The sequence below is a fragment of the Vulpes lagopus genome, chromosome 14 (genome assembly GCF_018345385.1).
Source record: "Vulpes lagopus strain Blue_001 chromosome 14, ASM1834538v1, whole genome shotgun sequence".
NCBI classification, from domain to species: Eukaryota; Metazoa; Chordata; class Mammalia; order Carnivora; family Canidae; genus Vulpes; species Vulpes lagopus.
In genome coordinates this window covers 34112980-34401337 of record NC_054837.1, presented here as the reverse complement: position 1 = coordinate 34401337, position 288358 = coordinate 34112980, and the positions used below count along the sequence as shown (strand labels likewise).

The 288358-nt window shown below is 45.1% G+C and overlaps 1 protein-coding gene and 1 non-coding gene across 2 annotated transcripts; both read left to right on the top strand.

Moving 5' to 3' along the window:
- Positions 1 to 54607: 54607 nt before the first annotated feature.
- On the top strand, positions 54608 to 280220 carry LOC121475341 (transmembrane protein 132D-like). Its single transcript, XM_041728537.1, has 5 exons — positions 54608 to 54752; positions 54948 to 55014; positions 55129 to 55275; positions 192908 to 193091; positions 280067 to 280220. Exons 1-5 carry the CDS (start codon positions 54608 to 54610, stop codon positions 280217 to 280219), a joined length of 696 nt encoding a protein of 231 aa, XP_041584471.1. The 3' UTR covers position 280220.
- On the top strand, positions 271697 to 271800 carry LOC121475884. The gene has a single exon (XR_005983835.1). It is a non-coding gene; the product is annotated as a U6 spliceosomal RNA (small nuclear RNA).
- Positions 280221 to 288358: the final 8138 nt, after the last annotated feature.

The window sequence follows — 288358 nt, the reverse complement described above, 5'->3', positions numbered from 1 at the left end:
GGAAGTTGTACCCCTGGGTTGCCCAATGCATTCTTCCCTGTTGCAAACCTAATTTGTATCCCTTCACTCTAATGAACCATAATTCAGTGTAACAGTCTTCCTGAATTCTGTGAGTTCTAATGATTAAATTGTACTAGCTGTCTTAGGGAGCTCCTGAATTACAAAGAGCCTATGCAAAAAGCCAGGAGCTACATCAGCACTAGAGGCACAGAGATAAGATCACAATCTCGTTCTTCATTTCCAGCATAGACAAGGAAACCAACAATCACAGAATTGCATAATAAAGACCCATTGGCAATATGAGGGAATGATTACACCTAACACCAATTACTGCCTCTTCTAGGGATAGATGCATTTTTTGGAATAGGTTGCATTCTGAGAATTGCCTTTATGACTATCATTTTTTGTAAAGGATGCTTCAGTCAGATGGTATACTCAGGTGTGTAATAAATGTGATTTTTATTCCTCTAAATTTACCGTAACTTCTCTTTCTTGCCCTCCACTTTCTACCCATGCGGGAGAAAGTTCACCTGAGGCATCCACAGGTAGGTCAGTATGGCTTTTTTTTGTTAGTTCTGAGTTCTCCTTGCCATTTTCTCAAAGCTGCACTACGTCTGTAGTGCCTGTCTTAGGATGGAGTGATGGAGGGTGGCATAGGCCATTGATTCCCCTTGTTAAGTCAGGTCCTCATCTACCTATCCAGTCTCATCAAAACTCAGCTGCTCAGTTGCTCTCCTGGTTTCTCTCTAATTGAGCTGGTCTATAGACAGGAATTTTCGCAGCTTTCTCAAGTGGCTATGAGGCTATGGCAAACTCTGAAGCTATCTTAGGGTCTCTGTACATAGACATGACAGACTTGTCTCTAACCTCCTATATCTTCCTTGCCAATTTCCCCACTTTTCCTGAGACCTTCTGGAGGAAGCTCTGTATTGGCTTCCTTAACACCCTTCAGAACCCCTCCAAGCATTCTTTCTGAGCTCTGGAAAGTAAAAACTAAAATGACGTTTCCCAAAGACTCTTGTAACTAGGGTTCCAACTATAAGCTGTGTTCTGCCAAAAAGATACTGCTCATAAGACCAAGGGGGATGAAGTGAGCTCCATACAAGTTCAGGTTACCCTGTGCAGAAAAGTTAGCAAGCACAGTGGCTAAGGAGTCTGGTCCTTTCAAGCCAGCTTTCATGGTGTGAGTATCATGCATTCTCTAACATGTATAGCTGCATGGGAAGTAGTAGCATCTGCCATGATTCTTTTTTTTTTTTTTGCTAGAATAGTGTGGTGATAATTGAGCCATTGTCCTGGCTGCATTGCTTTTGGCTCTGGCGCATCTAAGCTTGTTTATGTGGCCCTCACAGATCCAAGGTGGCTGCTGTTGACTGCATGCAAGAACCCTGACCTATAACTATAGTGATAAATTAAGAACTCCATTGACTGTTTATTGATTTACAATGTGAAATGTGACTATCTAAGCTTCCAAACGAGTACTAATCAGCAAATTTTCTCCCTACGTACAAATATACAGGGAACCCTAATTGTACATAATGATTTAAAGGCTGCTTAGGAGGCATGGAGATATAACAAGGGAAACTAGTTGGATTTTCTAGTGCTGAGATCCAAGTGTCAATCAAGGACCATCCAGGTTGGACAGGGTCCTTTTCCCTCCAGAGGTACTAGAACCTCCATGTAATTTGGGGGGTTTAAAGTCAAGATGTATCTATGTTCTCCCCCACTTGCCTCTTCCTTTGTATTGTGTACACACACTTTTAGGGATGAATTGGTAAAATGAGAATACATCAGTCTCCTAGAGGAGAACATAAGCAACAACATTTTTGAAGTTGGCCACAGTAACTTCTTGCAAGATACATCTATGAAGGCAAAGGAAACAAATGCAAAAATGAACTATTGGGACTTAATCAGAATAAAAAGCTTCTGTGCAGCAAAAGAAACAGTCAACAAAACTGAAAGACAACCTACAGAATGGGAGAAGATGTTTGCAAATGACGTATCAGATAAAGGACTAGTAACCAAGATCTATAAAGAACTTATTAAACTTAACACCCAAGAAACAAACAATCCAAACATGAAATGGGCAAAAGACATGAACAGAAATTTCACCAAAGAAGACATAGACATGGCCAACAAGCACATGAGGAAATGCTCCGCATCACTTGCCATCAGGGAAATACAAATCAAAACCACAATGAGATCCCACCTCACACCAGTGAGAATGGGGAAAATTAACAAGACAGGAAACAACAAACGTTGGAGAGGATGTGGAGAAAGGGGAACCCTCTTGCACTGTTGGTGAGAATGTGAGTTGGTACAGCCACTCTGGAGAACAGTGTGGAGGTTCCTCAAGAAATTTAAAATAGAGCTACCCTATGACCCAGCAATTGTACTACTGGGTACTTATCCCAAAGATACAGGTGCAGTGAAACGACAGGACACCTGCACCCCAACCTCATAGCAGCAGTGTCCACAATAGCCAAACAGTGCAAGGAGCCATAATGTCCTTCAACAGATGGCTGGATAAAGAAGATGTGGAATGGAATATTCCTCAGCCATTAGAAACAATGAATACCCACCATTTGCTTCAGTGTGGATGGAACTGGTGGGTATTATGCCGAGTAAAGTAAGTCAGTCGGAGAAGGACAAGCATTATATGGTTTCACTCAGATGGGGAATATAAGAATTAGTGAAAGGGATTATAAGAGAAAGGAGAGGAATTGAGGGGGGAAAAATAAGAGAGGGAGACAAATCCTGTGAGACTCCTAACTCTGGGCAACACACAAAGGGTTGCAGAAAGGGAGGTGGGTGGGTGGTTGGGGTGACTGGGTGACGGGCACTGAGGAGGGCACTTGATGAGCACTGGGTGTTATACTACTATGTGTTGGAAATTTGAATTTAAATTTAAAAAAATGTAAAAAAAATGGGAAATCCCCAATGCCATAAATGTCCCCACAAGTGCACATCATTTTTATAATCATATCCATCATATTTAAAAGTCTTCAGTGACACATTGATGTGTTTTTGTGTGCTACACAGCAGAACACAAACTACAGAATATGTGAGAAAAAAATGTGAAAGCTAAACAATGATTAGAACATTCCAGAGTGTACCCCATCAAGGTCGTATTAGATTTATATCTCTTGTATATTTTTAAGGGTAAATTATCCATTTTTATAAACATCTACACTACAAAGAGAAGAATTCTAAAATTAACACATGGATAGGTTATAAAGTGAGAAAAATCTTGGTTCTAAAATTAGTACCTCACACTTCTTGTTTACCACCCCAGCTCCCCAAGGCCAAGGCTGTTTTAATTAGAACTGTTTTCTTACCAAGGTATGCATTTGTATTGTTTAATATTAAGTCTGCTAGCAGCATCTTAATCTTATGCCTTGGCTGGGTACCTAGAACTCAGAATTCATTTGCAGCTAGCCAAGCTTAGGTAACGATAATGATAATTAAATCTCATGCTTCAGTATCTAAGTATGATAATGCTTCAGGCATGAGGGAGGAAGTTTTCTCTTTTCTATGCCATTTTCCGATTGGTTAGGTGCATTAGAGTGATTTGAATGCATCTTTTCTTTCCTAATGCCACTGAAAACAATTACCAGAGGCCAGACAGTTGGGTCAGGTCTGGAAATGATGACATTTGTAATGTTTTGAATCAAAACGGCATATGCCCATGTGACTAAAATCAATAGCAGAGGCAAAGAATTGCAGTAACGAGACTGTGAAATCTACGTCCTAGAGATTGAAGGTGACTGGCGTGAACCTACGATCTTACCTCTATTTCCTGCTTCCTCCGTGTTTCTTTTTATCTACTTGCAAATTATTTTATCCTCTTCTCCCTTTACTTTTCATTTCATCATTCTCTCCTCTCCACATTTAAAGAAACCACTGGCTGACGGGCACTGAGGCGGACACTTGACGGGATGAGCACTGGGTGTTTTTCTGTATGTTGGTAAATTGAACACCAATAAAAATTAATTAAAAAAAAAAAAAAAAGAAACCACTGGCATCTCAGGCATTACTCCTGTCTACCTTTAGAAGTAATTTGACGTTATCATTGATAGCTGTGTTAATGTCCTAGAATCAATATTAGTTCCTCAGTACACTATTTTTTTTATTTTTGGAAAGATGAGATATTGAGATATCGGTAGGTGTTGGCACATTGGTTTTTTTGTGGGTTTTTTTTTGAAAGAGAGGGTGTGCAGGTGCGAGCAAGCAGGTGGTGGGGGACAGAGGGAGGGAGAGAGAGAGAGAGAGAGAGAGAGAGAGAGAATCTTAAGCAGGCATCTTAAGCAGGCTCCATATCCAGCTCAGAGACTAACGTGGGGCTTGATCTCACAACCCTGAGATCGTGACCTGAGCGGAAATCAAGAATTGGACACTCAACCAACTGAGCCACCCAGGCACCCCAGATTTCGGCACATTCTTAACTGACAATGTGAATGTAATAATTAGAGGCAGGTTGCTAGCTTTTACTTTTAACCTTTCTTCCCGATGGCTTATAATGTTATCAGTTGGCACTTGCACCTGTTCTACTGACAGAGCACCTCCTCTTTGCAAAGCGTTCTCCTGGGTACTGAAGTTAGAGGCACGATGTGGCTTCACCTGGGGAGACAGAAATAAATAATTGCAACACCATTCAATACAAGTGATAATGAAAAATATAGATGAAACATTTAAAGTGCATGAATTATAAAGTATATGAGTGCTACTGATTCATGGCAATGAACTTTTTTATGGTTCTAAGATTATGCTTACAATGTGACAACTTGAGAGCAATTATACCTTTTAACTGATCTAACATTATGTGATTTGAGTACTCATATTTTGGGTTTAAATTCTTTTTTATTTATCTGGATGGATTTTTTTTTGTATGAGGACTATATAATCACTGGTGGTTAAGTCTTCTGTAATTCCAAGTCACATACTTATTATTACTTCTGCTGCAGATTGTAAACAAGGAATTATAAACGCTTGTGCCAGAATGCATTAGTTGTGAATATGTTAATTGCAAGAGACGAAAACCCTACTGAAACCAGATTAGGCAAAATGTGGAATTTATTGGTTCATAAAACTGGGAATTCCGAGGGTGGCTCTGCTTTGATGCATGACTGATTCTAAGATTTAAACAGAGCCATTGGCAGTAAATCTTTCCTGCTTCTCAACTCCACCTTCCTCTGTCCATTCGCAGAATGGTTCCTCTCTTGGGTGAAAATGTGGCTTCCAGAAACCACAAGCGTGCCTTCTATCCCTCAACAATCCCAGGGAAAAGATGATATTCCCCAGGGTCCCTCAGAAGTGAATATATTCTCTGTGATTGGTTTGATTGCATCAAACATCCATCTGTGGCCACTTCTGATGCCATGAAATGATATGACCAGCCAGGCCTTGATCAAACGCCCACCTTGGCGTTTGGAGTAGAATGAGCCTATCCAGTCCACTGGACCCGGACTTTGAGTGAGTAATAGGTGGAAATAGGACTTATTTTATCAGAGAAAGAGGCAGTGAATTCTTGGGAAACAGGGAAACCAACCAATGTCCACTATCCATTAGCAGAACAGATCTTTAGACATTGGTTCAGTCTCCCTGTGAGCCATGACTGTTCCTTGTGTCACTTTTTGTTTGTGTTTGCTTTGAGGTTCTGTTTTGTTTTTCCTTTCCTGATGGTATTCCTTTGGCTGATATGTGTCATGATTATGACATCTCTTGCTTATTTTCTGGCATTATTGACACTAGGAACTTAGAACTATGGCAACCGCGATAGAAAACATAGACACACAAAATCTGTTTCTGATTTTTCAGTGGAGGTGGAAACCTGCATGAAGGGAGAGGTGATGGTTCTATTGGGGGGTGGTATGGTTCTGGAGTGTTCACATGGCCAGGGGCGTTGACCTCTTGCATGTCTGTCCTTCCTGTCCTCTGGAGTCATTCTTGAGTACATTGTGCTCCTCAATAGCCCATGAAGGAATAAAGAGCATTCCGTAGGATGCATTTTCCTCATGGAGGATGAAATGTGTGAAAACACTTCTGAGTTTCATAAGAATCTGTCCTAGGAATCTGGCTTACAATGTGCTAGAATTCTACACCTCCCAAATGTGTACAATTTATATTTGTGATTGAATTTCATTGTAGAATTTTTTTTTTCAAAGAATGTCATGGCTGGGTTCTTACTTTGAAAATTTTCCTATATCTTTTTACTACTTGTGGCTATTCCATCTGCCTCTGACCTTATCCAAATGTCCTTTTAAGGAACTCATGTTTGAATATACAGGTCACCTGCCAATAAAGCACATCTAAATGGAGGAGCCAGTTTGAACTCTGTGGGAAATTCTGTGATTGCCTGAGCTCTACCATGAGGCCAAGCCCGATGGGAAGTACTTGGTCTATGGATAATGTCAGGCTCACCTTGGGGGCATTTTGTGGTCTGCAGAGACCAGCTCAGCCTGTGCAGCTACAAGTTCTAAATGCTATGTCATGGTGAAAATGCAGGTAAGAATCTGAACATAATATTTGGATTTCCTAGTTATATATATTTATTTTTAAAGGGATTTGCCCATGATCCATTTAGGGGAATGACATTTATGTCTTTGCACTGCCTCAGGGAATACGTCCATATGATGGGTTGAGAGATAATACTCTTCTCTCAGGGGGCTCTCTCACTTGTACTGCATGGATGTGTTATTTGCTTCTGGGAAATCCTGATGGAACATTTCTCTTTATAATCATTTTACTTATCACTCTGAGAAGTATCACAACTCTGTTTTATGTAAATACTGGTGTACATTAGAGGAGATTTGGCTACATTTTTTTTGTAAGTGTATCCTTATAATACTTTAGGATCCCAAAAATATTTTGTGATATTCTGGTCATTTTTTATGCAAATGAATTAGTCAGGATTATATCAGTATTATTTTGAATATCCCTTCCAATTGATATGAGCACAACTATTATCCATTATTTTGATATTATCATCCACTATCACATTTATATGATACATCTGATTATGTATATTTTACATATGATTCTTCATAGCTACATCATATATATCCCGTGCTTCTTCGGGAACATGAGGAAGTGCATTGTTTCACCTGAATGATCAAACTAGCTTTCTTTTGTCCACCTGCTTCTGCTCCTGCTGCCTGTGTTCTATGCTCTATGGAATATCCAATTATCTATCAACAAGATAAATAGATCACGTCAGTCCCTTGTTCTGTAGCTTCCCATTGTGGTCATGATAAAATCTCTACCACATCCTATGGGGGGCCACACTCAATCTGTCCCCTTTCTACATACGTGCAGCTGGGTTCCACCATGCTTTCACACATTGAACAAACCACTTTGCATTCTGGACTGACTCCTTTCTGTTCTGCAGAGTCCAACCTGTACTTTCCTTGGAGCCTTTGAAGGTACTGTTCTATTTTGCGGGAACATTTGTTTCCTAGTTCAGTATATCAGTGAACTATGGCCATGATGTGCTGCAGGACAGGTGTATCTAAAAGATGTGCAGCGTAACACAGTGGGCATTTCTGTGGCTCCTGTGTCACGGGGCAGCTGGGAGTCAACCAGAGAGACCGGTTGGTGCAGGCAGGGCTCAGCGAGGCAGCTCTTCTGGTCTCGGCTCACACGCCTGCAATACATTGGCTGTGCTGGGTGTGTATTGGTTCCATGTGCCTTTCCTCTCGCTCCTGGAATCAGCACACTAGCCCGGGGATGGTCTCACGGCTGTAACTGATGTGCACAGGTGCAAATGGGAATGTACAAGACTTCTTGAGCACTGGCTCAGAGGTGTGTCTGCCCATCCTGTTTACCAAAACATGTCCCATGGGCTGAATTCAGAGTCAGGCCAGGCAGAAATATTCCTCTCCTTTCATGGGAGGAACTTCAAAGTCGCACAGCAAAGCTGTGACTGTATGACAGGTGGAGAATCATGTCCGTGACTCAAACTACAGCATCTTGGCTGATCCTTCTTGTCATTCAGTTAAGACACCTTCCAGATATCTTAGCTCTCCATCCTAACATCGCACACCACTGGAGACATCTCTGTTACATTGCTGTGCCTTATTTCCTAAAATGACAGTGTTTGCACATGTTCTGTATGTGTCCCTCCACACTAGAATGGAAAGTCCCCAGATATGCCCTCAGGATCTGAACCAGCCCAGGTACAAACAGGTACTCAGTAAAGTGTTGTCAGATTAATGACAGGTGGAAATGTCAGTTTATGTCACATTCAGGTCTGCATATTTCCAATTTCACTTAGAATTAATGAGGAGGTCAGATTTTGAGCCCAGGATCTACTTTGAACGTAGTCTGTGTCCAGGAGCCAGTTACTTTCACTCTTGCCCCTGTTTTGCCACCTGTGAAAAGAAGCTATTAAGACGTATAGGTTCATACTCTGCTCTCAGTACTGCCTGTCTGTGATTATAGTCCTTGAGCCTATTGAATGTGGTAAAAATTTACATTGCTTTCATTCGTAAATGCCTTGGGAAGTGGTCCATCTGCAATCTGAACATCATGAATACTGAGAACCTTCTCAGTAGGGGCCGCCTAGGTCCCTATAAGGTGCATGCTCCCTGCCCGGGCTTGAAGACAAGGTACGCCAGGCAAAGACTCTCCTACTAGAGTCTTACAAGAATAGCAAAAGTAAAACACCAACATCTACAGGTCAGGTGCACTGCACCCAGAAATAATTCCCAAGGGGTCTGGGAAAGAAAGCGCTGAAGACTTGGGTGCAGGACTGAGTGTATTTGCTAAAATAGTTTTGGCTACATACATACTTTAACCTTAGTGGTGAATGATATTAACCTTTATCCTTCTGGCTGTCACACCTTCAAATATCCTCTGTTTTGCCTTAATGAACAATATGTGATATATCTCCTTTTACCTTTGTTCCAGTGAGAACTAGAGGCATCTGTGTGCATGGCAGAGAATCTCTCCTGATGGTTACTCCTCCTAACAGTGAGGAAAACAGCATCTTAATTGCCCCTGGACTTGGGTGGGACTTGAATGCTCATTTAGCTGATCATGTATCTGATAACTGTCAAGAACATCTCTTGACTAATCTTAAATTACAAATCACGTGCAAGTGAATCATGTCTTAAATGAGGCCATGTGGCTTAGGGGTTGCAGAGCTAATAAAATAAAAGTTTTTTGAAGCCTCTCTGCATACTGAGGGGAAGCCACGGGAAATGCTGTGCTTGTGGCATCAAGCACTTCCTGTTCCCTGAACTGTGCAGGTGAAAGTGATGTGATCTCATGTACTTGTGGCTTAAACATGAACCACGAATGCCCAGAAGCAAGCCCTTTATTTTTTGGGAGGATGTCTTGGAAAGCTATCAAAATGGGACCTGTAATAAATTATCTTAGTCTGACATGAAACAATACCTGATAGGAGGTCACTTAATGGCAGGATGGTATGTACATAGGTGGAGAAGGCATTGGGAAGCAGTAATTGAAATCATGAAACTTTAGAACTCTGGAGGCTCTAATGAACTTAAATTTTAAAGAAATGCACGCCAAGTGGAGGAGCTCCTGATGATATCCACTCACAGCTGAATTTCCCTGTGCCTCCTGATACTTTCAGGTGTTGAAACAGTCTTTAAACTCAGTGCTATACTAATATAGTTTAGCCTAAAATATTGAATATTAAGCACTGAGAGGAAGGATATCTGGGGCTCAGAGTTGGCCTCAACTTCTTGGTGACATTTGCTAGGCTTCCCCAAAAGCCAAAGTCACACTATCTTCGTGTTTGGTGTCAGTATTTTTTCTCTTAACCCACCCTCTGCTCCTTCCTGCTACCCACCCACTTTCCAGCACATCTAAAACCAGCAAAAAACCCTTCCCAGCTTTCACATGTCTGAGACCAAATCTTCAGTTGGTCAATATAAACTCTCTATAAACTGATCTATGTCCTTGATCTATTAGCACACCCTTGGATTCAGAGACGTATGTGACCAGGCTTATTTGCCTTTCTCCTGTGCTTGGTAATGGGGATTTTATGGCAGAAGAAATATGTGGGGTCACAAGGTGATTTCTTCTCCTGTTTCCTTGAGTGAGTGTAGTTTTACCAGCACAGTGCTGAGGAAGCCTGCCTGCTTCTCCATGATCCTGCCCCCTGGGCTCAGCACGAGGCTCTCCAAACTTTCCTCCGATCTTTCAGGCACACTCCTCTCCAACAGCCATTCTACATGGTGATTGGTATAAGAAATGTGTGTTTAGACTTTTGGGAGAAAGTTTAGAATACATAAACTTCATAGGGCTCTCTACCTCTTCGTAGTTGATGTGATGTCATTTGCAAATCAATCCTGGTTTTCACCCCGCTTCTCTTCCCCTTCTTCCTCATCTTCATCCCTATGAGAATCCTCATCCTCACCAATGAGTAGCTAATATATTACCTGAACAAAGCACAAAGTACAAAGGTCTCTGCTATTAATATATTCATCTTTCCAGTGGCTCCTGACAACCCTTTCCCCATATTTCCTTACTGACACACCATCCTTGTTATATATATGTGATTATATATATAGATCATGCAAGACCTACATAATGTTTGTTTTCTCCTCACAGACATCGACAAAATGCACACAGTTCTGCATGTTGCTTTGGGTCCATTAAGAGTATATCTTACATGGCATTTCCAAGTCAGAACATATAGAGCTGGCTCATCCTTTTTAATAGGTGCAGAGCGTTTTATCGGGCAGATGTATCATTATTTATGTGATCAGTCCCCCACTGTTGGATATCTGGCTTATTCCCGATCTTCATGTCAGGTAATGCTGCACAGAATATTCTTGTGCGCGTATCATTTCGTACACCTGGAAACATGACTGCCTGCTAAACACGTAGAAGTCAAGTCAAAGGAAAGATATCGCCAAATTCTGTAGGCCTTTTGGGCTGTCCTGTGAAATGGCAGGTTTCTAAAATGAGGACAATTTCATAGAGCTTAGGATAGGCAAGAGTCCTAGAGCGGGAGTTTTTCTTACTCTATCTTGTTCCATCTGGAAAGCTGATCAGTAGAACCTGGAAGACAATCTGCAACAAGAAAGCGAGACACTTCACCTTACTTTACCAGCTTCAAGTCACAATCTTTTCTCATTCCTCGAATCTAGAGAAGTGCATCACACTCGGGCTTGTCATAGCGTTACCTTCAGTAGTATTTTTGCCTTCTTAGTAATGCATGAATCAAAGGCATGTCTTGTAATCAGTGGTTGAGATTCAATGAAACATGATGCTTTTTGTAATAATAAATAGGGAAAATAATGTGATTTAGAAACAATGAAACCCTTTGCTTCTTGTCAGATGTGCTATTTAGATAAATCTTCGATTGGTCAATATAAACTCCCTAGGTTAGTAACTCAGTATGACTTTTATTGCCGGTGCTGATTTTCGCTGTTAGTGTGGACACATCTTGAATTCCTGAAGGAAAGAGATGACCTTTTATTCATCCTTCAGTTAAATAATTCAACAGTCAGAAATATCCATTCAGAAGATGCATCAGATCATGGGTTCTTAAGCTCACAAGCACCAGGCTTCATGTGTTCTCACTCTTCTTCGAATGAGTCCTAACGGATTTCACCAATACCTGGTCCCTGCCTCCTCTTTGAAAGAAAGCTTCCTCAGGGCAGGATTTTTTTAACCTAGCACCAAACCTGCAGTGCCTGTCTCCTGATCAACACTGGATAAGTGTGTGTTGAGTGAACGTGTCTCTGTAGCCGCACCACAGTTCTTGAGACACGAACACAAACCTCAGCCAGCGTGCTGATGGAACTCCTGTCTAGTGAGAAGGCTCTCTTTGGTCAGAGGGAAAAGGGTGTGTTGGTGCAGCTGAGTGCATCATGCAGCCTTTGTTTGTCTTACACCTTCTTCCAAAGCGTGATGTCCCTGTTGATATGGAAACACAGTGACTTTCTGTATTGTGGGTGACCCAAGCCAGAGGCTCTCCACTCCAGAAAGAAGACGTGTAATAATAAGTAATGGTGTCATGTGAGGGTTGATCAGGAACTCTTGGAAAGCCCTGGTGAAACTCTCACTTGCCATACTCTTGATTTCATCTGCCAGGACCTTTGCAATGCCTTTGCCCTTCTGCCTTCATTCTGGGGCTTCACCTGCCATTCAGACTTTGCATTTGTCTCTTCCTCCCTTTTCACTGATGTGAAGGTCTCCTGCCCTCATCCCCAATATGAATTCTGGGGATTCCTGGTTGTCCCTGATATTCTGATTTTTCTTCTCCATCATAACACAACTGCACCTTCATCTGGTCACCTGACCACCTTGGATAAAGACTAGATGTTTTAACCTGCCTTTCCACTGGGGAAATGTCATGTGCCATGTGATTAAGGGTAATGAGCGCGATTTTCAAGTTGTGCCATGAAAGGATGCAGGCCCTGAAGACCCCATGACAGTTTGAATGTGGGTGTGGAAGTGAACCATCTTGGACCCAACAGGAAGCTGTTGGGAGCCCGCACCTCCTCCTCACTGAGCTGCCCCATGACGCTGGGCTGCTCACATCCTGGGAGCCTAGTGAAAGATCTCAGGTCCTCTTCAAGCTGCTGGTAGTGTTGGTCTCTGCTTCAGCCATGGAAATGTGGCCTGCACTAATGTGCCCGTTGTCTGTCCTCTCCACAGCCAGGTAAGAAGCATGGGGTACAACTCTTTGTCCTAATCTTTGGACATCAAGCCAGGATTGCAAGACTAGTGGGAAAAAAAAAAAAAGGACAGGAAGAGCAGTGGTGTTTGGAAGAATATCCATCTTAAACTTACACTCGTGAGTGCCAGCTGGAAGAAGACCCTGCAGGGTGATTGAAAGGGTGTTGGGAGGCAGGTGCACGTAGATCTGTTTTGGTCCTGGCAGGCCCAGGAGGATGTCCATCCTGAATGGCCTGCTATGTGCCTCAAGATGCAAGCCAACATGCTACACAAGAGGCTTTGCTCACCACAAGTGAGATGGAGTCTGCAGAAAATTACTTCATGCACACACACACACACACACACACAAATAATAATAATCAGTCTTGGAAATCCACACCAGTAGCCACTGGAGACCAATGTGCCGGTGACCAGCACCCGACGGTGGAACTGTGGTCTCCCTTCCAGTTGTTCCTGGCCCTGAGCCTTTGCAAGAATGGAAACTGTGTAGCTTGGTGGAACTCACTTGCCGAACTGAGGTGCTTATGACAGGTCATGACAGGGAGCGCTGGAGGCCACAGGGGCATGGGAGTCTGCATGGGGATGGGATTCTGAAGGAAGTAAGGCATCTATACAAACACAAGTCCTCCCATGTGGGCAGGTTTGGAAGTATATTTTCTGGGGTCTCTGGAGGGATTTGTTTCCCAGTGAGGTCCTACTCTAGCTGAAATTACTACATGAATAATATTTTACAATCCGTATTTTTCATTTACTATTTTATTAGCATTTCCCAAATTATTTTGTGGTCTTTAGGCCTATATTCCAACTGTGTCATGAGGGATGAAGATACATCTTAGTTGTGTGAACCCAGTGGAGTTTTGTGTGTGGGGTAAAGTATTTAGCTCACATTTTCTCATTTTCAAAGTGAATGGGTAATAGTTTGAACGCAATGTAATGAGTCACCTTTTCTTCCCTTTATTTTAAATGCTATTGCTCTTTTTATTACATATTATGTACCCTTAATGGTCAAAATAGGCGAGGTTATGGCACTGTGACACACCAGCCTTGAAATTCACCCCACACATGCTGGTCAAGGGGACCTTGTCCATCCTGGTGTTAGGGAATCCACTCCAGATGCCCTTCACGGTGGACACTACAGAACAGAAACAGTCTGGGGATCCAAGGCATGATTGTGAGTGGTAAGCCTAGATTTGCCTTAAATGATATTCTGCAGTCAAAAGTCAGTTGCATGTCACAACCTAATTGCAAACATGGTTGAGAAAATTGATTATCCTGTATGCATAGGGAGAGACAAAGATACCATGAGCCTATAGCAGTATCTACCGTGGTACCAAGAGGTGCATGCTTCTGCTTTTACATGCTCTGTTTGGTTACAAAGAGCTATTTATCTATTTGTATTTCAACACAATTATTATATTAATTATTCAAATATTATTATAAAACTTAAATTTTATTTTATTATATAGAAATTATATTTTTTTAAATAAAAATTATTATAATTTTTAGTGCATGCTGATATATAGAATGGCAAATCTATTTCTGTCAGGTCATTTTTCCCTCCTAAATATTCTTGACTTTTCTTATGCAAATACATTTATTTTATAAAATTATCAAGATGATTTCTACCTCCTCACACATACACAGCACATACACAAATCTCATTGGCATGTTGGTTGAAAAAACATTGTATTTATACTTTCATTTGGGGGACCATCAATATCTGTATGCCATTCACCCTTTCCTCTAGATGTGTCAACTCTCCAAACAAAACAAAACAAAAATATCCAAAATCTTTATTTGAAATCCATTTGAAAGAGTCCCCAGGGCATTTGCTATTTGATAAAAATTACTTAGGGAAAGTAGAAAAAAATCAACCTTGGAAATCTATGTCAGCATCACACCATCCACCAGTCCATTGTGCATTGGAAGAATCACTTGAGATAGCTCCTAACAGGTCCATAATGCGTGCAAGTGTTACACTCATGGTGAATAATGCACAGGGGTGCTCCGGTCAACGTCTGTCCAATAAATGACAGTGCTTGCTGCCTGCCATGTGTTTGCTCCACTTTCTCATGTTTTGAGACATTGCTCTTCCTTTTTGCAAGTTCCTGAATTGCGCCCAGAACAAGCTGATAGATTTGAGAGCATGAGGATGTGTTTTCCCCTCCCCGCTCAGCACAGACACGGGCTTGGCAGTGTGTAGATGTCACACTTGAGTCTTCAAAGTAGAGCACAGTTCTTGTTCAGATGTTCCACTTATGTTAGTAGCAGATAAGATTTTGCTTTCATTTTATTAAAATCATTAAAAAAATGTTCTAGCACTCAAATGATCACATATACTTCTTTACTACAGATGAAGCCCTCTTTAATGCATAATGAAGCCTCTACTTAATTAATGATGTTGGTAACAAAGCTCTTATTTATTGATCATGTTTTGTGTGTCTGCTGTGTTCTAATGGTCTCATTTGCATCAGTATATTCCATGCTCAAATCCATTTATCAAGTAGGTCCTGTTATTTTCTTCGTGTTTCAGATGGGGAAACCAAGGCATACAGAGTAATTTCCCAAGGTCTTTTGGACTGTAAGCACAGAGTCAAGATCCAATCCCGTATGCTTGGTACTGTTGCCATCCTCCTTCCATCATGTGATGGGACTCCCTTTCCATTCCCTTTAGGTACCTCACATACTCATTTAGAGCTATTCCTTTTTTCTGCCATTAGTTATTTCACTATACTTACTGAATGACTGGAGGAAGTCTCGATCTTTTTCACACCATCTTGAATCATCCAATGTCACTTGAATTAATGCAGTGTAACCAACTTGAAGGTTGGAGTGAAGCCCCATGAAGCCTGAGCCAGGCCAGCTAGTTCCTTCACCGTCCTAGGACCAGTGGATAGCCAAGGAATGTTCTCCACTGTGAAGGTGAAAGTGCAACAGAGAAAGTCTGATCAGGCCTGCTTGTGTTGCACCTGCTCACGTCCATTGGCCAGAGCTAGTCACATGAAGACCCTAAAGGTGTGGGCAAGTAACATTCATTCACCAAGTGTCCAAAGGAATCCACCTAGCATACTCATAGATCATTAAGGTGCAAAGTACCAATTATTTATAAATAATAATCTAATCTGTCTTAGATTCATTTTAGAAACAGTGTCTAAACCATCCTTGGAGTTTTCTAAATATAGAAAAATTTCAAAACCTTAAACATTTCAGATTATTTAGATAGAAATAAATATTAATACAAATGCAAGTCCTCAGCTAGTTCCTGAGTTACCAATAACAACAGGCAGCAACAAACTGGTTCAAAATTTGTTATCGTTAGTTCCCACTAGAGAGGAAAAACTGTAAAAAATTCAACAACAGGAAATAAATTTTTTGGGGTATTTTGATTTAGAGCTTTTTGGCCAACTCTTTTTAGAAATTATTTTCCTAAAATTTACTTGATGGGAGCCCAGACGAAGCATACTTTTAGAAATTTCTTTGCGTTTCTTTAAAATAATTTTATAGAAATTTTCATAAGAATAGTAGTAACAATCTGAAAATTAAAAGATTAAATTACTCATGATTCTTTTAAAAATTGGTGTTAAAATCTCTGTGACAGTTTTCCATTATGGAGTCATTAAGATACTACTTCTGTGTAACTCGGGGCCAAGGAGCAAGGTTTTCCCAAGTGAGTAGGAAGTGTCTTTCTCAGAGAGAAAGGGAAAAAAATGGGTAGAATTTTAAAAAGCAACTTAGACCTGTTTCTTGAGAAAACCTATCTTATGGGTTTATAAGTCAATAGGTGTCACCATGTACAAGAATTTTCCTCCTCACATAAAGTAAATGAATATGAAACATCTGCACAACAGTGTCAGAATCACTTGCTAAAAATTCAAATCTGAATATACTAATTGGAGTCCAGTTCAAGTTTATTAAATTCGTAAAAGGTTTATATATTCCTACTGATTCTCAAAAAACCTCAGAAAACCTCAGACAATATTATCTAACAAGTCTATGAAATTTTATTACCTTTTCCAAATGTTTGCTTAAAATATTGATCCCATTGTGCATATATCAATGACAAGTATACAAAGATGGTACATATTACTTTTCAGACAGTTAATTTTCTTTTTTTAAAAGATTTATTTATTTATTCATGAGAGACACAGATTAAGAGAGAGAGAGGCAGAGACACAGGCAGAGGAAGAAGCAGGCTCCTCACAGGGAGCCTGATGCAGGACTTGATCCCAAATCCTGGGATCATGACCTGAGCCAAAGGCAGGCGCCCAACCGCTGAGCCACCAAGGTGTCCCTTGGACAGTTAATTTTGTAATATCAAGGTAAAATATATTATTTCAGAAAACAGTCTTTTGTAAAAGACCTTCATTCACACATTAAGAGAACAAGATTTTTTTAAAAGATAATCTAGATTTATTTTTTTAAGATTTTATTTATTTATTTATTTATTTATTTATTTATTTATTTATTTATTTATGAGAAACACAGAGAGACAGGCAGAGACATAGGCAGAGGGAGAAGCAGGCTCCTCCATGCAGGAAGCCCGATGTGGGGCTTGATCCCGGCACTCTGGGATCACACCCTGAGCCAAAGGCAAATGTTCAACCTCTGAGCCACTGAGGCATCCAAGATAATCTAGATTTCTGAACATACCTTCAGATTTTGGTGATTAAGATACATTTTTCCTCCACAAGTATTTCCTTAATTAAAGAAAATATTTTTTTGGTGCGTTAGTTCCTGGGATGGAAAATTCTGAGGAAGAAAGCAATCTAAAAGTGACATGCCACTGGGAAAGGTAATTTGAGGACTTTCCACTTAAGTAGATAAGAGATTTCTAGCAAGATTACTATAATGTTTTCTATGCAGGTTTTAGGTTTCTTTCAAAAAACAGACCATTTTAAAACATCCCACGTATGAGAGTTTCTAAAAGAAACAATGACTAATAATAATAATAAAAATACAGGAAGAGTCAAGTCTCCCCCTGGATGGTGTATGAGTTGTACACAGCCCAACCAATTGGTCATGTTTTCCTAGTGCCGTTTTGAATTTGAGTCTATAGAGAATTCTTACTTAACTAGAAAAAGGACCAGAAGCAGTTTTAATTTCCCTCAAGGTAACTTATCCTGTAAGGAGCCAGCTGCTAATATCTTTGGTTTTGCAGCTCTTCAGCTCTTCAATTGTATCATGAAAGCAGTTGGAGACAGCACGGGGACAAATAGATGTGGCTGTCTTTCCAATAAAACTTTATTGACAGACTTAAATTTGAATTGCATATGCTATATATCCTGAAATGTTACTCTTCTTTTGATTTTTTCAACAATTAAAAATACAAAAATTACCAAACATTTTAGTTTGCCAGTTGTAAAAAAAACAAAAAAGAAAAAACAGATGTTAGGATGGATTTGACCCAGTGACAAATTTGTAATTTGGTTAACCCTTGATATAAAGATTATAAATTGGAAAGTGGATACAAAGTGATAACATCCTTTAACTGTCTGAGTGTATAAAAAATAATTCATACATATAAATTTGGGATAAAAAGGCTAACTTTTGTAATATTAAAAGCTCCTAAAACAATAAGAAAAACGAACAATTCAATAAAAAAATAGTCAAATGACAAGAACAGAAAATTTGCCAAAATTATCTGCAGATGGCTCTAAAGCATTGAACAGACAGACACAGCCTCACTCAGGATAAAAGCAGCGCAAATTGTCATCCAACAGATTGGTGAGAATCAGAATTCTTGATAAAGAAAAGTGTTGGCGAGGCTTGTAAAAGGAGGCCCTCTTTACATTGTTCTTGGCCAGTTTAGTACAGTACAATCATGTTGAAAGGCAATTTGACCCTACCACTATTTTTTAAATGAAAATCATTGTCCACCCAGAAATTTCATTTTTAGAAATGTTGCCTATGGCTGTGTGTGCAGAGATGCTGTAGAGGGACACTCACTGTGGCAGCATTTACACCATCAAGGGCTGGGAGCCATGAAATGCTTGTCGAAATAGAACTGGTCAACTTTGGGATGGTCTACATTAAAGCATGGCTGCATGTGGAGTGGAGAAAACACCAAGGTCTAATAGGTGGATCTAAGTCAATCTCCAAGATCTGTTATTATGTGAGGAAAAAAAAAGTACAGAGAGTGGAGAAAGCTATCAATTATGTGAATAATAAACTCAAAATAGAGGTTACGTAGACAGAGACTGGCAGAAGAAAAACGTCTCATTTTTCTTCTTTGAAACTTTCTGACAATTTGAGTTTCTTGCCATGTGCCCCTTCCATCAGATGTTTAAAAAGTTAGGATGAATTGTTTCCAACCAATTACTTATTCGTTTCCTCTCCTGCTAACTAAGGCATGTATTTTAAGAGTTCCGACTTGGATCCGTGTTTCACCGAAGCGAGGTGGGAAAATCGAGTTGTCCATATTGAACAAAGCTATTGAGTTTTGGAAAGTGAAATGTTTATTTGTGAGAAGGAAACTATACAAGGTTGCTCTCTGTTGAACTAATAATAATGATAAGAGTCACTTAAAACATAAACAAATTACCTTTTTTTCCTTTGATTTTTTTCAATCAGGAGATGATATCCAACATGTTGACGAAAGTGTGGTGGGTAAAGCGTTCCATCCCTCTCTGCACCTGGTTGGCTAGTTCTTTCTAGTAAAATCAGGAGGACTGCACGTTGTTCTCTGTAACGCAGACCCCCACCCCCACAGCTCGTTCTCTATCATATCGTCTTGTTTTATATTTTTCACTCTGTGGAGTTACCTTGCATACTTTACTAGTTTGTCTGCCACTGGAACATGAGCTGTATGAAAACAAGTCTTTTCACCTCTGAATCCACAGAGACTAGGACTATGGCTGCTAACAACACCAACCCAAATAATGTTTGTTAAGTTAATTTTTAACTTTCAAAGAGTTACAAAAAGTAACTCTTTTCTCTGGTATACAGCTCTATGAGTTTTGACAGATTCAAAGAGGTCCATAACCACCATTGCAATCAAGACACAGAACATTCTGTGGCCCTAAAAATTTCTATCATGTTGCCCTCCTTTAGTTAAATCCACCCTCTACCCAACACCTGGCAACCACTGATTTGCTTACCAACCCATAGTTTTATATTTTCCAAACTATAAATTCAATGTAATCAAATAATAAATAGCCATAACAAACATCAGTTTTTGGAGAGCTAACCATGTGCCAAACACTAATTTAAATGCTTTACACGCATAATCTAAAAAATGTCTTCTATGTCATTCCAGTATATAGATAATGAAGATGGGGCTCAGTTTCACAGGTAATGGGTACTAGTTACCTTAATTCTCAACACTAGTAAGGGGTTGAGCTGATGTATAAACTCCAAGCATGGAGCCTCCAAGCCAGAGCTCCCAAGCAGACTGCTTCCCAGGTGCTCAGCAGCATCAGAGAGGATGAGCAAGTGTATATTTTATGGACCTGGTGTTCCACTTCCACAGCCATGATCCTGGGAACACAGAACCTCTGCTGAGGATCAGTCCTAAGCTGTGCTCTTAAATCAATATCTGTTGACTCTTGCAGAAGCATGGCCAATAAAAATGGCAGCGAACCAATATTCAACCACCTTGATGGGGGCACAAGCTCCCAAAACATTCTAGAAGGAAAAAAGAACTTTGCTAGGGTCACAATTATGATAGAAGCATGAGACTGGCCGTGTGGGTTGTACAATACAAGCCACATCCTTTTGTTGTGCCACAGTGTAAAAGCTCAACATTTTTCATTGAGATAGGGCATAAAACTACAGAAAATACAGGAGTACTTTGGCATAAGTCAGCAATGTCAGCACGTCCATTTGTGCCAGCTGTCATTACTGATGCTGTTCCCTTCACTGCGAACGTGATGTCTGTGTCAGCAGTGAGGCCAATGAAGATGTTCAGGGCAATGGATAGTGCTAGAACATCATGTTACACCAAAGTTTGTGTTTTTAACAAAATGATGTCAGAATGCATCGAGGAGTGACCTGGGTGGAGAAGACCGGAGCAATCTAGTCGTCTTCACTATTAATCATTAATCACTGTCTGTCTGGTGCCAGGGTAGAGAGGGAGATTTTCCCACTGAGCTCCTGCCTGTGATTTGAAATTTTGCATGAAGGGTGATGGGATTAAGTCAATGTAATTTATATTAATAGGGAAAAAGTCAAGACAAATGGTGACTTTCTCAGGAATCTTAGTATTTTGAAATTTTTAGTGTGATACTCAACAAGATGTAGACTCTTCTGTTACTGAGTAAATATTACCCTAGGTTCCCCCTAAAACTCCCCACATGCTCTTTTGTACCACATGACGTTTCTGGATCAGACCCTTCTGGGCACTACTTCATGTTCTCTCAAGTTCAACTCTGACTCCAGACGCAGATGCAGTGACTCTTTCTGCCCAGGCTTAGGCTAGGCTAGTGCAGGGATCATCTGACTGCTTCACAGCTTGGATACGCTGTGAATGCATCTGGCTTCTATCCCCAGGGTTTTTCTTGCCTTGAAGTAACCACCTGGCATTCAGGTGTGCACATCCCAGAAACATGGGAGAATAAATGTCTCCTGGAGCCATCCTTGCCTGCCTGAGGAGGTGCACCCAACAGTTAAGTGCTTCCCTCTCTTTTCCCTTAGTGATGGCTCCTCATTGACCCCATTGCCTCTCAGAAAGTCCTCTGGGTCAAGCAACCTCTTGCCTCTTTTGATAGTCAACTTGATGACACATCTTCTGTTTACTGTCTTCTTTTCTCTGCTCATTTCTTGTCCCTCACTCTTGCACCCTGAAATCACATATCCAAATAAACCACTTGTGTTAGACTTTAATGGAGACTTTATTTTTCTAGAAGAATCCAGGCTAAGATACCTCTAAATGGGAAAAATTATCTGCAAATGCTCATGACATATGAAAGAAGGTAAATTGAGTTGAAATCATTCTAATTTCCTTTTTCTGGTAATATTGTCAATAAATTCAATGATTCTTTCTCTAAAAAGGGCAAAGAAACTCTAGATGGGATCAGCATTCATGATTAAAATGTGTTTTTTCCCTTGAAAAATGTATTTAATATTAGAGAGGCAGCTATTCATTTATTCTTTTAACAAATGTGCAACACCTACAGCGAAGTCCCCTTCTGGATAATGGCCCACTATGGTAATAAGACAGGATTTCCATTTTCATGGAACTCATTCTGTGAGTCTGTTTCAATTACAAATTCAGAAAATTATTAATTGCTAAAAATCATACTGAAAGATTCCCCCAGGCAGCATTCAAGAAAAATTGTTACTTTGAGCCACTCCATTTTGGGTTGGTTTGTTAGGTGGCATTATTTTGAATATAGCTAACTGATGTGGGGTATGGCACATCTTTCTAGAGAAACAATTGAATTTTGCACACAAAGACCCATGGATTGAAACTGGATCATAAATATGAAAATAGCATGAAAATATTTAAAGCATTCAATGTGTAATTGAACTAATGTCCAACATTTGTATAGATATTACATAAAACTGGATTTTTTTTTCTTTCATTAAGAATCAAATCTGACAACACTCCATCCCTATTTCCAGTTGGCAACAATTGGTTGGTTTCTAGCCTATGCTAACCTTAGCGATCCTTGCATTTCGCTTGGTCCTCTGTTGCCATCATCCCTATTTGTGTTCGACACCTGCACATTCATATTACCAACCGCCTCCTATAATCATTTAATCATTTCAGCATTGACCATTGCAATAAAGGATTATCTCCACACCGATTTAGGGAGAGATTTGTAACACCTGCAGGCAAGCAAATAGCATTGAATAATTTTAACAAACAGCCTCTGTGGAGCCATAATAATGCATGAACCATTAACTGTACTGATGGGATGAAAATGGTCTGGGGCATGGAGGCTTTCAGTGACCAGTTGTTCTGGAAAGCCTCCTTCTCAGTGGCAGAAGGGTCTTCTTAGACTGTGTCTACAGCACCTGGCAGACATGATGAGGAAATTAGTCACCGTCCTGTAGAGTCTGGCTTACCTGTTGCTCTGGTTCCATCGCTGCAGGCAGGCAGCTGCACTTGGTTGCATAGTTGGCATCCGTATCTTGCTTTCTCTGGCATGGGGCTTCTTAGCTTCTATCACTTTGACCTTGCTGCTTCCTTAGCTGGAGGTCTTTCTTATCTGCTTCATTTTGCATTCCATCATCTATCCTTTGATATTAGAGAGCACGAGGGATAAGGCAAATCCCAAATTCCCCAAGTGTTCATGTTAGGACTCACTGTGATTGTGGAGTCCTGTGGAGGGACCCTGGGCTAGATTCTTGGGTTTTCATCCTTGTGGATTCTGAGGGATTCTATGAGCTTGGACACATCATGTTCCTTCTCTAGGCGTCAGCTTCCTCCTTGCTCTAAAGGGCACCAATACCATCTGACCTCAGTGCTCCTCCTGCTGTCAGACAAGCTGGGTGGGTGGGTGGGGGGGGGCGGGGGACACATCTGAAAGGCGTTTTGCTTTGCACACAATGGCAGCTCTTGCTCATGGGGCATCATTTGCCTCTCTAGAAAAACAGAAATCCAAATCCTAGTGCATATCACATCTTTGCCTTTCATGAGATTTTTTTGAAAGTTTGTGATTTTTAATATTCCCTGAGATTCCAATTAGAATGGAGGGAGCTCAAGCATGTACGTTTTTCTCAATATTTCATTATAACAAGCCTTAGACATGCAGTCATATTGATTAGATTTTATAAGTTAGCACCCATATCACTACCACCTAGATTCTGTAATTAACATTTTAATTATGTCTGTGTTTTCATATATCTACCAATTTATCCTTCTTTGCATGTATGAATCCATCTTACTTTTGACACATTTCAGAATAAGCTGCAAACATCAGTATACTTCATGCAAATGTTTTGGGATGCATATCGTTAGTTCAAATTTGTTGCTAGTTCTTAGTGTAAAATTTACACACAGTGATATGTGGCTGTTGACGAGTTACATCGAACGCAAACCCCTATCAAGACAGAGATGATCTTGCTCCATAGACTTTCCTCATGCCCTTCCTAGTCTGTGCTCACTCCTTTCCTACCAGAGGCAGTCATTATTCTATTTTAATTCCACCACAGATTGGGGTGGCATCGTCTAGAGTTTTTTTTTTTAAATAAATGGAATCATACAGTATGTGCTCTTTTGTATAATGCTTCTTTCACTCAGAGTGATATTTGGGGGCTCATCCATGTCATGCTGTGTATCATTAGTGCATTCCCTTCTATTGCTGAGTAATTTTTGATTATGTTAAGAAACCGTCAATTGTTTATCCCTCATCTTCTTGGGGTCTCCTGGCTGTTCCCAGTTGGGGCTATTAGAAATAAGGCTACTATGAATATTTGAACAAAGAAAATCCATACACACACTTTCTAAGTTGTCATGATCCACAGTTTTATGTTAAAAAAGCATTTGTGCAGGGCCACCTGGGTGGCTCAGTCTGTGAAGCATCTGCCTTAGGCTCAGGTCATGATCTCAGGGTTCTGGGATCGAGCCCTCCATCAGGCTCCCTGCTCAGTGAGGAGTCTGCTTCTCCCTCTGCATGTTGTTCCCCGTGCTCCTCTCTCTCTCTCTCTCTCTCTCTCTCTCTCTCACTCACTCATTCTCTTTCTCTCTCTCTCTCCAAAAAGAAAATAAAAGAGTATCCGTGGAGAATTTGGACCTTAGACTTCAGTGTCAGAGAGACCTGCGGCAGAGTCCACCTGCTCCACCCGCTCCACCTTCTAAGGGGGGAGAGGGCACTACTCCTCTCCCCTGAGATACAAGGGAACCTACAGGTAGAAATCCTCACCTGAGCTGTGAAAACTAAGATACTGTAGCTTAATCAGGTGTCTTCTCAATAGTACACAGTGGACACCCAATAAATGGGAGCTCCTAGGTGTTTGATACACATTATTAGAGCAGTGAAAATACCCAGACTCTCCTTTTTCAGATCGGGCTCCTCTGGTCTGTGTGCAAACACAGGAGCATCAGGTTTTGTTCTCTCTGGAGCTGTGGACTATTGACCTCCTCCTCAGTGACCTCTGCTCTTTGCTTTTGTCATCCCCACCACACTGTGCCTGCTCCTCAAATAATGACTGTGTCTGAGTCCATGACTGGGCCGAGGTCCTGCTCGATGGGAAGGGAGCCTGGAGGGGCAGAGGCCTTGTGCTCTGGGTCGTGCAGGACCCCCTACTCGTCTCCAGGCCATGTCTCCTTGTGCTCCTCTGCCTCTTACATCTTGTGAACAAAACAATTAAAGAAGACAACTTAGGTCATAGGACAGACTTTATCTAACACTTCTGAAGGTGGGCAGCCTCCTTCCAGAGAGCTGCAAAATGGGGATTCGTTAGGAAAAAGAATAAAGAACAAGGAAGGGATTGGCTGGGGCCACACGGTGGGCTTCGTGTGGAGTGGGCCTGGGGGGAGGGCTGGCTGCATATACTGTGATTCTGGGCAGATCCCCCTCCCCAGGGACACACAGGTGACCAGATACCGAGGCAGGAGCGGCTCCATCTGCATCTAGAGAAGCATGTGAACAATGCCCTTCAGCTCAGTTTATGGGCATACCCTGCTGCTGTCACCTACTGTGTTTGTTGAGTGAATGCTGTCTTCATCTCCTAGTTTCAAGTGGTTATTTTCTGGACCTGGACCATCTAACATTTGTAATAAGGAATGGCTCGCTTTCCTAAATTTCTCCTTGTCTGCAAGGCTTTCCCCCACTAATCTCTAAGCAACACCCTTTCGTAGGGTAGTGGGTAGCACCTATCTTCCCTTTCCATCATACTGGATTAAGAATGGGATCAGGTTACATCTTACTGGCCTCTGCCTAGATTTGTCAGTGTCCATGCCTCAAAATGACCCCTTGATCCTGTCAGTACAAGCCACTCCTAGGTTATATCTGCTGCCCAACATCCTCCACACACATTAATTTTAAATTAATGTTTGAAGGGAGAATGAAGGATAATTTGCAAATAACTTTTCACATTCATAAGGGTTTTTAGTTAAGTTTCTACTCAGCGGTGCCCATCTGGGCACAGGGAAGAGGACACCCTCTCTTGATGGATGACATGTATAGGGGATGGAGTTATCTGTCTCCTCCCCCCATTGAGCGCGGTAGCTCTCAGGTCTCCTTAGAGTTGCCCCAAAGTTTTCTATAGTGGCAAGGGGGCATGATAACAGGTCTGCAACCAGCAGCCTTTCCTTCCAGGCCTTCTTCCAGCCTTTTCCTGGTAATTCTTGGAGTTACTCCTTAAACTCTTTGCACTTGGGTGCTTATCTCGGGGTCTGTTTCTAGATGGCAATAAATTAACTCAGATGTCACTGTGTCACCATGAGGTGCTTGGAACTGTCCAGCCGTCTTGAGATCTGGAGGAGACGAACCCACAGTTTTCGATGGCAGAAAGCAGAGTCTTTACTGAGCTGCTCTTTTTCTGGGTTGAATGGTTTGTGAGATGGAAAACCCCTGACCTGCTTAAGAAACTTGTAGATGGTCTTTTGTTACTTCATGCTCAAAGTATCCAAACTAATGAACCAATGTTTGGTTTGAGATTTGGATCCCACCATCATATCCACTAAATTGTGTCCGTCTGATTTTATTCAGCCAATAAGAAATACTAAAGTTTACTGTGTCATCAGGCTTCTTTCAAGAGTTAAAGAAGCTGCTGGCTTTATTTGCTGTCCAATAAAATCCACACACTGACGGCTTCATGGGGATTTAGAATTAAAATAAGATGTGTCCAGTTTCACTAAAAGTACCCAGTGCACCTTTCCACCCACCTGCACAAAAACCCAAGTATGAAAATAAAAAGCCCCATCCTCCCACTGTGGTAGCAGTGTTGGGTGATAATTGGCCTTGACTTTTGTTTGCAGATCTCTGGGCTCAGGAGACCACCATCTCTTGGCAGTGCTTGGTTAAACGAAGCTGTTGCTTCATTAGAGCTGCTTCATGAAGCCTGCGGATTCAGCTTTGATGGACATCGTGTAATTGGCGTGTTGTATAACCTTAAGCAATGCTTTTATTTGTGTTTATGCCTTCTGCAAATGTAGTTTCCAAAAGTCCAATGAACTTGTGTTTAAAATTTGAAATGCAAAAATGTTTTCATTCCACAGTGAAATCCAGAGGATAAATGCCTTCATGTTCATTCACGTCCATCACCCCAAGGTTTATACAGTGTCTAGTACACAGTAGGATTTCAGTGAGCATCTCAATCACTGATCAAGTCCAGAACATGATGACATTGGCATAGTTGCTAAGGCAGGTGGCCAGGGTAGCACCCAATCTGAAAACTCTTTCTTCCTTTTGGCACCTGTATGAATGAAACCATCCCTCAGTGCCTTCAGTTGGATCCCGACGTCTGGTGTTTCTGCGTGTTTTTGAACCATCGTTGCTTTGGAAATGACAGGTGAGTTGATCTAAGCCCGAAGAGCTCTGTGATTTTATAATCAGAAGAGCATCCACTTGAAATCTTACAAGTCAGGTTATTTAATTAGGATGCTTCACGCACTTCTGTCCTGAAGATCTTCTTACTGCTCTGGTCTTTCCAAATCTCACTTGTAGAAGTTTGTCTCTAAGAATGGTGCATGTTGTTTTTGCTCTGTTAACCTAGGATGGTAGTTCTCAAGGTGTCAGCCATGGACCAGCAGCCCTGGGAGCACCTGGGGACTTAGACTTACTGATTGTGCAGACCCGCAGAGCTAGAGACTCTGGGGTGGCGCCCAGAATTCTGTTTGTTTTTATCGAAGTATAGATAGACTGTCTGACATCACATGTATATGTAGTTGGAAAAGACAGGAATATTTAATAGCCTTTTCAGATCATTGTGTGCATATATATTTTTAATACTACACCAAACTTATCATGTAGTGGCTTTTGAAAGGTTAGTTGCATTGTGGATGCTAGAACTTGAGTGGCTCCCTTACCCGAGCCTGAATGTAGCGTGCCATCGTGCATTTGTCATTTGGAAAATGTTGATTTGCTCGTTATGCCTGACTTCCCCATGTGGACCCACTCCATTATACAATATTGAAAATCCACTTTCCTTTAAATATCAGCACCAATCTCATCAGAAAAAAGCCTTTATGTATTGAAGAAACTTTCAAATCACAATGGCAAATAACAGTTTTCTAAAAGTATGTTTTTTTGTTTGACAACTATAATTTTGTCATCGGTAACAAATACCGTGAGTTGTTTTTCTTAAAATGGCAGACTCACGTTGCTCATTATCAAGAATATGTTTGTCAGATACCCACATTGAATAATCATGGTGTACTAGTCATTCTTGTAAGTGAAAATGGTGTGTTACAAGAAAAGGAGCTAGCCCAGCATGCAGTTCAAAGAAAAACACACGTGTCTGTCAAGATAAGTGTGAAAACTCCATAGGTAGTAGATCTGGCACATGTGTTTTGTCGTGCAGGGTATTAAAGAGACATGGTTTCAAGGACATATATTTAATAAAAATAGGCAGTTCTTACTACTGTATCAAGGACGTCCTTAAGTAAGATCAGCATTTTTCACAATGTGAATTACAGTGCATAATATAATAACTACTAGTACAGGTAGTTTCGTTGCCTTCATCCATGCCAAGGGGACACAGTATTATCCACCACTGCCTCTGCATCATTAGGACAAAGGACAGTACAGTGAAATATGTGAATAGCATTGTGGCAGTTATTATGAAAATAGTTGTGACTTTGCATCATCCTTGATGGGGCTGGTGAATCCTGCAGAGGTTCACAGGTGAGACTCAGAGAATCCTGGACATCAGCCACCAACAACGCTCCTATAACTAGGTCCTCTAAGAGTGGGGTTATGTCCTCAGAGCCGTGGGGCTTGGGCAGAGGTGATGGAAATGTTCTCTGGAGAAACAGAAGTGCGTTGTTTCCCCAAAACAGTATAAAAGTAAGCTGAGTGATAGAAACAGCAGATCCTCAAAACAGTTGTCCGAGGAAGTTATGGAGTCCTTTTATCCACAGAGTTCTCGAGGGGGAGGAAACCATCCTTGTCCTCGATGATCCAGCCATGGTCCTGCCGGAAGCACCAGGCTGTCCTCCATCAGACCTTGAGACCTCGATGCAGCATCTGCCTTGGCGTTTGGTAGCAGCTGTCACGTGGCCTGTCAGGGAAATGCCCATTTTTATTTTAATGAATTCCTGAAGTTGAGGATACTTAGCTGCCAAGGCCACCACTGCCACTGATGAACATTTTACTCCAGATTTTGTCATTCAGCTTCTCTTACCTCTAGTTTTCCCATCTATAAAATAAGGCAGATTGACTGGATAATCATGAAAATTAATGCATACTGGATTCTGTGGGAGAAATAAATCCTGTGAACTACCTTAGTTATCATCGAAATGATACCGACTTGTAAAAGCAGCTGTTTTCCGTTTTCAAAGCAATAGAGGCCTGCTTCCTTTGGCCAAGGGTTTGACTCTTTATTTGCTCTCATTTCCTTTGGCCCTCTATGATGTCCCAGGTCAAGGACACTGCCCCAGGTCAAGGACAGCCATAGTAGTATTGATGGCTGCCATGGCTGGTTCCTGTAACAAGTGAATTGCTAAATAATTTGGTTCTTACCCTCAGATACAAGACTCTAGTTCAGACAGGCATTCAGGTAAAGCTTTGATGTCTCTCTTCTTCCTACCCCCAAATCCTAGACCTTTTCCCAGTCAGGCTATCTCTCTTGCAGGGTCCTGAATTCATCCTGAAAGGAGAACTTTGTTTGATCTTTGGTGTTCAGTGCAGGAGGAGGCTTTAGGCCCTTTTGATTTTACAGAATGAAATATGTACCAGAGAAATAAATCTCACTCTTGTAAACTTGCTGACAGGTTAGCTGGGATGCCCTGTCACGCTGACCACCTGCGTGTCTCTGTAGTGTACCTTTTCTTTTCCCCTCTCAAGAAGGGTCAAGGGAGGGGCAGCCTGGTGGCTCAGTGGTTTGGCGCCGCCTTCAGTCCTGGGCCTGATCCTGAGACCCGGGATCAAGTCCCACATCAGGCTCCCTGCATGGAGCCTGCTTCTCCCTCTGCCTGTGTCTCTGCCTCTCTCTCTGTGTGTCTCTTATAAATAAATAAAATCTTAAAAAAAAAAAAGAAGGGTCAGGGGAGGGCTGGACGAAAGAAGAGTGGGGAAAGATATTTACATATATCTATCCCCATACACTGGTACACATACACCAGAAGCACTGCAGATCGAAAACCCATAAAAGAACAAAAAAGGCTCTAAGCGTTCTGGAATGGTGGGAATTTATGTCCATGGTTAAGGTCTCCTATTCACACGGTTTTCACTGATCCTCAAGATAACCCTGTACTTGGATCACGTTTGTTCTTTAGCACTTCCCATAGGAAGAAGCTGAAGTGTAGAGAGGTTGTCAGGCTTCATCGTCCAAGGATGAAGAGCGCAGGAGGCTATCCTGAGCTGGAATCTAAGTCTTCCTTCTGCTAGGGTAGGATCTTCTTACCACTCTCTGAGGTTCCAGGAATCTGTTCTCTGCTGTCTGGTTATCTACCTGTAAGCAATTTGTTTAGTATCTTGATGGAAAGTAGTATTGCTTGCTGCTATACAGTGCTCTTCAAACTGAGCAAATTGGTTTACAGCAGCATTCTCTTTCTCATTAAAAGTAGACTCTGCCCCAAATCTATTAAATTCTAATATGGAAGAATTGACAGATTCCATGATACCTTTCAAACATGTGGTTTGGGAACTTGAGTATCACCTAGACATGGACTGAGCAGAGAACAATCTATAAGAGATAACCCACAGTCAGAATCTTGTACCATTGTGAGTCAGGTGCTTGGGACTTTGCAGAAATCTATGGTTAGTTGAAACCAAAGTCCTCGTAAGTTTTATGAATTCATTAATAAATATGTAATGTATTCTACCCAAAGTTTCAGTGTGTCACTTTAAAAAGTCATCAATAAATATATATATGTTTACACACACATACACACACACAAAAGCCATCAAAATAAAGTGGCATTTCTGTTTCTATAGAGAAACCCACTGTGCTCTGAATTAATTTACATGGGAACTTATCACTTTCCTTCAGTTTAAGTGGATGGTATCTGAAAAGTCCTGCTCTAAACTCACAGCGCAGATAGTTCATAGACTGAGTCCCAACTGGTCTTTTGCCCTTTTGATAATTAAATTTAGTAGTAAAACCTCCCAAGACTTCTATTTTTTTTAATATCTTGATTTGAACGAGCGTTGTCCTCATATCTGGACAGAATGCCTTTCTTTCTGAACTGTTAATTGGGCAGAGAACCCAGAGATAAACAAATTGATTTAATTTTAATCTGCTTTCATGGTGATGCATAATAGTAACTGGTTTCTGTCTCATAGGGTAGAAAACCACAGCCCTTAATAAGAGTTTGTGGGTATATTATGCAGCTTTAAATAGCTTATGTTGTGCTAGACCGCTCTCCATAAATTATTCCAGCTCCAGCAGCATCCGAGGGACTCCCAGTTCTTGTCTGCTGCAGATTTTCAATCAGCGAAACTATTAGTGTGACACGAAGAAGCTCGGAGCCTTCTCCTGTGAAGAACAGTGCTGATTCCATGCCTCATGTGCCGTAAATGAGATTTGTTCTGGAGAAAGCAGGGTTGCTCTCCGTTGTTACGTGAGAAGCCTGGGCAGGAGGCTTCAAAGACTGGGCATTCAGGCTCCGGAATTGGAAATGATGTTTATATAGTGAGGTCCCCAGAAGTTGGTTGGATGAGTGGTTCAGGGTGTGGATCCTGAATTAGGGCAAGTTATGATCCAGGTGGAGTCAGAATGGTAAGATTGTTGACTGTCAAAGCAGGACGTGGTTTCTAGTTCTCCTCCAACTAGCTCTCCTGTGTCTTTTCCTGAGAGGGGCATTCTCTGAATCTCTCCACCTAGTCTACTTTCTCATGCCTTAGACTTCTCTCTATTCCACTCATCACTGTCCGCCATCATATCGTCGCTATGTCTGTCTCTCTTTACTGGCCATTGCTACCACCCACTAAAACCCACTCTGGGAAGACGTGGGGTATTCTCCTCTGCATCGCTGTGAGATTGGGTGTGCTCATACGGTTTTTCAGACTGAGGACAAGTAAGTGAATGTGACATGTAGGGCCCAGGTGGATACAGGGCACAAGGAGAGAGTGGCATGGGAGTTTCCATCATTTTTTTCTCCAAATGAGGTGTCCGTCAATGCTTCTGATGGTAGAGCCTCTGTTGGCTCTCCCTGGGGGAGACATCACTGACCTTGGGTGCAGAGGAAGAAGGAATAAATTGGCGTTGTTTACTTTGTAGATGTCTTTGTCACTACAGTGCACAATGCCCTGACCTGACTGACTCATCCCCACTCATGCCAGTATGAACTAGGACTGTTCTGTCCTCTGCTGTATCCCAACAGTTAGCAAATACCCAGCACACAGAAGACACACATTCGATTTTTTTAAATTTATTCAGACCCATCCTTGGAAATCCCCATAGTTCCATAACATGAGTTTGCCCCTTACACTTCGATTGACTTTGAGTGTTAGGAGACTCTTCATATTGAACAGGAATATATCTTCTCTGGATTTTCCTACATTTTTCTGGCCCCTGTGGTTGTTAATTTGCCATTCACGCTCACTTCACGTAATGGTTCACATTTTTCCTGAAGCCAGCATCTGTGTCCTATCTGTGTCTTCTCTTACCAGCAGATTTTCAATATGAAAATTTCCTTGTATCTCTGGATTTTTATTAGACTTATGTGAGAGAAAGCAAGGGCATGCTTGTTCCTTCTACATTAGAAAATAATACTAAAGGAATTGAAGTCTTATAAAAGTGGGCTCAATGTCAAAAATTCTGTTGGGTTGACTTTCTGGAGTGTATTCTAGCATAGAGCCTAAGGTAGAAGAGCTGACTATTAATAAACACTTTGGATTTAGGGAAGAAGAAGAATTCTAGGTTAAATTGTGACCTCTGTATGTTAGGTGAAGTGGAAGGAGCCTCTCAGGTACATAAAATAGTACATGTGCAGAGAACTCATAACCTCTGCACCTGTTGGGAAGAATAGCTGGTGTGTTCAGTTATGTGTTGGCAGGTTGTCTTGTGATTATTCATCTAGCAGGGCGTTAGTCCCTTTTGGATTTCTGAGGGAAGTTTTGCATTGCGGAGGTCTTCACCTAGGACATGAGGATGGCTGGTGCTATGGAAAACCATTTAAGGAGTATATGGACAGGAATTATTTTATTTTATTAAAGATTTTTATTTATTTATTTATTTATGGGATACACAGAGAGAGGGAGAGAGAGGCAGAGACACAGGCAGAGGGAAAGCAGGCTCCATGCAGGGAGCCCGACGCAGAACTCGATCCCAGGTCCCCAGAATCACACCCTGGGCCGGAGGCAGGTGCTAAACCTCTGAGCCACCCAGGAATCCCACAGGAATAATTTTAAATGAATCTATTTGCTGAGTCCACTCCTCCCATTTGTCCTCTCTCCTGAAATTAGTCTGCCCGTGGAAGCAGCACAGGTGGAGGTGCTGAGCTGCACATTTGCCCTGCTCTTGCATGTAGGGACATGGTGATGAGTTGCGGTGGATGTAAACTCTTATGGGATGACAGCCCTATAGACAATCCACTTATGTTACTACCTTTGAGAAGGCAAATTACTCTAATGACTACATAACAAATCCTTTTTGTGAAAGCCATGTAATCTTGAGTTCTTTGCTTTCAAGATGAGAGGAGGAGGAGGACCCGGTCTCATTGTCAGATCTTTAAACCTGTCTACAATGGATCCCATGTGATTTCTGTTTTATGGGGTGTTCAGAGCATTGGGGTACCCTGCTGCAGCAGAGCGCACTCCATTCAGGGTTTCCAAGGACTCAATGTATTAAACAGAGAGGTTGAGATTGGGGTGACACTGACCTTACCTCATTCTTTTCTTAAAAGGCCCCCCACAGACAGAACATAAAGACTCCTAACTCTGGGAAACGATCTAGGGGTGGTGGAAGGGGAGGAGGGCAGGGGGTGGGGGTGAATGGGTGACGGGCACTGAGGGGGGCACTTGACGGGATGAGCACTGGGTGTTATTCTGTATGTTGGTAAATTGAACACCAATAAAAAATAAATTTATTTTTTTTTAAAAAAGGCCCCCACAGACCCACCAACATGTGTCCTAACTAGAGAAAGTGTCCCTGTGCTAGGATATCTGTTATCAAGTCACAGGGACTGGTATCTCTTCCATATCCTTTTCGGGATTTCAGGGCAGGAACTGGCATCTCCATGTCCCCAACATCCTTTTCCTGTGTGGTTCTGAGTTAGAGTCTGCCAAGGAGAGGCATGGAGATTTGGAGAGCAGAAAAGAATGCAGTGTCATCTTGTGGATTCATAGAGATTGTTGAGGTCCCCGGCGGCTGGGGAGCTAGTGTTGGAAGTCACCCCCATTCATGTTGCAGGTGGTGGAGACAGTTGTCGGGGGTTTCTTCACCCTTGCTTCCAGCCTGCCAGTGGCTTCTGTGTCCTGCTCTTAAAGACTTTCTGCTTGGACTGTGCTAGACTCGCTTCAGTTTTTCTGTCCTGGTGGGACCCTATGGGAGGGCTACCTTTCCCTGGTTCCAGTGCAGGAAGTTGTGACCACGTGACTTGCTTTGGTCCACATGCGTGGATGTTCCAGGCTCTCTGTTTTTGGGTTTGGGATGTTTTGAAGCACCAGATAGTGATGACATCATCAGAATATGGGTTCCATCAGCCTCAATTCGGCCATAGAATACCCTAAGTATGAACAAAAATAAATAAATCTGCTATTCTAAGGCAGTAAGAGTCAGGGTTGCTTGTTCCTCTGGCACAACACAGAATACGAGCCCATTCCTGTTGATGAGCGCATTTCTGATCTTCCCTATTTTATGTTGAACATTCTTTAAAAGTTATACTGTTTTTGCCTAAGTGGGTATTGAATACAATTGTACTAAATCTCAATCTAGAATTTTAAAAAACCCATTTAGAGACTGATGGACAGAGGAAACATAAATTTGAATTTATATACATATTTTTGTTGCAGAACAGTATGACAGAGTGATCAATAAAAGACTTTCAGACTTAAAAAAATAGAACACATTAGGGTAAAATTCTGTGAATGAAACAAAATGAATACACTAGCTGAAGGAGAAAAAAAAACAAATCTGGAATTCAAGCTTGGGAAAGAAGAGATCTTCTGCATATTTTTTAAAATGAATAATGGTCGGTATCAAATCACCATGGTATTTAGATTCCAGTGAATACTTTTAAAAGAATGATATAACAGTTTAATTTTTTAAATGTCAATAGTTACAATATACTGAAAATCTCAACCTTTGCAACTTAGGAGGGAAAATTTTAAATGTCAGCTTTAAAATGTGCCTGGGGAAGCATAGAAATTATTCCAGAGCATCGCTATCCAAAGAATTTCTCTGTAGTGATGGACATGCTCTCTGCCTGTACTGTATTATCTGGTAGCCCCTGTCTACATGTGGCTCTCAGGTTCTTAAAATGTGGTCATGCAACTGAGGAACTGAATCCATTTTATCTTAACTCTTCTAAATTTAAATAGATTCACATGTCTGGGGGCTACCTTTTTGGAGAGTACTTTTTCAGAGCATATACAAGCAAGGCAGTTGGGTTACTGGGACATCGGATGTAAAAAAGTTCAAAGTCAAATTGCAAAATTATTTCTGTTTACTGTTTTTATAGGAGGTAACCTAATATAGTAGCATCTGTGGTCTTTCCTACAATTTTAACCTCTGGTAAGACAACCCTGTGCTTCACATCGGAGCACCTTTGGGAGATAGAGCCTCATCTCATCACCAGGGGAGATGAGGAATCCGTGTGGTAATGATGGATATGCCGGATTCAGGCTGAGCTCAGGGGCCCCTCAGCCAAGGGCCGATCCAGGGGCAGGCGGCTGGCAGGTGTGGGCAGAAGTGATGGTCGAGACAGAAACGGCACCTTTGTCTCCCATGCTGGTGCAGGGACCCCTACAAGATGTTTGCATTAGAGGATGAGCATATTAGAATCAGAGTGAGCATTCATCTCCTCTCCACACACACCCTCAGGGCCTTCTAAAGGCAATGTGGATATGCAATCAGGGGAGGCAGAAGGGAAGTGGGTCGCTCCACATGACGCCTTCTCTACTTTACCTTTGGGTGCACATCCTGTGCATGTAGGACAGAAGACTGGAGTTTTGGTGGCAAATAGACAAAGCAAAATATGTAAATCACCTGTCACCTAGTCACCCAAGATGTGACTCCAGTTTTGACATACGTGTCCAGCTCTCTCATGCATAACTATGTTTTTATTTAAGATGTATAGAGAGATCAGAACCCATTAACACAACCCATTAACAGAATGTCAGAAAATCCTTTCACTCAAATATATATTATAAACAAAATTTTCCTTATCTTTAACTCCTGCTTTTCACTTTATTCAGGTCCTAGGAGGGATAAGAAATGCATTAGCAGAGTCATGCTAAGAATTTGGAAAGGCCTGGCCACTGGTAGATCATCATAACTACTACCTTTCTCTGCTCCTTAATTTGAAATATAAACAAAATATGCACCATAAAATAGATTTAAAAGGTCCAGCAAAATCTATTTTCCCCCCAAATGATTATCTTTTTATAAATCAAAACCTTTGAGATAAATGTCTTCTTCAAACATATATGTCCAAAAAACCCAACCAACCAAACAACCAAACAAACAAACAAACATGTATGTCCTTAACAGGGCCCGACACTGCTTAGCAGACAATCCTGCCCATCTCAAGCATCCACAAGGGCAGGAGGTCATCCCAGGGCAGTTCTGTGGCTGGAGATCCAAGCTTCCAACCACCTGTATACTTGTTCTTTGAAAGGTACCCTGGGGTCACCTGGGTGGCTCAGTGGTTGAGTGTCTGCCTTCAGCTCAAGTCATGGTCCTGGGGTCCTGGGATCGAGTCCTGAATCAGGCTTCCCTCAGGGAGCCTACTTCTCCTTCTGCCTATGTCTCTGACTTTCTCTGTGTGTCTCACCAATAAATAACATCTAAAAAAATAAAATAAAATAAAATATACTGCTTGAAAGTGCCCAACCTTTCCCTTAGGGCATTTTGAAACTGTAGTATGTTCCGTGGGAGGTTACCTAGATTCCCATGCATGCAGTGCGACCCCACTGTGTGGCTGGCTCTGTATCTGTGCCACTGAGCTGTTAAACAGCAGTCAGCAATAGGGCCGCCTAAGTTCTGAATAATAAGCTTCTCTTTCCAAGTTGGAAGAGAAGGCATTCTAGTGGGTTTAGGGATGTGGAGCAGTTGCTATTATTGTCGTTGTTTTTACTGACAACCCACGAATTGGCAGGATATTTGATGTTTTGGAAGGACGGAGAGAGACCGTAAAATAGCTGGAGAGAAAGCACTGTTTGGGACACTTGGAAGTTTTAAGCCATGATGGGCTGGAGGAGAGAATTATTCAAGTGACTGGTACCCTGTCAGCAGTAGGAGAAAGCAACAAAGGGATCTAGGCTTTCAGCATCTCAGACACATGCACTGGGTGCCTTGAGCCTCAGCCTTAGCTCTGGTCCACATTGCCCAGAAATTCTGGGAAGGTGGACTCAGGTCCCCCAGTCCTTCTCCACCATAAGTCTTCTAGCCTCCAAGTTGCAGAGGGGTAGGTCTCCAGGTTTTTCTTCCCAATAAAGGAGAGTTACATGCTAGGAAATATCAAATGCAATAGGTGAGAACATTTTCTAGGTCTCTCTGTCGAGAATGATGGTGTAGAGAAGGTGGTGATAATTGGGCAAGGTGTCAAGATGTGGATTCAGAAAAGAGAGGGTTCTTTAAAAAGCAGGTATGGAGCTAGAAGGGAAACAGTGCATCACTAGAGAGGATGAAAGGTGTTAGGGATAGATAAGCAACAGTCAGATATAGGTAGATAACCAGTCATAGATGGTAGATGGGTAGAGAGATGGAGAGACAGAAGTTAATAGATGGAGAGATAGAATTGAATATGGGAGAAAACACAGTTACAGTGTTACTTTCCATCGCAAATTCAAACTTTCCACTGCCAGTCTACACACATTACATGGTTTGGTTGGAAGCTGTCAACGTAACAGGTGGATGGGCCTTCCTGTGTCTTTTTGTCACATTATTTTCCAGGCACAGTTTATTTCATTCACTCTGAAGCCTGGACAGACAGAGGCTTTCCAGTCTTGTAGGAAGGAATTTAGAGCAATAGAGAAGGCTCACTAGTCTACGGATAAGGACCTTCCAGCAGAAGAGGACTAACCTTTATCTGTGCCCACGTATGTCACTTGGTTCTTACTGGCAATCTGTTCTTCACTCCAACTAAAATATCAGAGGGTGAGTTCTCCTTCTCCTTTCCTGGCACGGGGCAGTGATCCAACCACTTGAACCTGTGGTTCCTGATTTGGTTGCAAGTTTGGATCCTTTGTGAATCCCAAAGCTAAAAGCAGGGATCCCAAACCCAGTTGCCTTCAGGGGACAAGCAGGTGATAAAAATGAGAGAGCTGGTTTGGGGAATAGTGAAAGGGAATAGAAGGGAAGGGAGAAGAAATGGGTAGGAAATATCAGAAAGGGAGACAGAATATGAAGACTCCTAACTCTGGGAAACGAACTAGGGATGGTGGAAGGGGAGAGGGGTGGGGGGTGGGGGTGACTGGGTGAGGGGCACTGAGGGGTGCACTTGACGGGATGAGCACTGGGTGTTATTCTGTATGTTGGCAAATTGAACACCAATAAAAAATAAATTTATTATTATTTAAAAAAAAAAAAGAAAAGTGTTTGTGTTTGGAGAGGCTCAGGGGAGGAGGAGGGAGCGGCGAGTACTGTAGAACACCTGTGCTGTGTGAAGGTGGTGGCGCAGCGGGCTGCTGTGTTAAGGCGTGCAGACCGTCCTGTTTCAGGACAAGCCAAAAATCTGGATTTTGAAAGGAAATATCATAGTTTTAAAATAATTGGTTCAGATGGTCAAGTGGAATAAAATATGTCAGACAAGAGGTTTGCAGGCTACCTTCAGCCTGTGAGCCACCACCGACGACTCAGGACTGGGGGGAGGCCCACTTGCCTGAGGAGAACCAAGCCTCTCATGAAGACCTAGGGTGAACAGGCAGTGGGGTCCACTTCCATGTCAGAACGTTGCTATTCCGCTGTCCTTTGCAGCAGAACAGACCACCCCAAACAGTGCTCTAGACAGAAACCATTTTCTTATGTTTATGGGTTCTTTGGGTCAGGAATCATGAAGGGGCATATCTGGGGTACATGTCTTTGCTCCCTAATGTTTGGGGCTCAGCCAGGAAGGCTGGAAAGACGTGACAAGGCCCTGAGGGCTGCACCCTCTGAAGGCTGGCTCTGAACGTGTCTGATGTCGGGTGCAGGTGTCACGTGGAGCCTCAGCTGGTGGGTAGTCAGCTGAGCGCCCGCCTCACTTCGTGGTGGAGCCTCCTTACAGATCGGGGCCTCTGGCTTCTGAGTAGTGGCCCCGAGCTCTAAAAACAAGCATCCTGCAAAGCCGACGGAAGCTGATCAACCTCGAAGGACTGAGCTCACATGCATCACTTCACTATGGGTGCGGGCCTCCTCCTGGATGGGAGGGCAGGCAAGGGCACATTGTTGCAAGAGTGTGGGGGGCAGGAGACGGGGACTGTCACAGTCATCACCTTTGGGAAACACAACCTGCCCTATCTGCCAAACACCAAGCAGACTGCGATGATGAAAGCGGAGTGGAATGGAGGTTTAATTCAGCCAATTAAAATGCTTAGCTGCCCCTTCTTATTTATCGAAGCGCCTGTCTTCCCCTCTCTTGCCTTTCTTCGTGGTTTACAACTAGTTGAGCACTTGGCTTTCAGCTGGTGTCATTGTCACTGATTAGGATGGTTGTGAAGTCTGTGGTTCCTGCCTGGGACAGGGGCACAGCAGGGGTGGGGGATGGGCAGAGGCACCGGCTCGCAGGCTCCCAGGCTCCCAGGCTCCCAGGCCTGCTGCTCGGAGGGAGGCTTCTGTGCCAGCCACAAGTCAGGGGCAGTAGCGAGAGAGCACAGCTTCAGAGAGACCGTCAGGGCTCAGGAGCACGGAGCAGACCCCATCTTGCCGTCGTGAAAGCGGAGGGAACAAGTCCTCTCTTTGACCTCCTGGGCTACAAAATCAAGCCTCTCTCTCAGAGCTTTTTAAGTATGAAAATGTAGGAAAATAGATCAGTGTGGAAGAGTAATTGGTCTCATCATAAAAATTCACCCGTACCATAGAATCCGGAAAATCCTCTCTGTTTTGCACAAAAGATACATCTCTGTACTGGCCACCTGGTCAGGTGTGTCTTATGTAATCAGGACTGAGTTCACACCCATGGATTCTCACTCAGCCTTTTAGTTCAGTTGCTGGCAGCATGAAGATGCAGGGAAGGGTTCTCTAAGTGGCGGCCTCGCCCGGGCCCCACTGCATCCCACAGAAGTCCCAGCCCTCTGTGTTAAAAGTCACCCAGTTGATCCGCTGATGCCCTTGCTCTGGTCTGTCCTGGGTCAGGGCCGGGATGATGGAGTAGCACCATGTAGACTGTTGACAGTCCGTGGGGTGTGGGGGAAAGACACCACAGCAAAGCATGCTTAAACTCCTCCAGCTTCACCCAGTTGTGAGAAGTGTCCCTGCAGCTCACGTTTTATTGAATGAAGCTACAGGAGCATGCCCGACTGCAAAGGGAGTGGAGAAGTGAGTCCTCCCAGGTGCCTGAAGAGACATTGAGAGCGACCCTGTCAGCTTCCACCGGGCAGCTGCCAACCGGGCAGTTGATAGTACCATGTCCCATGGCATCTTTCCTTTCTGTGTCCATCAGGCCACCTGCCTGAGCTCAGAAAATATCCCGTCTTTGTAGCCTGTTTATTTATTTATTTTTTATAAATATTGTATTTATTTATTCATGAGAGACACACAGAGAGAGAAGAAGCAGAGATGGGACTCCGGGATCATGCCCTGGGCCAAAGGGAGACACTCAACCTCTGAGCCACCCAGGCATCCCTTTTTTCTTTTTTTTAAGATTTAATTTATTTATTCATGAAAGACACACAGAGAGAAGCAGAGACACAGGCAGAAGGAGAAGCAGACTCCACGCAGGGGCCTGATGCAGGACTCGATTCCAGGATCCCTGGGATCATTTTCTGAGCCAAAGGCAGATGCTCAACCACTGAGCCACCCAGGTCCCCCAGTACCCTCTTTTAAATCTTGGGTTTCTCATTTGTAAGATGCAAGCAGAAGCGACATACATCCAGGTGAGGGGAGCGCCGTGGGGTTGCAGCATGTTCTCCTACGCTCAGGGAACAGGTTCTTCCAGCATCCAGAGAGAGGGTAATGGTCCCTATTCAGGTTCTCACATCCCCAGTGGAGTGCTCCTTTCCCCAGAAAGACAGCCAGCCTGAAAGCCAGATTTCATGGAATGAGCCAGAGAAGAATATTTTGAAGATCTTTCTTATCTCCCCACATTCTCGATTTTTAGCTCCTCTGACAGATTAAATGAGTAGATTTTATTGTACTCCAGGGGCAGGGGGGATACAAATGGGAGGTAGGAAGACCAGACCCTACCTCTAGGATCATGAATATAGGCCAGGGGACTGTGAGAAGGAGAAAGGGAGGGAGATGCTGGGAACAATGGGGCAGAAACCCAGATGAAGGAGAGAAGAATTTTCTGGAAGGATCAGCAGGAACTCCGAGGCCAGAAGGACCTACTTGGGTTCTGGAAGGAGTTTGCCTCTCCCATGAGTTACACAATGACTGCATCTTCAGGGTTTGGTGAGGTAGCCTGCCTCCACCCTGCAGGATGGAAGCTTCTGCGCACCAAGTCCCCATGTGCCCTGCAGGGCAGGGAAGGTAACTACAGGTGCGCTTGTCAGGTTTGCTGAAAGACACCCTTCAGGGACAGAAAAGTTGCAGCAGATCACAGCCAGAATAGGGCTCCGGGAGCCAGCTTCAACTATCTGTCAGCTGTGTGGCCTTGGGCAAAATACTTAACTTCTCTGTGCCTCACTCTCTTCACCTGAAGATGGGATAAAGCTTGTCTGCACAACAGCCCCTGCTATACTAGTTTTTTAGACGAGACTCTTAGATGATGCGTTGATTTTTTCCACTCCACAAACACAGCATGAGAACTGTCATTGTAGGCTCATCAGTCGTCCGGGATGTGCCTCGGTGGTGTTGCAGGACCGTGTTTACAGCAGGGCGGGGGTTATGTGGGAACTTTGTACTTTCTGCTTAGTGCTGCTGTGAACCAAAAACTCTAAAAACTAAAGCTTATGAATTTTTATTTTTATTTTTATTTTTTATTTTTTAAAGCTTATGAATTTTTAAAACATGATATTTAAACATTAATGTTTTCCTGAAAGGCACAGGTACTAATTTGCTCACCTGACAGTTTCTGGTCAGAGGATGCTGTGTAAACAAATTTTAATTGGCCGTCATGTGTGGGTGAAAGTTAATAAACGTCTGCCTGCTGGAGTTTGCAGAGAACCCACTGTGATGACCTGCGTTAGGGGGTTGAATTCTGTCCCCACAGATCCTAAGTCCCGGTCCTTACAGGAGACTTTACTGGGAGGTAGAGTCTTTGCAGACACAACCCCTATAGTTTGCTATCGAGCACTTAAAAATGTGTTCACAGAGTAGATTGCATGGTAAGTGTTGTTTTCACAATAAAAAAAAAAAAGAAAGTAAAAATGAAAATGGAAAAAAATAAAACCTAAACTCACAATAATGAAAACAAAATTAAAAGCCAGAATAAGAGGGAATTAGTAGCTCTTGCTTCAGGCATGTGTCTGAAATCCAGAAATAGCAAAATTAAAACTGCCAGACCAATGAAAAAGCACTTAGTTAGAGTTTGTCATGCATATAAGAAGTTTTCAGACTGGGTGCCTTCAAGTTAGAAACTGATGTGAAGCTCCGGGACACGATGTCAGAGGGTGGCTTATCAGGTGAAACAGGGAGGCTCTTTAACCTTTTCAAGGATATTTATTTATTTATTTATCACCATGGGGTTTCCAAATGGCAGAGGGTTAGTTAAAACCACTTTTAGGAACATTTCTTAAGTTTCTTTGATGATTATAAGGGGCACTGAAAAGAAATAACCCAAGTTTTGCATTCATTCATGAAATAAGCTGGACTTAGGTTTGCTCACATGGCTTACTGGATTTATTTGCTTGGCGGTGGGGGGGAATCTTCAAGCTTGGCTTCCATTTTATTTTCATTTAACTGTTGGATTCGGGGCTTGTGTACCAGCAAAGATCATCTCTTTCCTCCCAGTTCCTTCCTCCCCATGAGTTCACATCCTGCTGGGTCCCTTCAGAGTACAATAGCTGAAGTTGTATGTCCCCCCAAGACTCACCTCGGATCAGGGATGAGGCCCGGGGTGGGGTGGAGATACTCTTCTAGTAGCTCCTGAGAAATTCCCGAGCCCACCAATCCCATTGGACCCAATCAGTGTGACTAGAAGGGAGAAAAGTGCTGATTATCTGTGGGTCACCTCTTCTGTTTCCAGGACCCAGGCTGTTGCCCAACAAAGATGAGTACTTTCAAGGTAGACCACACGTCCCCGTAAGCATGTCGTTGTTCTGAAAGATGTTGTGTGTGAAGCAGCCAGGGTCACGTTCGGATTCAGGAGGCGCCTGGGCCCAGGGACAGTACACCTCTTTTGGGGACAGGGCTTCTGCTGTGGCCACTGCCCCTATCATGGACTGTCTGAGGTGTTACTGTTTTAGACAGGGATGTTTGAAGGGAGCATCTTTCTCTTTCTCTTTCTTTCCTTCTTTTGTAAACCAAAAGTCTATCTTCCAGAATGTGCTAACAGAAGATGATTTTTGTTGAAATACCTATGAAGATATCCCTGAAAAATGAAAAAGAATAGGACGGAAATAGCCCTACCAGATACTAAAACATGTCATAAGCTATTGTGTTTAAAACATTTGCGTCCTGCCTCACGAGAAGGCAGACAGATCAATAAAAGCAAATGCAGAGGCTAAAAATAAGCCTAAGGAGCAGACAAATTTAGTATAGATCAAAGATGGCATTTTAAATCAATGGGGTACTGGGTGAATCATTTAATAAATAGGACTAATGAAACCCATATGGGTAGAAGTAAAGCCAGATCCCTCTTCTACTCATGTCTCACATGAAAATACATTTCAGATGGATCAAAGGATTAATTTCTTAATAAATCAATTTCCTAATAAACAATAAAAATAAAACCAATAAAAGGATAAGGAAGTGGACAAATGATGTGAACAGACATTTGATAAAAAATTATTCAAATGTAAGCCTATGAAAACTATATTCAATGTCCTTCAGACTTAATGAAATACTATTTTTATTTGTCAAATATGCAACAATGAAAAAGGCAGAAAATGGGCAGCCCGGGTGGCTCAGCGGTTTAGCGCTGCCTTCAGCCCAGGGCCTGATCCTGGAGACCCGGGATCAAGTCCCACGTCGGGCTCCCTGCATGGAGCCTGCTTCTCCCTCTGCCTGTGTCTGTGCCTCTCTCTCTGTGTGTGTCTCTCATGAACAAATAAATAAAATCTTTTTTAAAAAAGGCACATGAAGACACTCTCTGTGAATGTGTAAATTGCTAGAATCTCTTTGAATGGCAACGTAGTGAGTCCTATCGGAATTAAGCACCGGCATCTCTTCTGACTTGGCCCTTCCTCCTTTAGGCATTTTTGCTGTGGACATGCTTGCCTGTGTGCCAAGCTCTGCAGATGTGGAGCTTCTCTGAAGTGCTGACTGTAGCAGTAGAGATTGGAAACCACCAAGGTGCCCATCACACGGGCACTGGTCAGTGAGATGTTCTGGGACACCTGCACAGCGGATTCTTCTGTAGTTGTGACTCAAGGGTGCTTGGGTCTCTAAATGCTGATATAGATGTACCTACTAGATATGTATTTTAAATACATAGATAGTGTATAGAAGTGTGTGCAGTACTGCATTGGTATTTTTAGTTTTTTTTTTTTAGATTTTATTTATTTATTCATGAGAGACACACAGAGAGGCAGAGACACAGACAGAGGGAGAAGCAGGCTCCCTGCAGGGAGGGTGATGCGGGACTCAATTCCAGGACCCCGAGATCATGACCTAAGCCAAAGGCAGACACTCCACTGATGAGCCACCAGGTGCCCCTGATTATTGGTATTTTAAACAATCAACATAGCTGCATATATTGATCACCCAGAAAATGTAAGTTACATTGGATAGAATTGAGAGGAGGGAAGTCTCCAGTGAGAGGAACTTTGTATCCCATTTTTTTTTTTTTTTTGCACTGGTCCTGGACACTTTATTTATTTATTATTTTTTAATAAATTAATTTTTTATTGGTGTTCAATTTACCAACATACACCCAGTGCTCATCCCGTCAAACGTCCCCCTCAGTGCCCATCACCCAGTCACCCCCACCCCCCGCCCTCATCCCCCTCCACTACCCCTAGTTCGTTTCCCAGAGTTAGGAGTCTTTATGTTCTGTCTCCCTTCCTGATATTTCCCACACATTTCTTCTCCCTTCCCTTATATTCCCTTTCACTATTATTCATATTCCCCAAATGAATGAGAACATTTACTGTTTGTCCTTCTCCGACTGACTTACTTCACTCAGCATAATACCCTCCAGGTCCATCCACGTTGAAGCAAATGGTGGGTATTTGTCGTTTCCAATGGCTGAGGAATATTCCATTGTTTGTATCCCATTTGTAACATTTAGGTATTTATAACATGCCTGTATTGTTTCTTCGAAAAAAAAATGATACTTAAAAATTAAAAAAAAACATCCAAAAGACATCCCTGAAAGTGTAAGTTTGTTGCCCAAAGCTCTGGTTTTGACTTAGAATGTTTCCCTTAATTAAATAAGTATATTTAAGTAATTCCTTTAAAACACTAGTAAACTTGAGGACTAGAGAAAACAGCAATCCCATTCCATTATGTGCTTTCGTGAAATTAGAGGGTTGGCTCATAGCAGACAGCAAGATGAGGTCTCATCCCGAAGCCTGGGAGCCATACACCGCGCATGGCAGTGCCCTGGAGCAGGAAAGCCAACAGTTTTCAGAAGTACTAGTCACGGGGCAGAAAAGCCACCCAACTAGCTTCTCTGCAAATACAAGTCCTGCTTGCTGTCTGAGGTCCTGCATAACTTTGAGTCCTTGTCTTCCATCTCCTGTGGGAGTACAAAGGTGGTTGTATTTTGCTATTTTGTATTTTGCTCTGTTTTGTGTGTGTGTGTGTGTGTTGTTGTTGTTGTTGTTGTTGTCATTGTTTTTAGAATCAGGGCTTTGATTAGTGATTATTGTATGGATGACATGGAAAGAGTAAAATCCCAAATAGCCAAGTGTCCAGGTTCCTGTGTCAAGAGCGATGTAATGATGATGATGATGATGATGGTTAAGGTCTGTTTTCTATGGGACACTCCGGGAAGGACTAGGCATACGGTCATCTCTGACAGTCTATCACATTCAACAATAAATAGGGCTTTTTCCTACACATCTGCTGGTTGGTTGGATGAGTCTACGATGGGAGAGTAAATAAGACGCAGAATGAGTGAAGCTGTAACATTGATCTCCATGTGTGGGCATCATGGAGACTGTGGGCACTTAACTGCTTTAGTATCAGGGGCAAATGATATGGTCATCTTTCTGGAAATGGTGATGAGTTCCCCTCTCTTGCCACCCATCCAGCTGAGCCATCAGGGGAGCTGTGTTAAGGACTGCTGTCTCTCCATCAAGGCTTCGCTTGCTTGTCTGAACGGGAATCCTGGTTTGCGTGGGGTGCTAATGATCGCTGTGAATCCCTAGACAGTGGGCTCCTATAAGAAGCCAAGGAACATTTAAACGGGGCCTTTCACTGTTGGGTGGTGGGCTGCTTTCAGCAGGAGCAAGTAGAGTTTCCTTCCCCACTCAGATGCTGGGCAAAAACCAATCCACTGGAGAAGATGTCCATGTATGTATGCATATTCCCCTCCTGCCTGCCCCCCTTTTTTTAAATTTTTTTAACTTTTTATTTATTTATGATAGTCAGAGAGAGAGAGAGAGAGAGAGAGAGAGAGAGGCAGAGACACAGGCAGAGGGAGAAGCAGGCTCCATGCACCAGGAGCCCGATGTGGGATTCGATCCCGGGTCTCCAGGATCACACCCTGGGCCAAAGGCAGGCGCCAAACCGCTGCGCCACCCAGGGATCCCCTGCCTGCCCCCTTGATTAATCACTGGCTTTACCATTGGGCAGGTCTGTTGATAATTAACTCTTTCTGGGGTAGCCACCCCTATGCTGGGCTCTCTATACCCTTCTCTTGCTTTTTTTTTTAATCCTTCATAGAACTTAGGCACGTTGAATGTGTGTTTGTGTGTGTGTGTGTTCTGACTTTCTCTTTGGATATAAGTTCCGAGTCGATAGGAAATGTGTGTTTTGTTCATATTTGCGTTTCCTGTCCTGTGATGGTCTCCAGGAAAATCAAACTGTGCTTGATGAATGAATCCAGGAACAAATAAACAGTTTGGTTTATCTTAGTGTTATCCATTACCTACTTCAGTTGCCTATACAGTCACGTATTTATAAAACTTTTTTGGGGTGTGGGGTGGGGGGTGGGATCCCTCTCTCCAGAGCTTCTCACAGTTGGCTTCCACACTCCTCATGCCCACGGGGTTCCATCTGTCACACAGTCGTATTTCTACCCATTATATGTCTGTTTGAACTTGTGTCTGCATGAAACTGGCCTTTGTACCCTTCTCGTGGGCAGAGAGTCAGAAGGAAAACCAAGTGCTTGGAAGGAGTAGAGATTGTGTGCAGGAAGCACTCAGCTGTAGATGCTTTTAAAAAAGTCATTGAGTCTCTGTCTAGGCTGGCAGAGAAAACCCATGGGCCAGGTTTATCAGGATGGCAAGTACTGACCCACCCAGGCTCCAGGGTAAACAGGAGGTCCTCAGAGCCAGCAGCCTGCCTGGCTAGAGACTGGTAGCACATGTTGCTCACCTTTTGGGCCAAGGTGTAATGTTCTGCTGTTTTGGCTTTTCTCCTCACTGGATTCTCCTGAGTTGATAGGTGGCCAGCCAGGTTCCTGCTTTAGCTATTTTATTTGTCCCTGGACCTAGTCAAGGAGAGAGACCAGGATGATGTGTGAATAAAGCAACACATTTAATATAATAACGGTTGTCGCATACAGTTATGCAGGTTGTACACTGCTTAACTCTAGAAGTGACACTTCATATCATAATCTACATAAATAATGCTTCCTGGGGTTGGCCAGTGCCCAAATTGTATGGTCATGTAGCAGTCCTGGGCATGATCCTATTTATGTAAATCTACAGGTTGGGTGTGGATAAAGCAGTACGTAGAAGGATGATGACTAAAATACTGTTGATTTAGTTTCAACGAGATGGAAGTTCAGGTCATTTCTACTTTCTTCCTCATATCTGTGTAGCACTCATTGTTTTCCCACAAAGAACATATTCCATCCACTTAGGACAAAAATGAGAAAGTCAACTCATCACTGTGAGTTGTATGTATGGGGGGGGGGGTTGCAGACGTGGGCACATTTGTGTGCATGAATGCCTCGGTCCCACCCTGCTTGTAGCAGGCTCCTTGACTCACTCACTCAGAAGAGGCCTGACTTACTGAGCCCCAGCTAGTGGAGGTCACAAACTGGTGACCTTGGACACTTTCCAGTCCTCACTTGTTATGTCTAGCCGGGATGATGTTTTCTAAACTTGGGATCTTACACTCAAGTGGGGATCTCTGACTTCTCTTCAAGATTGCAAAGGCTTGGCAACACCGGGCCTGCAGGGCAGCGGGAGGTGAGGGCTCTGGTCTGCATGCGAGGTCTGTGCTCACAGCCTGAATAGCCGATCCCTTGCTTGGTTGGTACTTTCTAGTGGGTGCCAAAGCCCCACAGGCAGGGCCTTGTGATGTGCAATCAGTAAATCATTCACAGAGAGCTGTTCACCTCTCCACCTGGCCATGGGTCCCAGCCTCCCAAGGCCACACGCCCAAGTGTCCTCTGCTCCAGCTCCTCCCCCTGAGGGTCTTGGAGATGCCCCCTTCTCTTGAGGACAGACTCTGCCCACGGGTATTGACTCTTCTATGATGTCTCACACAGGTGATCCTTCAACAGTCAGGACTGTGCTACAATCCTTTGGTGCCAGTGCCTCACTGATAGCACAACATCGAAAACACTTTGCTGTAAACTGACTTGCCTTTGTTCTAAATATAACATTCCCCAAGAAATCGCCACATGGAAACAGATTCCCTCACCCCCTGATGCTGTGAACAGCAGAACTGGCAGGAGAGGATCAGCATCTTGTCAGTACCCATCCACCTGCCTCATTGTACCATGAGCTCTGGTCATCACGTTTCCTTGTCCTGTACTCAGAAGGCAGCTCAAGTGGGACTTTCTCATGGATGTTCACCCCAAGGAGTGTGCAGTGATTCACTGAGTTGGTGGAGAATCAGGACTCCTGAACATGTGTCTCTTAATCTCATTATTTTCATGCATCCTTTTTTTGTGTGTGTTTTATAGTATAGCATGTTGCAATAGTCCAAGCACAAAACTGACAAAAAATATATGCCCACATTAAGGGTGAATGCTGACAAATAATTTACTGGCCTGAGTGCATGATGATCAACAATTGTGGGAATCTGCTATTTTAGATTTAGATTTTATGTAGCAGCATCTCTTCCACAGAGCCACTGTATATATTGGGATCATCCTGAAGCCATGGTAGGGAGACTTAGCCAAGTACCTCCCAGGGGTAGAAAGACGGGTACAGTGTCACACAAGCCACAGAGAACTGCTGATAACATTGGAAACAAGCACACAAATGCACCTGCTGGCTGAGGCAAGGCCAGGACATGGGGACAGGCTGAAAGTGGCTCTGACAATAAATTAAATGCTCTGTGTCATGCAGTCCGTGGACTAGTGGGGAGTGGCGCTGTTATCAAGTGCTCCTGGTCAAGCAGCGGTTAGATGCAGTGCGTGGTTGTCAGCCACGGTGGGATAGCTATGGCATCTGAGGATACAGAGCAGCATTGTTCTTTTCCACAGTTAATGAGAGAAAAAGAGTGCGTGTGTGAGGAACATTTTTTTTTAAAAAGCTTTGCTTTCACCCAAAGGGGTTTTCCTTGGACTTTGAACCAACAGGAAAAACACAGGTTTCTATCACTTAATGGGCAGAGATGCTGATAACTAAATCGACAACACGTATAAGTGTGCTGTGTCCTTCTGTCATCCATAATAGGAGATGCTGGGTATGGGGGAGCAAAATCAGGTGTGCATGGGGTCGGCACTGGGTTACCAGCTGCTGGGATCATGTTGCTGGATGCTGTATTGGAACCCATAGACACACATGCACACATATGTTGTGTGTGTGCATGTATGTATATGTGTGTGGAGGTATACAGTTGACCCTGCACAACACGGGAGTTAGGAGTGTCAACTCACATTTAGATCTTTCATCCATTTTGAGTTTATCTTTGTGTATGGTGCAAATCCTAGAGGAGAACACAGGCAACACCCTTTTTGAACTCGGCCACAGTAACTTCTTGCAAGATACATCCATGAAGGCAAGAGAAACAAAAGCAAAAATGAACTATTGGGACTTCATCAAGATAAGAAGCTTTTGCACAGCAAAGGATACAGTCAACAAAACTAAAAGACAACCTGCAGAATGGGAGAAGATATTTGCAAATGACCTATCAGATAAAGGGCCAGTTTCCAAGATCTATAAAGAACTTATTAAACTCAACACCAGGGAAACAAACAATCCAATCATGAAATGGGCAAAAGACATGAAGAGAAATCTCACAGAGGAAGACATGGACATGGCCAACATGCACATGAGAAAATGCTCCACATCACTTGCCATCAGGGAAATACAAATCAAAACCACAATGAGATCCCACCTCACACCAGTGAGAATGGGGAGAATTAACAAGGCAGGAAACCACAAATGTTGGAGAGGATGTGGAGAAAGGGGAACCCTCTGACACTGCTGGTGGGAATGGGAACTGGTGCAGCCACTCTGGAAAACTGTGTGGAGGTTCCTCAAAGAGTTAAAAATAGACCTGCCCTATGACCCAGCAATTGCACTGCTGGGGATTTACCCCAAAGATACAGATGCAGTGAAACGCGGGGGCACCTGCACCCCGATGTTTCTAGCAGCAATGTCCACAATAGCCAAACTGTGGAAGGAGCCTCGGTGTCCATCGAAAGATGATGGATAAAGAAGATGTGGTCTATGTATACAATGGAGTATTCCTCAGCCATCAGAAACGACGAATACCCACCATTTGCTTCGACATGGATGGAACTGGAGAGTATGATGCGGAGTGAAATAAGTCAATCGGAGAAAGACAAACATTATACGGTCTCATTCATTTGGGGAATATAAAAAATAGTGAAAGGGAATAAAGGGGAAAGGAGAGAAAATGAGTGAGAAATATCAGAAAGGGAGACAGAACATGAGACTCCTAACTCTGCGAAACGAACTAGAGGTGGTGGAAGGGAAGGTGGGCAGGGGGTGAGGGTGACTGGGTGATGGCCACTGAGGGGAGCACTTGATGGGATGAGCACTGGGTGTTATGCTATATGTTGGCAAATTGAATACCAATAACAAATAAATTTATTAAATAAAAAAATAAATAAATAAAATAAAAAAGGAGTGTCAACTCACCATGTCGTCAAAACTCTGAGTATAACCCTGACTCCTCAAAACATAACTCCCAACAGCCTGCTGTTGACCAGAAGTTTTAATAACATATGCCATTGACAAGCACATATTTTGTATGTTCTGTGTATTATATACTGTATCGTTGCAAGAGGGAAGCTAGAGAAAATCAAATGTTACTAGGAAAACCATCAGGAAGAGGAGATACATTTACTTTGCTGTATTTATTGAAAAAAACTCATATGAGTAAGTGGATGTGAGCAGTTCAAACCCGTGTTGTTCAAGGGTCAACTGTGTGTGTGTGTGTGTGTGTGTGTGTGTGTGTGTACTGTAGCTCTGCTATTTTTTTTTAAAGATTTTATTTATTTATCCATGAGAGACACAGAGAGAGGCAGAGACATGGGCAGAGGGAGAAGCAGGCTCCATGCAGGGAGCCCGATGAGGGACTTGATTCCAGGACCCCGGGATCATGACCTGAGCCAAAGGCAGATGCTCAACCACTGAGCCACCCAAGTGTCCCTCTGCTATGTTTTAAAAACACAATATACCCTTAATCCAAGCAGGTTTTACCGTGTCCATCCCCTTGTGTGTGCCCACCATGGGGGAAATTGTGGCCCTGTCACTATGGGGGATACATTTCCATGCATAAATATGCAGCAGAGTGTCTTTGGGAATCAAGCCCTGTGCTTATCTCTGTGTAATGAAGCTGTCAGTATAACCCGTATGTATTGAGCCACAAGTAGGTTATAAAACTTCCATTAATGAGTGTAAGTAACTCAGTTTTCATAAACAACGGCAGGAATTAGCACTTGGTTCAAACCCAGTGAAGCCAAACTGCACGTGTCCTACAAATTACCTAATAGTTCCAAAACACTGCAACTTAACTGCTCCGAGATTAGCATTCAAACGGGATCAAGCCGACACAAACCGAGCTCAGTATACGCTGTACATGCGTCTTCGAGGGACAACTGTCCAGTGTCTCGTGTGGATTCATACTTGATGCAAGCTGTTCAGTGACATCTCTGGAGCAAGGGTCGTCCTTCAGCTCAGAACATCTGGAACAGGCCCTGGAAATGTGTCTTCTCTTAGGAAAACATTCTGTGTCTGTGAAAAGTAACCTCCTAGTGTCCCACGCTACATTTCAGAAAGAAAGTTCTCTTAAAAATAATGCTCTAACTTACAGCTTCATGTTACTGCAGGAGGATCGCCAAGAACAAATACCGCATACTCCGTAGGTTAAATAAGCAACTGTGTTCCTTCCTGAGAACTTAAGAATGATTCATGGAAAAAATATTATCTGAGTTCCACATGACCTACTTGTGAATAAAATTTAAGAAGAATGTGAGCCTGTTCTGTATCCGAAATGTATCCGGAAAGTCTTATGCATGGATGTCTCCTCTATAATGAAAAGATCACCACATCCAGGATGATGACCTATTTATTTAAAGCAAATTTGATTCAATAAAATTCCAGTGCACAATAATTGGGACAGCCCTTAGAATTCATCTCAATATAATAGCAGCTGTCCATAGTGAATTGAACTTTTTATTTTTCAACCACCACATCCTGGTTTCTTGCTATTTAATTGAGTTCCCGCGAGGCAGAAATCATAGCTTACTCACCTGCGGTGTTTCACCCAAGTATCCAGAAAATGAGATGGCTTTCTGGCCTAGGCATTCAATTCCTAATTTATAAACGGCTGCATTCGAAGTGTTGGCTTGTATGATAATTATTTAAGACACAAAACATGCAATTTTTTTTTCTTGCAGAAATCATGCTATTCATTGAAGCTCACCTCCTAAAACTGCCTGCATTAGCACCGAGGGCCACACATGAGACACACTTCCTCTTCTCTTTATAGAGCAGTCACATCAGTATGTGTGAGTTGGGGCTCCCAGGACCACGCTCAGGTTTGATGACTTGCTAGGAGGACTCAGGATGGAGCATATTGTCTTAATCGTGACTGTGATTTGTTACAGCAAAGGATAGAAATCACATTCAGCAAAGGAAAAGACTTGTGGAGCAAAGTCTGGGGGAGCCAGGCTCAGGCTTCCAGAGCCCCACGGGGAGTCACGCCAACATCTCTTGGTCTTAGCAGTGACTTGTGACCTTTCGTGTGAGTGTCCCCTGAGCCTGGAAGCCCAGGGTTTGTCCTGGGGACTGGTCACCGGGCCTCTCTGCCAGGTGCGCACCGTGATTTCAGATTCCGTGGGTGTAGGGCAGACACCGCATTGTTTGTATAAACGGTGTGGGCACATCCTCTTATTAGGGAATGGAGGGAACCCCTGCCCCATAAGCCTGGTGCCTGGATGCCAGCCAGGGGCCTCCCTGCCAATGGCCTTTCTAGAACGGCAGCCTCACACCCGCTGTTGACTCTTCTACACCATAACTTTGCAGTTGTTTCTGTGGGAGGTCATGTTCTTGGGGTTAGTGGCATATGTGTCCCTTTCTCTTCCCTGAGTCCTGCGAGTGCCTCATCCCCTCCCACCCTGCTTGTCTCTGGCTATGCACGAGGGTCAGAGGTGGAGGGCCCATGTCTGTGGCTTGGGCGCCTTGTCCATGCAGGCACAGCAGTTTCCCATCCGGAGGATGCCCCTCCCAGACCATCTTCTCCTCAGCCGCCCGCTCATTCCCACCGCCCTTGCTGCAAAGCTCTTCAACCCCACAGGAGCACGAAGCTCAAACACGAGGCCAGTTCATACATCAGACGGTGGGCGCTGCATTGCATTTTGTACTGTACACTCGCCATTCCATATGTTTTTCACTCGAAACTTCTTAGAGCAAAGAAGGGTTCTGCTGTGATATTCCCTTCCTCCTCCCTCATCAGCCTCCTGGGGAGGAACGAGGCCCCTCATATCTCGGTGAGGAGCCCCTGGTCATATCATTGTCCCTCTGCCATGGGCGACGAGGAAGGAATAAACAAATGGGTGGGAGGGTGACACACGCGTGGCAGACAAGACACGGGCTTCTGTAAATTTGTCTTTCTGTAGCTGACCAGTGTTGGGTAGCAGAGGATGTGAGTGGGATCAGAGTAAGTGGTTTCCATGGTTTCCATGGGTTTGAGTGATGCCAAGGGGAGTCCCGGGCATGGTTCGAGCTGCCTGGTGGTTCAGGGCCATGTGACACTTAGGGCACCTGCTCCTGAGTGTGTGGTGCCCAGGTCCTCAGCCGCTCAGTGCAAGCGGACCCCATAGGGCACGTGTGATACTTAACAGAGTTGAGGCTGTCACACCTGGGAAGAGTGCCTGGTATGTGGCGCACAGTTTCTAAGCAGCGGCCGTGACCGTGATGCTCAGGGTAGTGATGACAGTAAGGCCTGCATGGAGCGAGGGGCACGGGCAGGACTCAGGCCGGTCTGTTCAAGCCTCAGATCCTGTGTTCCTGGGGCTGTCCCTGGTCCCAAATCCGTGTGCGCTACAGCCCCTCATTCTACACTGAGAACACCGGGGGTAGCAGGTAGTCCAGGTGAGGCATCTGTCAGTGCCTGGCACAGAGGGGACGGTCTGTGAACACGCAGTGTCATTACTAACTTCACTCATACGGTTTTAATTCACTTCCCTTTCTTGTTTAGTCTTTATAGTATGGGGTCTTCAGGAAAGTCATTAAAAAAAAAAAAAAAACTGAAGCCATCCATGAGTGCAACTTTCTTTATGCCTGCAGACTGCCAGTGTGCTGCGGCCAGCTCCTCTGCCAAAGGTGGGAATAAGTGGGGCACCATTATCGCAAGGTGATGGCAAAGAGGTGATTAAACCCTGTTTCACACAAGCATGCGCCTACCCAGAACCAGGTATCCTGGGATTCCCCAGAGCCGTCTGAGCTGTGCACTCACTGTCTCTTACAGGGCCAAGGTGAAGAAGGGCGTGAGCATCGTGGGGGTGAGAGCCAGCAGCCCTTCCATTTGGGAGGTCACAGAGGGCACAGAGTACACTGGCAAGTACGCACCGGCCGTCATCGTTTGCCAGAAGAAATCTGCTAGCTCAGAAAACAGGTGAGTCCCAGCGGCCTTCAACATGTTCAGACTCGCTGTGACGGGGGCTCGTTTCCCCTACATTTGCTAACAGCCGTTCCCACTGTGGTTTGTATGTGGTGCCTGTATTCTGTGTTACTCGTACTTCTCGGGAAGATGGATGGAATCCGTCCCTTGGGAAGGGTGAGCTATTATTCACAGCAGACCTCCTTCACATTTTAGTGGAGCTCCGGGTCATCTGCGAGGACCACTCCTGCAGGTGGGATTTATGTACAGATGGTGCCGCACTGCCCCATGGCCTCCTCCTCGCCCGTCAGGGCAGCTCTGATAAAACAGCCTGTCCTGTGAGTGTCGCAACAACACTGTGTGTCTCTTGGCACCTGTGGAGTGTGTTCCACATTTGCCATGTAGGTGTCTGTGATTATATTTGTGTGCACGTGTTTCTGATGAACGGTAGACCGTCTACTGTGCAATTATGGGACATTGTGAGTCACTCTAGAGACAAATTAAAACTTGAATCTGAGTCTGATACCCACCAAATTAGAAACTGTCAACTCCCAGCGGGGCAGAGAGACTTGAAAACTCAGTGCTTCTTGATTTGTTTCTGTTTCCTGAAACCTCATTTGTGGTTCTCGAGAATTCCTAGTCTGGCCACATATTTTTGCCACTTTTAGGCTGGTTGCTTTTTTGCTCTTTATATTACAGAAAATTGAAAACAAACAAACAAACAAACAAACAAGCAGATTAATCCCAGGTATGTAACACATTATTTTTCGGTGTCAGATTATTAAACTCCATTGGTCAGTGTTTGGAAAAAATAAAAATTTCCCATTTACTTATTCTAATATTGAAGTCATGAATCTCAATGGACGCTTATGAGACTTTTTTTTGGTTCATTATCAGGGAGCATTTGATGCCAGTTTGGGGATAGTTTGACTTGGGATCCCTTGTGCGTTCCTTCTGGCTCACACTGGAGCACCAGGATTCGGGTTGTCAATTCTCGAGCTCTGGCTTGTGTCTCTTCTTTTGTGACCAGTGTCCTAAGAGTGTGTTTTGAAGATTTTCTTATAGAGTAGATGAGAAGACAAAGAAGAAATGTGTATCTGAGCTCTGCCCCAAATGTCTGTGTAGTAATAGGACGCCATATGGATTCACAGAGTGAACTTGCACATAACCACACGTCCAGATATGTCTGCACCGGCCATGGGATTTGGCAAGTTAGGTGCCACCTCAGTAAAGGTTTCTTCTGTGTTGTGAAGTTAGCACAAATAAGGAAGGAAGGATGGATGGATGCATGGATGGATACGTGATAGACAGGCAGGCAGGTAGATAATCTTTATCAGAAGAGGAGAGGAATTTGAGAGGAAGGATCTCGATCACTCTGTTCTGTTTTCTGCTTTTTTTCTTTCATTTCCTTGGGGGGGATATTATTAATAGTAGTAGTTGAAGTGTTTTCTATGAAATGTGAAGAAATATGAACCATTTTAAACTTTTATTTTGCTGGGGTTTTTTTTGTATTTTTTGTTTGTTTGTTTGTTTTGCTTTTGATTTTCTGGCTAAGCATTAGATCAGTTTGTCTTGGGCCCGGAGGAGAGGTAAGGAAACTTTCCGAGGGCGCCTCATCCCCATGTAAACTGATTTCCCATGGGTCAAGCAAAGGGCTTCCAAGGGGTGCTCGAACACTTCTTAGCGTCTGCAGAGCACATGGAAATGGAAACATAACAATGCATGGTGCTTGCCACTTCTCTTCTTTGATTTGTATCAGTATCTTCCTTAAGAAGCAAGTGCCCTGAGTGGAATATCAAGTTATTTCTTCAAAGCCCTGGTATCATATCACCATTCCCTATGGAGAACATGCCTTATCCTTTTTTATCTAAGATTTTATTTGTTTATTTGTGATAGACACACAGAGAGAGGTAGAGATATAGGCCGAGGGAGAAGCAGGCTCCCCACAGGGAGCCCGATGTGGGACTCGATCCCAGGACCCCAGGATCACACCCTGAGCTGAAGACAGATGCTCAACCACTGAGACACCCACGTGCCCCAACATGTCTTATGCTTTGTAGATCCTGATGGCTATTTTCTATTTTCCTGCTATTGGTCCAGATGATATTAAAAGCACACAGGCACACATGGCATACACATTTATGTATGTCTGTGTAGCTAATATGTGATATGTGATACACAGCATATTATGCATGTACATATACAACATGTGTTTGTTCTGAGATACATGCACATCTGTGTATAGATACATGTACATGTATTTAGTAGCACTACTATATAGAATGTATTTATTATATAGGTGTTTAAGTATGTGCATGCATGGACACACACATTGCCATGTGATTTATGTGTACTCACGTGCGTGGATATGGAGGTTATGGTTTTTTGGTTTTTTTGTTTTTTTTAAAGATTTATTTTTATTTTTTTTTAAATTTTTTATTTATGATAGTCACAGAGAGAGAGAGAGAGAGGCAGAGACATAGGCAGAGGGAGAAGCAGGCTCCATGCACCGGGAGCCCGATGTGGGATTCGATCCCAGGTCTCCAGGATCGCGCCCTGGGCCAAAGGCAGGCGCCAAACCGCTGTGCCACCCAGGGATCCCCGAGGTTATGGTTTTGGAATCCAGTTTTTAGGCCACAGCTAGGAGGCCTTTGCTTAATGAGGAAGCCTGGAAATGGGAGCTCTCTCAGTTGGTAACATGTGTCTCCCTGTTTGCAGCTATGGCTCCAGCCCCTATAGAGCAGCGTCTGGTGCACATGGGTTTCTCCAAAAATGTTTGTTTGCTGCAGTTCTAAAATTATACTTCATCTCTGTTACTGTATGCATTATGATGCAAACCATACATACTGAATCCCCTCCAAGACACCTGCTTAAAAAAGCAAGGCATATAACAGGGTGTATATATTGAAGCCCTGTTTGGGGGAAACCCAGAGAAAGGTACTTTCCTGAGCAGAGGGTCTGGCAACTGTGCTTTCTCCTGAGTGGCTGCCAGGAAGTTGAGGCAGAAGGCTGAGTGTAAGTTACCTTATATTGTGAACCATTTGGACTATGCATTTTTTTGCTTTGTGCATGTATTACCATTTAATAAAATGCATACAGATAAATTGACATTTTTTGAATATGATACATTCATTAATATATTCCATTTCTATCCTCACTTCAGAATGTTTCATTTCACTTCTGTCTGTACTATATTCAATGAAGAAACATCATGCTCCAGTATTTGGAGTAGTGAGTGGCCTGGGAGGTGATCTATTTCTCTTTATCTGAAGGATAATTGGAAAATGTATTACGGAGTGGGTATTTTAGCGTTAGGAGGTTTTGCTTCAGAAGTTGTCTTGCTTTATAAACTCTTCCCAGTCTCTTTGAATATTTTGTAGTTATTCTTAAAAGTCAGAATCAGATCATCAGAATTCAAAGAGGCAATCTTAATTAGCTTGATAGTCATGGATTTTGTATTGCTAATAATTCCCCATGGTTCACGAAGTTGTGTTAATGAAGTTAAGTCACTGTGACAGGTGTAATTTTATGGATTAAGGAGACACTTGTGGTAGTGATGAATTCAACAGGAGAGAGAGACGATCTCTCACCTGAGTTAAAATACATTCTTTCCTTTCTGGAAAAGTTTGTTGCTGAAAACCTTATCATCATAGTATTAACATATGAATGTCATTGCAGCTATGGGGGTCTCTTGACTAGAGGGTTGCCAGGAAATAGTATGGAACTATTGCTACTAGTAGTATTGCTACTACTAGTATTGCTACTAGTATTGCAACTAGTATGGGGCAGAAGAACTAATGCTCCATCCATCAGATTCCATTTTGCACTTTTAGAATCTTACTCACTACAGCACAATGGAAACTGAGACCAATGTATAACAAAAGCCATATATTTTTTATGTAAGTGCTCTTCTCTGCATAGATGAGTGTTTTCCAAAGTCTGCCACTGTTGCTATGTAAATGATATTAGGCGGTAACATAGATGTGGGTTTGAATAAATTTGAATGACAGAAGCTCCCATGGTTTTCTGTTCTCCAGCAAGACTTCTAATGGAAGCATTCATCTACCTTGTCCTAACAGCATCTCTCCTTTGCCAGCAGATCCTAGACAGGCAAGAGTACACAGCTAGAATTTAATTTTTTCAGAATTATCATCTCCTTATTATATATGACACTGGTGTTATGCTTATCATAGTAGTATGTCTTGCTTTGAAATGTATATGAAGGACATGAACTGCAATAAAAATAATTGATATTTCAAATATAGACAGATACGATTAAAGTCATGAATGTATATTCAAAGTGACAATATTCTGGCATCAATAAGTATATCTCAAATTATATTTGTTAGGATTACTTGATTATTTAATTTTTAATGCAAATAAAAGTTATGGAAGACAGAATTTTATTTCTCTGTCACCCCGAAGAAGCCTGCAGTAAGCAGGCCAGGGCTGGTACGTCAACTCTCCAATACCATCAGGGTCCCAGGCACTTGTCTTTCTTTTCCTTTTATAAAAGAATTTATTTGAGAGAGAGAGAGAGAGAGAGAGAGAGAGAGAGAGAGAGAGAAAGTGAGCAAGCGAAAGAACACAGCAAGGGAAGGAGCAGAAACAGAGGGAGAAGCAGACTCCCCGTTCGTTGATCAGGGAACCCAATGTGAAGCTCGATGAGATCATGACCTAAGCTGAAGGCAGATGCTCAAACAACTGAGCCATCCAGGTGCCCCAACTCCTGTCTTTATTGCACAGCATTCCAGTTCAGGGCTTCCATTCTCATGGACTAAGATGACGATCATGCCATCTGCCCCGTGGAAAAGATTTTCTCAGCTGGGTCAGCTCTCTTTCAGCAACTTTCCTGGAAACCATGCCAAACCCTGGTTTCCTTTTACATCTCCTTGGCTAGGACTTAACCAAGTGGCTGCACCAGACAGACAATGGTATGTTCAACTCAGAATCATTTTTTTGCTCCAGAGACAGAAGAATAGATGGCATGGGTCAGGCAGCCCAAATCTTCTTTCTCAGCAATTTGTAAAGGGCAGTTGTTGTGAGACTTCCAATAGGTTGAAAGTGCCTATGGTACCTGGTGATCACCTTCACAAGTGCATGGTTCCTGGTGATCACCTTCACTCTGTCAGGCATGAATGGAGGTTTCTAGAGAAGTATAAAGGAAGAATATGAGAAAGTGAGTTAGGGCAGCATTTGTTAGGTGCAGATGGGAATGAACTGAAGGAGGGTGCCAAATGGCTGGTCCCAAGCGCACATAGAGAGAGAGAGAGAGCTGGAATGTGAGTGGAGACGCAGGCCCGAAACACCAGGATGGCATCTTGATAGGGCAGGCGGTACACAGGTGCCTATGAACATGTTGAGCCACAGGCCTCCTCGCTGGAGCAGGCAGGGTCTCCATGGCGGGGGCATACCCAAAGATGGATGGGGGCATCACTCTGAGAATGAACTTGGGGAAACCCTTGAAAGTGAGAGACAAAGACAGAGCTGCCTGCATGATACAGAGATGGTTTGTGACACTGATCAGTGTTCTCAGACTCATGTCCTGAAGATCCAGCCTCAAGGACAGGAAGCCATAAGATTAGGAGGACAAAGAGAAGCTGAAACCCTGTGGCTGTCAGGGTTGGTGCTGCAGAAATTCAGATCAGCACAGTTGGGCAAAACCTTCAGGAAAAAGAAACTTCAGAAGTGGAAGTGATGAGAGACTCCTGAAAACCAGCCAACCAAGAGTATAAACACGGCCACAGGAACAGGAGAGCGAACCTAGTTACCATGAGGTCCAGCACTAATAGTTATACACTCGGGGGGCCGGAAGGCAAACATTTGCACAAAAACTGTTGCACAAACTCTCACACCAGCAGCACCCACCACAGGTGAAAGGTGAATGGATAAACCATGTGGTGTGCCCACCCAAGGGGACATTGCCTGCAGTTACCCGGAGAGAAGTGTTGACCCACCTACAACATGGACCAGCTTTGAGGATGCCACACCATGTGACACAAACCATTTAGATGACATGTCCCAAGTGGGCCAGTTCCTAGATCTGCATCTAAGCAGCTCAGGGGCTGCCTGGGGATTGGGGGCTGAGCCTGATTGCTGGTGGATATGTGTTTCTTTTGGAATCAATAACCGGATCCTGCAGGTAGGTAGTGGGGGATGCTTGGACCATGCTGTGAAAAAACTAAAAGCCACTCACTTGTATACTTTAAAAATGGTGACTTTGACAACGTATGTACTATATCTTACTAAATGTATTATAGAAGTAAATTAAAAAGAGCTTAGAAGATAATGTTTCTAAATAAATAGAGGGCAGCAAAAATTGAAACGGGTTCAATCAGAATGTTGACCGTGTTCGTCCCCAGTTGGTGATGTTACACGTGACCCATGATTTCCCCATTGTTTGCTCAAGGTGTGTTTCTGAAAATTCCCATAATGAACATGGATTGTTTTGAATTAGGAAAACATAAGATAGGGAAAACAGGAAAAAATGAAGCTGTAATGCACTGTGGCAGTTGTTTAACAGAGGCGTGGATGTTTGTCCTTGTCATTGCTGAATGGAATACGGACTCTTTTGGGATGCTGTGTCCATCTGCCAGGTTGCCCAGATTTGAAGCGAGAAAGATCTGGCCTCTTTGTTTTCAGGTAATAATTACTTGTGATAGAGATCTTATAGATTGAAAATGTTCCGTGTGGCTTTAAAAACCAAAGTGTTGGCAGCCCGGGTGGCTCAGCAGATTAACGCCTGTCTTCAGCCCAGGGTGTGATCCTGGAGACCCGGGATCGAATCCCACGTTCAGGCTCCCTGCATGGAGCCTGCTTCTCCCTCTGCCTGTGTCTGTGCCCCTCTCTCTGTGTCTCTCATGAATAAATAAATAAAATCTTAAAAAAAAAAAAAACAAAGTGTTAACAATTTACACTTTGCTGCTGCTCGGCTCTACCAAGATGACAAACCAAGTGATGGAAAAAGAAAAATCTTGAGGTTTTTTTTTAATGTAATGATTTGATTAGATATATTTTTTCAGCAAGACAATTCAACTCTTTTGAGGTATAGAACCCAAGTTTAACAACAACAAAGCCAGAGACCGTGATATAAGGTTGTCAGAATGGTACGTTTTTCCTGTGTGATTTGTTTGATGCCCTAAATGGTGGCAACATCCTTATCATTGACTTAGGGATTATGATATGTATAAATATTATCATTTGGATGATAATTCCTTTCCAAAGGGTAGAAGAGCATGGGCGTCAGAGTCAGGAAATCGGGTATGTATTTCCCATTTTATCTTGGCCAGGTCATGTGCCAGACAGGTAATAAGAGGTAAAGCATCCTCTTCTGTAATATCAGCAACGGGAGGTCAGCTTTTGCTGACCTCTTGTGAGCATCTCATATAATCCTGCGTGTGAACACGCTGAAATTATCAAGAGCACCATGCTAAGAGAAACATCTATTAATTGTTTTCAGATTGTTAAAATGGTGTGTAATACAGGGAGCCTGCATACCAAGTTCCCCTAGATTGTGGAGAATTATATTTTATTTCCATACTCTAAATGAAAATTTCCTGGAGGACGAGATGAATTACGTTAGTTGGATGTGGAGGTTTTATCAAGTGTTGGGTCTGAATTTAGAACCTGTCAGAAGTATTTCCATTCAAGTATGTTTTAATAACTTCTGCATTAGGGATACAACAAACCGAGGTATTGTTTCCAATATCATTTCTTCTAATCGTATTGTGGGGGGGGGGGAGAAGATGCACATAATAAAATGTTTTCCTGAGAATGAGGAAGCACAAGGGATGCTTATACTCTCTGTGCTGAAAGAATTATAAAATACTTCATCCACTTTGGAGAGATATCTGTCAGTATCTGGCTAATAACATTTAAGACGTACATCCGTATAACCCTAAAATTGCATTTCTGAATACATCTAGTCCAGATTAAAGCTTGATTATGGACATGGAGAGATGTATACAATGGCATTCGTTGCTGCATCTTTAAAAATAGCTGAGGGCCACAACCAAACTAAATATTCATCAAGGGGTGAACTGATTTTTTTTAAAAAATGCTACATTCATACGGTGGAATCCTATTCTGCCATTGTGAGAAGCAGCTGCGAGCTAGTTATTATTTTTTTAAGATTTTGTTTATTTATATGAGAGAGAGCGAGAGAGAGCAAGTGGGGGGAGGAGCAGAGGGAGAGGGAGACAAGCAGACTCCCTACTAGGCCCAGAGCTCACTGCTGACCGATCCCACGACCCTGAGATCACAACCTGAGCTGAAATCAAGAGTGAGATGCTCACCTAACCAACTGCGCCCCCAGGCACCCCTAGATCTAGTTACCAATGTACGTCAGCCTCCGATTGACCTGAACATCCAATGTTGTGCGGAGCAGGAAGTTGGAATACTGTGTCCGATGCTGTCTCTCAAGTACTTACAAAAGAGCCCCGTGGACATGTGTTGTTTTTGAGGGCAACACTGAGTTAATGTAGACAGAGGCAGGATGGGACATCGCAGCTCCTGGAAAGGCCGGCCCCGAGCGCGTGCCTCGGAGGAAGGAAGGTGTGTGCGATGCTGGCGGGCAGCGTGGAGGAGGTGGCTCTGGGATTGGCCGGAGACCGTGCTGCCTTCTGCCCCAGGACGTGGACGCTTCCCTGAGCAACATACCGACTATGGCAGGTGGCGTGATAATTCAGGCATATGGTGTTACCGTTAAGGGAAAATTATGAGCCCAATTCTCTGTGAAATTATACCTCAGGCTGACTCATTTACCATTTCCTGATGCCCACCCAATCCCGTTATGTGGAAGTGCAGGGAAGTGTGAGCTTTGCCTTAATTTACCTTTGTGTTGCTTTGCTTTTATTACACCCATATATTTGATATTTAATATCTCCCGTTTCCAAGTAGAGCACCAAGTTTGGAATTAAATTATTTAACACCCCCTTTCAGCGGGTGACAGCAGTGCTTTAGTGCCACTCGTCCTTCCTTGCACAAGCTGCCTTGACTTTCGTTAGGACCTCTGGGGCACGTGGGACTCAGGGGCCCGCTGCTCCAGCTGCAAAGCTAACGATTGCGGCGTGACTAATAACCTCATCGCAGCAGGGATTGTATCATGCCGCTCGCTGGCGTTTATCACCGTGCTCTGTACACGCCAGTGCCATGGATCACGGCTGATGTCCGGTTGCTGGCCACTTGTGATTTCACCGGGGACCCACTCCACCCTGCGACAAGGAAGGAGAAGCTCCTCATTCATATCACTTGTGATTCCAATGAATGAGGAGCTTCTCCTTCCTCGACGCAGGCATATCTGACGGGACACCTAACAGCCATCTAGAAAACTGGGGCCTGCTCTTTGGCTTTGTATAAATTTCTGAACTGGAAACTGCGTGTGAAGTGAATGTGTGTGTGCATGCGGGTGTGTGCATAAGAGTCCTACGGGGAAAAATAGGTCTATGTCTGTATCCGTATCTATGTATCTGTGTCTCATCTATATCTGTATCCATATCTGTATCTTGTCTCTATCTTGTCTATATTTATAGTTGTACAAATGAGTAATATGGATATATGCATAATGTAAAATATAATTTTTTAAACTTGCTTTAATTTGAGTCATGAGTATCTGCAGTCATACTTGTTTTGACGAGTGTTCATTGTAAAACGGGTACATAGATCCCTGCATACCTTAGATGTTTTTGACGGTGAGGGAGAAGTTCTTGGGGAAAGCCAGCCTTTTGATCACTTAGCTGTCTGGGTTGCTCTGGTCCTCTGATCTCTGCCTTCATACACTGTGACAGTGCTTTACCGTGAGTACCTGCAAACATCCCGAAATCTCCACATTTCCGCAGTGTGCTTAGCTTCATAGAACAAATGCTGTGTTTGGATTATCTGTTTCTTGAAGGCCTGGGGAACAGTTGAGAAAGATAATAGTATTTCATGGAATGTTAAAAAAAGAAACAAAAGAAGAATTATAGGATCCATCCAAAGTAGCTTTATTTATAATCCAACTGTGAAAAATATCATCTTGTTTCTTAGGGTCTAAAAATTTCATTCTGGTTATTGTTCTCTTGGACAGGATGGCTTATTTTATTTTTAAATGTACATGCTTTGGATTTTCTATCATTTCTAAAAGTGCCTTTCTTCTGACAGCTCTTCGCTTCGGTGCTGTGAGCCAATTAGTTCAAGAAGTTTCCGCGGTGACTTGCTAGCCTTTATCTCTTGTGATTAATTTTGTCGTCACTTAGCCTGGTGTAGCTTCTCTTCTTAGACATATTGGGAGAAGGTAGCAAGAAAGTAATGGAAGTTAGTATTCTTACTTTTGCTTTTCTTTTCTTTTAGAGCTTTGGAATTCTAAATTACATGCCATAAAATTCACCCAGTCATTAGAAATGACAAATACCCACCATTTGCTTCAACGTGGATGGAACTGGAGGGTATTATGCTGAGTGAAATGAGTCAATCGGAGAAGGACAAACATTATATGGTCTCATTCATTTGGGGAATATAAATAATAGTGAAAGGGAATAGAGGGGAAGAGAGAAGAAATGGGTGGAAATATCAGAAAGGGAAACCGAACATGAAGACTCTTAACTCTGGGAAACGAACTAGGGGTGGTGGAAGGGGAGGGGGATGGGGGGTGGGGGTGACTGGGTGACGGGTACTGAGGGGGGCACTTGACCGGATGAACACTGGGTGTTATTCTGTATGTTGGCAAATTGAACACCAATAAAAAATAAATTTTATTATTAAAAAAAAGGAAATACTAAAAAAAAAAATTCACTCATGTAAAGTATGCAGTTACATGAGTTTTAGAAAACTTCAACCATCACCACAATCCAGTATTAGAGCACTTCCATTACCAAGAAAGTCCTTTTTTTTTTTACTCATCTGCTATGAATTCCCACCTCCCCAATTCCAAGTGATCACCTGTAATCTTTTCTGTCTCCCATAATACTGCATTTTCCATAAAAGCCCCAATTAGAAACAATCCAAATGTCAATCAACTGGTGAAGGACTAGAAAATTGAGCTACACCTTAGCAGTGGAATAGTATGCAGCGATGAAGAAGACCCCATGTGTGTGAGTGGGTATGCTGAAACCTCCGCGGCATGCTGCTGGGGTGAGAGCCCAGAGACAGGAGATGGCGTGCTCTGTCCTCCATGTATATGCAATTTCTAGACTTCATTTTATGGTAGTTCATTTTTAGCTTCTCATTGGGATCCACCAAGTTAGCATCAGATTACTTTATTGCTCCCTGAATTACTATTTTATTTTCCTCTTTATATGTGAATTTGCTCTTTTATGAGATCGCAGAACTTTTTCTCAGTGAAATCTTAATCTTAGTATAAATGCTCAGTGATCAGCATCAAGGAAGTGATGCAGTGTCCAGCCAGCCGTTCTAACCGCTGGCAGCACTAAGAGTTCTTTCATCTCACTGTTTTGAAGAGATTCAGCTCATTGAACTGAAGATTCCAATCAATAAATGCAGATCCTTCATCTTTGTCACAAAGATAGATCTAATTTTTATACCATAGAAATAAGATGTATGACCAACCCCATTAGAAGGTCATGGGCTCTCAACTACAATCTGAATTCTAAAATACTCTGGAGAGGAAAAAAAATGGATTTTTCAGTTGTGGACAGATGTCAGGATCAGTTTCAAGATGTATAGCAATCATTTGGGACCCCCTTAATGTGAGCAGGTGTTTTTCCACTCGGTTGACATCAGCATTAGTCATTGGGATGGTCTCTCTGTAACTGCTTAGCATCATCCCTGTGTAACTTTCGGAGTCTGAGATGCTTGCTGGACATGGTTTGATTACCTGTTCCTGGATGCCAATGGAACATGGATGAGAACGGTATTTTGCTGAGTGTGCAGGTGCTCATTACAACAGATCCTCATGGAGAAAACCAGCATGGAGCCCTCAGAAAGGGATGCGATGGTGCGAGTGTCCCAGGGCTGCATGGGATGGGTGGGTGGGTGTCAAATGCTAGGAGCACCGTGGCACAGATTTGAGAGGTGGGATGTCATAGGTACGTGCGACTTGGCGGTTGTGGGCATAGAGGCTGCTTTCCCATGAAATCATTAAAAGGGAGGCATGGGAGATTTAAAATCATTGAAGCCAGCCCACATTTCCCAAGGCTCCAGCAATAGCACGATGTGTGTATAGCGCACCCCTTCCCATCTCACCTGCTGGATGGCCCACTTGCTCCTTGAACTCTGAGCACTCTCAAACAGAAGCAAATTTGCTCAGAATGAGTTTATCTGACCCGCAGTGGGAACGAGGATCGCGGGGGTGCCGAAGGTAGCTGTGACATCCAGTGAGTGAGGCCAATACTGGGGAATTCTAGGGAGAGGCTGCTGCTTGCACCTGGCTGAGTGCTGCCTCATCTGTGTTGCTGGGGACTGATGGCAGATCGTACAAGAGCTTAGGGGGTTGTGCACCAGGCTGAGCCTGTCTGCGGAAGGTGATCCAAAGGGCTGAAAGACAGAAGAGTGGTAAGTGGTCCACCACATTGTATTGAATTGGGTACAGCCTGAGGCTGTCCTCCTGTGCGGCCTTGGTGTCACCTGGCCCACATTCCTGGAGTCCTTCAGAATGTGTGGCATGTCTTACATGTCTTCTCTTTGTTGTCTTCTGACTGTTCCCCAAGCTGCTGCCAAAGTGAAGGTCCACATCCCTTTTGGTGCCATGGACTGCATTGGTGGCTCCCTAATGCCTGCGAATCTTCTTAGAATACTGTTTTTAATTTCATAGAATCAAACTCATAGCAGTGCCAAGGAGGGTGATTATATTGAAACATGGTTAAAAAAAATATTTTTGGTGATGCAGTAGATGCACTCCCTTAATAAACCCTGCGAATGAAGCCGAGGAGTACATCTCATAGCCACTGCGATTTCAAACAAGTGTGAAGAGCAGAATATATTTTGAAGTATCTATTGAAAATGCAAGATGACATAAAGATCACTGCCATATCAGCTTGTGAAAAGTCACCGTCCTTGCTGCTCTGGCTCTTGCCTACGTTCATTATTTGAGGGTATGCTAAATTTTCAGTTCAAGGCTAAAAAAAAAATTATAAAAATGTATTTTCCCCATCCAGGTTTACAGACCCCTGAATTCCATCTCCTTGGGCCCCAGATTGATGACTCTTCCTTAAAACAAGTTCAGATTCCTTAGAAAGGGATTAGACATATTAAAGAACAAAATATTTTTTAACATATACAGCCCATACCCCTTATGCAGCAGTTGGAAAAAGTAGATTATATTACAGCTTCCAGTAAATATAATTATAAACAACAGAAAATCTTCATGGAATGTCCCATATAGGAAAGTAATTGATCTGGGGGACCTGGGTGGCTCAGTTGGTGAAGTATCTGCCTTCGGCCCAGGTTGGGCTCCCTGCTCAGCAGAAGAGTCTGCTTCTCCCCCTCCCTCTGCCTCTCCCCCTACTTGTGTGCACATACTCTCTCTGCCAAAGAAATAAATAAATCTTTTTATTTATTTTATTTTTTAAAGATTTTATTCATTTATTCATGAAAGACACAGAGAAGAGAGAGGCAGAGACACAAGCAGAGGGAGAAGCAGGTTCCATGCAGGGACCCTGATGTGGGATTTAATCCCAGGACTCCAGGATCATGCCCTGGGCCGAAGGCAGGCACCAAACCGCTGAGCCACCCAGGGATCCCACAAAATCTTTTTAAAAAGGCAGTAGATTGGGACACCTGGGTGGCTCAGTGGTTGAGCATCTGCCTTTGGCTCAGGGCATGATCCCAGAGTCCTGGGATCGAGTCCCACATCAGGATGTTTGCAGGAAGCCTGCTTCTCCTTCTACCTATGTCTCTGCCCCTCCTCTCTGTGTCTCTCATGAATAAAAAATAAATAAATAAATAAATAAACAAACAAACAAATAAATAAATAAAATCTTTTTTTAAAAAAGGCAGTAGATCTATTTGTGTGCCAAGACTTGTTAAAATGTTTAATCGCCCTTTGGTCCTGTATTCTAGGAACCAATCCTAAATAGGTAATCAGAGTAAGATGTATAGGCATGGTTTTCACATTTTAATTAATAACAAAAATTTGGAATCTGCTAACTAGATAAGGATAGAGGAATGATTGAGTGGCTTTAGCATATTCACATAGCAAAATGTAATCAGGCCAATGAAATGGTGTTTATTGGCATTAAGAAAGTGCTCTTAATTATCTGGTATGTATACATACACATACAGCATAGTCAAAAGGCTAAAGGTGAAATGTGACAAAATTCAGTAACAATGAGATTGGAGGTGATATTTATTTTGTCCTGAATTCAAGCCCTAAACTTTTTTGAGAACCTACCGTGTGCCAGGTACTCCTTTGATTAAGAGCTCGATGTCATGTGTTATGTCTATTCTTAGGGACTCACAACCCTGATCTTATATTCATTGACATTTGCCTGCCTTTACAATAAGCTTGCATTGGTTTTGTTGATTACAAAAATATCCAGGGGCTTTGTTTCTTTTATTGTTATTACAGACTTGCCTTAAGAGAAATGTACGCATTTCCTTCAAGAGTGAAATCAGGGTTGACATAAAGGGAACAGTCCAAGCATTGGTGAAAGTGTTGACTCTTGTCGGAAAAAGACTTATCTTCAGGAAGGAGACTGTATTCTGATCATCTCAGTGATTACATATGTTGTTCATTTTTTGTGTTTACATTTAAGGACACAATACTAAATTCTCTTTGGCTTGCAAGAATGAAAATACCTGCAATGCTTATGAGATATAACATGCATTGATTATCTTTTAGCAAGATAAATTAAAATCAATTTATTCTGTTAAATAACAGTCCTAGAACATACATTAAAATCATGTAACAACAAAGGAAATCAACTAGTTTTGATGCCATTGATAGCAACAGAGGTTGAATTTTTCTTTTCAAAGCATAAATATCGTCCAAAAAAATCCAATCATAATTTCCCCCTGTTCTTTATTCAACCATGCCAGCCACAGAGAAAACTGCCTCCAAACTAATTTCAGAGTGACCTTGTGATGGGGTTGTGAGCCTAAGAAATTGTAGCAGGAGCCTCAGGCAGGATTTATGAGAAGATGTGAATTGGATTTTGCGTGGGGAAGGGAAATTTCATTTAGTATTTATTGTCAAGCGCTATTTTAACACAGGGCAATGGGATGGCTTGACACCCCTGAGGACAGTTCTGAGCCCTGTGCGAGCCATGGGTGGTGGGCATGTGCTGTCCCTGGAAACATCAGACACAGCAGTCGGCTCAGCATCCTCCAAACCTAATGGCCAGACCTGTGTCACTCGCCTCTGTTGTCTGCCCATTCCAGAACCTCAGGGAAATTTCTTTCCCCTGGAGGGCAATGTCTACTTCTAGACACCTACACACAGTAATGTGACTACAAAATCTTGCATTGGATAAGAAACCAATATGCACCAACCTCTCCTAGGTGTTTTACCTGTAACCACTCTAAACTCAGCAGTTCATTCTCCTAACATAAAAGGCAGAGTTCACTCCCATCGTGTGGACCATGAAACAGACACCCAGTCAAAGGCAGGTAACATAAATTATTCCCTGTGATGGGATGAATGATGCCTCTTTCCCCTTCTCAAAATATGTGTCTGTCATAGCTCCTGGGACCTGTGAATGTGTGACAGGGTCTTGAGAGGGGGAAACGACTAACTTGGATTGTCCTGGTAGTCTCAATATAAAGAGGACCTAATGGTCCTTGTAAGGTTTGAATACAATGGGATCTGAGATCTGTTGGGATCAGAAAGGGGGACAAGGAGCCAAGGAGAGCAGGCCACCTCTGAAAGCTGATGACACAGGGCAGTGAGTTCTCCCCTGGTGTCCTCACAAAAACCAGCCCTGCTAGTGCCTCGGCTCTAGGCTCCTGTCTTCTGGGACCAGAAGAGAGTCAGTGTGTGTTATCCTTAGCCACAACATTTGTGGGAACTTGTTATAGCAGCCTTGGATACCCAGTGTACTTCCCCTGTTCACCTGCAGCTGTAGAAGGACCAGGTCTCAGCCCCAGGGAGGCAGGTCCCGGGCTTGGGCTGTCAGCCACTGCTAGCTTTCAGAGTCTTCTGACTCCTGAAATGTGCCCCGGATTTAGGAAGGTGTATGGGTGAGTGAATGGCAATGTGGACTCCCACGGTTTGGGTCCAGAGCCCCTCTCTGTCACCACCAGTTCTGTGGCCTTGGGCAAGACACACCATCTCCTAATCTTCACTATCCACACATATGAGATGGACATCATGGCTACACTTATCTACTGGGGGTCTTGAGGATGAAGGAGCTGAGTGCATGAGATACCTTTTGCATGGTTCTTGACTCACAGCCTGCATCATGATCACACTTAGTCATTAACAGAAGACACTGCAAGGCTTTCTAAAGCTATGAGGGTTTATTTTATTTTATCTTATCTTATTTTATTTTATTATATTATTTTATTTATTTTATTTTATTTTATTTATTTTATTTTATTTTATTTTATTCATTTATTCATGAGAGACATAGATAGAGGGAGAAGCAGGCTCCCTACAGGGAGCCTGATGCAGGACTCGATCCCAGGATCCCAGGATCACAACTTGAGTCGAAGGCGGATAGTCAACCACTGAGCCACCCAGGCGTCCCTAAAGCCACAAGGATTTAGATGTCAAGTTTGAATGACACTGCTGGCACTCCATTCTTTCAAACAGTCAGCGATTCTTATCCATTTTATTTGTAACCAATGTGTGTGGGGAGGTGTGTGTTCAAAAAGTCTTTCCTGAAATGAGTTCCAGTGATGGTGGAGAGCTGAAAGCTAGCTTACGTGGTCATGGGGCACATCGTTCTTACACTGGAGATGGTTACGTATATGGCTGCCTGGTGCCCTCCTCAGGAAGTCGCATGGGGATCCTGATTAAGTCATCATGATGAAGAGATACCTAGAAATAAATGTGTAGCTGTGTATCCCCAGGGCTCATGGAGTAAGTATTGATTTTGAAAATGCTGAATTGGGGTTCTGGGGAGATGTAGGAGTTAATGTTCTTCTAGAGGAACCTCTTGAGATATAAAGCAGGAATTTCTGCTGGAAGGCTTTGATGAAATGAGTCTCTCCAAGTGAATAAAAAGATGTATTATAGGCAGTGCTTGTTCGCCATCACCGGGCATTCCAGAGCATCACTAATCACAGAGCATATTGTCTCACGCTAGACTCTATTTTCCCATAAGATCAATGCCCCTTAACTGGGGGCTGCATTCTTGACTGAGGGCTTCAGCTTCAAACAAATCATAGCTGGCAAAAGAATGTATCATAAAAGCAAAAGTCTAACCATCCAAAACACCGACATTCTTTTTGAGCAGTGGCCGTACATCAGATCTGGCCTGGTCAACAGATGTATGGGAGGCATCTGACTTATAGCTGGCACTCTGCTAGGCACGAGGGCCACCTAGGGAATGGGGTCCTGCCAGTCCGTGCAGCTCTCATGCGCAGATAAATCATTTCATCTCATCCACGTAGGCACGATGAGGGATGTGTGCACTTACCATTGGTTTTCTAAGAAGTCCCAGTGTTCTCCACATGACATAAAAGTCTGATGCTTCAGTGTCAAGAATCAGACCTTAAGTTGACAGCTGTAGTGTTTCAGAAGTAACAGCACATTTAGAGTGATGAGACGTATTTTTGATTTCTGTATCAGGCGGGGTTCTCCTTGTCTGTTGAATATGACAGAAAACCCAAGTCTAGCTGGTCTACTCATGGGGGAACAAAAGGAATATACAAGGAGGTGGTGGTAAAATTATTGCCTCATGCCACAAAAAAGCCTTGACACAGACCCTCAAGTGTGGCCAGTGTGGTGGTGTCAAAATATGTCTAGAAGGTCTTTGACACCCTCCCTTCAAAAGGTGGAGTCTAGCAACCCTCCGTGAAATGGTGGTCAGACGTAGTTACTTGCCCCCAACAGATAGAGCAGAGCACAGTGATGGCATGTGGCTTATGAGGCAGATCATCCCGATGTCACCCCTCCTCTTTGCTCTTCCCTTGAAACATTCACTCTGGGACAGTAGCTGGGGCTGTGACATGTGGACACTGAGGTAGCCTGTGCAGAGGCCTGCTGGGGACAGATGGGGAGCTCTTGCCACATGCAGCACCGGCTTCCCCACCATGGAAGCATGACCTCTGGGTGGCCACTGCGCTGCATGACCTCCATCAGTGAGGCTGCTGCAGCATTCCTGACCCTCAGAGGACATGGGAACCGTAAGTACTTCTGTGACACAGTCCAGCGGGGCTCGCCGTGGATGAGATGGCATCACCATTGAGTGCATCACTTGGCTCTTCTCCAGACTGGCTGCCATCTCAGGAGGGCTCCGCTCTCTGCCTGGAGAACCAATTGTTACGTTCTCACTTCAGAGCTTCCTGGGTTCCAGTCCAGAAGAGGAGACACAGTGAATGTCTGTCCAGTAGTTCTCGAGAAATCCTGGGATCCATGCCAATGGGAACGGCCTTGGTCATGGGCCTCCCTCTGGACCAGTCGCTGTGGCTGGGATATAGGTCACCTGCTAGAGGGATGAGAATTGTCAGTCAACAAATGCAAAGTGTGGGCAGGGGACAGTTTCTAACCATCAGACCTTATGATGAGTCATCTTATGAGAAGAGAGTTATCCAACAATTATTCGAGTGGCTTCCATGTGCTGGGCAGAGCCCTGGAGCTACATCAGGGAATAAGAGGAGAACAAATTTTCTCCCTCACGTTGTTTCATTCCCATGGTTGAATTCTAAGTGGTTAAAAACACAGGAGATCCTGCTGATGGACCCGTAGGTGTCGCTTAACAGCTGTATAACATCAAGTGCATCACTTTCTTCTATCTTCTTTTCCTCACCTGCAAAATAAAGATATAACATGTCTTCTCTCCCTTGACAAGTTTTTTTCATAAGGATAAAATGAGGTGATGGATGTGGGAACAGTATATAAAATACAGAGCAGAATTGTTTTCAATATTGAAAGCAGGTTCACAGCCTGGGAGAAAGTACTTGCAAATCATATTGCCGACAGAGGACTGAAACCCAGAATGGAAGACAAACGACCCAGTTTGAAAAATGGGCAAAATATTTGAACAGGAGTTTCACACACACACACACACACACACACACACACACACACACACACACATGGCACAGGAAAGAAGGGTGTGAAATATACTCAACACTTTCAGTTATGAAAGAATGTAAACCCGGGCAACACCGAGATACCACTGCACGTCCACTGGGTTGGCCGAATATAAAGATGGACTCTGTTCACGTCTGCATGGCGGCTGTGTTCCCGGCAACCACTGCCAGGTGAGCTGATGGACATGTGTCTATCCATCCACAAGTGGAATAAAACTCAGAAGTAAAAAGCAATGAAGTACTGGTGCACACACATTGAGGAAGCTCAAATTTATTTTATTTTATTTATTTTATTTTATTTTATTTTATTTTATTTTATTATTTTATTTTATTTTATTATTTTATTTATTTTTTTTAAATATTTTATTTTTTTTTAATTTTTATTTATCTATGATAGTCATACAGAGAGAGAGAGAGAGAGAGAGAGGCAGAGGCAGAGGGAGAAGGAGGCTCCATGCACCGGGAGCCCGATGTGGGATTCGATCCCGGGTCTCCCGGATGGCGCCCTGGGCCAAAGGCAGGCGCCAAACCGCTGCGCCACCCAGGGATCCCCATATTTTATTTTATTTTATTTTATTTTATTTTATTTTATTTTATTTTATTTTTTATTTATTTTTGCCAAGTGAAAGAAGCCAGACACAAATGAATGTGCCCTGGACCGTTCTGTGTACATGAAATTCTGTAGATGTCGAATCCCACAATGGCGACAGAAGGCAAGTTCAGGTTGCCCAGGGCAGTGGAGGACTGGGAAATGATAATCACATGGGCTGATTGATGTGTCAATCAGGCTGATGGATGTGTCTTGCATCTTGATGGGCACTGGGGTGACACGGCTAGACACGTGTCAGAATTCATCCAATTCTATGCATACATATTTTATTATATGTACATTGTACTAGAATAAATATCGTTTAAAAATAAGTTAACACACACACAAAAAAATAAGTTAACATTTGTCTAAGGCCTCACTGACTTGCCAGGATTTTAGGGTATGCTGGAGATGAGTCAAGGCAGCTAAGTCCTTCACAGAGGGCCTCGAGAATGAGCTCTTGCAGCTCTTTGCATTTGGGTATAGCAAGCAGGGACGTTCTGAATCATTCAATTGGCTCAATTGCTCAAAATGGTAGGTTCAGGCCATAATGTGTGTTATCACAGATTGCGCTCCAGTGAACTGCAGGCCAGATCAGACCCACATGTGTGTTTTATTTTACCCGCACTGTGTTTTAGAATTGGAGATTTCACATCCAAATGTAGATGCCTGGCTGCTCAGGCAACACGGTGTCTCTGCCTTGGCATGGCTGTGCCCGTGGTGGCACTTGGCAGGAGAACAGTCTGCGCCCTCCATGTGAATAGTAGCACTAGAGTCTGCCTCAGGACATCTCCTGAGCCCCAGTGCACTCTGCTTGTTTTTAACGCCTGATTGCTTCTTTCAGATGTTTTGTTTTAACACCCTTGGTTTATTTGGTTTATTATCTATTTTGTGTATGCATTTACAGGCACTTAGATACATGTACCACCTCCTGTCATGTTTAGAGTAATTCCTGCAAGATAGATCCTTTTATTTCCTTTTCACAGAGGAAGAAACCTAAGCTCAAAAAATGAAGTGACCTTCCCAAGGTCAGGTAGGTAGGAATTTCCAGAGCTGGAATTCAAGGGACCCCTTCCTCTGGGCAGTTCTTCCTATTAGGGATAAGAAGAGCAGTTAGTTTTTAAATAAAAGCTAAATCACTGTCTGTCCTCCTTTCTGCTTCCTTGTCTGGTTTATCCAGGCTCCAGCTGGCATGTAGTTAGTGCTCTGTTGTTACTGCCGTTGAACTGAATTGACCTGTTCTTGAATGTTCCCACTTCCTTTTTTTTTTTTTAACTTTTTAAAATTTTTTGTAAAGATCTTATTTATTTATTCATGAGAGACACAGAGAGAGAAGCATAAACATAGGCAGAGGGAGAAGCAGGCCCATGCAGGGAGCCCGATGTGGGACTCCATTGCAGGACCCCGGAATCATGACCTGAGCCAAAGGCAGATGCTCAACCACTGAGCCACCCAGGTGGCTTTTTTTTTTTTAATCAAATATTCCCTCTATTCCAACTCTTGGGAAAGTTTTCCAGAGCATCACCTTTCCTGTATTGGATAGTGTTGCACAATTCAGAAAGACTATTGTATAACGTAAATTAAACTCGTAGACGGATTGGTAACACTTCACACTCTCGATTCTGTTTGGCATCTTTTGCTTGCAGACTCCACTGAAACCTCTTGGTGTTCCCAAGTCCAGTGAGAGGTTCCCCTGCTGCTCCCACCCTCTCAGATGACAAGCCTGATGAGCAGAATTGTGCTGTCAGGAGCACGCATAGAATGCACAGGGTGAAGTTGGCGATAGACCATGCGGAGCGTGTGGCAAAGCTGGAAAGAAGCCGCCAGCACCACAAGTGTCACACGTCAGAATCAGTGAACACCTGCAGGAGGTGAGGAAGCTTTGGAATTCCAGAGACAAGAGATGAATCAGATGAGGAATAGGAGTATGGAGAAGGAGAACGAGGAGGGGGAGGATCTGGATGACTATTTCTTTTCTTTTTTTTTTAAGATTTTATTTATTTATTCATGAGAGAAAGAGAGAGAGGCAGAGGCAGAGGCAGGGGGAGAAGCAGGCTCCCTGTAGGGAGCCTGATATGTGAATTAATCCCAGGACCTCAGGATCACACCCCGAGCTGAAGACGGACACTCAACCACTGAGCCACCCAGGTGCCCTGGATAACAGTATTTCAAAACTGGAAGAAAGAAGGGAGCAAGTATTGGGTTGTCAGGTGCAACCAGAGAGGAGACAGCATCTGGAAACTCTAAGCCTGTTTTCTGCCCCTCCCACCATCTACACATGCACCTCAGCAACCGTCAACACTCCTTCTGCAGTGTTGTTAGGATTGATTACATAGGCTGAAAGAGTTGACTTTATAGATTATTGTGCATATCATTCAGAGGGCGGATGGCCTGTGTGAACAAAGTCATGGTGCCATGCAATGGAGTTTATGAAACAGCTGTACTTTCTAGATTTAAAATATGTGAGCAAAATATTTAAGATCGTTAGACCATATGATTTCACTCATGTGGAATTTAAGAAACAAAACAAACAAGCAGGGGATCCTTGGGTGGCTCAACAGTTTGGCGCCTGCCTTTGGCCCAGGATGTGATCCTGGAGTCCTGGGATCGAGTCCCACGTCGGGCTCCCTGCATGGAGCCTGCTTCTCCTCTGTCTGTGTCTCTGCCTCTCTCTCTCTCTCTCTCTCTCTCTCTCTCTCTCTCTGTGTGTGTCTCTCATGAATAAATTAATAAAAAAAATGAGCAAAGTGAAACACACAAACACACACACACACACACACACAACACACACACACACACAAAGAAACAGACTCTTAACTACAGAGAACACATTGGTGGTCACCAGAGGGGAATGGGTGGGCGGATGGGAGAAACAGGTGATAGGTATGAAAGAGTGCACCTGCCATGACCAGCATCTAGTGATGTATGCAAGTGTTGAGTCACTGTATGGTACACCTGAAACTAATATTACATTATATGTTAACTATACCAGAATTTAAATGAAAACTTAAAAAAAAATTAAGATAGTTTAAACAAAAACAACAAGGTCTCTGTATGTACATACTCTGTTTCCTTGCCCGAAATATCCTTCCCTCCTGTCTCTGCCCACCCAGATATACTCATCCTTTGTTTTATAGTTTAAATGTCCCCATTTCTGGGAGTTGCCACCCCCAGGTGTCCCAAAGTACCTGCCTTTCCTCTCTGTATCTGTAACACTTTGTCCATAGTTTAATTGCTTTTTTGGATTTTTATGTACCACTCCACACTCTGGGGGCTCTTCAGACTTACTCTCTGGACTCTGCATGGGACACATAACTATTAAGGTGGTTGGAAAATCATAAATGATATGGCCATATGTGAGCCCACTGAGTTCAATCCCAGGACTTTTGTAGGAGTTAAGTCTTCTTTCCAGCTGGTAGAATGTATACGTGGAGCAGTATACAGTGGAGCAGTGTTCGTTTGCCATACTGTGGCCTACTTGCCTAGGAATCATATGCACAGAGAAGAGAGGGCAGGTGAAGGGGAGAACTGGAACCCCTGTGGCCGTGATTTACACCTGGATCTGGCTCTGCCCCAAGTCAATACCTTCCAAAGACTTTTTTTTTTTATTTTTATACATTTACTTTTATTGGTGTTCAATTTGCCAACATACAGAATAACACCCAGTGCTCATCCCATCAAGTGCCCCTCTCAGTGCCCATCACCCAGGCACCCCACCTCCCGCCCTCCTCCCCTTCCACCACCCTTAGTTCATTTCCCAGAGTTAGGAGTCTTTCAAAGACTTTTAAAAAACCTGAGCCAATACTGTCTAGTTGCTCAAACCAGTTGAAGCTGGATTTCTGCCATCTAGAGATCTGTCTTATACCACAGATTATAGTTAATAAGTATAAAATTACATATTTTCCTTGATCACACATGTCACAGAATTCCAATAATGGCACACGGAGAAGAGCCTCTGGTTCCAGCCAAAAAAAAAAAAAAAAGCATTTATTTAAAATGGCTTAATGTATGGAGTTTGAGATTGCTAGGCTTCTGAATTTGAGTGTTGTTCCTATCAGAGTTGCTAAATCTTTGGGAGGATGCCCTCTGAGTATCTCTTTGCCTGATCTGTGATTTTAAGTCAGGAATGTATTAATACTTGATATTCTGTGATTTCACATCATTTGCCGGAGAAGCCATTGTATAAAACCCGATATTCCTTCTCCCTGATGGTCTGCAATATCACTCGGATTAAAAAAAATAATCACAGAAGTGTAAGTAGGGACCGTTCGGCTCAAGATGTGCATTTTGCAGATGGAGGGACCGGACCTGTCAGGAACTGAGGATTTTGTTGGGAGCTTGGGGCATTGGAGACCAGACCTTAGGACAGTCAGGCAGCCACCACCACTGACCCGCTCACAATGTTAGTCCTATTGACTTTAGAATCTGTTATGACCCTTTGGTGATTCTCTCCATGCACTGCTTGGAGAATATACTGGATTCTGGAAGCTTTAGATAATTTTTAAATGAGAAATGAGCACACATCCCTCTGATAGGATCAGACTTTTTTTCAAAAGAGAAATTGCAGGGTGATTCCCCAAGCTACGTTTCTTAGCAGCCTTGGAAATCATGAGACATGAGGTTGTATTTTAGGATCGTCTAAGCAAACCCCATCTCTCCTCTCTTGCCTTGCTTCTTAGTCATAGGAGATGTATCTTGAATCTTTCAGTCTCTGTGAAATGGTTTTCACTTTGGTTGTCATTTTAAGTATGAGTTTCCCCTTAATCCCAGAAGTTTTATTTCATTTTGCTCCTTCTCCTATAGCCTGAAATTTAATTTTACTTTGATGCTGCAATTTCTAGATTGTTTTTTATGAATGCATTGTGCTCTGAGGTAGACAGAAGGTGCTCAAACTGTACCCTCATTTCCAAGGGAGGCTGCACGGAGAGACAGGAAGGGAGCAAATGTGTTATCGTTGAAATTACAGTGTTTGGAAGTGAAACTCACTTGGCCTGGCCTGTTTTCTTGTAAACCATTGGCATTACCATAGAAAGCTTATTGTAGACACATGCGACTTTTTACCAGCTGCCCATAAAGGTCCGGGGTCATTGGCACAGGGATGTTATGCATAATAACACGTTCAGAAGCTGAATGTCCAGTTTCTTATAGAGAGGAGTCCAGCTCTGGGGCAATATGCTGTTCCCGGTGGTGGCATTCAGCTTTGTCCCTTAGGAGCGCAGAGGTGAGGGGAAGACCAGGGTCAACATTCGAGGTGATGGCATGCTTTGTTCATCAAGGGTTAGACAGGACACTAAAATGTCAACTGTCTGAGACACCCACCCGTGTCCTCTGGGCATGTCTACTCTTCTGGTGGCAGCTGTGTGTGGGGGGGAGTGGAGAGGGAGCAGCTGAAAAGGCAGATGGAATAGTTGCTGGCAATTGAGGCAGTTCCTGAGGCCACCAAGAGACTGAGGACCATCCCCTCTGGGCTAGATGTCCCCCTAAGACCCACAAGGGGCAGTGGACATCACAAGAGAGCCACCCTGCTTGGGTTGCTGGAGAGCATCAAGCAGCTCCCCCATGACCACGTCAGCTCTTCCTGTGCCCCCAAGCCCCCTGACCCCCACATAGCCTTGCTGTCTGTTTCTTGCTCACATCCCTCTGGGATTTATACTAGTGACTCCCCAAAGTGGAGGTCCCCACGCCACGGACCTGACTTCTCCTCATTTGCCATATTCTGTTCTGTGCATGGTGCTGCCTGCATGGGGAAGAGACCATTACTGGGGAATTAGGAGGGAATCTTGTGGGGGCCCCACCCTGTTTGCAGCTCAGCCCCGAGTTCTTGTGGGTGCAGGGAGGTGGGAGCTCTGCGTCCCCTGTGTTATCCCCTGACCAGAGCCAGCCAGCAGAACCCTGCCCTTCCACTGTAGATTCATCACTTTTCCTTTCATACCCCATCTCATGGTCCTCATTTGCCCCTCTGGCACAGGGTGTTTCTTTTCCCATCAATGCCACCATGACCCCTATGGGGGTTGTGATTTTACAAATGTGAGACCATCTTCCGAAGGCAAACCTTCAACATCATTTGCCATGATTGGATTATGTTATTTACTTATATGAGAGTAATTTAGATAAAATATAAAACAAATCATGTAGCATACTGTTTTTTTTTTTTTTTTTGTAGTATTGCCTGCCTCTCACTGGATGAGACGTAAGCACGGTGCCATGGTCACCTTCCTTCCTCTCCCTCCAGTATCCCTAGCTGGAATATTTGTGCTTTAAATAAATGAATGGGTAGAGGCAAGCTGGCACTTTACTGATTTGGCAGGCACATTATTCTAAGGCAGAGAAGCAGAAGAAGCTTGTGGATGAGCAGAGAGGAATGAGGTAATGCTCTGGGGAAGCACAGATGAGAGAGACAGCGCACACCCTGACCATTGGGAGTTCCCCATTTCAGGTTTTCTCTGGTCCTCTGTCCTCCCCACCCGGGGATTCCTTGGGCGTCTTAGGCCCCTTTCTTCTTGGGCAACATGAAATCTGAACCCATACGGGAGATGCTCGACAGACACGTTACCCTAGACTGAGTAGGATACCTACTTGCCCAAGAGTGTTCTTGGACTGTCTTGTACCAGAAGCCCTGTGCTCTGACCCAAGCCGGCCAGCAGCGTTCTGAGAAGAGAAGGACGTGGAACTGGCAGTTAGCAAGGTTTCTCCTCATCAGGATTTTGGTACAGTATGTCTCATGGTGGTGCTTCTAGCTCAGCCCTGCAGGTGTCCGTTCTGATGTGCTCACAAACACTTACCCTGCTGCGAAGACACTGAAACATTTTATTATTGAGCTTCCCATGCACTGTTTGCTCTCTGGGTTCACAGGGGAAGGTGAGCCACGGGGGGATGGTGTTAGAGTGTCTTCTTCTTAGCCATTTAATTTCACTGCTCAAAGGGGAAAAACAACAGGCAAGCCTGGAGAATGTGTTAATATTGTATGGCTAAAAAAAAAAAGAAATCCTTAAATAATAAGATTGCTCTAATAAACTTTCCGAAAGCTGGCAGACATTTTAGCCTTTCTGCCTTTTAGCCACAGACATTTGACATTTCCAGGTCATTCTGGAATTCTGGATGTTCGAGGGCCTTGTAAAACAATTTGAAATAGTTTGTATGAGCTGGGGTTCCACCAAGAAACTCCAGATGGTCAGAATTAAGCTACCTGAGCGAAGAGAATCATCACTGTGGGGTGGGCAGGGTTAGGGAAGAGATGGTGATGTCTGTGCGCCCAGAGGCTAGCATGAGTACACCCTGACAATCCATAGGCCTGAGGACACAAGGGCCACAGGGTGCTGCATTCCCAGCCCAGTAAGAGGTGGGGCCACTGGCCAGAAGCAAAGATTTGAAGGAAAGCAGCTGCCACCAGCAATGGGGGATGGCGCAGAGCAGTGGGGAAGAAAACCCAAGCCTCCCCCTGCCTTCTATTCTGGGGCCAGGAAGTCCCATTGGCAAAGCCAGTTGGAAGCGGAAGGCCAAAGCGGACCTTGATTGAGCCAATGACACCACTCACGGGAACCAGCTCTGGGGATGGAGGAGGCCAGGGGTGAATCTTGGGGAACGAGGGCCAAACAGGGAGAAGCAATCATCTCGCCATGATTTCCCAGGGTCTTCCTCCTCTCAGGCTTGCTCATCTGAGAGCATTCCCTCGCACAAAGCCATGAAAACCCTTTGGATTCTCCTCTCTGTCCTCCTACAGATACTTCCTTCTCTCCCCTCTATGCCCTGTTAGCTACCATTGGGCAATAGGATCTAATATTATTACACCGACATCCATGGTGTTCTTCTTTCTCACGGTACTGTGTCTTGCTGGTGAGCCGCCTCTTAACAGAATTCATCCTCTAGGCTCTTGTTTGTGTGAATTTGAGCTGATGGTCCACATCAGCGTCCAGATAACGCTTCTTGTTGAAATGAGGTTTTTGAGAATGTGTCCCGAGCCCACCTGTGCCCTCTCCCCTCATCCAGGGCGGGCTTATGTAAGCGCCCCATCACTGGTAGCCTCTCTCAGTCCCGCCTGGCCGGGCTTGCCTCTGGGTGCACCCCCACTCCACCTGGACACACTGTTCCCTTAAGCAGCTGCTGCTCATTAAACATGTCCCTTGTGCCAGGCACTGTTCTAGGCACCGACCATCACATAGGAGATACAGGCTGAGCCAGAGGCCAGGGTGACTAGAGCCTAGAGACAGAGTGGGGATGAAAGGAGGGGAGTATGAGGCAGAGTGAGCTGGGGGCTCCTGCCAGCCTTATTCAGCGATGATGGGAAGACACTGGACAGGCTGAAGGAGCACACGGCTCCTTTTTTTTTTTTTTTTAAGGGAGGAGTAACCCTTCTAGAATAAAACATCATAAAATAGCAGAGGCACAGGAAGAGAAACTGAAGCAGTACCAGCGATCAAAGCTGCAATATCAATTCTCCATAAGCCTATCTGTCGAGCTCTGTACATTTGTTAATATGCAAATGTACACCCAACATATACACATCCCACCAACATGCAGCTGTTCACAAGCCATGTTAGGAAAATCAGATGCATGAGTGATGTCAAAAAGATAAAGGTGTGCCTGCAGGTGGCCGAGACTGTTAAGTGCAGGCTATCTGTCTGGAAAGCGGCTCATTGATGCACAGAGGTTTTTCCGACCCTGACACCTCACTGTGTGACCTTGGGCATATTCCTTAACTCATCTGGCCCTTGACTCCTCATGAACTAAGGAAGGATGCTAAGGTGAGCTCCAGGAGCTACCCCTCCTGGTTCCACACAGGGAGATACTTCTGCCTCATAGTTGCTCAACGGCAGCTTCCACTTTTCCACTGAAGTCCTAGTTTCCTTTGAATGCCTGAGCCATGAAGTTTTAGCTCTTGGCTTTCCTTCCACCCCACAGCGTTGAAGCAGGTATGGGTATGGTTTGGTGACGGGAACTTTCCAGCACGAGGCCCACCCCAGACTCTAGACTGGATGGTGGGAGGGGACAGTGGGGAGAGATGTGGGGACACCCCTTTGACATCTGCCTGCACCTGGGCCCTGTCACTAACCAGCACATGCCGAGCTCCAGCTCAGATTCTGCATCCTGATTCTCGGTTTCTTGCAAACCTAGGTAGAGAATTGGTTTGTTATTTCTTGGTCCCCTAATGTGTCAGCAGAGCAGAGTGGCTATTAGGAATTCCTGCTCTGAAGGCGACTACCTGTTTTCCTGTGTGCATTGATGCCTTGTCTTCCTCTTAGGATTATTCACTTCATGAGTGTCAAGAGAGTCAATTAAGATAGGAAGTGCCATGTGTTCAAATTGTACCTCATCTGTGCTTACCAGTTATTGGTAGCTGGTATCGTGTGTGAAAACTGAACACACATCGACATACAGGTATCCACACATTTTATTCTAATGCATATTTATTTATAAGAATGTTTCTGAGAGAATACAGAGTAGCTGGTGATCATATTCACTCTAAGAAAGAGGACAGGGAATGAGGGCCGGGAGAGCAGAAAGATTTACATTGTATACCAATTTGTACTGTTTGAATTTTTTTTAATTTTTATTTATTTATGATAGTCACACACACACACACACAGAGAGAGAGAGAGGCAGAGACACAGGCAGAGGGAGAAGCAGGCTCCATGCACCGGGAGCCCGACGTGGGATTCGATCCCGGGTCTCCAGGATCGCGCCCTGGGCCAAAGGCAGGCGCCAAACCACTGCGCCACCCAGGGATCCCTGTTTGAATTTTTTAAAACAGTGTGTGTCTATTACTGTTTTAAACCATTTAAACTACTTAGAAGAGTGCCCAGCATACAGCAAGTACCTAATAAGTGTTAACTAATTTCAGTGCCGTGTTAGACACTAAAATAGGTTGTATTAATTACCATGTTGGATGCCTGTCATATAATAGATGCTCAATCATGGTAGCTATAAGAAAATATGTTTCCATTAGCTCTTGGATTAATTAGAATTTCAACTGAGACAAAATAAAGAGATGGAGAGAGAAAGAGAGGGAGAGCATATTTTTTGACTGAAGGACCTGAGAATAATGAGCATATCAGATGCATCTGGATACAGAGATACGAATGGTGTCATGAGGGCATAGTTTCTCCACTGCTGGGCTCAGCCTTCTTCTTGTCACCTCTGTTATCCTCAGGAGGTTCCACGTGGCAGGTCAGGCTCTCCATGTAGGTCGTAGTCTCATGAAAAGTGGGACACAGCCATCCCAGAAAAAGTTCTAGGTCTGCATCTCTCTGGTCCAGCTTGGGCCACGTGCACCCTCTGAGCCTCTGTTGGAGCATGGACATGCCCGGCTGCCCAGGCTTGGTTCATGGACACATGTATGTGAGGTGAGGGTAGAGCAGCATCTCATAAACCCAAAGTGTGGGAAGCAGATAACCTCCCACAATACTTGGGGTTCCATTGTCAAAGCAAGAAGGTACTCTCACCATCTGAAAGGGAAAGAGCCCACCAGGAGGGTGTCTGAAGTCAACTTGGGATTGAATATACTGGATCTCTGGACATCAAGGAATCAGACCTTCCACTGAGCAAAGTGGCAAACACAGAATGACATGATTAGTCATGTCACATGAGTGGATTTAGACAAATGAGGGCTACATATAGTTTTATTTTGTGCATCAATGCCATTCTATTACAATATATTTAATGACAGGATGCATGATTTGATGTGTTCTGCTATATATTTAAGGGTACTTGTGTTCCATCACTTTACATATTTCTTTCTTGATTTCTTTGCTCCGCACTAAAAAGCTCTCTCATGTTGGCTTAAAATAAAAATTAATTGCTTTTCAGAGAACTCTATGAGCAAGGAGATGTGTCTCCCAGGAAGTATTTCATAATCAGCCTGTTTCCAAGTGCTGCATTTGTAACCAAAACTATTCTTAATTGGTTGAAACTGACATTTGCTAATTCTTCTTACTAATTTTAACCCCCTCCCCCCTACAAAAAAAAAAAAAAACTCAAACTAAATCCAGAGTTTTTTCAAGTTGATACTCTTTTAGACATTGCAAACTAGCCATGAAGCAGCACTAGCGTTTTGTGGGTTTTTTTTTGTTTTTGTTTTTGTTTTTAACAAACAGAACGTAACTGGTAAGGGCTCACACATGCAAGTGAGGCTCGTTTCTAACTCAGGTAAAATCCAAAATCCAGGTATTGCTAGGAGATAGCTCTCTATCAAGCAAAGACTTAAGAACCCAGGCTCCTTTCATTTTGGGTCCCAGTTTTCTTCAACATGTGGTTTCCATGGTTATCACAGTCCCTTTCTGGGTCTGAAGGAGGGAGATGCTGGGAAAGGCGCCAGGACCACCTGCAGGTGCACAGATCACATCCCATTGACCTCAGTCATGAGGCCTCCTCTACTGCAAGGGAGGCTGGGAGATGTAGTCCCACTCTGTGCCACGAGTAGGAGGAAGTGGTTTGGGGGGACTAACCCACCAGTTTTGATGACATAAATGTAGTAGGCCTGGAAGGGCAATAGCCTAGCTGGTCCCCTTGGTCTACCTTCTCTCTTGTTCTCATACAGCAGTCAGTATGATCCTGTTGACAGAGTAGGAAGGTTTCCCCATGGACAGATGATGGTAGCACACAGGTTTTAGGGCTAGGACAACATTCAGAGGACTTTTAATGTGAGTTATCGCCTTTGGTATTCACAAATAACATGAGGGAATTGGTGATAGCGTCAGCGGGGAAAATTCAGTCCCACAGAGATTCCATTGTCTGAAGTCACACATCTGGCACATTTAAAGTTGGGATCCTATATTTTGGCCCCAATTCCAGTTTTGGAAAGCGGACATAGGTTTGTGCCATTAAATGAGCAAGAAATCTATGGCAGCCAACAGAGGGTCAATGCCAGAGGGGTGGGACAGGTGGGAAATGTAAAAGAGCAAAGAAAGCACCAGTGAGACAAGGAGGGGGTGTCGTGGCCAATGGAAGTGCAAGCTCATGGGTCGGTCTCTGGAGCTCAGACGCTGCCTGTGGTTGTCATGTGGGGTGGGGGCTGGGGTGCTTTCATGAGAAGTAGATGTTTAGACGTTCTGGGGAAGTTTTCCAATGTTGGAAATGTCATCTAGGCCAATCGAAATACATCTGTGTCTGGGGCACCTGGGTGGCTCATTGGGTGAAGTGTCTGCCTTCAGCTCAGGTCATGATCCCAGAGTCCTGGGATGGAACCCCATGTTGGGCTCCCTGCTCAGCGGGGAGTCTGCTTCTCCCTCTGCTGCTTCCCCTGCTCTCTCTCTCTCTCTTTCTCTTTCTCTCTCTCTCTCTTTCAGATACTGAGGTGGGCACTTGACGGGATGAGCACTGGGTGTTATTCTATATGTTGGCAAATTGAACACCAATAAAAAATAAATGTATAAAAAAAATACATCTGTGTCATCAGTTTGCAAACTCTGGCTGAGAGTTTTCTGTCTTTGTTAGAAACCCAGATGGGCACCCAGAGACCTGCAGCAAAACCAATGGGTAGATTTTATCAAGTCCCCCAAGATGGCTATGGAAGGTGATTTCTTTCTGAGTGTTGCACATTGTAGCTTTGTGCTAGAAAAGCTCACATATCCACTTCTTTTGAGTTGACTAAATGGATTATAGGAGCTACATTTAACAGAATATAGTGTGGTCACCAGATGTGATGGCACAGATTTGAAAAGAAGATGCTCACTGTGATTTCATGAAGCACATGGATTCGGTCTGTCTCCATGGGCCCCTAACTGCTAGACTCTCCTTCCTTCCCTCTCTTCTTCTCCCTCCCTCTCTCTCTATAACCTCCCTCCACTCTCTCTCTCCATCTTTCATGTTGACTAGATATATAATGGACAGGAGGGCTTTGTCTCTGTTGCCAAGGTGATGGGTCAACTAGCTGTATGGACTACTATTGTATCAAAGATATGAAAGATTTTGGAGGAATCTGTACCTGAACATGGACGTAATTATCTCAAGATGATGTGATTCTCTAATGGTGACTCTAAAAAGGCACTTGCGTATCTGTTTATGAACTCATTTACATTTTAGAACTATTATTTGTATAGTTTAGAAGATAATAAAAGTTTTAAAGAGATGATTATGTTCTACTGTAATGATTTCCATTTCCCTCAAGTGATATCACAGGAATAAAACACTTGAAATTGGCATTATTTAAAAGGACCAAGGCCACATCACATTTACAGACCCATAGAGCCTGGTGGATGTGTGTCACCTCACATGCACAAGTGTCACTTGTCTGGTGGTTTTATCACTTATCACTTTATCACTTATAGTGAAGATTGTCCAGTGGTTTTCTCTCAGCGTCAAACACTGTTGGACACCCAGTAAACCCTGATGAAGATGTTGTGTATGCCCAAGTCCCGTCAGATATTTGACCCGGAATGGCAAGGTTGGATATTCCCATGGTTCTAATGGGGCCCTGTGCCTTGCGCAGATATTTGATGTTTGTTCTGTGGAAGTGACATTGAGAAAGAGGGAGGCAAAAAGACCAGATCATCTTATTTTTCACTTGATTCCAGAAGAAAAACTGCTCCTTCAAAATAATTTTGATTTTCATAGAATAATAAGAAATCCTCATCAGGAAGGAAGGAAGGAAGGAAGGAAGGAAGGAAGGAAGGAAAGAAGAAATTGATAGACAAAGGTAAGAACCAGTGGCATGGAGGTGAGGTCCACTCAGGTCCAGCACAGACATCAGGGTCCTGACATTGGCCGTGTGATTTACAGTGCATATGATCTCTCTGCTGGTCATGTCCCTGGACCTTTGCAGGGACCCAGGAGATAGGTCAGGTGGATAGGACTCCCCGTCACCCCATCATGCAGATGGAGAATCTGAGTGTCAGATGCCACCTGTGCAGACACACAGCAAGTAAGGGACAGAGTCATGATCATAAGCATCTTTTGTTGTTTTATGTATTAGTTTGGGATCTTGGGCAAATGATTTTAATGCTCAAAGACTTTTCAGATGGGGATTGTAATGCTACCTTCTTCACTTGGCTATGGGAAGGAGTCAAAGAATGGGACACCATGGTCAGTGCAGCTGTTTACTTGGTTTGGATCCTCCCAGGAGCAGGAGCTAGACAAGCATTTAAGTGCAAATATTTTTTGTGGACATAAAGGAAGGGGAGGCAGCCAATGAGAGGTGTGTCATAAACAGTCGCTCCTGAGGATGGTAGCAGCTCTCTCTGATGGGGAAGCACTCAGAATGGTCCCACACTTGGGCTGAGGAAGCTGGGGCATTTTTATACTGACACCCATCGGTCTTCTGTGGAGGGGTGCTCCCAGCCCCCCACCCCACGCCTCGGGATCTCCTGCCTGCTGTTCTGGCATAAGAGTGGACTCCAGCAGTAACGGAGAGCCCTGAGGCACAGAGATGCGTATTTGGCAGTTGGCTGCCTGGGCACACTGGAGCGGTGCAGCCCAGGGAATATGGGCGGGAGCCAACGGCATCTGCTGCATACAACATATGTCTCAGCGCTCAAAAGTTATAAATCAAGCTAACAAACTGATAAATAAACGGTGTTGTGTCCTCCCACTGTGACAAATGTACCTTTATGACAACCTGGAATGCCAGGTCGGGAGTGGAATCCTTGGACCGCTCCGATTCTGCTGTGGGACCTGCAGCCCCAGGGATGACCTGCCTTCCCACAGACACCCCTCCCCAGCCATGGGGGCCCACACACGCTCTTCCCTCAGTGCTCTCCGCATGCAGTTGCTCCCCAGCTACACCTTGGGTCCAGAAGAGAAATTACTGCCTTGTGGGTCCCCCAGGGAGGACGGACTTGGGAAGAGAATGCATAGACATGGACGTGGGCTTGGTTCATTTGGGCAGCACATTAGGGTCCTGGGATGACAGACACTGATGGTGCCTGACCACCATGCACCACATCCCCCCCCATAACCCTGAAGCTGACCCCGCAGACATCCCATGCAAACACCTGTGACTTTCTGAGGCTCATCTCTGGTGGCTGGAGTCTTTACAGCTCATCCCTCGGTTGCTTCAGGCATCCTCTCCCCTCACTCTCAGAGCTCTCCACAGTGATGCATGGAGGATGCTCCATCATGCACCACTTATGGGCATCCATCCTTTGCCTTCTCATGCCTAAACTCCTCCATGGTAGTTCCTGGTGTCACCTTCCAAATTCAGTGCCTGCATTCACATACTTATGTCACTTATGTCATCTTAACGCACCTGGGTTCCTGTCTAGAAGGAGGTGAGGAGCATCAGGTATGCGTGCCCCTATGGTCCCATAAAGAAGAGAAATAGAACTGGGGCCTCTAAACCATGGGGCTTAGAGACCGAAGCAGCCCCACCTGCCACGCAAGAAGAGCCCAATAAATGGTACTTGTGCTGTAATTACTGTGACATTGTTAAAAAACCCAGATCTTTTGAATTCTTGTGTGCTACATCCCAGTGCTTTCAGATACATGCCAACTGTTTCTAATAAATGGAAGAAAGCTGTGTTTAGGTTGATTTGTGGTTGATCATCTTCCTTGAAAAAGAATGTTCAGTAAGTGAACCAAGAATGCTAAGCTGGCCCTAACTTTCCCAGAAACGGGGCACAGGGCAGAAAAGGGAGGGCAGATTCCATTCCATCCCCTTAAAGAACGTGTGTCCTCTCCCCAATTCCCCCAATTCACGTCGAAATCCAGTGTGATGGTGTTCCAAGACAGCGTCTTGGGAGGTGGTCAGGTCCACCAGGTGAGGATGCCGTGAGAATGTGCATGACTGTGCCCTGAAGCAGATCTCCAGCCTCTAGAACCGTGAGAGACAAGTGTCTGTGGTGTGCGGCAGCCTGTTCGAGCAGCCCGGACATACTATTTGGGGGCAAGCATGTTGGACCATTTGAGAAAAACCACAAGATGAAATCTGTTCCACCACTGATGGAGCAATAGCACCAACTTGTCCAGTCTCTGGAGTGCTGGCTGACTTTCCTCAAATATGCAAAAATCTTTGTGACCTTTCCAGCACATGGGAGGGTATTTCATAGCAATAACGGAATTGAGCAAAAATACTAATTAGGGGAGCAGGGACTCATTTGCCCCGCCACGTGCCTGAAGCTGCAGAGAACACAACTTCCTATCCCTTGGAGGAGTTTAAGGACCAGCTCGAGAGTCAAGGGGTATCTCGGGCAATAAATCAAGTGCTCGAAATGTGCTTAATTTTTAAAAGTAAAGAGCAATCCAGAGCAAGTTCACCATTTTAAATAGAGTTTGTTCACATATAGTTTGGTAGGTTCAAGCTAAAAGAGAGAAAACTAATGGAGAAATGCAGATATTTTCATCAGGGAATACCTTATAGGAGGAATTTTGTGAATGAAACATTAGAAGTCTGCCAAAATACCCCAGCAGGGCTTCCAAATGCCACCAAATTATAGCCCGACTCTGGGCCCTAGATTTGGAGTCAGTATGAAGCAGGGCATTGGTCTCTTGGTGTGGAGACACTTGTGCCGGCATCTGAGAGCCACCTGCTTGGGCTCGCTCTGTGTGATGTTCTTGGGTAACTGAAATTTTAGATTAAATGACTTTTTTTTTAAACCAATTTTCAAACGACTATGCTTCAGTAAGGTAGAGCTAATATTAAAACTCTATGAAAGATAATTCAATTCATCATTGATTCAAGACAAAAGATTTGAACATTCTATGAGTTTTTTGAAAATATTACTCATATTCGTCCTAGATCAATGATTCCCAGCCTCCAGCGTATATTAAAATCACCTGAAGATTGCCTCCCAAATTCTGGGGTCAGGCTCCATCCAAATTAAATCAGAAGCCAGCAATTTATATTTTTTCAAAGCCTTCTGGAAGACTTAATGGGAAGCCCAATTTGAGAACCACAGTATCGGACTGGAAAGATGGACGAAGCCAAGCACATTGGCAAGGATTTGGCCAGATCTCATCATACATGCAGACGTTTCCTTCAAAAGAGAAGCAGAGGAGGGAGCCTGGCTGGCTTAGTCGAAGGAGCATGTGACTCTTGATATCAGGGTTGTAGAGGTTACTTAGAAATAATAAAAAATCTTAAACACAAATTTCAGCTTTTATAAAATAAAAAACTAACGTGCAGCATCAGGAATATAGTCAATAATATTGTAATAACTTTGCATAGTGACAGATGGTGAGTAGACTTACCGTGGGGATGGGGATTGTCTCGTAATGTACAGAAATGTCGAATCACTACGAGGCACACCTGAAACTAACAGGAGATTGGATGGCAATTACACTTCAATTTAGAAAAGTGTTACTAAAGATTAAAAAAAAAAAGAAACAATGACAACTCTCCAACAGCAAATTCTTTTTGTCATTTGTTAACATATAAGAATGTTATTTAAGCTCTTAAATCGTTCAAATTCCAGAGTAAGAGGAATTTCTGAAGATTTGATCACACACCTCCTGCACCACACACACACACACACACACACACACACACACACATACACATGCACACATACCCCCCTACATTGCCCAAACACACATACCACACGCATACGCAAATACACACCATATATTACACGTACACACCACACAAATATATACCACACTCACCCATGCACACATGCACACCTATCCCCCCAACATTGCACAAATGCACACACCACCAGACACACTGCACACAAGTATACATACACCACACACGTGCGCATGTACCCCCCACATCACGCAAACACACACACCACATGCACCACACAGATACACACAAAAAACACACATGCACACAACACACACACTCATGCACAAATACCACACAAAAACACATATACATACAACATAATACATGCACACATGCACACATATCCCCTCACATTGCACAAAAACACCCTCACCGCACAAATACACACACGTACTACTATACACACACACCACACACAAATCCACATACACACATGCATGCATACCACACATATCACACATAAATACACACCACACACACCTGTGCACAAACCCCTTCACATAACACACACCACACACGCATACACACACACACACCTGTAACTATGTTCTCAGAGAGGAAACCAGATGTTTCTTTCTAGTAGAACATGCTAGAAGCAGAGCATATAACCATGGCAGATGTGCTTGGAACACCCCATGGAACACAGCTCTGGAGCCTTCCTATGGGTCTGTGCTCATCTGAGGCCGGCACGCAGGACATTGCTCTTCTACCTGGGGTCACACACCCCAGGCACCTCGGCTTCTCGCCCTGTCTGCGTGACCATAGGCCAGGTCCCAGCCACCCATATTTTTACAAAATTGTTCTGCTTTCCCGTTTCACCCATGAGATTTTCCTTGGGTACCAGATCCTTGGGTACCAGATCCTTGGGCTGGATCTGTGCAAATTACTTCAAAAACCTACTGAAATGTCAGTGCTGCCCACCTCCCCAAGTCCCTCCTAAGGAGCTGGTGTCAGCAGCCTGGACACCCTCCTCCCATGCTTCTGCAGACATTTATTTGACAGTTGTTTGATGTCCAGGGCCTGGTCCTGGCCACTTCACAGGGCTCCCCACTTCTTCCCAGTGGCCTCACTGTGCGGCTGGCCTGAGGTCCCGGCAGCATGATAGCCCAGGGGTCCCGGGGGAAGCAGCCCAGGATAATGGGCCCCGTGTGCATGCACATGTTGGGCGCCCACATGCCTCACACCTTCTCATCTCATCAGCCAGGCCCGTCCCATCAAGCCCGGCACTCATGCTGTGGAGGGGAGGGAGCGTGCAGATCGGCATCCACCTGGGACAGACAGGCCGCTCGGCGGGGCCACAACAGAACAGGAACACTTGGTCACAGGGTGCCCGCTGTCTCAGTGTGAGGAGACACGGCGGAAGCACCTCAGCCCCAGTGTTGGCCGCCCACATTACCACTGCGAAGGGCCCAGAGGGCACCTTTCCTAGTGTGATGCTTACCCGGGTGTCAGGTCTTCTCATTCATCAGTATTGCGGGTGAAACTTGCTGCTGTTTTCATTCCCCATTCATCTTACCATAGGAAGATTGAAAATCTTCACCTACATTTGTGGGTAAATTGAATTTCCCTCTTCCGTTTTTATATTTTTCTCCTTTTTCAGAGTCATTTGCCATATAGTTTTGTGGGATCTTTGGGGTAGCATAAGTTTTCCCCTAAATTCTAATTCAGCAGGAGCCGCCTGTTGGCATCTCTGGACTTCAGGCGCACCTTGGCCCGTCCACATCGCTGTGCATATTTCTGGCTCATGACTTCTAGGTGCCTCATGTGTCCCATAGCATTCCTAGGCCCCAGTGAGGGCACCATGCTGCCACCAAGTCCCTGTGCATGTCTCCTGCTCCTGCAGTCCTGTGTGAGAACCATCCTGGGATGCGCCTCGGGAGTGGACGGCGGGGTGGAAGGGATGTGTGTGCTTCATTGGGGCGCCCTCTTCCCATCGTGCCGGATGTGCAAAGGGGTCCTCTTCCTCACGTCCTTGTCAACACTCAGTGTTGTCCAGCATTCTGCTGTGGGTGCAGTGTTATCCAGCCCCTGGACACCCATCCTCCTCTGGTGTCCCTGAAGAAATGATTGAATATGGGGGTTTTCAAAGCTGATTCAGGATGAGTTGATCATATTACAGAACATTTCTGTGGCTGCAGAAAGTCCTATAGGATAGCGCTGCTCGAAGCTGGTCTCCAGTCCTCCTACGATTTCTGTGTCTGCGAAGTGCCTCTCCTCTCCATTACGTGGGGGCCTCCCAGTAGCCCCTCTTTTCCTTCCTTGCCCTCCCCAGTTGAGTCTTAACCAGGAGCCAGAGGGATGCTGTCAAAATCGTAAGATGGCACTCCTGTACCCCTCCCCCGTGGCAGCTCCTCACTCTGCTCAGATCCAGTGCCATAGACCATAGATGGTCTATGAGGCTGGTGCTTCTTTGCTGCCCTTCCTCCTCTGAGCTGTCTGCTGTCTTTCTCCACCCCAGGCACCCTCCTGTGGCTCCACAGCTTCCTGGCTCTCCACCAGGAGAACTCCAGGCTCATGCCTCCTGCATCTCATATGCCCCCACGTCGCCCAGACTCCCCTCTTCCAGATTCTGATACCACACTCCCGAGGAGAGGCTCACTTATGCTAGCTTGTGTCATAAGGATCGACACTGAAGATCAGGGTACTGCAAAGTTCGCACACAGACCCCAGAGCTTCTAGGTACCTGCCCTGCCACCTCTGGTCTGCTAAGTCCTCATGGTCTGCCATCCCCACTCTGTCTGCCTTGTTCTTCTTAACCTGCAGACTGCAGTAAGTGCAGTAAGTGGCTTCTCTGGCCACTTACTCACCTACCTGTACCCCCATGGTTACCTCAAAATTCTCACAAATGACAATCTTCCTCTGCTTTTCTGGGGGCAAAAGTTACTAAGGCAACCTGTGGTCGGTATTAGCCCCTGGGAGGAGCAACTGGTTAGTAAATGCCAATTGCTTATGGAAGAAGCAATTTCTAGAACTGGACAAATCGTTGCATGTTGTCAGGTGACCTGGAATTCTTCATGTACAGTTTCCAAGACATTTGCAACCCCTTTTAGGGATATGAGTTCTAGAGACAGACCAACCTGTGTTCCATTTCTGGCTCACTAGCTATGTGTCCTTGGACAAGTCACTTTACTTCTGTGAAAGGGGATGTCCTCACCTGTAAAGTAAGGACAAAGACCCAAACACCCAACACATGGAATTATCCAGAGGATAAATTAAATTAGGAACATTTAGCAAAACCCCTGTCGTATGCCTGACACAAACTAGGGAGCCCGCAACAAATGCTGGCTCATGCCATTGTTATTCAGAGAACCTCAAATTATTTGTTACATAAACTGTGCTTCTAGCTATGTCAGTAGGCACCTCAATCGCCTAAAATAATTTACTACACACATTTAAAAATACTTGCAAACTGCTCAGTAACTTCACAAAGTTACCCAGAGGAATTGTTTTTGAAGTTAATAACCCAAATGCATTCGTCTTATATGAATGTTCCACAAAAACAAATTGCTTTTATAGTCAAAACTACAAATTTAGACCCTTTGATCAATACCCCCATTTTATGAGCTGTCTCTAGAGATACCTGAAGATGCTACCTTGCTTGATTGCCTAGGAATAAAGATTGATCAGTCCAATATCTTCCCATCTATAGACTCCAGGCTGATTCACATACTATACACAGACCAGGCAGCCGCCCTTCATCCCTCTTCAAAATTACATAGTCAATACCTTTGCTGCTGAGCACATCTTACAAAGTCTTGAAGGAGAATATGACCCTGGAGAGAACACTTGGGAGGGGAGCAGGCAATTCGGAGACGTTAGCTTTGCATCCAGCAGGGACTCAAGGCTCCCCTGTCTGGTTTCATAGCATCCCAGTACCAAGTATTTTCTGTGATTCCATTTGGAGATATGTCTGTGATCTTGGACTTCACCAGAGGCAAACAAATGATGAAACCAGGGTGATGTGAAGGCACAGCTGGAGTTTGTCCATTTAGTGTTCTAGAATCTTATTTTGCCTTATGTAGACTCGCCCCAATGAGAAGACCACCATGTTTGGCTCGTGGTAATCTGAAGACATTGAAGTAGGTGTCAGAAGCATACATGAGCCATAGCTTCTGGCTCTGTAACAAATCTAGACCACCAACAGCAGTAAGGGGTGGTATAATTCTTGCTGTGTGCCCAGGGGATGGTCCGTGTATCTTGGGCAGAGCACGTGATGGATGATTGTGGGCATGATGGCTGGAGTGGACATTCTGTCCTCTTACCAGACTTTCTGTTGTTTTGACTTCTCGCTTACCCTTTGGCAGTGGTTCTCAACTGTGAACACTTAGCCGAATCACCTGAAGGGCTTGTTGAAAACACAGATTGCTAGGCCCACCCCTAGAGTGTCTGATTCAACAGATTTGGAGAATATGCATTTCACTAGCTCAGTGCTGGAGACACATTTTCAGGGCTCATATCAAGTTTTGCCTTCCTTAATTGTTTTAAGCATCTCTAGAAGTAAAAAGCAAAATGTCTAGCATGTGTCCAAGTCAAAAAAGACAGATAGTTTTAATCTCTTGATCTGAAGCAATGGATAAATGTCTGCCATACAAATGGAAGACAAAGGCCATCAACGGCCATGAGGATGCTACCTCTTGCATCTTCATGGCATGGCAATGTCCTTTCCTGTGATCTCAGCATCTCTTGCTTATGGGCCAGTTTTCCTCAGTAAGTCAAGAAGGAAAAGTTTTGTTTTGTGGTGGTTTTAATGTGTGAGGTGATGTGCAGGTTTGGAGCACAGAGAGAGAGAGAGAGAGAGAGAGCTTATTAAATGGCCTGTCGTTTCCACTTGAGCTTCTTTTGGGGAATGCCACATTAAAACAAGCACCATCAAGGAAGCAAAACATCTGTTTCCATCTGGAAGAAGCCAGATTTTAAAGGCGTGACATTAAAATTGATTTATCTAATCATAAAGATAAAGCAAAATAAAACGCAACAAGCACCATTGGCTTGGAGTAATTAGAAATATATGGCTGTCAGGGGGAAGAGCAGTTGGCAAAGTATCTTACGTAAAATATTGTTTTATGAAGTGTGAAGAGAAAAAGAAGAGGCTGCTGAGGGGGATTGTGAAGATGTGTAATCACTGAGATACAATTGGGGAAATATTTATGGATGTACTTGCATTTTTGATTAATGTCTCATGACTTTCATTGGGAACTACAAAGAGATAAGAGAAAAAGAAAACAAAACCTATTGACTGCAGGTCCCCAAGGACTGTATAGATGCTTGGGACGCCTCTGAGACCTGAGGTGGAGACAAGTTCTGTGAAATTGCCAATCCTGTGGATGCAGAAGTAATGCCTGGGTGACATATGCATCATGTCTTCTATGTCTCCTCCACAGAAATGAAAGCTAATGTGTGTGTGTGTGTGTGTGTGTGTGTGTGTGTGTGTGTGTGTCAGGGGAGGTAAGCAGGAAGGTGGTATCTGCCTCCTGTGTCTCCATCGGTCAGCAGAATCAGCCATGAGTGAGACCCCCACGCCCAGGGTCACAGTGCCACAGCTAGAGATGGAGCTCGCCTTCTTTACTCACTGCCTTCTTCCTGCACGACAAGGAAAATGTAATCCCTCAGAGGCAGAAGCCAGAAAGGAATTCAGCTCCACGTAATGTCCAGAAATGGTAGCCCTTGGAAACGTCTTTGCTTTGCTCCTTGACAGCATTGCCAGGTATGGGGCTGAAACGAAGCATTAATGCCATCCGATCTGCTCCTGCATCTGACACCCCTGTGTTCTCTGTCCCTGTCACACTCGGATACCAATTATCTGTTACCAGGACTATTATGGTGCATTTCACACACAGCTGCCTCATGAATCTTTCTGCACTGGAATGGTGGTCTGTCCCCCTTCTACGTGAAAAGCATCAGTGGTCTCCCATTGCCTCCTAAATGAAATTCGCTCCTTTAGATTAGCATCCAAGGCCTTTGGGGAGCTGGTTCTAAATCCTATCTCCAAACATTTAGCCCATTATAATTGTTCAAGCACAAAGCTGGATTAGTCAACATGCTGCGCCTTCCTGTAGGCCTCCCATCTACATGTTTAAGTTTTTCCTGGCTTGCAGGCCAAGTGCAGATGCCTTGACCTCTGCATGACATTATATGTATCTCATTTTCTTTATAAGGTCCAGAGGTCAAGTCTGCTCTTCTGGTTGCCCATCATCCATTCCTCTTCTGAGGATTGCATCCTGAGTGTGCGAGGGGGATCTCCTCCCTGTCACTCTTCACCTCTGGTCTTCACCAGATGTGGGCATCCAATGCAGCCCCAACGATCAGAACATTCCATCCCCTGGGTGTTGCAGTGATTGGTTGGGGATGGTCATAAGACTACTGTATGGCCAATGAGATTCCACTCTTGGGGTTTGGCTGGAGCCTTTGGGAAAACAGCTGTCTTTCTAAGGCAGATGGGAAGCTGATATCACTGAAGCCTGAAACTGCGTGTCACAATCTTTGAAAGCCCACTTGGGAATGAAATTGAGATGACGAAAAGCAGAGCCAAGAGTTTAAACCCGGGATCCAGCCACGTCTGGGGTGAGACCCACCACAGAGTTTCCCCAGGAGGAGAATCCAATAAATTGTTATTTTTTGGTCTAAGCCACAGTTGTGTTACTTTGTTTTCCATTTATATACTTACAAGAGGGATCCCTGGGTGGCGCAGCGGTTTGGCGCCTGCCTTTGGCCCAGGGCGCGATCCTGGAGACCCGGGATCGAATCCCACATCAGGCACCCAGTGCATGGAGCCTGCTTCTCCCTCTGCCTGTGTCTCTGCCTCTCTCTCTCTCTCTCTCTCTCTGTGTGACTATCATAAATAAATAAAAATTTAAAAAAATAGTTTTTATATACTTACAAAAGCAGTACTTATTTTTTGGATTATAATTATGGATGATATTTTTAAGTTTATTCCCAATTATTATTTAGCATATATTTTTATTAATCGTATAGTATCTGTCAGATTCCTCACTCAGCACCTGGGATAGTTCCTGCCTCATAAGGGCTACGGATCCCCCATCAGGGAGAGATGGACAAAATTTCAACAGTGCAAAGTGGCTCAACAGACACTTTGGGAGAATCTATGCTGTTCATGCATCCTGATCATATTCGAGTAGACTTCCTAGAGATAGTGATATTCAAGGATATTGAAGGATGTGTAGGAGTTTGCCACACAAGCCACAAGGGAGACAGGGAATGAGCATTCCAGGCTTAGGAAATAAAGTATGAGAACAAGTCAGAGCAAGCATAATGAGTTTGGGGAAAATGCACAAAATTCATCATGGCTGGAAGATTGTCCACTGTTCCTGCTGAACTTTGAAGTACTTGTAGAAAGTGTCTTCCCTGGGGAATATATTTAATAAGTATCTGTTGCGTGACTGAATCAGTGAGTGAACATCATTGGCAAGTGCTATTAGGTAGTAGAAGACTCATAACAGCTGCTGGGGGAAGGAAAGACTAATTGAGGCTCAGATAAATAAATGTTCTGTGAAAGGAAAAAGTCTACTCGACCAATTGCTGTTACACTGCCCTCCCCCTGCCTGACCACCTCTCCAATGACTTTTAGAGTCGGAGTAGACATGTCAGTCTTTGTCATTTCACTGGACCTGCAGAACAGGGTAATAAAAATGACAAAAAATATGATTAATAACAATGAGTTATTATTTGTTGAGTGGCTTTCACTGTGTTGGGAAATGTGCTAAGCAGTTTACATTCCTTGTGTCAACAACTGTTGACATTAGTTCTGTGTCAGAGATACTATGATTATCCTCATTTTTAACATGGGAGAAATGGAGGTAAGAGATGTTAGGCAACTTGGCCCAGTTCATTAGCTCTTCAGTGGATATTCTTGCTCAAAGTCTAGTGGGGGTGAAAACCAGAACTTGATCCCAGGCAGGACTGTCTACTTTCAGAACTCTTGTCCAAAACAGTCGAGTTGACTGTATCTCAGGAACAAGTAGTGCTGGCTGGCCTCAGTTTCCCTTTGTGTGTATCCCTTGGGTCAGGTTCCTTAAAGTAAGAATTTCCAATGTTCGTCTGAGATCTCTGGGGTTTGAGAATTCCCGGGTTGGGTTCCCTGGATCATAAGCAATGGAGCCCACCTCTCTATTTGTCAGGATCCTGTCTCATGAAACACAGTAGAAGACACAAGATGAGTTTGATTATGAAATAAGAGTCTCATTTCATGGAAAGTTTGGAATCCAGTGGGTTAATTCTCTACTGCCATGACCTCCCATTTTCAAAGTCCCATTAATAATCAATTTGAAATCATTAATTGGACAAAAGAATTTTTTATAACCGTATCCCAAGGGTAGCCAAAATTTAATTGCTGGAGCCTTGTTTGTGAAGGCAATTTCTGTTTAACAAAGAGGAATATTTAGTGCTGTTGTAAAATTAATTGGGTGTGTTATGCTTCGACCCCCCACAATAGGCAGGGGCCAAGAGTCTGGTAATGTGAATAGTGTTTATTAAGCACGCAGCTTTCATAATAATTTCCTTTGGAAAAGCAGCCATAAAATTCTCTCCTAAGCGCCATGTTATTTCCATCGTACAAATGTAAAAATTACAACTCAGATTCAAACACATTTTTTTGGTCTGTGATGCCATTCCAATTTTTAAAATTCTGTGTCTAATTTAAGGTGAAAATAAATATCAAGCCACCCTTCTTTCTCTTGGCTTGCTCTGTGCAGCCCTCTCTTCTCTCTCTCTCTCTCTCTCTCTCTCTCTCTCTGCCTTCTTTGGTCTGTCTCTGTTTCTCTTTCCTCCAGTGGAATGCACCTGTCCCCGTGCTTCTCTGTCCACCATCTGTCATCCACCATTCCATTAGCTTTGAGGACGAGTTGCTTCTATAGTGATATCCAGCCAAACTGTTGGGCCCATAGCCTGGGGTGAGCTACCTTACACTTTGTGTTCAAATGATTTATCTGTCACTTGCCACAGCCATACCTACTGTTGAGCATTTTGGAGAATCCAATGAGATGCTTATTGGAGCTCCTAGGGTGCCAACTTACTTGGTCCTTCTGACCCAAGCCTCCCATCTTTGATGAGGGTATGTACGCATGTATGTGCCACATGCCCATTTCTGTTGGTCACCATTACTTGGTACACTTTTCTTCTCTTTCCTTGGTCTTGGCGGAAGAGCATGCACATCCACTTAGCCCCACCAACCTTTCCCGTTTGATGTGAAGATCAGAAGAAGATGAGTGGATAAGTAAGAAAGAAGGAATTCTAATTGGAATTGGTCTATTCATGTGATGCAAAGATACAGACTTTATCTCCCTTTCTTGGGTCCTGTTTATCTTGTGCCAGTCCCTTCATATCTATTTGCACACAGAACACCCCTCTTACTGCCACTCAGCTGGCCTAGTTTCTCAATCCATGTTTCTACTCCTGCCCTTTGGCTTCTAGTTAAATGGCTTTCCCTGCATCCACTGAAAAGCTCAGTCTGAGAGCACCCTGGCTTTCACCCAGCATCCCTTCTTTGGGTCTCCCTCATGACTCTCGTGCTGTCTCCCTAAAGAGAACCTTCCATCCTGGTTAAGAATATCTTGACCTGCAAGCCTCTGAGCTGGTTTTTCTTGACCTTTTCCTTCTCCATCCAATTGTTTTCCTCGACACCTCTACTCTTCATAGTTCATACTGCCTGGACTCCTACCATCATCAGCCTCTCTCAGCAGAGTGGCATTAAAACTTCCAGCTCTGCTTAATGCAGATCACACGGGTGAGCCCAGCAGCCAGAGGGCCTGCACCCATCAGGGATAACCTCTGTTGCCACCTGGCCAGCCCACATTACCTTCTCTCACTGATGCCCACAGGTATGCAGTGCTGGGCAGCCAGGCATTTGCTTCTCATCCACACCTCACACTCTCCTTCTCACCTGTCTGAGTCATGTGTCCTTCATGGCCACAGTTGCCTGAAGAGGGGTTACTCAGGAGCACCCCAGGGGGAAGTAAAGTTTTCAGAGTCCCCTTTAGCCTTTTTCTATGTAGATCTCCTGGTCTCTCTCTCCTCCCTGTCAGGCTGAGTGACAGGCTCCTGGTATACACATGCAAATATGTGAGAAGTGCACCATTCACGACAGTGCTGACAGACCCATCCCTGGCCATTTCTAGATGCTCTCCAGCAGCCCTCACTGTCACCTCTTTACCAAGAGCTAACATTTCCTGGGTGCTAATTACATGCCAGACACCATTTTGATGGCTTTACACACGTTAAAGAATTTCATCTTTCTGCAATCAGGTTACAGGTGGTAATTACGTGCCTTTTTACAGATGAGGAAATGGAGCCTCACCAAAGGGGTTGGCTAGTATGTCCAAGGTCACAGGAAATAGAAGGGCTGCTACTCAGACCCAGAGGGCATGAGTCCGTGTTCTCATGTGGGAATGTCTTCCCAGCATGTCCCAAGGAACGTACCTATTTTTCTATGTTTTGACTCATGAAAAAAATCAGTGGAGAAGTTGAGCAAAAGTATTGCAACTCTCATGTGACTACGGAAGCTCAATCATCCACATAGAGGGAGAACCTACTGATGTCAAGGGAAAGCAAGTGGTGGAGCAGTGTGAGGGGCTCTGAGGGATAAGGTGGGTGATTGGATCACTATAGGTGATAGCACATGGGAGTGAGGCCCTTATGAGCCAGTTGGTCCATCTTGCTTGTAGCTGGGGTCATGTTAGCATGCCTGCTAGTGGTGCTGTCTTCTACTAGCAATGAGTCCATATTGCTAATAAAGTACCTATTTCCATCTGAAATGGAAATCACCCTGTTTATGGTCTGTCTCACCTACTATCTTTGAAGCTTCCTGAAAGAAAAACTCTGATCTGTCTTGTCCACCTGCATCATGCCAGCACCTAGAACAGCTCCTGGCTGGTTGTCAGAGGTCAGTCCACATCTGAGGGATCTGTGGCCAGATTAGCATGACTAACTGTATGCTGGAAAACACTGAAAAGGAGCAAAGAGTGTTCTAACTCTGGCCATTGAACAAAATGAATGCTTTCTTGATTTTGACTGCAGAAAGGATCTTTTTATGAAAGCCAGCAGATGCCAGCCTGCAGCCCATCCTCACTTGCCGCTTCTTCCCTGAGCTGCCCCAGGATATTCACAAGGTAGACAGTGTCCGTTCCCCGTGAGCCAAAGTGAAGGGAAAGTCACTAGAGATCTTCAAGGAACACAGAAGGAGGTGTTTCTGGTGCCATTACAACCTGCTGAGCACAGAGCCTGATGTGCTAATTCTGGAAGTATGTGATGTTCCAAACCTAAGACAGTAAAAGGTAGCCATAGGCTTTTTCTTGGTAATTGAGAAAAATGTCTTTCCCTTTTCTGTTGAAAAGACAGTGTGGAGGCTGCAGTGGCTGAGCTCTTGTCTGGCTCCACCGTCCACGTCCATGACTTTGTGGGTTTTACCTACCCCCACCCCCACCCCCGCCTCCTAAGGTGGGCATTGCCTTCCTCTGCTCACTGCTTCCGATGCTCCAAAGCTGATGGCTGATTTGTGAGTGTTCACTTCTAGCCTTCCCATGGCACCTGCTGGATGTCAGCACTAGCAGCCCCCAGGGGGCTCCATCTGAACCACATGATGTATCCCATCGCCCTTGCTCTGGAATAACCACTGCTGGAGAGGTTGTGAGTTCAGATCCCTTCAGGACCAAGTTTCACTAGTTCTCCCAGACCGCTTCCTCCCTCAATGTGATGCCCAGAGCCTCACAGGGGAATTGTCCTTATCAGATCCATCTGATGAAACTATTTCAGAAGATCTCTTAGTACAAAAGGCTAACAAATTTGCAACGAATTTGGCTTGTGTTTCATGGTATCATTATTGATGGACTCAAACCCTATTTTAAAAAAAGAAAAGAAAAACTGAACCTGTACCCACTCTGATTTGGTGAGCACTAGCTTATAAAATATCAACACCATCATTTTATTTGTTCTCTCTTTATTTTTTAAAGTATCTTCCAGCGGAGCAGGAGGGCTCATGCCGAGAGATTAGCCAGCTCAGCTGAGTTTCTGCTCCATTTATTGCTACAGCTGGGGCTCAGCGGAAAACGCAAGAGGCACTCAGTTAGGGTACGGAGGCAGCTGCCTTGCTGAGAATATTTACAGAGGTGTGGACGGAGAAGGGACCAGCAGCAGCAGGCTCTCACCTCCGGGCTCTGGAGCACAGAAGGGGAGGATGTCCTCAGAGCATCGAAAGAACTGGAACCCTAAGGGGGCCCTTGGGGCTGGAAGCTCTCCAAAAAATCAGGGAGGAAGCAGGGAAGAAATACATGCTCTGCCTTCTACTTTTTGTCCAAAACCAACCAGTAGCAAGAAGGAGGGGATCCAGGGATATGTAGTACAGGGGGTCCCAGAGCAGAAAAGTGGGGGTAGATCTGAGTGGCAGGTGGGTGGGTGGCAGATAAACAGGGAAACCCCCATTTTGTGGGGTCATTTATCCATGAAGGGAACAGATGAAGAAGACTTGGTTGTCTATGGTTAAAAAGGGAGTGTTTGGTATTCCTGTCAGGGCTGGGCTCAAATTCTCGATTCCATGCACAAAGAACTGATTGTACTATATCTGTAATGGGAGAGTTATTGGGAGGGAGGCTTCATATGCTCCCCAATGCTCCGGCAGGCCCTGTGGAGTCTGTGCCGGGGAGGAAGGGGAGCTGGGGTGCCCATGAGGCAGGCTCACCAGGAGTGTGGGAGCCCAGCACTCCCGGCCAGGGAGCACCTCAATCAATGTTGGTGACATCAGTAACAGAGTCGAACACCAAACAGCAGCTAACATTTACTGAATGCTCTCTGTGTAGGAGGCTCTTGATGAGTAACTTTTTATAAATTTTTTTATTACTCCTCCTAATGGCCCTAGTGAGGGCCGCTGCAATTATCTCCAGTCTAGAAATGAGGAAACGTTAGCAGGCCTAATAATATATCCTACAAGGTTACCAAGTGGCAAAACCAAGATCTGAAACAGGTTCTATTTGACTCTGAAGGTTTTCCTCTTAATGATTTCACTGTCTTTTCTGCCCCTCTAATCCATGTGTGGTCCCCATGTTCTCCCTCTACAACTGTCTTCAGCAGTGCCTCTGAGACTACCCCCCGCCTTCATCACCCCCACTCCTGAGTCCATTCTGTGCGTGAAAAATGGGTTCTCCTTCCTGAAAACACAGTGTGTCATGGTGATTTAACATCTGTGGCTCCTCAGAGAACCCAGTTCAGTCTCCTTATAGCAGACAAGATCCTTTATGACATGGTCCAAACCCATCTTGCCAGCAGCTTCTCCTGATGTACCCCTCACCCCTCCCAAAACATGTTTTCTCAGACCCCCGTGCCTTTGCACGTGCTGTAACTTCTTCCCTCAGCAATCCTTTTTCTTTTCTTTCCACGGAGCGGACATGCAATGCCTCGCAGCTCTCCAGAAGCCTTCCCTGGCTCCCTCCTCCAAGGCTGTGTCTGCTCTTCCACGTGGCTTCTATTATTTACATTTTATCATCAAGATGTATTGTGATCACGTTGCTGTGGTCAGCTTCTGGCTCAAATCTGTCCTCTTCAAAATAGTAACTCGGTGATTTCGCATAAATTATCTCATTTAGTTCTTTAAAAACACCGTGAGATAAACGTGACAATTATCTTCAAAGTTGAAAAAGTGAAGACTCAGAAAGGCTAAGCACTCTGCCTGAGGATGCACAGCGTGTAAGTGGTGGAGCTTTGCTCACCTCTGTTACTCTGGAGCATCACTCTCACATCCACTGTGTGTGTGTCACATCCTCATGACTTTTTGTGGTCACCTTTGAATACCCTACACTTCTATCTTGTTAGAACTGATAGACCCAAGTACCTGTCTGTGGGGGAAATGCAGTGTCTCCTGGAGCTGGCAGCCAGAGCCTAGACACACGACTGTATTAATTGATGAAGCCTGCAAGTCTTTGGTCACACGGATCTTCATCTGTCTACTTCAAATGTATTGAGTGTGGTTCCATGAGACCGAGCTGGGTGATGAGCTTTCACTGTCTTCCGGACGCTTTTCAAAGGCTCTTTGAAAGGTCAGCTGTTAATTAGCTGGATTTTTATACTTAAATTTGGCTGTCATCCTTTAGAGATAGGAGGTCACGACCAGTATATATACCCGTGGAGTTCACCGAGGAAAGCAAACAAGCTCACAGACTGCCTGCTGTCCTGGATGGCTATGACAATTACAGAGGAAGTCTCAGAACTGGGTGTCGGGAACTGGAGAAGAGAGAGGTGGGAAGTGGACCCTCTCGTGGGAGAATCAGCTCTTTGTAAACCGTATCATCCTCGGTGAACGCAGCTACTGAAGAGGTGAATTCTCAGGAGAGAGCTCTTAGCAGTTTGAAAGGCAAATGCAGCGCTTCCTAAGCTTGACTTACATGCCAGCTGAAGGATCATTTGGTTTAGCAAGTTGGTGAGAGATTTTTCACTTGCCAGTGAAGTATCATTGTGTCTCGAGTGCCTTCATTCACCATCCCAGAGCTCCTCCATCCCCCAGCTGGAAGCAGAACAGGACACATCTTGATGTTGGGTGCAGCCCCCTCTACGAGGCTCTCACGAGAACCCACCTTGAATGTTTCTCAGATACCATCATTCCTACTGACTTTGGTTCCTGCATCTGTCACCCGCTCCATGCCCTGTGTCCCCATCGATACAGAGAACTTGAGATACTCAGGTCAGTGCTTTCCCGAAAGCCTTAAACCTGCATAGTTGAATATTCTTATTCAGTAGTAACTGTAATGCTCAAAACTGCCATCCAGTGAAGTGCGTGATATTCGTGCACTCTGCCTCCCACAGGCATGAAACACAGCTCAGAAACACGGAACTTGACGTCATGGAGATGTTCTGGCCTGAAGCACAATTAAAGTCTGCGGAGATTCATAACATGGGACATAACTCGAGTGATGATGGAGAGTGACCGCTGGAGTTGGTGCCGTATCTATTTCAGTAATTAAATGTCAACTACCCCTCCCTTACTGTTGGGTCAGGTGGTTAAGGAAATCATTGATATGACAGCAGCTCCACAGGGGAATGAGAACAAGGTTCAAACCAAACACAACCTCACATACACAGTAGTGACGGGGATTGGATCACCCAAGGCAACCAGAAACCGAGGTACTCAATTCCGGTGGGTAGCAGTCAAAGGAGAGATGTTTTCAATCCTCTGGGTTCGATACCTTGAGCAGAGGAAGCCTGGAGCTGCTAGGCCTCTCCAACGTGGTTGGTGCCCATGAACGAGTCACAGAGGAGATAAGTCAGAGCCAAGTCAAGAACCAGACACTGCCAATTTATTGCAATTTTATTTGCCACTTATACTCCCCAGTAAAGCTGGGACACATACAAAAATAGCTGGAGGAAGCAGCTAAGTCAACCTGATTTGAACCCCTGGGTCTAGCCCCTGCTAGACTTTTCCATTTGCATGTGGATAAATCCTTTTGAAAATTTTTTCGTTTAGCTTCAGCTAGTTCAAAGTTTCTATTATTTGCAACCAGTGGAGATGTGTTATTATTGGAGCTTTATCCAGTGGAAAGATGCAGCTGTAACCCCTTCTCTGAATGCAAATTTAGAAGGGTGGTGTCATGGGAGGGCATCCTGGGGCAGGAATGCCAGGCTCAAGAGCCAAAAGGAAAAGCAAGCAGAGGTGGACTTTCCTGTAGTCTGCAGAGAGCTTTAGACCATCTGCAGTATCCCCAAGCTGGCCCTAAGAGCTGGAATATGAAGATAATCCTAAAATGTTACAAAAGAATCCTTATATTGTATTCTGGTTAAACTGCTGTACAGGGTGGGGATGGGGGTGGTAAGTGAAAGCAAGAAAATAAAGTAGACAAAAAATAGATTTTTCTCTCTCTGTTTTAAAAAACATATGCAGAAGCCATGAATCCACAAAAATATCAGAAAGAAAAATTATCAACTTACGAACGCCTAGGATGTGTCCCTTAAGATAACGCTAATGCCAATGTGAACGCCTCTTAATTTAGCCTGGATGTTGACGGGGGATTCAGTTGCAGGGTCAGGTCAGGTGTCACTGCTGAGTTATCATGAGGATGGTTGTGCTCATGTGTGACTGTTGCAAGATTGAGCCGACATCCACTAACAGTATGAGGAGGGAACGTGGCCAGAAGCCCTCCGTAAATGTTGGTGATGGGACCCAGCCCCCATGCCTTTGGAAGGGTGTCTGGGTTTTATGGAAAGCGAGGAAAGGAGGTTTGAAGTGTTTGGTTCTCCGTCCACAAAACCAAGTCTGTTTATAGTTGTCTCAACAATTAGCAGAGAGTCGCCCTTCTTCCCACATGGTAAGCATTTTTTCCCAGACAGGTGCACAGTCCCCTTTACAGGCAAAATCCAATCATTCTCCTTACTGCTCTGAAAAGTGGGTCAAATGAATAGCACAGAGGTTTCATCCATCATGATTCCTGCTCGGTGTCTCCCAGGAAATGAAGCAGCTGGGGAGAATTCACCAGGGCTTGCACATAGCACTCATCACTTTAGCCTGGCCACTAGGGCCCCGCATGCAAGAGCACCTATTTATCCCCACCTTGGCATCATGAATGCATTTGCTGTTTGACCACCTAATATCTCCTGTGCCCGTCCTCCTCACTAGGGCAGCAGTGGTCCCAGGTTAAATGACCCTCCCAGGCTCTGCCCCTTAGAGTTGCCATGTCACTCGGTTCTTGTCGGTCAGAACCAGGAGAGTGTATTTAAGGGACATATTTCTTCAGTCTTGACACTTTTCCCTCCTGCCTGGGGTCCTGCTGGCATCACGAGGCTGCCACCCCAGTCCTCGGTGGGCCTTTGCTCCAGATTTCTCGTTCCATGGGGAATCTCTCAACGTGGAGGCATGCCGAAGTGAGAGAGTGACAAGCCTCTGTAGGCAGGTGTCCAATTTTTGACATCTTTCATGAATTCATTCAACCTCGGCTTCATCATTAATGTTCGTTCTTTGGCTTCACGTTTGTTAGCATAATATTTTTGCTTGATTATCAGTATGCTAGTTCCCCTATTTCTGAACATTTCATTTATTTACATGATTTATTACCCTGCGATTGCCACTCACGTCTGTGTGACTTCTGTACGAGCTGGAACTAAAGCTCATTCTGCAGGCGCCAGATATGCAGCACAAAGTTTACACAGACAAACAAGGTACCTGAGGGGGTGCAGCTAGGCAGAAATGCAGATCTGGATTTAACAGTGCCTCCACCTTGATTAATGCCTGTTTATCAGAGTTCTCTGTTGCCAGCTGGGGAAATTCTAGCAGATTTTTCTGATGTATATTTATGAAGATCTTTCCAGCATCTGTACATCTTATCTACCTTGACAACTTTGAGGAGCTTCAGTCACTTTGTAGGAAACCCATTAAGTGAACACTTAATGGGAGCACCGAGCATTCGAGGACCATCATTTGAAATTCAGTGCTCCAGGAAGCAAAAGATGGACACTTGCTAGAACCCAGGAAGGCTTGATAAAAAGCCATGGAAACTTCACGGAAGCCCCATTGCTGAAAATGCCTGTCTGGAGGCTAAGTGATTTCTTGGCACCAAACCTATCCTATTGCAGAGATGCCGATGAACTTGCAAGTCCCGGTTCACTGCTAATGCTACTATCAGCACATTATTGATCATTCTTTCTCAAAACATAGCACTGCTTGTTTGACTTTTCAAATGCATTTCACTCCCACTTAAAATCAGAGCTGGAATCTTGACTTATGTAAGGATTAGACTATGAAATCAAAGCATCATCGGAAGTGATTTAGCATCAACATCATTCTTGAAAATCCCTTACCACAAGGCCAGCATAGCCACTTTCAACTAATTAAATGTATCAGCGTATCCTCCAGCACCAAGCAGAGGACAGTGCCTTCCTGGGAAGGTTTGCTTTGTTTCGTTGGGTGTACCTGCAGAAGTCACCGGTAGGCTGGCATGATGGGCTGGCACGGTGGGCTGGCACAGAGAGCCCCGTTGGACAAAAATGAAGATGTCCAAAAGCAGGACACAGGCTCAGTGTGCTGAGATCTTTCAGTCTCATAGCCATGATTCCCATCCCATACCGCTCCAGGGTGTTGATCGACGGGGTCGTGGCCAGCCCGGTTGTCAGCACCCTTTGCAGTTGTGTCTCTGTGATAAACATGCACGTGCTGAGATTCCATGGTGCATGCACTGGGGTCCAGCACAGCCAAGGCAAGGCCTGCGGAAAACTATCTGGCAGGAAGATCCAGCCACGAGCCCCAAGGGAGGCTTCCCACCCGATGGAGGACGGCAAAGATCCTAATCATGCCAATCACCAGATGTAGGCGCCCATAGGCCTTGTACCTCTGTATCGTCTTCAGGTTTGGAGCGTCCGAGGGTATTAAACTCGCAAGGCATTTCCTCACAGAAAGGAGAAGTGACACAACATCTGTAGTGTGCACAGCGGGGCCCTTCCAATGGCCAGCACGGGGTGGACCTCAGGACTCTTTCTTGTGGTCAGGCAGAGACTCTGTTTCCTTCCTTTGGGAGCAACTCTACTGGGTGGGGTTGGCGGGGGTGCTGGCCAAGCGCCATGTGACCCCGAGCTTACCAACACCAAGAAGTTCACTGAGGCCCAGAACAGGAGAGTGGTTTCTCCTAATATGGGAGAAGAATCAGCCCTTGGCCTCCATACAAGGAATGTTCCAGACTCAGCAGGTCCCACGGTAGTGGCTTCCCCAACAGCGTCTGGAGGTGTAAAGATGTCTATATTTCAGAGCCTTCTCTCTAGCCTCAAAACCCCAATGAGTGCGTGAGAGACCTGCCAGGCAGTGTTCCCATACCCTACACGGTTGCTAGCAGTTGAACTGGTTCTCACTTATCCTTTCGTCAATTGCTGGTTGGTGTTAAGCATCCTCATAGTGATTGAATGACTTGTGTTTAAAGCATTTTCATTAAGGGATGCCCTGGTGGCTCAGCGGTTGAGCTTTTGCCGTTGGCTCAGGGCCTGATCCCAGGGTCCCGAGATCGAGTCCCATATCCGGCTCCCTGCATCAACCTGCTTCTCTCTCTGCCTGTGTCTCTGCCAATCATTCTGTGTCTCTCATGAATACAATCTTTGAAAAATAAAGCATTTTAGTCAATTGATTTTTATTTTTATTTATTAATATTTCATTTACTCATGAGAGACACAGAGAGAGACAGAGAGAGAGAGACAAGCAGAGGGAGAAGCAGGCTTCACGCAGGGAGCCTGACGTAGGACTCAATCCTGGGTCTCCAGGATCAGGCCCTGGGCTGAAGGTGGCTCTAAACCACTGAGCCACCCGGGCTGCCCTCAAGTTGATTTTTAAAATCACCACTTAATTCAGAGGATCAACGATCGGTGATGACTAATCTGGAGTTTGAGCACCCGTGGTGACACTGCTCCCCAAACCCCAGTCACCTCATGCACAATGGGTAAAAAGCAAGAGGTCAGCGAGCAAGGACCCTCCTCCCAACATCTTTACGCTGTTGCATTTACTTCCAGTGATGAAGTCTGAGATGTGCTCTCTGCCTTCTAGCAGATTCGGAACACATAACATGTTTTATAACTGTAGATCATTTAAAATTATTTGATTTGTGATATGTTCCTGGCATTGTGTTGGATAGTAAGTATCGTAATCTGTTTGGACTGTTATCATGAAATACCGTAGCCTGGGGGGCTTACAGACAACAGACATTGATCCCTCATGGTCTGGAGGCTGAAGCCCCGGGTCAGGGTGCTGGCACGGTCGGGTCACGGTGACAACTGTCTTCAGGCTGCAGTCGGACGGCTGCCGTCTCCTTGTGACCCCTCATGGTGGAAAAGGCGAGGGGCTCTCAAGGGTCTCCTTTACTGGGAACAGTCCCATCGTGGGGGCTCCACCTTCCTGACCAAACTACCCCCCAGAAGCTCCACCCCCTCCTACCATCACCTTGGGGATTAGGATCTCAATATATGGCTTTATTTCAGAGGGGTCGTCTATAGCCAACAGTCTATAGCAGGAAGAATAGTGTAGGAATTCATGGCACACGTCAAAAGTCTTTAGCTCTCCAGGATTTGATGGAGCAGATGGGGCGGAGCACGGACACCTGTAGACATCCAGGGGCAGGATATGCTCCCCTTCCTGGTACCATTCCCTGGTTTTCCAGAGGCTTAAGTGTTTCCTATTCAATTTAAGGGATGTACACTCCCCCTACCCCCAGACATTGATCTGTCCTCTGAAGAACTTGTCTGACCAGAATAAGCCCCCCTTCCCTCATCTGTGAAAGACACAGGATAAACACTACATTGTGTAATCGTAAGGAGTGAAAAGATGAATCCATACAGTGCACCTCACAGCCCCTGGCTCACTGGCCATGTTCTGTCCACTACTTTCAATCATTCCTACATTCCGTGCAAGTTTACTGAGCACCTGCATTGCACCTAGAGATATACACACCATATGTCATGCTATGCCTGTGCTGAAGGTATAGATAAAGAAGACACTCTTTTTTTAAAAAAAAAAAATTATTTATTTATTCATGAGAAACACAGGGAGAGAGGCAGAGACACAGATAGAGGGAGAAGCAGGCTCCACGCAGGGAGCCAATTTGGGACTCAGTCCCAGGACCCCAGGATCATTCCCTGAACCAAAGGCAGAAGCTCAACCACTGAGCCACCCAGGTGTCCCTAAAGGAGACATTCTTATTTCTTATCTTATTTATTATCTCATTTAGACTCTTTCAGGAGCTCATGGTTTGCAGGACACCAAAAGATACCTTAGGCATTATCACAACAACAGAAATTGGAGACACGCCCAGACGGACAAGGGGCCTGGGCCAGATGCACACAGCTCGTGAGTGGCAGAGGCAGCCTACAGCTGGGGGGCCCTGACCCTGAGCAGTGGCTGTGTCATCACATTTCATTGCCTTGCTAGGAAAGCCTGATGCACTGCAGGGCTCCCCAGAAGGGAGTAAGTGGGTACACACAACGCCGGGGCATAGCTACAGAGAGCAATGAATCACACAGTAGAAAATTAACCTCCTTTCAATTCTTTTCTGACCGTTCGGATTACCTCTCAGAAAAAGGCTCTGTTTGATAGGAGGGTGTCTTTAAATCCTAATATTTGCTTACCTCGTTTTTCAAAGTAAAGTACAAGTCGTAGGTAAAGCCTTTGGCGGGCAGCAGTATCTAGTTAGAATTAATAAGGTTGCTTTATTTCCTTCTTGGCTATGTTTATGGCTGCCTTCTATTTATGGCAAACGACACCAGCGTTCACTTAACAGTAGTGCAATAAAGTTTCCTTTCAGAATGAATGCATTTAAGGAAAGAAAGCAGGTCAATTTAATAAAAATACTCAGTTTGCATAATAGTTCTGGTTGCAGGCTGATAGAGCAAACATCAGATTCCAGAATGACTCAAGTAGAAAAAAACAGGAGCCAGGCTATTTACTGAGATGAAAATTACTCTTTAGAGAGAAGAGAAATTGGAGGAAATACAGGTCATGAACGGTAATCGGAAGGGCAAGCTGAGTGTGCGAGGGTACATTTGCTTTTGTCCCCGTGTCAGGGCAGCCCAGACGAGAGACGGAGCAGGTGGTTGGTTTGTGTTCCTGCTGCGCATGCCGGGCACCTGGGCACCCGGAAATCCGTGGGATTAGCCTGTTTGGGGTTTGAGGTGACAGTTGCATGATGCTGTGTGTGGTCCACTGGGGGCTGTTGCCGTGGGCTCCAGATGCGAGGTGTGTAGGTCCCAGGGACGGTGCCTGCCAGCCCAGGCTCACAGCTGGGTGAGTCGATTAACACTCGGCAGGCACAGTTGCTGTTTCAAATAAAGAAATCACCACCGCAGCGTTTTCCAGAAGAAGAAATTGTGGGAAACCAAAGCCCGAAATATATGGTCGACAGCACCTTTGAATTCCTGACATTTCATCAGTTTTGCGCGGTAGCTGCCCTTGGCGCAGCGCATGGAACAGCAATGCCGCGCACGTGTGTTGCTCGTCGCCGCCCGGAAAGCAGGCAGGGCTGAGCTCCTGAGGAGCAGAGGTCTGAGAAACGCTCGTGGACGTGCAACGGGCATGAAGCACCTGTTAATAATAACTGTAGGGTCGTCTAAGTACTGATTGCCGGGCTCTGCACCAGCGCAGAGGTCCCATCTCTGCCATTCACTGCTCCGCCCTCCACGTCCGGGACGTGGTGTTCTCCGTAAGTACCTTGGGATGAAAAGGCAAGTCACTTCCGTGTGGGAATTGGCAGGACAGCTGAGGTGCGCAGATCCAGAGCCCCCAGGAGTCAGGACGTGCAAAGCTCGAGCTTCGGCACTGTTGCAGCCCTGGGCATGAGTGCTAGAAGCACCGGGTGAGCCACGCCGTATTCTCCCACGGGTCACCGCTTTCTCCGGGTCCTCAAGGACGTGCTGCACCAGGAGAGGGTGTCTTGATGCACCACCCACATCTTCTCATCTTGTGCTGGGTTTCTCCCACCACCAGCTGCTAGGACGATAGCAGTTGATACCTATGGACTGAGTCCCTTTTTCAGACTTGCCCTGAGTGGCATCCAAGATCCAGCCCCTCGTGGGGGCAGCCCCTGTCCAAATACTGGAGGACACAGCTGTATGAAGGCTCAGGCCCTGGTCTCAATTTGGAGCTACCCTAAAGGACCACCCGGCTCCCTAACCCCCTGGGGATAGGACCCCTGGGACTGCATCATGGTTTTGGCTGTTCCACCCCACCTCATCCTGCTTTCTTCCTTCCCCTGCAAATGGTTTCCTAATAACACAGATCAACAAAGCTCCCATCTCAGAATCCACTTCATGAGAAACCTGGCTTGCACCACATAAGAATAAAAATGCCTCGTGCAGGTTATGCTGTGAGTTTTTCTGTGAATGATTCATTTGACTGAACTCCAATACTTTAAGTTGCAGAGGATAGAAACACAACCATGCTGGCATAAGCCTAAGAGGCAAGCCTAAGATTGACTCATAATCTGAAAAATCCAGGAAGAGAGCTTCAGGCACACCTGGATCCAGGAGTTCGTGTGCTGACACCACTGTCATCCTGTTCCCTCTGGGTTAGTTTCAGACTTAGGCACACATCCAGGCAGTGCAAAGACGGCCTCCAGGAATAGCTTAGACTCCAGGACTTTGGATTCTGAAAGAACACTTTTCCCGTGTCAGTTCAGGGAAAAAAAAAAAAAATTAAATTCTGAGATTTCAATCATTGCTGTCATAGGGGTCACATGGTCAAATTGAAAGCTGTCCTGGTGCACAAAGAGTATGAGATATGCTTCTTGACCAGGCCTGGTTTCTGTGTTCTTTTCTGTGTGTGAGGTGGAGGCATACGCAGCATCTGGCCCATGTGGAGGGCTGGGGAGATGCTGTGTATAAGAAAGGGGAAACAGAGGGGCGCCTGGGTGGCTCAGCGGTTGAGCATCTATCTTCAGCTTACGGTGTGATCCTGGGGTCCTGGGATCGAGGCCTGCATTGGGCTCCCTGCAGGGAGCCTGCTTCTCCCTCTGCCTCTGTCTCTGCATCTCTCTGTGTCTCTCATGAATAAATAAATAAAATCTTAAAAAAAAAAAAAAAGAAAGGGGAAACAGAGGTGTGAATAAAGGAGGAAGGACCAGTATAGAGACGGGGGCAGGGAGAAGGGAGGACAGGTTGGGGAGAAGGAGGGACGCTAGGAGAGAATGTGTCAAGGACAGCCAGAGTGAATCTGTGGGATGAGTCATTACTCACCAAGCTTGGCTTTTATCTTCTCATATGTATCATCACATCAGAGAGCATGTAAAGCAGTTTTTGATGATATCAGAATGGGCTTAATGGTTCAGATACTAGAGCTCTGCAGTGCCCACGGATCTGCAGAGGCGGAGGTAGGTAACCTTGAGAATCCTGCTGCCAAAACGTACAAGTGTCTTAGGTGAACTTCCCCAGCAAGCGGCCTCCAGCATGGGGGTCTCTACATGCAGGAAGTTGGGGGGAGGAGGATAGGGCATACCTGATGTGGTTTCAACAAAGCCTCAGCCCATCCCAGGGGGAGCTGGGGAAAGCCGCCCTGCTTCATCATTAGATGAGGCCGTCTGCCTGGGAGGGAGCATCGCCTGGAGCAGGTGGCTCTGCAGGTGGGGCAAGGCCTGGAGATCGTCTGCCAGTGGTGCTCCAGGCAGCTGGGGGACGGGGTCTGGGCAGCAACCTCTGCACCCATGAGAGCCTCTGCTCACAGCAGGATGAAAAAGGGAAGGGATGGGAAGGCCTTTGGGTCACAAATGAAATGCACTTGTGCCCGCCTGGACTGCATTCAAGGAATGAACACCTCCAATCTCACCCAAGTGCAGCTTGTAGGAGGTTGGGTGCAGATGCGGCCATCCACAGCCAGCAAGTGTGTGCTCTGTGTTCTGCGTGCTTTAAGCCTTGCCACTTCTAGTGCCCCATTCCACATCATTGTGATGCTCTGGAGGCATCCTGGCAGGTGCAGGGGGCATGGGGTGGATACTCAGAAGACGTTCTGGGTCCCAGCTTGTGTCTCTCCATGTAGCGTGCTGTTCAGTGACTCGCCTGAGGTGGACAGTTGGGAAAGAAAAGAGTCTTGGAACTTTTGCATCCAGGATCCTGAAAATGACTGCACCAGTTGTCTGGGCAGATGTGGAGCTGGGCATTTGTGGCACGCTGTTCACCGACCCCTTCTCCACACTTCCCTTGCTCTGCTCCAAATCACAAAGGTTGATTGCTGCAAATTCCACGTTTCAGGCTCCCTCGCCTGCTGGGTGCTGGTCACGGTGTGGCCAGTGGAGGACGAGTTCAGGACATTTGAGAGTGAGGATGGAGATCCAGGCTCCTGGCTGCTCTCTGCTTGGGCAGCAGCACGTGCACATGCCCTCTGCGGCTCTGTCTCCTACCAGATGGCCCCTGCCATGATTGCAGCTCCTGTCGAGGTGGCTCCGGATTCTGGCTCTGATCAGACTGCCTGCCCTGGCTGGCTCCATCCTTAGAGACCCGAGCTGCTCCCGGCCATCCCTGAGCGCACACTCCCTCATCCGTTCTTCTCTGGTGTTTAGTTTTTCCAGTACCTCTTGCAATTTTTACTGAAATGTGGTGCATATACAGATAAATTCACATACTTTTATGCAACTGAGTGAACATCCAGCATCTTTTAAACTAGTCCCCTAGATTACATTCAGTCTATGAAACTTCAGACAGAGACCATTTCCCTGGCTGGATTACGAGCCCATATAATCACTAATCAAGTCTACGCAAATAAGACCTCAGAGACGGCTGGTAAATATACTACAGATGGTTGCAAATCCCAATCCAGACACTTGTGTGAGCCAGCCATGGCTTTGCTGCCTATAGTTGATCTGACCGTGTATTCTTTCAGATGAAATCCCTTGGTCTCCATCATCTATGGGGCTTTCAATGCTGTCACCCCCCCAATCTAGATGTCCTACCTCTTTTGGGAATTGTTCCTGGGTTTTAGTGGCTTACAGTGGCCAAAAGTTGAGTAGGAAGCTGAGAGGGTGTCTGGCTGTAACATCACTGAGCCAGCTGATGCCTGCAGGGGTGTCTTGGATCTGCCCAGTGTTCAGCTGAGGGTCAGCACAGGTATCTTCCAGGACATGATGCAGGTCCGGCTTGCACGGAGTTCTAGCTTGCATGTTCTGTTCTGTAGCTTCTGGGGGACTCAGGTCCGACTTGCATGGAGCTCCACCTTGCACCCTCCATGCTTCTGGGGGACTCATAAGAAGCTGGTGCAGCTCCCACATCATGGAGCCTGGACCAGTGCTGCCCTGTTGTCCCTATCCTCCTTGACACCCACACACCACACACAGTCATCTACTATCTGGATTCTGCTTCTCCCTAAGAAATGAGCCATAGTATCTTGGCTCTTCACCTCCCATCTCTCCTCCTTGGTGGGGGCCTCCCCTCCCCGAGACCTGGTAGCAGAGACCTGGCCCACTGTCTCTGCTCATTCCTTTCAAAAATCCATCTTGCTCCCCCTTAGCCAGCATTTCCGTCTTCAGAATGGGACACTGCACTCTTCTATTATTGTGGATGCTCCACCATGTGTTACTTCCCCTGTGTGCATGAATCCTTCCTGTCTTCCGTGCTACATTTTGCTTAAATCCACCTTGGTAACAAATGAGCTCAAAGTCTCGGAGGCTTATAACAGCAGAGGCTTGCTGGCTGCTCTCACTGCACACGCGTGTTCACCTGCTGAAGCTGTATGCTCACTCCTCTTCACTCTGGGACAAGACCAAAAAAGCTGCCCCCTTGGGAATGTGTTTGTTTGGAGAAGAGGGAGAAGAAAGATCTTGAAGCCATGTAATTCCTGAAGCACCTTCTCATTTCATGGGTTAAAGGAAGTCGCATGTCCATGCCTGATGTCAGAGGTGGGAGACCATCACCCTGACAAGGCAAGGGCCGACACACAGTGGGAACCATAGAGGAACCTACATTCTTCAGCATTTCAGTGCCCAGGAAGCCGCGTGCATCTGCTGTTGCTTACACTGAACCTTAACAGTAGAATAGACTCGCGTATGCTTGAATGGTGGGGCAGGTGGATAATGACAAAAAAAAGTGGGTTGGTGGGGAATAGACTAAGCTTCGTTTAAAAATAGGGTCTCACCATAAACGCAAGCAGAATATTAACCATCCAATGTTTGGATTGACCTTATTCTTGTTGATAGGGAAGCTAGCCCAAACGGAAGCCCTCCTACCGCTTCTCAAGCTCCCAAAGAAAGGATCGTTTGCCAAAGGTAAACCCGATTAACTCTGCGTTTTCAGTTTGTGGTATTTATACTAATTTCCATTTATTCAGTAATTCCCAAAGTCCCACATTCCACTTTAGTGCCTCGCTGTCTGCCTTGCTGCAGTGTTGTTAGCAGGAAGGGAGTCCTCGGAGGGAGTCATAAATCCTGAAGCTATTGGTCTATTTTTAACCCTGCGCTGGGCATGAAACTTGGGGATTTGGAATAAGAAAGAGCGGCCAGAAGCTATTGCAAAAGCAATTGCATTGAGAATGGCAGTGGAACGCTTTCCAGGCAGTTCCATATGGCATCCTATACGTAGCAGCAATGAGTAATGGATTCCGAAAACCCGTCGCATGCCTTGAAATTCTGTCTGTATTGCCCACCCTTCTTCCATTAAAATTTCTTTCTGTTCAACACCTAATTGGTAAAAAAAAAAAAGACATTTAAAAAATTATCAAGCACTATCATATACAGTAAAAGTGCAAAAGTCTTAAGTGCACATTGTGACGAAATGTCACATATGCATGTAGGCTTGTCCTCCCCCTTGCAGGTCTGCGTTCAGAATATTTCCATCATCCCACGGGGTGCTCATCCCTCCGTGCCAGCACCCGCCTCCGCCCTCAGACAGGAGTTATTCTGACCTCTCTCCCCAAAAGTTGATGTCTCAAGTCATACGCCATATCCTCCCTTGTGTCTGCATCTCTGCCTAAAAATGCCATCCTTGAACTTTATCTGTGTTATTGACTGGAGGAGGGTTTTCTCTGTGTGGTGGTTGCTAGGTGGTATCCATATATGAATATACAGCACATTATTTATCCATCTTATTGACAAATAGGGATAGTTGGGTTTTTTCTGGTGGACTGTGATGAAGAACACTTCTCTGAACATCACTGCACACACATTTTAGTGAACGAGAGTTCTCACTCCCCGAGGGGCTGCTCCCAGAGATGGAGTCTCCATGTCATATGGCATTCATGTGTTTAGCTTAAATCCCGGCAAACGCCTTTCGAAGTGGCTGCACTAATTTATACCTCCCCACTCCTGCAGTGTGCGAGAGTATCAGTTACTCCACAGCTTCACCAACACTTGGAATTGTCAGAAGGTCCTTTTTAAAATGAAATTTGACCTTTTTGAAATACAAATATGTCCACATTTCCCTTCTTTTAAAACTCTTTAACAAGGGGATGGGGAGAAATTTATGAGCATAAGAGAGGCTAAATGTTCAACCAGACAGACAGGTGGGGTGTGCAATGAGAAGTATTTGGGTTGCAGAAAACAGAGCAAGTGATATTTCTTTTTTTTAAAGATTTTATTATTTATTCATGAGACATAGAGAGGCAGAGGCATACGCTCCTCATGGGGAGCCTGATGCAGGACTCGATCCCAGGACCTGAGTCAAAGGCAGATAGATGCTCAACCACTGAGCCTCTTAAGTGACCCAGCAAGTGATATTTCATATGCATCTGATGTTATGACTCAAGGTTTAGAGCTAATAACTCAGGAACAAAAGAAGCATCCTGGGGGATATTTTGATGGGAAAGCAAATTGGAGCAACAGTGCTCCTGGAATTCTTTCCAGAATACCAGAACCAGAAAGCCTGGATGGCATGTTAGGATCTTATGTATCACAGCTATGAGTTCCCTGTAGCATGACACATTCTGCTTAGAAGAGGAAATCTCACAGCTGGAGAGACAAAGCCCCCTCACACCTGGGATTTCTCCCACTGAGGAATGAGACCGGTAGGTTGTTGGCTAGAGGAGTTTTGCATGCAGTGGTTAAGAACCTCAGCTCTAGGGGTGCCCGAGTGACTCAGGCTGTGTAGCATCTGACTCTCGATTTGAGCTCAGGTCGTGATCTCAGGGTCGTGAGACTGAGCCCACACATCAGGCTCTGTGATCAGCACAGACTGTTTAAGATTCTCCCTCTCCCCCCTCCACCTCTCCTCTCCGTGCTCTCTCTCTCTCTCTAAAATAAATAAATCTTAAAAAAAAAAAAAAGGAAAAAAAAAAGCCCCTCAGCTTTGGAGCCAGGTCCCTGAGAATAAATCCTGTCTCAGACACTTGCCGGGTGAATGCCCTTGGCCACTTTGGCAGTCTCTGTACCTCCGTGTCCTTCTCTGTAAGTGAAGACCATCACCATCTTCCTCATGGGCCATCAGAAAGAATCAGTGATTTGTTCTGTGTAAAACTCACAGCAGCGCCAGACAGGGGAGCTTGGCCGAGGGGGCTAAGCAGTTGGAGGTGGGGGTGTGTGTGTGAGAGGTGTGCACAGATTGGGGTGCAGGAGGCCTCTGGAGGAAGGAAGCCCTAGGTGAATCCACGATTATCCAAGCTAAATGGAGAAGAACATCTCCAGAGGCTGGTGTGACGGAAGCAAGGAGGTAAGCAACCAAAGCTAGAGTTGGTTTGGGCATCACATGTGCTCACCCCCTGCAGCCCGGAGAACAATGTGAACCAGTGGGGGGTTGGGGGGCTGGGAAGCGTGGCCTGTGTGGCTCCAGGCCAGTGGCCTCCCGAGGGAAGATTCTAGGGCGTTATCCCGGGAAGCTCAGCATTTTCTGCTTGTCCACAACAGCATGTGCCCTGTGCTGGCAGCTCCATGGCATCATGTTCCCCACTGTTCCTGGATGATTGACCCTGAGGCTGGTTTCCCTCCTCTGGGATGTGCTGTGTGCTGCTGAGCCTTCACTTTCTGGTTAAGTCCACCCTGGCGATTCCTTTTGTTTGTACTAAAGATTCTGACCTGTGCACGGCATTAAAAAAAAAAAAAAAGTTCACATTGTAGTAGGCAGAAATAACACATACAGTGTGTATAAACCTGGCAGTAGTAGTGGTGAGAGTGTGCAGGGGATAAAGGTAATGAAGCTATACCTGCAGCCGAGTATGACTCCATCACCAGGGGTGGGGGACATCCTTGCTGATGCTGTAACATCTGAGCAGAGGCCCGGATGAGCTGTGCATATGTGCAGGGAGACCCGCGACCACGGAAGGGTGGCCTGAGCAAAGGCCCTGGGGTAGGAGTATGGTTAGTGTGTTCAAGGAGGCCAGTGGGGATGGGGCAGAGGTTCTGTGGCTAAGGACAAGGACCAGACTGGGGACTGGAACGGGGTAAGAATCTAAGTTCTATCCAGAATGATATGGGAAACCAATGGAGGTTTCTAGCTTTCTAGCCAAGGAGGGGCGCGTTAGAGTGGTTTTTGCTCCTACAGGAGCGATAAAAGTGTAGGGACTCAAGGGCAGACGTGGGATGACCAGTTAGGCTTTTGAAACAAGCCAGGAGGACATGTAGGTGTGGTGGACTGTGGTTGGAACCAGATCTGTTTTGTGCAGTAGAGCCCACGGCATGGGATCCGGTACCCAAAGAAGCCCCATGTGCATTGCTTTGGAGAAGGCGAGAGACACTGCAAAAGCAGCTGGGTACTCAGGCTCCCAGCCCAGACGTGACAGATGTGTCTTCACCTTCAATGCCTGTGCGAGGTAAACAGGAAGGAGATTGGCTTTCTGGAAAATCCGAAGCCAAGAGGAAGAGCTCTATGGGGAATGCAGGGGGCAGCATGCAGAGTGGGAAAGTACAGGCTTGGGTACAGTTTCTAGGGCTGTTGACTGAGTCACTCGTGCTCCCTATAACTCAGTGTCCTCTTCCGGGAGTCTCTGCTGACCACCCCTGGCATCTGTCGCAGGCCGGGGTCCCTCCAGCAGGCGTGCATCCTGACGCCCCAGCAGAGATGACCCGGGTAGCCAAGTTAATTAGACTTACCAGTGTACCTCCCTCTTTCAGTTCCTGAGCCATTGTGCCACCAATCTGCCTGGCACCAGGGAGTAAACACAAGAATGTTTTTCCTTCTGAGAGTTTCTGTTGTTGGTGGCTGGCAGGGCACACAGGTAGCCAGAAGTCACTGTGCATGTGTGTGCTGTTGGAGACTTTCTGGGGATTGCTTTCTTCTCCCAGACGACCCTTGGAAGGGTGCCTTTTGTCACTGTTCTGCGAGCCTCACGCTGAGGCTGAGTGCGGTCAGGGGTGTTCCAGAGCTGAAGTGGGGGCTGGATTTAAAGCCACATGAGGTAGGGGCCCCTGGGTGGCTCAGTGGTTGAGCATCTCTCTTTGGTTCAGATCGTGATGCCAGGATCCTGGGATTGGGAGCCTGCTTCTCCCTCTGCCTAAGTCTCTGTCTCCCTCTGTGTCTCTCATTAATAAATTAATAAAATCTTTTTAAAAAAATAACAAAAAAAATTTAAAATAAAAATGAAAATAAATTAAAAAACAATAAAGTCACACAGGGTGGAAATGGTGGGCTGGCCCCATCGGCACCTCTGCCATCATTCTCTGGCACCGCAAAAATGAAAAAGCTGAGAGCCATCCTGCTAAGCCCCCTTTCAGAGTAAGGACCGATGGGCGGTCTAGCAAACCTGAGGCCTGGGAGCATTCTTCTGCTGGGGCAGGTCTGAGAGGCCAGCCTGGCTCTGGATGCAACAGTTGTAGCATGTGCCCTGGACGACAGCCAGGTGTGCCCTGGGGCCCTGGTGGGACCTGCTTCCTGATGCAGGGCCGCTTCCTGGTGGTGGCAGTGGCTATAGGCCATCCTCGGGCAAGTCGTGGCCTAGTTCTGCAGCAGGGACAGCACTGTTGTCACCTAATTCCTCCGCCCAACCCCGCTTCTGTGCAGCCAGTAGGCTGTTGTGTGAAGGCTCTTCACCCCGATGCACCGATGGATGGGCTCACTCTTCGTAGCCTCCGGGGTGGGACCCCAAGGATGGCCGGCTCAGCTGTGTCACATCAGGGGGAGCCATGCAGCGCAGGTGACAGCGGTGTCCACGTTTGGTCAGCCGCAGTCCAGAGCCTCTGTTTCCAACAGGGAATGTTCCAGCAATTGCCGAGGCCTTTCTCTTTCCCTGCTGCTCAGTAGGGACAGGAATGTGTTGTCCTCTGGGGCTTTCCCACGGAGTCAGGCCTAGGTGCTGAGAGGGGCAGCTGTCCCCTTAAGAAAACATTCACGCCCTGCATGACCTAAAGCATAATACATCCTGATGGCAAATACTATTTTATCTCAGGTTCCCCAAACCTGTAACACGGAGCACCACCATGGCTAATGTGTTTCTCCACCAAGGAAAACTCGATTTGGTCCTAGGGCTAAAAAAAAAAACAAACCATAAAAATTGGAATTTCCGTTTGAATTTTCTCCATAACATACAAGCAATGGAATTCCTCGTCGAGCCATTAACACGTTAAGAATTCTCAAACATGCATCGCATGAAGCACAACCTTGTAAACTAGAAAAATGCAAATTCATAGCCTGTGCATCTCTGTTATCCTTTGTCTTCAGATTTCACACTAGGCCCTGCAGGGCTTTTTGCATTGCTTTTTTTGTTTGTTTTTTATTTTGGTTGTTTGTTTATTTTTTAAAGGAAAGGTGGTTTTGAGTGTTTTATTAATAAGATGCTCTTGGGTTGTGACGTATCTGTAAAGCACACCTGATTGCTGAATTATCCAGTTTAAACACGGATGTATAAATTCACACAAAAGAAGCAGAATTCTCATCCCCTGACTGCTCGACACTTGACCTTCCATCTCCTAGGTGTTCACTCTTGTTCTGTTGTGTACAACGTAGATGAAAACATTTACCGGTATCCATGCAATTTTATGGAAGCTTCAGTGGCCTGTCCAGAGGTTTCCATCCCTCCAGGTGAGGGTTGAGAAGGCTGCATGTGCGGTAAGGGGGAGCCAGGACGGGAGGCGTGGGGATCCCTCGTGGGGCCTGGTGCCTGACATCTGTGAATGCAGCAACCCAAGGGCAGACGTGCCTGAAAGTGAAGTCAGCCTCCCTCCCCATCCCATCTCAATGACCCAGGAGCCATTATTTTATTTCCCTCCTGTAAGAAATGTACAAGACTTACTTCTTCCAGAAATAAAAAAGAATAAACCAAAGTAAACCTTCACCTTTTTCTTGCAACACCCGGTTGCACGGTGAGCAAAGCCCAGGGGTGAGTGCGCAAACAGAGGGTGCTTCCTGAGGAGGGCAGGCATGCACCAGCGCCCTCCGCACCCCTCCCTGTGTCTTCCCACATACATCTCTCATCCTAATCCCCCAGGGGTAGACTCGGGGTCACGCAGACGAGAATCGTTTCAGCAGGAGGCTAGCGGAGTGCAGCTGGTGCAGGAGTGGCCCAGCATTGCGCCTGTCCTGCGGGCTCTCACCCATTCTTCCCCAGGGTGCTTTGGGATTCAAGTCACCACCCTCATGTCGCGTGAGCAACGGAGTTTCAGCTAGCGGGACGTGGGTTTCTTTCAAGGAGGGAGGTTTCTTTTTTTTTTTTTTTTTTTTTTAAGATTTTATTTATTTATTTATTTATTTATTTATTTATTTATTTATTTATTTATTCATAGAGATGCAGAGAAAGAGAGAGAGAGAGAGGCAGAGGCACAGGAGGAGGGAGAAGGAGCCTGACGTGGGACTCGATCCTGGGACTCCAGGATCATGCCCTGGGCTGCAGGCGGCACTAAACCGCTGCGCCACCGGGGCTGCCCAAGGACGGAGGTTTCTAAACTAGACGGCACATTGTGCTGGCAACGGGCAGTGGATCACTGGGAAGGAAACTCACGTGCTGGAGCGGCTTCTCCCACTCCCGCCAGGTCCTGACTGTGTGACCTTGGACCAATCACTTAACCTGTGACTCAGTTTCTCCCCTTGAGCAACGGGGATACTAGTACTTCCCCCATATGATGATTACGGGGTTTAAGTTTGATTAATACATGTACTGAGCTTAGCAGAGAATCTGGCCTAGAGTGAGCGCCGCATGTGGGCTGCCAATGTGATCATTATTATTACATTGTTGTTGCCATTAGTACTATTTATAAACCCATTGTACTTCCAATATTCTAGTAACTTGACACTGGACTGGAGGGAGTGTGTTGGTATCTCAACATGATGGTAGATGTTTCCCAGATCATTCTCGGACCACTGGAGCCTGAGATGACTCGACTGGACATGACTGTGCAACTCCTGCTCTCTGCGTCCTATTCCCCTTCTCCTTTCCTAATTACAGAACCCCGGCTTTGTCGGGGGGGCTAAGGGTCTCAGCTAATAAAACAGCATATCTGAGCCTCCTTTGCTGGCAGGTGTGGTCACATCAAACAGTTCCCAGGAGGTTCTGCAAAGACTTTGCTTTTTCAAACAGGAAGGCAGCTTTCTCCCTGTTGTTCTCTTCTTGGAAATCTTCCTGTCTAAACTGTTGATGTGAGGGAGGAGGTGGGGCAACCATCTTGTGACCATGAGGCAGTCGTAGGAGGAAGGCCACATGTGCAGAGTGGCAGGCCGAGAGACAGAAGGAGCTGTCATGCAAGCCCGGGCACCTGCTTCTGGACTTCTTGCCATTTGAGAAAAATGGTTTCAGTTTCAGAAATTGTTGAACACAATTTCTCACCAATTCAGGGATCCTGGCTGGAGACATGGGTGTCCTTGTGTTGATGTTTCATGGTCCCTGCGAATCCTGTGCACCCCACTCTTCCTTCTGGCATGTGCCAACTGCCACACTCCCCTCCCACAGATCTTGGGGTAGGACACCAGGGCTTCACATGTCACCTCTGCCACCCACTGCCTTGTGCCATCAGGGAATTTGCCCCATGCCTCTGAACATTATTAGCCCCTAAATCTATAGACTTCACCCGGGTCTTACACGCAGTAAAGCCAGGAATGACCTCAGTAGGTGCCTGTCCTTGGGAAGTGCTCAGTAAATGGCAGCTGTGGAAACCAGGCCAAGCCCACTGTACTCGTAGTACAGACTCACTTGTGTTTGTTGACTCTGTCAGGTGGGAACAAAGTTCTGTCTCAGAAGAGAGGGCATCAGTAATACGTATCTGCGAGAATGTGATCTCTTTACTACTGACCTCCAAGCTGCTCATTAGTTTTCTTCATGTTGCCGTGTTTCCATGGTGTTTTTCAAAGATATTAAGTCCACAATGTCAATTAGAAGGAAGTCAGCTAGAGCATAAAGGTTCTCTTATAATGGTACCAAAGTAGGGATTACAAAGCACAGACTTGGAGTACAAGGCGTGTGGTGAGACAGGACCCTCCTGCATTGCTGGTGGGGAAGGAAGGAAGTGTGTTCTGGAAAACCCTGGCAGTTCCTTAAGACATTAAACACGCCAGGGGTTGTGTACTCAGTTCTACCACTGGGCAGGGATCCTCACATCAGCAAGGAACATTCTGATACCAGCTCAATCCTGACCCCATCCACCTTCAGGTGTCATGGGATCCCACAGGCAAGGGACTTACCCCCACAGGATGCCCCTCCCCGCCCCACGGTAGGTGCCAGTCACAGGTCCCAGCGGTCACCTGTGCTTCTGACAGACCCGCTACAAACCTTGGGATTCGTTGATTCACTAGAGCAGCTGACAGAGCTCAGAAAACTCACATGCTTACTTACTAGGTAACCAATCCATGAAAAAGGACGTTAAAGGATACAGAGCAACAGCCAGATGGGGAGAGACCTAGGGTGAGGCTCTGAATGAAAGAGCTTCTGTCCCCATGGAGCTTGGGGCCATGCACAGTAGCAGTGGAAGCTTTCTGGTTCCCCAGCCTGGAAGATCTCCAAACCCAACGTTTGGGGTTGTTATGGGGGCGTCATTACATGAGCACGATGGATTAAGTCCCTGGTCACTGTGACTGACTCAACCTCCAGCCCTTCTGCTCTCCTGGAAATTGGCAGGTGGGGCAGGAAGTAACAACCCCCCACGCATAGCTCCCCTGGCAACCAGCCCGTGCCCATCTGCAGGAGAGTTCCACAGATCACCTTGTTAACATAAACCCGGCTGGGGAGCAAAGGGGCTGGTTCACCTCTGGCTCTGCAAGACTTCAGGAACTGAGGGCAGGGGACCAAATCCCATAACAAAGATGCATCACGGCTCTTGTGGCCCAAGGGTTTTGGGAGCTGTGAGCCAGGAACAGAGGTGAAGCCCAGACATGAGTGAGAGACAGACTTTGGTCATCGGATGAGCACACATTTCTTTCTTTTTTCTTTTTTTTTTTATGATTCACTCATATGTAGAATTTTTTTTTCATTTTTATGTTTGTTTTATTTTTTTAATTCTTTTTTTTTGAATAAATTTATTTTTTATTGGTGTTCAATTTGCCAACATATAGAACAACACCCAGTGCTCATCCCATCAAGCGCCCATCCCAGTGCCCATCACCCAGCCACCCCCACCCCCTGCCCACCTTCCCTTCCACCACCCCTAGTTCGTTTCCCAGAGTTAGGAGTCTTTCATGTTCTGTCTCCCTTTCTGATATTTCCCACTCATTTTTTCTACTTTCCCCTTTATTCCCTTTTACTATTTTTTATGTTCCTCAAATGAATGAGGCCATATAATGCTTGTCCTTCTCCGATTGACTTACTGCACTCAGCATAATACCCTCCAGGTCCATCCACGTCGAAGCAAATGGTGGGTATTTGTCGTTTCTAATGGCTGAGGAATATTCCAGTGTATACATAGACCACATCCTCTTTATCCATCATCTTCCGATGGACACCGAGGCTCCTTCCACAGTTTGGCTATTGTGGCCATTGCTGCTAGAAACATTGGGGTGCAGGTGTCCCGGCGTTTCATTGCATCTGAATCTTTGGGGTAAATCCCCAGCAGTGCAATTGCTGGGTCGTAGGGCAGTTCTGTTTTTAATTCTTTGAGGAACCTCCACACAGTTTTCCAGAGTGGCTGCACCAGTTCACATTCCCACCAACAGTGTAAGAGGGTTCCCTTTTCTCAGCATCCTCTCCAACATTTGTGGTTTCCTGCCTAGTTAATGTTCCCCATTCTGACCGGTGTGAGGTGGGATCTCATTGTGCTTTTGATTTGTATTTCCCTGATGGCAAGTGATGCAGAGCATTTCCTCATGTGCATGTTGGCCGATGTCTATGTCTTCCTCTGTGAGATTTCTGTTCATGTCTTTTGCCCATTTCATCAAAATCCTAGAGGAGAACACAGGCAACACCCTTTTTGAACTTGGCCACAGTGACTTCTTGCAAGATTCATCCATGAAGGCAAGAGAAACAAAAGCAAAAATGAACTATTGGGACTTCATCAAGATAAGAAGCTTTGCAAAGCAAAAGATACCGTCAACAAAACTCAAAGAAAACCTACAGAATGAGAGAAGATATTTGCAAATGACATATCAGATAAAGGGCTAGTTTCCAAGATCTATAAAGAACTTATTAAACTCAACAGCAAAGAAACAAACAATCCAATCATGAAATGGGCAAAAGACATGAACATTTATTTCTTGTAAACCTCAACGTCACACATACATTTATCCTGTGATCCAGCAATTTTAGTGCTAAGTTCTACTCAAGAGAAATGAAGTCATGTGTCCACACAAAGCCTTGCATGTGAATGTCCTTGGCGCCATTATTCAAAACCCAAAGCTGAAACAACACATGTCTGTCCACCTATGAATGGACAAGCAGTGTGCTCCCATCCATACAATGCAACCCTGCTCAGCAGTGAAAAGGAGGGACTGCTGGCATGCTTCCAATGGATAGATACCATGAAAAGTGAAAGAAATAGATGCAAGAGACCACATACTGTACGATTCCGTTTATTGGAAGTGTCCAGAAAAGGCAGATCTGCAGACAGAAAGGAGGTTAGTAGTTGACTGGGGTTTGAGGGAGGAATGGAAATTAGATGTAAATGGACAAACACAGTCTCACTAGGATGATGAAGCTACTGATCTACAAGATAGTTGTGAGACCTATGATAGATGAAGTATTGATCTTCGAAAAAAACTAAGTGATGATGGTTGCATGGCTTAGTAAATTGAGTTAAAATAATTGAATGATGGTCTGGAAATGTTTGGATTAACTTATATTCAAAATAAACCTCAATAACATTTTTAAATAAACCTCTCGACACAGTTTCATCATCGATGAGTCTTCCTGTGCATGGAAGGTGTGTTATTGGAGAGTGGGTGGGATTCTGAGGGGTAGAAGGGGTGTCACAAGAGGCATGGGGGATGCTTTGCTGAGCCAGGATCAGGGTGGGGCGAGGGACAGTGAGGAATGGGAGACATAGTGTATGTTATGGGAGAGCCAGCCCCAGGATCTAGTGCCTGCATTCCTGGTGGGGGGTTAGAAGAACTTCCTCGGCAAACTTAATGGCAAAAAGAGTGGAATTCCTGCTTATGGAATTTTTTCCCCAGACCCTCTTGGACAGACATAAGAAAACTAATATGTAGAGGCGCATGGGCAGCATAGTCAGTTGAGTGTCTGACTCTTGATTATGGTTCAGGTCATGATCTCAGGGTGATGGGATTGAGTCCTGCATTGGGCTCTGTGCTGAGCAGGGAGTCTGCTTTGAGATTCTCTCCCTCCCTCTGCCTCACTCATGCTCATTCTCTCTCTAAATTTTATTGTTATTTAACTGTCGTTAGTACTAAACAAATACAATACTCCTAGAAAAGAGTACTTCTTTGTAGAGATGATAAAAATAAGGCTGGGGAAATTTTATGTAATTTCCTAAAAGTGTCAAATATTTTCTCAGTCAAAGTTGCCCAGGAGACCTACCTATGAGCCTGTTATAAATTGAGGGGATTTCAGACTTATCATCTGTTTAGCTTTAATGAATTGAATTCCATGCCCTAATTTTCTCTGATTGGAAAATATATATTAAAAATTGGGGGCAGCCCCGGTGGCGTAGCGGTTTAGCGCCGCCTGCAGCCCAGGGCATGATCCTGGAGTCCCAGGATCGAGTCCCACGTCAGGCTTCCTGCATGGAGCCTGCTTCTCCCTCTGCCTCTCTCTCTCTCTCTCTCTCTCTGCATCTCTATGAATAAATATATAAAATCTTTAAAAAAATCTAAAAAAAAATTGGGATGCAGTGGGCTTTCCTTGTCAAAAATTGTGACATATTCTTATTTCAAGTCTGCAGATATTATCATAAATAATACTGGAAGTTAATATTTATTTATGAAGGCATTCTGTAGGCATCCAGCCACAGTGGGGTACCGGCCCCTGCTGCCGATGGTCACACCAGCTTCTGTGTTCTGTCTGTGTATCCCATCTGGGACGGCCCCTGGAACTAACTTGGTGGCATACAGACTCTCCTTCCCCTGTCCCTGGCCCCACCTGGGGAAGACACGGAACATTCTCCATGATGCTTTTCTGTGGTGTCTCGGTATGGCTCAGCCAAATTTGGCTCTGGAAATTAAATCCGTTTGCCAACACAACACTAGAAAAACCAGGCTTCCTCATGAGTATGCTGATCTGCAGAACCCTGCCTCATGTTTACTTGTAGGAGAGGAAGAAGAAGGAAGAGAAATTATCAAATTATATCACTTCAGACTTGAAATGTCAGCCCCAGCTGTCTAGATGAGTGTATGCCTGTGCATATTTTTTATTTTAACTGGGAGTAACTTACCTTTTTTTACTTAAAAATACGTCCTGACTGTTCTTCCAGATTAATACATATAGACTGAATTCTTTCTTTTTCACACACCTGTGTAATAATCCATAGAAGAGTTTTACCATAATTTATTCAACTATTTACTATTGATTCAACTATTTACCTATTGATGGTCTCTTCCTGATATTTTTCTGTTTGAATAATTCTGCACATGTTCATTCACCCTAATGATTTTATTTTTGTAGGGAGAGTCCCAGGTGAGATCTGTGGGTCAAGGAAGACATGGATTTTTTTTATCATGATAGACATGGCCAGAGTAATTTTCAGGAAGTTGAACCAATCGATGTGACGACATTTGTAAAAGCTGCTACTTACCAACAGCCTTCTGAGACCTGGCTGCTAGCCCATGTCTTGCTAAATCTGATGAGGGAAGAATGTTATCTTTGTGGTTTTATTTTGCATTTACATGACTACTAATGAACAAGAGCGTTTTCCAGGTGTTTACTGGCTGCTGGCATCTCCTCATCTGTGACTTGCTTGTCTCTACCCTTTGCTAATTTTCTCACATCTCATTGTTTATCTTTATCTTATCCACGTATAGTTGCTCTCATCCTGGGATGGCGAGATCTGCCACATTGATCATGCAGCCATACATCCCTCTCTGATTTTTGTTTATACTGACTTTTGCCAAAAACAAACAAACAAAAAACCCATTAAATTGTAGGAAGGTTCATGTTTGCCTCTCACATCAGGCAATGCTCAAATATATAAATGTTCTCCTAAATATTGACATTAGTGCCAGTAGCAAGGAGGATGACAGGAAAGTAGAGAAGCATGTTTTTAAGCATTGCTGAATGGATTGATTGTAATGACCATGAACTAACTTTATAATTAAAAATATAGTGGAAAAAAAAGATAATGGAGGGAGGATTTGACCACAAAGAGGCAGGACAAGGATTTATTTCTGAATGGGAGCCAGTGATGGAATTATTCTGTATCTTATTGTTGTGATGGTCACATGACTCTCTGCCTTTGTCGAAATTTAGGAAAGCACACCATATAAGGGGATTTTAGTGCATGTTCATTAAAAAAATAGATTTAAAAAATAGGCAAGATTCTCAAATATTGTATAAGCCTAGCTTTACCCGGATGGCAACATTTGGCAGTAGCTCAAAATGGAAGAATAATGTATGTTGAATCGCATATAAACATAAGTGTGAAAATCCTACATAAAATATTGTTGAATCAAGCAGTGAGTTAACAATATGGCCAAGTAGAGCTTCTCTTGTAGGTTATCTGGAGCTCAACATGAGTACAAGAGGGTCAGTGTTAGGGAATCCATCAGCGCTGTCAGTGTTTTGGAGTAGACGAGCCTTTGTTTGTCGAGGGGTCGGGGAGGGCTGTCCTGTGCACCCTAGGGTGTGTGGGAGCCTCTCTGGTCTCCACCCACTAGCACCCATCAGATACGACAGTCAAAAATCTCTCCAGAAATTGCTGAACGTGCCCTGGGTGACAGAGTCCCCTCTAGATGAGCACTAATTAATTAATGGATTAATGGAATTGATTAACAGATTAAATGAAGAAATGTATGATCATCTCCATTGGTGTCCATAAATATTTGAATAAAATGTTTCATAAAATTTAGTACCATTTCTCTATTTTTCAAATAGATATGCAAATGCCTTCAACTATTAGATGCAGGAATAGCTGAGGGTTTTCTTCATAGGTATAGGCCCAAAATCCTGCATCAGTCACCATACACAATGATTAACTATTGAGGCATGAAAACATCCCTGAAATGTCTCGCCAGTGGACAAGTTTATTCTGGCTATCACGTGTCAGGATCAAGAAGGTATTGAGTTTATTCTTGAATACAGTGCTAAAAGCGGTGCAGGGGGCAGCTACTCTGCTAGTTCAGCTGGAGGCAGATGTCGGAGTGAGGCAGAGGATGAAGGTGTCTCCTGGGGGCTCCATCCCCCTCTGCACTGCCAGGTAGTGGTTGAGTTGACAGATCCTTGGCAGCAGGGGTGATTATTCACCTTCCTGACATCCTGCAGGACTTGGGATCCGACGCGAGCACATCACCATCCCAGCAGAAGAAATGGCTCTCCTTCTGGTCGTTGTGTCTGCCCTGGTGACTCAAAGCTTCCTTCTGCTGTCTTCTTCGCTTATTTGACAGGTCTGTGATGGTGTCATGCCCTGGAAGCCACGTGGTTGGTGGTAGAGATGGTTTGGAACTGGACAGTGCGTAGGTAGAAAGTAGCATAGAGCCTGCCAGAGGCAGTGTACTTGCAGAGATGACTGATAATTATTCTTGCAAATGGCAGTAGCTCAGATAATCCCCCCCCAGAATGTGTAATCACTTTAAATGAGCTTCAGAATCATATTTGGGGTAGTCAAAGAAAAATACGTACAGCACCGTGGCCATATGTTTCTTCTAGCCAGGGACTATATTGGTACAGCACTGTAACAGGCATCATTAACTCACCATGGCATGCTTCCTCCTGGCCATTTCCCCCAGAGAAAACATCTTGTCTGACCCCCACCTCTGACCTCCTTCCATGCAGCTGGCCCCAATCCTTCCCTACTCCCCAGTTCATCCTCCCCTGAGCTGTCATGGACTCTGAATCCTCCTTAACATACTTCTTCAGAAATCACCACCAAGCTATAACAGTGGCCATCCAAGAGGAAACTAAAGCACCCAGCTTGTCCTAAAGTTATGTTTACAGCAATTTCAATACCTTTGATTCATCTTGGTCGAAGGGTGAGGTATACTTAAACTGGACAAAACAAAAATTAACCATCCCCCTCCCCACCACCCAGGAAATAAATTAGCCACAAATAACTTTTACATAAATTAGTTTACGTTTATTAAATTAATAAACACAGCTCTATAAAATCTCTAAAGATAACTTGCCACTTCTGAAACAAAAGGCCATCGACTTGGCTTTTTTTTTTTTTAAAGATTTTATTTATTTATTTATTCATGAGAGACAGACAGAGAGAGAGAGAGAGATTGGCAAAGACACAGGCAGAGGGAGAAGCGGGCCCCATTCAGGGAGCCTGATGTGGAACTAGATCCCGGGACTCCAGGATCACACCCTGGGGTGAAGGCAGGCACTAAACCGCTGAGCCACCCAGGGATCCCCTCGACTTGGCATTTTACATTCCTGTGGGGTAGGGTTTAACGGAGGATACAATGAAGAAAACATAGTATAATGTAGCCTTATTCAAACAAAAGTGTATCTAGAATTCTCTTGGTTGAAAGTAGCAGAAAGTAGAATCGAGGTGGATTGCCTATAAAAGGTAATATTCGTACAACTGAAAAGGTAAAGTGGCAGTTCCAGTTTTAGGCAAAGCTTTAATAATTACATTAACTGAGGTTAGCAGAAGCGGAGCCTCTCCCTCTGAAGAATTCTTCATCCTCACGCAGCACAGTGTTCCCTACCAGCACCTGGCTCCCTCATGGTAGCAAAATACTTGCAGTTGTGCCTGCACTTACATGTTCATCCCAGGACATCCAGGGGGAAAGACTTTTCCAGGAAGCATGGGATCTCTGGGATTCACACTGTCTCATTGGCCAACACTGAGTCACACCCTTATTCCTGACCCGATCCCAGTCAATACTGATTGACCAGGCCTGGATCCTGTGGCTAACCCTGAAATCATGGGCATGGCATTGGTCCCACCTGAACCTGGGGGTGAAACAGGAAAATGATTGCCTCCCCAAAGAAGTTGGTTCACCAATTTTCTGCTCCTAATTTGCCATAACAGAATACTACCCACTGGGTGGAAACAGCGAGAATTCATGCTCTCAGTTTTGTGGCTGGAAGTCTGGAACCAAGGTGTCAACAGAGGTCCCTGTGAAGGCGCTGGGGCCCCTCCCTCCCTCCCAGCCTGTCGTGTTGCCAGGAATCCCTGGGGCCCTTGGCTGGGGCTGCATTGCTCTGGTCTCTGCCCCTGTGGTCACATGGCCTCTCCTTGTGTGTCTGTGCCCTTGTGTCTTTATGTGGCCTTCATGTGAGGACACCAGCCACTGGATTCGGGGCCTACCCTAATGCAGTATGACTGCAACTGTAAAGATCCTATTTCCACACATGGGCACATGCTGAGGCTCCCAGTACATATGAATGTCTGAAGGATGGTCTTCAACCCAGGATAGAAGAGGCAATATTAACATCCTTAGGCCCCAAAGAACCCACCGCTAAACCGAACATGGCCAGCACGTAGCAAAGAAGAGCAGACGTCTGAATTTCCCAAAGGGGAGTGAGGGTCTCGTCCATCTCAGTGCTGACCTCAGGGTCTCAGCCCTGTCACCAGATTTACCAACATGAGAGGTCTGTAGTGACAGGTACCTCCTTCTCTCTGTGCACCCACATGTCCTTCATGACTTTGCTGGAGAACTAGATGGACAGTCCTTACAGAGGAGGTGGCTCCTGTGGCACCCGCTAGATGCTAACCTGGGGATGAGGTCCGGAGGTGAGCCCGACTGAGTGTGAACAGCATTTACACTTTGACATGAGGTCAGCGTACATCACGAGGTACAGTTATGGGCCAGGGGCACTATTTGGGGAGTAAATCTAGTCTTTGGCAGGAAATATTAGCTGCCTCTGTTAACTCATTTGTGTTTGCCGTGGAAGATATTTTTCAAATTTCAAGGATAGAACTTCCTTTCTGCCTTGATATTTTACTACAAAAAATGGTCACAATGTCAAGCTAGACCTTTGGTTTGCATAGGAAAGAGTGACTTCTGAATGAAGTTAGAAAAATGATCACAGGGCAGCCCCGGTGGCCCGGCAGTTTAGCCCGCCTTCAGCCTGGGGTGTGATCCTGGAGACCCGGGATCGAGTCCCATGTCGGGTTCCCTGCACGGAGCCTGTTTCTCCCTCTTCCTATGTCTCTGCCTCTCCCTCCCCCCCCCCCACTCTGTGTGTGTGTGTGTGTGTGTGTGTGTGTGTGTGTGTGTCTGTCATGAATAAATAAATAAAATCTTAATAAGAAAAAAAAAAAAGAAAAATGATCAGAGCAGCACTGAAGCTCATTCATTTATCTAATGTGTGGTTATTGAGCATATACCATGTGGTAAGCGCTCAGGGGAAATAATGCACCAAGAGATGCATCCCGTTCCCTCCCGAGGGTTTCCATATAGTTAGATGAATGGATGTTAAAGATGAGCACAAAACAAATACATAACGTCAAATTGTAATAAGTGCTAAGCAGACAAAGGATATGATGTCGGGAGAGGGAAGAAGGAGGCATCCTGGCTTTTACTGAGCAATTCAGCATCAGGAGGGCTCTCAGGTTCAGCCTGAGGAGTTAGCCAGGCAAACAAGTTCCATTCCAGTGACTTGATTTTGATACTTCAGGATAAAGTGTTAGAGGACCATTGTATTCTAAGTATGCATGATTGTGTTCTGGCTGGAGACGTGGTCGACTACTTTAATTCTACCCAGAAAATATTTTATGAGCACCGATTGAGTTTTGAACATTATTAACTCATGCTAGCAAAGGTGTTTCTAATACTTAACTCATAGACTCCTTTCTCTGCATTTCAATAGCTGACTGTCCATAACCTTGGTTAGAGTGTTTACCATATTGCTTGATTAGATAGGAATAGATAGGGTGTGACCTCTCCAAGGTCAAGGTAAGAGTTTCAAATGCATTTTACACTTAGCAAAGTACTTAGCATGCAGTCAATGTTCATGGAACCCCAAACCTTGGAGAAATGTATTACCGTCCTCAAAAGTCCAAAGTAATTAGAAGCGTGCTTGCCAAAAGGGCAATTTATCTAATTTTTTCTAAGATGGCCTCTATTTTTCTAAGGTGCAAAAATCCCTCCTTCCTCCCAAATGAGTTTTTTGCCCAAACTGTGGGAAATGGGATAGTTTACTTTCTAGAGAAATGTTTGAACTCAAACTAATAATATTAAATATCCAGCACAGTGTATTGGTTAGATGTTATTTGAACCCACGTGGCAGAAACTGGGCCACTGTAATTATACGTGAGAGAGGATTGTATTTTTTTCAAAAAAAATATTATTTCAGATGAAGACTGTCCAGGATGGGTGCATCCATGCCCAGGATTGGCTCTGGATCTCCCAAAGTGTGTCTTTCTTCCTTGTAGTTTTCAGATAGGTCCTCCCCATTAGTCCTTCTCTGAAGAAAGAACAAGTGGGAAGAGGCACCACATAGAGCAGAAGAGTAAGGTGTTCACAGAGCAGGGAAGACTTATTTTTACTAAACTATTAGGAAAACTGTGCCCCAGCCACCCTGAACACAAGGGGAGAGTTTGTGTTTGTTAAGGTTCATTGCCAACCCAAACAAGGTAAATTTTGTTTTACCTTGTAAAAAAAGTTGCTTTGGGGTATGCAACTAACAGTATGTTCCATAGAGGGCTCCTGAATGAAGAAGTCGATGTTCAAGCTGTTCATGCTTTGGGGAGAGAACCCAGACCTGATTGTTTGCGTTTATTGGTATGTCTGCTTGTTTGTTTTTTCAAGTGGGAATTTAGACTCTGCAAAAGCAATGAATGGGTTTTTTTTTTTGTAAATTTTAATGAGAGATATAAACAGAAGGATATAGATTAAATAGATTTTTATATTGGATGGGTGGATGAATGGATGTAGATAGATATAAGCAGGTGATAGATAGGATGGATGGATAAATGTAGATAGATATAGGCAGATGATAGATTGGATGGATGGAGATATATATAGGCAGATGATAGATACATAGATACATACATGGGATGGGTGGAGGTTATCAAGAGACTAACTTTCAAGACAAATGAACACAAGAGACATTTAAGAAGGTGCTATGTCTTAGCTTCCCACTTGGCAATTCTAGGTTAGGGAGGGTGATCATGTGCACATATGGGCACCCCTGCCACAAGGAGCCATATCAAATATAGCAAGGAACAGAAAAGGGAGTGACACACAACATTGAGAAGTCTGGGCATGAGGACATGGGAGAAGGGGAGATGCCAGGGTCTCTGTGGAAGGAGGAAGGCTGCTGACCACTGTACAGCACATGAAGAGCAGCAGACCCAGTGTCCCCTCAGCACCTCAAAGAATTTAGGACTCATAAATAGCAAGTCTAGCAGAAATAGTTATGGATTTGCTCAAGTCAAGGACAAGATAAAGATGCCCACTCTCTTCCCAATCATTTAACATCGTGTGGTGGCATCTGTCCAACAGTTAGATAATCAAGAACAATTCCAGGCATGGGAATCAGAGAGGCAGAAGGGAAACTGTCTCCCTTTGCAGATGATAGAATTATGTTTCCAGAAAATTCCGTATGTGCACACTCGGAATGGCAAGACATACCATGTCCTTGAATAGGAAATCTTTATATCTTGAAGATGTCCATTTTCCTTCAGGTAATATATAAATTCAATGCATTGCCAGTGAAATCACCAAAAATTTTTTTCTGGACCCAGAGAAGTTGCTTTAAAAGTTCATTTAGAAGAATAAACAAGATTCAAGAATGTTCTGAACAGAAGGAACAAGGTGGCAATATACTACCAGATCTTTTTTTTTAAGATTTTATTTATTTATTCATGAGAGACACAAAGAGAGAGGCAGAGACACGTGCAGAGGAAGAAGCAGGCTCCACACAGGGAGCCCGACATGGGACCCGATCCCAGGTCTCCAGGATCAGGCCCCGGGCTGAAGGCGGTGCTAAACCGCTGAGCCACCCGGGCTGCCCTATACTACCAGATCTTAACATGTATTACAGAGAGTCTATAATTAAAGCAGGATCACAGTATTGGTACAAGCATTATGGGTATGTCAATAGTGACATAAATCAGTAGAACACAGTAGAAAATTCTAGAAACTCACTAACATACTGAAATTTAGTAGAAGAGGAAGGTAGCACCACGAATCAGGGGAACAGAGATGGACTTTTTAAAGAAGAGGTGTGGGAACAGCTGGGTAAGCTATATGAAAATAATATAATTGGAGCTACCATTATTCACATATCATACCATGATAGATACCAAGCAAAGCAAGGATTTTAATGCAAAAGCAAAACACTATGAAACAGTAAATACAAGTGCTAGTAGACAATATGGGTGAATTTCTCTATAGTCTGATACTGAAGAAGATTCTTTTTGGACTCAAAATTCAGAAAGAAAAATGTAGATAAACAGGATGACATAAACTATGTATAGAGGAGAAAACATCAGAAGGGGGGAAAAAAGAAAGTGTAGAAATATTTGCAAGTTATAAAGCAGACCCAAACACATCCCTGTGAGGAGTTTTTAAAGCCAGAGGAGGAAACAGATCAATGGCCCTGTAGAAAAACATTTAGAGAAATAAACAGTCGCAAAAAAATAAAAGTGAATAGATCTTACCCATATGAAAATACGCTCAACCTTGCTCATTAAAAGAGAAATACAAATTTAAAGTATTCTGAGATCCCATGTCTTACCCAAATGTTTAATGAAAAACTAGAGGTTTGACAGCATCCTCTATGGGCATGGCTGTGAGCTCTCTCTTAGGTTTCTGGGAAGTGAAAAATGGCATGACCTTATGGAAGAGAATGTGTTGGAATCCCAACAGTTCTATGTAATTTACTCTCTGACCAGTAATTCCATGTCGTGGGAAATGGGACAGTTTACTTTATAGAGAAATGTTTGAACTCAAACTAATAATATTAAATATCTAGCACAGTGTATTGGTTAGATGTTATTTGAACCCACGTGGCAGAAACTGGGCCACTGTAATTATACGTGAGAGAGGATTGTATTTTTTTCAAAAAAAATATTATTTCAGATGAAGACTGTCCAGTCTTCATCTCTGGCGTATACTGCCAAATATATGGAAAGATGTATAGGACTACTTTTTGCAAGACTGTAGATATGAGAAAAAGACATACAGGGTCTCAAGAGTTGGAAGGCAGGATCTGCCTGAACCAGGTGTTTTAAATCCACACAACCTTCCTATTTGTGCTTCTCATAAGTGTTGCATGGGAGGACACTTCCATTCCATATAGTCTAGTATGAACGCCACTGGCCACCTGTGGCTACTGAAATTCTAATTACAGTGAGTGATAGGTTCACACCCTTGGCCACACAAGCCACATTTCAAGTGCTCAATAGCCACATGTGGCAAATGGCTGCCACATTGGATGGTACCAATGTCAAATGGTCCATGATGGGGAAGAGAGAGAGAGAGAGAGAGAGAGAGAGAGAGAGAGAGAGAATGTTCTATTGCACTGTAGTGCCCTGGAAGGGACCAGGTAGGCAAGGCTGTATTTCTATAAAATATAGAGCATAAGTTCTCATGAAGCACTTAAAACCTGAATGTGACTTTTCTAGCAAGACTAAAATTCAGAAATCTCCATTAGAGAATGGTCTTCGTCAGGCAGAAATCTTGGCTGTTGATACACTGTCTGACTTCCTTAGAGAGGCTTTTGCTACCACACAGAGGCATTTGCTCTTTGTGTGATAGGCAATGGGGGGGGGGGGGGAGGTATGGCAGTCTCTAGGGGGATGAGTAACGAAGTTACTGGAATTCCAGGAAGGATGGCCTGAGTCACAGAAAGAAAGTAGAATTTGTGAATTCTCTCACGGTGTGATAGGAAAAGCATACATTTGGGAGTTAAAAGTCTGGGGTAAATTCATGTCTCTGACATTTGCATGAACGAACATAAGATAAATTCTTCCCCCAAAAATTATCCTTCAGAAAAGAGGGTGAATTCTTATCGTGACGTTCTTATGAAGTTTCCTACATTGTGACATTTGATTTTGAACACTTACCAAAATGACAAATAACCACCAAAAAAAGCATATAACTTTTGAAACAGCCTTTAGGGGAAAGTCAAGGATTACATCATGCTGAGTGTAATTGCTCATGCAGAAAATGCTGTGGCCCTGCATGCTTGCAAAAACAAGGATTTTCAAAAGGATCCTTGCTCAGCGGACTCAGCGCCAGAATTCACGGAGAGGGACACACAATGCAAGCCCCCTTACTTGCTAATAACGGGTCGGGTCGAGGAAGACAGTCAGCTTATCCTCACTCCGTCAATGCTAGTTATAGATGTTTACAGAGGTTACATCAGAACTGATTTTGAGGAAACAAGGGTGGGAAGAGAGGAAATTTAACACAAACTTACTCATTATTCCAAAGGAAATGACCTCATGGTCGCAACCAAGTTCTGTACGTTTCCGTCTGAAAAGCAATATGATGCAGGGTTATCTTTTTAAGGCTTGTGAATATACAACCCACAGAATCAATGAGAAAATCAACTATCTAAATATTCCATGAATGGGCTTTCGAAATTTGGAGTAAAACTCTAGGGTGTCAGCATTCCAAGGGGCTGCGTGTGTCCTCCATGAGTGACAATCCCATGCTTTGAAAAACTGCGATTAAGGAAGGACGTCTGTGATGAAGACAGCTGTGTGGAAATCATCATGAAACATGAGCATGGGAAACATATTTCTGAATCAGTACATTGTTGTATATATTGTGTGATTTTTAAAGATGTTTCCATCATTGTTGAGTATTTGATGAGGTCATGTACATCCCTGAGGGCCTATCTATCCAGTTCTGTGGAGAGTAAATTGGAGAATTAGCCTCCTTGAGACAATGTGAGTGTCATCTTCCACGTGGCGTGAGGCATAGACTGCACATCCCAGTGTCCCTATCAGAAGGCAAGGATGCGCTGCTCTCCGAGCCAGTGGCCAGAAGACCAGAGGACATGCGGTCCCTCTAAGGGAACAGTCAGCTCTTGGAAAATGCTGCTTCCCCTTTATCCTAATTCATCCATCAACATATTTATTACGAGTCAGGACTTCCAGTGATGCACCTGAGTACGTGAAAGAGCATTTCAAGAGCAGCTGTGGGACCATGAGTCCTTCCTGCAGGTGATTGCATTCGGACTAGACTTAGGTCTGGGCACCGGTGACCCTTGCCAGCTGTCCATCACTCCCAGGATGATCATCCTGGAACTCTTCAGGAGCGCACCGCAACCGGAAGCACAGCACACTCAGCCTGTGAATTTGCTGCAGGGCTGGTAGGTAGCCTCTTAAATGAAGCCTAGATCCGGGAAAAACAGAAATTATGCTGTTGTATCTGGCCACAGTCATAGAATGTGGGGTGGGACCTAATGATACAGAAATCTTTTCTCTAGGATTAATCCAGCCCATTCAGATGAATTCGCGTCTTGTTGCGGCCATCTGCCTTTTTCTCTCCAAATGGATTGACTTCCCTGCTTTTTCTGATTGTGACTTTTATTATTTGGATGTTCATGATCAAAGTATTTTAAAATAGAAATGAAAAAAAAAAAGAATTCCAGGAGCACATGAGCCTCCACCAGCATCACCAGCGTGAACAGATTTCACAGCCCTCTCATTTTTAATCTGTGCCTTTATAAACAAACTCAACTTCCTGGGCCATTCAGACTCTTCAGTTTGGTTCTGTGTGCATCTCAAACTAAGGGAAAATGTTTGCTATTTTATATGTACTATTTTATAAGCTCCACGGTCTGAGTTCTGTAACATACAGGGATGCACTAACACAGTATTCAAATATGTGGGTATACTATTTATAGGTACTCGGGGTTTTCACACACCATATGTAAAGACGTGCTTCTGTTTATTTTATGGAGGTTAGAACAACATAGGAGAGTCTCCTCATGCTCATGACGATTAGCTCCCCAAATTGTAGGAAGTGGTAATTCGTAATTCATTCAAGCAATTTATACACCAGTTTCTCAGCATGCGCAGGTTGAAAATTTCTCTCACATGGAGTTTTTTATTGCTGGAACAGGAATGATTAAAGACACAGACTTTACATTTTCTCCAGGAGAATCCAATGAAATATTTATATTTTCATACTAGGTTGGCTTGTCCTCTTTCGTGTGTGTGTGAGAGGGAGAGAGAGAAAGAGAGAGAGAGAGAGAGAGAGAGAGAGAGAGAGAGACTTTCTTCCTTAATTTCCTCTATTTCCTTTTTCCTGAGGGAGACATAAGCAAGTTGGAATATAGACATTGCTATATAATGATCACTTTGAATAAAGGAGGATTTCTCTCCAAATGTGTAGCAATTTCTCCATTTAAAAAATCATTAATTGGGGCACCTGGATGGCTCAGCAGTTGAGTGTCTTCCTGGCTCAGGTCATGATCCTGAGGTCCTGGGATCGAGTCCTGCATAGGGCTCCCTGTAGGGAGACAGGGAGCCTGCTTCTCCCTCTGCCTATGTCTCTGCCTCTCTCTGTGACTCTCATGAATAAATAAATTCTAAAAATCTAAAATAAGATAAAATACCATTAATTACAGGAGTGCCGGGGTGGTGGTTCAGTATTGAAAAAAAAAAAAAAAAAAAAACCTTGTCATTACAAGGTTTACCTAACTCTTGGCCCTTGGATGGGCATGGAATCCATGAAGCTCTGACATGGCACAACAGGTGCACATATGTGTATACATGTGTACACACAGATACACAGTCATATGTACAGGCAGTGCATAAACATCATCATATTCTCTGAGAGATTCATGACCCAAAGAATTTCAGAGCCCCTGACTTACTATTTTTCTTCCAAATACCTCTCAGTGCTACTAAAGTGGCTCGTGTAAAAATGTAAAGTTCCCAAGAGTCACCTCCAGAGCAACTGTTTGGGAACAGCGTGAAGAAAATCTCAAACTTTCCTAAGGGATAAGAAACATGACTGAAGTAGCCACCATGGCATTCAATATTCATAAATCATAAAAAAGCTAATATTAAAAAGTGATGGAAGTGCCAGAAATTAATCTATAAATAAAATCTTCACGCTCCTTATTAACAGGGTATTCAGAAAAATAACAAAATAAATGTCTAATTCCCATAGAAGAACAAATGCTTAAAAATCACCCAAATCCTTACATACGAGAAGTAACAAAAGAAGACGCATCCTACAAATACATTATAACCCTGCACACTTGTAACTACATGGTGTTGGCACAGGAATATTCTGTGAGCCTGGATGGAAGGCTAACTGAGTCAGGAGTCAGGGGCTGTCTGATTGCTGACAACAACCAAGAAAGGCAAAATCTCCTCCCTTCTATGAGGAGACAGAGGGGAAAACACAGAGGAGCCACGGTAGGAAGGGCCATATGTCATGAAGGAAGCATCTCAGGGTGAGTAGAATGCAGGTTGGGCTGGGTTGCAAGGAAAGACGGGTCAGTGGCATGTGTCTTTACAATCCAGGGGCACACACTCAGGCAGCTTGCAATACAGCATGCATGCCTGGTGGCATTTCAATTCAACCCACCACGGTTGCTCAGGCATTTCTATACTTACCTCTGCTAAGTAAATAAATAATAAACTGAAAGCTCAACCTTATTTATGCCTTTTTCTCTGAGCTTCTCAAATTCTAAGAGAAGCAAGAGTTCCTTGCAATTTTTAAGGATTCCATAATTACTATGGATGGGGATAGAGCAAAGAGAGGGTGCTACATTTTAAAGGCTTGCATTTAGCAAATTAATGTTATTAACCTCTGTATACATTGTATTCGTTAGAGAAAAAATTGGTTTGCCTTCTTCCCCCATCATTGCAATACAACAGAAATTTTGCTGAAGTGGCAGGAACCAAACTTATTATGATAATTTTAGCTTCCTACCTCATGCCCTAAACCTTTAGACATTTATTTCATTGTTGATTTTGAAGTGTTGGACCCTGGTTTAAGAAGACTCTTTTCAAAAAAAAAAAAAAGAAGAAGAAGATTATTTTCAAGTTGTCTTTTCCTGTAGCAATTTTTCTTTGATCAAGGAGACCTTCGCCTGATCTAATAGGGACCATTGTTGAAAGAAAATTAATCTCTCATTAATATGCTGGCTGTGTTGGAGGGCACAGAGAAACAAGACAAAAAGGATAATTTAGAAGCTGGAAACAGATCTCATACATTCTGTGTCCATAACCAGGAACCAGCGGTACTTTGAGTGTAGGACGTATCATGCATGATTCTGGGTCAAGAGGTGTAGGGCTGCCATTCACACTAGAGTCTAAGTGTGCAACACATAGCTTATGAGGTGCAGGAGGCAACCGGATCTCTGACATCTCATTACTGATGATGTGAGTGCCTGCTATGCACTGTGTGTGCAATGAACGTGCATGTACATATATGCACACCCATGTGCATATACACGTGTGCATACATGTACACATATGCAAAATATGCACTGAAGCTTTAAAATCTTGTTTTTACTCCATTACTCAGTTAAAGGCATTGTTAGACAAAAGTATATGATGTGACGTTGAATTTCTCAAAACTATAAATATGTGACTAAAGTCTTTAACATGTATGAAATTTCATTTTTATAAAAACGTCGTGAAAATGCATGTACATTTGTGAAGAAGGATACCTCTATTTTTATGAGGTTTCTCAGTGGATTTGTAAATTGGGTTTTATGGAGGCTTGGACATTTTAATTAATTTTTCTAGCACATTATTATTATCTAAGAAAGGAAGAGCACATGATTGAGATTTCTTCTTCAGAAGAAAAAAATTACTGAAGAAAAATATCTGGTATCTTTCATAAAATCTTGTTTATTTGCCTTTTTTAAGATTTGAGGGAAGTCATCTAGATACTGTCCTTGCCTGCGATGGTGATGGGGAGGGGTGCGTCTTCCCCAGGAGACAGGGCAGTCTTGGAGGATGTGGTGCTGGGATCCCCCGCCAGGCCCCACCTGGATCGTGCCTGCACGCGCCTATTCATGCTTCTCCCGGGTCCTGCCCCAGTCCTGCAGCCTCCCCTTCACACAGTGGCCGGGAAGAGTCTCATAATGATGGTTTTCTCAGTAACAAATACATTGAGAAAATTTCGTATCAAAATGATATGAAAAGATCTACTTTGAGAAGTCTTGATCCCATTTCATTCACGTACACACCATGGTCCTGCAGTTAGATTCTTGTACTTTTATTCTCATATTACATCAATTTTTATACTTTTTAAAGTGATTGTGCTGCATATATATATATATATAGACACATAAGGTAGGGTATATATATATAACATAAGTGGGCTCCATTCCTAGCACAGAGCCCACCTCAGGGCTTGAACTCATGCCCCTGAGATCGAGACCTGAGCTGAGATCAAGAGTTGAACACCTAACCAGCTGGGCCACCCAGGGACCCCTAAAATGCACATGCTGTTTTGAACATGGACATCAGGGAGGGTCGCTCCTCTGCGAAGGAACAGCCGGTGACTCACATGTCACTAGAGTGAAATTCCTATGTTTCTGTGCATGACAGAAGGCTTGCACTTTCTTTATTTTTTTTGTTTATAAATTTATTTTTTATTGGTGTTCAATTTGTCAACATATAGAATAACACCCAGTGCTCATCCCATCAAGTGCCCCTCCTCAGTGCCCGTCACCCAGTCACCCCCACCCCCCGCCCTCCTCCCCTTCCACCACTCCTAGTTTGTTTCCCAGAGTTAGGAATCTTCCATGTTCTGTCTCCCTTTCTGATATTTCCCACACATTTCTTCTCCTTTCCCCTTTATTCCCTTTCACTATTTTTTATATTCCCCAAATGAATGAGACAATATAATGTTTGTCCTTCTCCGATTGACTTACTTCACTCAGCATAATACCCTCCAGGTCCATCCACGTCGAAGCAAATGGTGGGTATTTGTCGTTTCTAATGGCTGAGGAATATTCCATTGTATACATAGACCACATCCTCTTTATCCATCATCTTTCGATGGACACTGAGGCTCCTTCCACAGTTTGGCTATTGTGGACATTGCTGCTAGAAACATCGCGGTGCAGGTGTCCCGGCGTTTCATTGCATCTGTATCTTTGGGGTAAATCCCCAGCAGTAGGCTTGCACTTTCTGTCCCATTTTCTCTCTGACCCACTGCCTCCCCTTTGCTCATCCCTTTCTACCCAAGAGGACACTTGCTCCCTGAAACATGCTCAGCACATGCCAACCTCAGGGTCTTTGCTCGAGCCCTTGCCCCCACCTGGAACATGCTGCTCTTTGACACCCCCTGGCTGTCTCTCTCACCTCCTCCTGGTCTTTGCTGGAATGTGGCCTCTGCAGAGAGCCTTTCCTCACTGACCTTTCTCATTGCTGCCCTCATGACATGCCATCCTCTCCATAAGATGTACCATTGCCATGAGTTTAGAGTTTTATAAATTTTGTTTTAATTTTTATTTACTTATAGTCACAGAGAGAGAGAGAGAGAGAGAGAGAGAGAGAGAGAGAGAGAGAGGCAGAGACACAGGCAGAGGGAGAAGCAGGCTCCATGCACCCGGAGCCCGATGTGGGACTCGATCCCGGGTCTCCAGGATCGCGCCCTGGGCCAAAGGCAGGCGCCAAACCTCTGCGCCACCTAGGGATCCTGAGTTTAGAGTTTTAAAGAGTTTTCCTAACCCATGGCAGTCGACAGAGTGCCTGCAGCAGAGACCTCACCTCTCTCCTCGTCCTCTGTCTCTGTGGCCACCACAGCCTCCCTCCCCCCCCAGCACACAGCAGATGCTCAGTGAGTGGGAAGTGGACACATAAGCGAACATTAGTTTATTGGGTAGGGTCGTTGCTGCTGCCTGATATTCTCCCCCATCCCAAGCGCGCTGCTCTTCCACAACACGTGCTCCTCAGGAGTTAAGCATAAGCTGACTTTTTGCCAATCAGACTATTTCAATTGCATTAATGCACTTTTCTGTTTGTGATCGTTCACTCCACAGGAATGCTTGTAGCCATGGCTAACACATGTTCATGAATTTAGTGCTCGCCCTGCCGTCCCCCTTGAGGGAGGAGGCTGGAGCGTGCGTCCAGATTCTCCTGGGGCAGGCATCCTGAAGATCATTCTCTAGAGCCTCATGCTGCCTGTCAGTAATCTAGACAAAAGTTCTGACCCCACTGAGCACTCCTACCATAGCAAGCAGGAGTGCTCAAGCTGTGGGACCTTGATCCTTCAGGTGATGAGAGGGTGGAAGGGCCTTCTAGGCGAATGCTATCCTTTGTGTATGATGAGGTCCTCTAAAAATTTCTACTTACCCCTGAGTTTGGGATTTTAAAGGGCCAATGCAGTCCTGATAAATGATTCTATCGATGAGTCTTCTTTGACAGTTCATGGCTGAAAGCGCCACCCAGTCCAGTAAAATACAGAATTCATTGGTTCACATGAGTGGGCGTTCAGAACGAGGTAGGGCTGACCCCGGGTGCTGCAAGAAATGCCCCTGGCACAATCTTTAGACTTTCCTTTTCGGGCTCGGATGGGCTCCTCCACTGGTGCCACAAGGCATCTGTCCCTCCAGACCCTGCTCTTCCTCTGGCATCGCGGCCAGTGGGGAAGAAAATCTCCACTCCATCAGCTGACAAGAGAAGTGGATCTGCCATGTCCCATCGTTGAGCCACGGGGTAGAGGTGCACTGATGGCACAAGACTTAACATTTGTGGTTAAGTACCACGTAAGGAAGCCCACAGATCTGTGCAACAGGTGGTCACCCCTCCCTTCTGTTCTCAGAGGGACGCTGGGGGGAATCATTGAGCTGGAGCCACACATCCTAACACAGCTGTAGGATTCTAGGCACACGTGAGTTTGATCTCTGTTATGGAAGCCTCAGGGCTTGCTTGCGGGAGAAGCTGTTAACACTCGGGCATCCAAACTCCTCAAGAGTTTCCAGGCTCTCCCTCTATGATGTTCTCTAGCTGGACAGCAGTGAACATTCTGAACTAGATAGTGAATGTGTACCTGGGAACCTGACCAGCCCCATAGCCCATGTCCCACAAGAGACCAGGACATTGCTTCCTGCCTTTGGGACACAGTGGGCTGTGGAAGCGGATGGAAATGCAGCCCTGGTGGCCAGGCTTCACTGCGAGCTCATTCTCTTCCATCTGTGTCCTCCAGTTGTGCTGTGACTTGGAGGGACAGTCGCTGTCCCAGAGCCAGTGGACAGGTCAGGAGAGGAGGCCGTGGTCACCCCACAGCCTGACCTAGCCAGATCTGCTCATGTCCTTAAGCATGATCAGATAAACGGCGCAAGGGTCACTGCTGCATACAGAGCATGAGGAGGCTCCATTCCCAGCTCCTCAGCTGTGTGACCCAGGAGGACTCACTCGATCTTTCTGTGCTTGCTCATTTTCACTCATTTTTAAAGTGAAGACTAGCTTCCCTTCCTCATGTGGTTAGCCTGAGGATTACATGAGTCAGGGTGTGGAAACTGCATCTTATAGCAACCCTGGAACCCCGGGTGACCCTAGAGCTGTCCCCTCAGTGAATGCAGAAGCCCCAGCCCCATCATGTCTCCTCACAAATAGATTGTGGTGGCTGAGCAGGGACAGGATCACATGAGCCGGGTTTTAGCTAGAATCACTCAGCCTCGTCATGATCAGTCTCGGCGCTAGAAGACCAAAGTTGCATCAGGGTCCAGAGAAAATTCTGGGGGTCGCAAAAGTAGGGGAAGGAGCCTCACCCCAGGTGCATCAATGGGGGAAGTCCATCAGTGGATTTAAAGGCATGTGCTCGACTTTTTTTCACGTTTGTGAAGTCAGATCTGGAAAAATTGTGCGATTTTTTTTTTCTTCATTGAATATTTCCTAAATGACCAACATGATATGACTCACGGTTTTTCCATGAAGATATTGGTAGCTTTCCCACTCCAGTGGAGCAGCTGATAGTTAATTTAAAAATATTATATCTTTCACTTGGCATAAAGATGACATATTTTCCCCAAGGATTTCTACCCAGGAAGGTGACAGTTTTACCACTTCCTTTCTGTTGTCGTAATTTCATGACATCAGTGTTGCATCAGTTGGATGGTGAAGTTCACTTATGGGATCTCGGAGGTGCCAGAGAAAGAGTTTCCCAGGGTGGCTGCGCTGGACCGTGTCACCACTGGCGGGTCAGGTGTCCCAGGGCTGGGGTCACAAGGTCACAACAATGAAAGTACGCTCTTCATTAATGCATCTGCCTCTGGACAGTTGTGGCCTCTGTGTTCCTCCCCACCCACCCCTGCACTTGGCCTTGTCCCCCACTGGACTCTCCCCATGCAGACTTCTCCCCATCTTCATCCCCTTCTCATCTCCTGTGACTTCCGGGGACCACACACCTGCGTCTCCAGTGCTGTGCTTCCCCACATAGCATCCGAAGTGCTAGCCCCAAGTATGAGACCCTGGTGGCGGGGCTGCTGTCTCCGTGTCTGTGGGTTAGCCATGGCTTTCTTGGAAGCCAGTGGTTTCACAGCCTGAGATGGGACAGACTCAAGCAGAGCTCAGCAGAGGTGCCAGTTGGGCCCAAGATTCACCAGCAGAGGCCAATCTTATGGACCAGCTGCCAATATCCAGCCTTGCTTCTGTTCCAGGTGGTATTTGGAAAGAAAAGTGTCCACAGAGAGAGGCTAATAAAATTATGTGCGAAAAGCTTTCAACTAACCAATAAGGACCTCTGAGTATGTCAGACATGTCCCCAGACACCAAGGATGGGAGATGAAAATCTTGTCGCCTTAGTTTTCCAGAATCTGTCAACCCCAGTCTCTGTCCCCTGCTCATCCCTGGTCCTAGGATAGACTTCAGGAACTCATCTGGACCCAAAGGAGAAAGCATTAAATCAAGTTTTTGATGAATACCAGTCTGATCACCTTCCAGGGATATATTTCATTAATTTTTATGGTGTGAGTTGGAAAGGTTAAATGCACAACATGATTAAGGATGAGCACCATGTAAGGACCCCTGTTCATCACCATCACAATTAAATCTAGTCTCTGACCCCAAGTGACAGCCACACACTTGGTGAGTGATGGGCATGGCAAACTTCATCTCCCAGACAAGCAAGACTTTCCAGCAAGCTCATGAGACAAAGAGGAATTTATAGAAGTCTATCTGAAGAGGTTAGTAAGCACCCATTGCATTTTCTATACCGAGATGTAACGTGACAGGTGAGCGGCTGAATGCGGAATGTGGTCTCCACTCCCACCTCAGAACCAAAACTCAGGGAGCACCATTGATATTCCCATCAGGCTGAGAGCTGGCTTGTTCGTCCACTCAGGGCTTGGGACAAGAGAGCAGATGTTAACTGGATTCCGCTGCAGACCAAATGTGTTTGTGGGAGATATCCTCAGTGTGGGCAAGCCCTCAATCACCGTTTCAGGTGTACAAGCAACGTGGCTTGTCTTTATGTTCCCTTGGATAAACTTGAAAGTTTCAGGAAAACACAAAAATAACACAGCCAGAAATACCTATGTATAGACGTAGCTCACCTCCATAAAAATTAAAATACCATGTTATCATATTTGTTCTTGGATTTGTTAAGAAATAAAAATATTCAGACAGGAAGTATGTAGAGTGTAGAGTGTTGAGCCTGCGTGCTTTAAGAAGGAATCCTTAGCAATGTGTGAACAAGAGATTGATGTCTTCTATGGAAGCCTGAGCTGGTAAGCAGCCCGGGTAAGGAAGACAGGTCCTTCCGATGTGGTCGCCGGAGAACCCAGGTCCCTGCATCTCGCTTCCTAGAGCAGTGCCCTTGTCCACGTAGACATAGTTGGGCCAGCCACCACCACTTGCTCCATCCAGTTAGCCTGGAAGGTGAAGAGCAGGTGGCTGCCAACAATTAAACCCCACTTATGGATGTGACCTCGAAAGGCAGAGATGATTCCTCTCATCTTCCACTGGGTAGGATGTAGTCAAATGTCCACCCTTAACCGCGTGGTTTGACGTGAATATGGCAGGCCATACTCCAGTTTACAAATCAGGGGTTTCTGTGATTGAAAGAGTGAAGAAAGGAAATGAAGAGGGAGACAATTAACTGTGTCTGCCAGAACAGACCCCTGCCCAGTCCCTTGCCTACCACTCTGTAGTGCGCTGCTGTCCCTGGATTGGTGTGCACCTATTAACTTCACATAAATGGGTGTTTATTTTTTTAATTTTTTTAAAGGTTTTTTTATTTATTTATTCATAGAGACACAGAGAGAATGAGAGGCAGAGACACAGGCAGAGGTAGAAGCAGGCTCCATGCAGAGAGCCCGATGTGGGACTCGATCCAGGGTCTCCAGGATCAAGCCCTGGGCTGCAGGCGGCACCAAACCGCTGCGCCACCAGGGCTGCCCATGGGTGTTTATTTTAATGTCACATAGACAAATAATAATTAAATATAGCATGTTGTCATTTTTCTTAGTTTCACTGAATTTGTTTTTGAGGTGTATTCATACTCAAACATCAGCATATATACATACATATATATACGTATTTATGCCAAATAGACCAATCAGATACATACATATATAAAATATGATAATATAGGTCTTTCATATATATCATAAAATAAATAAATATATATATATAAATGATATCTAGACATAGATCTCTCATTTGCCTATTTGGACATTTTTGTCTCATCTTGTTTGCTTGGATAAACGTTTCTACAGGGAGCATCACTTTGTAGATCTCAGCAAGTACATGAACAAACTCCTCTAAGGTATATTCTAGAGCATTCCTGGATGCTAGTTTTTTCCTGCTTTACCGAGTGCTGCCAAACTCCCTCAAGAGTGGCCTGAGTGATGCACCACCTCACCAGCTTTCCACCAGAATAACATTTTCCTCGTTCTTGTTCCTATTAATATTGCCAGACATAACTCAGTCTATGCCAGTCTAATGGGGAAACAGTGATACTTCTAATTTTCCTGAAATAAAAGTTAGTTTTTATATGAACCTCCACTCCCCTTGGTGGTGGAAATCCCTGGTTCGTTTGGGGCACTCCTGTCCTTGGAGGAGTGTTTGGATAGAGGCATGGTAGATAAACAACAGAGCCCCTGAGTTATTACTGTTTAAGAGCTGAAGGATATATAATTGGCATCGCACAGTTTACCTGTGTGATGTATGTACAATTCAGTGACTGCCTGCATATTTGCAGAGTTGTGTGTCTGTCACCACAGTGTGGTTCTAAGACACATCTGTCACCCCAGGAAGACCTCCTGCAAGCCTCTGCAGCCTGTCCCCATTCTCACCCGAGCCCTAGGCAACCACATGCCTCCTCTCTGTCTATATAGCTTTGCCTTTTCTGGACATTTGATGTAAGTGGAGCCATACAAGATGTGGTCTTCTCAATGTCATTGTGTTTCCATGCCAGTGGGATGCGGCACGTCCTTGAATCCATCTAGGGGCATCTCGTGTGCATAGTTTGGCACATCAGAGCCACCACACTCGGAATGTTATCCCAACTCTGCACCACTCTGCTTCTCAGATCCTTCCCTGAGGACACCTCTTGTCAGCCCCCCAACTCCATGGGTGGCCGAGATTTGGGAGTCCTTTATTGTGGCCAGCGCAGGGAACTTGCACAGTAGTTTCCAAGAAATGATGCAGGCCCTGAGAGATCCAGCTGTTTCTTTAGTAGGGATGAGTGGGGAAAACACTTATTGTCAATGCTAAGTTAACGGATCTCAATAATTTTATCGACCAACGGCGTCCAGCACTTGAGTTTGAAGGTACTATTTCAGCCTGGGCAGGCAACCGTACTAGACTCCGTTCGTGTCCAAGGTATATTCTCAGTTCTTACAAAAGTGTATCGAGACAAGCAGCAATCACACACACCAGCAAGAGTAAAATCTCTGTGTGCGTCTGGGCAGACACTGCAGTTGACAGTTAGTTACAACCCTCAGCTCAGAGGCCGGTTTTCTACCCTTCATCATCCGGTCGCACAGTGTGATCAATGGCTCAGCGTTCTTCGCGCGCCGATGACAAATGTGCAATGCCACAGGAACACTTTGGGATTGAAGTCGTTTAATTCAATTTGTAATTCTGCCTTGCTAAAGAGGAAGTGGGGATGATGGAACACATCGCTGCTTATTTCAATATTAATTTTAAATGACGCTTCTGTCAGGACAAATATTGCTCTGTGGTCGCGAGGTGGATGTCTCATCTGAGAAGCCTGACAGATCCGAGATTGAGTTCTGGGGCGGTATTTATGTTTCCCAGGGAAGAGCTCCCCTGCAGTAGTTGGAGAACATTGCTTTGCTTTGCTGTTGTACACCTGTCACCGTGTGTCGTGACGGGCATTTCTGAGTGATGTATGTTACCTGCAAGAGGAAAACCGCTTTGGTGTGGCACGATTGCTTGCTGAAGTGTTTGTGCTAGCTGGGGTCCATTTGTCTTCGTGAACGGGAAGCCACTCAAGACTTTGCAGTGTGGGCTTTTGAAAAAAGTTTCTTCGAGTAGCTCTTCACTGCTTCAAGTTTCTAAGAAGCAGTGCAAGACTGTTAGGTGAACTTTGCTCCCAGCAGAAAGCACACACGAAGACTGCAGTCTGGCCTGGCGCCCTCCAAACTCAAGAGGGTGAAGAGTCTGCGGCAAGCCCCTTCCTTCCATGCTCTCAGCCGTGCCCCTCCTGGAGAGAAATGAGAAAAATCTCCAAGAAGTCCCTGCACTTAAATTTGGATCGATTAAGCAAGTCGACGCACCAGGGACCGTGGACATTTCCCACAAAGAGCTGGATGATTTCCTCATGCATTCACTCATGTATTCAGTGGACATCTGTTCTGTGCCTCTGCATTCACTCACACGGGACAAAAAGAAAGACGAGTTCACAGAGTGGATCAGAGGTCAGAAACTTGCAGCAATGGACGGGATCTGTCCCACAGATCCCATTTCAATTGTCCTACAGGATGTGTTTTGAACCATTTTTAAAGTAAAATTAATTATATGCTTTGTTTGAAAAATCAAGAGCTTTCACCCTTGAAAAATGAACAACAGAAGTGCATGGGTGGCTCAGTCTGTTGGGCATCTTACCTTTCGCTGAGGTCATGATCTCAGGGTCCTGGGATCAAGTCCCCCATCCCGCTCCCTGCTCAGTGGAGAGTCTCCCTCTCCCTCTGCCTGCCACTCCCCCTGCTTGTGCTCTCTCTCTCTCTCTCTCTCAAATAAATAAATAAAAGCTTTTTTAAAAAAGGAAAGAAAAATAAACACCTGTCCACAGAGGGCCTATTTTGGCAACTGTTGTGTAGACAGGACACTAGCCGAGGCTGCCTGTTTCAGGTGGGAATCATCCTCCAGATGGCAATAGTCTTTCTTGCTGATGTCCCTCTCAACATTGGAGGTGGAATTGTGAGTCTTTTATCATTGATTTAGCTCATTATTTTTATCACTGGCCTAGTCTATTCACTCAGATTACCTGTCTGGTCTGTGAACACCTGACTCGGTCACTTTTGGTATGGTCTGGAGGTTCTCAAATGGTGATGTCACATCATGATGGTCTTTAAGAGCATGAGTCAGATTCACATGGAGGTAAGGTTGGGGAGCTTGTTACTTCAAGGACTGAGCCCCACTCAGGGTTTCTGATGTGGTATCCATGGTAGGAGGCCCAAGAACTTATATTTTATAATATATTCAGAAAGTTTAGAACAGGTGAACTTGCAGGCACATAATGTTATGCACTAATACGACGATGATGATGATGATGTCATTGTTATTACTGTTGTGTGAGTAAAAGTCAATTCACTTGGGATCCCTGGGTGGCGCAGCGGTTTGGCGCCTGCCTTTGGCCCAGGGCGTGATCCTGGAGACCCGGGATCGAATCCCACATCGGGCTCCCGGTGCATGGAGCCTGCTTCTCCCTCTGCCTGTGTCTCTGCCTCTCTCTCTCTCTGTGACTATCATAAATAAATAAGAATTTAAAAAAAATTATTTAAAAAAAAAGTCAATTCACTTAAGGAAAACAGTGAAATTCCAAGAAGCATGCCAATGACAGAAACTTGGGAATGATATTCTTAGGGTAAGGGAAGAAAGTAACCATGGAAAGGTTAATGATCTTATTAATCAACAGATATGATAATTAACAGATATATTGTACCTATGCTGTGCTAGACATATACATGGAGCCAATGTATGTATGAGTAGCAGCACATATTGAACAATTTAGATTCCTGCAGTCTCCTACTAGGTGATATTAAAAATGACATTTTACAAATAAATGAACTAAGACCTGGAGAGCTTAGGTAACTTGCCCAGCATCCCACCGATAGTGTGAAGCTGGGACAAAGACACAGCATGGCCCTTGAGTCAGTATGTTTACTCTAGGTATACGGCCCTGAGCCAGAAAGGTTAATCCAGAGAGGGTCACATGAGAAGGCCAGGAGGCTCGGTGACCACAGAGCCACCAGCTAGGAGAAGCCTGAGGACTAGGGAGAGTCCTTTGTATTGCATTGCTTTCCTGCAAGCATTTGTACCTACTTGCCAGTGAGAACACCTGGATTTCCCTCTGGAGAATTGCCCTAACTCAAGGCTCAGCCACGAAGAGACCAGAGGACTCTGGAATCTGTGGCTCCTTCCACACCGAAAGCCAGCATATACCTGAACCTCTCCGTTACAATAAAACACCAGCATGATCTTTGTGGTTGAAGCCAGTTTGAGTTGTCTGTGCCTTTTATCCACAAGCTTTCTAGAAACTTTGGAATTGTTAGAAACTTGGCTAAATGGCGTGGACTCCAGCGTGCCATGGGACGAAGGGGTATGGAGATGCATGTGGGTAATTGCAGACTAGAACATGATCAGGGACTAAGTATGTTTGGCTTTGGCGGCACCTGGTCTCTGACACAACTACTCAACTTGGCCATTGTAAAGCTAAAGAGACCCAGATAAGCTGTAAATGAATGGGTGTGCTGTGTTGTTATAGAACTTCCTGTGCAGGGCAGCCCGGGTGGCTCAGGGGTTTAGCGCCGCCTTCAGCCCAGGGCCTGATCCTGGAGTCCCGCGATCGAGTCCCACATGAGGCTCCCTGCATGGAGCCTGCTTCTCCCTCTGCCTGTGTGTCTGCCTCTCTCTCTCTCTCTCTCTCTCTCTTTGTGTCTCTCACGAATAAATAAATAAATAATCTTAAATTTAAAAATCTTAAAAAAAAAAAAAAAAACTTCGTGTGCAAAGGCAGAGCGAGGCCTGAACCGGCCCTTGGGTGAGGTTTGCCAGCCCCAGGTGTGGACTGCACTTGGGAAGAGTTTATTGGTATGAGGGAAGTTCGGGACGAGCTTGAACACACATCCATGACCACATGAGTGCCCCACACGACGCACTTCCCCCCACCAGTCCTCCTGCACTGCGGTGGCCTGTGGCGAGGTTTGCATATGGGACTGGGGTTTCCATGCTCACAGATGGGAAGAGTCCCCAGAGTGTGTCCTAGGACATGCCACTGTGATTACAGGTACAGCCTAAATTCCCCCCGATGCTAGAGACACCATAATCCTGGACTATGGTGTCAAACTGCCCATCTTGAAATTTTCATTTTTAAATTTTTGAAAATATTTTATTTATCTATTAGAGAGAGAGAGAGAGAGAGAGAGAGCATGAGTGGAAGGAGAGGCAGAGGCAAAGGGAGAAGCAGACTCCCCACTAAGCAGGGATCCCAATGGCAGACTCGATCCCAGGAGCCCAGGATCATGACTTGAGCCAAAGGCAGACACTTAACCTAGTGAACCACCCAGGTGCCTCTATTTTTAACTTTTTTATTATCAGATGTTTGAGCTCAAACAAGAAACCTAGCTGCTCTCTGCTCCAATTTCTTCATCTGTTAATGGAAATGACACTTTAAGAGTTGTTTTAGGAATTAAATGTGTAAAGATTTTAAATAGCACAGAACATACAGTAAATGCTCGATCTGTATTGGCAATTATGATTTTATTTACTGAATATCATTAGAATTAGTGTAAGCATTCACATTCATATTTGTATGAATATAGAATAGCCTGAGTGTTAATTGACATGGGCATTAATATTGGTATGAGTATAATTAGTATCAGTGTCTCCAGACCTGGGAAACAATCACTTTATGTTCTTGTTACAGAGAATGTTTGCAACAGGTGCTATTTCTGTAATTGGGCAATAGCAAGTTCTCAGTTCCGTTCAGGGTGTCAGATACCCTGGTGTAACCTGGGATTAGGCGTGTGCATATTCTGCAAACCAGCTGGTTACACAGGTCTGTGCCACGGTGAATTAACAAAGATGTCTTGGTCCTAATTGGCCAGTTTGTAAAGAGAACATCAGACGTGGGAACTTGCAGAACAGCCTGGGAACTGTGTACATCACAGAGTGGCCTGCCTCCAGCGGAAATTAATTAAGAGGTTCTAAAACTTACTCTGCAGAGCCTCTGGTTGGAATGTCAGGGCTGATCCCAGCTGCTCCCCTAACAGAGCTACTTCTCTCTGGAAAGCCTGTTAAGTATGCACCAACGCTTCAGCGGCTGGCCGGCTCCTCTCTGGAATACGCCGTCATAAAATATGCAGCAGAGGATATTGTTTGCCTTCTGAGCAAACAATTCATGCTCTAAATTATTAAACCTGAAGATAAGATGGAGAGACATTTTTAGCAGTTAATTCTTGTCTTTTTACTGTCTTGTCAGTACATGGGAGATTTGATTGAGTTTCCAGCTAATTCTGGCTGCATATTTAAAGGTTTAAAGGAAGAGGAGAATTTCTGTCTTGTTCTTTTTAAAAACAACCAGACAGTCAGAGATCACTTACTCAGTCACTTGGTGGATGGGAGGTGAATGAACAACCTGTTTGCTTTCAGAACACCGCGAGCAACCAGGATGCAAGGCTATTGTCCCCTAAATGTCCTAGTAAATCTATACTCTGGTATGTTTAAGAGCCATTTCCACCATTTAAAATACTCATTAGGATGCAGGAATGGACAGAACTGCAAGTTCAGAGGGTGTTTTCATTGCCTAGAGAATTAGAGATGAGAGGAGCAGTTTGGATGGTAAGAGTAAGAGTGCATCAATGCCCTCACCGTGTGAGGGAAGGCTGGCTCAGAGTCAGCACTCTGGAATGCTGCTTCCTTTTTTATATTCTCAAAAATTGTAAATCATGGGGCACTTGGGAGGCTCTCTGGTTGAGCATCTGCCTTTGGCTCAGGTCGTGATGCCCAGGTTCTGGGTTCAGCTCCTGCATCAGGGTACCTTGAAGGAGCCTGCTTCTCGCTCTGTCTTTGTCTCTGCCTTCCCCTGTGTGTGTCTCTCATGAATGAATAAATAAAATCTTTAAATAAATCATAAAATAGGATGTTACATTTTAAAATGGAAGCATAAGGCTAAAATGAAGGGGTGGGGAGCAGAGGGAAGTTTTTTTTCAGTGCTTTGGAGACTTATGAGTTGCCTGGAGATTGTGTTAAAATGCAGATTCTGACTCAGGATGTCTGCATGAGCCTGAGAGTCTGTGTTCGTGAATGGTGGTCCATGGACCGCACATCGGGTGGCCAAGGTTGGTCTTGGGAAAGAAGTGGAGCGGGAACTCGGTACAGACCCTCATGGATAAATGGCCGAGAGAGCAGAGCGTTCTCTTTCAATTGATGTCCAGGAGCCCAGGGACCAACCTTTGAGTTTTGAGACTTGCTTTTCTGGAGAAAAGAGAAAGCACAGTCTAAATCCCCTGGAGTTTCCTAGAGATTAAATGCAGTTTGTTGCCAGCTGTCTTTTGTCTGCTCTTGTTTTGCTCTGTTTTGTTTAATTCATTTTAATGTTTCAATAAGCTCCTTGAAGTTTTCAGTAGTTGACTTGACAGATAAATAAATATTGCTTTTTAATTTTTTTTTAACTAATTAGAGTGTCATTTTTTTTGCTAATCAGAGTGTCCACCCAAACACTTTCAGTGCAACTCTTTGTAGCTTCCCATCGCTCATGGTGAGTGCGCTGTACCAGCATTTGGAGCCTCTTCTTGAGTGTCTGTTCTCCTATGTCATCTATTCTTGCCAGTTGGTCCTGAGCTCAATGAGGGTCTTGTACATCCTGTGAAGTTCTGTGGTTTTCAGAAGAGAGCAGACGCTGGCTGACTGCGGAGCCTCCTGACACCGTTCCTCACCCTCGACCACAGATTGGAATTATCTAGGTGTGTCCGGGTCCCCCAAGACTGGCTGAGTTAGAGCCTCTGGGAGTTGGGATTTAGCCTTTGGAATGTCTTCATCTGTCCTGGTGTATCTGATACACAGTGGAGGTGGAAAAGCAGCCTCATTTTTAATGAAATCGATATTATTTGACATAATTCGACAAAGCTTGTCAGCAGAGTTGACTTTCAAATGTACCGGGCTTCCATGAGAGGAAAAAGTGGTACTTTCTGTCTTTCTGTGGATAGTGCTTGTAAACACCGCAGGTGCGGGCCGATGGACTCAGGGTGCCTTCTGTCTTTTCAGTAAGCTCGAACTTCATTCCCAGAGGCCCTTTACAGTGAGGATTTCTGGGAGTGATTTAGGCTTCTCCAATCAGATGCACACAGGTAAATTTGGATTTGGAACTGGATCACCTGGGGAGACAGGCTGGGGGCGGCAGGGCATCTTCTGTTGCTGGTGCAGATTGCAGCCTGCAGCCCAGATCAACATGCTGATGTGACAGCTCTCTGCTTGGGGCAGGAGTGGGCGGCACTGGGTAGTTCAGGTCTTCCACACACTGGAAACCTAGCCCGGGTGAAAACTGGGACTTCTGTCCTTGCACATATCTGACTCTCAGGAGCACAGATTGGGCTCTGAGCCCCTGTTCATCCCAATACTCATTTTGGACCTTTCCCCAAAACTACTTATTCATGAAAAGAGGCCAGTTTGCTAAATTCCATGCATGGCTGACAAACTTGGGACACCATGGTGTGAAAATGGACCCGGCTTAGCATTTTTACTTGCTATGAAAGTAACGTATATGGTTATGAAAAAAACTATGGTTTCTAGTTACTAGCACTTCCTAGTGTTAATAATTAGGGCCTCTCCTCTTTTTTTTTGCTAGTTCAGTTTAATCAATATTTTCCTCTGAAGCTGAGAGTTAGGACTTTGTGTTGTCTGTTCTCAAACGTCCAGAATGGCAGCAGAGAGCAGGCTACACGTGTCCAGCTCATAGATCACCGTGCTGCCTGTGAGTCACGCTGCAGCAGGGGTCTCGAATCCAGCACCATCCTTCAATGTGATGGGCAGCTGAGACCACTGTTCTGCTGGCCCAAGTCCCTTTGCCATAAGCGTTGTCTTGAGGCTCTATTCCAGCCCTGATTATAGTAATACTTGGTAATTGAATGCCCTTTGTCAACTTAATGGGCTGGAAGGAATTTAAGTGCTCAAAAAACAATGATCAGATGTTCTAATCTTGATTAAAATGACTATGGCTTGAAAGGTGGTAAATTTCAAAGAAAAAGTCTTGTAAACCAGCTTCTGAGTTGATGTTTTATTGCCACGTAGAAGTAGGACGTTTTGACTGCTGAATATTTCAGCATTTATGTTCCTTTTTGGTACCAGAATGGAAATTTGACCTGCTACTGAAATCTCGTAAGTTTTCCCAGTACTTGCACCACCTGCAGGTTTTCTAAGAATGTGGCAGGGCTGAAGAGCACTCTGTAACTGTACATTACAATAACACTTCTAAGTAACGCTCAGAAGAAAGGAGGGCGTATGTATTACCAAAAGGTGTGTACTAGAACCTTCGTGGAACGTGGCCTTCGATGGTGGATGACTCAAGTGCTCAGCGAGAGTAGAACGGAGAAGTAAATTATAACATATACATTCACTGGATGGAATACTATCCTGCCACAATAATTAATGATCTATAATTGTGTGCAGCAGTACAGGTGAGCTCATGGTAAATGAAAAAGCCAGACATAGTACAGTATATACAGTGTAATCCCTTTTACATCAAGTACCAAAACCAGCAAAACTAATCTTGGCTTTTAGAAGCCAGGTAAGTGGCTACTTCAGGGCAAATCACTGGAGAGAAACCTGTGGGATGTTGCTAATTTACTGTTCCTGGATCCAGGAGCTGAGAACAAAATGTAAACATTTGTCAAGCTCTACACCTATGATGTGCGCTTCCCTGTGGGTATCATATGCTTCCATAAGATGTTCACGCTGTTCACAGGCTATACAGGCAACTCCAGAGTCAGACTGCCTGGAACCAGGTATAGGTTTTCCACCTCACAGCCAGGGAACCTGGGGAAATTCCCTTAATCATGCTGGGTTTAACTTTCCCCATATGCAAAATGGAAAGACTTAAAAAAAATCTACAGCAGAGATGGCAGTGGGCATACAGAAGTGCTGGCCAAATGCTAAAAGCCAGAAAGGATGTTCCAAACAGAACCACAGTGAAAAGCTGCAGTCCCAAGTGGGTTAAATATTTGAAGGGAAAGGAGTGTTTCTCAATATTCTCCAAGGTAGATAAGCCTTTCGAGAGTCATTCAGAGCCTAACTGCCCTTCTTCGCTGGGTTTTCTTAGCAACCTTCTCACTGTTTATTTAAATATCTGTAAGAGTCTGTAGGAGGAAATCAAATACGAATGGGCATAGCCACTCTGAGCAATAGCTTTGGCTTAGAGAGCAAATGTAGTGTGTGGGACGGACGATTTCTAGAGCGGCCAGCTTCTGGAAGTACTTGCAAGCTCCTGCTCTACCTCCTCCACCCCTCTTCTTACTTCATGGGCTGATTGATAGCAACATCGCTGTCACTCACTTGAAGGATCCCTTCTGTTCTTTAGGAAGACCACACAAGAGACATTCTCTATACGCTTACTTAAATTCCCACTCAAAACAATTCTCCAAGGATTCAATATCTGTTTTCTTTCTTAAGAAATATTTAACTCAAGAAAAAAAAAAGAAATACTTAACTCAGCAACAAAAAGGAAAGAAGTATTAGTACCTAGGACAGCTTAGAAGACTCTCCAGAAAGCTATTCTGGGCCAAAAAAAAAAAATTAATCCAATTATAGAAGATTACATAATGTGAGTACATTTATGTGGGATTTTTGAACTGACAATATTTTAGATGTGACCATAGAATAGCAGGTACCAGGGATTGAGGTAGGAATGGGAGACAGGAGATGTGTGGCTACTGTAGGGAGGCTGCAGAAGGGGTCCTCGTGGTGATGAACTGCTTCGTGCTCTGACTGTGGCCATGGACATGCAAACCAACACAGGTGGTAAAATGTTATAGAATTATACACACACACACACACACACACACACACACACACAGAAGTCCAGGTAAAACTGGGGAAATCAAGTACCACCTGTGGATTGCATCACTGCCAGTATTTTCTGATTATGATGTTGCATTGTGGGTACGCAGGTATCCTCTTGGGGAAACACTGGGTGAAGGAGACCTTTCTTTAATATTTCTTACAAGTCACATGAAACTACAATGACCCCAGTATCAATGCAAAATAGAAATAAGTAATTATTAATACCGTAAAGGCAGAGACTTTGAGTATTGATCATTTAAAAAATATTTCCTGTGAGAAAAGGAGACTTTTCTTCTTTGAATTCTATGTTTACCTGCTAAGTAAATCCTGAAGATAATTAGCAGTTTATTACATATGTATCTAATGCTTTTAAAATGTACCTTATTGGGGCACCTGGGTGGCTCAGTTAGTTAAGTGTCCAACTCAGGATTTTGGCTCAGGGTCTCATCTCAGGGTCATGAGATGGAGCTCTGTGTAGGTGTCCATACTGGGCGTGGAGCCTGCTTGAGATTCTCCATCTCCCTCTCCCTTGGGCCCTTCTTCCTCTAAAAAATGTATCTTATTAATTGCATTGTCATGTAAATCGGCATCATTACCATATTCAGTTGGAACCCAAAGTGCCATAAAATAAAATGTACTGTTATTTGGATTCCCAGTAAAAAAAACAGCATGCTGTTTAAATTATAATGCAGTCTTTCTTCTTCATTATTTTTATGCTAAATGAAAGCTCTCTCTTAGGATCATGTAATTGCATTGTACGTATGGAAAATAAGAGGAAAGCAGAATAAGTAGCTTGTGGCCTTTCTAAGCCTCTTATAATATTGAGCCTAACTTCAGTGAATCCCATCGACTCGGAGCTGTCAGTGGCCCCTTTTTGCTAGAGTCGCACCATTAAGGGGCAGGCATTTCTTAAAAGGATTCCCAACTGCTGTCTTCAGATTCTCTTCCAAGCCATTGCCACCCCTTCCAGTGGCAATTCCAGGTTTGACACCTTCCTAATATTAGCAGTAGGCGTCCGTGACACACATTCCAGACCCCCTCCCACCCCCAGGACTCGTTTATGTGCCTCTAATGTGTCTTGCAGCACACAATCAAGTGATATGTCAAACAGTTTCAGTTGTTGTTACACCACCAATAAAACAACTGAGCTCTCACCTCTGCAAAGACAACGTCATCATGCCTAGTTCAAAGATGTTAAATGTAAAAGAAAAAAGGCCTCTAAGAACGGGTGAAATGAAGAAGTGCTGGGGTCTCTCTCCAAGGAGTTGTGCCCTTCCTAATGTCCAAGGAACACGATAGAGATGCCCTGTGGACGACCGTAGTTCAATCTGCCTGAAAGGACATGGACTGCTCAGTTCGGTGGAGTCAGAGTCTATGGGCAAATGCTTCTGCCTTTCTAATATCTCAGTTTACGTATGACACCATGTCTCCAACCGCCTCTCATAACGTGAAAAGTCACCTGTGTCAGGATTGAAATACTGAGATCTGGGCATGTGTTATCACACTCACAGGTGTTCTCATAATGTAGTATTCGTGAGTAATTCTCCATTTGAGAAGTTGTGTTTTCAGGTATCAGTGAGAATGTCTGCTTGTGGAAAGAGATATCTTGACTACAGTGTCATTCGTTCATAGACCTGTAGAATGGCTGCCACCCAGGAGACAGGTGTAACTAAAGGCTACACAGAATCTCTTCTTCCTCTTGCTGAGTGCAAACTATCCAGCTTGTCACGTAACCACTGTGTGTGTGTGTGTGTGTGTGTGCGTGTGTGTGTGATTGACAGCAGAGTGGTGGCCAGATTCAGATTTGAATCACACAGACTACAAGGCGGGAGCAACTAGTATTTTCCATGACATTAAATCCCAAGTGAGAATGCACACCCCTCCCAGAGTAGCACATTTCTGTCGTTTATTACCCATAATCAGGTTCATTAAATGTAATCCATCGCTTGAATTAAGAGCATATTCTCAAGAGACCTATCTGATTAAGAGCACCCGTATTCCTAGGCGATTACCTCCTGACAGCATCCACAGGCACGTTGAGAGGAAGATTGGGTTTGGAGACACTCACTTCAGACTTGACTCGGTCAGCCTCTGCCTCTTATGTGCTGACTGAACAACTGTGGAGGGTCCTGAGCCCCCATTCAAGTAGTGCAACAAGCAATAATGTGCCATCGTCTAGGTTTAAGCTAGCTCAGCTCTGCCACAGCTCACCGAGCCCCAAAGGCAGGTAAATGGAGCCCAGTGGGGGGCTGCATGGTAAGGAGGGAGACCCCCTTCCCCAGAGCACCTGCCAGACCCGCAGCAAGTTTTGCTCTACACCCAGGAAGGAGCTGCCATAGACAGACCCCAGTGTTTAATTCCATTTTAGCCAGAGCCCTGCAGCTCACAGCCATCCTTTGAAATGACTCATGGCATGTTCCCCCACATCCTTCGATTAGCTCTGGAAACATCCACACGCAGCTCTGGAAGACCGTGAAAGGGTCTGCCTGTCAGAACACGGCCCGACCACAGGTCTCAACATCAAGAGTGCAGATGACACACAGGCTCCTGGAGGCGGCCAGTCCAGAGCAGCCTTGCTTTCATCCAGCTGGGGGTGTCCATGTGCACCTGGAAGTGGCCCCAGAGGTTGGGCTCACTGCCAATGCCAACCTGCTCTGGGGTGAGATGTGCCCATTCTCACCCGAAAACATCCTCACATCTCATCCTTAATATGCCCTTTAAGGGGCACTTGGGTGGCTCAGTGCTTGAGCATCTGCCTTTCAGCTCAGGGCCTGATCCCAGGATCCTGGGATCGAGTTACACATTGGGCTCCCCGCGGGGAGCCTGCTTCTCCCTCTGCCTGTGTCTCTGCCTCTCTCTGTGTCTCTGTCTCTCATGAATAAATAAGTGGAATCTTTAAAAAATATATATATTCCCTTTGAGGCGTGTCGCTCCTAATTGTTCTCCGGTATATGTTGAAGCTTCACTTTGAGAAAATGATCATTTGGGTGCAGCCGTTGATAGAGAAAAGAGCTGGTAGTGGCTGTTAAATGTCGTTAAGTGGGGGGAGGGGGCTGTGCAGATCCTTTTGGACATTGTCCCACAGGAGCAGAAGCCGACCAGGTGACAGAGGAGCCTGTGTTGGCTTTGAAGAGGGTGACCATGGCTCAAGCGTACTGACAACATTTACATTTACTATCTGCATTCCAACCTCGTTCCACAAGGGACCTCGTGCCGCTTCCTTACTGTAGTTAGCCACAGGAAAGACAGAAGTAGTGAGCGAAAGGAGAATATGGGTGGAGACAGCAAAGTCAAGTGAGAATTCATAATGGAAATGCATGCCACCCGGCTCTACACGGTTGCAGAAGGTAGACCAGGCATTTCTCTTGGAAACTTCCAGTGGTCAGAAAGTGCAAGAATGCAATCAAGGAAAAGATTTGAAGTAGCCACAAAGTGCACATTTCAGTTCCTAGGGAGGCAAAGGTCCTCTTGATGCCAGGACCCAAGTGGAATTTCTTCTGTGGCTCCTCACGGAAGGGACAGTGTGAGAAATGGCCCACCATGCCTTTGGCGATATCTCGACAATTAGGAAGAATATTCAATTTTATTCTGCTGTTTCTTTGAACATTCTTCAGTTTGGACCAAGAGCCAAATGCACCTGTTCTTCTCCTGACCTGGAACACTGTTCTCCATCACGCTCCCATAGCTCACACCCTCACTGGAATTACGACTTGCGTAAAGTGTCCAGCCCCCAGAGAAGGCTTCTGTACCCAGTTGCTAGGGCGACCACAGCAAAGTACTGCAGAGTGGGGGGTGTAAACATGGCAGCTTATTCTCCCTGCTTCTAGAAGGTACAAATCTGAGACCAGGAGTCAACAGGATTGGTTTCGTCTGAGGCCGCTCTCCATGGCGTGCAGATGGCTATATTCTATCGTCACATGGTCTTCCCACTGTGGATGTCTGTTTCCTGGTCTCCCCTTTGTATAAGGACCTAGTCCTATAGGATGACGACCATCCTGGTGACCCCATTTAAAACCTGGGTTTCTTCTTTAAGGGTTGTATCTCCCCATATGGTCATTCTGAGGTCCTAGGGGTTAGGACTCCAACCTGTGAATGTCAGGTAAGGAAGTGAGGAGGGAGGACTGGGGAGCCAGCTGACCTCCAATCTAGTGAGATTTACGTGGCTCCAACAGGCAGCTCTGGAGCTGGGTGATCCACACCTGGGACAGGTGTACAACAGAAGGAGGCAGGTCCCCTCTGGAGTAGCAGCCCTGAGCTTGGCAGGAACACCAGCATCCAGCACACCCTCACCATTGCCAGTCATCAGATATGTGTTTGTTTTCCATTGTTTTTGCTCATTCATTGGTTCATGCCTCCTGACAACAGGAGTATCTGAGCACAGGGGCTCTGTCTGCTTGGTTCATGGATCTGTCCCCTGTGCCTGGAGCACTGCTGGCCTTGTGGGTTTTCCATCAGTATAGCTTGAATCAATAAGTGAATGTGCCCACCCCCGTGAGCAAGTGCCATGGATCCTGTGGCTCAGCTATGGACAGGCCTTGTGCCCACCTGGGGAACCCGGAAGGAGGCTACCGGGGTACTTGGATGGAGGATCCAAGATGCTGTGGACGTGCTGTTAGGGAAATGAAGAAACACCCCACCTCCTCCAGAGGGCACACCTGTGATCCACCTGCTGGGCACTGTCTCTGCACCTCAGAAGCACCCAGTAGACACCTGTTGTATGTGAGAAGCTAGCACTGTCCTCCTGTAGTCCTTTGAGCTGCAGATGCTCTTGCTGCTCCTTTCAGTTCTTCTCCATGAGAACGATCTAAATTGTCTGACTTCATTGTTTGGCCTTCTGGGTGTCCTCTCCCCTTGGGCACCAGCCAGAACTAATTCCTGATGCCCAGAGGAACTGCTCTGTCCTCTGCTGATCCGCTTCTGGAGATGATCACTGGCTGAGCCCCCAGCTGAGTAGGGACACGAAGGCTGGGCCCATAGCTGCACGTTGCCCACCAGCCCCAGAGCTGCCTGTCGGATCAGCCAGGTATGTCTCTCCTCTGTCCCCTGTCCTTCCTCTTCACTTCCCTAAGGGGGTACCTTCCTGAGAGCCTCCCCAGTGAAACTTCTGAGTGACTCTTCCACTAACAAAGCCGTAAACATGTCCCCAAGGAAGTGCTGCTAACCTACTCCAAGGCGAAGGATTCTGCATGCAAATCCTGCCATGTAGCGGACAGCAGGTCAGCAGGATGGCTCCTGGGTACAAATGAGAAACATTAGTCTGTGGTGCCATCAACCTGTTGGTGGCCAAGGGCCAGGGAGAAGGGAGACAGTTTGAAAGGCCAGATCCCCTTCACATGTCACCTTGCTCTTTTTCTAATGCCTGCAGTTGTGACAAGTATGGCAGCATGGGGCGTGCTTTGGAAGATTTCGCTGTATTTCCCCCTGAAAAGTTAGAGCATCCTGACATCCACATTAATCTCTGGGATCCCAATATCACATTTTCACCCCATTCCAACCAAGTGCACCATTTCCAACCTCAAATGTCTAAACCGCTATCTCCCAATTCTAGGTGCTTGTAGAATGCTCTGGGAAGCATTAAAAGCAAAAATAGCCCAGTCTAGATCCCAGATCAATCTAAAATCAGAGTTTCTGGGGTTAGGCCTCAGATGTCAGTTTGTAAATCCCCCGGGCAATCCTAACATGCTGAGCAAACTGAGAGCCACAGTTTGAAGGAGTTTCACGCTGCCATTATCTGCTTGCTTTAAAAATCCAGGTGGCCAGACAGCATCCCAGACCGGTGGAATCAGAACTGAGCTTGGGGCCCTGGCTGAGCCATAGTTAAAGCTGCCCTGGCAATTCTAAGGTACAGATTGAGGACAATTGATTTGAATAGTCCCTTCTCCACATGTCCTCCCCAAACCTGATAGGATCAAGAGCCCCAAACAGTTTGGTTTCCTTGCAACTCGGAAATGGTGGTTCTCAACCATGGCTCTACAGTTGAATTGTGAAAGGAATCAAAGAAACAAACAAACAAAAAACCCCACAAAAACCGCAGAGGCATGCCCAGGGCACACCCCAGGGGAATTAAATTCAAATCTGTGGGAGGTATGACCCTGGCATCCGTCTTGCCTGGCCATACAGGTGATCCCCAGTGTCGCCAACATCATAAACCTCTGTTCTAAAGCGACTCCAATATTGAGCCTGTGGTGTAGACACAACTCACAGATGTGAGCCTGAATCATAATATCTCATGATTGGGCTATTTGTAAATTGCTCTGTGTTTACTGACTGCTGTACTGAATAATTTATTGAATTATTATAAGGCTCAGCATAATGCATTTGATGTTGATTTATTATCTACTCTACATAAAGTGGTTAAATGCCTGTTGAATTTGCTCTGGCAGAAATGATGGCTCCCTGTGGCTCCTTGAGGTTCATGTCACTGAACTTTACTCCAGTCATCCTGCAAGGCCATGGTTAATTTGAGTGGTGGGAGGAGTGCAGGTCCCTGGGAAGAGTGTTCCGAGGGCAGGGTCGGGAGTGGGGGGTTTACCAGGGTGGGACTGCTGTGATGTCCTGGAGCTGGGGTATATGGTAGCACTCTCCTAGCACAGCGGATGGGGGTCTCCCCAAGCCACCCCCAAGGATAGTTTCTGGAGCATAATATTCCACGTCACCGCCACCTTTCCAACTTGCAGCCTTCTGCCAGGCTTCCTAAAATGCTGTTGGGTAGCTGGGCTCTTTCTATGCAATCAGCCAAGTTGTACTGGGGCAAAAATTGTGTCCTGGATGTCATTCTCCACGCCCTTCCTTGCAACTCAAAACTGGTGGTTCTCAACCAAGGCTCTACAGTGGAATTTTGCAAGGAATCAAAAACAACAACAACAACAACAAAAAAGGAATTTGCACAAATAAAATTTGCACAAAAAAGAAATTCTCATGGACAACCCTAAAATGGTGTGGGCATTGGGTCCTGGCGATGCCTTAGCTTTCTCAAAGCAAGTGCCATGACTTGGTTTCCCTCCTGTTCTCTTCAGCTCCAGCCTCTTACTGCTCACCTGAGTCCCCTCCTCCCTTAGCCCATGGCATGTGCTCTGGACTGGATTGCATCCCTCCAAAATTCATATGCTGAAGCCTAACCCCCAATGTGACTGTATTTGGAGACAGGCTTCTGGGAGGTAATTATATAGTGTCCCTATAAGGAGAGGAAGATCTCTGTGTCTGTCTCTCCACGATGCCAGGACAAACGGGGAAGGTGGCTGTCCATAAACCAGGAGCACTGCCCTCATCAGACCTCGACCTCATGGACACCCTGACCTCAGACTCACCACCGTGGGAACCAGGAAGAAGGGATCCGTGCTGTGTGAGCCACCAGGCCATGGTGTTCTGGAAGGCAGCCTGTGCCAACCAAGGCCACTCCTCTGACTGTGCTCCGGGGGACTGTGGGAATGTTTCCTTACACATCTTTTTTTTTATTCTTCTAAATGTTTACATCTTTATTTCCTTTATTTCCTTATTATCTTTATATTTCCCTAAGGCCCTAGGCACCTGAAATTTAAAAGCCAGGAAGTTAATCCAGCTTCTTCTTGCTTCCCGGAAGTGCCGAGAGCTGGGCAGCCTCCTCCCGGCGTGCTCCCTGTGGTCCTCAGGAGCCTGGGCTTCATGTCACGTCTTGAAGCCCTTAGAGATGAGCAGGGTCGTTGCCTTCTAGACGTAAAATAGATGTAACCAGATGATACCCCCAGGCAATAAGAAGTGTGTGTTTATAAAATTCCAAGAAGTCCCCTATTTGCTTTTTTTTTTCCTTTCTTTCTTCTTCTCTTTTTCAAATTCATAAAGCTAGAGCAGGTCCTATTTTCTTTTTATGAGATCCAAACTTCTATCAATGACGTACAGTACAGTCATTATTGGAACACGGCTTGAAATGTGAGGTGGTAAAAGGGCAATAAATCAGTTTGGAAGGATTTGTTCACATAAGTGATGGCAGGGAGCCCCACTCTGTGATCCCGTTTCAAATGTTCAGGATCTAAATACTTGTATATACATAGAAACATGGTGTCGTTGTCTGTCTGGGCTGCTAGAACAGAATTCCACGGACAGGATGGCTTATAAACAACAGACATTTGCTTCTTGTAGCTCTAGAAGCTAGAAGTCCAAGATCAAGGCACCTGCAGATCCTGTGTCTGAGTGAGGCTGGATTCTTAGATCTTAGATTCTCAGACGTCTTTTTGCTGTGTCCTCATGTAGAGGGAAAGGCAGGGAGCTCTCTGGGGTCTCTTTTGTAAGGGCATTAATCCCATCAGGAGGTACTGTCATCATGACCTCATCACCTCCTGAAGGACCCACCTCTTGACACCATCACATTAAGGGTTAGGTTTCAACACAAATTTTAGTCTGTGGCACTTGGCATCTCACCTTGTCAATCTTTGAAGTAGCATGTTTCCCTAGTAAGTAGGTCTTCCTAACATTGACCAAATTCCTGCTTGTGGTTGTTTCCTATGACCTCTGGAACCAATGACCATGAATGTGTGGCTCACAACAATATAAATTTATTCCCCTGCAGTTCTGGAAGGCAGAAATCTCAAATCACTTTCACTGGGTGTTGTCAGAGCCAAACCCTTCTGGCAGGTCTGATGGAGAATCTGTGTCCTCGTCTTTTCGAGCTTCTAGAGGCCACATGTATTCTGCTTCTTCCATCTTCAAAGCATATCCCCCTAATTTCTGTTTCTGGGACTGTCTCTTGGCCCTCTCTCTCCTATAGTGAAATCTCCCTCTTATGAAGACACTTTTAATGACACTTAGGGCCCCCACCTGGATAATCACTCCATCTCAAGATCCTTAACTTAATCATAGCTACAAAATCCCTTATTTAAAAAAAAAGATTTACTTATTTATTCATAAGGGACATAGACTGAGAGAGAGAGAGGCAGACACACAGGCAGATGGAGAAGCAGGCTCCCCGTAGGGAGCCTGATGCGGAACTCGATCCCAGATCGCGGGATCACAACCTGAGCCGAAGGCAGGCACCCAACCATTGAGCCACCTGGGCGTCCCCTAAATCCCTTTTGCTATAGAAAGGTAGAATTTGCATTTTCTGTTGATTAGACTGTGGACATATTTGAGGGTCATTCCCCTAACCACACTTGTTCTTTATTGAAAGAAATATGTCAGGTATGACATAGAAAAAGTCAAAAGCAGTAATACATTATTTTCTACAGGCCCCATGCTCATATCTGCCTTGTGACATCCATCCAATGGCAGGAACCAATGGCAAATCCTCCCTGCTGCCAAAGCCCAGCCAGGGACTAACTGTATTATTCTCTCTTTCTTGTTAACACTTGAAGGATAACTAATATATATGCTCAGACTGACCAGTGATTACTGGCCCACATGTCAAGAACCACAACAACTAACACATTAACCTAAACAAGGTCTGGGCTGCAGAATGTATGTTGGCCACCAGTAAGTGACTTACATTCATTACTGTGACATGTGAGGAAATGAGGGGGCAGATAAGCAGTTAGATGTCTCTTAATATATCCACAACATGGAGCTAGGTTTAATAGATATGTATAGATATGAAAACACATTAGTATCTTTCCAATTTTAATCACTGCCCCACTATCATCATCACCTGTCACCATCACCACCATCACCATAATCATCACCATCACCATCATCGTATCATTGCCGCATCATCTTCATCACCATCACTATTATCGTCACCATGATCATTGTCACCATCATTGCAAACCCAAGGGACTTTGTGCTGGGTCTAGCCTAAAGACACTTTTATTTGGCTTTGCTGGTGGTTTTAAGAAAATTTGAATTAGTTGTCAATGTTTAATAACCAAGAGCTTGGGGATCCCTGGGTGGCGCAGCAGTTTGGCGCCTGCCTTTGGCCCAGGGCGCGATCCTGGAGACCCGGGATCAAATCCCACGTCGGGCTCCAAGTGCATGGAGCCTGCTTCTCCCTCTGCCTGTGTCTCTGCCTCTCTCTCTCTGTGACTATAAGTAAATACAAATTAAAAAAAAATATAAAAAAAATAATAACCAAGAGCTTTCAATTTAAAAAAAAAAATGGATGTCTTGGGGGAAAAACTCAGAACAGCAATCAATACCTGGCCTACGTTTCTTCCCAGAACAACAGACAAGAACGGAGTTAGGGCAGCCCCATGAGTCATGGTGTGCCTTCTTCAGTTAGCCACAGTTCCCACCACTGCTGTTTTCCTTCAGCGGGCTGCTCTCCTCACTCTGTGCTTGCTCCTTATGGCATCTGAAATTGGAGATCTCATCCCCAGTACTATAGCTCATACGTGTCACAAGATAAAGAGAGCTAACAAGCATGCTAAAATTACTTGGTCTCGCCTGGCTTTAATCTCTTGCTAAGAGAAGCCTCTTCCCTCTCTTTCTTTATTTGTAGCTTAAGATGACTATTCGCGCCTTCATCTACTTTCTGTGCTGCTGGAAAATTCAATTGACATGTCTCATGACACCTCATCATGCAGCAATCTTTGCAAATGAGCCCTCTGGCAGATAGGGCCCTACCTAGTAAGATCTGCCCCAAGTTGCCTCTCAACAGCTAGATAGGTGTTTAAAGAATAAATAACAGGGGGATGCTAGCTACCAGTGAGTATTTAAACACAATGGTGTCATTTTGTGATTGTATTCTCAAGCATTCTAGGGAAGACAAGTGTTCCTTCAACTAATTCTTTCAGTTCCTATATAATTCACATGGCTGGACTCATTCAGAACTAGGAAGACAGCAGAACTTACTATCTGAATTTAAAAAAAAATGAACAACAGATATTTTTATTCAGTTAAATTTTTAAAAGGTGGGTTATTGATTAGGGAGATTGACAATGAGTGCCACTTCTCCTGGCTTTGTTTCTTGTCTCCCAGCAGACCTTCCCACAGACATCGCCAATACACACCACGAGAGGTGAGCATCCTCTCTGTATTGTTAGGGTGGCATTCAGCTGCATGTAACAAAAGAGCAAATGTAATGACTTTTAGAACATTGTGCTTTGTATATGCCAAGCAGTGAAAAGACGTTGGTGATGTGGGTAGGTACTCCATGGCTGGTACAGTACTAGATGGTGCAATGGGGTCTTTGTTGCCTGTCTTCCTGCTGTGCCACCTCATATTCACAAGATGGCAGCTGCACATCCAGTCATCACATCAGTATCCCAGGAGGGAAAGAGAATGGAGGGAGGATAAAAAGCACATGCCCTCTGAAAATGCACCTCTTTATTAATGGAAACACTTATTAACTCACAGAACAGTTTACTGCTGACATCTTCTTGGCCAGAAATATACATATGTCATAGCTTCCCAGCTTCCCATAGCTTCCAAATTGGCAGGGGAAAAGGGAAGAATGAACTTTGAGTACTTCAAACACTGGCCACACAGTCACTGACTCACTGTATTGTTGGATACTCATCCCTGAGAATCTAGGACATACGGAGGTCTGTACAGTTGAGTAAAAGGAACAGTTGAAAGGAAAGAAGGGAGCAAGGGAGGGACGGTTCCTGTCCTCAAAGCATTCACTCTGTGCTTGGAGAATTGCCTGTGTAAATAAGTAATTAAACAATCACAACGATGTCTTCGAATGCTGGTCAGGCCTCTGAGTGTGGTGTGCATGTGATGCACTGAACAATTCTGGGGGCACCATTCACATAGTCAGAGTGGGTCATCTCTCAAGTGTGCAATGTACAACCAGTACAAAAGTATGAAACCATCCCAGCCCTGGCGATGATGAGTAAAGGAGATCACGTGTGCGAAAAGATAGTTGTGACTTTAACCATTTTATAGTTGAGAAATCTGAGGCTTCGGGAGGTGAGATGTCAAATAGCATAACCAGTGCCAAGTCCCGATTCCACCCCAGGTATAATTCCCTGCAAGTCCATTGTCTCAAACACTATGTATCATCGCCGACATCCCACTGTCTAATCCTGAGTATGTCCGTGATGACACGATGGCCTTTCTTGCTGCAAAACTCCCAGGGAGTGGCATGAACTGTAAAGAGGTGGATGTTTGAAGCCATAGGTAAGATAAGGTCCAGCTAATTCTATTTCTCACTGATAACCAATGTACCTAACTGCCTGTATGAAAAGCTGCAACCTGCTGAAATCCTCCCTGCAGCTTTGTGAGGTTTTAGGAAACCACTCATTGTGCCCATATCCAGAAAGGCAACATTGACTTAAAGTTTATTTTTAATTATATTTAAATCACAAGGCTTAACAGAATATATTGACATTTATACCAAGAAATTAATTGACATTCTATTAACCTCAACTAGCAAATTAATTCTTCAGCTGAAACCCCTGAGCACTTCAAGGCTGAAGCACAATGATGTATTGATCATCGGATATGGTGTGGCCTGTTTGCGTGCGAGTTTACCAGCTAAGCCTCAAGAAACAGAATCATCTCTCTTATAGGACGAATCAACGAGATACATACTTATTTTATCATGATACTTATTTTTTATCATGAAAAGGTAGAACACTGTAGCTTCTCAGCGCTTCTGTTGGCCCCGTCAGATGGGAGTTGAGCAAAGCGTTAGTAAAGTTAGCAGTGACTGTCACTGCCAATTTATAGTCCTGTTTGCATTTTCAAATGAATGTAGAACTTTCTTTCTACCCCAGCACTTCAGCTACGTGCTTAGAGAAATCATGGCCAGATAGAGGAGTAGTCTTTGCTCATCATTTCTTCTAGGATCCAGCTGATGGCGTTCACATTTGGGGGGGCCTAGCATGTCACATGCAGCTTAGCTGTCAGGTGTCAGTGTCTGGGGAAGCAGCCTGACTTTCTGGTTGGAGACAGTCCTTTGGCCAATGAGCTGTGAGCTCTAGCCCTTGCCCTATGACAAGACATGAAAACTCTTGATGCTAAGAATTTCATTCCAAATTGCCTTCCTTTGACCCGTCTGCCCAAGGATCCTGCTGATGTGGAGGCTGGATAGAGACCCCCTCTTAGTGCTTTCTCTCTGAAAAACAAACAAACAAAAACAGAGGGAGTGGCAGAAGAAGCACTGAGTTGCCAGATGTAGCAGAAGAAAGCTTTTTTTTTTAATTTTTTTTTTAAATTTTTTTTTTTATTTTTATTTATTTATGATAGTCACAGAGAGAGAGAGAGAGAGAGGCAGAGACACAGGCAGAGGGAGAAGCAGGCTCCATGCACCGGGAGCCCGACGTGGGATTCGATCCCGGGTCTCCAGGATCGCGCCCTGGGCCAAAGGCAGGCGCCAAACCGCTGCGCCACCCAGGGATCCCAGAAGAAAGCTTTTTAACATAAAAATTCTCCAGGCCCAAGTCTGGAGGGAAATGCCGTGCTGCGTACAGTTGTCAGTTGAACCAAGAAGGTGGAAGAGCTTTGTGCCAAGCTGGTACTTCAAAGACAGACCTTTCCCCAACTCCAAAGGGAGGAGATGGAGAGATTCAGAACCTAATCGTGTGGAATCGGTTTGCTTACCTCCCTTGACAGCTCCCCCCGACTCTGACTGTGTGTGTCCTGCCCAACCCCCAGCTCGGCTGCACCAGAGACTCGGAGCCAAAGAGAGTGTATGGCATCCTCGTGACCTGTTTCTGCAGACACGATGTGATCTCCATCCCCAACAGTCTGCGGCCCTGGCGAGAATGCTAATGTGTCTGTGGCATAAGAATTGGATTTTTTTTTTGAGTCAAAAAATCCCAACTAAAAGAAATACATACACATAAAATCGCTCTCCATCTTTGAGTAGGTTTAAGAAAGTGTCGTGATGAGGAGATTAAAGAGTTAGCTTTACTCTTTTTTTCCCTGTATTTGTCTGCTGTAGAAGTTCCATCTCATGTGTGGGAGATCCTCTCAGATGGTGGTGGGGAGGGGCAGTGCCAGGACACTCCAAGGACGTTGCGCTTTATTATTTTTTTGGTGGTATATTTTTTATTAGAGTTCGATTTGCCAACATATAGCATAACACCCAGGGCTCATCCCGTCAAGTACCCCCCTCAGTGCCCACCACCCAGTCACCCCAACCCCCTGCCCACCTCCTCTTCCACTACCCCTTTTCATGTCCCAGAGTTAGGAGTCTCTCATGCTCTGTCACCCTCTCTGATATTTCCCACTCATTTTCTCTCCTTTCCCCTATAATCCCTTTCACTATTTCTTATATTTCCCATATGAGTGAAACCATATAATGTTTGTCCTTCTCTGACTGACTTACTTCACTCAGCATAATACCCTCCAGGTCCATTCACGTTGAAACAAATAGTGGGTATTTGTCGTTTCTAATGGCTGAGGAATATTCCATTGTATACATAGACCACAGCTTCTTTATCCATCATCTTCTGATGGACACCGAGGCTCCTTCCACAGTTTGGCTATTGTGGACATTGCTGCTAGAAACATCGGGGTGCAGGTGTCCCGGCGTTTCACTGCATCTGAATCTTTGGGGTAAATCCCCAACAGTGCAACTGCTGGGTCGTAGGGCAGGTTTATTTTTAACTCTTTGAGGAACCTCCACACAGTTTTCCAGAGTGGCTGCACCAGTTCACATTCCCACCAACAGTGCAAGAGGGTTCCCCTTTCCCCACATCCTCTCCAACATTTGTGGTTTCCTGCCTCGTTAATTTTCCCCATTTCACTGTGGTGAGGTGGTATCTCATTGTGGTTTTGATTTGTATTTCCCTGATGGCAAGTGATGCGGAGCATTTTCTCATGTGCATGTTGGCCATGTCCATGTCTTCCTCTGTGAGATTTCTCTTCATGTGTTTTGCCCATTTCATGATGGGATTGTTTGTTTCTTTGGTGTTGAGTTTAATAAGTTCTTTATAGATCTTGGAAACTAGCCCTTTATCTGATACATCATTTGCAAATATCTTCTCCCATTCTGTAGGTTGTCATTTGGTTTTGTTGACTGTATCCTTTGCTGTGCAAAGCTTCTTATCTTGATGAAGTCGCAGTAGTCTCATTTTGCTTTTGTTTCTTTTGCCTTCGTGGATGTATCTTGCAAGCAGTTGCTGTGGCCGAGTTCAAAAAGGGTGTTGCCTGTGTTCTCCTCTAGGATTTTGATAGATTCTTGTCTCACATTTAGATCTTTCATCCATTTTGAGTTTATCTTTATGTCTGGTGTAAGAGAGTGGTCTAGTTTCATTGTTCTGCATGTGGATGTCCAATTTCCCCAGGACCATTTATTGAAGAGACTGTCCTTTTTCCAGTGGATAGTCTTTCCTGCTTTGTCAAATAGTAGTTGACCATTGAGTTGAGGACCCATTTCTGGGTTCTCTATTCTGTTCCATTGATCTATGTGTCTGTCTGTCTGTTTTGCTTTTTTTTTTTTTTTAAGAAAAAACACACACATGCAGAGAGAGAGAGGCAGAGACACAGGCAGAGGGAAGAGCAGACTCCATGCAGGGTGCCCGACATGGGACTTGATCCTGGGTCTCCAGTATCAAGCCCTAGGCTAAAGGTGGCACTAAACCCCTGAGCCACCAGGGCTACCCTATGTGTCTGTTTTTGTGCCAGTACCACACTGTCTTGATGATCACAGCTTTGTAGTACAACTTGAAATCTGGCATTGTGATGCCTGCGGCTCTGGTTTTCTTTTTCAATATTCCCCTGGCTATTCAGGGTCTTTTTAAATTCCACACAAATCTTAAGATGATTTGTTCCAACTCTCTGAAGAAAGTCCATGGTATTTTGATAGGGATTGCATTAAACGTGTAAATTGCCCTGGGTAACATTGACATTTTCACAATATTAATTCTTCCAATCCATGAGCATGGAATATTTTTCCATCTCTTTGTGTCTTCCTCCATTTTTTTAGAAGTGTTCTGTAGTTTTTAGGGTATAGATCCTTTACCTCTTTGGTTAGGTTTATTCCTAGGTATCTTATGCTTTTGAGTGCAATTGTAAATGGGATTGACTCCTTAATTTCTCTTTCTTCCGTCTCATTGTTAGTGTATAGAAATGCCAATGATACCTGGGCATTGAGCTTCTATCCTGCCACACTGCCGAATTGCGTATGAGTTCTAGCAATCTTGGGGTGGAGGCCTTTGGGTTTTCTAGGTACAGTATCATGTCATCGGCGAAGAGGGAGAGTTTGACTTCTTCTTTGCCAATTTAAATGCCTTTTATTTCTTTTTGTTGCCCGGTTGCTGAGTATAGGACTTCTAGCACTACGTTGAATAGCAATGGTGAGAGTGGACATCCCTGTCATGTTCCTGATCTTAGGGGAAAGGCTCCCAGTGCTTTCCCATTGAGAATGATATTTGCTGTGGGGTTTCGTAGATGGCTTTTAAGATGCTGAGGAATGTTCCCTCTATCCCTACACTCTGAAGAGTTTTGATCAGGAATGGATGCTGTATTTTGTCAAATGCTTTCTCTGCATCTATTGAGAGGATCATATGGTTCTTGGTTTTTCTCTTGTTGATGTGATCTATCACGTTGATTATTTTATGAATGTTGAACCAACCTTGCATCCCGGGGATAAATCCCACTTGGTCATGGTGAATAATCTTCTTAATGTACTGCTGGATCCTATTGGCTAGTATCTTGGTGAGAATTTTTGCATCCATGTTCATCAGGGATATTGGTCTATAATTCTCCCTTTTGATGGGGTGTTTTGATGGGGTCTTTGTCTGGTTTTGGAATCAACTAATTCTGGCCTCATAAATGAGTTTGGAAATATTTGGAAGCTATCCTTTGGAACAGGTTTAGTAGAATAGATATTATTTCTTCTTTAAATGTTTGGCAGAATTCCCACGGGAAGCTGTCAGGCCCTGGACTTTTGTGTCTTGGGAGGTATTTGATGACTGCTTCAATCTCCTCCCTGGTTATTGACATGTTCAGGCTTTCTATTTTTTCCTTTTCCAGTTTTGGTGATTTGTGGTTTTCCAGAAATGCATCCATTTCTTCTAGATTGCCTAATTTATTGGCATATAGCGGCTCATAATATGTTTTTAAAACTGTTTATATTTCCTTGGTATTGGTTGTGACCTCTTCTCTTTTTCATTCATGGTTTTATTAATTTGAGTCTTTTCCTTTATCTTTTTAATAAGGCTGGCTAATGGTTTATCTATCTTATCAATTCTTTCAAAGAACCAACTCCTGGTTTTGTTGATCTGTTCCACAGTTCTTCTGGTCTCTATTTAATTGAGTTCTGCTCGAAATTTTGTTATCTCTCTTCTTCTGCTTGGTGGTGTAAGTTTTATTTGCTGTTCTTTCTCCAGTTCCTTTAGGTGCAAGGTTAGCTTGTGTATTTCAGTTATTTTTCCAATTTTTTGAGGGAGGCTTGTATTGCAATGCATTTCCATCTTAACAGCGCTTTTACTGTATCCCAAAGATTTTGAATGGTTGTATCCTCATTTTCATTAGTTTCCATGAATCTTTTTAATTCTTCTCTAATTTCCTGGTAGACCCTTCATCTTTTAGTAGGGTGCTCTTTCACCTTCATGTGTTCCTTCCAAATTTCCTCTTGTGATTGAGTTCTAGTTTAAAAGCATTGTGGTCTGAAAATATGCAGGGGACAATCCCAATCTTTTGGTGTTGGTTGAGACCTGATTTGTGACCCAGTATGTGGTCTATTCTGGAGAAAGTTCCATGTGCACTTGAGGAGAATGTGTATTCAGTTGTGTTTGGATGGAAAGTTCTGTAAATATCTGTGAAATCCATCTGGTCCAGTGTATCATTTAAAGCCCTTGTTTCTTTGGTGATGTTGTGCTTATAATATCTGTCATTTTCAGAAAGTACCATGTTGAAGTCTCCTACTATTAGTGTATTATCTAAGTATGTCTTTATTTGGTTATTAATTGATTGATATACTTGGCAGCTTCCACATTAGGGGCATAAATATTTAGATTCTTAGGTCTTCTTGTTGGATGGATCATTTTAGTATGATATAGTGTCCCTCTTCATCTCTTACTACAGTCTTTGGGATAAACTTTAATTCATTTGAAATGAGGATTGCTCCCTCAGCTTTCTTTTGAGGACCATTTGAATGGTAAATGTTTCTCCAACCTTTCATTTTCAGGCTGGAGGTGTCCTTAGGTCTAAAATGAGTCTCTTGTAGACAGTACATAGATAGTTCTTGCTTTTTATCCAGTCTGAAACCCTGCGTCTTCTGATGGGATCATTAAGCCTATTCATGTTCAGAGTAACTACTAAAGATATGAATTTAGTGTCATCGTAATACCTATTCAGTCCTGTTTCTGTGGATTATTTCTTTGGGCGTCCTCTTTCTTTTACAGAGTCCCCCTTAATATTTCTTGAAGATCTGGTTTGATGGTCACATATTCTTTCAGTTTCTGCCTATCTTGGAAGCTCTTTATCTCTCCTTCTATTCTGAATGAGAGCCTTGCTGGATAAAGTATTCTTGATTGCATGTTCTTCTCATTTAGGACCCTGAATATATCCTGCCAGCCCTTTCTGGCCTGCCAGGTCTCTGTGGAGAAGTCTGCTGTTAATCTGATATTTCTCCCCATACAATTTAGGGATCTCTTGTCTCTCTCTGTTTTAAGGATTTTCTCTTTATCTTTGGAATTTGCAAGTTTCACTTTTAAATGTCTAGATGTTGAATGTTTTTTATTGATTTTTGGGGGGGGTGGGCCTCTCTATCTCCTGGATCTGAATGCCTGTTTCCCTCCCCAAATTAGGGAATTTCTCAGCTATGAGTTGTTCAAATGTGCCCTCTATCCCTCTTGGCGCTTTCTGGAATCCCAATTATATGTAGATTCTTCCTTCTGAGGATATCATTTATTTCCCTTAATCTTTCCTCATGATCTTTTCATTGTTTTTCTCTTTTCCTCACCTTCCTTCCTTGCTCTCAATTTGTCTTCTATGTCCCTCACTCTCTCTTCCACCTCATTAACCCTTGTCATTAGGACCTCCAGTTTGGATTGCATCTCATTTAATTGATTTTTAATTTCAGCCTGATTAGATCTAAATTCTGTAGTCATGGAGGCTCTTGAATCTTTTATGCTTTTTTCCAGAGCTACCATAGCTTTATAATTGTGCTTCTGAATTGGATTTCTGACATCAATTCTTTTTGTGCTTTTTTACTGTTTTAGGTTTTATTTTTTATTTTTGTTTGTATATTTTTTGTTGGAGCTTGAGTTGCCAACATATAGTATAACACCCAGTGCCCATCCCGTCGAGTACCCCCCTCAGTGTCTGTCACCCAGTACCCCTGTCCCCCTGCCCACCTCACCTTCCACTACCCCTTGTTCATTTCCCAGAGTTAGGAGTCTCTCGTGTTCTGTCTGAGGTCCAATTGTAGTCCATATTCTGTGACTTTGTGGCAGAGAGTACTGTTTCTAATTCTTTCTTTTGTGGTGGGTTCTTCATTCTAGCCATTTTGCTCAGTTCAAAGTAGCTGTATGAGCCGGCTGTGTCAAGAATATCAACCACAGCCTAAGTAAATTTCAGCCTAGATGGTTCTTGCTAGAAGCAAAAACCTTTCTCTCTGTAGCATTCCATCTGTTCTCTCTTTAAATCTCGGGTCGAATTTGTAGGTATTCAGGATGATTTCAAAGTTATCTAGTTAAGTTGGTGGGACCAGGTGAGTTGAGGACCCCTACACTTCCACCATCTTGCCCCACCTCGACGTTGCACTCTAAATAGGATTCGCTTTTTCTTGACTATTTCTTTGTCTCTCTCTAAAAAAGATTCCATTTATGTATTTATTTCTGACAGGCAGAGACATAGGCTGAGGGAGAAGCAGCCTCCATGCAGGGAACCTGGTGTGGGACTCCATCTCAGAACCCTGGCATCATGACCTAAGCCAAAGGCAGACACTCAACCACTGAGCTGCCCAGGAGCCTGTCTGTTGCTGAATGAAGACCTTTGGGGCTTCTGATTCCCCATCCTTTCCCCACCCCAGACTCCCTTTTCCTCTGAGATGTTGGAAGCTCTCTTTAATGGAGAATAATACACACTCTGTAAAAGATCATTTAAAGTCAATGCTGCAGTGTTATGGTAAAGGTCACTTAAATGGGTTTTGATTAGGAACTTGCCTTTTACAAATGAAGCTTAAGACAGAGAAAATCAGGTTATTTCACCTTAAATGAGCAACAGTCATAAGTAGAGCTATGGCCTTAATCTTGGATAAAGATGGAAATCAGTATTGCATGGGTGGCAGAGGCCATCTTTCAGGAAAAAAACAAAACTCCTTTTTGGTCAGTTTTGAGAAAGTAGTCTAGGATTTCATGAAAATTTCTCAGAGGCTTATCTTGTGCTTTCATGAGTTCTGTGTTTTTTTGAAGTGACTGGTCTTTGTTAATTTTCTCTTTCAAACACTAACGCATTTGATTCTCCCATGTCCTTGTTTGTCAGTCATATTATGCATGAATCAAAGAATCCCAGCAGCTCTCTCCCAGATTCCATTCACATATTTTATTAAATATGACATCTTTTAAAAGATGTGTAGTACCCCTGTGATGTGGATCTGTGTGGTATTTGCATGTCATTATGTTATGTATACAGGCAGCAATTCATGATGACATTTATGACAGACACTTAGGAAGCAAATGTTAAGTGAGAGAAGATCATTTATTTTGGCGCTGGCACATTACATCTCCCTTATTCCCATACAAGGAACCCCGATATTTATGCAAGTCTCTTCCCTGCTGTGTTGCCATGTACCCTTTCTTGCTGCAGGGGAAGCTGGGCTGATTGGATTAGCACCTTTGTGGTTATTGGGAACAGCGAACACATCTACAGTATGTGTTTCCTTGCAAATCTGCGGTAGTAGGTGGTAGCCAGTGGAGATAGTCATGGGGCATGTAAACCGTGATTGCCAGCAGAACAGAACAGAAGCTCATGTATATGCCACAAGTGGCAGCCCTGCATGTTCCCCCACTGCCCATGGTCTCAAGTGTGTCTCTCCAACAGCCCTATTTTGATCCTGCCCCAACTACCCACATTTTCTCTGGTCCATTCTCAACCTTACAACCACAGTGATATTTTCAAGCTGTTAACCTTTGCTGAGAGCACTTGGGTGGACTCCCATTGAGATGCAAAGGACTCCACGGGATGTTCTGATGTGCCCCAGGATGCCCTGAACACAGGACACTTCATTTGTGTTTCTAGACCAGGGCAAATTCATTCATGGATTGACTATTTGAGCCCTAAATCCCCCTATATCAGATCCCAGCTGTAAGCCTCTCCAGGGAGGAGCTGCATGCTGGCACATAGGCTCCATGGGCCATCCTTGTCATCAGGACACATTAGAACAAAGCCAAGATTGCACAGTGGGAAGCATCCAGAAGAGGGTCAGGAATTGCTTGGCCAGGAAAACGGTGGCCATGTGTCCAGGAGAGACCTCATCCCACCTTGGATTGACCTCTTGACTACAGTCTTTCCTGACCCCCACCCATCTATGAACTGATTTAGAGAGTCCTCCTTCCTCATTCCCATTGCAAACTGACCCAGCACCCCCTGGTCAGGAACCCAAACTGGATGATCAGATAGAGGGTGAACATCATCACAAATTTCAGGGTGGGGCTGGCTTTCCCATTCTTTGTGGAGAGAGCAGATAATCACTGCCTGCTGCTCTTCTCCTCTTCAGAAGGACCCATATCCCTATCCTTGTTCTGTCCACCCCATTGACCCTACACTCAGACCCTTATGTGGAGGAGTTCGGTGCTGAAAGCAGGGGCTATAGCTGGCAGGAAGTAAGGACAGGACCAGTTCTGACAAGAGCCCCACCTGGTTCAGAGAAGTGTCCCTAAGGATCCTGAACACACGGCAGGTCTGTGCTTCTCTATAGGGAGCGTGGGGGCATGGTTTGGATGTCAGAATCACTGGGGTTTATTACTAGGACACAGAGGACAGGGCCCAGGATGACAGATGTCCTGCAGTGTGTGGGGTGGCTCCACATAAGGAAGCATTGTTCCTTGCCCTGTTTGATGTTCTCATGCTCAGTGAACGTTTTTGCAGAACTCAGAACACATCTGAAAGAATGTCACTTTTTTCCTCATTATGACAATCCATAACTTGGCTTAGCCTACTTTTCCTAGTTCAGTTAATATAATTGTGTACTTTGTTATTATCTTACACAATAAATCTGTTGAATTCTTAGCCTAACTACAGTTTTTATTCCTGGGCTATGCATATGCCTGTTTCTTTCATTTTCCTATTCTTATGTAGAACAGTCTCAGATCAACACTTAAATCCAAATTTATTCATGTTTAGTGGAAATAAATATTGACCACCTCATAATGTCATCTGCTGGAGATATTCCCAAGCATTTACATACTGAAGAGATAAATGTTCTTTTGTTATTTTTAACATTTTAAAATGAGCTCCCATTTCTCTGACAATAAAAGAAGAGATATTGGCAAACTTTTCCTGTAAGGGGCGAGATACCAAATATTTTAGACTTTATAGGTCGTATACTTTCTATGCTACATGTCCTTTCTTTCCTTGTTAACAACGTTTAGAAATGTAAAAACCCTTTTAGTTCAGGCTCTGTGCAGAGACAAGCTGTGGCTTGGATTTGACCTGCTGGTTGCAGTTTGTTGACTCAAAAAGACAATACCGCATGTGAGCTAGAAAGCCTTGCACAGTCTCCTTCTGCCTTTCCTTCAGCTGCATCTCACACCTCAATTCCTGGCCCTCTGGGTACTCCGGCCACCCTGGTTTCTTGTGTTTTCTGCAACACATCCTGTTCCCTCCGAGCATAAGGCATCTATATGTGCAGTTCCCAGCTCCTGGGACACTGAATTCCCACCCATCCTCCCCAGAGAGCACAACCCGAGTCTTACTTCTCTGGGAGAATCATCCTTACTTCCCTGACTCCACCAGTGTCCTCAAAAATCTCACCCATACCTCTGCTTCTCATCATTTCTTACAGTTGCCAATTTGCGTTGATGTGATCATTTATTTAGTATCACTCTTCTCCACTAGACTGTATGCACTACAAGAGCAAAGGTCTTCAGCAACGTGCTCTTGGAGGGCTTGGAGGGAGCCTGATTTATGGCATTTGACAGTTTTCATGGTGTGGATACTCCCAGCACTGCCAATCCCAAGCTACCAAAATGTTGTCACTGAATGTGGAGGTGGGAAGGCATGTGCAGAACCAGCTCAGTCTGGGTCACCACCAAATGTTAATGCTCTAAAGCCAGCCTTTGCATCTGCACCCCCATCACCCAGCATGGTCCAACAAACAACAGGAATCTGAGGAACCTCCTTGATTTGGGTGGATGAATGAAGTATGGAATGGGAGTGAGGACACACTAAAATAGAAAGAAGAAATGGAGCATACCTTGGCCCAAGCTATGGCTTTCCATTTCTTTTTTCAGGATAACTCTGGCTGCCAGACCTCAGAGTATTATTATAAGGTAGAAATAGAGGACAGGAGCAGACAAATTTATGGTGACAAAAATCTCATTATAAAGTATATACATTAAAGGGATCAAACATATTTTACTTTCTAATGAAAGTTTTTATTCTGAAAATGCTAATGAAAAAGTTAGGGAAAAAAGAGGTCAGTAATGAAAAACTTGAATACTGGGATCATGCCTAAGAAGAAACAATTTGTTTGAATAGTATCCTCATTTTAATCTTGAAAATGAGGTGTGGAGGAGGGGAGGGGCAGGGAGGCTCCTGCATTTGGGAGACATCTGGAAACCCATGTCTGTGTCCAGTGCAGATTTCCAAAAATGCCATGGAAAACTGGCAGTGGTTGGCTTGGTCTGGAGACCTCCTCCAAGTGGAGTAGTGATGCTGAGGACCTGGAGTGATGCTCCCTTCGCGACCCCTCACTCCCAAGTCATTCCTTATTTCTTTTTCATTGTCAGAATCTCTCACCTAGCATCTGCCAGTTGCCTTTGGTGTCCTCCTTTCTTTAAAAACTCCTTCGGGGCATCTGGGTGGCTCAATTGGTCAAGAGTCTGCCTTTGGCTCAAATCATATTTTTGGGATCCTGGGATCGAGCCCCACGTCGGTTCCCCGCTTAGTGAGGAGTTTGCTTCTCCCTCTCCTCCCTGTTTGTGCTCTCTCTCACTTTCTCTCTCTCTCTCTCTCTCTCTCTCTCTCTCTCAAATAAACAAATAAAATCTTAAAAAAAAAAAACTTCCTTCAGTTTACCTAGAAGCAGATCCCAAGACAAGGACTTGCATGCAAGTGATTTCTGAAGGAAGTGTCCCAGGAAGACAGAAAAGAGACCAGGGAGAGTAGAACAGGGAAGGAAGAACCCAAGTACATGAAAGGAAGCTCCAGCCTGACCCAGGGTGAGACTCTGGGGTGTGAGCAGTGCTCTCCACCTACCCAGCTGGAGGCAAGAAAGTGGGGCTCTCGCCTCCAGAACCACCAGCCTGTGCCTGAGCACCACCTCCCAGGGAGAGAAACCCCCAGCAACTTTGAGCTCTTTGCACTGTGGGCAAAGTGGCTTTGGGAACTCAGGAAAGAAAGGCATCCAGGGAGGGGTAGTCACAGGTGGGTGTTCTTAGGAACAGAAACACTTATAAGCCAGAAGTGAGGCAAATAGAAATGATGCAGGTAGTATGAGGAGATAGTCTCTGCCCAGTGGTAGATGACTGTCCTTCACCCGACCTCTAGGGAGCATTCTGAATTGTTTGGTTACATCTCAAACTAAATTCTAAGTTCACAGCCATCTAGATACTAACCTCACCTCCTCTCTGGCTTTCCTTTTGTTCTCAGAAGCTTTGCCCATTTATCTTTGAGAGTACCATCCGTAAAAGCCTATTTGAAAATGGAATTTCACTCCATGCTTCCCCTCCTCTACACCCTGCCAGCTTCATCACAACACTCACACATGCACTGGGAGCCCGTTGCCTACATGGGTGGTAGCAGAATGAAGTTCGATCATTGGCATTCACTGCAAGGATCTACCATAACATGTTGGTTTTCTAATCTGGAAAAAATGCAGGTAGCTTTCACATGCATTGACTTGAATCTCAAATACTTAGTTCTAGATGGTTCTAGCACTAGCAGGTCCATGTCTACATGGTTTCTTATCCCTCCAATGGATGGTAGGCTCTCATATCTAAAGCTCTAGTTGCTACATGTCTACTTTGATTTGTAGACACACCGTAGAACTAAAAGAGTTGGCAGAGGACCCTGAAGGCAGCCTGATATCAAAGTATCTTGTTCCAAAAATGTCCCAGCTTTGCTTGTCCAGAAATTATTTGGGGCATCCAGTTTCCAGGTGTAACCTATGGACCTATGTTTCTAGTAGAGGATGAGAAGTTGCTCTCCTAGATCCTCATTGCTCATAAGCATGCCTATCTGACCATGGAAAAAGAGGTGGGGGTGTGCATATATCACGCAGGGATCAAGGGTGGACATTTCACCTTCACATCTCCTGGATCCTTCTCCTGTCAGCTGGGTGACACTGCTGATATCTTACCCTTGCGAACCTAGATTTTCATCTACAAATTGGCAGTCAATCACCGTTATTTACTGGAACACTGTGAGAATCACATGTGTGCATAAGACATAAAAAGCCCTTAAATACAGTGTTTGGCACAATAAAAGTGCTCAATAGAGGCTGTTTTATCATCTGGAAAAAGACGTGACGATCCTAAAATAAGACTTTGTCTTTTGAAAATGATGTCCTTTTTTGGCCTTGGGATCTGCTGAGGTGGGTCTTGCAGAGCCCCATATTTTGTTTCCTTCGTTGGGTTTCTCAGCCATGGCCCTAACAGTGTTGGTCACTGTCTGTGCCTGAGAGCTTTGTTTGCATTTCCCTTAAATTTTGTGAAGCCTTGAACTGTGTTGTGCGGCCAGTGGGAGTGCCTTTGTCCATTTGGAGGAAGCCCCCACTCATGAAAAGGTTTAGAGTTTGAACCCAATGCACAAAAGGGTTCACATAAGGGAAGCTTGTTGAGAAATGGGAAGAGCTCTGCAAACCAAGGAGATGGTGCTCATCTCTGTAAGGAGGACAGGCTGCAGGAAGGCACTGCCCAACCCCTATGGATACAGCCTGTCCACAGGGATTTGAGGTGCCTGTGAGGTGTGAGGCTGCATTACCGCCTCTGCTCCCTCTCACTTGTCAGCTGCAGGCAAGACAGGGCAGGAAGGTGGCTTCTTGGCTTGCTGAGGCTGGTAGCACCCATGCCAGGGGAAGAAACCCAAACTGCAAGTGGTCTCCATGCCTAGAAGGCTGACAAGTCCTAAGTTTGATGTAGGCCTGATCCTCTTCGTGCAAAACCTGCCCAACTTAACAGTACTGCTTCCTGGGGGAGCTCACACGTGGAGCTCATCCTTATTGCTCCTTATCTGACTGGCCTGTGGGGCAGGAGATGAAGGAGGGTGGAAGGGTAGGGCTGCATCCAGGGTCATCAGAAGTGGTGTCTGGACGCGTCAGTCTTATCCACCCCCCGGGCCTCCTTGGCTGGAATTCTGTTCCTGTCTCTCTTCACTGCGTGCTTGTGGCATTTGAAACCTTCACAGCTCACCTGTGGCTTCACCGATTTTCCCAGCCATACCTCCCAAATCCATCAACTCCATACATTCTGTTTCTAATATCTCCATATCCAGAATACTTCATGGAATGCAGATGTCCATGTAATTAAACCTGTATAAACTTAACTCCGTTGCTCATAGTCCTAATTGGATGGTGGGATCACCTGGATAAAAGGGAGAGAGAGAATCAGTGAGACAGGTGCCTGCCCCTCCTCTGGAGCAACAGGAAATCTGAGGGAGTGGTGTCTGGTCATTGGTTTATTTATAAAGTTCCCCTGGCAATTCTAATGCATGAACAAGGTGAAAACCTCTGCTCTCTGCAGACGGATCATATAAACATCTACTTAACCTATCGTGTCTGTCCTATAACACAATAGATTCCATTCTGATGAATACCGGGCATTACACTCTATGCTAGACATAACTTGGAACAAAATAAGCAGAGCTCCTCTTTAGGACACTTCCAGTTAAACATACAAACTGCAAAGGTACAGTCCTTAGCTTTAGAATCAAACACCAAGAAATGATCAATATTGCCAAATATGCAAGCATTCCAGGATCCTGCACATGTTGACCATTTGCAGAAAGGTATTGAAATTCAAATATCCACTGATCCAAGTCACAAGTGATGAGCTATCCAAAGCTAGATCACTGTATACAGAATTCACAAGGGAGGTGGTCAGAAATGTGCTCACAGCCATATGGCATCAGAACCTTTGAGAAGCCCATGCAAGTTAAGGAATCATTCAAAAAAACCCCACACATTTGTACACGGTTTCAGGGTCCCCAAGTCTGATATGTTCCCCAGGTTAAGAATTCCCAATGTAGGGAGCTTTTATCACCACATCAAAGAGATGAGAGTCAGCTCAAAAGCAACCGTGTTTCAAAAGCGACATCTTGGCCCGGCAAGGAATCTAAAGGAAAAGAGAAAATAAACTTTATAGGAAACCTGGCGGGGTGACTGGATGAGTAAAACTAGATGAAGGAAGTAGAGCCCTTTTAAAATTAGACTTGTTGTTTTATGGCTAGCTCTTGTAGAATGGGAAGAATTTAAATCTACAGAGAGATTTACAGACACATTCCTGATAGAGCAAGCTCCATGAGCAAACACACCATCTGTGGCAGCAAATAAGTCCAGTATTCCACGGAGCGAGGATTGCTTGGTTTTGCTGGAGGTTAGGGCACCTGGGTGGGGCACCAGAGAACGGAAAGCTGTGTAGACAGTAGGGTCACATTTCTGCCCTGTAGGGGTTCCCGTGATGCCTCAGCTGAGGCCCCCATGCCTCAGCTCAGTGTTGACTCGTCTGTTCTGTCCATCTCTCCCTCCCCGTGGCCACAAAGAAGCAGGGCTCGGTACAGCTAAAAGAAGGACTTGCCGTCTCCTGAGTGGGGAGGAAATGCCAGAGTTCTTGTGAGTTTCCAGACCAGAACAGTATGTGCTGCCATCCTGATCTCGGGGTTCCACCACCTGTGGGAACTCTGGACAGAGGCCCCAAAGAGGCAGCGGTCAACTCTTATCGCGGCACCGATTCTCAAAGAGTTAAACTGCTCCTCTTTCAGAGGCCAAGGGTGGGTGGGTGGGGGGGTCCCTTGGGATTTAAACACCAGGTGCCAAATTCTTCCTGATTCGTGCTCACCGTGCTCACTGTCCACAGCAGCTTCTCCTGCTCCATGCCAGAGAGCTGCTGCAAGAGAAAGTCAACCTCTGTGGTCCAGTCGGGACACTCTCCTTCCCTGGGGCAGTCCCGCGATCTCACCCCTTGGTTCCCTGTCCATCTCCTCAACACCTCCTTTTCCTCCTCCTCTTCCTCTTCTACTTCCTCCTCCTCTTCTTGCTCCACTTCCTCTTCCTCCTCTTCTTCCTCCTTTTCCTCCTCCTCCTCTTCTTCATTTTCTTCCTCTTCGTCTCCCTCCTCTTCTTCCTCCTTCACTTCCTCCTTCTCTTCTTTTTCCATCTCCACTTCCTCCTCCACTTCCTCTTTCTCCTCTTCCTCTTCCTCCTCCTCTTCCTCTTCTGCTTCCTCCCCTCTTTCTCCTCCCCCCTGTCTTCTTTCATCACAACTACCCCTAAGTTTCCAGTATCCCATCTCACCCCTTACTTTGAGAAGAAAGCTCCCTGGAAGCCCCACCCTCCATCTCTGAGCTTCTTATTAGATCTGAGGGTGTGATAAACATTTCAGGAGCTCCATGTATATAAAAGGCCAAACCTGTAGTCCTGAGTGTCAGATATCAGTGATCATTCTGCAGTGATGTGACATTTGAATCTTCAGAGACGGATCTGATAGGTGGGAGTTGCTTCAGCTGCTGAGGCTTAAATAGATGTCTCCTGGCCGCCTCCTCTGTTATTCCTCACCTGCGTGTTCTTCACTTCTTCCCTTAGGGAGCGGCTGGCCCCACACTCGCCTTTTTCCCACCCATGATATAGAAGAGCAGGCATTTTGTAAAAGTGGACTATGAGGAGGCAGAAGGGGTAGCCAGTTAATTAAACTCACATACATAGCGACAAAAGTCATCCTGATAACCTCCCTTGGACTCATTTCCAGATGCATGTTTATAGGAAAAACCAGAACGTCTAAGAACTAATAACTGTTACAATTACTCCTGTCTCCAGGTGACATCAGGCTGCTTCTCTGCATGTACTCCGTGGCCTCACTCTCCTGTCCCTGCCTCACCTCTGTGCCTCTGCATCTCTATCTCACCACCACCAGATAGCAAAGCCACATCACCCTCAGACTCTTTAAAATTCTCTGCATCCAATTTGAACTGACTATAGCTTTGGAAAATTCAATATAAGCAGCATATAGATTTTGAGGAGTGAGGGAGAGAATCCTAATCTCCTGGATGGACAGAAGAAAGGAAAGCATTTAGGAAATGTAATCACCACTTTTCATAACTATCCACAAGCACCTGCCCTGGGAAGCTAAGCAGCCCACAAAACCGGGGAGTGGTGCCGTCTAAGATGGGCCGGTGCCATGGATCAGGTTGGAAATGGTGTGTTTTTTTGATGTTGCATCTCCAAAACACCCTTCATGGGGATAATGGGAACATACATGTGTGTGTACAAAGACACATGTAGAAATGACAAGTGTTACCCGTTGCCCCCAAGGGCGACCACTCTCCAGTGGCTCAAAGTTGTTGTCCTTTGCTTCTCTCCAGTGTGGATGGAGCCTCCTATGAAGTCATGCAGATCGACATAGAAATAGAGGAGCCCAGTGACCCACCAGCCACACAGCTTGTCACGTGGCAGGTGGAATATCCAGGAGACATCACGTCTGACTTGGGTGTATCCAAGATCTATGTGAGTCACAAGGACCTGATGGGCGTCATCCCGCTGGCCATGGTAAGAATGTCCCTGCCTTGGGTTGTCAACACAGAACCCTGGGGAAAGAGACGCTCCACACTGTCACCCAGACTTGGTGGAGAAGCGTCAAGGATCCAAGAACTAGGGTGGGGGGCACCTGAACCTGAATTCTACTACGCACAGCTGAGTCTAAAAATACATTTTTTCTCTAAATAATATTTTCAGAGTATTATTTAGAAAATCATCCAACTCCAGGCATTAGATTTGGAGCTTCAGTATTTGAAAAGTATTGATCATTTAATAAACGTGTTCCTACCATACGAGGTACACTTCAAGGATCTCAGATACATACACCTGCAGACACCAAACAGGTTAAGTATATGAGTGAAACATGGCAGGTGTCATGGCCAACACATGCCGAGTCATAAAGCGACAGCTAATATTCACCACATGGAAAGCCAACATGGGAAGCCACACTTCACTTGTTAAGATCTGTGATTTTCCAGGAAACTCATAAATGTAGTTTTAATGTGAAATGTCAACTTGTTCGTGTTGGCAGCTAATTAAAAATAAATGAAACACTATATAGGCAGGCGTTAACTGTGTTCCATCCATAGGGCATCTGTTTACAGATCTTGAAAAAGATCGAAGGTTGTAAATCTGTCTGTGTGTTCAGTAGGATTTGTGGAACAAACATGGGCTTTCACCCGTGAAGGGCCATTCCCTGGATTCTGTGTCCTGCACCCCGCTCCCTGTGGGAAGCCCCATCGTCCATGTTCCCTTAACAAAACATACAGATGCCCCGTATGTAGAACCTACCTTTCCTCAGACTCTTCAGGAGACTACAAAGGAATAATACATTTTTAAAATGTGAATTTTCACAGTGGAAAAGCTTGGGCGTGTTAGTCTGCTGACAACGATGTGAGCTTTCTCCTGTTACAAAAGTACTTTTCTTGTCAGAAGCAAAACATGGGTTGACCTATCCATGGACTGCCCGTTGTCTCCTCTGCACCGCCTGTTAGGAAATATTGACAAGGGTTATAATATAGTGCAGAAAGAACTTCGGGAATCAATCTTTCAATAAAGGGTAGCATGGACAGTTGCCTAGTGACAGCCAGTTAGTTATGATGCTGTTCATCAGGAAAGGTAAAAGTATTTGAGGTACTTCTGTTAATAAGGGCTCCTATGAATGATTTCTTTTATTTTGAAGGCACTGAGCCTCCCCTGGTGCATCGTTTCACGGGTGAGGGTAGCATTCCTTCCATTAGGCTCTTCGTGAGTTGTTCTATTACGGGGGATGGCAAGACCATTTGTCTTGAATAAGGAATTATTTGAATTTGCTCCTTTTCAGCACCTTTGGTCAAATGAGCTGTTTGCAATTCTTGAAACAGCTTCTGTGGCTTTGCTCAGCAGAGCTTAACCTCCTGTTCATTTCCCACACTCAGCATTTCTCTTGCCTCACATGCCCCTGATGCTTCCGTTGCTTATCCCAAACCCCATTTTCTCCATAAACCACATGAATCCCCACCTGACCAGGCACCTGTCCATCCTCTGCTGATCTTCAAACATGCTCCACTTACCTCACCTGTCCAGCCACAATAGGTATAGCTCTGTAAGATCATGTGATGGCAGAGCCAACACCTACTTGACCCTTTTAATAGTTGGGAATTGCATTTGGTTGAAAGCAAGAGAGATCCTCACCCACCCAGTCTACTTTACCCCAGCCAATTGTGGCCTAAATACAAATGTGTTTCTTTTTTCCCATAAAGGAACTCCTAAGGTTGGCGGTATAGTTTTTATATGGTGCTTCATGCCACCTGACACTCAGACTCTGTCTTGATTTCTGCTTCAGAAGTTTGAGGACATGAATTCCATCCTCATGGTTTATCTTAGGGTTCAAGATGGATACTAGAGTGCAAACCAACTTATCTGTATTTTGTAGACCAGAAAAAGTAAGAAATTCAGGAGCTCAAACATGGCCAGTTACTCTTCACTTTCAAGAAGCAAGGATCTGACATAATATTTCTGGCTACATCCATTTGGCAAACACTTAGTCATATGGCCATACCTAGATGAAAGGAAGGCTGATTAATCTTTATTTTAGCAGGGCACATTGCCTAGACTCTGTTACAAGGAAAGAAGAAGAAGGTATTTATTTCAAGGCAATGGGCAAGATTCATAATAATTCTCCTTCATTTCCACATAAGGAAGCTGAGGCTCAGAGGGGTCACTGAGTGTTTTCCATTCTGTACTGGTCTTTAAGAAACTCCTAGGAAGCAAATAACCTAACTGAATCCTAGCCTCCACTTAACAAGCTATGCAAGCGTTCTTATTCACAGTGCCTCGTTTCCCCATCCCAAGGCGGAAAAAGAGGCAATACCTCCTCACAGGTTGTTGTAAGGATAAAATGATAACTCTAGAGTGCCTAGAACAGTGTCCAGTCCACAATAAATGGTAGCTATTATTATGTTTGTTTAACCTCTGGATGCAAAGTATAAATAGTTCCCTGACAATAATATTGTAGATTGTTTCAGGAAGGGAGTTTGGTCCAAGCCCCCATTATTTCATGACATAAGACGAGTGGCAGACTGTGTGTAAGTGCTCACTGAATCTTGAACTGAGTTGAATGAGTTGGATTAGAACACGTTTGGTCTGATGAGATTTTACAAGCAATCTTGGAGCATCTTCCTCTGGAACTCAGGGTGAAGTCTTAAAGGTCTTGACTCCCCAATCTTTCATACAGTGTTCTGAGACCCCTTTCCCAAGAAGACTGCTTCATTTTGCCTTTGACTTGATTGGCAAAAGAGCTTTGGCCATTTTTAGGGGGATTGACCTCATTAAATGAGCTTTTTGCCATTTCATTTTATTTTAACTTTGTTTTTGGTCATCATATGTTCATTGGGGGATATTTGAAGGAGATCTGATATCCATACATCTATTAATCTATTCATCTGCATCACACATTCTTGAAATATTAGAGAAACAGAAGGAAAGCCAATTTACCAAGAACATGACGAGTGAGGAGAAGGTGCTCTGGGTTGAGATCACAGTCACTGAAAGAAGTTGGGAGCTAGATAAAGGGGGTGGATCTTCAAGTGTGCTTGGAAGCTATTGCAATACCCATGTGTGTTTTTAGAAGAGCACTCTGGCTGTAGGTGGAGCATAGATTTGGGAGAGTAAGAAAGATGTCAGAGAAAGTTAATTCTGTCCTTTGGCTGCTGTCAAATAACCCTGACCTGGCACTATAAGCGTGGCATTTACTTGTTCCTAACCTCTCCTGTAGGAGTATGAGCAGCCTGGGGCTTATCAGATGCCTCCAGGGACTTAAGACATAACCTCCCTTTATCCTGTTGCTGAGTGATCCCAAAGATACTGACCTCATCCCCACGGCCTTGGGTTAATAATAGCCATGTTCCTGTGGCAGCCAGCAAGAATAAGCAGAAGGGCAGAGGGAGGATGTCCCTCTTTCCATTCAGGACATGACCCATTTCTGAAAGCAGCACCTCTGCTCCCAGCCCATCAGCTGTGAACTCAGCCAAGTGACCACCTTTAGCTGCAGAGGAGGTGGGAGAGAGTTTTATTCCAGAGGACATGGGTCCAGCTAAAACTATGTTATGGTGGAAGAAGGAAGGAACACTGATTCTGTTCTGGATGGCCCCAGAGGGCTGAAGTAAGGACACTGGAGAAAGAGTGAGGTGAACCCTTTTAGGTACATCTTAGTAGGTAGACAGATGACTGGACTGGACTTTCCCATGCATTGGACATAGCTATTAAGGAAAGATGGCAGAAAAAAACTATGAATTCTAGTTCTAGGCACATTCAAAGAGCTTCCCATATATCTCCATGATCTACACACAAATCTAAAATGTTTAAGAGATCTTCTATTATGAAATATCCTATGGTTTACATTTTTCCACAAAAATCTTTGCACACATCTCTGATTTCTGTACATAAACTTTTAGGAATAAATTCAAATCAAAGGATACGAATCAAAGGATATGCAATATTATAATTTTTTAATAAGTCTCTAAACTGCCTTCCAGTAAGTTTAACCAATTTAATTCCACCTACTGTGTAAGATGATACCCATTTCCTTGCAGCTTTACAAACGTAGGAGATTAAAATTTAAAGATAGGCAATTTATTAGGCAAAAATGATACCTGTGGTTGCCTTAATTTTTTTATTATTGCCTTAATTTGCCCTTTTTTGGTTCCAATTGTAAATTTCCTTTTCAAACATTTGTTCTTAGCCATTTCCTTTCCCCGTTGGGAATTCCATTTCTTGTTACTCTGTCATAAAAAAAATCTTTTTTATTGTGGTAATAACACATAACATGAAATTTACCATCTTAATCATTTTTAACTATAGAGTTCGTTAGTGTTAAATATTTTCACATAATGATGCAACAGATGTTGGGAACGTTCTCATCTCACAACCCTGAAACTCTACCCACTGAACACTAATTTCTCCTCCTACTCCCAGCCCAGCCCCTGGGCACCACTTTCTACTTTCTGTTTCTATATATTAGCAATGCTGACCTTTTCACGGGCATGTTATTGCAAGTATTCTTCCCAATTTACCATGTGCTTTCTAATCTCACAGATTTTAACATGCAGAAGTTTGGAGGTATTTGCTTAATTTTCATGCGGTCAAATCCACTGATCTTTTCCTTAATGGAAATCCCTCCTCTCCCCTAATTATGACCGAGAGGAAAAGCATGCTGTTTTTGTTTTACTTGTTCTTGTAAAATCTCATAAATTCAAATACTCCCAGACAGCATATTTGAATAGGTAGAACTGTCATTTTGAGAAAATAAAGCTGAAGGTAAATGCAATTGTGACACCTTATATTATCATTAAGGATTTGAGATCATTTTGGGTTGGGGCTCATGGCCTCTCTATCCTTTGTGTGACATATAATTCCATCTCCAGGAAAGCTTTGAAATGTGATGCAGTTAAGCACCAACTTTCACAGCCAATTTCCCAAAAGACATTTATTTCTTCTTCAATATTTTGCCCATTTTCCCCCTGATGTCTACAGCCATAAAACCTTTTTAAAGAAACCCATTTATGTATTTCTCTTTTTATTACATTATTTTTTCCTGCTCAGGAAATGATGCCTTACCATCTTAGGGAGAAAATAGTGAGGAAGATGTCATTAAGTGTGCATTAACGTTAATCTAATTAGTGCATGTCTGTAACGGCATGTCACTGTCTGATTCTAGAAAACGGTGTTTGCACTTAGAAAAACTGGAACCTTCTAGAGGGAGGGGGCTAAGATGGGAAGCCTCAGTTGTTCAAGGCTCTTCAGCATCCTTCTCCCCTGCCTCCAGGGTCTGAGTAAAACAAGTGTTTTGAGCTTCCACCAAGATTCAGATAACGACACTGATATCCTTGAAATCATTAGGATGTGCTTTTCATTTTAAACTAATTTTAAAGTGAATGGGAACAAAGGGGAAAGGAGAAAAAATAAGTGGGAAATATCAGAAAGGGAGACAGAACATGAAAGACTCCTAACTCTGGGAAACGAACTAGGGGTGGTGGAAGGGGAGGTGGGCGGAGGTGACTGGGTGACGGGCACTGAGGTGGGCACTTGACGGGATGAGCACTGGGTGTTATTCTGTATGTTGACAAATTGAACACCAATAAAAAATAAATTTATTAAAAAAACTAATTTTAAATATGTTTTTGATCCTATTGGGCGGTGGCTGTTGGGATACTGTAGTTGTGGGTGCTGCTCTAAGTCTGGGTAATGGAAGTGGGTGATATCACTCTCCTGTGGATTGTAGGAATGTGCCTCCTCCCTGTTTGGCTCCTGATGAGGTCCCCCCTTTACTGTGTTTTTCAGCCTTGACCACCAGTCTTAGCCATCAGAATTGAGGTAGGACTTTAAATGGAATGTAATCAGAAGATATGGTCGGGATGGACAATCACGGTTCTTGAAAATGATGAAAAGATAGCCACCCTGATGAATGATTTGGCGATGGTGACGTTCTGTGATATTTGCAATGATGTGAGGTATAGATGTCTCCACGGGTCCTTGGAGAAGGCCAACAGAGTTTTTAAACAAAATCAAAATTAAAGGTGTGCCAGGTGCTCTTCATGAAGTTCATAATGATCTTAAATGTTACTCTAATGAGAGCACAAATGCATCTTATGAATCTCTCTGTAGAGCCCGCTTCCAGTGCTACCTCCTCCAGGGAATCTTCCTAGATCCTCACAGCTAGATATGATCTTTGTCAATTCTCCCGCTCAGTCCACCCCATGATTTCCTTGTGCATGGTGACTTCCTTGACAGTAGTCAAGTCAGGGGATGCAGACACTCTCGAGTTATTTTTCATCATTGAGATCACTCCATTGGGAGCTGTAATAGGCAAGCGCCATGCCCAAGTTGTTTGGGAAGACGTCAGCCCAGTACATTCCTTCATGTACCCTCCATGTCCTTCCCCATTTCATCCTATTCCAACCCCACCCAAATCCTTCCAATATTCAAGCCCCTTCCGAAGTAGAAGCAGCTAGATGCCAGCACACCAATGCTGGCTTACTGTTTATGCCATACTCAAATGCCTTCTGCTCATTAGCTTGAGTAAGGGTCATCCTAGCTCAGATGACTGTGAAGTAGACCTCATCAGACCCTTCACTCACCTGACAGAGTGTTGAGTTCTTTCTTATGTGAGTCCTGGGATTACAAGAAACTAATCATGAAACAACCACTTCCCTCCTTGTCCACGTGCATCTCCTTAAGTCTTATTAATCAGGGCACTTCCTGAATCTGTAGTTCAGTAGGCTCTTATTTCTGTAAACCTAGCTCACAAAACTCACCCGTGTTTTTACAGCCATACAATTTACTATTATAAAGACAGATAAAATGCATTTTAAGTAAGCTTTCCTGGATCTAATACATTCCTCCCCCTAAATACAGTTGACCCTTGAACAACACAAGGTTGAACTGTGTGGGTTTACTTGTATGGGGATTTTTTTCAATAATTACAGTCCAGTCCTGTACATGTGTTTTATTTTCCTTATGATTTTCTAAATAACTTTTATCATCTCTAGCTTACTTTATTGTAAGAATGCAGTATAATACATAAAACATACAAATGCGTCTTGATTATTTATGTTATCAGGCTGCTGGTCAGCAGTAGGCTGTGAGTACTTCAATTTGGGGGCGGAGGTCAGAAGTTATATGTGGATTTCCACTGTGGCTGGTTCGGTGCCCCTAAGCCCTGTATTGTTTTAGAATTAAGTGTAAAATGAACTTTCTTTTCATGGATCACACCCTCCTCTGATCTTCAGAATCTCATGACCTAATCTCCTGGCACCTTTGCCTTGCTTGTGTTGTCTCCCTACCATCAAACCAGGTCCTCTTCCTATTTGCACACCCAGCAGAAGGCACAGCACTATCCCATCATCGATGCCCAGAGAGCACCCTTACTGCCCACTGGCGATAGGGTAATACGGGGTCACTTGTCTCCTGCGTCACCTTTGAAGTCAGTGGAGGCAATGAGTTGTGACAGTAGCTCCTGAGATCACAACTGGAGAAAAAGGCCCCCATATTAGGGAAGGAAACTCTCTTTCCTGGCTCCACTAATGAAATTTCTTTTTATTTTTGGCATGAAAGCAGATTCTTGGCTCTTTTTTGTTTGACTTTCCATGGTATTCTTTTCCTGTGTCAGCCTGTTAATTAATATGCCAGATCCCTCTGTTGTTTTACTCAGACTTTTTGAAAATTCAGTCACACCGGATAGCACAGCCTTGCTTTCATTTTTATACGTTCTCGACCAAGTGCAAATTAAGTTGTGGCTGTAGCCCTTGAGAAAAATCTCTGCTTCAAGAAGCGTTTTCACTTTGTGTGTTTGGTGAATAACCATGGCTGCCCTCAATAGCGTTCACAATAATGACACAGATCCTCAATGCTTATTATGTACCAGGTGCGGCTCTCCATACCTCCTTCTATCTGTTAACTCATTAAGTTCCTTCAGGGACCTGGTGAGGCTGGTACTGCCCTCCCCCCCACAACTTAATAGAGGCAGGAGGGCACATGCAGTGGAAGAATGCTCCAAGCCATCCAGCCAGGAAACTGAGCCGGAAGAAGGGTCCAAATGGATGGGTTCCAGAGCCCATGCTGTCAGTCAGTGCACTCCACCACCCTCTCCGTGAAAACAGAGTTTAGGCTGTCGATCAGTTCAGTATGCAAAAGGATCTTTGGAAAATGCAAATACAAAAAAAAACCACTCATAAAAAAATATGAAATTGAGAAGTCTTACTGAAATAGGAAAGTCATCTGAAAATGAATTATTTATTATGCACAAAGCCACTGCCTTTTCTCTTCAGCCCACTCTGGTGCCTTTGATGCTGCTAATGAGCCCTCCTCTTCAGAGGTGATTTATAATGAGGTGGTGGCGGCTGAACCTCAGTGCTTTTAAAGATACAGAGTACAAAATAAGTCAGAGTGGTTTTGCTGTTGTTGGCTGTCATGTGGTTATAACAGCCCCAACTGACGTTCAACCAGATGTGATCATTGGGCCAATATGCTTGTGATGTAACTGAGCTTGCAGGCACTCTGGAAAGCAATCTGTCCCAGCAGCACTTCCTGAGCTCCCACTGTGTGCCAGGCACTGGCCTTTGTGTTGGGGTTATAACAGAGTTCACGTCCCACTGAGGGGAGGGGCAGCTGGTAAATAAGCAAAAAATAATTGAGCAAAATGAATTCAGAATTGATCTCTGCTTGGCAGAAAATAAAACAGGATATAGGGAAGTGAGCCCTTCAAGACTGGGGCACTGCTGCGGAGGTGACATTTGAACTGAGGCAGAATGCCAAAGATGGATCCAACATGGGAAGATAGGGCGAGAGCTGGGTTTCCAGATCAAAGGGAAGGTGGATGCCAAGGCCCCAAGCAGGTGCCAGCTTGGTGCACCTTGGAATGGAAAGGTCAAGTGGAGCAGAGGAATGGTGATGAGAGGGCATGAGGTCCAAGTGGGCAGGCACTGGATTATCTAGATCCTCACCAGCCATGATATGTGTAGGAGGATTTCTCATTCATTGTGTTTAAATCTCATCAGATTCATGATCTACTTCACTTTGGGGGCAACTGGGTGGCTCCATCGATGAAGCATCTACCTTCAGATCAGGTCATGATCTCCAGGTCCTGAGATCGAGCCCCAAATCGGGATCCTTGCTCAGCGGGGAGTCTGCTTCTCCCTATCCCTCTTCTCCCCACTCATGCTCTCTCTCTCTCTCAAATGAATAAATAAAATATTTTTAAAAATAAAATAAAACATCACTCTGAATACCAGAAGGAGAACAAAATTGGGGTGTGAACAATGAAGGTAGACAGACCATGTTGGGAGCTACCTTGACAGTCCAAGCAGAAAGGTTTGGGGACTGGGTCTAGGGTGATGATGGTGGTATTGAAGACAAATGATCCATTTGCCTCAGGATGTACTTTCTAACTGTGGCCATGAGGACCTGCTTATAGACAAGACCAGGAATTTGTTTGAATGGGTGAGACCAAACATGAGTCTAGAGTAAACAGTACTGCCCGATAGAACTTTCTGCAATGACACAAATATTTTATCATCTGAACCTCCAATATGGCAGCCACAGACACACATGGTCGCTGAGCCTGGAAGCCTTACCAAGTCATCAACAGTTGATTAACAGGTTTTAGGCGTTCTATGTATTAGTCACTCCATTCTTATGATGAAGTAAGCTAGAGAAAAGAAAGTGGTTTTAAGAAAATAAGGAAGAGAAAATGCATTTACAGTGCTATACTACATTCATTGAAAAAAAAAATCCACATGAAAGTGGACCCACAGGGGCTAAACCTGTGTTGTTCAAGGGCCAGATGTAATTTAGATTTGGCCGAGATGAGGCAGCACGGCTGTCCGATTGCTAATGGCTCTCAGATTGGACAGCAGGGCTCCAAAGCTTTGTCTTGGGGAATTGAGTGTATTTCTGAGATGGTGACCTATATATTCTCTACTTGCTCTGTGGGCCTCATCCTCCAATGCCTCCAAGGAGCTGCCTGGTCTGTGGATTCTGGCTGGACTCGGTCAGTGGTAGGGAGTGGAAGACTAGATGGAGGGTAAGAGAAAGGTTGGGGCCTCGTCTCTCAATGGCTGTGTTGCTCCGTCAGAAGCGCCAGCTCACGTAGGTCAATGGAGCAGCCAGAGCTATGCTAGCTCTTGTGTTTGTGTTGCAAGTGCAGGCTGCACTCGCCCGGGGTCAGGGGTGGGGGGTCAGGGAGTAGTTCTCCTGCTGCTCCCTAAGGGTGAAGGGGTCTGAATGCACCACTGTGTCTCACAGTGGGTCTCCCACCCTGCGGTTCACGCACTGAAGCACATATTATTTTATTAAACTATTTGCTTTTATTTCTCATTATAATTCCTTTAAGACATTATATTGATTTTTTAAGCACATGTGTTGGTAGGTGTTATTCATAATGATTCTTATTTCAGGATCAAGTCAGCTCTTCTTAATTTGTTGTATAAACTCTGTTATATTGAAAGGAGCATTAGCCCCAGTGGGATTGCAAACAATGGGGTTGGCACATGTTTCCTGCGAAGGCACAGAGGGTAAATAGTTCACTCCTGCTGGCTACACAACCTCTATTGCAACAGTGCATCTGTGCCCTGCGTCGCCCCAAAGCCTCCCAAACACACCCCAAAGTCTGAGTGTGACTGTGTGCCACCAAAACTGTCCATGGATGTGGAAATTTGAATTTCATATCATTTACATGTATTGCTGGAAAGTATGATTTAAAAAAAATTTCTCAAATACTTATAAATACAAAAGCTATGAAGGCTATCCCGAAACTAGAGCTTAGAGTATGTAGTTTTGAAGCCAACCCTTCATCTACTAGAGACAGTCTTCGCCGCGTCTAAGGCCCTCTCTAGAAGGGCCTTCTGTGGCCCAATCGTGATGTAAAGTTCGACCTCCTTAGAGGAATGGCACCCTAAATACAAAAACAATTTTGAAAAGCACCGTTATCGTGAGAAAAGTGTGTCTCCCGCGGTGAGTGGGGTTGCCACCCTGCAGCGCTGCCCTCGGTGCAGGGTCCCCACGAGACCCGGGCCAGCCTGAGCACGTAGAGCTAGGCTGCCGCGCCCCCAGACCAGGCGCCCCGCACCCAGGCCTGATGCTCTGCCCTGTCCTTGTCACCTCCAGAGGCTTGCAAGCCCCTTGGGTGGGTTGACCCCTCAGGTTGAAGGAGTGCCTTCCACCTTGTCGGAGTCCTGGGGACTCTCCCACATTCCTGGGGGCTATTTCTCCTAAATCTGCTGAGCATCCCCCACATCCTCCAATCAACTTCATCACCCTCTGAGGCGGTATCCCCTGGATGGTGGCAGAACTTGCCAGCGGTGCAGCTGCCATTAACCTTTCATTTAACCTCATTATCATAGTCGAAGGTGGTTGCAGAAAGATAACTGGAGACTGATTTAAGAGCATGTTTCCAGTGAATTTCCAGGTTCCACATGATCTGAGCCAACACTTCCTTGCTTCTTAGATCATTTCCCACAGGCGGGCTCAGGCTGGTACCTCCAGAATCTTGGCCACCACCAGCAGGTGAACACACCTCTCGGCAGAGCCAGGTTGCACGTGAGATCCCTGTGTGCTCAGGCTGTAGGCCAGTTGCCTAGCCCGTGGCATCTCTTGTATCTATGAAATGTGTTATCTTTCTCTGAAGAGAGGCCCCCTAAACCCAAGCTCGTATTTTGGAAGACCTCAGGATCGGTGTCAGTTTAAGATAGCACCAGCTCGACCTGGCTTCTGTGTTAGTATCAGTTAGAGGCAGGCATTCTGTAGCAGGTGGTTGGGATCACAGCCCATAAAATACACCCTCATCAGAAAGTATCCTATGTCAAGATCACATTCTCACAGCACATGCTGCATCTTCATTTCCTCTCTCTGTAGAACCTCTTTTTCTTTTAAGATTGATTGATTGATTGATTTGACAGAGAGAGATTGCATGCATGTCCACAAACATGGGTAGGGGAAGGGGAGGGGCAGAGGGAGAAGCAGACTCCTTGCTGAGCAGGGAGCCCAGTGTGGGGCTCGATCCCAGGACCCCAGGATCACGACCTGAGCTAAAGGTAGATGCTACACCAACTGAGCCACCCAGGTGCCCCTCCACGATACCTCTTGATACTTAGCATGTCATATACTGATTTTGCCCAGCAGATTAAGACCAAAATAGGTGCATTGCTTATGCTATTCACACCATATGTGTGGCACCCTGACCAGTGTGTGACCCCAATAGAAGCTCACTACATATGCTGCAGTGAAGGATGAGTTGGGTGGAGCTGATTTCATATCCTGCCTTCAGGGTTCGTGAGTGAGTAGACCTTGAGCAAGTCAAATGACCTCTCTGCACCTTACTCTTCTCGCCTGTAGAATGGGTATCATCATCATATCTCTGCCTTCTCAGGGGGATGAGACTTTAGTGAGAGGCAAAGTAAACCATTTAGCACAGGGCCTGGGGCGTCGTGGCTGTAATTTAACTATTGCTGCTGCTACTACTAACAACAAGAGAAAAGATAAAGAATATTAACACAAAAACAAAATGAAGTAGTCTTTACTCTTTCTCCTATGTTCTTCTGGAAGTTTTCCAAGAAATTAAGGAAAAAGCAATGTCGTAGAGAAACAAATGAATGCCCTACAGAAGTAAAAAGACTCAATAAGCCTGCAACACTCTAAATAATAAGTAATAGTGGCTATGTCCTGTATGGCAGCCCTAGCTGGCCGGACGGACAGACACAGGATAACAATACTGAATGTGTTCAGACTTTCCAAATCCAGTCCAAACTGATTTATGCAGAAATCAGAACTTACTGGCTCACTTGGTAAGATTGGATCCATTTGGCTGCATGATAGAGAGACCCCCAAATACAGGGACTTTAGCAATGATGGAAGTTCACCTTTCTTGCACATAAAATGAGTCCAGAGGCAGGGCTATATGATGAATATGGTGGCTTCCTTGCTCACACAAGTGTGTCATTCTACCAGGTGACTCTGTTCTCAAAGTCACCTCAGATTCCAGAATGGCTGATGAAACTCCAGCCATCACGTCCAACCACCTTTAGGACATGAATGAAACATCACTTGCCTTTTTTGATATTTTGATAAGAGCTCAGGACTTTAAAGTATAGACATGATGTGATGGAATAGCACACAAAGAGAAACCCCAAACTGTCTAAAAGGAGCATTTGTTTCTTCCTCTTAAAACATGTTCATCTTAGAGAAGAAGCCATTTGGCATTCACCAGTGTGGGCTATGAAGCATATAGCAGTGAAAGCCCATCTCCATAAGAAACATGAAGCACCTCAGTACAAGTGTGCTGGCAAGAACATGTTGGTTGTAGTGAGAAAAAAATTATGTTAAAAACACTTGAAAATAGCACATTAGAATATGTATTTTTACCAAGCAGTGGTTTTCTCATGGGGGACTAAACTATTTTTCCAGTGTTCTGTAACTCAGAAGTTTTCAACCAAAACCATTATTTTCTTGACAGATGCTAAAGAAACTGGAGATTTCAGTGGATGCTGGAATATGGGCTGGTGTGTAGTTAAAGTAAAATATGGGTTAGGTAACAGCTCTATGAGCTCTTTAGTCCATTAATCTTTGCACGATGGGTAGTAAATACAGGGTTAGGACTCCCAATGTGGGCAAATTAGGGGAAAAAAATCTGTCTTTTGAGTTTATATAAACCAATCTTCCAGTTGTGTGAGTAAATTACCCATTAAATTTAGCCCAAACAAAAATGATTGCTTTACCCTTGAACTTGATTTCTTTTTTGCTTTAAAGAGGAAGACAGGAATGCTAATGCAGATTCTTTTCCTGACCCTTCCTTTGGTGAAACAGAATGTCTTTTCCTCCTTCCTATCCCTCCTTTCTCTGCCCTCTCTTCCTGCCATAGAGTTCTCTGGAGAAACAGAATCCATAGGGCATGGATATAGGCTTCACAATATATATATTATATATATAATATATAGTATAATCATATATATGTGTTTATACTATTATTCCTCATTTTCTCAGCCTTATATGATATTGTATGCAATGTGTATTTTATGTGTAATAAATGTGAATGTCTATGAATATCATTATTGAGAAAAGGAAGAACCCTGCCCCTGCATCCCTGCATCACTGTCTGAGCTGTGACATCCTGTCCCATCTCTCATTCCATCCTGCCCTCAGACTGGCATCTATACCTTCAGTTTGTGAACAGCAGGTGGTGGGACTCCTAAGGATCCTATTCTTATTCATTAGTGGAGATGCCTTCAGAATTCCAGCAATGGGAGCCCCACCTCAAACATGCTTGCCCAACATGCAAACTTCCCATGCCATACACTGGGGAGTCCAGAGGGCGGTTGAGACAGAGAAGACGGTCTGTCTGGGGACCCAACTCTTTCACTCCAATTTGCTTGGTCTCTGCTATGGCTTGGTCTTGCCCTCTGCGTTCCCTGGAGCAAAGGGAGGCACTGTTCACATTGGTGGGAGAAAGGAGACATTTCTCCTCCAGCTATCACATAGAAGTCTTCCTGTCAGTCAGACTGTGCCGATGAGGCCATCCCGTGCCCTCAGCCTGGAAACTGTCACCAGGTACTCTGATTGGTCTAACAGGCTTCCTAAACTAATCACCACCAAGAGAATAGTATGATCATGCCCAGCTAGGATGGGGATGCTGTCAGCATTCTCTGAGTTCACAAGCTGTAAATCAGCTTGGCAATTTGAATAAAACCAGATCTCTGATAGGCAGGAGAGAAGAAAGAATGGAAGCATTCCACGAGCTTGCCTAAAACCTGCAGTGGAAAGCTACAGGACAAATCTGATTGTGTAGGGTTTGGGATGAAGGAGATACCTGCCTTTCTGTTTTATTTACAAACAAATAATTACAAAACCTTCAACAATGACAAAAACGTCCTGTAGAAAAGATGAATGACAAAGATGAAACCACATGGAAGAAGAACATGCAGACTGTCCTTCAACTGGAAACCACTCATGTGTACACTGGGAAACAAACTCCCCCCATCTCCAGGGCATCACCAGGGGCACCGAAGCAAAAGCAGTGGTTCAGCTATAGCCCAGTGTCGATAGCCATGTTAAAATGCCTAGTTGGGGATTTTAAAAGTCGAAGATTGAGCTCCAGCCAAGATTTAAAGCTTCAAATTGTATTTCTTTCTAACCTATGAAATCCCCCATCAAAAAGGATTTTAATAAACAAGTAACAGAGCAATCTGACAATCTTGAGCTTGAATCCAAACCATCTCTGATCACAATTCCCTAAAGAACCGTCACTCTTTTTTCCGATCAATTTAATTTTCTTTGGCTCACTGGCAGGGGATTCTCTGGTTTGTTAATTCATCTAATGCTATATATATATATATATATATATACAAAACCTTCTGTCTAATGGAGCTGAGACTAGATATATATATATATTTGGTCTATCTGTCTTCTCTGTTTGGAGTTGGTTCACAGAGCTTGGCGTTAAGCCCCAAGGCCATAGCAAGTGGATCTGCATCCACTTCTCCACTGCTGAAATGACCATGTGTGTCAGATAATAGCATGAATAGATCAGAAAAGATGGGGAAAATTGGTATGTAAGCTTTTTAATTATAAAAACGTGAGGAAGGTTCGTGGCGATAAGAAGAAGGGCCATTTATGCCTTGTGAAAAGAAGTAGCTATACCACAAAACAGCAGAATGACAGCCCTGTCATGGAATTATCAAAATTACTACCTTAGTGATATGGTGGCTACAGTTCAAAGTGACTTTTACAGGACTTATTTTTCCTAAGCCTGTCAGCAGTGAACTGTGGGGAAGGAATTACTTAAGCAGCTCTGTGTGTTCCATGCAGATCTGTTTTCCTGACAATTTTTCAATTGAAATGGAGGCTCTCAGTCCTTACGAATCCATAAAACAACATATGGAAGTGCAATGGAATGATTAAGGAAAGGATTTTGCTAAGCTGGTTACCAGAGCCTGAGAGTTCTTTCCATACATCTCGCATTTCCATTTTGAAAATGTGTGTGACTAGCTGGTTTATTCTTTCACTCCATGGAAGAACATTAGCGATTACATACCTCTAACTGTGTGTAACAGATCCATCTTTAATAAGTAGGAAAAGGTTGAACTCATTTCTGACCTGGGGACAGGTGGCAAATTCAGCTTTCTAGTACAGGAATCCAGGTGTGGTGATGGAACCCAGGACCTAGAAAACCTATCTCTGATGTAATGAGATTCCCTGTGTGGTAATGAAGTTGGGAAACAGTAATAAGCATACAGTTCAACTATCAGAATGGACTCAACCCTGGAAAACAAGCAGACTGTCTTCTTTAGTAACTACGTTAGTAGTTACTGCATGTTGCTACCTGACTCAGTCTCAGGCTCTTCTACACAACTTATTTAGACTTCACAGGATGCCACCAGAGGGGCATTGTGGTCATTTTTCGGATGGGAAAATTTGAGATTTATGGAAAGAAAATAAGGCACTTAGGTTCACATGGCTAGAAAGAGACTGACTCCAGACTCATGCTTGCTGACATCCAGGATTTATGAGTGGAGCGATGCCAGTAAGAATGCACAGAGCCAGCATCTGCCCCCTGAGCATGTATGCATGATAGCAGACACCTGTGCCTGAGGAGGAGCGGAAGCTACAACATTAACCCCACACCTGAATGGATGGATGGGGAAGGTGTGCATGTACAATGGTCCTGGATAACTCTGACTCTGAGATGGAAGATGATAGAACGCAACTTTCACATGACTGAGTGGTGGAAGTATGACATTCGAGATTTTTGAACTAGAGGAAAAAACAGACTCACAAGGAAAACCCACATTTCTGTCATCTATTCTCAGAGTAAATCTTGGCAAGTTTCTATCTTGGTACCCTCCCTTGTCCTATCTATGAAATAATGCCACATGGGCCCCATCCATTTAATGGGATTCTTGACATTTTGTTAGGAAGATCTGTGGTCATATGTTTTGAAACAACCGTGAATTTTTCGTGATAGGATGGAAGTCCCCCACTCAACATCCCCACTAGGGATTTGCCTAGGATCCCACTGGTATTTTCTGGGTAGAAGGAATAATATGGTACCGCCTTAGGGAAACCCACACCATTATATATACATAAACATGATAGATAAAGATATGGATAAATATGGATATGGATGAGGATGATAGGAAGAGATAATGCAACTACCAACCAGATGGATGGAGGTATGGATAATGCAGCTTAGACTAGATAGATAGATAGATAGATAGATAGATAGATACATACATACATACATACATAGATGGATGGATAGATGGATGGAATAGATACACGCATACATAGGTGGATAGATGGATACATAGATAGATAATATCCTATGTTATCTATAGATACATAGAGAGGGAGAGATATGTGATGTCTAATATCCGGTGGGTGGCTTCTCTTCCCTCTTGTTACCCATTCAAGTCAAGTCAAGTCTTTGACACCTTTATCTCCCGTATCCTGATGTCCTTTTGATTTTGCCTCCTGTTTTTTAAACCTGTCCTTTTCTTCCTCTGTCCACTGCTGATATTGTAGTTCAAATTATCCTTTCTAGTCTAAATCATTACCGACATGCCATCCACTCCTGATCCTTCACTGCTCTGCTCTCTCCATGTCAGATAGTAATCTTTTAGAAACTCAGCCTTGATGTTGTCCCTATTTCCTGCATAAAACAGATTAACGATGTCCTACTGCTCTTAGAAGAGACACATGGCACATGAGGCTGACTTTCCAGGGATCCAACCCCTGCCTACCTTCCCAGCCTCTTCCAGGATTGTCTTCTACCCTAATTACACGAGAGCTGGGGGGTATAGTTTCCCTGATTAGGAAGGAGTTGGTAAATCATCGACACCATGTCTCACTGAGGGTGTCTTTCTCAGGTTTGAATATCCTTCAGTTCTTCAACTACTGTTATTCTCTGACCGTGCTGGGCATTCCAATCTAAACAGCCTTGGGTTGAGTAGGGTCCTTAGAGAGGTCAGTCTCTGCATCCCATTGCCCATCACTGTCACTTTGGATCTCAGACTTAATTTGTAGTCCCAGACCTAGAGATGGCATTCAGGTTGTGGGCTGACCAAGGGAAGAACTGAGCTGTGTGCTAGCATCCCACTTTGGGACTGTTATCCCACTGCTGCCAGCCAGTCTGCTGAGACTCTCCTTGGTAGAAGCCACATCGCACTGTTGACCCCAATTACGTAGACCCCTTTGTCTTTTTCTCATGCTGGCTCTTGGCTACATCTCAACTGTGATTGTTCTCATACAGTGAGGGCTTAGAGCCAGGAAGCTGGATTTGGCATTTCTCTCTAAAACTTAATCTCGTTGGACACATTCCATCATCATTCCAGTCTGTTGAAATATTTTAGGATCCTCAATCTGTGATTGAGCATTTTGATTATAACTCTCAGCTTTATGTCATGTATAATATGATTAGCATGCTATCAACTTCCTCATTCAATCCATTAATTGAAATTCTGAACAGAACAGGGATGAAAACAGCCTCTGTGGAATTCCAAGCTCCTGGGATGATACACACTTCATGTTGTCTTTCCTAATTCATGGGCTACTGTTTCTTGATCTCCTTTACTCTCTTCTCACCTACCCACCTGTTCCGCTCTGAGGAAGTCTTCAGAATTCCTCTCTGCCTACTCTGAATCCCTTGGTGATCTCATCCTTCCCCGTAACATTAAGTATTACCTATTCACTGATAATTCCAAAGTGCATGCCTCCAGCCTGGAATACTTCTCAACCTCCTGGCTCCAGAATTCTTCTGGGTTGTCTAACATCACACTAGCATCCCTGATCTTTACCTCCAAACACATTGCTCCATTGTAGTCAAAGGCAGTTCCATCATTCCAGCTACTCAGACCCAAATTGAGGAATCCTTTACTCTCAGACCCTGTGTCCAATCTCCTGATCCTGAATAATAATTCTACCTTCACAGTATACTCAGAATCTGACCCTATCTCATACTAATGCCACAGTCCAAGATCTCACCTGAAGTGCCATCAATTTTCCTTGATGTTCTGTAAGTCTATGGGGACATGAATTTTTTTGTCTTTACTTCATGATCATTTTTCTTAGCTAAACTATTTCTAAATACATAGTAAGTGTTCAAAAATGTTTTCAGATGAATACGTTGACAATGAATGATATATGCCCTCTCATTCAGATTCAAGTCACTTCTCATTGTCCATGATGACATGATGAGGTACATTGTATCAGGATCAGATCAGTATCCCAGAGAAACCTTGTCTACCATATTCTAAAAATTAATAAATTATTTTTTCCCCTAAACTGTGTCTTTCCCTTATTTTATCACATCAATAAATGCACCCAGCTCCACCTGGTTCTCCAACCAACAAGTTAAGGTTTCTCCATGATACTGGCTTCTCTTAGCCTACAAGCCAACTGAGAACCACATCTCTTGGTTTTTCCTCCAAAGTATAACCTTGCATTTGATCTTTTCTGCTATTCCCTAAGTTTAAGGTACGCTCATCTCTTGCCCTAAATAAATGGTCTCCCTTCCTTCCCTCTTGTCACTCACACCCCCACCTGATCCATTCTCCCCAGAGCTGCTAGGGAGCACTTTTTAAACATAAGGCACATAGTCTTCTTTCCTGCTTAAAACCATTTCGTGCAGTTTCATTTATGTGAAGAATAAAATTCAAAGTTCTTACCAAAACCCAAGGATCCCTTCATTGCCTGATCCCTCTCTACCTCTTCCATTTCATTTCCTAAAACTAACTTGCTTGCTGACAAGCTTCAGATACTCTGTCCTCTGATGCTCCTGAAACTTACCCTTACCTCCAGGTGTCTGTTCTCACTACTCCTCTGCCTGGAAAGCTCTTCCACCAGCATATCTCCTGGCTGACTTACCCAATGGATTCTCTCTGTGTAAGCTTCCTAAATCAGCTTGTGAGTGGTGCCCCCTGACCCCCATCCATTCGACCACGTGGCTTATTTGCTTCACTCTACTCTAAGTAACCTGAAATTATCCTATTTATTTTTATGTTTACTTGTGAGTGTTTATCCCCCACTGTATTGCAAATTTGAGGACAGGGGGCTTGTCCACCTTGATTGATGCAGTGTCCACACACCTAGAATATTCGCTGGCACATAGTAGGGGCTCAGAAGTATTTGTTGAATCCATAAATGATGCCACATAGAATATCCAACAAGTTAATAACTGAGGTTTATTCAGGCATGACAAACCCTGCCTGAAGCTGTACTGTCTTCTGATTGTCAGTTTTTTGTGAAGGTACATGATATTTTTAACAACCTATTCTGGACTCGTGTCTCTGTGGATGTTAGCTTTACCGGTCTGTAGTTTTCATGACCGACTTTCTGTCTTGCCCGTTTTTGTTCTCTGAAAATTATTCTGGGACCTTTCCCTGTATACATAGCTCTTCGCAGGTTCAGTAAATGGTTCACAAACAGATTCCATCTGTGTGTCTCAGGGAATGGTGGCCAGGAGGCTGGAAGTCAACTAACAGGGCTCAGACGTGGCTCTCAATGTGCTCACCACATGTGGATACAAGTCTTCTTAATGGCTCTCCCTTCCAGTCTGAGGACTCTCTTTGACAACATGAATGGGAGCACCAAGGGAAAGAGAGAGCTAGGTGCCTGGTAGCATTTTGTGAAGTGTTTCCATTGACTGGGTGTGCCTGGGATCCTTCTCTCATTTCCTCAGGCCCGTTGTCACTGTTCTTGTGCATATTCTACATTAAAGGACTCCAGGACCCTCTGGATTCCAGTGAGGTTTGGCCAGAGAAATTCTCTGCAAGCCCCAGCAGCAGCTCGGTGGGAGGGAGGTCAGAACGTTTTCCCTCTTGGCTCCCCACCTGCACGGTCCCCCAAGGTGGGCTGGGCTTGTTGCTCTACCAAACTGACTGCCTGCAACACATTTGTTTCCTCCCCTCCAAGCCAAGGGGTGGTCGGTCACAGTCCGGCCACTGCAGGCTCCAGATTACAGACGCAGTTTCCATGGCTCCCCGGCATCCCCACCTTTCTAAATGAGCCTTCCTGAGATTGCCCTTCTGTTCTCAGCTGGGACATTGACTGGTCCCCCAGAAACCCTCCTTCGAGACCCATTTCTTGCCACATGCCTTCCTACTATTCTTCCCTGGCCAACCATAGATTCCTATGGCTTTTCTTCCTCTGGCAGTCATTTGAGTCATGAAATTAGAGTTTCAGTTTTCCTACTTGCCCAGGCCTTATCTGGATTTTCTGTCCATAGTATTCTTCTGTGAGGTTTGTATTTTTTTGTTTTTTGTTTTTGTTTTTGTCTTTTCTTGAAACTTTTAAGAATTTGGCTTTCTCCAGTGACCTTGCTTTGTTACATGACTCTTCCAACTTACTGTTGGAACTTACTGTTACTGGCCACTTCCAACTTAGCCATGGTGTCTTGTGGGAACCTTCCGAGGGTAAAGAGTGACTCCATTCTAGCTTTTATAGGTTACTTTCTTCCGGATTTTTTGAGATCTAGATTCATTTGGCTTTTTTTCCACGATTCCTCAGTTACATGATTTGACAGCCTGTTCACCCACAACAAGTTTAAAATGCACTCTACTTCTTTTCCAATAAGAGCATTATGCACACATCTCAATGATTCAGTCTACAAGGCTCCTGCTCTCCTAATATTTGTGGGCTAAATAGGGAATGCCAGCAATTATGAAGACAGAGATTTAATTTCCTGGCCCCAGCTCTCCTCTAGCTGGTCTGGCTGGGGTTGGTTGTGACATGGGGACTGTAAGGTGGGTGGCCATCTACATAGGCCTAAAAGCAAGGAACCACCCTGTGGAATCCCAAGGACTCTGCTCACACTCCAGAGTATGTGTTGAGAGAAGAGATGGGCCAACTGAGACACGTCCCAGAAGACCATAAAGATGAATCCTGGCATGAACGCTATTTAGATCATTTGATACCTAAGTAGTGATAAAGTAATTACTGAGCTGGTAATTAGATAGGTAATTGGACAGTTTCTCCCCTCTGCATTTAACAACAGAAAAAATATCATCAACAGCCATAAAAAGGACATTAAAAATCAACTCAACTTTCAAAACGAAGCAGAGGGAACGTATAATGCGAGACCTAAGAGGAATCCCTGTTTAAAGAAGATAAAGATGATGCATTTCGCTATCAACAACCACATAACGTAACTACTCTTTGAGTGTGTTTGTTCGGGAGGTTACCCAAGTGACATGAGGAAAGGGAGCAAAAGTCCCCTTAATGGGTGGTGGGCTGAGGTTGGGAAGAACAGCCCACATACCCTGAAGACCCTGGAGATGGATGCTCCTTGGTTTTCCACAGCAAAAACAGCTCATCTGTAGCGACCTTTTCCTGGAAATTTTGACTAAACTCTACCATTGCCTACTTCTTTCCAGAGACTTAGCATCAAACATGACAAGTTCATCACTAGCTGCCTGGAGTTAGCTATTCACCCCTCACTCCTGATAGAGACCTCTGACTCAGGGCTTTCATTGATCAGACATTCCCTACCCCAGTGTGGCAGACTCGAGCCCAGAAAGCTGATTCTCGACTGCCCTCTCTTTTCCAGAACTAGTTAATAAATCCATCTGCCATCTATGTGCTGTTTATCATGTTTTATCATTCACTGAGAATTAACCAGGAGGAATTCAGCTCCTCCTGAAAGATACTTTCATTTTGCTACTATATTCAGTTTATGAATTCTAAACAAAGCAGCAGGCCATTGAAGGTTTTATTTTATTTTATTTTTTTATGATAGTCAGAGAGAGAGAGAGAGAGAGAGAGAGAGAGACAGGCAGAGATATAGGCAGAGGGAGAAGCAGGCTCCATGCACCGGGAGCCCGACGTGGGATTCGATCCCGGGTCTCCAGGATCATGCCCTGGGCCAAAGGCAGGCGCTAAACCGCTGCGCCACCCAGGGATCCCCCATTGAAGGTTTTAAAGGGAAGTGATAGGCAGCAGGTCCTGCTTGTGTTCTGATACGTTGACCAAAGTGGCTTTTGTGGTGGAGAAATGGAAGGGAATTAACGAATTGCCTTTCATGGATGCTTTGCCAGTTATTTGTATAAAGTACAAATTCAAATAATATTCCTTTTTCATAAAGAATCCTTTGTGGAATTTTACCTTTTAATTTGTTTTTGCATCTGTTCCACAAAGATAGATAGATACTGACATGTATTTGTGCGTGTGTGTGTGTAGGTGCATATATGTGTACATATATATCGTGTGTATGTGTGCCTCGAATGTATCAGGTAAAGTGTAAGGTTTGGCCAACAAAACACAGATTCCCTGCCCCATGGAGGTAGCAGTAAAGATGTAGGAGACAGATAACGAGCAGGTGAATGAACAAGTGGGTAGGAATTGCAGAACATGGTGATGGAGAGTTAAAGGTTGGGAAAGAGGGATCCTTAGTCAGGAAGATCAGAGAAGATCTGTGTTAAGGAGCTGTTATTTAAACTAAGGCTCCTAGGACAAAGATGTGCTGGTCACACAAAAGGCAGGGAGGTGGATGCTGCAGACTCGGGCCCTGAGGCCGGTCGGCTCAGAGGACTCCATGTGTGGCCAGTGTGGCCAGGATTTGAGCCAGAGAACACTGTCTCAAGATGAGTTGGTGTCTGGATTATTTTTTTAAGATTTTATTTACTTATTCATGAGAGACACACAGAGAGAGGGGCAGAGACACAGGCAGAGGGAGAAGCAGGCTCCATGCAAGGAGCCCAATGCAGGACTTGATCCCTGAACGCCAGGATCACACCCTGAACCAAAGGCAGATGCTCAACCTCTGAGCCACCCAGGTGCCCCCAGTGTCTGCATTTTATTCCAAGGGCAATGGTTAGAATTTGGGGAGTGCCAATGAGGAAATGACATATGTATGTTTTGTGGTTTTTAAAATACTTTGCCACATGCAGACTGTATGGAGAAAGCATGGATGGATGCAGCAAGACCACAGACCATTTTGCAGAGTGTAGTCAAGAAACGGTGGGAATGGGGCGGAGAGGAGAGGCCTGAGCCCGGATGTCTGGGGCTGTGATCAGGAGGAAAAACGGGCACCTGGGTGGCTCAGTGGTTGAGCTCAGGGTGTGACCCTGGAGTCCCAGGATCGAGTCCCACATCTGGCTCCCCGAAAAACCTGCTTTGCCTCACCCTCTGCTAATGTTTCTGCCTTTCTTAGTGTGTGTGTCTCTCACGAATAAATAAACACAATCTTAAAAAAAAAAAAAAAAAAAGGAGGAAGAAGCCCTGAAGATGAGCCCAGTGCTCTCATGGGCACTGCGAGAGGGCCAGGGCTCACTGGTGGTCTGTGTGGTTTCAGACAAGTGGGGACGTGGGGTGCTGCGTATGGAGAGAGCCAAGGAGATGGGAGGGTTCCAAGGCGAAAGCAAGAGTGTAGATTTGGATTTGTAGGGTTTGAGATCGCTGGGAAACAGGAGCGTTAAGCTTTTAAAACTCATGTAAGTCATGTGTTCATGGCCAAGAGAAAATTCTCTAGGCTTCCTTAGTGACTAAGCACAGTGCTAAAGCCTAAGCTGTGCTGCTTCCAGTGGTGTTACAGAAATAGGAGCAAAAATAAAAACAGCAGTGATGGATGAGAGTCGTCTCCTGAATGCCCCTCTTCGTTAGGTACACAGCCGGTGCCCATAAGCGGGTGTCGTTACATAAATCATGTCCTTTCTATGCTGTTTTCAAGTTTCTCCTTAATTCTAGAAACTCTCTGAAGCCTTTCTGCATTAACATACGGCCATTTTCAAGCTAGTAGCACAAATTTTAAAACAATTTTAAATAGTACCTCTAAGAATGTCACGAGTTGAATTTGGAACTGCTAAATTTGCTTAGGGAGAAAAAAAGAATCCAGGGTAGTCTTTGCTCATTGTCCTGTGTTGCTTCTTTATTTCAGATTTTAAATCATTTGAGCTTGAGTTAAGGGCTCATCAAATCCCCAGAACCGCCCACTTCCGAATCTACCTGTTCAGGAGCTGACCTTAAAGGGCTCGTCTTGCTACCTCCTCCATGGCCAGTGGCTGTGGCGATCTGCACTCACATGCGCTCGCCAGACCCCAGGTTTCTCATTATCACCCAGATTTTCCTCTGCACTCTGATTTCTCCACGTCAGCATTTCCCCAACAGTTGATCCATGGGACACTCGCACTCTGAATCTATTGATTTTGTATTTTAAAGATGCTCTGTGAGGAATGTCGAATGCTGGGGGAGCCACGGTTTGCAGGTCTTCTCTGCGCAACTCAGCGCCATGCATAAAGATCATTTTCTGGGGGATCCCTGGGTGGCGCAGCAGTTTGGCGCCTGCCTTTGGCCCAGGGCACGATCCTGGAGACCCGGGATCGAATCCCACGTCGGGCTCCCGGTGCATGGAGCCTGCTTCTCCCTCTGCCTATGTCTCTGCCTCTCTCTCTCTCTCTCTCTCTCTCTCTCTGTGACTATCATAAATAAAAAAAATAAAAAAGATCATTTTCTGCATGGAGGCCATTAAGGTTCTACAGTGTTCCACAGATGTTCTTCACAGTGCGGTCCAGCTTGCCAAGAGAAGTCCTGCTCTTTCATGCCACAACCGTCACGGGCTGTGATCCACCCAGGGTATGCAGTTGGGATATCTTACTTGATCGATCGATTATACTTCCAGTTCTTTTTTTTTTTTTGGAAAGAGATTAAATACAAGTAAACATATTTTTTAAAAGTAAAGTCAGGTAAATTATAGAGGGTTTGTTATGCCAACATTAGTTTTTCAGACTTATTTTCAGCTATTTAACTTCTGACCTGAGTGACCGTGGTGAAGTTATCTGGCTTCTTTTTTCCTCTTTCTCTGCAAATGGAGTAAGATACCAGACTCTCTTGATTTTTCATGGATGTTGTGAATAGAGACATGACTTCAACACTCAGATGTGCTTTTCAGCTTTCGGTAACTGAGGTGTTATATAAATCCCAGGCCTTGTTTATACTGAGGTTATAATAAGCAGTGTAACTTTTCTGCTGGGTAACCCTGAGATAACATTGTCAGGGAACTAGAAATGGCTGAACAGAGCCACTTCTGTGAGTTAAACCCATTCCTGACAGCTGGCTGGTGGGTGAGTTGCTGAGCTCTGAGATTTGAAGTGGCATTTACAGAAGACCTTATTTTGAGAAGGCACCACGGGGAAATTATAACAAGTGTTATTTAACAACTCTAATTATGATTTTTTTCTTTCTCTCCCTGCTTTGCAACTACAATTTGATCCAAATTAATATTTATTTATACTAATAATAGCAAACCCAGATGGATTGCTTACTATGTACCGAGTGCCACTCACCAAAGGCTTTGCGTGAACTAGACCATCTAATTCTGATGACTGTGAGGAAGGTACTATTATTATCTGCACTTTCATCGTGTGACACTGAGGTCAATAGAGGCTAAGAAACTCATCCAGAGTCCTAACTCACAGTCCAGCTCCAGAGCTCAGACGTGACGTGCTGCACGTCTTTTGGCTTTGCAGAGCACCACTTGGGCTGTGCACACCTTTGCCCCCAGCTCCCTCACCCCTGCTTTGTCACTTGATGTCCCATGCTCTGGGGTCACTTGAGAGCCTTTGCCAAGCCTCAGGAGAGACCGTGGCCATAGAACTCCCCGAAACTCAATCAAGCTGACATTTCCCAACTAGGAGAGATGTGTGCCCAAGTGCATTGAAGTTGATGAATATCCTCTTCTTTAGGCATGATGCATGTCTACAAAGCATCACTTTCTCCAGCTTGCTGGACGACACATGAGTGTCTTATTCATGTGTCCTCGTTGGGTCATCTTCTTCCTGCAACACATCGTTAAGGAGCCAACGATATAATGTGGCACTGTGCTCGTCATGGGGGGACATAGTGGTGAATTGGGCTAATCAGATCTTTCTATGGGAGGTATGGCTCTACCCAAGTAGGAGGATGTGAAGGACAGCGGAGCGAGTGGTGGGAGGGTATGTGCTAGAGGCAGGCGGTGTGAAGGGCTGGGGTCCCATACATTAAGGGAAGAGCAAGTTCAAATAGCCAAGGAAAAGACCCAGGTGCGTCTGGGACATGAGGTCAGGGCAGCACTTGCTAGAGCATGAAGGCAGGTGGTTGGCAGGCTCTGGAGAATATGGGATCCTTTAGGGCATGATCTGGAATTTGACTTTTATCGTGGATGCAAAGTTGTAAGGCAGGGAGTTCACATTTTCAGAGATCACCACGGCCCCGGCATGGAGACAGGGGTGTGTATAGGACACCAGGTTGTGTCCCTCGGTTCTTCATCCACTGAAGCAGATGCACAAGTGAGGGATTGTAGTCGGGAAAATGGAACCTCCACGAGGACGGAGGTCACTTCATCTCCCCTCTCCGTTTGCTTTGACTTTAGCCACATGACTTTCTTTGGACGAGGTGGCTGACGGTAGCGCGCACGAACAGAACAGATGCTGGAAACGTCTGTACGTGGTCAGGTTTGCTCTATCATGCTTCTGCCTTTGTTAGGAGGAAAACATGTCCATAGGCTGCTGGTCCCAGAAGAATGAGAGACGTGGACCTGAACCCAGCTGGGAGCTGGGGGCCGGGTGTGCAGGCCCTCTGAGCCCAGCCCACATGCAGACCCACAGCCAGAAGCAGAGCATCAGCCGCTGAGCCACGCGTCGGTGGTGGTGAGAACAGTACGTGGTGTCCCATGCCACACCTGGCCACCTGAGGCAGAGCCCTTTGCACACACATTCTGCCCCATTCTTTTCCTAAGCAAACTCTTCGGAGCCTGGGAGTCGGCCAGGATTCACAGTGGCTACAGCTCACGCCCATTAGGTGGATGCTACGGATCCCTGCAAAAGGAGGAGTCGATAGTTCCTCGGACGCATCAATGTGGTGAAGGCCTTTCCCAGTGTACCTCCTAAGACATCATATTCCCCTTGGCCACATCATCATCTGTGACAATGGGATGTGGCTCTTGAGTGCCAGAGCCTGGAAATCAGACCACGGCGACAGTGAATCCTCTAGCCTCCCTGCACCTGCATTTCTTCACATGTGAAATGAGTCAAGGGTTCCCCACCTGCTGGGCTTGGAAAGGAGAGCAGATTTAAGGAAGTAATGCATAAAAGTACATAGAACCGTGCCCAGCAGTACACGAGTGCTCAGTGGACGTCAGGTGTCATTCTTGCTGATAGTGGTGGTGGGGTCTGGTGGTGGCAGGTCTGTCAGTGCATCATTCTGGATGCAAGGGAAGGGGTAATACTCTACCCTGACCATGCCTCAGTTGCCCATCTGGGAAGTAGGAAGAATGCCTGTGGCATTCTTGCCTTGAGGCAAGTTTGATGAGGATGTAATTACCACGGGCACACGAGTCTCGTCTGTGAGCCTTTTTTCTTCAGACCTTCCCAACAAGAAGGCTTCTTCAGCATTTACTGCACCCCTGTTGGGAGGCAGGGTGCTCTGTGGGCCCCAGAACTGCCCTGGCTTCCGGAGCTCCATCTGGCCGCAGGCACTCTACGCATGCCCAAAAGAGGATTTGGATGTTGATAACACAGGCATCAGATGAGGCAAACTCTGGGAAAGGGTAGACGTTACCAAGAAATTTAAGTAAACCACACAGTGAAACCGCGTTTGTTCCAAGGGGAGAGCCCTTTCCAGAATGCGAGGGCTCATGCCTGGTTTCCATCTTCTCTTCTGAAGATGATATGGTTAAATAATACCTACCTCCCCCCATTAGGATCCCCACATCCTTAATTCTGGACCCTGTGAATGTCAGCATAGGTGATAAGTGGGACTTTGCAGGGGTGGTTCAGGATGGGAGGCGAGGACGCTGCCCTCACCCTCCATGTGTACGTGGCCACCCATGCCCCTCTGTGAGGGAGGCTCGGATGGAGAACTGACCTGCAGCTGGACGCATGAGGATAAAGAGTCAGAAGGGACATGATCAATGGGACAGGTGCTAGAAAGGGACCACAAACAATGGAATGCGAGTGGCCTCCAGAAGTTTGAGAATAGATTCTGTTCCAAAGCCTCCAGAAGAACGTGTTCGGCAACACCTTGATTTTGGACTCTAACCTCCAGAACCAAGATTGGTGCTGTTTAAAGCCACTGGGTTTGTGGTCATGTGTGATAGCGGCAACTAGAAACCCAAAGAAGAACTTAACAGGCCGGTGGCATGTGCATGAGCTCGAGTTAGGCGGGTACCCACTGGTGGCCTGTAGTCATGGTCTTCCCTCCCAAGCCAGCCCTGGTAACTAAGCAGGCATCACATGCCTTTTTACCTTAACAGGTCAATGGCATTCCCATTTTTCTGGCTCAGAATTCTCTCCTTTTCTAGGGGAGCTATTTGGCAATGTGCCATGTTCCACAGGTTAATAGCTTCTGTGTGCATTGGTTGGCCTTGGGAGTATGGGATTCAGAACGCACACTCCTGCATCTTTATTAAGCAGCTGGCTCAAATGTTCACCATCTCCTCTAAGATGAACTGGGCTCCCTGGCACATTCTGGAAGGCCTATTAAAGCAGTCATTATTCTACAAATCTTATTTGTGCCCAAACTCTAATAAATGTGCAGAAACTCACAAAAGAATAGGTGTGAGGTTTTATTTTTTTTTTCTTCATTTTGCACCTCTTTTGGTCTACCTTTAAAGCACCAAAGTTATCTTTGTATGCCTGACTAATTTCGGATTTTGAAAGCATTAAGAAAGTGCTTGAGATTTGAAATTTGCCTACAAAAATGATTAGGCATATCAGAAGGCAGTCAGCTCGGGATGGTTCACTGCAGAAACCCATTTAACTTTGCAGCACAAAGGGGTTCGTAGAAATTGCAGCTTCCTCTTCTTAAGCACCACCGTGGAACATCCTGAAGGACACTTAGGATGTGCTGTGCTCACTTCCCTCTTGTCTCAGCAGCGAAATCTAATACCAGTGAAGAAGAGAAAATATTTTATTATTAATAGTGTTCACATGTTCCAAAAGTTAAAAAAGATTGTTTGTTCAGTTTGATGAGAGGCGGTGTGGGGGAGACTATTATGAGTTGTCACACACAAAACTCTTTCGGAGTTTTCCTAGCTTTCTATAAATGAATTCTTAAATGGTTGGGACCAAAATGTACTTTGCATCCTGCAGGGCACAGCTTTGACCAACAAAAGATGAAGACCAGTGGATAAATTCTTCCCATAATGGGCTATTCTGAGCAGCATTCCCAGAAAACAATCTGGCAAATTTGAGCAAATTGTCATGCTTGATACCAAACACTGGCCCCCTCAGTCCTATACTCACACCAAACTCCTTCCTGCCCTACCCTACAACTCCTGCACCCCTGCTTAGCATATAACCCTTGCTGCAGGCTCTGCTCTCCATAGAACATAGGCTGAGCTGTGCCTTGTGGTTCATTCAGAAGAATCAGGTAAATTCTCCCTCTCAGATGTCATGAAGGACCCACCACAAACCTAGGACATTAGTGCACTGTGGGGAGAGAGATGTAGGGAACAGAAAGAGTTATAAATTTCACCTAAATTTTGCTGGTACTCGGGGGTAGAAACAAGAGTATAAACTGGAAACTTCCAACACCTGTCTGCTGACCATGCTGCATGGCTATGAAAAGCATGAAGACAAAGGATACAACACAGGAATTTTGTGATGCTACTCGACGGACATTTTGTTGCTTCTAGAACATGACATAAAGATGTTTTAGATGGGATGAGGGAGGTATCTCTGCTGTAGTGGGCACTGTGCTAAGATTACAGTCCCTGTTCTTTTGTCACTAGTGGTGGAATTCCTTCATTCTCATGGTTGAATAATATTCCAGTGTGCGTCTGTGTGTGTGCATACACGTGCATGCACATGTACACATGTGCTCCACAATTCCTTCATCCATTCATTCATTGACAGACACCCAGGGCATTTCCCATCTTGGCTGTTGTGCATAATGCTGCTATGAAGACAGGGTGCAGCTACGTCTTTGAGATACTGATTTCATTTCCTTTGTGTATATACCCAGAAGTAGGATTGCTGGATCCTAGGGTGGTTCTGTTTTGATTTTTTGAGGAACCTCCATACTGTTTTCCATAATGACTCCACCAATTTACATTCCCTACAAGGATGTTTTGCTAAGTGAAATGAGCCAGCTAGAGAAAGACAAATACTGTATGATATCACTTATTTGTGGAATCTTAAAAAAAAAAAAAGCCAGTCATAGAAACTGTAGAAGGATGGTTGCCAGGGGCTGGGGGTACCAGTAATCCAAGTCCCAGAATAGGAAGCTTTATACTTCAATAAAGCTGCAGAAATTTTTTTTAATTAAAAAATACTATTATTGCCATTTTTCCCTTTGCAAACTACTCACCTTCTCCAAGCAACTCTCTGCAACACCTTTAAGAGGAGTAAAGGAGATGATGTATTCAAGATCTGCTGGTACATAAACAATAACCAGAAGAGCATCACTCTTGTTGAATCTAGATATCCATGGAAGATTCTTGTACCAGTCAGGGTGCCTCAAAGTAATAGACCCAACTGGATATCTCTCGACATAGATAGAAATAGACCAGTTGGAACTGGTATATATTCTCTCTTGCTCGAGGGAAGCCAATCATTTTGTTCTCTTTAGACCTTCAACTGATTGGATGAGACCCTCCCATGCAATACAGAGCAATCTGCTCTCAGTGTTAATCTCATCCCCAAACACCCAGAATATGGTGTGACCAAATATCCAGGCACCCCATGTCTCAACCAAGCTGACACATAAAATTAACCATCACAACAGTATTTCTCTCTCAAAAAAACCCCCATCAAACTGAAGGGGAAAAAAATGAACAGTCCTAGAAGAGATTTCAACAAAATATTGAAAGAGAAGAGGAAGACTGTCAGGTGGTAATTGAATTAGTAGAGCAGAGGCAGCTTGTCACCTGCAGAAGGGTGGTGTGGGGAGGGCATATACTGAATTAAAAGGAAAAGAAAAATGTGTAGGTCTTTGGGGGTTCTAGATATCTTGGAAATAGGCAGTGTCAGATGGCATTGAAAGCAGGAAGAGCTAAAAACTCTGTAAGAAACACAGTGTCCCAGAGCCCCTGTCTCTCTGCCACCGTCCCCATCCCCAGGCATGTGCTGACGGGCAGGTGAGGCTCTATTCTGGGCATGGACTCCACTGTCTTCACTCACCACAGTGAGATGCCTCTTCACGATGCCTTCCTTGTTCCTTGTTTGAGCCCTACGTCACCAACACAGAGCGGGTAGTTGATGGTTTTATAATCAACCTCCCTGTATTGGTTCGCTTTATAAAATGTTTCATCTAATGACCTTGCTTTACAGATTACGAAATAGACATACAGACTCACCAAGCCCTCGGTGACCCAAAATTGGCATTTGAGGCATTGAGAGTCTTGAAGCATGTTCTGAGTTACAGTAGAAGCGTTGAATGTCAGTGGGGTAATTCACAGTATTCTAATGACATAAATGTTCAAGATCCAGACATGGAGATCATGCCCTAACAATGCAAGATAAATACTTTTATTACCTATCAATGACTCAACTTAATTTTCTTTCAGATTTTCAAGTCCTGCCAGGCTAGTTGTCCCAAACCTAATCTCTTTCGCCTGAAGTTCCACCTTTCCTTCTGCTTTTGGGTTGTGTTTATGTACTGGGAAGCCCTAGAATATGTTTCCAGAGTGGGTGAGAGGGGAACATCTAACCCCATGGATCGTGTTCATGCAGGCATCGTCCAAGATTCCAACTGCCCCACCTGCTTTTATGTGAGGCCCAGGAAAACCTGCTGCACACAAGCCACCTTGAAAACCTTTTACCCCACCTCCCTTAGCCATGTCTTTCCAGGTCCAAAGACCTGTTGGCACTCCTGACCCATTCCTGGCACATGAGAGTCCTACAGCTGCCTCCCGACAGCCTGGGGTGGTGTGATGCATCTCCAGGATGTTCTGTGAAGCCCTGCCAACCTTGTCAAGTCTCTGGCAGACTCCCCATGCTCCTGGGAATCCTCCTTGGGAAGCACATGGCAAGGCTTCTCCTTTGCAGGTGCCATCTCTGCTCTCTATTTCCCCACAGCCCCTTTCCCAGATCCAGAAGCTAAGGAAGCTTTGCTGTTATTCACCAAGTATTGCCCCAAATCTCAACATCACCTGTCACCTGTGTTTTTTTTTCTTATAATATAGGTTTTAGAAATCAAAGGCTGTGAAAAGATTTTTTTCTCCCTTTTCTCCTTTCTTCTCCACCTTATTCTCACATCTCCTCTCACCCAGTGGCATGATCCACCATCTGTCCTGCCTAATAAAAGTAATGTCTTTACAATCCTCAATATCAAGTGGATTCTATGGGCAATGGGACTTGCATTATCCATGTCCGTCTATACCAATGACAGTTGGTGGCAGGACATGGGGATCCAGAGGCTCAGGCTAGAATTGAGATGCTCAAGAACAGCATTCAAGTGTGCTCGTCTGTTTTCCTTTGATTAACCCTGGCTTTTCTCTAGTTAAAGGATTCTCCTTAAAAGATGGATCAATCTAATTGGCTCTTGTGAATGTGATTTGGCCAGAATGAGGGACTAACCTAGCTCCATCTTTTCTTGAAGAATATCTGGCTTCTCCAGTGTTAGTTCTTCCCACATTGAAGCAGGCTAATGTGGAATAAGATGATGAGTCCTTCCATTGTTGCTCTACTGACTCATTAAAGCTGTGTTTTGGAAATGGGAGAGGAGGTGTCTTCATGGGGACCAACCTTCTTATTCATACCACATAAAGGAAGATGCAGGAGCTTTCTTATTGATGAGAATGACTTTATTTTGCTAAATCACAGAAAGAAGGAGAAGAAGGCCAACAAACATGAATGTTGTGCTTGGTTGGTGTTCTTTTTTTTTAAATTTTTTATTTATTTATGACAGTCTCACACACACACACACACACAGAGAGAGAGAGAGAGAGAGAGAGAGAGAGAGAGGCAGAGACACAGGCAGAGGGAGGAGCAGGCTCCATGCACCGGGAGCCCGACGTGGGATTCGATCCTGGGTCTCCAGGATCACACCCTGGGCCAAAGGCAGGCGCCAAACCCCTGCGCCACCCAGGGATCCCGGTTGGTGTTCTTCCGTCTTATGATTGTAGGTGTTCTAATGTGGCAGGCAAGCTCTAATCATAGCATCCTGTAGGACTTCTCTCACTGTCTGCTGTGCCCTGGACTCATGCTAAAAGCCATCCTCCCCGTTGCCCACAATCTCATGGCTTCCCACTTGGCCTCTACATTCGCTCTTTCTTTCTGATTCACTATAGCAAGCCCATTGCCTTTTCCCATCCATGTGATGCTTGCTTTGGTAGCCCCTGACCTCCCTGCTTCCACTTTCCACTCAGGCCAGGAATCACTGCCCTACAGTGGCCTCTTAGTAATTTCCCAGCTCTTCTCGCAGAGAGCCCCTCCTCCTGGCCCCCATATGGGACTCTGTTGACTGCCTTAGCAGCCGAGTGGGAACCCACCCTACAGAGACTTCAGGCCCCAGTTCTGTAGTCTGTGCCCCAGTGTACACTGAGCATCTCCTTCCAATGTCCATGTGCTGTTACAACGGTCCAGAGCAAATTTCTCCAAAGATGGCCCACCCTTGTAGGGAGGGAAGGAGTGAAGGACTGAGTCTCAGTTTGGTAACTCTGACTTAGGTGAAAAGATGTTGAAGGTAAGAACAAAACAAAAGAATTGTAATTTTTTGAGCTCATTGGCAGGAAGAGCCAGAGGAAGACCAGAGGAAGAGTCACAGACAAGACACTGTCCCCTTTATGAAAGCCTCATGAAGCGAAGTCACACCCTGTTTGCCCTAATGTTTGAACTGTCTTTTAGGAGCAAACCCCAGGAAGACAAAACCTCATTATCTTGCTTAATTCCCCAACAGTGGACACATGTATTAGCATGCATTAAAACTGGCATAATATTTAAACAGAACGGAAGAAATCACACAGGCTCAGTTCTCTGGCCACTCTCCAGGGACTGATCGGGATTTTGTACTTGACTTAAAAGTGGAAGGCTTTGGCCCAGGCATCTGTGCCTGGCATTATGTCTGGCCTCTCTCTTTCGTGTAGTTGAGTGATCCCATAACATTCGAGCCATGAAAACCCATATACTGCACTGGATATAGGAAACTGTCTACTCTATATTTTGTGGACAATTTAAAGAAAACATTAGGAGTAATGAACTTTATGCAATTTCTGCCTTCAGCTCTGAATCTGGGACTTAATCCTCTGGGGAAATGCAACTTCCATTAGACAGGAAACAGAGAATTTCTCCCTGACAAATTAATGATGTCTGTAATGAAAATGTATCTTTGCCATGGGTTTGCAAATCATTTAGCTGAGGTCAACAGCTTAACACACTGCCTGCTTTTATTGTGAATTTTAATTACAAAACGATTCCTGAATATATCATCACGTTTAAAATATCCTGAGGCCTTCTGTCTTCATCAGAGATGACCACTCTTGAGGCTGGGTACCCTTCTTGGGTTTTTAATGTGCCTTTATACACACATTCCTGCAAATGTGAAAGCTGTATGCAGCTTTCGTGAATTTATTTCAACGTAAAATATTTCATTCTAGCTCTCGTTTGGCAACTTACTTTCTCCCTGATCCACAATGTTCCTAGAGATCTAGCATGTCTGTACACGTAGAACCAGCCGTCTCTGCGAACTGTCCCTTCCTTGCCTGCATCAGAATCGGGTAGGTTACACGATGGTAACAAATATTCTTTGAAAGCTCGGCATCCCTGCGGAACAGAAATGTATTTCTCATTCATGTGAAGTTAACTTCAGTTTGGCCACGGTGCCTTCTCATCCAGTGACTCAGGGATCTAGACATTTTCCATTTCGTGATGCTGCCACCTCAGTGCATGACTTCCAAAATTAACATGAGAGAGGAAGAGAGAGGTGGGAGAAATACATTGACTTTCACTCGTTAACTTCTCGTTTTGAGGCGAGCTTAGGCTTCAAGCTGCGTGGCCAACGAACGGGAAGAATTCCCACAGTCCCTTTGCCAGCTTTGCTAAATGTTAATGTGAACCACAAGGCAATGGTCAAAACCGGGGAGTAGACACAAAACTCTTAGTAGATACAGATCTATCTGAATTCCACCAGTTGCCATGTGAATGCCACGTCTCACCATGAGTGACCTGGTCCAGGCCCACATGCTGTGGATGGAAGCCATATCTCCGTAACCTCTTCATTCCGGGATGATTCCTTATTCTGGTTGAGTTTTTCATGGCGTGGCCTTTTTCAATGAGTACTGGCCAGTGATTCTGTAGAGTGCTCCTCAATTTGAGTTTGGCTGATGTTTCCTCGTGATTAAATTTGGGTTATACTTTTTGGGCATGATGAACATGGAAACGATGCTATGACTTTCTGTGTCGTATCAACAAGCACATGACATCGATGCATCTGGTTACAGGTCAGGTTGGCTTTGAGCATTTGGTCAAGTTGGTGTCTGCCAGATTCATCAACTGATGCTTCTCTTCCCCGTATGTTAGATACGTGTAGAGAGACTTTGAGACTGTGGAAATAACCGACTGACTGTCATACTTTGCTCACAAATCTCAGCATCCCTTGATTTGACTCTGAAACAGTTGTCCCTGCAGTGTTTGCCAAATGGCAAATTTCTATTTCCATAATTCCTTCTATGTTGTTAGCTGGAATTCATTTATTTATGGGGTGCCTGAGTGGCTCAATCTGTTAACTATCTGACTCTTCAGCCCAGGTCTTGATCGCAGGGTCATGAGTTTAAGCCCTGCATTGGGCTCTGCACTGGACATGAAGCCTACTTAAAAAAAAAAAAAAAAAGGAATTTATTTATTTATTCAATTGTGTATCTATATCAGTGATGGACACATGGATATTTGTTTCATTCTGTGGATTGTAATTCATTGCTGTCATTATTTATTTTCTTGCTCTTGTCTAATCTGTCCACTTGGGATACTTCCAGTTGGCTCCCATGTCTTTTCAGGATGCAACCACCCGTCTCTGAGCATTTCCTTACTTTTTGCCACTGTGAGAGGTCCCAGGCTCATCCTTTATTTTCCTATCCTACTCTGGAGCCTGCTATTTCTCCAGGGAGACTGAGTTCCTTTATGAGAGACATTCTTTAGATGCCAAGATCTGGTGCTAGCACCATTTGCTTGCACTTTGCTGCTTTTGAACAAAAAGAGCACCTCGCACCCTGTTCTTCCCAGCTGCCAGCACCCAGTCACCTGCCCCAGCCTGAGATAGAGGGAGACCCAGAAATCTTCCCTTTGCTCCTAGGAGGAGGAAACAATGCAATAAACACGTAGCATTGTTGCCTCCACAATAGAGTTTATCTAGCCATATAATGTGCTTCCAGTGTTTCACTCTCAAAAATAATCCTACATTGCCCTCCGTCAAGCCTGTCTCCTTGGTCACATTCCCAGTAGACTATCATACTTATCATCCCAAAAAAATATCCCAGCTGAACTATAAGAAGATGAGGACAACTTCAAATATGGCACTGGTGATATGTTTTCTGAATTTTATGAAACACCATAAGTGAAACACCAATGCCCACATATATTTTGGGTTCTGCACTGTTTCTGGATTGATCATCAGCTGTTTTTCCTGTATAATGATCTCAAGTGGATTGTGGCAAGCTGCTATGTCTGAAATTCTGATCTTAGTTATCTTATTTTTAGTTTCATTTTCTTCCTAATGAACCCAAAAACTAGAGAAAACTTCTCTCCAGAATTGGACTCAGGGGTTGGTTGCCACAGTTTTCTATAAATCGTTCTTTTAAAATAAACCTTTCTTGTTAGCAAGAAGAAAAGCATAGACTTTAATAGCAGTTTTTTTAAAAGCACGTTATCCGAATAAATAGAAATATGACACAGCGAGGCATGGTTGAAGTTGTAGCATTTTGACAAGGATCTATGGCTGGAAAAAAACCTGGATCTGACCCCTTCTCTCAGCAGATCCTGGTGGAGTGACTGGGAGAGGCAGTTTGAGTCTTCAAGTAACATAAAATTAACCATTTCAGTGAACAGCTCAGTTGCATTCATCATATTGTGCAACCACCACCTAGTTCTAGGCTTCAAAACATCTCCACTATTGCTAAGGGAAGCCCAATAACTGGTTTCTCCACAGTCCTTCCCCAGGAAACCACCTGTCTGCATCCAGTCTACGGGTGTGTCTTCTGTGTATTTCATATACATGGGATCATACAATATGTGGCTTTCCCTGTCTGGCTTCTTTCTCTTGGCATAGTGCTCTAGGGGTGAATGCATGTGGTAGCAGGTATCAGGGCTTCCCTCCTCTTTGATGGTTGAACATATCTCATTGTGCAGACAGACTCATACTCAAGGGGAGGGATGAATTCACTCATTCCCCATGCCATGCATGCACACAGACAGAGGCATGTCCAGGGCTGTCTCTGCTGACTCACTACCTTTCTCCCAACCAAGACAGGAGGTCACTGTGTGGACAGGTTGGTCTCTGTCATGGAGCAACCAATATTCTCTTCTTGGTTAGGGGCCTGTGGCTCTCAGATGACAGAAGCCCGGCCAGTCACCCTGTGTGGTCGTGCCATCAAATGCAATGGCAGGCAGTTCTATTTGCAAAAAAAGAGGTTTTGAAAATCATCCAGTGCTTTAGAAAAGAAAAAAAAAAAAAACCACTTTAGTCTAAGGCGTTTCTTTTTTTTTTTTTATATTTATGCAAGCGTAATAATCCAATTTCAGAAATAGAGGGGGCAAGTAGGTACCATAATTGAGAAGGGTCTCTGCTGAACAGCAAGAAAACCTGTGTATGAAGTGCCTGATGCCCTGGGTCAGACGCTGGAGCCACACAAACTCGCATTGTGTCCAGGATGGGGAAGAAGGTGAGGCACTCCTGCGGTTGGTAGGATGAGGCTCATTGCTAAGAATGCTCCTCAGGAAAGTTTAGAAATGTGAATACATATGGGGACCAATTTAATGAAGATTTCTTTTTCTATTCTGCTAAGAGGCCAGGCTCATTCACACGCTGGTATGTCCTCTTGCCTGGAACAATTCTCCCCTCTACTTCACCTGCTTATCCCCATCTCTCTACCCAGGCCCTACACTGCAGGTCCCCTGTGCTGTCCCCGATCACGCTACCTGAAGAAGCCCCCATCTGAGCTCACCATGTAGTGTCATGCTGGCCTGCTGCCTGCAGCTGGTGAGCAGTATCCTGAGGCAGATGGATCGTGGCCACAGCTTAATGCCTGTCTGGTGACAGTGGGCATCATCACGGGGACACGAAAGTCAAACTATTCCAATTGCGATCCGCATTCCCACCTCTTCCTAGCGATGACTTTGGGCACATCTGTTAGCCTGTCCACCTCCCCCCCACCTCCACCCCTGCCCCTTGTTCTGCTTTTACTGAATTAGGACCACAGTGGCACATACTTCATGAGGTTTTGATGGGGGCACTAAATGATGAATCCAGTAAAGCACTTGTGAGAAGGTCTGCTGTGTAGGAGACATACTTGCTCATTTTCAGAGTGCTTATCACCATCTGAAATTATATTGATGATTTATTTATTCATTGTCTCTTCACTACACTGCAGTCTCTGTGACAGCAGCTCCTTTTCTGTCACTATCACCACTAGATGCCCAAAGCCAAGAAGAATGCCTGATTTATAATAGATGCTCAGTAAATAGTTGTTTGATGCATGCATGCATGAATGACAGATTGGGAGCTGTCAGCTCCTGCCCGACAAGCCCCCTCTGTTACTGAGTGTAAGCAGAGCCTCTGAGGAGACTTTGGGGAAGCAAGGATTTTTTTTTTTGTCTTCTTGTGCCAGGAAACACACATTCTGGCACAGAATGGCACAGCCGGAAGTGGTAGCATGATTCCCACAAGATGTGACTGAGCAGCATGTGTTCATCTGGCCTCACACGTGAGAAGGGCTGCCCTGAACTGAAGCTCCTTCCTCTTTCACAGCTGGTGCTTTCTGACCATGTCATCCAGCACGAGGTCATAATCAGAAATGCTTTTGAGACCCTACTGGCTACAGCCATCCTCTCAGTAACTCAGATGTGCAAGAAATGTACATTTCTCTGATTTTTCTGCCTCTCAATTTAGTTTTCATACTTAGCTGCATTGCATATGTATCTCAGATTATTGGTCCCAAGGGTGAACTCACACTTGGTCAAGGGTGGAACCTTCCTGTTGCCAAGCCTTGTGTTGGGCTCAGGGGCAGCACCCCAAGCCTCCAGACCCATCCTTTCCACCTGGCCTCTAGTCATCAGTGAACCCAGATGACCCCTGGTCTTCGCCAGGACCGCGGGCACTTGCAGATCGCCAGCTTTCTGAGCCACACCTATACCCTTCACTTCAGGGAGGGGCAGGAGGCTCTGGCCTGTCTTGAACTTTATTCCCATGCAGTTGTTTCTTGATGATTATGCCTCAGGGGGTAACGTGAGCCCTCGTCAGCTCCCCATTTCTTCTCTGAAATGGAACTTGGAGAAGAGACCTGCTCCCTCTGCTCTCCTATTCCCGTTCTTACCTGCTGGTGTCCTTACTGCCTTTGGAATTCAGCCCAGGGAGGAGACAGGATGTGACTGTCTCCTCTGGAACCCTCAGGTCCTGGCTGACTCTGACTTGATCTCTGGGTTACAGATATCACGGCTCTGATTTGGTCCTAGGTTGGATTTCCTAGAAGTAGGATTCTTGTCTGTGTGATTGATTGAAGGACCATTCTCAGGAGAGAGAGGGAAGGGAATAAATAGAGCAGGGCAAGAAGCAGGCAAAGGGTTCTCAGAAGTCCATCTGCAGCCTGACCCCAGGGAGAGCCCTGGGCAGAGCACCCAGGAAGCAAGGAAGATGGTCTTTTGTCTTCCCCATCATGCAGGGATGAGACGTGGTTTGGGTGGTTTGGGGGAGAGCATAATCTTCCAGATAATACCTGGAGAGAGGCATATCCCATTGGCCAAAGGCAGTTCTCTGGAGATCCAGGAGCTGTTAGCATCTAACCCCTCACAGCAGATGCGGGCTGGGATTAAGGCTTTCACTGGTCCCATTTATCTAGAAATGGAAGATAATTGGATGCAGATGAGCAGATGGCCCACGACTGGGGCATCAAGAAGATTCTTTCTATTCTCAATGAGTTTGCAATCTAGATTAGCCACATTATTCCAAAATTTGCAAAACAAACGCCTCTCCACCAACAAAATTCAAGGTCACGCCATTGGGTAGTCACTGTATATATCCACCAGTGGCCTGGCATGATCTCACCCAGGTGACTTCTCGAGTCACGCAGAGGAGGAGGGAGTACGCCTTTGATTCAGTACAATATCTAAGGATGTGCACATTTGTTATAAAAATCAATCATTTGATTTTCTTTTTGTTTGTCTGTTTTGTTTTAGAAAAGACAACTGTATTATGAATGTGCCGTAAAGGCAATTATATTGGTTTAAATTGAATCTGCGATAATCAGCTAGTTTTGTGTGTTCCCAGGGTCATGGATATTACTGCCCCCCCCCCCCCCGGCTTTAAATACCAGAGGCTTCAGATTCAACCACAGTACCTGTCATTATGCCTCATGCCATCCCTACTGCCACATCAGAGGGACTTTGCCGGTGTTGGAGAAACTCAGCAAGCTGGTGCCCACAGTGTGTCCCCCCACCCCGCCCCACCCCCAGAATGTGTGTTTCACTCCCTTCCTCTCTATACAGCCACGTTGTTGGGCCTTAATGAGAACATTAACTACTATAGTTTCCCTTTATGAAGCCAGCAGGGTTTTCTTTGCTGTGAAATGAGTAGTTCAATTACCCTCCTACTAATGGATAAAGTGTAATTAACATTGTCTTGAGGCTAATTTTCCTTGGAGCTGCCATTCCTCATAAGCCGCACATTATTCTTTGGAAAAGTCAATGTGTCACTTTTATTGGGCCGGTTTGCACTTTAACACCAAGAAAATTAATTCAAGCTACATTAACGTACTTAACTTCAGATACGATGGGATTATCTGGCGCTGTCCTTCATAAAGCCATGGCACTTGCAAGTGCGTTGACGCAGCTGCGTGAAACATGACATCATCCTTCGGTGCTTGTGTTGCGAGTGATTTCCTACATCCGGCCACCGTGCGGGGAAGAATGTTTTCATCAACTACCAGTTCCCACTCGTGAGGACTCCATCTTTTGGGGGCGATGGGATTCCCAGCTAATGGATAGCCTTCAAGGATTTGCTCTAATTCATCATTTAAACTCTTATTTAAAGGTTTTCAAAGTTTTGTGTTTTTCTACCCTCTCCAAAAAAAAAAAAAAAAGTCAAGAAAATCAAATATGAAAGGGTGTAGCCACTAGGGAGCTCTGAGACCCCCATCTTCCCCGTTTATGGCCACACTTCTGTTCCAAGTTTGTAGACCTAGCCACCATGTTTCACATGTTCCTGGAGCTCTTGGTCCATTTTCTCCTGACTGCAAAATCTTTATTCCTAAAATTTTATTTAGGAGGCAAAGGAAGTGGGAAAAATATATCCTTTGCCACAACGTTCATTATTTTGCTGAGGTCCATTAGACTAACATTTTGTTAATGTGCTTTTGCGCCGCTGAGTTTTAGGAACTGACAATTATCCTGCAAGAGAAAATCCCATTTCCTAACTATCTTTCTTAAATACCAATTAGATGACAGTAGCTTCTCTCTTCAGATCCACAGCTGCTCCCTGGTGTCCCATGAGCCAGATATGTTGTGCTTGGTCTATGCAGCACCTTTTTTTTTTTTTTTAATGACTATTTCTTTAGAGCAGTTTTAGGTTCACAGTAAAATGCAAGAGAAAGTAGAGAGATTTCCCATCTCTCCCCTGCCCCATGCACACACAACCTCCCCACTATCAACAGCCCCGGCAGATGGGATGACCCACACTGTCACATCATCTTCACCCGAGTCTGTTTTGCACATTAGGGATCTGTCTTGCTGTTGGACATGTCTAATGACTTGTCTGCACCATTATGGTCTCATCTAGACTATTTTCACTGCCATAAAATCTACCCCACCCTTCCCTCTGGCAGTCATAGGTCTTGCTATTGTTTCATAAGTTCAGCTTTCCCCAAAATCAGGAGCAGGGGAAGGGGGCGACTTTTCAGACTAGCTTCTCTCGTGTAGTGATGTGTGCTTAGGCTTCCGCCTTGCCTTTCCATGGCTTCGTAGCTCATTTCTTTTTAGTGCTAAACGACATTACATTGTCTGGATAAACTGCAGTTTATTTATCGGCTCACTTACTGAAGGACATCTTGGTCCTTCACAGGACTTTATTTAAATTTCACTGATATGTATAACCCCAGTAAACCTTACATAGAATCCTGGATTGCTGAGTTCTTTAGAAAAGGGGAAACTGCCACACAGGTGGGAACCCACCTGGTGCAGACAGCTGGATCATCAGGAGCTTCTCCGTCAGACACTGCCTTTCCTAGTTGGCCTTGAAACCCACTCAGCCCACTGCATTTTGGGCCTTGTGGAGGCGTTTGTGCAAAATTGAGCTGGTTGTTAATGCCCATGATACTTATCCTGTGTACTGCTGACTTCTCTGCAGTTCTTTCACCACCTGGACAATGCAGGGCTGGCTGTTCGGAGCACATAGTGGATTTCTTTGAAGGGAGGAAAGCACAAGCCTTTCTAAAGCAAAATTCTCTGTAATCCTCCCTGAGCTGAAGCCAGCAGAGGCCCGTGATGCTACAGGCACCTCTTCTCACCCCAGTGGTCTCATGTTTCCTAAGGAGGAATCCAAATGTGGTTGGATGCCTCCTCACCCTGGAAACTCCAGAGTTTTGCCAGAAATGGTTAGGACACAGATGGTGGGGCTTCGTCTAGAAGGGCTCCCCTCTGAGCCAGCCCCTTCCCTTCTTTGGAGAACTCATCTCTGCGTGTTTCCTTGGCTTTGGAGACCCAGCCGGCAGTGACATAGAACGTCATCTAGGAGAGTCCGAGGCTGCATGCTCACTTGCCTCCTTTGGGTCATGGCCTGGCCAGGGAGTGATAGTTCCTGGATCTCCACTCCTGGCTCATCCTCATTTGGAGTCCCTCCCTGTGGTGTGATGTTTGCTGCTGGACTGAACTCACAGCAGCCATGGTGAACTCAAGTTAGTTTGCTTTTATGGTTTGCAGTCCAGAGGGGGTGCGAGTATGGCATGTAAAGGGTGTACAGTTAAGACCTAGGCTGGCCCCAAGACTACGCGTGTTTTCAGGAGGACCCCCTGTTTGCCCCCTCACTCTGCCTCCCTGGCATGTTTCTGGGCTCCCTTGTCTCTCACTCTGGCTGGGCTTCTCTCAGTGCAAAAGGAAGAGGGTCCAGTGGGGAACTAATGATCCTCAGCCAGGGCCTGGACAGTTTCCTGTCAACACAGAGATCGGGGTTTTACTAGAGGTTGGGGCAGAGGGGAGCACTTCCCTGTGAGAAGGCCTCAGGGCAGCACTACCAAGCCTTGACCATCCTTGGGAATGTGAGGGACCCTGGAGGAAGTGGGAGGGGCCTCAGAGCATCTTGCAGCTGGAGGAGGTGGGGGTGCCCTGCCTGGAGAATGATGCCTTTCTGCACATTATATGATCATGATGAGAAAAATACACTGCAAGCAATTAAGAAGCAGGTTGGATATTGAATGTGTTTATAAGTTCCAAATACAACCTTTTAGATAAATTTTTAATGAGAGACTTCAGCTTGCATGCCTGAGCATAACTTAAATGTCAGGTCTTATTCTAGAAATGGCCACATCGAATTTTTTTTAATGAGCCTTTCAAATTCTTGATAGTCATCATTGATGAGTAGGTGATAAAAAATATTTTTCACAAGCATCCAAAGACTTAGAGCAGTGGAAACTACCTTCCTTTATTTTTTTCCTTGACAGATTTAATGTTAAACTTTCTCGTGATCATCTGATAAGTATCTAATCAAATAGAACTTTTTAAATATCAAATATTTCAAAATAATGATGAAGCTCTAATGTGACAGAGATGCTTCTAAGATTTGGGTCTACTGTTTGGGAAGAATAAATCTCTCCTTGTAAAGACTCACAGGCGCACAAGACCAAATCCCTCCAGCCAGAAACATGAAATAAAGAGAGAAAGACATGCCTGTTTCTAAAGCTTTTGTTTTATACACACTCATCTTTCTCCCACCCCACCCATGATCTAAGAACTCGAGGTTCACCTTTCTATTAGTAAGCCCCTTCTGTACCAGTCTGTTCCTGCTGGTTCAGGGGACCCCAGCCTTTGGTCCCCAGTAGCATCTCTTCCCACAAGACCCTACTTGGGATCCTGTCTTGGTCTTGAAGTGTCAGGCAGTGACACTGCCTAAGGGACACTTGCAAACAGTGCTGCTGCGGGGGAGGGGAAGTGGAGGTGGGGGGGCACCTGGCGCTGCCCCTTTGAGACTCACTCAAGTGTATAACAATGATTCTGATTTTGCATAATGAGGCATGATGTTTCCAGAGCGCTTTGCATAATGTAAGTACAATAAATCATGCTGGCCTTGTCGGTAGTCCTCAGGGGCTGTACATTAGGTAAACAAATTGGGTGTCATTATACTTTGAAAGTTTGCAGAAAACCAGAAGACAGGAATTCTGTTATTGTACTTTTTTAAACAATAGGCACCGAGTAATTGTGGGAAACCATTGGTGTAAGTGGGTTGCGATCCATTTGTACTCCCCCCTTTGTCTGGCGTTGGAAGAAGACGGGCCCACCCCCTCTGTGGAGCAGCTACGCAGCGTGCCTGGCACTGATAAATGTGTCGCCATCCTGCATGACTTTATCTGAGAAGCAGATTTTGATAGCTTGCTAGGATTTAGGTCAGTGGATAATTCTGCACAAATGGCAGATTGTAATGCTATTGATAAAAGAAGAGACACAAATAATCGGCAAATTCCGTAAATCCCAGGCTTGTAAGTAGCTCACTTTTCATAGATTTATTGTAAGTGTCCTTGAAAGCTATCTGAAAAGAAAAACATTCGTGTGCTCTCTGCAGATTGGCAGTATGGTTTTCAGACATGCTGATAACGGAGTTCCCCATAAGAGCTGCTATTTCACAAAATGGCACTTTTGGTGGCAAACATCTTATCTTTGGGTACCAATGGAGAGAGAAATTTCGCATGGAAGAGTGATCCGTGAGTTGTTGAGATGCTATTTCCCTAAATGGACCTATCCTTGAAAAAAATCTTTTCATCTGGCTCATGAAAGGGCTGCAACTCTGGGGCAGGAAAGATCCCTGAGCTCAGGTGTAGCTTTCAGGACGCACAAGGGCCCCGGTGCCTGGCAGGGTCTGAAATGGTTGCCCAGTGAACAAATGGGGAGCGCAACCCTGCCGATGTTTATCTCTCTGTTCTCCCGCGTTCCAGCGCCCGGTGGCCAAGCTGCCTGGTGTCCACCTCGAACACTACAATTCGTGTAACTCAGCGGGAGGTGACGGCTACGTGTTCTGAGCGTGTGGCCTGTGGTTTTAGCTTCTTTTCAAAGTTGGCAAGTGGCACAGAAATAAGCCTACCCTGGGTAGCGAATAAACACGTTGTTACCTGCATCATTACTTACAGACCCAGGGGATCTCTGTGTTCCAACTTCGGCTGAGAGCTGATGCTCTTCTTCAAGTAGACTCCACCTTTAATTTGACAAACACATTTTTAAAGATACTTTGTACCACTTATATTAATATCATGGCTTGCGAAATACGGTAGCTGTAAAAATAACTGTATTATAAAATGATTCCAGAGCATCTCCTTGCCAGGAAAAGGCCTCTTGGTATTTGTTAAGAGAAAAAGAGTGTGTGTGTGACTGTGTGTTGTGTGTGTGTGTTCATGCACATGTGTGTGGGGGGGTGTGGATTGGCCGTATCTGAAGAATGGTCTAGTCACACCAGCATTCAGACTGGCTTCAACTCTGTGAAGTACTCAGAGCCATCGCTAGAGGATTGAGGCGGGGGTACTCTGTCTCATGCTACATCCATGCAATGTGCACAGACTAATGAAAACTGCCCCTAATCCCACCCTCTGCAAACTCCAGACCCATGAATTCCACGGCAAGGACATCATTGTTGGCATGGATACTGTCCTGCTTTCTGTCATCTCAAAGACCACACAGTTTTGCAAGAAGTATTCACCCCAGGGTCCTGGGCTCAAGCTCCCCATTGGGCTTTCTGCTCACTGCTTCTTCCTCTGCCCCACCCCCCTGCTCGTGCTCTCTCTCACTTGCTCTTTCCCTCCTTTTCTCTCTCTCTCAAATAAATAAATAAAATCTTTTAAAAATTTACATGCAAATACTCTTGACAGGGCTGTATTTTAATAATAAAGAAATACCCCATTTATGAAGAACCCCGTGGGACCACAGTGCTAAAAATCATGGAATTTCATATTAGGAGCTCAATAATTAATGATGTTTCTAGTGAATTCACCTAATGAAGTTGGGGAGTGATCCTCTGAGAAGACAGTCACGGGTTATGGATGACCTGGTCCTCTGACTCACTGGAGAAGTAATTCTCAGATTTTATGTGCATATTACCAATTACCTAGCAATCTGGTTAAAATGAAGACTTTGACCAAATGGCACCTGGGTGGCCTGAGCCTCTGCATTTCTAGTAAGCTCCCCGGGGGGATGTCATCCCTGGTGCTGCCAGGACCAGACCTGGAAAAGCAAGGTGCTGTGTGGCTCTTCCTGGAGCTGGTTTAACACCTGGCAGTCAGCAACCCCCACATGGCAGAGGAAAAATCCTTTCGAGGTCTCTCCTTCCCCAGGAGTAGTGTGGATTTCCAGTCAGACCATTCCAGGAAAGGGCTCTCTGCTCCTGAGTTTAGCTTTGGTGATACCAAGTGGAAAAGAACAATCTTGAAACCCCACAGGCTCAAGAACACTCTTCTGAGAACACAGCAACATCTGGGCATCTTGTTTGCTTTTGTGGACAAGGTCTCTCATTCCCAGCAAAACGCGGCTTGATCCATTTTCCAAATGGGTTCCATGAGCCTCACTGAAAAGCTACTGCTTTGGGAAAGGTGCACTCTGAAAACCAAACCCCGAAACACAGCCCAACCTTTGTGTGTGTGTCTGCGGCTTCACAAAACTCTTCTAGCCTTTTCCTCTCCTGGCCACTAACGATGAAGCCTTTGAGGCAGCTGTCAGGGGGAACCGCCTTTGATGGCAGGAGGAGCCCTGCCCATGAGCGAGGGGCTGCAGATGCCATAGGAGGATCCCAACAACAAGCATCTTCGCGGTGCGAGTGAAACCTTGTCGTGACTGTAATCATCTGCCGTGATTCCAAAGGATTGCTAATGTTTTGACATGTGACCAGCTTTGCAGATGGATGAGGACTAATTTGTTTTTTTTTTTATTATTTTTTTATTTTTTATTTATTTACTTATGATAGTCACAGAGAGAGATAGAGAGGCAGAGACATAGGCAGAGGGAGAAGCAGGCTCCATGCACCGGGAGCCCGACGTGCGATTCGATCCCGGGTCTCCAGGATCGCGCCCTGGGCCGAAGGCAGGCGCCAAACCGCTGCGCCACCCAGGGATCCCGGATGAGGACTAATTTGAAGGCTCCACGCCATTCTGCTAAGGGAGCACTCCTGAGCCCTGCTGGCACACAGAAACAGGTGGGCGTCTTTCCAACTTCCCTTGAGCCGTTAGTGGCATCATTGTCATCTGATGCCCACCCTTGTGCCCACCCAGGCAGTGTGGCATCCCTACTGGGCAGGACGCAGTGCCTTCATGGGGATAGAAGAGAAATCCTCCAAATTCACGTGTCCTGTTTCCTCCTGTCGCTCGATGGAGTGCTGTCCAGACGTCATCCTCATGGCATATTCACCGCAGTCAGGTTCACCGAGAGGGATCGATTGTTTCCCCAGGAGGCGTGTGATGGGACTCCACGCACGTACAAATGCCGTCTTGCCCAAGGATGCAGTCAGTTCCTGAAATAGACTGTCCAGGTACCTTCATTTCGCAGAAGTTGTCTTGCACTCTCCAGTGTGAGAATTTAAGCTCAGGTGGGACACTACGGTCCGGCACTTCTATGGTAACCAGGCTGGGTCTCTGGTCCCAAAGCAACTATTGCACTTCGGTTACAGGCACCTGCTCTGGACAACACTTCCATTTCAGGCAGAGATGCAGATGATAAATCATCACTGGAAGAAGAGCAAGGAACCCACAAAGGGGGAACTGCCTCATTGCATACGGGACACTGGCATCCAGATTGCACCCAGAAAGCCAGGGAACATCTGAGTGCCCAGAGAGCCTTCCACGCACAGCCTGTGGCTTTCCCTGGTGGCCTGCGGGGCGTTCTGCCGGTCTATCCGGCAGTGTCACTCAGGGTCAGTCCCACCCATCAAGTTCACGGCGCTGCCTTCTCTCTTGGAGGACCTGGGTCACATCCCCATTAGTCACTACACAGCAGTGACTGGTGCCCTGCTGTTCTGGTGCCTTCGCTAGCAAGAGGCTGGGTTCTGCAGGCAGCATGAGGAATCCCCATAAGCTCTGCTCCAAGGACGCAGGGCTACCTGACCCAGGAGTGACACACGAAGGACCAGACTGCCCAGGTGGGGCTGCGGGGAAGACGCAGAAGCAAAGCAGAGCCTAGAGCGGGGATTTATGTTAGGAAGGAAAGTCTCGAGGCTCCCTGTGGCCTCCCCTTGCCCTCACCCAGGCCTGACAATGTCATGCATTTGTCCCCCAGTCCTTCAACACCCCTGTAAATTGAACCTCTGCTGTGCCTGACACTCTGGGCAGCGCAGCGCAGGGAGATAAGCAGGCAGGTGCGCGCAGAGGGACCCAGGGAGAAGGCCGTGCAGAGTGCAGCGCGTGTCCCCAGACACTTGGTCAGCGCTCCGTTCTCTCGGAGGCCGGGGCCGGCTGTGGTCACACCCTGAGCAGCCCCGCTGTTTCCCTGTCACCCTCCTGTCAGTGACACATAGGACAGGGGTGCCCCTCGTCTGTCAGACACGTGATGCTCTCAGCATCTGCATCCTCAGGCTCTGCGCCTTTCCTTCCCCTCCTCAAAGGCCATTCCTCCCTGGCCTCCCTGCTCAGCCCCCAGATGCAGTGGCCCCGGGCATCTGCACAAGGCCCTCTGCCCCTTCAGGTCTCAGCTCTAGGTCCCACAGCTAGGCTCTGACTCCGGCATCTCCGCTGCCCCGCCCCGCCAGGGTCCCGCTGCCTCATGGATGGTTTCTCCAGGAAGCCTACTTCAAGTCACAGGTAGCGCGTGGAGGTAAACCTGGTGATGCCTGCCCCTCCCAGCCTGCCCCTGGCCTCCCCATCCCAGGGGATGGCACCCTCGCCATCCCTGTTGCTCACACCACAATGCAAGGAGCCGTCTTGCACCCTCCTCTGACTCCCATCCCACACACCCAGACTATTATAAGTCGTGATGGCTTTACCCCTAAAATAGTCCTGAATCTGTCTGCTTCTCCCCATCCTTACGGCTACCGTCTTACTCCAAAGCTGGGATGTCACACCCGGGCCCTTGCAGCCGCCTCCTACCCAATTCCCAGGTGCTGTCCTAGCTTTCCTATCTTCCATTCTCCTCAGATATGGGATCTGGATACTGTCTCCCTTTTTAGTCTCACTTTACTAGGCTTTAGCCTTTTTGTATTAACACACTAACTCCTTTTTGCCTCAGGGTCCTTGACTGCGGTTCCTCCCTCACCTGGAGAAATTCCCCTGGATCTTTTTTTTTTTTTAATTTTATTTACTTATGATAGTCACAGAGAGAGAGAGAGAGAGGCAGAGACACAGGCAAAGGGAGAAGCTGGCTCCAAGCACTGGGAGCCCGAAGTGCGATTCGATCCTGGGTCTCCAGGATCACGCCCTGGGCCGAAGGCAGGCGCCAAACCGCTGCTCCACCCAGGGATCCCAATTCCCCTGGATCTTAACATGGGTTGTTCTCCTTCAGGGAGCATTTTACCAGTTACCAACGCAGGGATGTCAACTCTTGCTGGACTAGCTTCAAACCCTCACTGCATGTGTGGACGCTGTCGGCTCTCGGCCAGGTCCCCAGCTGTCAGTGTCAGCTGTCAAGGGCACACGGCTAGCTAGTCCTCCAGCCATCAGCTAGGCTGCCCGCTCTGGGGAATGACCAAGGTGTTCAGGAGCCACCTCACCTGGAAAGCAGAGCCCCTCTTGAGGGCAGCCCAGAGCTGATTCGAGGGTCAGAGTTGTAGACAGATTTGCTGGGTGCTTACACCCCAGGGGCCCACAAAGATCCACCAGGGCTATAAGCCCTAGATGCCCCCTGATACAAATTCTTGCTCATCTCTGCCCCTCGTTCCTATATACATGTTTCCTGAGGAGCTATGCATGCCCCAATCCTTGTCTCAGACTCTGTAGGAAAATGGACCAAAGGCACACATGACCCGATGAGATGATGATACCCATTTATTTACTGTAAAGCCTTATCATTTTCTGAATTTATCTGGTAGACTGATTTGTTTTCTTATTATGTTCAATCTTCCTGTCCCACTCTAAGTTGTTTGAAAGTAGGTGATCTGAATCCCGTGACATTCAAGCCTAGGATCGTGCTTGGTACAGATCACATGCACAGAAATACACGTGAGAACAGGAGGAGGAACATGTGAATGCGTGCGAAGCAGGTGGCTTGTCTTACGTGACTGACTAGCAAAACGTCTATCTTTTGGCACAAAGGCAGAAAGTGAACACATGGCCTGGGTCATTAGCCTTTCCTCTTGCAGATGTCAGTTTGAATTAATTTACTACAGTCACATAACTTTACCATTCAAAAATTATTCCTCCCAATGGGTGTCTGTAAGCCAATACATATTAGGGATGATTTACTTCCCAATTTGAGGATAAGTGGTTTCTAGGCACAGATAGTGTCTTCTCCACAGTGTCACCTCACACGCGTGCAGGCCTGATGCTCCAATTACTATGAATAAGGACGGTTGTCATATTATTAGCAATGACCTTTGATACAGTCTTCAGACTCCGGTTCATGTGTGTACCACTTAATGTACATAGATTATTTCACTGAATTCTTAAAACAATGAACTGGGATTCCAGCCCAGTGTATTAATGAGGACAAGGAAGCTCAGAGCATGCATTTATTTATTTATTTATTTATTTATTTATTTATTTATTTATCTATTTATGCTCAGAGCATTTAAATGGTTTGCCCAAGATCAGCCATCATGTAGGGATTAGAATCAGCGGTTGAAACAAATGCCTAGTTTTACGAAAAAACCATGTTCTATTTAAACAGTAAAGGGTGCAGACCGTGTATCCTCTCTTATCTGTTGAATTAGTTAGGACTCTTAGTTGCAGAAGGTAGATGACCTAACCCCAAACAGCCTGCACCAATGGGCTCATGCAACTCAACATCCCATGTAAATAGCATGTAATAAAACAGTGCAGTGAGCCCTGGCTTCAGGCGTGGCGGTCCCCAGGAGCTCAAAGAGTGACAAAGAGATCTGTGTTCTCTCCATCTCTCAGCTTCTCACCATGTGGTGTTGGGGTGCCTGCAGTAGTTAAAGTTCAAATTCAAGTTCATGTCCTCCTAGATTCAAACCCTAGTGAAATTCCTGTGCTTCTTCGTCTCAGCATGGGGTGCATATCCATCCCCATACCCATCTCTGTGCCCGGAAGGATGAAAGCTCGGATCACCTAGGCCTGGGTCACAAGCTAACACTGGACTACCTGAATAGAAAAGCAAGAGAGTAGTTCCTCAGGGGTATGTCCAAGTCCCCTTAGCAGGGATATGTCCGAGTGAATGGTTGTCAAAACCAGGGATGCCACTAGGATGGCGCATATTGCCAGGCTCAGCTAATTTGTCAGACACAGGTAAGCTCAGTTTACCTTGTGTCCATTTATCTAGAAATCACTGTTCTTCCCAAGAGCCTTTGGCATGTCATGTGCAGCCTCTCCTGGTGAGGCAGGGTGCTGAGTCCCACATGGTGGATCCCTGCCTTGGTGTGGAGACTAGACGTACTCTTGGCTACTTTACTATCAAGAGTGCTAAGCCTGGAGAACAGAGATGGGATGTGTTTGAAGGGAGGAATGAGGTACAGGTGGAGACTAAGGATTCTTAAAGCCATAGAAATGCCAGATAAAAAATTCAAATAAACAAGGAACCATTTTTTAGAATACATATGTTCTGTACAACATTTGCAACATGCTTATGCTAAAAATGTAAGTGTGGTTTACCTGAAACTCAACTTGGCATCTTATATTCTTATTTGCCAAATCTTACAGCCCTATAAAGCTGACACTGTGGAAAGCAGAGCCCATTAGATGGACAGAAGTCAGGTTCTTACAGCCTGACATGTTTCAAGCCACTAGGTCAAGTCTTGCCTGAATAAAACATTGATAAAAAAACAAATTCCCATTTCAGTTTAAGCTTGAGTTTTCTGTGGCTTGAGCCTGAGAGTCCTGACCACTGAGCACAGTTTCTGGTGATGACTGAGAATCCAAGGCTGGGAAGAAATGGATCATAGCCTGGCTAACTTCTGGAAGGACATATATCTACATCAGAAGGGGATGAAGGAGGTGAAGGAGCAGGAGAAAGGACATCCCGACAAGTGTCCCTGGGTAGTGCCCCTTCCAGAAGTGCTCAAAGGAGCCGTGTCCTTGACAGGTATGTCTTTCTTAGGAAAAACCAAACCCCACAACACATCATCGAGTTCTTCGATGCTCCAGCACTGGAATAAGCTCCTTGTAGCCATGATCTCAGTTAATCCGCACTGCTGCTCTACAGTTTAGACCGTTTTGTTTGTTCCTATTTGGTGACTAGGGATCTGAGGCTTACAGGATTGACCTGTGAAAGCCCTAGATCCAGTAAGTGGCAGAGCTGGGGATTGGACAGAGGCCACCTAACCCATGCTCCTCTGTAATCTCCCCACCCCTCTGAGGGAAACACACTTACGAAGATTGTTCTGCTTTGACTCCCCCTTCCTCAAGCACCCTTCTCATTTCTGGGTTTTCCTGGGAATGCGGTATAGAGACATGGAGACGATGTCCTGGCAGGAGGGCGGCCTTATTCCGTCCTTCTCGTGCCACATCTCCTAGTGAAATGGATGCTGGTCTTCTGATGTATCAGTCCCTCTGGCTCAGGCCCAGGAAGTCAGCATCCCTGAGCCTGATCGCCTCGGGGAGAGACTACAGATCTGGGTTTAGTTTGGAGCATTTATATTGCCCACATACTTCCAGCTTCTTTCAAAGAGGTTTTCCTATTCAAAGTGCTTTGTGGTCAGGAATTAGTTTTAAACAACTATGTCTGATTTTCTCTTTGTGAGTGTTTCCGTGGAAAGAGTAACCAGATCTAGTCTCCCCTGGGATCACCTCTGTGGGGTTAGGAGTCCAAGGGTACATGAAAGTCAGTCCCTGTCCCTCCATCTCCCTACAGAGAAATGAGAAGAAAATCAGCCCCCAGACTCAGGCCAGCACAGCCTGTGCATCCTCGGCAGACTCTCTCCTCGCTCTGCTGCACCTACCCACAGTTTGCAAGAGGCTGAGACAACCAAAGTGTCCCTTTCGCTCAGCATCAAAGGTCTGACTCTCGTTCATATAAATCACACGAGACAGCTCACTTAATCAAGAAATATTTATCGCTTTGTTTTTCTGTAACTCAATATAATTACCGTTCCAAGATCCCATTTTTGGCTTGGCAGGAAAATTAACCCTGGTCCCATTTTGCTTGTTTTTGAAGTCATTCACAGGCTGTGGTGAGTGGGCTCATAGTACACAGACTTTGGAGGGGGGGGTGCCCATTAGATCCTCAAGGTCATCACCTGGTTTGGTGACCACTGAGAGGCCGTGGTCCCACTCATCACGGCCACTGGAATTAGGGCTCTGACACCTTCCAGAGAGTGCTCAGGAGCCTGGGATCTTCCTAGGAGGCAACGGCTGCTTTGCCTGCCTACCTTCACCACCACACACTTCTGTGCATTTCCCACTGCTTTTCCAAGAAGCTCAGGAGGCAGAAGTCACCTGTCCTTCATCATCTCCCCACACCCAGAGACACCGCTCCCCTGGTTCAGGCGAGAGGGCAGGTCCACACCCGATCCTCTGCTTCTCGACAAAACAATACGTCCAGATCCTCATTCTTCTCTTTCATCATCAGGCTGAGATACTAGGTCTGTGTTCCACCTCCTCCTTTTATTTTTCCAAACAATCCTCCAATTTGCTCAGGCTTGTGAACTTGAAACATAGGAGTCAGAGAGGTTCTTAAGTCCCCAGCATATAGATATGGATGGGTACATACATATTGAATATGTGAACAGTGTGGATAGGTTGTATCAGTTAGAATAGACAGTGACAAATGAGCCCCAAAATGCAATGACTCGAATGGGGTAGGATTTGTCACTCTGTAAAAGTACTGGATAGCTGTCCTGGTTTTCAAGGAGCTCCCATGCATGTAATGATTTACAGACCCAGGCTCCCTCCACCTAGTGGCTCTGCTGTCCCCAAACTGCATTGCTGTCTGGATGACCAGCCAGCACAGGCACATAAAAAACCTGCAGCAGGGATCCCTGGGTGGCGCAGCGGTTTGGCGCCTGCCTTTGGCCCAGGGCGCGATCCTGGAGACCCGGGATCGAATCCCACATCGGGCTCCCTGCATGGAGCCTGCTTCTCCCTCTGCCTGTGTCTCTGCCTCTCTCTCTCTCTCTGTGACTATCATAAGTAAATAAAAAAAATAAAAAAAATAAAAAAATAAAAAAACCTGCAGCAGGCACACCTGCTCTCTTAAAGACAGGGATCCAAAAAGATCCTCAATTCCATCATTCCATTGGCCATTCCTAGTCACATGGCTGCACCCAGAAGCAAGGGAAGCTGGGAAATGTAGTCTGACTTTGTGTCCTGGGCAAAAGGAAGGGTGGAGTCAGGAGATGGCCATAGTCTGTGCCCAAAACACTGACTTCTCAGTGCTGCTCGCAGACCCTTTGCCTCATTTAAACTGCAAAAGAAATATAAGCATGTTTTGAAGTTGAGAGACTTAATATAGAGTGAAATGAAGACTCTCCTGCAGATGAGGAACACTTGAGAATCCCTCATCCTTGCAGGGTATTGGAATGGACAGTGGATGTGAAGATGGAAGAGTTGGAACTGCCAGGGGTCCTCGCAGGAGCGTTTCCACCACTCTGTGTTCAATGCTTTCCCAACTTCAGTATGAAGGATTGCACACACAAAACCATGTAAATTGAAATTTATGGACAATTAAGCAGATTTTCAAAACCGATTTTGATTATACAGTTTTACCTAATGCACCTGCTGACATAAACTACCTCTTATGTAAAACACAACCCCTCTGCACGGGGAAATCCAGGGCGGAACAGTACGAGTTGGTATTTCACGCTTTCTCCTACCTCCTGACCCCAAAGAGCCAGAGGTGTGAGCACCAGGCCGGTGTGTATCCTTGCCTGTGGAGGGCCTGGTCCTCCTCGCCAGGGTCAGCCACTAGTACCTGCCTACCATGTCCCCAGTATCTCAGGAAAGGGGGACACTCTGTCCTGGAACAGGTTTAGACCACCCCATAGAGGACACGAGAAGGTCACTCACTGCATTAAGCAGGGGTAGACTCTCAGCCTAAGAGGAAGGGGATTTCCGACACCACCGCGCCCCTCTAGCCACACTGCAGGAGTGCTCTGTCTGCCCCGGCCCCTCATCAGCGCAAGCGGATGGCAGTCAGGAAGGATTCCTGGTGTCCCGCAGATTGAAATCGGTGCTTATCTCCACGAGTTCACACAGATAATGAAGGGTTTACCCCAAAGGCAGTTCCTACAGAAGAGTTTCCAAGAGTGCTCTGAGCGGTGGTGTAGATGACTTTATATCGGGCCCAGAGTGTGTGTGCAGGTAATTGTGGCACACGGGTGGAAACGGCAGGCTTGCCTCCTCAGCCACACTCCTCCCATCATTCAGCAAATGTTTCCTGAGTTCCTGCTGTGTGCCGTCCCCCATAACAGGTGCAGGTGAGATGGGCCAGGGTCCCCGCCATGTGGAGTGGCCAATTGCTGTGTGCCCTGGGGCTCTCAGATCCAATAACAGATATCTACCTTGGCTAAGAGAGACAGAAAAGATATTCGGGTGTAAAGATACCCAGTGGCTCACAGATTCATGAGGAAAATTCTAGAACTACATTTGGAAAATGGACAGGAGATCATCAGGATCCCAGCAGAAAACAGATGACATGGTCACACTAGGATAATTTGAGGAGAGTTTAACAGGGTCTAGCAAACACATTGGCAGGATGTGTTAGGGTGGGAACAGCCCCCAAGACCTGACAGAGCCAGGAGAGAAAGTAATGACCAGGATCGGTGGACAGAGGGTTGTGTGAGAAGACTGACTTACAACTGCTGAGACCCTCAGTAAAAGGAATGAAGCCATCAGGGGAAGCCCTGCAAGGAGGTGGACCAGGCACAAACATCCAGGGATGCTCTCCTCCCTCCATCAGAACCTTGCTGACACTTCCTGCTGCCCGAACCCAACCAGAAGCCACTTAGGCAAAGGGGTTCGTAACTGTAATCCATACCAGTCACCACCCAGAACAACCAGCATTGGCGAAGTGATGGGGACTCCATCGGGAAGGGGCACATGGACGAAGGCCCGCAGAAAGGATACGGGGTATCCAGGGTCACAGCCATCAACCTGGCACCAGCCACCTGTACTCCCTCCACTGTCGAATATATTCTCCAGTCCCTTCTTGTTCGTGCCTCTCTGGGGAGACAAGGTAGACAATGAGTAAACTTACAAGTGGGCATGACGATGGCAGGTAGGAAAACACCCTTCAGGTAACTCCAAGGTGCACGGATGTGGCGGCGTACTGACCCAGTCCAGGAAGACTTGGGAAGCATTTTAAGGCATCCCCAGGAAGCACTCATCATAAACAAGATTATTTCATTTACAATTCAGCACCCATTCAGTATTCTCAAACAAGACAAATCACCTACTATGGGTCAGGCACATGGGCAGATGTTAAGATGATTTCATCACTCTTAGCTGTTTCATGGCAGCATGGGGTCTTAGAGGGTGAAATGGGCTCTGTGTAGCTGATCTTGTCTGGAGCAAAATTTTAAAATGACATTTTAATAAAAAAAAAAGTCAGCCTCTGTTCCATTAGCTTCTGAGTCCTTTGTGTGGCATTAAATAGCAATTTTCTCAGTTTTCTTCTTATACCTTCAGTGATGTCTGTGTTTTGGCACAGTGAGATTCTGGATTCGATTTTAAATTTAATCCATTAGAGTTATCTTCATTCTACTTGTAGAACAGATTTTGCAAGGAGGATTGCCTTTGCTGGTTCGTAATATAAGGAGTGTCTACAAGCATTCTTTCATGATGGTTGAGTTAATTAGTGTGAGATCAGAGGGTCACACTGAGTTCATTATCTCCAAGTTGATGAGGAAATCAACTATCTATGACACAGTTTCCACATTAAGTGAGCAAATGCTATTTCCTTCAGCAAACATTTCAAAAAAGTGTAGAGCCCTCAGTAAGCTTTCTTGGACTCAAAATGGCAAGTCAGAAGTGCCGACAATTATTAGATACTTCAATTTTATGTGAAAACACTTTGCCCTTCTTTGCAAATAGTCCTGCAGAAATTTAACTTCATGATATCAAGGTAGAAGAATAATTTAATTTTTTAACATTTTTTAAAGATTTTGTTTATTTGTTCATGAGAGACACAGACACACACACAGAGAGAGAGAGAGAGAGAGAGAGAGAGAGAGAGGCAGAGACACAGGCAGAGGGAGAAGCAGGCTCCATGCAGGGAGCCCGACGTGGGACTCGATCCCTGGACTCGGGATCTCGCCCTGAGCCGAAGGCTGATGCTCAACCGCTGAGCCACCCAGGCATCCCAAGAGAGAATAATTTTAGATTTGACTTAAATTTTATGTTACAGGTAGAGAAATATTCAAACAATGCAACCTTATTTATCTATTTAAATCTAATTGCTTGCTGGGAGCTTTGTGGCCCGAAAGTTTCCTATTCTTTCAAGTTTTATCATGAGAATCTGCTCCTTGAGTCTAGTGGCCTCAGCTTTGGGGGTTCACTTTTCCAGCTGGGCAGAATTGTTGTCTGTTTCCACACTAGCCACCTTGTCACCTTGACTTCACATTGGTGAGGGGGGACACCCACCCATCATGAGGGAACTTTCCTGAGAACTAGGGACTGTTTTAGTAATTCTAGACAGTGTCGTGTGTGGTTATTCTAGATAGTGTCAGGTGTGGTTATTCTCACTTAATTATTAATTAAATAGATGGTGCACTGTCTGGTTGTTCTAGATGGTGTTATATGTGGTTATTCTAGATAGTATTGTGTCTGGTTGTTCTGCAGAGTACTGTGTCTATCCTTTGTTCTACATCTATGTGAATCTTACCAGGACAATTTGTACTGAAATTTTGTTCCCTGTGTTTGGTGAAGTTGAATGAAAAGCCACAGAAAAATATTAGGGGGGAAAGTAGTTGAGGATTTGTTATTTTGTGGTCATCAAAATACTGAGAAATGTCATTTGGTTGCCGAATCCATTACTATTTCAGTAATATTTTAGAAGGCTGAGAGCATAATACGTGTTGAGAATTCTGGAAGCTAAGGGAGAAGCTGGCCATCTAGCTGTCCCTTATAAATGTCATCATTTTACATATTGATTCCAATATTTGCCTGCTGCAGAATGAGGCCTGTCCATCCATGTTCTGAGACATGAAATGTAGAAAATCCTTATCCTTATGACTAACCCCAAATCTGAAGACCCCAGCAAAGTAAAAACTGATAGTGATTTGTATACTTCCTAGAGAAAATCTGTACATAGACTTCCAGATTTTTAGCTTTAGCAATTTGCTGATATACATTTTTAGAGAAAATAAAACGAGCTACTTAGAAGGCTTTTGAAACACCCTTTCGATTAAGGAGGCAGAGACATTAACAAGAAAATCCATATTATAGCTTGTACAGTTTTTATACCTTTGATACCAGCTTCATGAGCAGAAAAAAAATTGGCTGGATGAGTATATAATTTATTCTAGACCATAAAAGATCCTTTTATTCCAGTAATGAACAGAACTGGCCTATCACTGTTAGGCCACTGTATTCACGGATTATTTTATTGCTAAAAACCAATGCATTTGGTATGTCACTTCTTCCTGTTTCCACAGAAAATACATCTTGATCCCATTGTATAGTTCACCTGTGCCCTCGTTGACCTATTATCCCATCTCTCTACCTTGGTTTCAATCTCTCTTTTTCCACTTCCATCTGAAAGGAATGATTCCATCAGAACCACGATGACCACCCTGCCTTTGCCTTCTCATGCCCACACCTCTCAAGCACTGAGATTGCTTTACAGCCTTTGCAGTAGAATGCCTTCCTTATGCACATGGTAACTTGCTTTCTGAGATGAAAACCCCAAATCTGGGAGCTGGTGGATGAGATGAAGTGAGTCAGGCAGGAAGGATGGCATGCCAGCAAATACTCTCTGCAGGAGGCTCCTGCCTCTCCGTTCACTCCAGTGCCGTCATGCCAGAATTGCACCTGGAGTTGGCAGATGTTCCTGTTTTTCAATAAAAGCTATAATGTAGCATTTTTATGTGATACTTTCTGATTTTTAAAAGTCTTATGAGTAATTCCTTTTTAAAATTTTTTTTGTGTGTTATTTTTTAAACACCAGACAGGCTAAACAGAACACATCTGTTAGCCAGGTCTGGCTTCTGGGATGCCAGTTCTCATGTTCTGTTTGATAGGTTGATTTTCTTCTGCTCCTGCCACATTTTCTCCTCTTCATTGCTTTTTAGCCCAAAGCAATGGTGTGTCCTATACCTCTACCCACTCTCACTGTAGGTTTATAAACATATCACTACCCCATAAAGATATGGGGAATGGAAGCTATTACTTATTAGCTGACAGTAGAAATCTATTAAGGGCAAGAACTGTCTCTTTTCAGAAAAAAAAAAAAAAGTTCTAATGAGTAAAAAAAAAATAGCTGCTCACAAATGTTTACGGAAGTTTTATTCATAATTTCCCCAAATTGGAAGCAACCAAGATGTCTTCCCATAGGTGAATAACCTGCCACCTCCAGATAGTGGGATGTTACTTGACGCATGAGAGAGAGCTACTGAGCCTATCCTCAGATTTCGGTTTTTGGTAGTGAGTCAATCCTAAGCTTCCATCTTTATTTTTCCTAGTTTCCAATTCATTTGTGGTCCCTTTCCAATTTCTCCGTTATCAGACCAAAAATGCACAAAGCCATGTGAAATTTTTACCCTTTATTTTGTGGTCAGTGGCAAATCAGTTTCCTTGGACCCCCTCAGTGCCCACCTCTGTTCCTGTCCCTGTGGGAAAAAATGACTAGTAACATAGGGGCCCCCAGCACCTCCTCCCCAGGGGGCGTGAAGATTTCAGATGCCAACCGAAGCCAGATACCTGCTTCATTTACTCAAGAAAATCAAATCAATCAAAATGAGAATATTTCAACGGTTAATTAAAATTCCAAGATGTGATAGTAATAGAAGTAATTATCTACAATGTATTCAATTGGTTGTTAGCTAAACCCATAAAAAATTAATCAAGAATAATTTGCTATTTGATATTGACATTTTATATTTCTCATTCATGCTAAGGAAAATCCCATTAAAGAATCTAATTTACTTTGCATTAAACTCACCTTTACAAGAATTGAAATCAAGTCTTGCCAGATGATAATAATGAGATTCAGAATAACTGGAGATGAAGCCCCATGTTAGCAAGGCAGCAAGCAGAGGGCAAACTCTTCCCAGCTGTTCTAATCTGGCTTGCAAAAGTGTATTTTTTAGTAGCTGCATGTGCACACACAGAGTAGGACTTGGTTAAACTGATATTTGCACACACTTACCCACCACTTACCCACCCCCAGCTTCTAATTAACCCTTGCAGACTTTTACAACATACAAGCATGCAAGGCAGATAATGCCTAAACATGCTATGGGTACAATGTATACAAATTACAGTTAGCCTTGCCCTATTGTAGAAAAGGTACCAGATTTGTCGTAAATCTTACATTCAACTCTCCTGACTTTTTTTTTTTGAAGATTTTATTTATTTATTCATGAGAGAAAGAGAGACATAGGCAGAGGGAGAAAGCCTGATGTGGGACTCGATCCTAGAACCCCAGGATCACGCCCTGAGCCGAAGGCAGATGCTTAACCACTGAGCCACCCAGGCATCCCCAGCCCTCCTGACTTCTAAACTCAAATGTCCTCATCTGTAGAATCAAAATCAGAAGTGCCTATGATAAGAAATAGCTGTGAGCAAGTAATAGTGTTTCTAACTGCAACACACGCACAACTCCATCTGCTTACATGGCATCTGAAAAAGCACTTAGTGATTTGTGTTAGTTTCTCTGTTTTGATCTGAGGTGGCAAAAGCAGGTGTGTACATGTGTATGCACGTGCATGCTTGTGTGCTTTCCTTCACCATGCTGGGATTGAGGGCTAAATCTGGCCTTTGGTTTTGAGTGAAATTCTGAAGCTCGGTCTTGATTTTGCAGCCAGAATGGGATCCATTAACAGTGTCTTGCATAGACAAGAAAGGGGAAGGGCTGAACTTGCAGACCCTTGCCTCTCTCTCTAAACAAGAGTATCCTCAAGAAATATTTTATTCATCTTTATATTCCCACTGGCTGGCATTTTGTAGGAGCTCAGTAACAATTAAATGATTAAAGGACTAATCAATAGACTTCATTAAAAATAAAATCTCTGGGATAATTACTTAAAATAGGGGGAAAATGAGTGTTTAGCTTCTGACAATAGAACAGGAAGAAAAATCAAAAGAAAGGAGAAAAATAACAGCCCCAAACACCAAACAAAACCTAAAAAAATGTAAGAAGAGGAGAAATAAAAAATAAAACAAGTTTTAAAAGCCAATGGAAGGGGAGGAGGGCAGGGGGTGGGGGTGAATGGGTGACGGGCACTGAGGGGAGCACTTGACGGGATGAGCACTGGGTGTCATTCAGTATGTTGGTAAATTGAACACCAATAAAAAATTAATTTATTAAAAAAATAAAATAAAAAAATAAAAGCCAATGCAAATAGACCACAAAGCATAAAAACATAGACTAATTTTTTAATAATAAATGTATTTTTTATTGGTGTTCAATTTACCAACATACAGAATAACACCCAGTGCTCATCCCGTCAAGTGCCCCCCTCAGTGCCCGTCACCCATTCCCCCCCACCCCCCACCCTCCTCCCCTTCCACCACCCCTAGTTCCTTTCCCAGAGTTAGGAGTCTTCATGTTCTGTCTCCCTTTCTGATATTTCCCACACATTTCTTCTCCCTTCCCTTATATTCCCTTTCACTATTATTTATATTCCCCAAATGAATGAGAACATATGTTTGTCCTTCTCCGATTGACTTACTTCACTCAGCATAATACCCTCCAGGTCCATCCACGTCAAAGAAAATGGTGGGTATTTGTCATTTCTAATGGCTGAGGAATATTCCATTGTATACATAAACCACATCTTCTTTATCCATCATCTTTCGATGGACACCGAGGCTCCTTCCACAGTTTGGCTATTGTGGACATTGCTGCTAGAAACATCAGGGTGCAGGTGTCCCGGTGTTTCATTGCATCTGAATCTTTGGGGTAAATCCCCAGCAATGCAATTGCTAGGTCGTAGGGCAGATCTATTTTCAACTCTTTGAGGAACTCTAGAACTGGTCCATGGGAATAGTTGTGGCACCTGTTCTCCAGAGATCTGAAGGCATAGGGACACAGCCTTTTTTGGAATGGCATTTTGGCTGCTGGACTCTAGGGTCTCAACTGAGATCCTTTGGACACTAGATATGGAGGTCACTAAGCACCCCTTGGCAAGAGTGCCCAGGGTCAGTGAATCAATCTTCAGACTGTCTTTTTCTGTCTCTCTGTCTCTCTCTTTCTATCTCCCTCAGATTAGTGAGATTACAGGAGATAATGATTTTTTTCCTACTTCTTAAATAAGTTTGGTCTCCCTCTTATGCATTCGTCTTTAAAATTACGGGTACCTCCTCTGCATCATCCATTCAGTAAATATTTTTAGTCATCCGCTCTTTTCCAAGCACTCCGGTAGGAGTAAGAGATAAAGTGTAAACAAAACATGAATGATCTGTGCTCCTGGGGAGCCCAAAATGCAGTGAGGAAGACAGATCTTAATCAAATAATTAACACAAATGCATATAAAGATTTACCTCTGATGAGTGCTATGAAGGAGAGAACATGCTGGAAGAGCTGCTGTGCAGAGGTCAGCTTATTAAGAAAAGATGAAGATGCTTCTCCAAGGACGTGCTGCTTGGTCAGTGACCTAAAGGATGAATGGGAGGAAACTGGGTGGCAGGGACTGGGCGGTGCTGCACGCTGAGGAAATAGCATGTGCAGAGCCAGTGGGCAAGAGGGAACATCAGGATCTGGGGGACAGAGAGCAGGAAGCAGGATCTGGAGCACAGAGAGCAGGAAGACTGCCTCCAAGGTGTTCATGTGCAAGTGGCAAGTGGCCACATTAACAAGGGCCTTGTAGGCCACATCAAAATAGTGTTGGCTGTTCCAAAAGCAGTGGAAAATCCTGAGGTTGGGTTTTGTCCAGGGACAGGCAAGGGAGGGCAGTGGGGCATCAGGAGTGGGAAGGGCTCTTTTGACTGAAGTATGGTGAGCATATTATTAAATGGGCTTCAGTAATGGGTGGGCCAATGCAGAAGCTCTCTTTAGTGCCACAACTCAAGCGGGAGACAATTGCAATTCAGATGAGAGTGTCTGTGGACTGGAATGGGGCTGTGAAGAGGAGCTGATGGTTTTGAAGGAGGCCCAGAAGGTTGAATGGACAGGACATAGTGATGGATGGATGGATAAGGAGGTAAAGAAAGTCTGGAAGCTCCCTAGGCTGATGGCTTGAACACTTGATGAAAGGTGATGTCATTCTTGGAGACAGGAAAACTCAATTAGAGGGAAGATAATGAGCTTGGGTATATGTATGTTGATCTAAGTACCTTAGATATTAGGAATTAGTGCAAAAATACAGCCAGTTCCTGCACTTTGGACACTAGACATGGAGGTCACTAAGCACCCGTTGGTGAGAGGTCAGCCTGGGGGAGATAATATCTGTAAAATGTAAAGCTGAGACAGGTTGAATTCAACACTCAGAATTGCAGGTAGCCCTGGTGGCTCAGTGGTTTAGCGCTGCCTTCAGCCCAGGGCGTGATCCTGGAGACCTGGGATCAAGTCCCACGTCGTGCTCCCTGCATGGCGCCTGCTCCTCCTCCTGCCTATATCTCTGTGTCTCTCATAAATAAATAAAATCCTAAGGTTTTTTGTTTTGGCTTTTTTTTAAATTGCAAATCAAGAAATTATTCTGCACACTGAGGCTGGCTGATAACTTCCCTCATTCTCCTGCTATCTGATGTCCAGGTTGATAGATTCTCATTAGGGAAAATTCAACAAAAGATTTCAAAGAATTTACAATACCTGCTGCCTCACCTCCTCTGTGATATAATACCTGCTCAAGCATCATAATTACTGCCACCCTCAGGGAAAATGCAAACCCATTTACTTCAGTAAAAAAAAAAAAAAAAAAAAAACAAAAACCTAACCAACAGTGAACAAACTCACATTAGCTAGAGAATATGAGTTGAGAGGCATTCACAGTGATGTAAAAGGAAACCAGGGACTCATTTTATATATAAAACAAACAAACAGTCATAGATACTGGAGAAAGTCCTAGAGGCTATACATCAAAATCATTAATGGTGGTTATGTCTGGGCAGCAGGATTATTGCTTCTCTCTATTTACACATCTATGTATTTTCCAGATGCTCTACAGTAAAGCTGATACAAGTTTTATCTCTAATGCAAGAAAATGGCCATTCATCTACTTAGACTGAGGGCTACCTGAAAGCCATTTTTGCATTTCCCTTGCTAAGAGAAGGCCGATTTCATTAAGGTGCTGAGGGGGGAATATGTTCAGGAAATCTGGTTCCAGACCCAGGGGACTAAAATCACAATTGTTCTAAACAAAGTGTATTCATGTTCTAATGCTGCCATAATAAATGACCACAAACTGGGGTGGCCTACGGCAAGAGTATAGCTCCAAGGTGGAAGTCTGAAATCAAGGTGTGGGCAGGGCCATGCTTGCTCTGAAGGCTCCCAGGAGGGTCTGTCCTGCCTCCTTCTGCTTCTGCCAGTTACCATCCTTGACCTTCCTTAATGTATGGATCTCTACCTCTCTGGTCACTGGGGATTCTCCCTCTTTCTTTGTCTGCATCTGCATTTCTGTTTTCCTGTTAGGATACCAGTCATTGGATCAGAGCCACTCTAAGTCATTAGGACATCATCTTAATTTGATTACTGATACAAAGACCCCTCCTTTTTGAGAGAGAGAGAGAGAGAAAGAGAGAGAGAGAGGAAGAGAGAACATGCATGGGGTTGGAGGAGGGACAGAGGGAGAGAGAGAATCTTAAGCAGACTCCCTGCTAAGCACAGAGCCTGATGCAGGACTCAATCTCACGACTCTGAGATCATAACCTGAGCTGAAATTAAGAGCCAGATGTTTAGCTAACTGAGGTAGCCTGGTGTCCCAAACACCCCATTTTTAAAGGTCATCTTCACAGATTACTAGGATTAGGATTTGCATATATCATTTGTTGGGGGCACAGTTCAACCTTTGATACAAGTATTCTCTGACTTAGTTGTATATTATAAAAATACATACTAACTGATCCCATTTATATAAAATCTAGAAAATGCAGATTGATCCATAATGATGGAAAACAGATCGTTGCTTGCCTGGAGATGTGCTGGGAGAGAGCTGGTACCAGGAAGGTGTGGGAAGTCAGGATTGCTGAGGACCACAAAGAAATTTTCAGGCAGATGATAAATGCATTATATTGATAATAGTAGTGGTTTTCCTGGTGTATACACATAGCCTTTAACACATTATGGATTTTAAATAAGTGCAATTGATTGCATGACAAATACACCTCAATAAAGGTGTATTACATCTTAATAAATAAGGTATCTAATTTAAGAAAATGAGGTGAAAGTCTCTTTCAAAAAAATGAGGTGAAAGTCTCTTTCAAAAATTAGAGACATATTCAAAATTTATTTTATGAGGTTAGGATTACTGCCATAATATCACCACACAAAGACATCAAAAGAAAGAAAATCGTAGACCAGTATTCCTCAATGCAGATGCAGAAATGCTTTACAAAATCTTTGCAAATTTTTTTTTAATTTTTATTTATGATAGTCACAGAGAGAGAGAGAGAGAGGCAGAGACACAGGCAGAGAGAGAAGCAGGCCCCATGGGCAAGGAGCCTGACGTGGGATTCGATCCCGGGTCTCCAGGATCGTGCCCTGGGCCAAAGGCAGGCGCTAAACCACTGTGCCACCCAGGGTTCCCAATCTTTGCAAATCTAATCTATAAATCGGGATGTAGGACAAACAATCCTATAAAAATAGCTAAATTATTTGAATCATAAACAAATAAACAAATAAGTTCTCGAAAGTAGGCAAATGTCAAATAACCACCTAAAAATACATTCAACATTAGTTATTAGGTAAATGAACATTAATGTCACAGTGAGATACAACCACACGTTCACTTAAAATGGCAAACATTCAAAAGATTGACAATATCCAGGACTGGAAGGCAAGTGGAGAATCCCAAACCCTCGTACATTGCTTGCGGGAAGGCAAATGTTACAGCCACATTGAAAAGCAATTGGCAAAAAAAAAAAAAAAAAAAAGAAAAGCAATTGGCAGATTTAAAAAGTTACATAAACCTCTATAGGACCTGGTATTTCCATCCTCCAAAAGCAATGAAAATGTATGTCCACACGAAGACTTCTGTGTGACTGTGCACATCAGCTGCGTTCATCTCAGCCAAACTGAGAAAGCCCAGGTGTTTTATCAGCTGGTCAACGTATCAACAAAGAGTGATTTATCCATGTAGCAAAATGTTACTTTGCAGTAAAAGTGAAAAAGAGGAATACACATACAACAACATACATCATCTCAGCAATATCATGCTAAAGTGGAGGGACGTATTATCTGATGACACATATTTGAAATTTCTGGCGAATGCACAGATGAGGTAGAGAAATGGGAGTCTTGAATTAGGAGGGAAACCTGACCATACAGGGGCACAAAGGAACTTTTTAGGGGCTATGGAATGCTCTAATATCGGGTTGTGGTGATAGTTGGTCAATTGTATACATTTACTAAAACCCATCAAATTATGCATTTAAAATGGTTGAATTTACTTTATGTAAACTTTACCTAAGTAAAGCAGTTAGGAAACACATAATATGACTGGGACTGGTCTCTCAAGAAGAAGAAAAAAAAACACATACACACAAGAATTCAGTGCAATGCTCTGTTCTCACGGAAAGAGAGGGACCATAAATTCAAGTTTTAATTTGACTAGAATTTTTATTAAAGTTACTCAGTAAAGCCCACCATGTCACCCTTAATGAAGTGTCTCAAATATGCCTTAAATACACATTTAATGTACATCTAATGAGACTCTTCGGCCAACTAATTATTAGGCATGTTTAATGGGGTTTAACAATTGCAAGGGAGAAGCATAGCCCTTTCTACATGGATTTATTCTTATCAAAAATACTTTTAAAGATAATGGATTTCACCCACATAGATTGCCTTTGTGAATAAAAATCATTACATTCACCCGGAATAATAATACTTCTATTTCTATCAGTTATTAACACTTCCCCAATTAACATAAAGAGTTGTTAGTTACTATTGGCATTCTTTATGGATTTGTGATTCTGTGTGGCTATGATATTTTATAGAGATTTAGATAAAATCGGAAATTTCGTGAAATGTACTCCATTTTGGAAAAGAAGCAGAAAAGAAATACCAATTTTGTGTTTGAGGCAGGTGAGAACAGAGTGCAGGTTACTATGAATCAGGTTTTGAAGAAATGTAGACTTTTCAAGGCACAAGTTTTGAAAGCTAAAGTCAAGCCCAGATTTATTTTCTTGAGCACACAGAGTGGGCATTAACATAAATTCCATTGCTGCAGGTCTGAAAAGATTAGAAATTTAACAGTTGCTGCCATGCCTACAATGAGAAAGGATTGGAAGCCTTTACTTGGGTGTCATTTCTAAGAATATTTTTTACAAGTTTGATTAGGTCTCTTCATAAGAGCTTCTTAGACTGCATGTTTCCAAGTCTCCCTAAACTTGCAAATGACCAGCAGCAGTAACTGAAGAATGCCAGAAGAAGAAAGAACTTCTTTTTTTCTACAAACTGTGGTCACATTCACCCACTTGCATATCCAGAGGGGACCAAGTACTTGAGTTGTGCCTTGTTGCGTGACAGGATGGATGCATCAGTGAGCAAGACACACAATGTCTTGTGCTTGTCCATCTTAAGAGTCTGGAGCAGGTGGTAGCTTAGAAGTCTAAACAATTAAACTTAATGACTTAAATATTTTTTATCTCTTTATCATTTTAATACTCATATTTAATTTAACAAATTAAACTTAAAATGAAATGAGCATGAAAATAAGATAATCTCCAACCATAAGTGCTACAGTGTTGAAGAGGGGATGTTCTAAAGGGGAATGGGCTGGGGGTTTTGCACTGGGACTAGCAGTCATCTCCCAATGGTTGCCTTGGAGGTGATGATACTACAGAAGAGAGAGGATGCAGGGGCTGGGGATGTGAAGTCATGCCTCACCCCCTGCACTTGCCTCACTTGGAATCTCCAGGCTGGATCACTGCAACACATACAAGTTGAAGCTCACATCTGTCACTCCTGAATTCTATTGTGCGTGTGCATCCTTCCCCTGCTCGGTTTATTTTATGGCACCGTCACTTTCTTCCCATATTCCGTAAACATGGAGCAGTAAACCTTTTGCCTCGTACTAGCTTGGGGATTGTCTTGTCTGCTGAGTCCTTTGTCTCGGGCCCGCCTGGTGTGTGTGTGTGTTTTATAGATCCGACAGGGTGATACTTCTGAATCACTAAGGAAAGTGACCATTTGTCTTGGGCAAAGGTAATTCCCAGTGGTTCTCAAACTTTGCTGTCTATTAGAACTGCCTAGGGAGATTTTAAATCTCTGAATGTCCAGACTGCTACCCATAGCAGTTAAATCAGAATCTCTGAGTGCAAGATCCAGCATCAGCACTGTTTAGCCTCCCCAGGTGATTCCTGCAGGCCACTAAGTTTGGAAATCTTTGGATCCGAATGCCAGGAGAAGATATAAACCATTACTGATGTTTGGGACTCACTCCCCAGCAATTCTGATATAATTGGTTTGGGGTGGATCCCCAGCATTGGTATATTCTACCAGATTTTCCTGTAACCTTGGTTGAGAACCACTGTTCTGGACCTAACCTCAGATGTGCTAGAACCTTAGGAAAACAAAGTGATTTGTCTCAGATACGTCTGACATTTTTCACAACCCTGGCTACACACCGTGGTGGCTTGACTCAAGGTGCTTTTGTCCTTGGAATATTAAGTCTTTGGTCAGAATCAGGGTGACCATCTCAGCCCACTGATTTTGAGAAAACCTATAGCCAGGTAGGGATTAAACCCAAGAACTTGGATTCAGGAATACCATGCTCTGACCAGATGGACTCCAGCAGGTATGTTCTTGGCTGCACATCAGTTGGATGCTCCTGCCAAAGTCCAGTTTAATTAGATTAAAAAAATAGTAATGACCATGCAAGGTGGTGATCGCCCAATGACCCCAGCAAATGAAGCAACACTCTCCTATGTTCTGGCTCTGCATAAGGCAACATCCGATGAAGCTGAGTTGCTTTCAACATGTGGCTCATTTTCCATTTCAAGCTTTATGAATATAACAAGATTTCCCGAGTCCACTCAGACAACGTGGAAGCTAGACCTACCTATAAGGATCCACCAATGACCCCTTTAGCTTTCAATGTGGAACAAAACACTGAAGGGAATATGGCCATAGGGCCAGTTGCCTGTTGAATTCCAGCCTTGATGAACCCGGTGCTAAACATGTGAGGCGATGAAGACAGCTCACACAGTGTCTCCCAGTGGTGCTCAGGGCCAGGTGCAGAGCAACACAACAGCCCTGCCCTTCTGGAGCTTATGTCCTGATGTAGTCAAACAGGCAATGCATTCATAGGAAAAAGTGATTCTGGGGAGTGACAAGGATGATGAAGTCAAATACCAGGATGGGTCGTTTCAAAGGCTTTATCATAACCCTGGCTCCGCATCATGGTGGCTTAAGTGAAGTTGATAGCAGTGGAGATGGAAGGAAGTGGCTGGGTGTGCAGAACATACTGGAGCCAGTGCTCCCAGGATGCTCTGATGGACAGCACACAGGGTTGGACTAAGGAATCAGTCAGACCCTTGAGGTTCTGGCTGGAGCAACCAGATGCCAGATGGCATGATGTACTGTTTGGAACTCTGAAAGAGGAGAGACTCAAGTGGGGAATATCAAGTGTTCTGTTGGGGACTCAGTGAGTTGGACACACTGCAGCAAAGAAGTCAGGTAGGCAGGAGAATATGTGAGTCAGGAGTTCATAGGAGAGGTCAGGGCTGGAGATCTGCCATCAATCTGCCAATGAGTGGAACACAAATATCCCAAGACTGGATAAGATCACCCAAAGAGTTTGGTCTTCCATGGTCCATGGCACCTCTAATACCCCAAAAACAGAACCTCTTTGCTATAGTGGACAGTTCTCTATATTTTCGTATGGGTGAGAGGAAGATCAGTGTCCGAGGGCTTGTTCACAGAGCTTTGTTGTGCAGTAGGGCCTATAATCATCTTCGTTTTCATCAAGCATGCCAGCACTCCTCCGTCTTTCACGGAGGACCAGCTAGCCGGCCAGTCACACCTCTGAATCATGGAATCCTTAGCCTGGATGCTGAGAAGAGACAGGGCAATAAAGCCTTCAGCTGGGAGAGTAGCCAAGAATACTGATTTTGTTCCTACTACAGGCAGCACCCTCACCCCTAGCACCTAGAAAGAGGAGAGATCTAAGAAATATTTCCGTGGCCAGTAGTACATCATAGGGCTGAAGTCAATGCATGGATGGCTGTGGTCATTTTAAAAACCCAGACTCACCTTCCCTCATCTTCCAGAATAATCTTAATTGCATTCCCCCCCCCAATTCCTAATTAGTATTGGCTCAAGACATGCAAATTCATTTCTGCATTAGCCTAAGAAAAACATAATTAAGAAGTTGTCTGGTGAAAGGAAGAAAGAGCACATAATGAATTCCAGGGCCAAACTACAGATGACTTTTGAACTTCACAGGATTAGCCACACCACTGAATCTTCATTAGCATAGATAACCAAGCCCTGGCTCTCCCCCACCCACGCCCCACCCCCATAAGTCTAGCTGAGTCCCTGTGGCTTAGAAGTCAAAAAAGGACTCAGACCCACTTACAGGCCTTCTGGAGGGTTGGGGTTCTAAACAAGACCCACTTTTAGGTGTGCCTGGTTAGTCAAATGAAGACTGGAGCAGCCCTTTGATGTTTATTAATTTTGTATGACCTTTCCGTACTGACTGAATTAATTCCTTAGTTTCATGTACCATAAAACCAATAGATTTCTTCCAGCCTACGGAAAATTCTGTTGCCTTTGACAATTTGACATGCATTTTTCTGTAGTGATAGAGAAAGGGCTGACAGCTCGTTTAGTTAAAGGCTACAGGCAAAAAACTCCCCCAGTTTCAAAGAGCAAATACTTTATGATATCAAGAGGACTCTATCAACAGACATAAATTAAATATTCATGCCGAGTTTCACAGAACTACTCTTTGGAGCCAAGGAAGAAGTGAAGTTTCTCATAAGAACCATCATTGACATCCACAATTGTCAATCTTGGATGTATGTTGAAGGTACTCAATAGCATTTTTGTAATATTCAGATTTTTCTCATCAGGGAGAAAAGTGCATCCCTGGATTTATAATTTCTGACACACACAGTAGCTTGCTTTGAAAAAAGAAAGTTATTAAAGAAGCCATTTACTTACTCTTGTGTTCTTAACATCTCCTACATGTTTTAGCTTTAGATGTTGAGATCAGGCAATGTTTGTATCCCAGACTATTGGATCACACACGTGTTGGCAGTCTAGAAGCATCCATGCAAGGCATCCCAGATTCAGAGCCCCTGCAGCCAGCCACATTGCACAAAGGCGATGTGAATATTGGTGGAAGGGAGAGTAGTCACTACTCCATGCCTATTGACATTGCCCCAGAATTGCATGTTCTAAGTATTAAAGACAAAGCAGGAATCCAGATTTTTGCATATCTCCCAATTTCTAAACACTGTGATCCTTTGAAAATGATTCGATCTGTACAATTCAAGCAAAACATTCTGTGGGCTGGATTCAGTTCCCAGAACCCTAGTGCACAGTTATTTGAGTGATGTCTGAAAAACAAACGTTTGCAGATTGGAGGACATGTAAGTTCTTTGCCTTGAGGAGTATTATTCAGCCATAAAAGGAGTGAAGCCCAGATACACACGACAGTGGATAGAGCCTGATGACTGAAGCCTCTTGAAAGAAGCCAGTCATGGAAGACCATGTAACACGTTATTCACCTCCTCCTAAGTGTCCAGAACAGGGAAACTCTAGAAAGGCAAAGCAGATTAGTAATGGCTTGGGGCCGGAGCCAGGATGGTGATCCAGAGAGAAGAATAGCCATAGGGTGGGTACAGGGCTTCTTTTCGAGATAAGAATGGTCTAAAGCTGACTGTGGTGATGGTTGTACACATCTTTGAGTATACTGAAAAGTAATGAATTGCGCACTTTAAATGGGTGAGTTGTGTGGTATATGAATTATATCTCAATAAAGCTGTCCAAAAAACACAACCATCACACCACCAAAAACTGCAATTCCTCAAGCAAGGAGCTGAAATTTTCAGCACGCGGAACCGACCCACAGAGTCTGGATGTCACCCTATGCCCCTGTGCATCCTACTGGAAACATCCCCCTAAAACTCAATTTGCAAATTAAATTTATGTCCTATTTCTAGAAGATTCAGGCTGATGGTCATTCACATGTTCACTGAGCCTCTCTTCCTGCTGAGAAAGTCTTGGACATTCTTACACATGACCTGTTGCCAAGAATTAAAAGGAAACAAAAACTTCCATCGTTTTGTACACTCCTTCCAGTGCTGGGATGTCCAGCCAGGGCTTTAAGCTCACACTTAAAGTAAGGAATATACCGTAGTCTTCTCTCCTCCTTGGAAATCCTACTTTGAAAACACTAATCTTATGGATAAAATTGGCTTAAAGTCTTAAACTCGTTAATATGCCTTTGTCTTACTAATCAAGAGGAGGATAGACAGCCCATTTTGTGGGGATGAAGGGTTAATCCGAGCCCCTCTCCTCAATACAATACTCCTGAACACATGGGATTTATACACATCATAGAGTGCTTTTTGAGAAACTCCCAAAGGAGTCCTTTTTCTTCTTTTTTTAATGTAGAGCCTATTTGCCTAGCATCCCTAAAGAAGCTCGTGTTATTTTTGTCACTTAGAGTCTTCTGTAGCAGTTAATGTAATAAATAAAAATCTCTATTTGACCACATCCTTGAGGATGTTGAGAATGCTTGGCCAGTTGGCTTAGCAGCTTACTGACTTTGAACAGTGGCAGGAACCTGGCCCAAGGATCTCCCCACAGTTACGTGCTCCTCCTGGAGGGGATTTCAGTAATGCGGTCTAATCAGCTTAAGGAGTTAATTAAACAGCTGTCACTTAGCTCCTTAATTCTGAAACTTGATGCTAAATAAGATTTGAAATTAGTTATGCAAAACTGAGCAGAGCTTTTGTGGTACCAGATATCTTCAGGTGGCACAGAATAAAGGAGGCCTCATTCCCAGACAGCAGGGGGTCATGGGGTGACCCCAAGAAAGGAACCAGGGTCCTGGGAAAATGCTTGCCTTGCTGGAGAATGCAAGCAACCAGGCAAGAGTTCAAAATCTCATCCTTTTCATCCAAAAGGGACTTCATGTTTAGGGATGATTATTATCTACCAGAATAGAAGTCACCAAGCGGAGCTTAGAGGTCAGTGTGCCCTGTAAATGTGTTTTGTTTGGAGTTCTCAGTGGTTTTTGCAAAAAGTGAGCCAAATGTGAAAAATCAGGAGATTTCACATAAAAATATTGATCCTCAGCTTCTCTCAAAAAATCAGGAAATGTGCAAACCTGAGTTTGTGTTCCTGCAAGGCAAATATTTTGGGAGAGTTAAAATTGTCTCTTGATTGAGCATGAGATCCTGGCTCACCTGGTTATGGATGAAATCAGTTTTGATGCCATGTCCCAGATACGTGTCTTGGCCAAGGTGAAGTGGCACTACAAGAGTAGGCTGTATGAGAATTGCCCCATCCCTTGAGATGCCTGTGCATCCTTACCTGTGGCTCAGAAAACCCCCTATAAGAAAGGTGCAAATGAGCAGAAAAGCTCAAGATCCAACGTGATTTGCCCCAGGGTCCTGCCCAGAGGTTCCTCCAGAAATAAACCTGATGTAGGTTTCCATGAGGAAGGAACACGGCCAAGGACTCATGATCCTATATGTCATCCAGCCATCCTAGCGCAAGCCTGTATGCACCAGACACTGAATAGAACTCATTGCCCAGGACAGCGGAGCCCTGGCTCATCCAGGAGTGTACGTGCCAAAGTGAACACGGCCAGTGAGAAGGACATGCAGCCAACATCACCTTTGAAAACTCCTGAGACCACTCGAAAAACACAGTCTCTAAGCTTCAAAACTTCCTTCTTACCTTCAACATTGAAACAGATTATTGCTCCTTGCTTGAGCACCAAGTGAGGTGGCTGGTTTATTTATGCTTAGGGAACCTGTGTGCAAAAAACACAGCTTTAATGCTCAATTTCTTGTCAATGCTGTAAGATGCTCACACTGGGGGTGGCATGGGTGGTGTGGGTGCTTGCCCACCCTCGTGCTCTCACTCCAGGACAAAGCCTGAGTTCACAGGAGGTCCTCCCCATTATGTGTCCCAGCCTCTCTCCTTTCCTTGCTCCCTGCTTCTCTCCTTCCTTCTCTCTCTCACTTTTCCCTTTTGCCAAGAACATACTGAATTCCTATAAGTCATCATATGTCTTATGATACTACTAACAATAACCAGCCTTAATGAAGAATTAATGATGCCAAGGACTGTCTGGACACTTGGCACCCATTGACATACCCGCCCCTCACGAGAAATGTCCAAGATAGAGAGGTAGATAGTACTTGGAACTCCACTTCCCAGATGAGGAAAAAGAGGTACACAGTGTTTAAATAACTCAGAGTCATACGACTAGGAAGTAGCAAAGCTGGGGTTTGCACCCAGACAGCCTGAGTCCAGAGCCTCGCGCGGACACATGAGCAGGCTCCTCCTACCAGATGCCATTTAGATCTTTTAAGACAAAGAGGGGGTACATAATGTGCCCAAGGTCACCTACCTGAGCCAAGTGAGGGCTCACATCGTTCAGGCTGGGCTCCTTTACTCGGGTCCTGCTTCCAGGGTGGAAGAAATCCTGAAGTTAGGTGGATGGACAGTTCTAACTATGCCAACATGTGCTTTTCTTACCACCTGCCAGCCATGGTTCTAAGTGCCTTTCATATATGCAATCCTCACTTCCAGCTAGTAACATGGGAACATTTACAATCCCCACTGTAGAGATAAGGAAGCCAAGGCATGGTGCAGTCCCCGGTTTGCCTCCAGTCGTGGACCTAGTAGATAGAGAAAGTAGGGTTCCAAGTCATGCCGTCTGGCTCTAGAGCAGGTGTCCTTTACTCTATTGCCTTCATATAAAATTTACCACATACAATACCTGTAATATTATATATAATAAACTGGAAACCATAATATCTATAATAAGCTAGAAACAGTAAGACTTATTGTTTCCACCTGGAGGCATTAAGAAAGAGGCAGCATTCTCGTTGGGCCTTGAGCTTATTCTCTCATGATCATTTTTAATAGGAAGCTCCACTGGTACAAAAAATACAATTTAAGAAATTTATTTATACTTAGTTTTCAAGGATATGTGTACCGCAAACAGCCAGCCACCTCTAGCCGCACAGAGCCCTGTGCACAGCAGAGTTGTAATTGCCACAATGGGAAGGAAATTAAGGATTTCCTGCTTTCTTCTGTATTTTAAAAATTTCTCCTGCTCTTTGGTGTGTATATTTATTAAAACAAGCCCTGAGTCTAGCAAAGGAAAAGCAGAAGAAGAGGCTATCCGTAACACCTGGAAACGGGACAGAGTCCTAGGACACAGTTCAACCTTGCAGAGCGGTTCTTCTAGTCTGCTCCCCAGGGGACATTTGGCAAAGCCTGGAGACATTCTCCACGCTCACAGCTGTAAGGATGCCATTATTGGCATCTAGTGGTTGAGTCCAGGGATGCTCCTAAATATATGAAGTGCACACAATAGCCTGAAAATGAGGAGTTATCTGGCCCAAAACATCAGTAGCCCAAGGGCTGAGAAACCGCTCCTCCGTGAGCGACACTTGTGTGAGTATCAGAGATCCATTACCAGTTTTCAACTTTTAGATTCAACCTTTGTACAAAGCATGGAAGGCTTCATTATATTTCAGACACAACGTAGATGTTATCCACCTTGAGAGCATAAAAGTATCAGCTAGAAATGAGGAAAGTTGGAAGGTCAGGGTGGCAGGAAGAGCAGACGGGAGTTGGAGCCGGGCTCGCACAGTGCATGGAGGTTTTGGGTGTCTGTGGCTGTGCGAGGAGACACATGGTGGTCACAGCAGCCACTTATGCTTCCAACAGGATCCTGGGAGTCAGTGGGACTTGTTACAGGGCTTCTGTTAGGGCAGGGGTCCTCTCAAAGGCTTCCTTATGGGCACATCTGAGGAGTGGGCACCATGAACCAGACCATCTGCACTGGCCCTTCCATGTGCCTGGGCTTCCGCCCACCGTGGTGTCCAAGTTCCTTGAGTAAGCATCACCAGGGGGAAAACCTGGCAGAAGCGAGATCACCTTCTCTGGCTGATCACAAGTGACACGGCCTCACCCTCATGACATTCTCAACCACAGGCAGGAATCACTGAGGCCAGGGCAAGCAGAGTTCCCGCCACTGCACAGGATGAGTGTCAAAGCCTCTGCAGACACAACCACTCAGGAATCGACACTTTATCTCTTGGTCAGAGGCATGTTTGCTTAAGTTATAAATCAAGCCCATGGAGGAACCAAAACAGGAATCTAATTATATTGGCTGAGAAAGGAGAGAGAGATGGGATTTCACCTGTCATGCCAAAAACTAGATAATGGCTGAGCTGGCTTTATCAAGAAAGTGTAATGTAGCATGTTGTTTAGATGGATGAAAAGCCTTCTTAATGGTTAGATGAGTCAAGAGTGGTTGCCTCAGGGGAAAAAATAGGGATAAGGAATGCAGATAAGGATGGCCTTTTGTGGCATGTTATGATAAACCTTTTCACAACTGCAGTGTTTTAACAATGACATTGCTTGACCTTGATAAACAATTTTAATTCACATAAAAAAGAATAAGTACCGTGGATCTGGCTCGTATCAATAGCTTCCATAAGAGAGCCTGCATGGAAGGCCTCATGTGGGCTCTGCAGTGTGGCATCTTGCTGCTTCCCCGTGGGTGGGAGGATAATTTTATTTTACCTGGTATGGCTGCTAACATGCAGCATTTCTCCATACTGTGCCACAGCCATTAAGCCGAGGGGCTGGTGTGCTGTTAAAAACGGAATAGTTTATAAATTTGTTTGCAATGCTGGCCAAATTGGCTGATGCTCCCCACTTACTAAAAGTAGTATACAGGTGCTCACTTCGGCAGCACATACACTAAAATTGGAAGGACACAGAGACTAGCACAGCCTTTGTGCAAGGGTGACACACAAATCTGTGAAGCATGTTATTTCAAAAAACATAAAAAGGAAGATTGAATAGAAGAAGCACACAGGTTATTGATAGTGATGCAGCATTGTTGCTAATGAGATGTATTATTTCTGGGGTCCTGTACTAGCTCTTCTATTTCACGTGGTATGAATAAGAAACCACAGCCCATCCTCTACTAAGTGTTTGTTATCTACAGGGGGTAGAGCCTGGAATGACAGGGCTTGACCAGACAAGCAAAAGACAAGGACAGGATAATGAGTCATTATTGCATTTATTAGGTGATTGATCTTTGTTGGGAAATGAGTTGAAAAGACTTAAGAAGTTAACCACAGTTAAGAAACGACACGGAAGCCATGCACAGCTGTGGAGATGTTTGGTTTGGGCACTGCATCGGGCTGGGTCTGCCCAAGCTCATCACAACAGAAACCAGGAGATGGAGGGCCAGCCACCAAACACATGGAGGAAGTGCTGGCTTCTCATACCTGAACAGTTCAGAACTGAAGGAATATTTTTATTGTTTGGAAACTGAAGGTGGGGAATGTTATATATTAGTCAGGATAGATTAGGTTATAGTGCAATGACAGGTATCTCCAAAAGTCTCATTGCCTTAAAGCATATGAGCATATTTATTACTCGTTCTTCACGTCCTCTGGGGGTCAGCAGGAACCTCTTCTCCATACAGCGATGGGGATAACCAGACTAACAGAGGTGCTACCATCTTGTGGCTGCACCATCAGAAATATGCAAGCTCAGTCAGCAGAGCAGCTAATGGGAAACAATGGTAATCGCGCACCAAAGCTTTATTGCCCCAACCCAGAAGTAACAGACAACGCTGATCCTCACATTTTAAAAGCTCTAAGTATTCACGTGGCTCCAACTCCAAGGGACCTGGGAAATATGGAGGTGTAAATGGCATATTTCCTGAACCTTCCTTTCTCTGCAGTAAACTGGGATCCACTCACATGGTATACCCGCCAGCATCCAGACTGATTGGCCAGGCGACTCTTCTGATTGATCAGTACTCCTGCCATACCAGGTGCTTTAGGACTTTCCTCCTGTACTTTAAATATCACCTTTGAGTATGATATAACTTGACAGGAGGGAAAAACTCATTTTTGTACTGGATATGAGCATCTGTCTTTAGCTGTGCAGAATATTGTATTGGTATGAAAACTGAATTCTTGCATCTTATGCCCCTTTGACATCTGATGTCCTAGAATTCAGTCTGCTGTGGACAGAGAATCATAAGGTACTACTTAATTTGTGTTGTTGGAGGTGGAATCAAGAGCAGAGGGTAAATGATGCCAATATTACAAAATTTTAAAGAGAATGGATTGATTTAGCAGAATATGCCTTTTTTGTACATAACCATCAGGAAGATACCAGAGCATGTCGTGCTGATACAGGTCATGGAAAACCATCATTTGTAGCTGCCCGAAAGGTATCCCCTCTGTGTCCTTACAGCCCCTTGCTGTGTAAATTTCACGTTTTCTAAGTAAATTCCAAAAATCTGCTTTATTCAGCCTCCTTGGGAGAGAACAGAGTCCCTGAGGGATTAGGCTTGTGATTTACTCTCTGCCAATTAGATGTACCTGTGTGACACTTTCTCTCCAACGTGGGGAAGAGGAGGTAAGTGGGATTTGGAGAGAGGCAGCAAAGGTCTTAAACAATCTGCCTGACTCCCCAGCCTCCTAATCAGGGCAGAGGCAGCAAGTCTGTGGCAGGCCCACCGAGGGTTCCAGACGCTGATCTTGGGAGGTCGGTCGGGCTCTGTTTCCTCAGCCCCATCAACGAAGCCAAGTCCTCCATAAGTCCCTTTCCCCCGAAATGAGCAAGAACAGATTCTGTTGCCTGCAACTAAAATCCTTGAGTCACACGGTATCTCTCAAAACCAAATGTGGTTTCCAAGATGTTCTTGAGGAAGGAGCAGGTATGGGAGAAATGAAGCACACATCCCATGCAACAAATATATTAGCAACACAGGAAGTGGCAGAGGCATCAGTAGGAGAGTAACGATGTTGCAGATTATAGGTAGAGTTAAAATGTGCTTGCAGGGCCTTGCAGTATAGCACCCCAGCTGGTGTCCACCCAGTCTGTGTGGCTCCTTGATGCAGGACGTGTCAGCTCGTCATCTCCTGAGGACCTGGACAGATGCCAACAAGCTTGCTGGTGGAGCATCTGATGCTTCAGTGGAGCATTTGATACGGTCTTGTTAAGGGAGTGTTCAGTTTCTCCGAGGACTATACGCAGACAAGAGAAGAAGCATTACTTCTGAAGCCTGCTGCTTGAATTGCTGTAAATTCTGGCTGCAGGTCACCATATAAACAAGAATGCCTGAGCATGTTCCATTTATTAAGGAAGTAAGCAAGATACTTACCCCAGCTTTTATCATGGGACGTTCCCTCCCAACACACAAGAACTTTCTAACCACCTGAGTCCATTCCTGGAGCTGTTGCCTCTGACACCCTGTCCTGTGCCCTCTGCTCTCTTCCACGCTGGACAGTTCCCTGACCTGGCCCATCTCAAGCCATGTCACGCCACCTTCCACGTTTTGCTCCAGGGCTTCTCTGACATGCTGGAAGTCCTGCCGAGTGTGGAGTGGACACCTCCGAGGGAATGCACGCTTCCAGGTTGCAGCCGGACCTCTGGAGATGCTAGCTTCCTGAGTCCCCTGATGCAGGCTGGACATACCACCTCCTGTGGGCTGTTCCTCCTTCCCACACCTCATCCCTTACTCCTACTCCTTGCAAATAAATTAACACCGCCTAGAGACAGTCCCAGGCTCTACTGGGGGGAGAATCAGAATAATGCAATATCCAATTTACACATTGGCAAACTGAGGTTGATAATCATTAAGAAATACTAAGTAAGTCTGCCTCTCAATGAGAATAGGAAAGAAACCCTTTGAACCACCTTCCTGGTCATGTTTATTAATTAGGGGTTAATTAGGGGGTTCCTTCTAAGCAAAAGGAACTGATTCTCGTTAAGTTTGGGATTTTTTAACTACTTTTGAGGTATGGTTGACATACACAAAGCTGTTTAATCTATATAACCTGATGAGTTTGGGGATAAATATACACGCCCATAAAACTAGCATCACTATTGAGGCCACAAGCATAGGCGTCACCTTCCAAAATGTCCCTTATTATCATTATTGCATGTGTGTGTGTCAGGACCACTTAACATAAGAACCACCCTCTAAGGAGAAATTTGGTGAAAGAATACGGGCTCTCCCAAAGAACAGATGGAACAGCAGAAAAGGCAGGAAACCAGAATGTTCCATGGGAATGCAGATAAGAGAGTAAATGACAGGTTTTCAGGTGCTGCTGATGGGGAATGAGATCCGAGCATCCAGGGCTCCTGCCTGCTCCCCTTAAACGGAATTCCCATCCCTGGGGTTGGATGGGGGGAGGCTGGCAGCATGGCCCCGGGATGCCTGCTGACCCCCGGGCGGGGGGGGGGGGCGGCGGGGAGATGGCTGCTGTGTCTGTTCAAAGGAGAAGGGATGCCTTCTCCTGAAGATAATTGATGTGCTGTGATGGAGAAGAGATTGGGCAGAAAAAACAGAAGCTTCCATCCCAATGACTCATAATAAACAATATTTTAAGGAAATCTGCTTGAGTATTTAGCTGCAGTCCTATCTGGGACTCATGTCCTCATTAGCGGCCCATGTAGGAAATGCTTCCTTTGTGTGAATCTAAGGAAAATCTGGTTACCAGTTAACTCTACTTCCACTCCCCCAGCATGGTCATCTTCCAGCTTCCTGTCTCAGGGAGTTAAATGGTGTGAAACTCTGTGCATTGGGGTGTGGGATGGGGCTGTGGGCCGTGGTGACCTGGGGACTCCCCCCGCTGGCGCTGATGCCGACCCCACGCCAGCTTCCCGTGAGGAGCAGCCACGGTCTATGTGCCATGTTGTTTGTTTTATGGCACGTTAGCCCTTGTATGCCCTTCTCAGTGGGATGCTGTAGCTTCCCCCTGTGATGCTCTTGTTAGGAGGAAGCAGTGATGCTGCTAACACCGCACCTATTTTTATTCCTTCCAACCCTACTCATCTAGCTCAACACACATGGGACCATCTCAGAGCCGTATGTTAAGATAGCACATGATCTCCAGAGTGGCCACGGTAACAGCGAAGGCAAAAAATCATTTTCTCCTCCCTCATTAGGGACCATAAGCTATTTGACTTGCTGGTTTCAGCCTAAGACCTGAGATATCTGTTCTCATGCCCTTCTGGAGGTCACAGTCCAAACTCAAGGTGAAGACAGGATCACACTCCCTCTGAAGGCTCTTGGGGAGAATCCTTCCTTATCTCCTCCAGCTTTCATGGCTGCTGCATCCTGGATGTTCCTCGGCTCTCGGATGCACCACCCCCATCTCCGCCTGACTTTCACAGAGATGCCTTCCAGGGGGCTCTGTCTGTGTCTTCTTATCTCATGAAGACACCAGTCATTAGATGAGGGCCTCCTCCAGAACGACCTCATTTGAACTTAACTCATTGTATCTGCAAAGCCCCTCTTCCCAAATGAAGCTGTAAGGAGGTTTTGAGTGGACATGGATGTTGGGGGGATGCTGTCCACTCTGGTGCAGCTGCCACTCACACCTGTGTGTTTATCAGACACTCAGAGAGGATGGATGAGTCATGGGCCATTATCATAAATTCCCTATCATTGTTGACTCCTCAACACCAGGGAGACCCAGGAAGTGAGCAGTGTGCTACCCTCATTCCATTGTTGAAGCTAATTAGGCATCGAGAGACAGGTGAGCCATCTGAAGTCTCCCATGGGACAGAATCAGAGGCTGGATTTACACCCAGCACTCTGCCCTTGACTGTGGCTTTTAACCACATGCTTTAACCTTAGCAGTATAAAATATAGCCCCAAATCCTGTATCATCTGTGTTTGGCCACAGGAAGAAAGGGAAAACATAAAACAACCTTCAGAATCTGCTGTTTTAAGCAAACTTTTTTGGAAGCCTCACCAAATGACTTCCATTTATATCTCATGGACCAGAACCGTGTCACAGATGAAGGGCAGCCCCCTCCCCAAAATGCAGTAATTTTAGCTGGGCATCTTGCAGCCTCAGATAAAATTGGGGTCTTGCTAAGAGGGCAGAAAGGAAGGTGGACATCAAGTAGGCGGCAAGCTGTCTCTCACACACAGATCAACCTTTGGATGTGTTTTAGAAGGCCCCCAGTGGGATGTTTATCTGCCTCAATCATCTTCATCTCCTCCATTTTAAAATTAATTCGGAAGGGTGAATGTGAATCAGTGAGAATGTTCATGAAGCAGAAAATTAGGATGCTTGAAAGCATGAGGAAATTAAAAAAAAAAAAAACAACTCTTAATTCTGTTTCCAATCCATCAGACCTCTGGATGACACATCATTCCTCAGTTTTATTGCTCAATCCTCTGCTCCATGCACATCGCTTGCACCCAGCACGGCACAGTGCTCCAGACCACCCTCCATCAGAGCATCCTTTGAAACCAGGAACGGCTGCTTTACCCGCACACACAGCAGGCTGGACATGCTGGGAACGGTCAGTCCTGGGACAGCTCTCTGGAGACGCGGTATAAATAACTCAGCTCCCTCGCCTCTCCATGGAACTATTTTTAGGTGTATATTTTAGGTAGTTTCCCTGCAAGGGAATGTATGATAATATATCTCAACATATGGAAATATATAACACACATGGTGTATTTTGCAACACGGCTCAGTCCTCGCACTACCCCCAGCCGCCCACTGCAGGAGCTGGCATAGCACACTCGCCTTCCTGGCCCTCTCTCCCCAACTCCCCTACTGTCACTTTCTGAACCTCTCTACTAAGCCACCCTGGCCTTGAATCCTTGTCCTAGAATCCGTTTCTAGAGGGGATCCAAACAAAGATATGAGCCATCATTGCTCCGGCAAGATCAGAACAGTCATTATTTTGTTATGATTGATCCTCAGTTGAATCCCAAGAAAGGTATTTGTGGCCTCTCTTATGAGATTGCCTCAAAGCTTGGTCACTTCCCCCTCCCCCTGTTTTTGCCTCCTCCTGGCCTCTGTAGAGCCTGAAGATCTGTGGAGCTGTGGGACACCCAGGGAGTCCTTGCTGGTGTGCAGTGTCCAGGTAGCAGAAGGGAGCATGGAGCTACCAATGAGAACTGGTGCTTTCTCAAGAGATTCTTGCCTTGCTTTCCTAGCTCTGAGGGGCTGGTTAAGGGTGACCCATGGCAGCAAGGCAGCAGAGCTTCCAGGGGGTTTATGGGGTCTAATCATCAAAGCAGTTGTGTGTGCGTCTCAACCCAAACTGAGGCTATGTGGGCACTTCCACCATCTCTTGCCTAAAGACTTGTGAGCAGCTGCAAATCCTACCAGGCTAGGAACTCACAGAGGAGGGGGAAGAGGGGAAAAAAATCCAACAAGTGCATAATCAATGGGCATTTAGAAGCTTCTGCAGATTGAGACAGTATAAGGCATGGTCTTTGAAATTCAGGAACATTCCAAACTGCAGCCTCTCTTTTATAATTAAATAATGAAAAAAAAATATATATATATAGTTCCACATCCAAATCTAAACCAAATGAGCTAATTATAAGATGAACTAGTCCTGTAAAGGAAAAATAAGATCTTACGTAAGAAATATAAAGTTAACATAAGGAAAACAGTTATGCAATGTTAGGATGATACATTTCTATTCCTTCCTCTGGCATGCTCCTAAATGGGAATTTGCGATTTCACATGAAAATCAAATTAACAAGAACCTGTGCAAGCCTGGCCCTAAGAGAGATATATCACCTAGCTCCCATCCAGGCATCTCCCTGTTGCTCTACTGAGGATGGGCCAGACGAGGTCGGGCGTATAGAAGAAACTCAGTATTCACGCCAACACAATCCCTCTCTTGGGGGCACCGTTGGCATGCAGCTATGGGCACTGAGCAGGAACGCCAGCATGGGCTAGAACTCGGAAGGCTTGTTGCACAGAAGCTGTGGGTTATATGGGGACATTTATCTTCATGTAATCGGCAGAGACAAATCCTGCAGAGGGGAATGAGACCCATTTCTGATTCTTGGGGCACAGTTGTCTCCATTTGAAAAGTGGGTTCCTGTGATGGATCTCCCAGGGCCCCGTAGGTGGAACTGCAAGGAGACACAGGTGCAGTCCAGGCAGGTGCAGAGTGAGGGCTACCACTCAGGGTCCGGGACAAGCAGCCTGAGACCCTGGGTCTGTGCACAGGACAAAGAGCCAGAGACCAGGGAGGCAAGGGGTGTGGATTCCAGTCCTCCCGGTTGAGTCCTTATCCACACACCCTGCAGATGTTGTACTGCTTGCTGTAGCCAGACTACACCTGGCATTGGGGAGCAGAAGGCAGATCCAGCCCCACGGAGCTGACAGCCTGGAGGAGAGATGGCCGAGTGAACAGGTCTTAGTAAGACAGCTATGGTGTTAGATGCCATGGAGGAGATTCTGTGCTTGGGTCTCCTGGGCTCTCAGGGGCTTGGAGAGCAAATACAAAGGCAAGTGGGGACATCCTGTGGGACACCCTGAGATGGATGAAAAAGGAAGTGTTCCGCAGGCAAACGCATGTTTGTGTGAGTGTTTGTGAGTGTGTGTATGTTGCACGCATGTGTCACATCACTGGGGCTGAGCATGTCTTTGGGGCCATGACAGCATTCCAAATGCACACAGAGACCAGGACCCAGTAAAAGCCTGGAAGAGGTACAGGAAAGAAAGACAACCAGAGGGACAGAGTTCTGAGAGCGAGGGTCTCAGCTTCCATGTGCACTCTGCACGTTGGATGGGGTGTGGTTGGGGGTGTGATTTCGGCTCCTTTTAGGGCCAACAGTTGTCAGTTCTCAGTTGAAAGAGGAATCATTTTGTGGGAGTTCAGACAAACTGGAATAGCTAACACATGGACTCAGCCACTAGACATCCTGGGTTCAAATCCCACCTTCACTGTTGCCCAGGTGTGCAACCTCGGGCCAGCTGCAGAGCCTCTCTGAGCTGTCTACAAAATGGAGAGAATCCTAAGCCTGTCAGCCTGGTCTGGGAGTTCACACGTCCACTCTTATAAAGCCCTGGGAACGGCCCTTGGCAGGTGGTGAGCTCTGTCCAACACAACACGAACAACACACCTGCTCCCGAGCCGCCGCACGTGCTACCCTTCCCCGTCACCTTCTCCCCATGGACGTTTGGGTGATGGCAGGATGTCACCTCTGGGCGGTGCTGGCACTGGGGTCCCTGGCGGGGAGGCAGGGAGGCCGTCATGCAGGGGGCGGTGAGTGATGGAAAGGTGTGTTTGGTCTTCCAGGAGGCAGAGATCCTGAACACAGCCATCCTCACTGGGAAGACGGTGGCCGTGCCCGTGAAGGTGGTCTCGGTGGAGGAGGACGGCACGGTGACAGACCTGCTGGAGGCTGTGGGGTGCCGCTCATCTGATGAAGATGTCATCAAGGCAAGTTGACATCTCCCTGCCCCCCGCCCCATCCTGAGAGTTGCTGCCGGCTGCTGCAGGGACAGTGTCCGTGTCCATCAGCCACTGGGGGGCCCTTCCCAGCCCTCCTCGGGTTGGGATAAAACGCCACGTGGAGGCCGAGCCAGGTCATGAAGCTCCTGACCTTTTGTGTTTGCCAAGTGCCTGGGGCCTCTACCCTGCCCCTGGTGGCAGGGGGGCTGTGAAGGGCTGGAGGGGCTGGGAGGGGGGCGCACCTGGACTGACAAGTGTGCGGCCGCGCTCTGGGATGACTGTGCAGTCTGTGGGGGTGTCGAGTGCCCAGCTGGGGTCCCGACAGGACCGGCCAGGGGAGGAAGAGAAGACACCATCCCCTACTCCCCTGGCCTACCCGGGAGTGCTCTGCCCTTGGGGACGTGGTGGGCAGCCCCTGTTTACATTCCCTGGAGCCCTTTTTTCCTGCCCTCTTCTCTCTCTTTATCACTGAATGCACAATGAGGCAAAGCCAAGGCATGCAGGGAGATGCGTTGGCTGGGGGTACAGGGATGCGCTCGGCGGGGCACCTTGCGGCATGCTGCAGTCAGGACGGCCTGGGCTTGTCTTGCCCCCTACTGCCCACTCTGGAGCCAGAGCTGGGGTGGCAAACGCTGCCTGGCACCTCCCCTGAACCAGCCTTCCAGCAGACCCCCCCGGGGGTGGCAGGAGGGCTCCAGGTACACGACACACCTTCCCTGTGGTTCCAGCAGCAGTCCCAGCATGGTCGCCCTCCTTGTCTGGACAGAGCTGCTAAGCCCCTGTGCTCTGCTGGGACCATCCAGTGGCTGAATCCTCACCAAGTGCTAGGACCTGTTCACGGCGGTAGGACAACAGTCAGAGGCACGGTCCCTGTCCTGCGGTTGCCTGGAGAGAAGGCAGAGATGGGAAGGACAGACAAGCACCATGACACATCACTCACCCCTGCTCCAGAATCCCCTCTGTGGGTACAGGGCAGGCCGGTCCTCCCAGGGCGCCGACCAGTATCTTGGCTCACCCTTCATTTTTCTCTCTCTCCCCACGTCCAACCCCCAGCAAATCCTGTTGGGAGGGCCTTCCACCCGCCCCTCGTCCACGGAGGCCTGCCGCCTGCCAGCCTGAGCTCCTATGTCGGGGGCTCTCCGGGGCCACCTGCCCACATGCCTCCTCCCCATGCAGTCTGTTTCAAGGCGGCAGCCAGAGGGCTGGAAATGCAGCCTGATGACGTCACTCAGCTCACAAACGTCCACCGGCTTCTCTCCCGTCTCAGAGGAGAAGCCAGAGTGGGGTGTGGACGCAGGGTCCTGCCCACCTGCGTGTATTTCTAAAGCTTCACATATCTATTTGTATTTTATTTTATTTTTTTTAAATTTTTATTTATTTATGATAGTCACAGAGAGAGAGAGAGAGAGAGAGAGAGGCAGATACACAGGCAGAGGGAGAAGCAGGCTCCATGCACCGGGAGCCCGACGTGGGATTCGATCCCGGGTCTCCAGGATCGCGCCCTGGGCCAAAGGCAGGCGCCAAACCGCTGCGCCACCAGGGATCCCTATTTGTATTTTATTTTACGTTGTTGTCTGCCTGTCTCCCGGGGCCGTCGGCTCTGAGAGGGCAGGGCTGCTTGGCTCCCTTCCTGCCCCGCTGTCCCCGTCCCGTACAGTCCCGGGCAGCATCCGCACACGTGTGTTGAACGGAGGCGTGAACAGCGCCGCAATCAGCCGGAAGAGAGCGTGTGTCACCGAATCTCGAAAGCGCTCTCGGGGACATAGTTTCACCAAGACACTGAGGGTGGGTCTGCACTCAGTTGACCGGGCGCCACGTGACGTGGCAGCGCACCCCAGACAGAGGGAGGGTGGGAAGGAAGGTGGGGGGACGCGGTCAGCAGAGGCGGTAAAGGCCGCCCGAGCGTGTTCTCGCCGCCTCCACCCGCCCTTCTGATAACAATGATGTTTTCTCCCGGAAATTCCTCTGTGTCTTTGCACTTAATCCACTCCAGCTCCTGGTGGCCAGGTGACCCAGGGGGGCCACTCTAGACGCCATCCCTGGCTCCAGGAAAGACACAGCCCCAGTCCCAGGCACAGAGGCGCAACCTGGAGAGTCAGGCCTTATGGAAGAAGGACTCCCCTCCCTTCGCTGCTGCTGCTACCCACCTTGACCAGATCTCCTGCGGTTCCCAGGCGGTACCATCTCCAGAAAGGGGCCTGCCAGGGAGCATAACACAACAGAGAAGCCAGAGTCCCTCTGTGGGGAAGCCACGTCCTCTCGATGGCGCCCGAGAGCCCAAGTCCCACCAGACCACACCAGACTTTCCCAGAATGTTCCTGAAAATTGATTCCTTCTGAGTTAGGCTTGTGATAGCAGTCAGCAAAGAAGTCCCCACTTAGGCCCCAGGGAGTCCAGACTGAGGACTCCGGTGATCCCGGGACTCCCACCACCACCCGCAGAAACACCCCAGAGACGGAGGCACAGCTGCAAAGTCAGCACCCACAGCCCCGCTGCCACTGTGCAGCTCGGGGTTCCCAGACTCCCGGCATTTATAATGCTTTGGTGTCATTTGGAAACCCTTGGGACAGAAGGCCCAGGAGCCCTGGAGAAGAACCGCAGCCACCTGTGTGGGGCTCCCCGAAAGCCTCCCAGCAGCAAGGTCCGCTTTAGAGCTCCAGTTCTTTTATTTGTATTTGTTCTTTCTTTCTTCCCGCCCAGAGGTGGGATAAACCTGTGTGCCCCCCCCCCCCATCTGTATCCAAACCTCCTCACAGGAAACCACTGGAAAAGTCACTGGATTGAACTGTAAATTATGTGAAGGCACATTACCTTATGCTTCCCAAGGATGCTGTGTTTCCAAGGGCAGCAGATCCCTAATGGATGCATTTTGGGTGTTGGCAATAATATCCCTTGTGATTCTGAGGGTTTGGAAATAACAGGAAATCCCACCCACACCAACCAATGTCAGTTTTTTAAAAAAAGTAAAAACAAAACAAAACAAAACTGTTGGCTGATGTAATTGAAAAGAACAAAGTCAGGAGTATTTTATGGGAGTTTTATTCAGAACCTCAAAAGACATCATGAGAATATTCTTTCTCTGCCCGTCCCTCCTTCCCTCCAGCTGGCTCTGTCTCTCTCTCTGTCTCTTTGTCTCTATCTCTGTCTGGGTCCATTTCTCTCTCTATCTCTCTCTGTCTCTATCTCTCTGTTTCTATCTCTGTGTCTCTGTATCTCTATCTCTGTCTCTATTTCTCTATCTCTCTATCTCTCTCTATCTCTGTGTCTCTCTCTCTCTCTGTTTATCTCTGTTGCTATCTCTATCTCTTTGTCTCTGTCTCTCTCTCTCTCTGTTCTCTCAGCCCCTGCCTGCAGACAGAGCTCCTCAGTTCTGTGTGGCTTCACCCCCCAGGCCAGTCCTGGGGCCCGCTCCATTGGGGACCCGTCTAGGTGGTTTCCTTACCCACGAGCCCAGGGCCACAGCCCCCCACACTCTGGTCCCTGGGTTGTGCAAAGCCTCATCGCCCAGGGATGCAGTCTGCAGAGGAGAGGCAGGGGGGAGGCCCGGGCAGCTGTGTGCTGTCTTGGCACAGGAGGGACGCGGCTCGCAGAAGCTTGGGCCCGGGGGCTGCAGGTGACGGACTGTGAGAGTCCCCAGAGTGCGGCGTGGGCAGCTACTCCATCTCCAGCCACCGAGGAGCACGTGGCTTTGCTGGAGCATCACTGGAGCCGCTGGCGGAGCGCTTTCTGCCAGGACGGTCCCAGGCGTTGGCTGACGCTTCTCAGTAAAGTGGCGCCTCCCCCGGGCTGCTGCAGTGCCCCCACCCCCATGACCCCGGGAGCCGCCTCACCACCCCCATGGTCCCCTGGCTCAGGGCCCTCCTGGCGCCTCCAGGGGACACCAGCCTGCGGAGCGGGGCACCACCCAGCCTGCCACGTTCTCCCAAGGTGGGTCCACGCAGGAGAGAGCGCAGAGCTCTGGGAGGGGATGGAGAGCAGTTCATCCACGGGGTGAGACGCTGAGCAAGCTGCCTGGACGCACAGGAGGCAGGGAGCGTGGCGGGCAGGGCCCTCCACCTGCCCTGGGCCCCCTGGACGTGCACCTGCCGCTGGGCTGCTCCTGGCAGGGCAGGGCCTGAGCAGAGGGAGCCAGGTGTGGCCCGCGGGGCGGGTCCTGCAGGATGCTGCTGGGCTTCCTCCCTGGAAGCACACGGAGCCGCCAGCGGGGATGGCCCTCGGTCTCGTCTTTACCTTCAGGCTGTTGTCCTGCTTCTTAGGGCAGCTTGGTTGTTTCTGCCCAAGAGTTTAGCCAAACGGCCTCGTAAATACCCCACAAAGGAATGGGCAGCAGAGGGACTAAGACTTCTCACCGTCCCTGCTGCCCCTTCTGAGGATGGCGCCTGGGGCTCCTGCAGGGACATAACCCCGTCACCCACCAGGTAGGAGTGTGATGCCTCTCCTGCCCTGCTGCGGGGATACGCTTGTGTTTGTGAACTGATCCCTCCCTGGCTCTGGGGCCAAGCGGGGTCTTCCTACAATGAGGGGACCTCCCAGCACACCACTTCTTCGATCTTTGTAGGCAAGTAAATCCCCACATCAGAGTGTGTGGGATCTGTAGCTGAGGAGTAGGGTGAAGCCACCTGCCGCTGGAGCCCGGACTACCACTCAGTGGACCCTGGGGACACATGCGAAGGTGGGGCAGGAGAGGTTGGAAAGGGGACAGCCAGGGTAGGGGGACGACTCGGCATTCATCTGGTGTTGTTTCTTTTATCCTCTATTTGGACACCAAATAATGATGTTCCTTGCCCGACACTGACTTCTGAATGCTGAATTTGTTATTGCTTGATTGAGAATAGATGTTCTTGTGTATAGGAAACAATACTTCTCTTCCCCATAACAGGCCCATCTCCTAGATTCCAACTGTTGTCCTCTGTGTCTGTCAGTTTTTAAAACATAACGCGTCTTCCAGCTTTGTTGGCTACCATCTATGGTAGCCCTGTTACCCCATTAACAATGGAAAAAGTGTTTGAATGTGTACTGAGCACCCATTACAGAGCAGAGCAGCACCCACTTCTTTTTCTCCTTGCAATCATACCGTGCAATGATGATTTTTTTTTCTGCATAAGGAAATTGAGACAAATAGGGGTTGTTTTTTTTTTTTTTTAATTGTGACAAAATACACATAACATAAAATGCACCATCTTAGCGATTGCTAAGCCTACAGTTCAGAGGTGTTAGGAATGTTCCCATGGTGTTTCATCCATCTTCAGGACTCTGGGCATCCTGCAGAACTGAAGCTCTGCCCCTCGCGCCCCCTGCCCCTCCACCCCCGGTAGACTCTCTTCTACACTCTGTCTCCGTGAACGTTAACTCCTCTGGGTGCCTTGTAGGAAGAGAATTGTGCTGTATCTGTCCTGTGGTGGCTGCTTTAACTCAGCACTGTTCTTTAGGTTCATCCGCGGGGTGGCAGGTATCAGAATCCCCTTCCTTGTTAGGGCTGAAGTGCCACCGCATGGACGGCCCATGCTTGGTTCCTCCATTCATCCATCAATGGACACCTGGGTTGCTTCACCTTTGGACTGTTGTGGATCCTGCCGCTCTGCACACACAGAGTTTTGACGCGTCTTCAGAAACCAAGATTCATGGTCCCCGTGTCCAAGTCCCATTGCATTTTTGCCTCCATCACTCCTCTGTCAGGACAGGGTTTGGCGCACGATGCCTGCCGTGAGAACAAGTCGGGAATGCACATTTGTGTGTTCTTGTCGGCAGCTGCTCTTGCGAGGCCGTGGTAGGGTTGGTTGAGTGGCAGTGGGGGAGGTGGTCCGGCCGCAGAGCCAGATGCGCTCACCATCCATTTCCTACAGAGGAGCTTGCCGGCCTCTGCTCAGGGACCCCACGCGGGCCTTTTCTCCATGGTGCTTACCCACAGGGCGCTCTGAGGCCCTGCACTCCTGGCCAGAAATAATTCCTCCATGGATGGTTGCGATTCTTCCAGCAAAATTTCATGCCGTTGGATTGAGCACTAACATCTCTCGGCGATGCTTTGTTACAGCAAATATACTTCTGGCAGAGATGGTGTGTATCAATTCCTAGAAATTTCTGTCCAAACTTTCCTCCTTGGTAGGCAAAATCAGGTCAAGCAGAGATTCCGCCTGCCGGGGAAATGGGGCAAAATGGGTCAGAGCTGGAAGCCGGCCTTGCTCTACATACACCCTCGGTTAGCCTCGAGTAGCATTACCGAGGACGGCACACAGGGTGCTCCTGCCGGTGCCAGCCCCAGGACAGACGTCACCGGTAGAATTCAGCACTTGTCTCTATTGCATTCAGACACTGGCCCGGCAATCAGTGCCAATTGTCAGCATAAGATACAAAACCTCCTTGTCACCTCAGACCTAGAAGGAACCACATAGCTCCCCATGAGACCTCCACTTCCAGAGAATTTACGTAAAGGATCTCGGAGTACTTCGACCAAGGATGGCCAACCCAGCTGAATATGAGCTCTAGGAGATAACGAATGTGTGAAGTGATAGGGAGTGGTGGGGTCTGCGGCACACACCCCATCCCAAGTTGCGGCTGCTACCACGTTCTACTTGACTGTTGCCACACGGAAAGAGCACACAGGGCACTTGAAGGCATGGGCTCTTGTGCCACGCTGCCTGGATTTCAATGCCAGCTCTGATACTTACAGGTGAGAACCAGGGCTAGATACTTAGTGTCTCTGTTCCTCGGTTTCTTCGGTTGTGAAGTGGGTGTGATGACATTCCCATGGCTGACTAGATTCTTCATGGGGCTGGGGAGTCACTCCGATGCCTGGTGTATTTGTTTTGTCAGCAGAACTGTGCCTGTAGCGGCAGCAGTAACCTGGAGAACGTCCCCGTGGATTCCTCCCAGGTTTTGTTTAGAGCTGGCTCAGGGGGCTAGGCTTGGGAGATGAAGTGAACCATCCAGGGCCTCCTCCCTGGTGACTGCTCTCAGCTTTGTCCTGTGCCCCAAACTCTTTTCTGCACCCGCAGTGAATGCATCCCTGTGGAAGTGTGCATCACACCACAGTTCTTGCTAGCTCTTCCCATGGCTCCCCATCTCCCTCCACATGAAGGCTGACTGCCTCACAGCTGTCGCCAGGGCCCCCATGACCTGTCCTGCACTCCCCCTCCCTGACCTCATTTCCCCATTCCTCCCCAGCCACACTGCTGTTTGTCTTCTCTCAAATGCACACAGCTCACCCTCTGCGCCCTCTGGGGTTCGGCTCAGATGGCCCCCACCCCAACCTCCATCCTTCCTCTGCTTCATTTTCTTCATGTCCTCTCTGAGGACAAAGGCTTGCTGACTGGATCATTGCTGGTTTCCCAGGGCTGGGAGCAAGACCTGCCATCTCTTGGGGTCTCTGCCAGTAGCTGTGCAGAGGAAGGGGTCTTAGAAGTTTCACAGTGAAGGTGGGTGAAGAGCATCACCTCTCTGGATTGTCACATAGAGCATTCTGATATCAGAGAGGAACTTCTCTCTAGTAGGAAAAAATCAGTAAACAACCAAGAGCACCGTTCTCCTCATTTGGGTGAGGACATGCCTGCTTACTTACTATACGGTGGGATTTCCCTAGACCTTCATACAAAAAAAAAAAAAAATCCCCAGGATGGTGGATGGAACTTCCTCCAGGTCCTCCAGGTCCCAGGAGGCATGATGGACTTTAAGTTGATGGATAGTACTTAGAACCCTATGAAAATGGCTCTGTTGGTCCAGTTCAGAAAGAGTGAGGTACGTTGAGAAGGCAGTAGAGAGAACATTCTGGATGGAAAGCTCAGAAACAGGGATGAGGTGAGCAGGAAGGGATCCAGCCTGATTGCTACTCCATACTTTCCATTTTTTACATGAATGAAGAAATGCGACAGTTAATTGGGATCCTCTGGAGCTTAAATGGGAACAAGAAGCCTTGGGGTGAGCATCCCTTTTACAGACATGAGGTAGGCAATTAGACTCAGCAGGAGGACCCTGCACCGATCTTACTTCCAAAGCTTTAAAGATTAAAATGACAAAAGTCAGACTTTACAAGTCAAAGGATACATTCATGGCCAAAAGGGTTTCAATTTAAAAGATTTTCAAGAATAATTTTCACCAGGGGTGAATTTTGCCTTTCTATAGGTAAGATACGACTGTCCTGGG

What these genes read in the sequence shown, in the direction of transcription:
- LOC121475341 (XM_041728537.1), top strand. Translation starts at nt 54,608, where the DNA reads ATGGAGCGAGGGGCACGGGCAGGACTCAGGCCGGTCTGTTCAAGCCTC. An exon ending in GGGGGTAGCAGGTAGTCCAG is followed by an intron (nt 54,753 to 54,947) that starts GTGAGGCATCTG and finishes TTATGCCTGCAG; the next exon opens with ACTGCCAGTGTGCTGCGGCC. An exon ending in TGGGGCACCATTATCGCAAG is followed by an intron (nt 55,015 to 55,128) that starts GTGATGGCAAAG and finishes TGTCTCTTACAG; the next exon opens with GGCCAAGGTGAAGAAGGGCG.